The sequence below is a fragment of the Zootoca vivipara genome, chromosome 1, assembly GCF_965207765.1.
Source record: "Zootoca vivipara chromosome 1, rZooViv2.hap1.1, whole genome shotgun sequence".
NCBI lineage: Eukaryota > Metazoa > Chordata > Lepidosauria > Squamata > Lacertidae > Zootoca > Zootoca vivipara.
This window is the reverse complement of record NC_142582.1, coordinates 61,886,903-62,130,695: the sequence shown is the minus strand read 5'-3', so window position 1 is coordinate 62,130,695 and position 243,793 is coordinate 61,886,903. Positions and strand designations below refer to the sequence as shown.

General features: G+C 43.9%; 5 protein-coding genes and 1 long non-coding RNA gene across 11 annotated transcripts; 3 read left to right on the top strand and 3 right to left on the bottom strand.

The window, feature by feature from the left end:
- The first annotated feature begins 1,985 nt into the window (after nucleotides 1–1,985).
- TRPM5 (transient receptor potential cation channel subfamily M member 5) lies at nucleotides 1,986–37,685 on the top strand. Its single transcript, XM_035133374.3, has 25 exons — nucleotides 1,986–2,005; nucleotides 2,311–2,464; nucleotides 3,220–3,400; nucleotides 4,032–4,198; nucleotides 5,088–5,268; nucleotides 7,261–7,325; nucleotides 9,767–9,958; nucleotides 11,425–11,527; nucleotides 12,199–12,317; nucleotides 14,128–14,478; nucleotides 17,162–17,293; nucleotides 18,753–18,876; nucleotides 22,635–22,780; nucleotides 23,130–23,242; nucleotides 25,082–25,177; nucleotides 27,176–27,434; nucleotides 27,826–27,944; nucleotides 28,035–28,167; nucleotides 28,744–28,918; nucleotides 29,984–30,152; nucleotides 32,040–32,218; nucleotides 32,863–32,995; nucleotides 34,362–34,434; nucleotides 35,182–35,272; nucleotides 37,312–37,685. The coding sequence occupies exons 1-25, from the start codon at nucleotides 1,986–1,988 to the stop codon at nucleotides 37,413–37,415; spliced, it is 3,579 nt and encodes a 1,192-aa protein (XP_034989265.3). The 3' UTR covers nucleotides 37,416–37,685.
- Nucleotides 37,686–40,274: 2,589 nt separating this feature from the next.
- Nucleotides 40,275–46,914, bottom strand: TSSC4 (tumor suppressing subtransferable candidate 4). Of its 4 annotated transcripts, none has more exons than XM_088666391.1 (4): nucleotides 46,255–46,682; nucleotides 44,110–44,220; nucleotides 43,531–43,601; nucleotides 40,275–42,317 (listed from the first exon to the last, which is right to left on the bottom strand). In XM_088666391.1, exon 4 carries the CDS (start codon nucleotides 42,229–42,231, stop codon nucleotides 41,206–41,208), a length of 1,026 nt encoding a protein of 341 aa, XP_088522517.1. In that variant the 5' UTR covers nucleotides 42,232–42,317; nucleotides 43,531–43,601; nucleotides 44,110–44,220; nucleotides 46,255–46,682; the 3' UTR covers nucleotides 40,275–41,205. The 4 variants fall into 4 exon arrangements, with proteins under 4 accessions (XP_088522517.1, XP_034976875.3, XP_088522529.1 ...); XM_035120984.3 differs by having other exon boundaries at nucleotides 46,190–46,269; XM_088666403.1 differs by lacking the exon at nucleotides 43,531–43,601 and having other exon boundaries at nucleotides 46,255–46,914.
- Nucleotides 46,915–52,059: 5,145 nt separating this feature from the next.
- Nucleotides 52,060–111,363, bottom strand: CD81 (CD81 molecule). The gene is made up of 8 exons (XM_035121009.3): nucleotides 111,102–111,363; nucleotides 87,153–87,267; nucleotides 70,660–70,757; nucleotides 67,701–67,775; nucleotides 61,161–61,271; nucleotides 60,398–60,490; nucleotides 57,504–57,593; nucleotides 52,060–56,554 (listed from the first exon to the last, which is right to left on the bottom strand). The coding sequence occupies exons 1-8, from the start codon at nucleotides 111,165–111,167 to the stop codon at nucleotides 56,492–56,494; spliced, it is 711 nt and encodes a 236-aa protein (XP_034976900.1). The 5' UTR covers nucleotides 111,168–111,363; the 3' UTR covers nucleotides 52,060–56,491.
- A 9,620-nt stretch (nucleotides 111,364–120,983) lies between these two features.
- TSPAN32 (tetraspanin 32) lies at nucleotides 120,984–159,747 on the bottom strand. 2 transcript variants are annotated; one of them, XM_035121038.3, is made up of 9 exons: nucleotides 159,586–159,747; nucleotides 158,667–158,766; nucleotides 156,614–156,734; nucleotides 154,517–154,614; nucleotides 149,731–149,805; nucleotides 133,355–133,456; nucleotides 126,404–126,496; nucleotides 125,496–125,579; nucleotides 120,984–122,179 (listed from the first exon to the last, which is right to left on the bottom strand). In XM_035121038.3, the coding sequence occupies exons 2-9, from the start codon at nucleotides 158,730–158,732 to the stop codon at nucleotides 122,084–122,086; spliced, it is 735 nt and encodes a 244-aa protein (XP_034976929.1). In that variant the 5' UTR covers nucleotides 158,733–158,766; nucleotides 159,586–159,747; the 3' UTR covers nucleotides 120,984–122,083. The 2 variants fall into 2 exon arrangements, with proteins under 2 accessions (XP_034976929.1, XP_034976910.2); XM_035121019.3 differs by lacking the exon at nucleotides 120,984–122,179 and having other exon boundaries at nucleotides 123,720–125,579.
- On the top strand, nucleotides 136,706–164,631 carry LOC148687602 (uncharacterized). 2 transcript variants are annotated; one of them, XR_015949050.1, is made up of 4 exons: nucleotides 136,706–136,852; nucleotides 137,913–138,130; nucleotides 159,623–159,687; nucleotides 162,070–164,631. It is a non-coding gene; the product is annotated as an uncharacterized LOC148687602 (long non-coding RNA). The 2 variants fall into 2 exon arrangements; XR_015949051.1 differs by lacking the exons at nucleotides 159,623–159,687; nucleotides 162,070–164,631 and adding an exon at nucleotides 139,719–140,261.
- Nucleotides 164,632–166,462: 1,831 nt separating this feature from the next.
- Nucleotides 166,463–170,152, top strand: ASCL2 (achaete-scute family bHLH transcription factor 2). The gene is made up of 2 exons (XM_035134659.3): nucleotides 166,463–167,609; nucleotides 169,242–170,152. Exon 1 carries the CDS (start codon nucleotides 166,836–166,838, stop codon nucleotides 167,562–167,564), a length of 729 nt encoding a protein of 242 aa, XP_034990550.2. The 5' UTR covers nucleotides 166,463–166,835; the 3' UTR covers nucleotides 167,565–167,609; nucleotides 169,242–170,152.
- Nucleotides 170,153–243,793: the final 73,641 nt, after the last annotated feature.

The following is a 243,793-nucleotide window of genomic DNA, read 5'->3' as shown; positions in this document are numbered from 1 at the left end:
AGGCATGCTCCTCTGCTCTAAAACAGGATATGGTTATGCTTCTTTCCCTACCTGCCCTGGGCTGTGAGAAGTTCCAGGGGCACAGCACTCACCCAGGTTTGGTTTTCTTTGGAAGGAGGCCACTAGTGGCTTCTGGAAATTTTTGTAATGTTTGAGCTTATTTATAAATATGTAGCTTGAGCTCAAGTGAGGGCACAGCATAAGCACTCCAACAGACAACTAAATCCATTACTTCTCATCAGATATTGAGCGGGGGACTGGCAGCAGCACAGCCCCCCCTTTACAATCAGTGCTATTTTTCCAGAAAAAAGAGATGCCGAAACTCACCATGAATGCCTCCCTTGTGCTCTTATAATGGTGCCCACATGAGAGGTGCCGGAACTGAGTTCCAGTGAGTTCCAGCTGAAAAAAGTCCTGTTTACAATGTTTCATATTCTCTCATCTCTCTCCCTTTCTCTGACTCCCACTTTAAAAGTGTTTCTATTATGCTTTGTTTGTGACTTGCTTGCCACCTCCCTCTGGCTGGAGGTAGTGCTGTCTTGAGCAATACAGTGGTACCTCGCTAGACGAATGCCCTGCTAGACTAATTTTTCGCTAGACGAATGGGTTTTGCGATCGGAGGTTGCCTTGCAAGACGAATTCGTTTTGTGAAAAAATCGTCTAGCGAATCACGGTTTCCCATAGGAATGCATTGAAATTCAATTAATGCGTTCCTATGGGCAAAAAAAATTCAATGCATTCCTATGGGATTCGCAAGACGAATTTTTCGCAAAACGAATTGACTCACAGAACGAATTAAATTTGTCTTGCGAGGCACCATTATAGCTGCAAAGGATTGCCTTTAAACATGCAGTCTCTTCTGGGTACCTCCAGCCTATCACTCTTTTGCAGGAGGGATTAAAGCACATACACTGGTACCTCTGGTTACGAACGCTTCTGGTTACGAACGCTTCAGGTTATGAGCGCCGCTAACCCGGAGGTAGCTGCTCCTGGTTGCGAACTTTGCCCCAGGATGCGAATGGAAATGGCACCCCAGAAGTGCACATGCAGCAGGAGGGCCCATTAGCAAAAGCGCGCCTCAGGATAAGAACGGTTTCAGCTTAAGAATGGACCTCTGGAACAAATCAAGTTTATAACCAGAGGTACCACTGTACTTTGATAGGGTGGCGCTGTGGGTTAAACCACTGAGCCTAGGGCTTGCCGATCAGAAGGTCGGTGGTTCGAATCCCCGCGAAGGGGTTGAGCTCCCGTTGCTCGGTCCCAGCTCCTGCCAACCTAGCAGTTCAAAAGCACATCAAAGTGTAAGTAGATAAATAGGTACTGCTCCAAGCGGGAAGGTAAACGGCGTTTCCGTGTGCTGCTCTGGTTTGCCAGAAGCAGCTTTGTCATGCTGGCCACATGACCTGGAAGCTGTACGCTGGCTCCCTTGGCCAATAACGCGAGATGAGCGTGCAGCCCCAGAGTCGGTCATGACTGGACCTAATGGTCAGGGGTCCCTTTACCCTTTACCTTACCACTGTACTTTAAATTAAGGTTTGAACAATTCAAATTAAAGTGCTCTGTCACCCTAATTGCAACACATCTACTTCAGAAAAAGAATCAGTGTGGAAAATGACAGGAGAATCCACTGAAAAGTGTGGGATGAACATATGACTAATGGGAAAATGAAGAAAAACACTCACAAGCAAATCAGGATGAACGCTCATTGCTGGATAATCTCCCCACAAACAAATTAGAATGGATACTCAATAAAGATTGGCTACAACCTCCAGATAAGCTTTGTGTAAGCAAATCAGGATGACTGCTCAATAAGCCAATTGTCGTAGGAGACTTCTTAACTGGTTTCTTTTTTCAATAATGTTACTGTGAAATATTAATAACTAGAATGCTACAAACTAAATATAGTTTGACTTCTTTTTTCCTCCCCTGCCCAGAATATTGTTCTCCAAGCCTTTAGAAGAAGAGAAAGCATCTCAAATGATAGCATGGACTTAAGGGATAAAGTGTAAGTTCATTTGTGACGATCTTAAAGAATTAAGGAAAAGGCAGCAAGTATGGTTTTAAAATGTCTCTCTCTTGTTCTTCAGCCATTCATACATATGAATTCAGATGCACATATATAACATAAAATGCATTAGACCATGTGTGCACTTTATATATAGCCATGTAAATGCTACTAAAATAGTGAACTTGAGCCGTCACGATGACATTCACATTTTTTAAAATATGATTTTGGATGAAATTCCATTACACTTTTGTTATAAAGCCCCATCATTGAAGTTCCCTCATCTTTTAATTATCTTACTTCAGGGAAGCCAGTCAGGCTGATGATCCCTCAGTGGTCCCAAAGGAGCACTCACAAGCAAAACTGCACAATAATGAGAAAGAAGGAGCCTTTCCAAGGGAATTGCCATATTGCACAGGAGAAATCGACTTCATGGCTTCTGGAAAGAAACGTGGAAAGGTAGCACAAAACCTCTCACCGGGGGGACATGAAGGTCTTTTAAGACGGGAATTCTACTATTTTTACCCTAAAAATCTTATTTCTCTCATCCTTTGTATATCTTTACTTTGTGCCAATATTCAAGATCTGGGATCAACGCTGTGAAGAAGCTCTAAAAACACATTGGAAACAATTCACGTACCTTAAAAACAAAAACAAAAATCCAAAAACAAACCAACCCAGTAATCTTAGATACAATGAGCCTGTGATTCACAAACCATTTAAGTCAAGACATTTACCTTTCAGCAGGTGTATACCTTGATCTCATGCATAGTCACCCCTACTACATCTGATGGGTTTTACTGCCTAATTAATATACTCAGGGAACTGCCTTCTCCATGGGTAGAGAGGGAGTTCTGCAGGCATAGTCAATGGGATACGCCCACCCATCACATGATAACAGAAAGCTACTGTTGCTATTCTGCTGGTGAAACACCTTAGGAAATTGGTTCAAAAATGGGGTATGCTAAGGGCAGATTAGGAGAGGCCTTGGATGTCCCAACATACCCCCACAAAGGTAAAAAAACTACTCCAGACCCAGAGCTGGCACAGTCATCCACTCCCCTCATTCATGTCAATGGGAGAGACACCAAAGGGAAAACACTTGGGGAGGGATGGGAAAAGTTGCCCTCCACCTTCTGCTCTGGTAGGAGCAAGCAACAGGACTTAAGACCCAGTTGACACTTCTTTTCTGAATGTCCCTTTCTTGGTTACAGTTTATTAAGGTGCCATGTGCCATCCACCCTGGAGTTATATTTGACGTCATGAGTAACAAGTGGAACCTTCCTGCTCCCAACCTGGTTGTCTCTTTAGTAGGAGAAGAAGAAAACTTTCAGATGAAACCTTGGCTGCGTGACACCTTAAGAAAAGGATTGGTGAAGGCTGCGCAAAGCACTGGTCGGTTCCACTCCTGGAAATGGGAATGTAGTTGTTTACATCCCTGTCAAATATGATTCCTAACTTAATAAAGGGGAAATTTCCTTAAAATTCTGCATGTTAAAAGTGGCTTTTTATCAAAAGAGTTCTACCCCTGTTTATTCAATATGGTAAATCTTTCTGAAAACAAGGCCACGTGAATGAGACAATATCAGATTATCAATATGGCATGATTCAAGCATAAGAAGCATCATTTGTTTGAGTCACAGCTCCCCTTGTTTTTAAGCATATATTTAATCAAACGTTTTGTTCCTGAGCTATAGAAAGCCTATTGAAAGTGAGGGTACATCCTGGTGTAAGGGGGTGGGGTTGAACTGCAGTTTTACTTACAATATACTTATCTGTCATCCCAGATTTGTGAACCTGGCAGCATGTGGGCCACCAACACAAGCCACTCTTAACAGGTTGTTTAAGGTCAATTTAGAGGGAATGTGGGGTGGTGCTGGCATAGGAGCATTTGAGCAGAGATTTGAACTTTGCCAGAATTCAGCCCTGGCTAGCAGGACCATGATGGGAACTGTCGTCCAAAAACAGCTGAATACCCAAGTTTGGTAAACCCGTAACATCTTACGCTTGTAAAATTCTGTTTCAGGTGCATGGATCTTTACCAGTGCCTTGCGCGTTGGAGTAACAAAACATATAGGGCAAGCGGTTCGGGATCACATGCTGGCAAGTACTTCCTCCACAGTAAAAGTGGTTGCCATAGGAATAACTTCACTGGGGAAAATTCGCCACAGAGAACTTCTGGATAATGCCAAGGTATATTTTCCGCCAAGGAAAACATAGAAAGGATGTTTTGCCTGAAAACAACTGGAACCCTTGGGTCCCATTGACCAGGTGACAGAATAGTGCTGTGCAGACTCCCTAAGTCACAAATCAGTTCTCAGATTTTGTTGGATAGATTTTCATTTTACTCCCATGCATGCACACATATTTATATAGCGCGCACACACAATCATTATGATTTTAGTTTTTCAGAGTTCATAGTAAGACGTTACAGCTTTATACCTGAACAGAGAATACAAACTCCTGTCCTTCCTATACTGTACTATCTGGTGAATGTGCTTTGAAGCCTGCATGATTCACAACCCTGGTAATGCAAGGTCCTGATCGCACAGGTAGGGGCGTTCCGAGGCAGAGGCGGGAGTGGGGGAGCGGCCCAACCTGGGGGCCATTCCAAAGGGCGGTGACAAAATGCCGACCCCCGATCGGCAGCACCTCCCAGGTTGCGCTCCGCTTGCCGCACACCCCCTGGGATGAGTGCCACACCCCTTGTGGGCAGAGCACCACACCCCCTCGGATGAGCACCGCTTCGGGTACCAGAGCAGGTTGCTCCGCCTCTACACACAGGAGCTCCTAAACACATGCAGCTGAACACATGCAGACCTCCTTCCTCAGAGCAGAGAACTCAGGTAACTGGTTTGTTTAAACTCTAGTTAGTGAGAACAAGGGAGGAGCTAACCGTGGTTCTGGTTTCTGCACAAGCTACAGTTTAAACAAGCCACAGGTCTCTGTGTTCAGTTGTCATAGGGAACTGTGGTTTGTTCAAAACAGTAGGAGTTGCTTCTAATCTTTTACTCTGGCACGCAACAGAGAAGAGGGGTGAGCAATGTTTTCGTACAAAAAAACAATCTCTCCTTTTCCCTAGAATGACAGCCTTATAAGCTACAAGTCTGACCACAGTGCCCAAGGTCCTCTATATTTTCTTGACAACCACCACTCTCATTTTATCTTGGTGGATGAAAAAGATCCGAATGAGCCAGATGGGACTACAAGGCTACGTCTCACCTTTGAGAAACACATTTCAGAACAGCGCACTGGCTATGGAGGTGGGCAGATTTGAAAAAGGAAAGATGAGACCTAGATTATTACTTGGGTTACTTGCATTTACAAGGATGTTTGTTTAAATACAGATGATAGAATTATTGTTTATAATAGTCTATTACATATATATATATATATATATATATATATATATATATATATATTTGAGATGCTGTAAAAGGTTTGGCTGCAATCCCATACACTTTATCACAGCTGGGTTTTAAGCTGCCTGATTTTGTGCAGTACTATGAAAGTTAGATTGTATTCTGTCTTAATTCTAAAAGAATAGCCATGAAAGGGTCACTGCAAATAGGACACTTTTGATGAAGAATAATAATAAACTGGTAATGTGCAGCTGCTAGTGATATAGACTGGAGGATTTTGTCACGTCCCCCAAAGAAAAAGGCTTGTAGGTGCAGGGAACCCCCCCCCCAATGTGAATGGCAAACCACTGCATATGTTCATTTGGAGGCAGAAATCTAAACGAAAGCAGCATTCGCTTTTGGGGTATCAACTGTTAACAGTTAACATAAAGTTACATAAAGTGGCTTGAAACTTTCCTACATTATATTTTTAAAACCATGCAACCTTCCAAGGCTGCTTTCAATTATGCAGTAAAATGCTAGGAGGGGGTGGGCCCATGGGAGGAGGGCTTCTTAACCGTTTGCCACTTGCACATTTTCCTGTGCAAAGCCCTCCCTTCCCAGTGGTTTCTTTCCCATGGTTGCAAAAGCAACTGAGAAGTGTGTTTTGAGCAGAGACCAGCTAAGAGAAAGGATTAGCCAACCTCCTCCTCTCTAACTTTTGTCTCCATAAACTTGCAGCCTCTTAAAGCTGCTTTTTGACTGCATATAATGTCCAGTTTTGGCTCTTAGATTATAGCCAAAAGAAGTCAAAATGCCCATATTATTGTTTCTCCAATATTTTTTATTTAATATTCAAATATCTGCATAAAATTTTACACGTATTTTTCTGAACAATAAAAAGTTTAACTAATGCATATGTAAGATTGAAAGCCAATAAATACTTATAAAAACGGACAATCTAATTACTTGTAATACACTATTCTTTTTCTAGTCCACGGGGGGGGGGAGCCCTGTTGGGATATGAAAATATAAGTTGGGATAATATTTACATTGCTAAATTAAAAGCAGATATTGATATATTTCTCCTAATAAATATTAATTAATAAAATCTTGCCTTTTATTATCCCAGCAAAGTATAAATGGACCCCATTTTTCCAATAAATTAGTTGTATTTTCAGTTGCCTTCCCTTACTCTTATCAAATTTGTCAGTTTGACCACACAAGCCATATCAGTGGCATAGTAATGGGGGGTGGGGGGCGTGCCGCCCCGGGTGGCAGGCTGGGTGGGGGGCAGCAGGCTGGATGGGGCTGACCACCTCCGATGGCCACTGCCACGCGACGCAGCCACCGCCATTGAGAAGAAGCCCCGATGGAAGCAAGACTGCCTCACTCCGCGGCTTGCTCGTGGGGTTTGCCGCGTCGCCACGTCGTACGCCTCCTTCGGGTTTGCTGCTCAGGCAGCCAGGTAGCTAGTTACGCCGCTGAGCCATCTCCCAGGCTTTAGATAACCAAAAGTCAGTAGAGGGTGACATAGGGCTTTTCTATTTTGACAAATCACAATTTTAGCTGCTTTTAATAAGTGAGCTGGCAGTTCAAAATTCTCCTCCAGTATAACACCCTTAAGATATCCAAACAATATCCAGCAAGGAGTCTGAAGAGCACAGAGGCTAATAGCATTCAATGCAATTTCTGATGGCTGAATGTAGGATAGGATAACCTTACAATGGATAGCCCCATACTATGTCATTATCTTTTAACTAGGTATAAAAAAATATACCATAGCCTATTGTTGTCCTTGCCGGGGAGAAGCAGGGTTGATATGCTTGCAGATGGGGGAAACAAATGAACAGCTGAGATAATAGAACTGCATAGATTTTATTAACTTAAATATTTAATCCTCTATTGATCTAGGAACAGGCAGCATTGAAATCCCTGTGCTCTGCTTGCTCGTGAATGGAAGACCAAACATACTCGAGGTAAAGAGCTAATCATCTTGTTTAAATAAGAGAGGAAGCTATTTAAGCAAATATTCAGGTGCCTTACACTTAGCCGAACAGTGTGCTGGACATGAAATGTAGACCAAGGAAAATAATGGCTCCAAGCCTGCTTTTTTTACTGGTCCATTGCTGATAAGTGACAGAAGAAGATTCAAAAGTTAGCGGGACCACACTTTTATTGGGAGGAACTCAAACGTTCCAAAATAGTGAGCAAGCCTTTGAGTTCTCTAGAACTCATCTTTAGGCTGGATGGTTAATAAAACAAGAGAGGAAGGAGAGAAGAAGTTGGACACAATGTTGAAGTCCAAAAAGCTTAGGTAGATTCACCCATTTGGTGCGGAGGAAGGCACAACCAGCACACAGCACAGGGATTGCTCACACTTCTGCTTGTTCCATGCCTAGAAAAGCATAGGTCCCAGAGGTTTTATGTTTGCTCCACCTCTTTCCCCAATAAATCCTCTTTAGCGCTGAATCGTAGCAAATGTGAATCCACCAAAAACCCAATTGATGTTTTCTCTGGTTCAGCGGTAAAGATCGGGTTTCCCAGGTGAGAAGCAACATGGGGGCAAGTGGAAGTCTGGACGAGGCTATAGCTGAGTATGAGCCAGGGTTCCTTGTAAGGTATGTTTATGTGGTTGCCAGCTAAAAGGCAAAAGGGTTTTTTTGAGAAAAAGCGGGAACAGAGCATGCTCGAGGCCCATCTTCTGGGTGTTGTTCAAAGGAGGATGCCAGACTGGAAATTGTGCTATAGAAACCAAGAAATAAAACCAGCTATTCTTCATCTTACTGGTGTTGCCTAAATATATATTACAGTCCCAGCATGGCTCCCTGCTCTCGACAGCTGTGGGAAGCCCTTTAATTTGTTTTGAATTTTGCTTTGGGCCCAACTCTGAAAGGAATGTGGGCCCTGGCAGCTGGACTTATCAGCAGGATTCAGTTCACGGCATCTCCAAGAAATGCTGAGAAAGTGTTCCTGCCCAGAACCCTAGGAAGCTGCTGCCAATCATAGCAGACAGTACTCAGCTAGATGGACCAATCATAGAATCATAGAATCGTAGAGTTGGAAGAGACCACAAGGGCCATCCAGTCCAACCCCCTGCTGAGCAGGAAACACCATCAAAGCATTCTTGACATATGCATGTCAAGCCTCTGCTTAAAGACCTCCAAAGAAGGAGACTCCACCACACTCCTTGGTAGCAAATTCCACTGCCGAACAGCTCTTACTGTCAGGAAGTTCTTCCTAATGTTTAGGTGGAATCTTCTTTCTTGAAGTTTGAATCCATTGCTCCGTGTCAATCACCTGATTTGATATAAGATGAGCTTCCTATGTACTGTCACCAATTACATTCTCCCCCACAATGTAGTGCCAGTGATATAAAAGGTAAAGGTAAAGGGACCCCTGACCATTAGGTCCAGTCGTGACCGACTCTGGGGTTGCGCGCTCATCTCGCATTATTGACTGAGGGAGCCAGCGTATAGCTTCCAGGTCATGTGGCCAGCATGACAAAGCCGCTTCTGGTGAACCAGAGCAGCGCATGGAAACGCCGTTTACCTTCCCGCTGTAGCAGTTCCTATTTATCTACTTGCATTTTGACGTGCTTTCGAACTGCTAGGTTGGCAGGAGCTGGGACCAAGCAACGGGAGCTCACCCCGTCACAGGGATTCGAACCACCAACCTTCTGATCGGCAAGCCCTAGGCTCTGTGGTTTAACCCACAGCGCCACCTGGGTCCCGCCAGTGATATAGAAAGGGGCAATTCAAATGACACTGGCAAGACCAATCTCCTGGGCCTGGCATCCTTGTCAGTGGCATTGCTGCTATGCCAGCCATTCAGAAAGATCAACCTGGTGGCATTGCTGACCCTGGAGCACTGGGCCTGCATTACTAGACCCATCAGTGCTGACACCATTTTCATTTTCTCCCAGTGTAATGCCCATGACATATGCACTGACACTGGAGTGCCATTTCACATAAAGGTAGTTCTTAGAAAATGTTCTTCAACAATGGCTAAAGACAGCAGTTTTTTCATGAATGCAAAACCACTTCAGCACATGTGCTTGTCCAGCTGCTGAAGAAAAATAAAATAAAAAAAACTTTTTGATTGAAGAGTACTGGGATTTCACTATGGAACGATTAATTAAAATAAGTGCCATCTCTTACATTTTCTTAGAGAGTGAGTCTAGCCTAAGAATTGTAGCCTTACTATCAGGCTGATTCAACAAACCTTTTGCAAAGATAACAGTCTAGATAACGAAATGCAACATAGGGGTTCAGTGATTTCTGAGAATGTCACTTTAGGCAGCAGTCCTGTACATACAACTAGCTGGGCTTGTTTCTGCAGAGTAACTTTGCATAGTATTGCATTTTCATGTTATTTGAGCATGTATGGTGTCATCTTTTTTGTGTGTTTTTTTAAACAGAGAATTTGCAGGGGACTGGAGAATTCTGCCCCCTGGCTCATCTTGGCTGGATCTGGTGGCATAGCTGACATCTTAGCTGCACTTATGAATGAGCCACACTTAATTGTGCCACAGGTGGTAGAAAAACAATTAAAAGAGAAATTCCCCACAGAGGATTTCTTGGGGACAGACATTCTTCAGTGGACTGCGGTGGTAAATGGATTGCTTGGTACTTTGTAGCCATGCATCAAATGCATTTACAGACTATGAGGAGTTTGCAGTAAACACCTATCCACTCTCTTGTCAACCATCCTGGGCTATACTTTGGTGTATTTCTAAACTCCAGCCGTTCTTTCACCTCCTTAATCTTTCTTAAATGGGACCAAAAAATCCACCCCCTCCATACTTCTCTTTCCCTTTTCATTTTCTAATACTAAGGATTTTGTATACAAGTGCTTGATCATAAAACTGTAGAGTTGGAAGGGACCTTGAGGGTGATCTAATCCAACGCCATCCAATGCAGCAGTCTCAACTACTGTAACTTAAACATGACAGATGGCCATTCAAACTCTACTTAAAAACCATCAATGAAGTCTATAACCTTTCGTGGAATTCTGTTTCACTATCAAACAACTCTTACAGTCAGAACATTCTTCCTGATGTTTCGTTGGAATCAGTGCCCCCCCCCCGTTGCTCAGTCCCAGGCATGCAGGAGGGTGGAGGCCGGCCGCCTCAGCATCCCGCTGGCTCGGTTGCCCCCGAACTCGCGGCGCAGAGCTGCCCGCAGCAGAAGAGCCCGCCGCGGCGCCCTTCTGAACTGGCGGTCTCTTCCCTGGACTCAACTCTCGAGCCCCGGACTCTCAGCCTGGCACCCCTGAGAGCCCGGCACCCAGGTGCCCCACACCCCTAGTGTCTATGGGTAAGATGGCCCTGGTTGGAATCTCATTTCTTATAACTAGAATCCATTGGTTGAGGTTGCAGCCTCCAGAGCAGGAGGAAACAAGCTTGCTCCATCTTCCATGTGACAGCCGTTTAGATATTTGAAAATGGCTATTGTAGCTCTTCTAAGTCTCCTCTTTACCAGGATAAACATATCAACTCCCTCAACCGTTCGTTCATACATAGATCCCCCTTCTTCTTTGGTGTGTGTGTGTGAAAGAGAGAGAGAGAGAGAGAGAGAGAGAGAGAGAGAGCACACAAAACTGGCCCCCAAAGTCCTTTGCTTTGGTTCTGACTCTCTTATCCCTTGGTAAGGAATGATTTGTAATTAAAGCCTGAGTATTTTGTATATTTTGGGTGCTATCTAGTGTTAGTCATAGAGCAGATGCATTGAAAGCAGAGGTTTTAAGTACAGTGGTACCTCAACTTACGAATTTAATCCGTTCCGAACGGACCTTCGTAAGTTGAAAAATTCGTAAGTTGAAGCCAATGGGGAATTTTTTTTTAAAAAAAAATCCGTAAGCCAAAAAAATCCTATCTAAACCACATCCAAAATGGCAGCCGGAACTCTGTTCGTAACTCAAAACATTCGTACGTCGAGTCATTCGTAAGTCGAGGTACCACTGTAATTTACATCCGTTGATGTCAGTGAGCTAACTCTGAGAATGATTTTGTTGGATTTCACCCTTTAATTTTACTATAATGGAAATGGGAAACATCAAACTGCTTTATCTCTTTAGATCCAAAGCATTCTTGTCCAGCAGCAGCTTTTAACAGTGCATAACTTTGAACAAGAAGGTTCAGAAGAACTGGATACAGTCATTTTGAAAGCACTAGTTAAAGGTAACATGTTTTTAATATATGTTGTCTATTTAAAAAAAGAAGACTCCCTAATCCAGTACTACCTCATTTAATTTCTTTATCAATTTCTTTTCCTGTAGACACTCACAATGGTGGACAATATGGATAAAACCACTAATATACAAAACAATTCTATTTCAAACAATTTAAAAATAATAAAACAATAGTAAAATCATAAGACCACTGCATACTAAAGGCTCACTGAAATTGGAAAATATTTACACTCTCCCTGAACTCTAAAAGGAGTCATATGAAAGAAGAAAATCTATGAAAAATAATCATACTCTGGTAGAAGCTTATGAATGACAGACTATTGATGGTTAACTTTTCGTATTTACTTTGTTCAGTGCCATTTCCCAAGTTAAGTTGGGTTAATTGAATTGTAATTCTTTAAATGTAGTGAAAACATTTTTTTAAAGAGCAAACAAACCTTGAAACTTTCAGAAAATAGGATTCAAAGTAAAGCTTTTTAAATTTTATTTTAAACTACCGGTATTGAGGGTTTGGGACTGCGGTCCTAGGCACACTTACTTCAGAGCAAATCCCACTGAGCTTGTGAGACTTATTTCTGAGTAAATATGCATAGGACTGACCTGTTAATCCATTCTAAAGGCGCATTATTAATTTATTCTTGTTTTATGTTTATGGTTTAGCCTGTAAAAGTCATAGTCAGGAAGCCCAAGAATACCTGGATGAGCTGAAGCTGGCTGTGGCCTGGAACAGAGTGGATATAGCAAAGAGTGAAATATTCAATGGAGATGTTGAGTGGAAGGTAGGGGTTCCTCGCCCCCCCCCCATGCTTGAGTTGTTTATACTAAAGTTGGTAACTTTAGCATCTGCTGGTGAATGACATTTTTGAGTTATGCACGTGAGTAATCTTCTTCACCAATCCTGAAGAAGTAATCTAAAAGTTGAACAGTTGAAAAGGACCTAAGATTAACTCCTAAAGTGTTCATATCTGATGCCTTTGCATCCTCAAAGCACTCCACTGTCAGGAATACCAGGGCTAGTCTACATCCTCGACTGGCCTTTCTGTGATAAAAATTCCCCAAATGTTTATTCCAGAAGAAGTGATAGAAATCAGCTTTCCTCCAAAATGCAACTCAATGAAGGATATGTAGGGCTCCCCTTGAAGTCTCTAATTCAGACTCTGATCAGACCCGTTTAAACTTTAGCAAGTCATCAGACTATGACCTGGACCTCTTTCAGTTTCATCACAATTTATTTATTTATAATATATGCTTGACTGCCCAATCAACAGATTAACACAAGAGTTAAACTGAAACATTACAAGATTAATTAAAGTACTTAGAATATTAAACCAAAAGTTCAATGTCTTACCTAAAATCTGGGACAAACTGAGGTGACAGGATTGAAACCCAGCAGAAAGCATTTGTTTCAAGGGCAAAGAAATATAGTTTTAAAATGTCCAGGAGAATAAAATGGTCCTTGCTTGGTGCTGAAGAGGATCTTTGTGTAGCCGCCAGACGAGTCTCATCGAGCAAAGCACATTGTGAGTGTCCTACCCAGTGCCAGATTTATGTATAAGCTAAACAAGCTATAGCTTAGGGCCCCACTCTCTTGGCCTCCCCCAAAAAAATGTAAAGGAGAAAAACTGGATGTACATTTCCAAAATATAAGATAAAAATAAAATAAAATAAAACCTACATACAGCAACAGAGTGTTGTGTTGTGATGGACCTAATAAATTACCATACAGCATATATTCAACACAAAAAACAGTGACAATTTGTTGTTGACAAATTACCTTCAGTAGCTTAGGGCCTCATCAAACCTAAATCCGGCCCTGGTCTCGCCACTTAATACCTGGGATGTGGATCAGGGTGTGGGCTCAATGTATGAGAGCCACAGCTCATACAATTGGTTCTACCAGAGAACACTGCCAGGGAATTTGCCAAAGGGATGCAGACCAGTCCACATAGTGCATGCAATGCCTAGACCAGTACCTAATTGAGCAGTGAAGGACAAAAAGCTCATATCCTAAGCCAGGCATCCCCAAACTTCGGCCCTCCAGATGTTTTGGGACTACAACTCCCACCATCCCTAGCTAGCAAGACCAGTGGTCAGGAATGATGGGAGTTGTGGTCCCAAAACATCTGGAGGCACAAGGTTGGGAAACACTGAGCTAGGGATCATGGGAGCTGTAGGCCAAAACATCTGGAGGGCCGCAGTTTGGGGATGCCTGTCCTAAGCATATTGATTGTTTCTATTCTTAGCCATGTAAAGGCTATCTCAGGGTGCAATGCAAGTGAACTCACTTAACCTGATGAATGAACAGTCATAAGGTAGTACAGTACATTACCTGCATATTGCTCCATTGGTGCAAAATTGTTGTATGGTAAACTGGTCCAGTGCAGAAGCTATTTAACAGGGTTTGTATGCTTTCTGTGGCAGATTGAAATGTGCCAAGATATAAGGTTTTATTTACCTTGTTTTTGTCTGTCTGGTGCAACGGCCCTCCTTGCTCAGGTTTGCATGTGGCAGGAATGTCACAATTCCTAACGCTAATATCAACAACTGCAATGGAATTTCTTTTTCCCTTTGCATTTCTTGTAAATTCAGTCATGTGACCTAGAGGAAGTGATGACGGATGCCCTGGTAAATGACAAGCCCGAATTTGTCAAGTTGTTCATTGATAATGGGGCCAACATGTATGACTTCCTGACATACAGCCGTCTTCAGAGACTCTACTGTACCATCTCGCCAAAGTGTCTCCTCTATTCGCTTCTGCTTAAAAAACACGAGGAAAGCAGACTCACCTTGGCAGGGATGAGTGGTCAACAGCACAAGGAAGCAATTGACACTTGCCCACTCTTCACACTTCATGAGGTTTCCAGGGTGCTGAAGGACTTTCTTCATGATGCATGCAGAGGTTTCTACCAAGACCCTAAATTTGGAAGCAAGAAGAAAGCTGTAAGTTTCTCAAAAACAGAGGGAGTGTTGAACACAAGGCAAGGCCCTTTGGGGCCCAGTATATAACCACTGGCACACCACCCAATTCCATTATTCTCAGTCCAAGAAGCCGCAGATAAGCTGCTGTGCTCACAAGTCAAATCACTGGTGAAATGGCCTGAATGTGCCATTGAAATCTCCTCATGTCCTTGAGCAGGCATCCCCAAACTCGGCCCTCCAGATGTTTTGGGACTACAACTCCCATGATCCCTAGCTAACAGGACCAGTGGTCAGGGATGATGGGGATTGGAGTCCAAAACATCTGGAGGGCCGAAGTTTGGGGATGCCTGTCCTTGAGGCAAGTTTGCAGTAAGCCAATATGCCTTTCACCTGTAAAATGAGGGAGGCACCAGAAACTTGGACAATGTCCACTTTCACAATTTTCTTCCTTCTAGGGCTGGGACGGTCAACCTGTGGCCCTCAAAAAAGGTGGTTCACATCTTCCCTGACCATTGGCCATGCTGTCCTGGGCTGATGGGGATTGGAGTCCACCTGGAGGGGCACAGGTTCCCCATCCCTGGTCTAGAGTTTGCAGTATTCCCCACCAGATAGCAACTCCAATGTTATTGTTTTTGCCTGGATTGCGGTTGCCTGGCTGTCATGGATAACTATTGGATATTTTTATGTCATGCTATTAGTGATAATGAAAATTCCACATCACCATTTTTTAATAAAATGGTGTAGCAAACTGCAGAATAGCTATCTTACACCTTGAGATATCTTACCTCTTCAATGTATTGATAAAATATCACACTGTGACTTGGCTTATTGGCCAAAGGACAAAAATGCAATCAGAATGCTCCTGTTTGACCATATTGAAAGATACATCTTGGGGTAGTGAGGGTATAAAATCCAAAATCAGGAATCAGATACTGATGTGGTGCTTTCATTGGGAAATGCAAGCATCAAAATGCTTACTTTTCTCTCTCTCTCTCAGCATAAAGGAAGCAGTAAAGGGGTTGAACAGTTGAGCTCTGATTTATGTACTAGCCTTTGCATGCTAGACCTTGAGATGGGTTGCTTGAATTTTAATGAACCACCATTAATTAGTGTCTGCTGAAAAGTGTGCTCTTGTTGCCAAAACCAAATAAAAATCTGATATAACAGAAAGCTGGGTCATATGGCTAATTGCAACTTCTTTGCACAATGTCTTTCAGACAGGATGTTCTCATACCTATTCATTTGTTTCCAGGACACAGTGCGCCTTTAATTCATTAGTGACAGTGAATAAATTATCTCAGGGTACTGCCAAAAAATAAAATAAAATCCAAGAGGCTTATTTAAGGGAGCTGGGAGCTCTTTGGCTTTGTGTTCAGCACAGACAGAGGTGCCATTTGGGGGCTTGCAACTGGTACAGATATAAGTGCTATGCAGTGGTTTCACCTGGACAATTGGGGAGCATAAAATTTGCCTGAAAACTCAGAGATGCATTATCTTTCTAAAATGATGCAAAACATATTGATAGAGGTTGCCTATATGTTTCCAAATGTTCTTTAACTCAAAGAGCATCATTAGTTTTAAAGGAAATGTCCCCTATCCTACATTACAGTGCATGGAACAGGGGATGCAGTTCCAGTTATTCAGACTGGTACATCTGGTACATCACAATTAATCAGGTCCTCTCTGCAAGAGAGGGCACGCGTTGCGGTGGGTTTCGGCAATCAGACCTAGGTGTTGGGGCGGGGACAATTGGAGCAGCCACAACACCCTATTGGTGGTCTCTCTGACGGGGAGCGATTGGGCTAAGGGCATGCCAGTCAAAGGTCAGAGGGACCACTATTTAACTGCTGCACATGACCTTAGAGATCTTCTTTTCGGGTCACAGTGCACCAGAACACCCACCCACCTCTCCCTAATTTAAGGCTTGCGCTTGACCTTGCTATGCTGTCGTGTGCCGCCTGCTTTGGGGCAGGGGCACAGCAGGAATTTCCCCCATTTGGCTGATTGGCTGGTGCCACTTGGGTTTCGCCTTCCCCGTAGCAAATCGTCACAACTTGCAAGGTTGGTGGATAAGGTCTGGTTCATGCTGATAGGGATGGCAGGATTCCTAGCCAACCCTATCCACAGGTATTCCTGTAAAAGGAATCCTAGAACTCATTGGCTGGTCTTCCCCAAGCTGGGTTGTGCCCTGATCCAGAGTTCAGGACACATTTGGGGGAACCAGGGCCGGGCGCTAGTCATGGCTCTCGTCCCAGATGTTGACCTGGCTGACTCATGGTGTCGCCCAGAGTCAGTGCTACCCTAGGTAGCTTTGGGAACCAGAGCCTAATGCAACCACTCACTTGATTTGTAATCAATAAAGTGGTGGCCTAAATTCTGCCAAAAACCAAACCTAAAATTTGAGTCGTGTCTGAATTTATTTCTAGGCCGGGTTAAGGGGTCTCCACACACAAATAGATGGCGGCAGTTCAGTGTGCTGTACATCCTTCTAAGCCTGCTTTGATGTCCTCTATAGCTAAATGCTGTGACATGGAGAAGATCCTTGCGAAGGGTTGCTCAAGAGCAGGAGGTCTCTCCTACTTTGGAAAATTGTTTTGATTATTTAATGATTGGGATCATAATGCTTGCCTGCAAATAGAAAGATCCACATAGGGAAGTTCCAGATAAACAAGATTGTATTATAACAAGTTCTTTGCTCGTTTAGGATAAGATAAGTGCAAAAAGGGTACCGAGCCCTTTGGATATGAATCAGAAAAGCGAAAATCCTTGGAGAGATTTATTCTTATGGGCAGTACTTCAAAACCGGCACAAGATGGCATACTACTTCTGGGCGATGGTAAGCTTCATAGTGCAGTGCTACAGATTTCAAATGCTTATTTTACCTACTTACCTGTCATTTTATCTGAGGGGCAAATAGAAGCTACTGGTGGGGAGAGGGAATTTAGATACCTCCCCTTCAGCAATCCAAAATGGACTCTTTACTACAGAAGCTATCGTTATTGCTTTGTTTATTTATTTCCTGCCTTTTATGATACATTTTTGTGAGCTGGCTGCAACACCCAAAAGCAATAATAAAAACAACAACAGCCTGCAAGAGCAATTAAAAAAACCACATAATCAGTAAAAGCAATAGCCCTCTTCAGGACATACTGCTATCACACTGCTCAACACTGGAGAGGGAAGTGGGGACACCCCACATAGGACTAGATGGGAGTAATGCAGTGCTTTGAAGAATTCACCTTCACAAGTTTCTTTTGGGCAGGAAAGCATTCATTGTGAGAAGCCCCCGATACAAATTTGCTTTTCACATCACTTAGAAGGAAAATGAAGCTGAATCAACTAATCAACTAAATTGTTGGGGTGTTTCCCATGTTAGATTTTATTTGTCTTTAAGTGATTTAAACCACTTCTATAACTGCCTGAAAGTTGTGTGTGTGTGTGTGTGTGTGTGTGTGTGTGTTGGGGGGTGTATTTGCAATTCTAATGTAAAATCTGAATTGGCCAGAAGACTGCACATTTGCATTATGAGCAAATTTAAGGCAGAAACAAATACAACAAAGCCACTCCCCTCAAAAAATGTTTTTAAGCCTCACTTGTGAGCACATTCCTTTCTTGCAGCATTCCTCCTTCACCTGCCATGTTTCTCATTGTCTCTCATGAACTCTTCTCCCATTGACCTTCTCTGCATTCTCATATTCATTCATATCACACTGTGTACAATGCAAAAAGCCCTTATCCTGTTTGTTCCAATGTTAAAAGGATGTGCCTTGGCCCACAGCCTCCCTGGGACTTCAAGGCTGGCCAGAAATTTAGGCCCAATCTGCTAGACCAGAATAGCACTAATTGTTAAAAATGTTCATTTCAAGAGGAAAACATTTTGAGCTGCTTATTATGCTTCCTTGGAAAAGCTTTTTGCCTTTTCAGCAAGCACCTTTTTCATTATTTAATGCAGTGGGATCTAATTGGGGGCGAGGGAGTTTATGTGATCATAAGTATCTGGGTCTTAAAGATGCTTTGGGTTTTTTGCTGTAACAGATTAAAAGGATTGCCCTTCCAGAAGTATTCACAATGCAATTGTAGTAACACCATCATCATAATTTTATTATTTATACCCTGCCCACCTGACTGGGTTTCCCTAGCCACTGTTGCAATGGTGCTTACTGCTCAGTATAGAGTAGACCAAGTCATTGGGAAATGTGAAATAAGCAGGGCAGGCGGAGTCTCAAGGAGATGCTATTGTTTTTAATCATCTTTTTAAGATTCCGATGTGATTTTACATGGTTTCCCTACCCCAGGGTCAGGAAGGTGTAGCTGCAGCCCTGGCAGCTTGCAAAATTCTCCGAGAGATGTCCCACCTGGAGAAAGAAGCTGAAGTAGTCCGCAAAATGAAAGAGGCAAAATATGAGCAGCTTGCTGTGGGTAAGCGTATACAGTGTCAACCATTTAACATTTGTCTGGACAAACCAACCAAATGTATTTTTACAAGTACCTTATTACCCTTGTTCAGGCACCCTCAAACTTCGGCCCTCCAGATGTTTTGGACTACAATTCCCATCTTCCCCGACCACTGGCCCTGTTAGCTAGGGATCATGGGAGTTGTAGGCCAAAACATCTGGAGGGCCGCAGTTTGAGGATGCCTGCCCTTGTTCCACGTTTGCAAGGAATCACTCGTTCATTGTGGCAGCTTTAAAAGTTTAGTGCAGATGAGTCCAGGGTGATTCCACCCAATTTTTACTATCCAAACTGCTTGAACCTCTGCAAAGTACTGACAGTCTGGAGGTGACCTAACAGCATCAAATGGCGATTTGAGTGTTTGCCTTCCTGTAATGGGTAGCTGAACAGGGGAAAGAGAGACTCTGCAGAGTATCTCTGCAATGGAGCAGGACAAATGTCATCTCTCAAAGTACTTAAAACTCTGAGCAAGATACAAAGGTGGCATGCTTCGATGAGAAGTCACTGGATCATAGCTCTACCAGTCAGACAAGCCACTCCCCATTAATATCAGGGCACAAGTTTTTGGCTTTCATGGGCTAGTTGATATCCCCTTCTGGGCAGGGACTGCAAAATTACTGCTAGCCCTAGTAACACCTGGGATTGATTATTGTGATGGACTGTGCATAGGGTTATTGTAAAAAACTCCAGCTAGTTCAAAATGTAGCATTTTGCCTACTGATGGACAAGCAGCACTGGGAACATCTCTTGCCACTTCTAAAAGAGCTTAATTATCATAGTCTCATTGCTGAGCAACAACGGGCAGAGTTTAGTGGATTGGGAGGCCAGCCAACCAGAAGAGTCTGTGAGGTGTACTTGCCTGGAGGCAGAGTCAGCGTTCAAAGTCCTAGGGTCAGGTGAACAGCAACCCATGTGGTCAGACGGTCCAGGGATCAGTGAATCCAATGATCATGGGGTCAAGGGTCAAGACAAGCAGGAAGCAGCAAGGTAGGGCCAGGAATTACAAGCGTTACCAGCAACTGACTGCTGCTGGAAGTTCTGTTTAAGAAGGCTGAATCCAGATGGCTCTCATCATTGCCTTCTCCTCTGAGTCCTTGAAGGCTGATCAGTTGCAGGTGGAATCACTTTGCCTTCTCCCCCTTCAAGCTGCTGTTCAGCAGGCAAAGCTGGCTCCTGGCCTATGACATTAATTGCTATCTGTAAATTTCCAGATATAATCCAAAGTGCTGGTCCTAGTCTATAATGACCTACTGTATATAGCTTGGCGCCAAGGTACCTAAAGGACCACCTCCTTCCAGCTGAACCTGTTTGGACTGTCATATTAGCCAAGGTGGCACTCCTTCAAGTGCCCCTGCCTGAGATTAGGCAGGTGGTGACTGGAGATGATGAAATGTATCAGTTGTCCCACTTGGGATGGAAACCACCTTATGCCAGAACAAGCTATTTGTGCATCTAGTCCTCTGGCCCTCTAGATCAGGCATCCCCTAACTTCGGCCCTCCAGATGTTTTGGACTACAATTCCCATCATCCCTGGCCACTAGTCCTGTTAGCTAGGGATCATGGGAGTTGTAGGCCAAAACATCTGGAGGGCCGCAGTTTGGGGATGCCTGCTGTAGATGTTATTCTTGGGGTCCAGATCCCATCAGCCCCAGCCAGCTTGGCCAGTGGTCAGGAATGATGGGAGTTGTAGTCCAACAACATGATCATTCTGGGTAGCTCAGTTGGTAGAGCATGAGGCTTAATTTCAGAGTTGTGAGTTCAAGCCCCATGTTAGGCAAAAAAACACCTGCATTGCAGGGAGTTGGACTAGATGACCCTTGTGGTCCCTTCCAACTCTACAATTCAATGATTTGATAATTCTATGAACTCCTAGACAGCCACAGGTTTCCCTTCCCTGACACAGTCCAGAGCTATTTACTCTCTTCCAATGGCTCTCCAGCGGGTGGCACTGTGGGTTAAATCACTGAGCCTAGAGCTTGCCGATCAGAAGGTCAGCGGTTCGAATCCCCGCAACGGGCTGAGCTCCTGTTGCTTGGTCCCAGCTCCTGCCAACCTAGCAGTTCAAAAGCACATCAATGTGCAAGTAGATAAATAGGTACCGCTACAGCAGGAAGGTAAACGGCGTTTCCATGTGCTGCTCTGGTTCGCCAGAAGCGGCTTTGTCATGCTGGCCACATGACCTGGAAGCTGTACACCGGCTCCCTCGGCCAATAACTTGAGATGAGCACCACAACCCCAGAGTTGTTCACGACTGGACCTGATAGTCAGGGGCCCCTTTATGGCTCTCCAGGGTCTTTCCCATCTTCTCCTATGTGATCTTCTTAATGGAATATGCCAAGTGTTGAGTATGATATCATCTGCATGCCAGGCATTTGTTCTAATACTGAGCTATGCCCCCCCCCCATTATGTGCATGCACCACGTGTGTGCTACAGACATTGGCTGACATTTTAGACCTTTCCAGCTTTTGGAGCAGGAGGCAGGGTAGCTGCCCATCTGTTCTCTGCCACCTCTGGCCTAGTCACTGCTGCTTCCTGTGCATTCTTTCAGCCCCTCACAAAAACGAAATCCCTCTCACAATATGTGCATTATTTCCTGCTATTGTTCAGAGTGGAATGTAGGTACTTTGAGAACTTCCTTTTTAAAATAAAGCAAGAAACATAGAAGTGTGCAAAAGTGAAAAAAATGGGTGGGGGGAGGCGTCCAGACAAATTTCATACTTCAAAGAACTAGCCAGGTTTAAGATGTTGTTCGTCATTGCATTGAATGCAGTACCAAAGAGCACAGTCTTTAACATTTTAGGGTTTTGCTGGGAGTGCTTCTTTCAGTTTAGCATTCGGGATTCACGTTCATTGAAATAAAAATATCATCTCCATCTCCCCACCCTGTTCCACCCACCTTCCCACCCTGGGAGATCCTCTCTACCCTGCCCCTCACACAGGGCCCTTCATTTTCTGTCCATCACTTCCCTTTGTTTATCTTCATTAACACAAGTTAGGAAACTCTTTCTCCCCCTCCACTCCAGGGATTCCTTTCATATAGGTTCCCTGCCTTATGGAATCCTCTCAACCCCCTGAAGACGACCACTGGAGGCTACTTGGCCCCCAGACTTTCTTTACCAACAGTTACTACTTCTCTTCCTCCACTTCTGCGTTACAGCTTCCCACTCACTTTCCCCTGTCACTGTCCTCCATCCCCTTATTTCCTTCCTCCCAGCCTCTTCCTTTTGCAGCCTCTGCACTCTTCCTTGTCCTCAAAGCCATCCCCTCTATCTGCTTTCTCTCTCAGTCTGGGACTCTTCCAGGAAATGCCGCCAGCTGCCTTTTTATTCTTCAGCCGTGTGCATTCCTCTGCTCTGACTGTGTTTTCTGGGAGGACGATGCCTCCTTCAGATAGGCTAATAACAGTAACCCATGCTGTTTGGCTATCATGCTGTTTTTCGTGTTTCATTTTTGCCAGTAATTGCCAATATGGAAACAGCCAATCTTAGGGGGGGGGGCGGTCTGTGGAGGGGGTGGGTCATAAAGTATCAAACACCATCACGTTCAGTTTTGCAGTTAAAGCAGAACTGAAAGACAAACGCATATAAGGATTCTCTCGTTTTTTCTGTATAAACATCTCCAGAACTTAAAACGCATACATATGAATATGTCTAGCTTTCTCTATGTATCATTCTCTTTTCTTGCACCTGCACACCTATTCCCCTCTCTCCCCCCCCCCCGGTAGAATTGTTCAGTGAATGCTACCACAATAGTGAAGACCGAGCTTTTGCTTTGTTGGTGAGGAGGAACCGTTACTGGAGCAAAACGACTTGTCTCCACTTGGCTACAGAAGCAGATACCAAATCTTTCTTTGCTCACGATGGGGTGCAGGTGAGTAAAATCCAAGGGTGGTCCTCCTCTAAAGATTTTACCAATGCCTATTCAAAGTTGGGAACAAGAGAGTGAGAAGAATATCCTCCCCCGAGTCAATGAAACCATTGAAAGTTAAGCGTGGCTCAAGAAAATTGTCTAATTTAAGGGGGTCATTGGAATTCTGGTTTTTGTTCTGGTATTATATTCAGTAAGGGGTGGGGAACCTGTAGCTCTTCAGATGTTGTTGGGACCCCTGACCACCTGCCTTGCTGACTGGGGCTGATTGGAGTTTTAGTCCAACGATATCTGGGTAGTGGTATTTACTTGTATCGTATCAACGCTGCATCATTTTGTCCCTAAATTCCAGGCTTTTCTAACAAAAATTTGGTGGGGAGATATGTCAACATCCACCCCAATCCTGAAGCTGATCTGTGGATTTGGGTGCCCATTCCTGATCTATACAAATCTGATATCATTCAGGTAAGAACCATAGGGACCTTTTGCATGGGAAGAAGAGATAGTGGGAAACAGGTTGTAAAGGTAAAGGTACCCCTGACCGTTAGGTCCAGTCGCAGACGACTCTGGGGTTGCGCGCTCATCTCGCTTGTTTTGTCTGCAGACAGCTTCTGGGTCATGTGGCTAGCATGACTAAGCCGCTTCTGGCGAACCAGAGCAGCACATGGAAATACCATTTATCTTCCCGCTGGAGCAGTACCTTTTTATCTACTTGCATTTTGACGTGCTTTCAAACTGCTAGGTGGGCAGGAGCTGGGACTGAGCAATGGGAGCTCACCCCATCAAGGGGATTTGAACCGCCAACCTTCTAATCAGCAAGCCCTAGGCAGAAGTTCAGCTAGTGAGGGTTCTCCCAGATATGGCCTGAATACTGCAAACAGGTCATTCCGGTGTCACAAGCTGGTCACTGGCAGCAGTTTTAAAAAGAAGTATTGGGTTTTCCACAGAAAGAGTAAACCCGGATTAAACTGGGAGCAGAAGTAGACTGGCATAGTGTAGACACTGTGGAAAACACTGGAAGCACCCTAAATCGTGCAGCAGTTTAATATCTGCATGTCATGCTACTTTTTCAGTCTCTGCCATGGAGAATAAAGGTGGCAACTGTTTTCAAATCCCATCTCTCAGAAGCACAATTATTCTGCCCAAATGGAAGAATGATGGATACTTCGTGCAGATTCTTATGCTATCAGTGTCTGTTTTTCACTCTTAACAGCATACTAGGTGCCAGACCAGACATTATCTCAATTGCTTGTGCATTCTCATCTATCAATGTCCATCAGCTCCTGACCTCATCTCTTTCTCTTTTGTAAATATCTAGATTCTAGAACCTATTTCAGTCTGATCCACAAACTCACTTAAACCAAAATGAACACAACATTTATGAGACTAGGCTGGAGTTTAATTGCATTATGAGTAAGGTCTCCCATGTCTCTGCCTCTGAGTAGATTCAGTTTAGTTACCTATGAACTATATCAGAAGTATTTAAATGAAACTAAGGGGACAGGCTTTCCAGTAGGATAATTTTGTGTCTTTTTGGAAAGCCAACCTTCCTAAATATTACAGCGTTCAAATCAGAAATTCATACAAAACAGGCAACTGTCACTTCTAAATGTTAGAAAAATACATTGCATTTTATTCATTTCTCCCAGGGATGAGGAAACTGTAGCCCTCCAGATGTTGATGGATCACGACTCTGATTAGTGCCGGGCAGCATGGCCAATGGGGAGGGATGATGGGAGTTGTAGTCCAACAACATATGGAGAGCCACAGAATCCCTGTCCCTTTTTAGCACTTTAAACTCCATCTTACGGGGTGGAGGAGAATCATCTCTATGATAAGTGACAGCCAGAAGATCACAGAAATCCTTCTTTGAGTGCATGTGAAGGGGAACCAAAGGAACACCTAGAGCAGGCTTCCCCAAACTGCAGCCCTCCAGATGTTTTGGCCTACAACTTCCATGATCCCTAGCTAACAGGCCCAGTGGTCAGGGATGATGGGAATTATAGTCCAATACATCTAGAGGGCCGAAGTTTGGGGATGCTTGACCTAGAGAGTGATCCCTACATACACACAGTTGTACAAATATAACCTCTGTAGTGATCTTCAGTTGAATGTGGAGATCAGGAGCAGGTATGGTGCACATGACCCTGCTCTCCCCCCCCCCACATGACCAAAGGACAATTACAAGTGGTTTATGCTACCTTAGTTTATGTATCAAGCTTAGTTCAGCACTGAAAGTCTCCCCTCACCTCTGGAGTGAAAAACTGCTTTCCAATATCTTTCAGTAAATCAATTCCTTTGCAGTGAGGAAACACAATCAGCCCAGGAGCCAGAATCATGTAAAGACCTTGACAGCCCGGATTCTGAAAGGACATTGCTTTTCCCCAAGGAAGTAGATAGGTAAGATTACAATGTAATGTTATTTGGAAGCTTCAAAACAGAGTAAAGAAAGAGAACACTTCTTGGCGATTAAACTTGAGGTCCACAGAGGTGGGTTAGGCAAAACAAGTTAAGGCTGTGCACGTCTTACCTTTGATTCCTGCTGCTGGTGTCTGAGGCCATGTACACAATACATTAGCCACAATCCACATGTATCCTGCAGTTTCTTGAGGAATACTCGTCTTTGATTTGTTTCCCTTCACACCAGCTTCCATCTGATTTGAAAACGTTGGCCACTGTTAAGATGAGGTGTGTACACTTGAGACATCCATGTTAAGATGAGAGCTTAATTGAAAAGGAGTTGGAGCGGGCTGGTGGATGCTGGTGTGAGGAAACAAATCTTGTAATGTGCGCCGCGTGAATAAATCCTTGTCTCCTCTCTGGTGTGTACAGAGAACATGACTTAAAAGATGGGTGGGGTGGGGTGGAGAGAGCAGGCAGGGATGGGATGACCATGCACAGTACTTGGCCCTATAAGAACATTATAATAGCTTGAACATTATAAGGATATTTATCAATACTCTAGCAGCAGCTATGCTCCTGCAGCCCTCAATCAAGATTGAGAAATTGCCTTGAGGATCTTAAAATAAAAATATAAATAAATAAATAAATCCCAGCTGGGCTAACTTTAAGATCTGGTGCCTCAGATTGCAAGCCTGTAAGCCTGAATGCAGAGTCTCCTTTTTATTATTGAACTGCAAACTACGCTACAGATATCATCTTCAGCTGAAGAGCAGGGTTTAAAATGCTAGAAATAAAGAATAGTTATGCTCTGCAGTATGATAACTGATGGGCAGTTTAGTGCAGAACGTAGAAAGCCACTTTCCACAGATGTAATCATTTAGTTGACAGATTATTCCCACTCAAGTGGAGCCATTGTGATGCTGTGTACTGTACTTGAGAGGTGGATCACACAAACTTGTCCCTGAAATAATGTAAAGTTGTTTCTGTATAAGTCTCTCTCAAGGGGGAAAATAGTTTAGTCTATCACTGGAGTCAATGGGAGATGCAGTGTTAATTTCAACAAAGCCAGGATTTCATTAACTTATCTTTCCAAAGTTGTATTGAATATTATTCTTGCTTTGATGAGACAGAGAATAAATAAACATTGCATATTAATTTCCTCTATTGGAGTTTGGAGCTGTAGAAGTTTAAAAAACAAAATACAATAGCAGCACATTGTCTGAATAGCTACACTCCAGTAACTAAGGGCGGTAGTCAACTAAGTTTTACTGAAAGTAGGCCCATTGAAATTAATGGCCCTTAGGCATGCTCATTGGGACGTGGGTGGCGCTGTGGTGTAAACCACTGAGCCTTGGGCTTGCTTATTAGAAGGTCGGCGGTTCGAATCCCCGCGACGGGGTGAGCTCCCGTTGTTCGGTCCCAGATCCTGCCAACCTAGCAGTTTGAAAGCACGACAAAGTGTAAGTAGATGAATAGGTACCGCTCCGGCAGGAAGGTAAATGGCATTTCTGTGCACTGCTCTGGTTTCACCAGAAGCGGCTTAGTCATGCTGGCCACATGACCTGGAAAAACTGTCTGAGGGCAAACGCCAGCTCCCTCGGCCAGTAAAGCAAGATGAGCACCGCAACCCCAGAGTCATTCGTGATTGGACTTAACTGTCAGGGGTCCTTTACCTTTATGCATGCTCATTAATTTCAAAGCGTCTACTCTAAGTAAAACTCAGTTGACTACCACCCTTAATGTTTATTGAATAGTTTGGGGAAAGAGAATTTTCAGGATCTCCTTGGAAAGGAAACTGAAGACAATCACAGTTCAATTGTATACATATCTATTCAGAAGTAAGTTCAATTGAATTCTATGGGGCTTAGTACCAGGCAATTGAGCATAGGTCTGCTGCCTTAGTTATCCTGTGAATCTTACAATCCAGCTATAAAATTGCTTTGCAGACCACTGCTCAGAAACAAAACAGTATTTTCTTTCTTTCTTTCTTTTCAGGGGAGATGCCCAATTAGAAACGCAAATTGCTTCTGAAAATATAGCATGTGCAACATTTGTGTTTACACGATGGAAAAAATTCTGGACCGCTCCTGTCACAGTATTTATGGGGAATGTTATCATGTACTTTGCCTTCCTCCTTCTGTTTGCCTATGTCCTCTTAGTGGATTTTAAACCACCCCCACCAAAGGGCCCATCCATCCAGGAGATTGTACTTTACTTTTGGGTTTTTACGTTGGTCTTGGAAGAAATCCGACAGGTGGGTAACCTACATTATGGCTCTCAGCTACCCTGCTAGATCTTACAGGTTGAGGCTGGGAATTCACATGTGCAATAGACACATTTGTGCACTACCAAAGTTGTCTTCCCCCTTTACTGGCCACGTTCTATCAGTCAAATTGTTTCTCTCTACCCTTTGCTCAAGCAGCCAGCTTGTGCTACAGCTAAGTCCCCATTAGCCATCAGTGCCCATTAAAGATGTACTGTTAGGTATTAAGAACTATAGAGCCATGAAGTAAAGGTAATTTCACCCAACACAACAACATTCTTGTTGACATTTCTAATTCAAATTACATTTGGAATGCTAAGTTAATGATGGGACATGGAAGTGTGTAACATTATACTAAACAATAAATGCTGTTAACTTACAGAGTTTTTTCACTGATGAAGACATGAATTTAATGAAAAAAATCAAGCTGTATGTAGAAGATAATTGGAACAAGTGTGATATGGTGGCCATCTTTTTCTTCATTGTTGGAGTTACCTGCAGGTTTGTGGTTATGATATACTGGCACTCCATAAGAAAAGTTTATGAAATAGATGTAAGGGAGTCGACTCATATTTTCTCTTTCAACCCCAGAATGTTTAATTCAACCTTTCAAGATGGCCGCACGGTACTTGCTATTGATTTTATGGTGTTCACTCTCAGACTGATTCATATTTTTGCCATCCATAAGCAACTGGGCCCAAAGATCATCATTGTGGAGAGAATGGTAAGTACAAGATTTCACATGGACATGAAAACCAATGATGTAGAGTTATTTCCTAAAACAAAGGAACAAACCCAGGCCTTCTGGATAGCACTATTTTCATTGGAGAAATGTTGGAGGGTATAGTGAAGTCTGCATGTAGGGCATGTAGTCTTTACCTGAGTGGAATGTAAGTGGTCAAGCAACCATGTGTGTGCGCGTGGACTTGTGATTACAAGGTGGCACGTGAAAGGCACTCTGCACATTCTCAAAGACACATTGAAATCCTGCTGGGGGAGGTTCCCCATGCCTGTAATAGTATTAAAGTACTCTAATGACATGGACTGAATTAAACAGCAAGAAAGAAACCTTGCTCAACTGCTTGGGAACAGTTTGGTATGACTTCCTACCATTTAATTGACATTTCACTGTATCATTATGGCATACATGTAGCACAAAACTGTCCTCCCTACAGGCCTGGGCCTTGGTTCCATAAAGAAATGAGAAGTCCTGTCAAGAAGACAATCTCAGTCCCTTAATTATCCCCTTTGTACATTCCTAATCTATGTCTTGGTTTCAGACTATGTATTCCTTTTACAGATGAAGGATGTTTTCTTCTTCCTTTTTTTCCTGAGTGTATGGCTCATTGCCTATGGCGTGACCACACAAGCCTTGCTCCATCCTGATGACAGTCGAGTGGAATGGATCTTCAGAAGGGTGCTCTACCGCCCCTATCTTCACATATTTGGACAGATTCCGCTGGATGAAATAGACTGTAAGGTTTAGGAATCAAAATACCTATTGTTGCTGTTGTTTTAGACTTGGATAAGATATACCAACCATGGCATCGTTTCTACAATTAGCATTGCCCCAAAGCACTGCTGTACTCTTGCTCCACAAATGTTCCTGAGATCACCATCTGAGGCCCTTCTTTGTGTGCTCCCCTCCACAATAAATCTGGAGGGTGGCAACACAAGAATGGGTCTTTTCTGTACTGGCTCATTTGTGGAATGCTCTCCCCAGGGAGGCTCACCTAGTGCCATCATTACATATCTTTAGGTACCAGGCAAAAACTTTTCATTATAACCAGACCTTTAGCCTTTAACTACATGTGGCCTTTTAGTAGTGGGTGGGATGTTTTTAATATATTTCTTTTCTTCCTTGGTTTTAATGTGGGTTTTTGTTTGTTTGTTTGTAAGCAAAACAAACATGGGCAAAATTTAATAAATATTAATAATAATAATGTTCCCACTAAAGCTGAGCAGTGCTATAGATTTGCCTTTATGAGTGCACATCGGCGGGTGGAAAAGTTCCACCTTCTGATTTCTGCAGATTACATTGATGTTCAAGGCCAAGGAGCAGGCCAGGCTATTTTAAACTAATTCTGTTCTCAAACCTAATGCTGCCACATGTCGTGAACTGCCCTCTCCTTTTGCTTTAAACTATTTTAATATTGTGTTTTAATGTTGTAACCCACCCTGGGACTTTAGGGTGAAGGACGGATAATTAATAATAGTAAAAATAATTGAGATTTGCATTATATAGATATGTCATTTCTATCTCTGAATGTGTGTGTGTTTGTGTCAACTCTATTTGTAATGCTTGCTCTGACCTCTTGCTAATCATTAAGATAATCCAGTGTCCTAATTATGCAACAATGCAGAATCAAGCACACCTCATGGTACTGAAGCCGTGAAATTGCAAAAACAAAAACAAAAAAACATTCTGCTTATCTGAACAGCAGAAAGAGGGAGAACAGCCTCAGCAATTAACAGGCCTAACAACCAGTAGCTTTCCAAAGTGACAATTGCTTAATTGCTTTGTTTTCAATCCACTACAGCATCTCGCATGAACTTTGAAAATTGCACACCGAGTCCAATGGCAAACCTGATGGATAATGCATCTTCGTGCCCAAATGCCTATGCCAACTGGCTTGTCATAGTCCTCTTAGTCATTTTCCTGCTGGTTACAAATGTACTGCTTATGAATCTCTTGATTGCCATGTTCAGGCAAGTATTCCCCCCCCCCCTGCCTGTTATAAAAAGAGGGAGGCGCTGATTAAATGCACGAACAATAACAGCATAGATGTGGACAGTCATTGATGACTGTCTTCATTTTGCACATAACGAGTGCAATCCAGAAAAACACCAGAGCCCCATTGGCATATTAAATGATGTGCTTAATTGCCATTGATTTCATTGGAACTTAGATGCGCCCAACTTTCTCAGCAGGAGAATTGTTAATACAGTCAGTGTGATTCACAAGTCATTTAAAATGGGTTTCAGCTGATTTACTTCAGAATGGGCTGGAAAACGTAATTGCTTTTCCCAACTATAGCCAGAACATGACAAAGAAAGCAATATATTCATTTCTACTGCAGAATTCAATTAAACATACACAAATTATTTAGAACAGGTGGGAGAGGGGAAGCTTTCTCCGCTACGTGCACATAAAGGGTCTACGGCAATACATCAGGGCCCAGTATGGATAAACATCAACACTATTACTCTATAAAGATTTGGTAAGATTTTAATATATCTGAAGACAATGGGTTCAGGTTACCCATGGGGCTTTCCTGCTGAAGGAGGACATTTTCACCATTTCCACATTTCTTCTATGGTCCACCATTTCCCCTCCCTGAAAACCTGCTCTGGCAGGTGGGGCACCCTCCAGAACAGCATAGGTGGTGGCTCTGGGGGCTGGAGTGAGAAAACCCAACAGGGAGCCCCCACAGGTTCTTGGTCCGCTCCCACGAAGGGAAGAAAACATTCCATATATGGAAGGGCAAGTCTGGATCCAACCCAAACCTTAAATATTTTAAATTTCCACATTTTATAGTTTTAATAAGACTGCACATATTTTGTACCTGTCCATGTGTGTGTACATGGTGGAATAAAAGTCAAAGGCTTGCCTATTGTAAAGCTGAGTGACATCCAACTGAAAACGGAAGCATTAAATACAGGCTAAAGTAATCTACAGGGACCCAGGTGGCGCCGTGGTTAAACCACTGAGCCTAGGGCTTGCTGATCAGAAGGTTGGTGGTTCGAATCTCTGTGATGGGGTGAGCTCCCGTTGCTTGGCCCCAGCTCCTGCCAACCTAGCAGTTCGAAAGCACGTCAAAATGCAAGTAGATAAATAGGAACCGCTACAGCGGGAAGGTAAACGGCGTTTCCATGTGCTGCTCTGGTTTGCCAGAAGTGGCTTTGTCATGCTGGCCACATGACCTGGAAGCTATACGCCGGCTCCCTCGGCCAATAATGCGAGATGAGCGCGCAACCCCAGAGTCGGTCACGACTGGACCTAATGGTCAGGGGTCCCTTTACCTTTACCTAAAGTAATCTACATATGCTTTATATGAGTTGCTTCCAACTGTAAATGTAGGTACGCAACACATTTGGAAAGACACTACTTGAAAAGCCCTTAAATAAGGGTTGTGGAATTATTATTATTTTTAAAAGCCGATTCATGCAACATTGGGAGATAATTCTTTGTTGCTTCCGACTCCTCCTTATATCCCTGCCTAATTACTGGGATCTTTGGAAGGGTCTCTGTTAACGTTCCATCGTGGCTCAGATGGACTGCTTATATACACCAGAAGCTGTGCATTCAGTATTTTGGAAGCAATTCTGTGGAACTCCTTCCTGGCTAAGATTAGATCAGGCACCTCCTTGCTGAGCTTCACATTCTTGCCAAAAACCTTTCTATTCCAGAATCAGCAGGGTATCATAGGGAAAGTTTTCAGTCTTGGACTAATTTTGCTTGATTTTATCCTACCATACATTTTTGTCATTTTCATGTGCATCGTTAGAAACTTTGGTGAGTAAGCGGTATGTAAATGGCTTAAAGAAACAAACATGAGATTTTATTGATATGATTCTCCCCCCTCCCTGTTCAAGTTACACTTTTCAGGTTGTTCAGGGAAACGCAGACATCTTCTGGAAATTTCAGCGTTACAACTTGATTGTGGAATACCACGGCCGACCTGCGTTTGCGCCTCCCTTCATCATTATTGACCACATTAAGCTGTTTCTTAGACGGATCTTTAAAAAGACAGAGCACAAAAAAGAGCATCTGGGTAATGATAAGATGTTCAGCACAATCCGAGGGTCCACACATGCATTATGATAAATATGTGCACTGCCTCCATTAAAAACATTACCTTTTCAGCAATGTGAACTGATACAATAGTTCTGTTCACTTCTGACTAAAGCTACTTTCAAAAAAATCAATTTTGTGCAATTAAATGTTCTTTCTAAATAATTAATGGTGAGTTACTAATATTTTTTAAGGAGGATACAGATTACTGAAGAAGATAGCACTCAGCGTTACGAGACTACAGCTCTGTCTTTAATAATTTAATATTTGTTAGCCTTATAGAAGTTTGATTTTGACTATTTAAGAATGGGGGAATGGGCATGCTTTTATTTGCAGTTGTCTCATGGATCCATTCTAATAGATGATTGGAGCTATTACCTCTCACAGCTCCAGTCATATCAAGTGTGCATGTGAAGGAGCTCCAGGAGTGAATACAAACCTTTCTGACGTATTCAAGATTTTCTAGCTCATTGCCTCGAACTAAGTATAAATGAATAGCAATAATTTCTTTGCAAGGAAAATCTGATTCACTAGGCTCTGACCTTCCTTTCTTCTATCACACAGGTTGGCATTCCCCAACCCTCATACTTAATCACATTGTGCTGTTTTGTTTCTTTACTATAGAAAGAGATCTGCCAGGAGGTCTGGATCAAAAAATCATAATGTGGGAGATGCTACAAAAAGAAAACTACCTGGCAAATCTGGAAACAAAGAAAAAAGAAAGCAGTGAAGAAAGGCTAAAGAAAATGTCAGACAAGTGTGTATCTACGAATGGAGACTTCCAAATCTCTGTTTGATGCTAACTGAGGGCCAAACCAGACTTTTGTGTCTGTGTTTATTAAACATGTGAACATTGATTTGGTTATAAAGCTGGGTGGGTGGAGTTTACTTTCTATCAATGCATGGAAAGAGGAACTTAGGGGAGAGAAAAAATGATTCCGTTCACGATAAAGGCAAACCTATCTAATAGTCATTTTCCATAACAATGCATGAACTGAAACAGAATCATGCTTCAACATCTGCAATTCCCCAAATTTTGCAATGCAATTCTCCAGCCAAGTAATGTGTACAAAGAGGCATATACTAGGGCAAAGTGCCTAAAATGCAGATATTCATGAAAATGTACGTACAAAAAAGCATTATATTAGGGGAGATTGCACTGCAAAAAGCATATATTAGGAGAAATTTGCATTTTAATGCTGATTAATTTTTACAAGGGCTTAATCTTTTTTGAAAGTGATGTGAAAATGTGGAGAACTGAATGATGAGAAACTGAGAACCCAAAATTGACAAATTCATGCATCTCTAGAGGAAGTGAAAGCCACTCTTGAATGTTCTCCTGAGATTGACTCCAACCCTAGAAGTCCACCCCACTCCATTTAAATTAAAAACAAACAAACAAAACCATTCCTGCTTTTATAAACCAGTCCATGCATATTTAGTCATCATGTGAGTGCCTAGTTTGGTTCTGAGCTAGAAGATAAGCAGTTCCTTCCCTATGTTAAGTGGGTAACCAGAGCATTCCAAATTACTCAGGGCACAATTACTTAGAAAACAGATTTTGCATGGGAACTAAAGGAACACAGCATGCATTCAAGCCATTTGCTGTACAAATCTCATGACCCTTCTGTAAAGCAGAGATGAAGAGGATGTATTCTGTCACAGAAACACGGATGAGAGCAGATGAAAGCCCACGGAGGAGTTGCAACTTAGCAAGGGTTGTATGGAGATTTGAACTGTATGAACTCCTGTATACATGTGGGATGTATACCAACAACCACAATTTGCACACTTGCTCAAAAATTGGGGAGCAAGGATTGCATGTAGAAAAACAGGGTCAGTATAGGTAGGTGAGAGCCAGTTTGGGGCTGGGGGGAGGGAAGGTAGATTCAATCCCATTGCCCTTTTTATTTACACAATTTAACTGTTATGTTAAAGAAGGACTTTACTCTCAACTTACTTTCACTGGACTGAATCCTTTGCAACAGACACAATGGCCACTGTCCCAGTCGTGTCCTGGAGTCTAATCCATGTTTGATCCAATGAAATGTCTATCTAAACTCTAGTGCCTACCTCTTTTCTCACTGTTTTGATTTCCATCCCCCCCCCCCCCATCAAAACAGGGTGAACAATCTTTCAAAGTACTTTAATGGTCTGAAAGACCAAGAGAAACGGCTTAGATCTTTGGAATCACAAGTAAGAATGCTTTTTCTTGTGTTTCAGCTATGCTTTTTGTTCATGCAGGGTATAGCTACAGATTTTTTTTTTGCATGGATTTAATTGCACATTTCTTTCCAAAATCTGCTTACAAAGCATTGTATAAACAGGATAATATGCCTCAGCTTATTTGGACAAAATAGAATTGATGTGTTGATTAACTAATATCTGGTCAAGGAATTCCTCATATATGCTAATCTGAATTTGTTAATCTATCTTTAAATGACAAAAATTATAATGATTGCATTTATTTATCTTGACAGATAATGTAGAGATCAGGCACCCTGCCATTCAAACTGGTATTTTTGTCGATCAGACAGTCAAGAGTTCTTCATTTTCCAACTTTAGTGGGGAAACTTTTCAGTCCAGTTTTATCTCTGCCTTCATTTTCAATCTGGACTCTGAACCTTAGCAAGGATTTCCCTCGCCCTTCACGAGGGGAGGTGCAGATACAGCAAGTTGCCTTCAAAATAATTCATTCAAATGGCACCTAAGACCTAGGTCCATAAGTCATTGGCTGAATGTAGATTAGAGACAAGGTCGTCACCAGCAGCAACACAGCTAAAAATGCAACTGTTAAGCTATGCTTTAGCAGATCAATTGGTGTTTTAAAAATGTGTTCAAATCGCAAGCAGATTTGCCGGATCTCCTTAGAATTACAATGCCAGTGTGTCATTTTAAATGGTAATGGAAGATGTGGTGATACCAAAACAATCTCTTTTGTAGATCTGCTACTGCACAGTCACCCTTTCCTCAATGGCAGACACCTTAAGCAACAGCAGCTTCTTTTGCAACAGACAACCCATGAACTACACACGTGAGTAAGGTGCAGAGAATAATTCTGAAAATAAATAAATAAAAATAAAACAATTTTTAAAAGAGAAGAATCAGCAGTAAAAGGCTAAGTAGAAAAGTCCACGCAATTTATCAAAAAGTGTTCGTTGTTAAAAATTACAGAGATTACTTATTTATAAGTACTATTTCTTCCATTGAACTCAATGTGGTGAGCATGGGGTTCCTTGGCAGTCTCCTGCCCAGGCACTAACCAAACCCAGACTTTCAGCAAGGTTGCTGCATCATGTGCTTTCCAAGTTCCAGGCCTGGTGTGTGTGTGTGTTTCATGGGAATGCTTGAACCCTGTCATGATGCTTAATATTTCCACTGGACTCACAGTTTGAGCACTACAAATCAAAATGCTCAGTTGTCGTTTTCCCACCTATGAAATTGATAGCTGAGATTCCTGTAATCCAAGGACTTCTATGCATATACAGCAGCCAGACGAAAGGGAGGACAGCCACCCTGTGGCTTTAAGAGTTGTGTCAAATCAGCAGGTGTTGATTGCATAACAAGTGGACAACCTGCTTAAATTCCTTCTGCTGCACAGCTCTTAGAGGTGCAGGAACCTTTTCCTCTTTTCACCTGGTCACCTTAAATCCGTATGTAAAAAAAGAGTAAAAGGTAAAGGACCCCTGGACGGTTAAGTCCAGTCAAATGGGGTTGAGGCGCTCATCTTGCTTTCAGGCCAAGGGAGATGGAGTTTGTCCAGACAGCTTTCTGGGTCATGTGGCCAGCATGACTAAACTGTTTCTGGTGCAATGGAACACAGTGACGGTAACCACAGTGCACGGAAATGGCGTTTACCTTCCTGCCGCAGTGGTACCTATTTATCTACTTGCACTGGCATGCTTTCAAAGTGCTAGGTTGGCAGGAGCTGGGACAACACAATGGGAGCTCAGCCCGTCGTGGGGATTCAAACCAACGACCTTCCGATAGGCAAGCCCAAGTGGCTCAGTGGTTTAGACCACAGCGCCACCCGCGTCCATATGTGGTGCTTCCCTCGCTTACTGTCATTTGTACAAAGTCCTGTATGCACTGGAGATCCCACACCCACATAGGCCCTCTAGATCAGAGACAACAAACGGCTTTTGTGGATGAAAGCCTATTTCATCAGATGTGATGCTGTAATGTCCTGCTGTTTGCCCTTGGATAGAAAAATGTCTGTTCTGTCTCTTCATGAGATTAATGTTAATCTTTGTGAGATTAATGGATTTCTACTTCATCTGGCTAAATCCAGTGCCTTCCATAGTGACAAATTCCAGAGGGGAAGGCATGTTAGGCTGCTGAAAAGAAAATACTTTGTTGGTCTTATCATCACTTGGCATTGCAGAGGAAGAATAATTCTAGACAGTGAAGCCAAAGGCCAGGAAACTCAAGAGGTCAGGAAGGTCTGTGACATTGCTATGCAAAGCTTGCATTTATGCAAGTGACCCGTTCACAGCAGCAGTAACCAAAGATGCCATCTTCCTAGTTATGCTTATTTTAACACCATCAACTGGAAAGAAACCTTTGCTTCATAAAATAACTACAGGTGTTAACTTAGCACAGCTAGTAATTTACAAGAAAAATGTCAGACCTCACTCCATCTCTGCATTTCATTATTGTTTCTCCCCAAACTTTCCCCCACCTTGGTCTGTGTGCAAAACTAGGACAATTGTTTCATGCATCTGATGCAGTAGGCTCTAATCCATGAAAACCTATGCTAAAATAAACCTGTGAGTCTTTTAAGGGGCTGCAATATTTTTCCCTCTTCTTGATGCTACAGCCTAATCAATTTGCCCAACTGAAATGAATAAGAGATAGTATATGCATGTTTGGTGGTGGAATTCTAATAGGCACAAAATGTAAGAAAACCCTCTCAATGATTCCCCCCCCTTCTTTTAAAAGAAAACCCAGATACCATGGATGAAAGGGATTATAAGGAAATAACTCTGCAGATATTTAGTAAAACTGTCTGGCCTGAAACAACTCTCATACCTGCTCATATTAACCAGTTTTTACTCCAAAAAACCTCCATAGGTTTCATAACCACAGGCACAAATCAAATGCCTGCACCAGAAGGCAATGAAGCTGGAGAAGGCACCCATCAGTTTGAAGATGACATGATGTACATCGATAACTAACACTACTTGCAGCAGATCAAACAATTTGCTGTGGTTTTGATTGACTTTTTGACATATTCATCACGGTCTTCAATTACCTAAAGGGGTTTTTCTTTTGATGGCCGAGTACTGCCCTGTCTTCTGTACCAAACATATAAAACGCCTATGGTGAAGCATTGCATACAATTTATTAGCCTTATAAATGCTGACTGATTGCTTCCAATAATCTATCACCTTCTCAGCACTCTGATATTTAAACTTGTGCTGCTGTTCTAATTTATGCCGTGCAAATAAACCACTCATGCCAGACCATCCCAAACCTTCTTAGCAACAGTAATCAGCATATGTACAAAATACATTCTGCACATACCTTTTCCTTCTTGAAGATCGTTGTGGTGGTTGTTTAGTCGTTTCCGACTCTTCGTGACCCCATGGAGCAGAGCACACCAGGCACTCCTGTCTTCCACTGCCTCCCAGTTTGGTCAGACTCATGTTGGTGGCTTCGAGAACACTGTCCAACCATCTCGTCCTCTGTCGTCCTTCTCCTTGTGCCCTCCATCTTTCCCAATATCAGGGTCTTTTTCAGATTAATGCTGTTCGATTTTATTTTTTTCATATTTTCTGCTTTTTTTCATGAAGCTTGGGTTCATATTATTATTGCTGGTAGTTACAAGAGTGCTTCACTGCTCATCCTGCCTGGGCTCATCAAGTAGCTTCTACTGCCCTCGTTCTATGCTGACACCTAAAGGGAATACTGTTGTATTAGCAAATTTATATACAGTATGCCCTCTTTGTGTGGAAACTCAAATAAACTTCTGCATTAAACCTGGGGCCTTAATTTTCTAAATAAAACCTAGACTTGGGGAAAGACCCTACAATTATATTAACCAGTCTCTTAACAGTGTATGTAATCTCAGAGATTGTGAGCAGAGACATCCACTGTCTTTAAAGGACAGCAACCTGTAGCAAACAAATTGGATTTTACAACTTGATAATAAATAGTTAAATTATTAAGGTGCTTTTGCATGTGAACTACTTAAAACCCCCAATATGATGCAGACTATTAATTTGCAAATAAACCAATATGCTACTTTGACAGATCTCTGTATTATTGAGGAAAATAGCACTATGGTTGTAAAGCTGCAGCTTTACAACCATAGTGATAGTTTCCACATATCACAATTGCCAATGTTAAAAAAATGGATCATCAGGTTTGCCTGCAAGACAGAGACATGCTTTAGAAGATTATTCCCAGCAAGATTCTACCCCCTGCAACAACAGTCTTTACTACTGGCAGTAAAGGTAAAGGGACCCCTGACCATTAGGTCCAGTTATGACTGACTCTCATGTTATTGGCCGAGGGAGCCGGGGTACAGCTTCCAGGTCATGTGGCCAGCATGACTAAGCCGCTTCCGGCGAACCAGAACAGCGCACGGAAACGCCGTTTACTGAACAAGCTCTCTTAAACCCTACTGCAGTCACAAGGGCAGGCGGAGTTGCCACAATAATCTGGCATTGTTATTTTACCTTTAACATTTGCTTGCAAGCAGGTAAGTCTTCCCAGCATAGAGATGCAAGAATCGGAAAGTGCTTCATTTCCTGTTATTTCTGATAGTGATGCAGCTATTATGCTTGCTAAAGGGAAAATACTGGAAATGACAATGCTTCATGATTGCAGTTAGCTCATAAGGGAGAAAAATAAAATAAAATTCAGGAGAGAAACATTTATGCAGATTGCTCCCATTTTGCAGACTGAAATAAAAAAAGTTTTGAAGCTCCTTTCCTTAGACATATATTGGAATCTCAGCATCGTTGTGCTGCAAGATATTACTTGGCTAGCTTATGGTTGGCACATTATGTTTTTAAAGTTGGGAAAATTCAGCTTATAAATACTATTAATTTGTCAACCACTTTTAATTTATCATCTTACCCAGATGCTATGAAAGTTGATGTAAATCTTAATTTTTTGGTCTATTGTTATTTTAACACTTCAAATGTTTTAAATTATTGTTAATTTTTCATGGTGATAATTTTATTGCTTTATCTATTTTGTAAACTGGTTTGAAGTTTTTTGTGTTCTTTTTAAACAATCAAGTGGTGTATAAATTTGATGAAATAACAATAAATAAAATATGCTAGAAGAAAATGCCCCCTAGACCAGCAGTGAGGAGCCTTAAGTCTGTGGACCTAATTAGCCAGCTGGGGTAATGCAGCTTTGCACAGTGAGGCAGCTGCATACCCGTGATCCTGCCCTTACCAGAGCATGAGACTCCTTTTTATCCTCATAACCCTCTGAAGTAGGTTAGGCTGCATGCCTGGTTAAAGGTCACCCAATAGGATTGTTTGGGTTTGGTGGGCATTTGAACCCAGCTCCCCCAACATTCTGAGCCCCATTCCAGACACTGGCTCTCTGGGTGGCTAGAGTTCAGGTGCAAACCATTATATATGTGATTTTTAAAAACAAACATATTTTCATTAAGTGATTGTGTGATGGCCTTAATGTGGTTTTGTGCAATTTATGTGGCTACCTTTCTCCTCCTTATCAGATAATCCTGTGTCTGAACCAGCACTCGAGTGAGGCAAATTTGTCAGGGGCCCAAAACAATGAGAGATAGGAAGAGCTCTTTTTCAGTCACAGCATCCCAAGGTGAGCCTAACCAATTTGATTCCACTACAACCACCAAAGAACAGATTAATAGCTGCTGCTACTGCTTGTAATAGGTTGAAGCAGCTTGTAGATGAATGGACAGAGATAACAGAGTGGAAGAGAGCTGTTGCTGGAGGGAGAAGGTAGGGTTGGGTGGGGAAAATATACCTGTCAAGTCTTGACAAGCATCACCAGTTGCTAACAAACATACTGTACCTTTGGACAAAAAAAGCAGCAATTAAATTTTTTATTGACACCAAGGATAATATGAAAAGAATCACATAGTAGGTCGGTTAAAGAGTCCATTTTAAGTCCTTTAATTCCCAAACAAATCCAGTTAATTTGTTATGAAATCACTTTACTTTAGGGAGCAGCTCTTGGATATGCAGATGGAAACATCACAGTTGCAAAGGACGGAAGTAGTGGATATTCAGTGCTGAGATCATTCTTCATATTTCATAATCCAATGAAGTCTTATTCTGGTCTTGCTGGCTCTATCTTTTCTAGCTTTTAAAAATGTGTGCATGTTCCCTGCAAGCTTTGCTTCCATGATCATAATTTGTTGCTAACAAGCATCATGCTATATAGCAACAAGGGAACACCCATGCTGCCTTTTAAAGCATGCAGACACTTCCCATTTTCAGTGCTTCTGCAGCATATGGCTTGTTACTTACTGTGCTTTTATTTTCATTGGCAGTGTGGAAAGGTATGGGCTTGGACTAAACCTTTGTTTGATCAAGCAAGTATATTTGGATGCATCTTGGATTTCATTCGCATGGCATGTTTTGCCAGTACTCAGAGATGGGATACCAGTCAAAAGATTTTACACAAAGTGCTAAACAAAACAGTAGCTCAACAAAATCTGGAGGAGTATGCAGGTATAAGATTTGTTCCAAAAGTGAAAAACAACAACAACAACCAGATGATCCTTTACAGGCAGAGTATTTGTAGACATTTCTGCACCACTGCAAACTAAAATTTTCTCTAGTTTTGATACAACACAGAGGGACATCATGGAATCGGTAAATGGAACACTAAAATATCTCTAAGTCACAGCTCCAAGTATGCTAAACAAAGCAAGCAAGTAGTCAAAACTCATGCAAACAATGAAGAAAATAATTTTAGGAAAACACTTCTTTAAAAAACACTGTAATTTATCCAGCTTTAGGACTCTTCCTCCCCTTCATCATTGCTGGCTTTGGGTCGGAAATGCTTCCTATTCCTTTTCTTGCTACCATGGAATCCCATGGTCCCCACCACTGTCTCTTCATCTGCCTGAGAAGAATCTATGCCAGATCCTCTTTGAACACTTAATTCCTCCAGTTTTGGTTCTTTCCAATCCTCTGCTTCCTTTATATCTAAAGGGTCTAGTACACCCTCCTCCTTGTTCTGGGTCTTAGGCTTCTTTGGAGGGTTCTCTTTGGGTTCTTGGTTTGCATCACTAAGCTTGTCTTCTTCATCCTCCTTGGCAGCAGCTCTTTTCCTATCTGAGCCTGCTTTTGTGGGTTTCGTAAAGACAATCCTTCCAGCACCAGAACTGGAGGGATCCTGATTGAAGGATGGGGTGTAGCTTTCAGGAGAGGCTGACCTCTGTTCCACTCTAGTCTTCTGCAAGCCCCCCAGGAACTCCATGGCAATTGACCTGTTGGTCTTATCACTGGACTCTGAAACATCATCCAAGCTGTACTTGGTCCAGCGTTCTGGGTGCGCAACATAATCAGGAACTGCTGGAGAACTTTTATGAGCTGGCGGTGGCTTGCTTTGTCTTCCAAGGCTTTCTGCAGCAATCTTGCTTGAAATGTCGGGTGGAGGCAGAGGCCGCTTAAATCTTCCATCAATCACATTATCTTCAGCCATTGAGGGCACTGCTCGTTTGGCTGCCCCTTCCAGACAGTCAAAAATGCTCTGGCTGCGCTGGGAAAAGCTTGAACTCATGCCTTTCAGGTGAAACGGCTGCACAGGTGATTTTTGGTTGCTGTGTAAAGGGTCACCGCTTTCATCTGTTCTACAACCCACATCATCTGTGGGAAGGGATTCCTCAGGAGATACAGTATCAACTTCAGCATCGCCTGGAAACCCAAAGTCATCTGAATCTGAATCACTCAGTGAAATTGTGTCTGAAGGAAGGACACCCTCGTAATCGGCAGCCACTATACCCATGAAGGGTTCACCTGCACCTTCATCACCCATATTTGGGCAGTTGCTTGCTTATACTAATTTAGCTTAGACCTTGCTGCAGCCAATTAAGTTTTCCAGTTGCCCGGGGAGTTTAAAGCCTGGAACAAAAATGAAACAAACAAACAAAAAACCCAGTGAAGTTAAACAGTGAAAAGGAAACCATACCATGACCACCTGCCCTTCATTTACTTCAAGAACTCTAAAAACAAAAATCCAATACAAATGAAGGGGTGGAGGGAGAAAATGATTAGACTCACCTACTGTCTCAGATAAACAGTTCTGGAGTTGCTTTTGGTTTTTTATAAACCAGTCACACTGTAATGTGTTAAGCACTGCCAATTAGTAAATTCTCTAAAATAAATTCTGTAGTCCTGAATAGGTCAAAACACTTTTACGTTTATGGGATGCTACACAAAAAACCATTTCTGTCATTCATTCATTCCTTCATTCATTCATTGTTTAACTAAATCTACCAGTGTATCCTCTTCCACATAGCATAAGTAATAATATACTTTCAGAAATTGCCAGCTGAGCAATTTTCCATGTAGTAGGCCAGAACATAGATTTACAGAATATAACACTAGTTTTAACTGATAATTTTGCAGAAATTTAATGATCCATCAGTAGCTTCCTGCCAAGAGTGTCTTCTGGCACTAAAGATCAGCTGTCTTAAATGAGGCAAGGAAGAAACACTTGCATAAGACAGAGAAATGTGATCTCTTCTAGGCTAATACTTACAAATTAACAAAATCTGTGACATACAATTTTGAGTCTGGTAGTACTAAATTTTCGCTGCCCCTGAATAGTTGCGCAAGATTTTGCTTCTCATTTGAAAACTAAAACCTTATTTAGTACGACAGTGGCATTTTCTCCTTTTGTAAAAAATGAATTCCTTCTACTGGGTTTGTAACTCAGTAGTTTCCTTTTATTACTATCTGCATTGATGTGGTACAGTCAGACTTCTGTCCAACTCTGGAATATAGCAAGATCGGTATTTTGCTCTTACATGTTCCTAAAATGCCTTACAAAAATGACAAAGGGACTAGATGCTCCAGATTCATTGAATTTTCTATGGTAGCTTTGTGTGCATGTCAAACACCAGAGTTTTATCATATATTTATCATGCTCTATCTCTCGAGTCTGACATCCCCACCCCACCCACCCATTCATGTGCTAGGCTCAGTCAGTGCCCCTTAATAGCATTTTCCTTAGTCTCCAGTGACCAATTCCCTAAAAGGGAAGAATTGTACAGAAAGAAAGCTCTTTTATGGTGACGGTAAACAGGCATGGATAAATCTACTAGCCACTCACCATCTGGAGTCTGAAACAGTATTCCATCCTCTGGGTCAGTTAAAGCCACCAAGGTTCTCAGATGTTGTACCCTGGCAGTAAGAGGTTGGACATATCATCAGCGCAAATAAATAAAGTGGAGCTGAAATTTCATAGTACATTAATAGTACTTGCTGTTTGGGTAGGTGTGGCCTCTAGCCTTGTACTAACAATAATAGCTGCAAATAATCCTCTCTTAAGGCTGGAAAGCAGAATCTTTGCATATTTTATATGGTCATCAAGACAGCTATTCAGGTACTGGACTTCAATGTGCAACTTACATAGATGTGTAAGATGTGCAAGAACATTTAAATTGCCACATCAACTAAAATAAGCTACTCTGTTATCCAGGTCATTTGTGGTGAATCAGAAGAACAGAACCAAATCTAACTTACATTAGTTTAACAGCCAATGGGTCAAATTTAAATGTCCCAAAACATTATCTACATTATGTGGATTCTGGTTGGTTTGTTTTGCCCCCCCAAAGGGAGTTTTTGGCTGTTTCTTACTGGTAGTAAATAGAAAAATGAAAAAAATAATTTCCAGAAAGAAAAGACTCACAGGTTCTTTGCAATGATCTGATTAGGATACAATTCAAACAGGATGGCTTCTCTCAGAATAGACAAGTCCCCGTCAGAATCTTCCATACTATCTTGATCCTTGTTATTTGAACTGTGGGAAAGCAATCAATCAATCAATCAATCAATAGCTAGCTCCCCCACACTCTAGCCTACAGAGTTATATGATAGAGGAAAAAGCTTCAGAAAATGAAGTCAAAAAAGTAACGGTATAAAGAAGGCAATTCCCACCTACCCAAGTTTCTCATCTCTAATCAACATGAGCTATGGAGAAATTACTTTTTCTCAATCCAAACATATTAATCAGCCTGCCCTGAGCATTAGCAAACTACTTATAAATTTCAAGGGATGCAAAACAAGAGTTAAAAGCAAGTTAAAAATATATTGACTGACAGTTATTGTGAACAGGGCCACAGATGTTATAAGGCTATTATGAGAAATCTGTAAGTGCTTTGAACACTCCAAAGTGCAATATAAATGCAAAATATCAGGGCTATTGATGTTTTAAGGTGCTTTAATCTAGAGTTGCTATCTCTTGCCCCAATACCCAAAGGCTATAAAACCAAGGCAAGTGCAGACTCATGTGTGCAGCAGCTCAGTCTTAGGGTGAGGATAGAAACCCAGGGGAGGCTAAACTGAAAGAAATCTCTCCCACTCAGTGACCCAGTGAAATTGATGGGTAGTAGATTCACAGCATAGTTAACTTACGAAATCTGCTGCCACAAAAAACAGAAAAAGGAAGTTGTCTTATACAGAGTCCATTGGTCCATTTAAGCTCAGTATTGTCTACACTGACTGGCAATGACTGTCCAGGATTTCAGACAGGGTTCTCTCCCAGCAGCACCAGGAGATGTCAAGTGTTGACCCTAGGCCCTTCTGCATTGAAAAAGCAGGTGCTATTCCCCTAAGCCAAAGCTCTGTATAGCAGTCATCACTGATTTACAGGGGCGGTCAGAACCCACTACTATGTTGAAGCCCCATCTAAGGTGGCTCACAGCAGCAGAATTATTACCACCATCCACTCACCCACATGTTTAAAAAGAGAATGGACCCGAGTCTCCAAATTCATTATTTGGCACGTATGACTTAAAATTATTGAACTTAGCTGGGATGTCGAAATGGACATGTTTAATCAGAGAAAAGTCACTGTTAACATTTACTAAAGATTGGAAACCTCTTACAGACTTTTCGCATGAAAAAGAAAAGAAATATTGACATTCAGGTTTGAAGGCTGAAGATAATGTTCATTTAAAGAAAATAGTCCTGCTGGGTGTTATATTGGAGTGGATGAGTTGAATAATGTTTATACAGGGCGAGTCTTTTACAAGAGGCCCCGTGGAACATGTGTACTCTGTATCCACAGGGCCTCTTTTAAAGGACTCACCCTGTATATGGCTGACAGATGAAGAATCGGGAGTTCTTTAGTTTCTTTAACTTAAAAAAATATTTTAATCCTTCTTCTATCTCTCTACTTTCTTATAATGATGTTTGCACCTCACTTTTTAAATTCTAATAAAATTTTATCCAAAAAAAGAAAAGGCCGAAGACTGCTAGTTTATATGGCTTTCGGCGCAGAGCAAAGCAGTTCATTGAGGAAAATGACAATTAACCATAAACGGCCCTATTCTTCAGAGGCCTCGTACCTCTGACGACCAGGTTGGTTGGGTGGTGTGTAATGGTCAGTGTCGGACGAGGGACCTGGGTTCGAATCCCCCCACTCGGACACGGGGCTCCCCGGGTGACCTTGGGCCGCCCACTTCCTCTCCGTTCTAACTTACCTCACAGGGTTGTTGTGGGGGTAAAATGAGAAGGGGGAGGGAAAGCACGAGCGCCTTGGAGGAAAAAGGCGCGTTTGAGGAAGAGTATAAATGCAACCAGGGAACAGGCCCATTAGCTCCCCGTGGTCAGTTTGGGAAACAATATGATGGGTCTTCGGGACCATTAGACACCCCCACGTTGGTCCTCTCCCTCCCGGGTGGAATCAGAAGCACCTGCGATGGGGGAAAAAACAGCAGCGCGCCTCTCCCGCCCTCAGAACTCCTCCTCGCCATCGACCTTCCTACCTCCGTCCCGCCAAACGCATCAACTTCTTCCCCCGCGAGCACAGCCCACCTCCGCTTCTCCTCACCCGCGGCGCCGCTGTGCCTAATTCCAGCCACGGCCTGCCGTATTCCGCGCCGTCCTCCCTGCGCACGCCGGGACATGGAGTCTTTCTCGTCTCGCGGGTCGCTGTAGAACCCTACGCTAGCTGCCCGTCGGGTGAACTACATATCCCAGAAGGCATCTCGCTTAAAACGCGGCCCAGTGACTAGCCTCATCCTTCTCGTAGCCTCCTTTCCCGATGCATTCTGGGAACTGTAGTGCGTCGTCATCATCATTATTTTTATTTTTATTGTCCTCGACTGGCGCCGGCGGCGGGGAGAGGGATATTTCTGGCGTTAAGTGGGCGCTTCCATGGTCCGTAGAGTTAGGAAAACATTAGAAGAGTTCTAAGGCTGCGGTCGTATTCCTGCTTGCTTCTGAGTTAAGCGTGTGCTGTATAGTTGGCGTCTCTTACAGTTGCACGCTAGCTGCAGGTTGATCGGAGGGGGCGGGCACTTTTTGAGGAGGTGGGGGCTGGACGACTGAGCTGGACTTACCTCTCATTGCTACCTGAGGGATATATTTGTTATCATTTGCTATCAGAAATCCACGACTCAACGCGAGCGATTTTGAAATACCGGTATATGTGCCTGCGCATCCCACATCGCTACTCTCATGTCCGCTTGCATCTCAGTCACATTTTCTTTGTTTGCTTATGCACACGATTTGCACACCTGCCCAATAACTGACAATACGACTGAAAAGCCGTTAAGATTTCTTCCAGGCCAGGTAACGATTGCCGAGGTGTGCATACCGGTACCTAGTTTTCATGGGCGTAGCCAGGATTTTTGTTACGGGAGCAGGCCTTTTGTTGAGGCACGCGCGGAGAACCTCAGTTACCTATGCATTTTTATTGATTTCGGGAGGGGGAGCCCACCATTGGCTATGCCCATGCTGGTATTCGACACCCCTTCCTCACACTTCCCCGGGGTGCAGAAATATTTGCAGAAGGATGTAGTGGCAAAGCTATATGTGTAGCTTAGCATGGAAATGATTTCACAGGAAACTTGTGCCAGGATAGTCTATACTGAGCCCATGTGATTTATTTATTTATTTATCTTTTAATGCTCTAGAACTGTGGTTCCCAACATGGGGCACACGCCCCACAGGGAGGCGATTTGTTTTTTAAGGGGGTATTTCGAGAATGAGTTATTAACAGTGAATGGCCTTTTAGGCTTCCTCTATGACGTGAATAGGAGTTCACTTTTTGATTAATAAGAATTATATATGTCATGGGGGTGGGCATCAGGATTTTAGAGGTACTTAGGTGGGGCATGGCCAAAAATTCAATAAATTTAGTAAATAATAATACTAAAAAAAGGTTGGGAACCATTGGTCTAGAGCTCCAGCTTGAGGCTATGCTTGTTTCCTTATTGTTCTGAAAATACAGGTAGGTAGCCGTGTTGGTCTGAGTCGAAGCAAAATAAAAAAATTCCTTCAGTAGCACCTTAAAGACCAACTAAGTTTTTATTTTGGTATGAGCTTTCGTGTGCATGCACACTTCTTCAGATACACTGGAAACAGAAGTGTCAGACCCTTATATATAGTCCTAATTGCAGTCATCAGCAGCCGTTAACAGCCATCCACAGGTTTACCACTCCCATCAGCCCATCACCCATTCCCACCCACCCCCACCACCCTCTGTATATATATAGGGTCTGACACTTCTGTTTCCAGTGTATCTGAAGAAGTGTGCATGCACACGAAAGCTCATACCAAAATAAAAACTTAGTTGGTCTTTAAGGTGCTACTGAAGGATTTTTTTATTTTGTTCTGAAAATGTTTTTGATGTTTAAAAACTACCAAAAGGAAACATAGAACCTCTAGGAGCAAAACATATAAAACCACATTTTTAAATGCTTCTGCATGAGGAGGCACACCCCAATCCCAGCTAATGTACTAGTCTTTTTCCTATTAGGGTGCCCCCCCCCAAAGAGGAAGTGCATCACCAAAGCAGAGAACTAAAGAGGACTGCAATTTGCATGTCTAAATTTACATGTTAACTTTTTAATTATTTTATGTGTAAACTGCCTTGAAGGCAATTAATAAATTAAGTGTACCAATTACTATAATTAAACTAGATATAGAAAGCAGCTCACAGAGATGGGAAAGACATTGATCACATAACCTGACCTGTGCACCTGCTTAATCAGCTGCTCTCCTTTCTTATGATTATATTTACACAAGACTTAGACAGCCTTATAAAAGATCATATATATATATATATATATATATATATGGACTTAGACAGCCTTTCAAATAGATGGCGTCTTCAAACAGAGACCTGCCTGCTGATGGCCCTCCCAATAGAAGATTGTCTTCTGTAAAGCACATGGGCACCATATTCTCTATGTTCTGATGCAAATATTCAAGTGTTAAAGATGGGAGGGTTTGTACTCTGCACTGTTTTAAACAGGGGGAGGGGAATCACACCCACATCATACACTCAGGGCACATTTAACACATCCTGCCAACTGTAGTTTTCCCCTCACAGAGCTACAGTTGCCAGCACCTCAACAAACTACAGCTCCCAGGATTATTATTTTTGCAGGGGCAGGGGGGGGGTGTCCAAAATTCTTTGGAATGTGCTTTAAATGTATGGTGTGGACTTAGCAAATGCACATATTTGTCCTGGACATGTTTTAGATGGATGTAGAAGATCAAAGGAAACCAGCAAGGCCCCTGTAAGATTACATGTCTTCAAGTTTAAGTTATAATTATGGTCCCAAGGGCAGTCTTGAAAAAACAGAGAAGCCATCTGTAATACAAACTGCTGTCTTTCATTTGTAACATCAGTTTCAATTTATATGCTTTCTGGAAGATTGCTGATTATAGTAATTTATGTAGAGTGAGCCATTTTTGTCCCAGATACAGCCAGCAGTAACAACAGACATGATCAGAATTAAAATTTCCTCATCTTCCTTTAAAAGGGAGGGTTGGTTGTTGTTTTTAAAAGCAGTACTGTAGGATTTGCCCAGACTAAGGTCCATTTAATGCTCCCATGCACAACATACTGAAAATCAAGTGTTTATGTATGGTGATATAATACGATGTTCATAGAGCAGCAGTTTGGAGAGATAAGGTGCAGTTTCGTAAGGATAATGACATCCTTCTACAGGATGTAGAACAGACTAATTTTCTTACTGCTATGCAGCAGAGAAATGCACTTCAATGGCAGGTGCTGGGATTTGCAGGCAAGAAGGGCAGTGTGAAAGGCTTAGCGTCTTGTTCTTCTTTGCATTTTGCATTTACTCCCTCTTTGCCAATGCTCCTTCCTAATCAGGGCCTGAGGAACTAAACAAAAAACCCTGCCCTGAGAGATTGAGGCAATAGCAGCGGATTTTGAAATATGCAGTGTGTGTTTTGGGTGACTTGGCTGATAATATGAGCAGAACTTCTAGTTTTCTGCAGCGTTTTGGTATCAGTTCCTTACTCCCAAAAAAGAGCAAGTTGGAGATGAGCAGATGGTTAAGCGATTTCCTCCAAACAGTGTGTTGAAGCGGCTGAGGCAAAGCAAAATGCAACACACTGAATGCTGCTGAGGATGAATGGTCAAAACAAGAGGAACTATATCCCTTGGGACCAATCACCCTTCTTCTTCTTTTTGCCAGACCACAAAACCCCCAGATGTGTTAGCCCAAAGCCCTCCCAGCCAAGATGGGCTGGCTTAACCATTAGCATTCTGCAGCATATGGCCAGAGCCAAATGCAGCCCTCTGCTCTAGTTTGAGTAGCTGGATGAGGGGGTGGGGGAAATGAGTCTGCCTCTTCTCAGACAATTTCCTGTGACTTAGGGCATGGACTCTCTTTCTTTATTGGGACACAGAAGCACAGTATTCAAGTTCCCAGGTGCAGAAAAGTAGCTTGACTGAGCAGCACGAAGCATGGAATAATATACCACAGAGGCCTGGAGGACAGAATAGGATGGGAACAGAGCATTATTTTTATCAGTACACATGGACCCATTAGACCGAGTTCACTTTTAGGTTTGCTATTGTGCCAGATAAGAAAGTATGGCTTACACAGATTTGCGATAGGGATTCCTGGAATGGGCCACCTATGCGATTTGCAATGGCTTTGCTTTTCACTCATTAATTCCATCCATTCGAACCAGTGTTACAAGGCGTACATCTGTACCCGTGTGTTGCCACTACACACTGGCCTTCAGGACACAACCCCTGTTCAAACCACCCCCGATTGTTAATGGAACTCTGTGCTGCAAACCGATGGTTTCAAGAGGAGTTTGCAATGTTCTTTCAAAGAATCCAGATGATGCTTATCCTAAACCAAGGCCAGGGCCGGCTCTAGGGGTAGGCTGGGTGGTGCGGGGCGCCGGCCCACCAGCCGCGCCAAGAAACAGGGCGGAGCAGGGGCGCCGGAGCGATCTCCGCACCACGGCGCCAGGCACGCTTGAGACGGCCCTGACCAAGGCTCTCCCTTATGGTTAATGTTCCACTCTTTTCCTTTCTAAGGTGCTGATTCCTAATGACCTAACAGACACACACACTTTCAATGATAGCCCACTCCTTTCTGATGTGAACTGAAAAAAGCACTGTATGAAGTTTCATCTGCTGTAGAGATGTCAAAAACCATATGACTGGTTACAGTGTGTGACACCACTTTTATGTTTCACCTGTCTGCCCCCTGCATACCCAAGCCACAAAGCTTTATTCTTCTGAATTTCACTTTGTAGCACATTGACAGCTTTTCTTTTGAACTATTACTTAGGAATCTAGAACTAGTATCTTTGTGTGCAACACATGTGCACACACATAGCCTGTGAACCACCCACACAAATTCCCTGCCTTTCTGTGAAGCAGATTCAAAAGCAGTGAGCGGAGCCTTTTCTAAAAAGCTTAAAATCTCTGATCAGTTTTCATGGCAGGAAGGGGGGCGGGTGTCTGAATTTGTTCTCCCCAAACCGCCCGATAACTTGCCAGTCTTTTTGAAAGGACTCTACATACCCAGCACAGACCGCTGAGTAAAGGTGAGATTGAAGAATACTTCATCTTTTGTTTTTTTCAGTGTGTATTGGGTAGTGCTAGGCAATAATACTATCTATAAATTAAAATAAATAAATAAATAAATAAATAAATAAATAAATAAATAAATAAATACCAGAACCGGTGTTAGAAGTTTTTTTTTTGAGGGACTAGCTTTGCAAAGGGCTGGAAGAAGATTACTCAATACCATAGCTGTCAACTTTTGGATTTGAAAATAAGGGATCAGCAGCACCCTCACCTGTCCCGGGGACAGTCTACGGGGGGACAGTGTACGGTATATCTAACAATCCAGGATAGCAGCGGGAAACAGCGCTGGAATAAGGGAATTTCCAGCAAAAAAAGGGAGTGTTGACAGCTATGCTCAATACTTCTGAAGCTGGCCACCACCCACGAGTGTAACTACTAACAACTATTCCGATGCACCCCAATCTTTTTAACACTCGCTCCCTTTTATGCAAAGTCCATATTTTTTGCTCTTATGAGACAAGAAGGCCACTTGAATGACATATACCCCTACTGAGCTTTCTGACACAATAGATAAGACAAGTCACCTTGCACAATGGCAGGATGAAGCACACCAGCTTTTTAAACAGCAACAGCGTCTCCTATATATATATTTGGGTACAGGAAGTGACTATTGCTTTTAAACAGGAAAAGAAAAGAAAAGAAAACCCTGAAAGGAAGTATTAAGGAAACGGAATTCACCCAAGCTGGATGCTATCCATGAATCCAGAGTTAGCACAATCGTTCCATGGTGTTAGGGAAGGAATAAATCTGACAGTACACCGCTGACGTTTCTGCTGTTTAATTGTTTTCATATATCATTTCTTAAAAAAGTTATTTTGACAGATTATTTTAACATTCAGATAAACAAGCAAGACAACAGCAAGTGGACATGATTTCTGGGCAGAAGCACAGCCAAGGGGTTGAGATGGGGAGGGGCTGCCATTCTCCCCGATGTATCCCTTGTTCCACATTTCTAGAGGCAACTAAGTGCAAAGGCCAGGCTGTTTGTTGTAACCAACAAGAGGCAAAAACTTGCATGCATTCTCTTGTTCTTGGGTTTGCTGCAACCTGTAGCAGGGCTGGGCAATGGCAGCAAGCCCTTTGGAGTGACCACAGCCTGTTTAGTTGGCCTAAATGGGAAACAGATAGTTTTGGGATAGTTCACGCTGCGTATCAGAAGCCGATTTTATCCCCCTAAATTAAGCCCCATTTTGGAACTGAGAGTTTCCTCATGGCTTTCTTCTAAACAAGAGTAGGATTCAACTGGCCAATAAGCCCGGCAGTTGGTAAGGGTAAGGTCTCTCTTCCCTTGGCTTCTTCGCCATGCCCCCATTTGTTCCCCATTCCCATGGCTGGTTTTGCCAGTGCTATGGAGACTAGATGGGTGAAACATTCAGATGTCACAATTTACTTACTGTCTGTAAGGAACATAGGGCTTCATCACACAGTACACACCAGGAGAAAATGTTTATTAAAAAATTGCAAAAGTGACAAAGAAGGCAGAGGGGGGGAAAATAGTAGTTAACACACATATAGCTTGTGGCATGCTCCACAGTATAAAAAAGAAACCCAAGCATTCAGCACAATGTGGCCAGCAGTTCTGTTTGGCCTTTCCCTATGGTCTCCATCATGGCTCTGTTTAATTCAAACAAATCCAACAAAGAGAAAGGGGGAATGTTATCCTCCTCCTTTGGCTTAGAAGAGAGAGTTATTTGCCATACTATCTTCCAAGAAACAGGAACCATCAAAAAATAATGTTTCAGACACATCCATACTCCCAAACCTAACCCTGCCAATTGATGTTCTCTGGGGAACCACAACCAATCAAGAGGCTTCTCAGATCCAGCCAGAACAACTCTTCACATAGCATTGTGCAAATACGTTGTCAGATGTAACAGTACAATGCTTTGCACAGTCAGCTCTCTTCCACCTAGCATTAGAAATGGGCTTCTCTTGCTTGGGTTCCCACCTTTTAAATACTAGAGCCATATTGGAGGAGAGATTCTCCACACCACCAGTCTCTACTTAAAGCGAACCCCAATCAATGGCACAGGGGTTATTTTAAGCCCACCTTGGAATGCTGAAACTACCCTCGTCCCTCTCTTGCTAGTCCCTCAGTGCATTGCAGACAGGAAAAGGGAAGCAAGAACATGTATCCTGCTTTGCCTGGCACTGAAAAGTGGCCTTATGTCTATAGTTTTGCAGAAGCAGCAAATTATGTGATACAAACTTATTGAGGACTGTACCATTTCACACAGTACTCTGTTGTAGAAAGAAAGAAGCTCTACACACAGAACTACTGCCATGATGGGGAGAAGCCTAATAAAGAACCCTCTTCCCAACATCAGGCTTTCTGTATGCAAAGGAACGATTTTCATTATTATTTTAAAATTTGGGAGAGCACTCTGTCGTAAGATTCCCTACCTGTGATCTGTAGAAGTACAGTCCAGAAACAGTTGTAAAACACAATCTTCAGACTATGGTACATTGTCCACTGGCCCCCCCCCCGGCTTTCAGATATTCATGGGATTTCAGATGTGTACTTATCCTTGTAAAGCACTTCTGTCCTTTCTACCACTCCACTTAAGATCACACCCTCCTGAAGCTGCTTTACATTACAGTGTCAAAGCATTGTTGAATGCACTTGTACGTAACATGTAGCTTGTGCCTTACCCACAAGGCATGCTCCGGAAAACTTCTTCCTCCCTCTCCTCTTGTCCTGCTATCGCACTTCAATGGCAGCATGATCCTCAATAATCTCCTGCACCCACCTTCCACAGACATGGTATTGCAACATGACCTGTGCCTGAAGCAAACATTTCCCCCCTAAGAATGGGCTTAATCCATGTTCAGTTCTTGGAGGACAGGTCAGCGAATCTTCCAACACAGAGTTGTGGCTGCTCGCACATTGTAAACTGAATGCTGAACAGTATCAAACTTATGGTATAGAAAAAACAAACTGCTTAGAGGTGTATTTATATACATTTCTCAAGGACACTCAACAGAAGGCAGTGAGTTACAAACATCCATTTTGTACGCTGGTAACCCCAATGCACATATATATATTATATGTAAATAAATGTACATGCACAATTGATACCTAGAAGTTGCAGACAGAGCCTATTATACTGGAACACGTGACCCCAGAACCTGTGAAGGATGGGTGGGATGGGTGGTAAGGTTCAATTTTTGTTTCCAGTGCATGCAAAGTTTGACATTCAGGGCAGTGTTGCTTTAAGGCTATTTCTAAGGCTAAAAGATCTCAATCAGTCCCCTCAACTGCATCTTTCAAGACTCTGAGGCATTGCTTCCTTAGGGCACCATAGGGGGGAAAGGGTGGCAGCTGAGCGAGAATCTTGACCAAACTTTCCCTTTCATCCTGTTTTCTGACCTGCCTTGCTTAACCCAAGGCTGGATTTGCACTGAACCTCTGGGTTACTCTAATTGCTGAAAAAGGATCTAATTCAGAAAAAGGATCTGCACCTAGTGCTGAGTCAACCATTCAAGCCCAGTGCTTCTAGCTGCGCACTAAAAGCATTCCAACTAGTGTTGGAAGATTATATCTGCAGCATTGTGCGTGCGCCTCTCTCTTTTTTCGTTCATGCTGTCCCCTGCTGTTCTAAAGGGCATCCTGGCATTCACTGCAAGTTGGGAAGATCAGCAGGGGGAAACCGGGATTAAATTACTCCTTCAAGAACAAACAGAACAGAAGTCAAACTATTAAGTGGGGTGATAGCACGGGGCTTGCTTGTGACTGTTTTCTATAACACAGGATTAACTTACTACCGGACTAACAAATAAGCCCTCTCGTAAGGAAGAGGTCGGTGGGACTTCTTGCCCCAACTGTAACAAATTTCAAGTTGCAACTTGAAAAAAAGCATTTTTTTGGGGGGGGAAGGGGAGGGTGCCTAAACTCTAGCTTGTCCAAAGAAAGATAAATTATATGAGTTGTCAACTGAAAACAAACACACGCGGCTTCATGTTTGCAGCTCAGGTGTTGTCGGTAAGGGTGAAGTCCTGGGAACCAGCTTTGCTTGAAAAGTATTTAAGCCCCATCCCTAAGGTTTTACTTCTGGTGTTTGAAGATGAAAACATCTTCCAATTTCTACTTACAGGGTCACACACACCTTGTTGGTTACCCACCTCTATTACCAAGTTTTAAAAAGGCACAAGAATAGGTGCCTTCTTAAAACAAAAAACCCCTACATATTTAAATGAACAGGTTTCTAGCCATTGTTTAAGAGATCGCCTTCCACGGATACTTTTTGGCATCTTTAGAAAACTGCACATTTATGAAATAAGAGACCTCATTCAACATTTGCATTCAGAATTAACCATCTAAGCACATGTGCAAGTTCAGTTTTTGCAGTGAGATATAGAAAGCTTTAACATTCCATTACCAGACCTATTCAATTCTCTCTTTCATCTAAAATCCACCTGCTAAGATAAAAAACATTTTTTTAAAAAAAAAATGTGGGGTTTTTTTAATGCTCCTGATTCTAAATTTTATGAGGACTTTTGGAGATTGGGAGACACAACGGACTTTTGACTTAGGACAATTTATGAAAAAAGGTCTCTCCACTCTTCACTGAAAAGGTGCCAGTCAGATATACAGACACACTCACCTGTCTAATAACAAAATGGCAGGACTGAGTGCATCTTCATGCCAAGGGACTCTTGAATCCTTACACACTCAAAAGTTTTAGAGAATGTGTCCAAGATTACTTCTGAACTAAGATAAAGAGATTGTTAAGGGGGACATGCTGGAATTAGGTGTCAACAAAGGTTTCAGTATGTTTGTTTGTTTTTTTAAAAAATCACTTTCAGAGAATAAGGATGCACCAAGTTTCTATATTCCTCATAAAAAGGGGTGGCACCTGTGCATGATACCCTCTTTTTCCACGTAGGCAGCACAAGAAGAATGACAAGGGAAGAGAAGAAAAAGCTCTCTTTGATAAAGGCCTGGAACCACTGGAATGATTTACCACCCAAACTGATGTGTAACTAACTCCGCCACAAATATACAGAAACTCCCCCTCCCACCACCCTTAAACAAACAAAAAGAAGACTTTCCAAGTAAGAATGATAAGTACTGTATGGTAATATCTGAAATATTTATATACATAATTTTCTTTGTCTTTTGTTGGAAGTATCTCCTGGTCAGACACTTTGGGGTCTCTTCGGCACCATTGCTTCGCCTCTGCCCTCCCGCTTCTCAATAGACCGAGCTGTTTCGGATGCCGCAGCACAACACCATGCTCAGGATCATCTCAAAGATCTGCAGGCCAAGAGGGAACATCAGAGAGAATCCAGCTCCAGCTCAAGCTATGTCCCTAGGCTAAGTTAACCATAGGCAAGGCCTCCCATTTCTATTCAGACTGGCAAGAAGCGGAAGAGAAAACTAGTTCTGCTAATGCAGGCAGAGATTAGTTTTAATTTGTTGTTGTTGAAGCTGGGGAAAAAGAGAGCGTGAACAATAAAACCCAGTCTGCATTTTCGAGGCTTTCAGGAGCAAAGAGTACAAACTGAACTTTTTAGTTCTAGGTGGAATTCTGCTGCTCCTCCATATTTCTCCAAGCTTCTGTTTTCCCTCACATTGAATGCTAAAAAGTTGGTAGGTTTTTAGCTGGTCTTATTTTTATTCTGCAAGATGCCTTGAGTTCTGTCATGGAAGAAGGTGGGCTATATATAAATAGTTTATATGCACTTTAAAATAATTAATATATCATATCATATCATCATGAGATAATTTTCTTGATAAAGTGGTTGAAATGTAATTCTAATTGGAAAGGATATTCTGTCGAGCTAAGCGTCCACTGGGCAAAATCAAAATAGCCTTTAAAGGAGAGAGAGAGAACAAAAGGAAGACTTGAATCTTAAAATGATCCTTCATCTTCTATGGGAGGGTAGAGGGATAAGGAATATTCTCCAGCTCTGATTTAGGGAACAGAGTGCCTTAGAAGCTTCTCTTCCTCCCTTGCTATCCAGAAAAGCATTGCAGGCTAAGGAAGAAGCAGTCCATTTCTGGGAAAGCTGCATCTTGCCCTTGCTCTGCAAGGAGAGAATGAGGAGAAGCTGTCAATCATTCTAAACTGACAACTGACCTAGAGGTCCATCAACATACTGCCCACAGCTGCTGCATGGATGGCACCTCAACAGGCCCTCTGGGAATATCCCATATTCCACAAACCCACAGCCGCTGGCACCATAACAACTCCAGCACTTACCATGATCACAGCCACCACTATGGCGGCAATGCCAATCAAGTACAGTTTTCCAGAGAACAGCTCATCAATTTTATGGTGACAGCTTAGGTCCTGTGGTAAAATGAACAGAATAACATAATGAGTCTTCTGGATGAGGCCAATGGCTCATCTGGTCCAGAATCCTGTTCTCACAATGGTCAACCAGATTCAGTCACAGCACAGATTTGTATAATGACTTTATGATACCCACAGGTTTATTCTCAATTCCTTTCTTAATGATCCCTAGCATGGGATTTGTTCCCCCCCCCCAGCTGCCATACATTAGGTCAACCAGGTCTTATTCCTGGTAAGTCACCACCAGTTCAGGGCATATACCTTTGTTGCAGGTTGTCAAGCAGCTTGGTATTTGTTTGTTTTGGCTCCCGAATGCTGCAAACCTGGAAGTGAGTGTTCCGTTTTGTGACCTTTTTTGGAAGCCGAACATCTGATGCAGCTTCTGCGGCTTCCAGTTGAGTGCAGAAAGCTCCTGCAGCCAATCGGAAGCCGCGCCTTTGTTGCCGAACATTTTCCGAAGTCAAACGGACTTCCGGAATGGATTCCGTTCAACAAACAAGGTACGACTGCATGTGAAATTAAGATTTACTTACGGTATTTTTGCCCTGGCATGCATTACACTTGTTTACATTGAATTGCATTTGCCATTTTGCAGCCCATTTGCTGAGTCTGGTGAGATCTGTTTGAAGCTCATCGCAATCACTTGTTGTTTTAATGACCCCGAACAATTCAGTATCACCACCAAACTTGGCTACTTCACTGATCACCCTTAAACGTTTATGGACATACAGTCATATTTCGGTTTAAGTACGCCTCCGTTTGAGTATTTTCAGTTTAAGTTCTCCGCGGAGCTGTCTGGAACGGATTAATCCACTTTCCATTACTTTCAATGGGAAAGTTCGCTTCAGGTTAAGTACACTTCAGGTTAAGTACGGACTTCCGGAACCAATTACACTCATACCTCGGGTTAAGTACGCTTCAGGTTGAGTACTCCACGGACCCGTCTGGAACAGATTAATCCACTTTCCATTACTTTCAATGGGAAAGTTCACTTCAGGTTAAGTACAGACTTCTGGAACCAATTGTGTTTGTAAACCGAGGTACCACTGTATTATAAAGAACAGGCCTCAATACCAATAATGGATGTAACAAGTAAACATCCTGTTATGTGAGCATAGTTATTTGCCATTATGTGTGACCATCAGGAAAACTAAACACAGAGCTAAGGCCATTCAATCAATTCATTTATTTCAATCCAAGGTTAGCAGAAGGATGAGTGTGGCCTAAGCATTAGATGACACCTCCTGCTGCTCTTTGTACAAAGGCCCAAACTGCTGTTTATAATAACTTAATAGCCTCCCAAAACAGCTTTCGACCTACCTGTTGCAGTCAAAAAACAAAACACAAAAAACCTGCCCTGTAGCTATAATACTGTAGTAAGCCATTAACTGATGTACATCTAATAAAAAAAACACATGTTATTAGGGATGTTCAAGCCATTCTATGCATAGTTTCAATACATGGGGCCATGCTTCCCAGCTGCACCCCTAACACTGCATGCTGTGCCTCCTTGAAGCCCATGCATTTGGTGAGATGTTTAAAAAGGGAACCCCAACGGCGCAGGTTTCCTGGTTGTTTTTTGAGAGTCTGTGTGCTTAGGCTTCCTTTTCAAGCATCTTGCTGAAGGCATGGACCTTGGAGAAGGGGTGATCAGTGGGGGTATGGAAGGATAGGGGGTGTTGTGACTCCTGCAGTTCTCTCTCTGTACTGGCTTTGTTCATGGAGGGTATTGCTGTACATCGCTATAGACAAATTATATATATATATATATATATATATATATATATATATATATATATATATATAAACTAGTATTATGCAGCAGGGCCCACTCACAAAAGATTAGGTGAATGAGTTCTTACCCTTGCAAAGGTAGAATTGTCAATATTATGGTACACATTTATTTATCCTCACTCTGGAGTATTCTGCTATGTATGTTGGTGGAAAGATTGAAGGAATTACTTTTACTATTCATGAGTTCACTGCACAGCAATATTTTAAAAATACTAAAATGGGGCACTGTGCCTTGGTTCCGAGATCCTGAAGGTGCCTAGCTAGGTATTAGTGAACCAGTACCAGAGCTGGATTTGCACTGGCACCTGGTCAAAGACTACCATGGCTCTCTGACAGATAAAGGAATGCAGCCAAAACTTGACTACTCTTGAAGCATGTACCCAGCAATTCACCAATGCGGCTCTCCAGTGGTTGGAAGAGAATTCCCTTCACATTTATGAAAAAAAACAGCACAGGTCATCACTTGTTCAGTCCTTAATGTGAGAAATCAATTCTGACTGCAGACCATAGCTGCCAAGTTATCCCTTTTTTTAAGGGATTTTCCCTTATGCTGAATAGGCTTCCTCGCGAGAAAAGGGAAAACTTGGCAGCTATGCTGCAGACTTGCACCCTTCTGCTGCAATAAAGGTTTATTTGGGGAAAGACAGCTATAGCATTTGTATAGAACTAGGGCTGGTTTTGAAGCACCCTCCTAGCCCTCAGAGCAAGGCGAGCACCACTCTCTTGTAGATATTTAAAACAGTTCAAACTGCCTTTCTACTACAGAAAGTTACCTTGCGCGCTTAAACAAACATGACACAGAGTGCCACAGATCCATTTATATACCTTAGGCTTAATGAAAGTCCTGGCCCCGGGGCGAAAGGAGTGCAGAAACAACCCTAAAGCTGTACTTCATATTGCAAGCTCAACATGGTGCATTATTCCACTCCCAATCAACTGAAGTCTTGCCAGAGATGAAAGGCCCATTCACTGAAAACAAGAGGTGTATCACACAGACACTTCCTTACCTGCGTAAGTGCTGAACTCACAGTTTGACTACAGAGATCAGGTTGAAGCATGTTGAGTGCAGTTTCCAGGGCGCTTCCACCACAGCATTTTAGCTGTAAGCAGAGAAATGGATTGGAGTGAGCATTCTAACAGGGAATCTCCGAGAAGGAAGGAAAAGGTCTGAGCTGGAAGTCTGGAAAGAATCCAAAAAGTGGGCTGGAAGGTGGCACCTTATACTAGACGACGATCTTCTTTGAACCTTTGCAGGGGTAGCCACCTCTCATTTAAGAGCTATTATTATATAATATGAAGACCTGCAGGTGTTGGTTTCATCTTTTCTCTTTATAAGCAGACCTCACACCATATCACTGGTGCACTGCAATCCAATGAAAAGCACAATGGGATCTGTCATATGAAATTTCAGTTCTTCCCATTCCTGGTCCTCCCCTCTTTTTGGGGGAGATGGCAAACCTGAACACATAATGTTCCCATGTCAACCCCTTTTGGTTTTTATTTAGCCACTTAAAATGTCTGCTATCTTTCTTGCATCCTGCTCACTGGTCTCAACAATCCCTCTTGGAGAAACCCGAAGTGCTTGAATGGTCAAAGGGGGAAGAGCCTCTTAAATTCAACGAGGGCTTGCTTTACAGGGACAATAGCAGTGTTCTGAATTATTTACTCCCTGAGCAAGGCAGGCACTTTTTTGAACAACACAGATGCCAACTACATGCCTGTGGATGGAAGGTCAAGTTTGATTTCCCACAAATTGTGCATCCAGCTTACTGTTTCGTGGAAGGTTTTCACAACTGTCTTTGCCTTGTTTGCTTTATCAGGGTCACTTGACTTTGCTTGGAGTACCGCTTGGTCATAGAACTGTCTGATATCTTTGGCAATCTGCAAAGGGGACGGGGAGAGGGAAGAAGATACAGTCACAATGAAAAATGCTAACCATGTATTTTCTATAGTTTCCAGTTGCTTAACAGAGGCTAAGTTCAGAGCAGGGAGCTGGGCTTGCAGAAAGGTCTGTCACACACTTGAAAAGAGAAGGCAATCTAGCAAGATGGAGTTAAAACAGTAAGAGGAGTGCTACAAGCTGGATAGGCCCTCTGCCCTCAATAAATGCTAGAGGAACTCAGTGCCCAGTCAGGATAATCATTCAGTTAAGAGTACATGAGTTTGAACCAACAGTCTCCTGCAGGCCTCACAGGTCCTAAAGCAGGAGAACAATATTATTGGCAATATTAGTGCCCCAAACCAAGGACTAGTTGTCCCAAACCAAGGACTAGTTGTTGATGCATGGAAAGAGCTGTCCAAAGGCTTCTCTCATCAACGTAGTGGAGCTGGAACATGTCACTTTGTTCTGTCGCCCAAATGCCCAGCCACTGCTTTTCCACTGCAGCATCAGGAGGAACCAATTTCCAGTATTGGGTGTGTGTGTGTGTGCACAAGATTTGGCTTGGATACTAAACCGGAGTTTCAGGAAACAGCCTGGCTCATTCCACAGTGCTCTGTTGGCTGCCTGATTCCATCCAAGTCTGCTTCATTTTCCCTATCCCATTCATTATTGGGAAGTGAAACAAATGGCTGCAACTTGTTTTCTACTTGGCAGAAATGGATGTAATTACCAGGTACAATAGCCACTTCAGAATTGATGAAGTCTAATTGCTGGAGGGGCAGGAGATTTTTTTGTGCTGGGCACATTTAAAAGGATACACACACACACACACACTTCATTTTGGGGTAGAACTGGATGAAATTTGAAGGCAAGAATCCGCATCCCCCGCTCCTTTTTGAAGGCACGAATTCTAGCAAATTTCAGAAGGATGGCTGCAGTGCTTTTCCCACAAAAGCAGCCTTTACAATTTCGGAGTGGATGAAAAGGGAATCATTTAATCTTTCCTATTGTTTTGGTGACAATTGTTCTGAAAGTTGCAGGCATGACAGAGGTGCACCTGCGCAATAAACCCATTGAACGGTAGACAATTAAGTCTGGCACCTTTTGTGCTAGGCACACTTACAGTTAATGGGGTGGGGTGGGGTGGGGAGGGGGAAGCAAATTATAAAACATTCACTTTATGTATAAAATCATTCCCGCTGATTACAAGTTTAACCTGTCAGTCACAACAGAGCTCCTCTCCCCCTTCTCTCTCTGTTGTTTCCTGTACTGCCTTCCGGAATTTTCCTTACATGGTAAGTTTAGAGGCTTTAAGTTGCAATTTTAGTAGATGTCTGAAGCATTTTTTAAATGTAGATTTCAGAGGCACCATTTCAGTGGTCTCTGCTTCAACTTTCAGAGGCACCATTTCAGTGGTCTCTGCTTCAACTCATACCACCTTGTGCAGATCTCACTTTGCCTCAAGCGTGCCCCAAATCCTTTCAAGGCACCCCATTTCACATTGGAATGTGCTCAAATTTGATGCATACCTCTAGTTTTCAGGGAAGAAAACACAGGGAGGAGGATACAGTACAAAACTTTGGGCAAGAAACAGATGGTAGGATGGATAAGGTCCCCAGCTTTGAGGAGGGGGTGCTCACAGATAGCAGCTGTGATCAGGTGTACTAGCTTCAATTGGTATTCTGGCTGTGCCTCTTTCTGGACCTCGCTCCTGTTGTGCACACCCTGAGACCTGCTTCACCTGGTTTCCATCATGCATTTTGTGTAGCACTTAGGTAACTTAGAAGCTTCCAACTCCTGCCATGTTCTGCAACTCAATTCATACTCAAGGCTAACCATGTGGATTCCATTATGCCATTACTTCCATCTCCCCAGGGTAGTTTCCAGGCCAACTCCAAGGTGCTAGTTTTAATCTTTCAAACCCTACAAGGGCTGGGCCTTGGATATTTGAGGGGATGCTTTCTTCCATGTGCACCTCCCTATTGTTTCTGAGGGTGCCCTCATTATAAAAGGGTGAGGTTGGTCCATAATGGCTATTTGTTGGGTCCCTGCAATTGGGAAAAAAATCCCCCCCATCACAAACATGACAAATTGGTTTGTTGAGGAAGACTATGAAAGCTTCTTTTTCGATAAGACTTTTAAGCCTGCAGTGGAAACCTGTGCCCTCCAGTTCTCCCCTTGTGTGCTTAAAAAACAAAGCCAAGCGCTAAATAAAGCATCATGAGTGTCGTGCTCCAGAATCAACAGAGTTGCAGCAGGGCAAATGCATTGTGGATTTAAACTCTTTTAGGGAAACACATGCGTGGGCCAGCTGTTTGCAGCTGTGCTAAGGGGAACATGCCCTCTTCACATCCCAATCTAAGCTACCCCTTGGGGAAGTAGGAAGTTGAGAAACAGCATGCCAGATTTCATTTTAAAAGGAGAGAATAGGAGGCTGTTTTTATTAAGGGATAATTTGCCCTAGGGGAAGACCATTAAGGACTACAAAATCCTCCTATTTCATTTCTTCAGTGCCATCTGGAACTGGCTAGTGGATAAAAACACTGATAATAGAATTTCCTCCCACTGTGCACAGTCTGCAGAAGGGCTCAGATGACACCAATGCTAATAAAAGTGAGTGGTCATTTGATACTGAGGAATGAGTGTGTGTCATTCAAATTACAATGGTACCTCGGTTTAAGAACAGCCCTGTTTAAGAACTATTCGGTTTATAAGTAGTGTCCCAGTTTGCGAACTTTACCTCAGTCTAAGAACGGAAGCCGAACAGTGGAAGAGCACCGGTGGCGGGAGGCCTCATTAGAGAAACCGCACCTCGGTTTAAGAACGGTTTTTTTTTAAGAACGGACTTCCAGAACAGATTAAGTTTGTAAACCGAGGTACCACTGTATTCCCATATATCGTGGCTGTGTGGTGCTGGTGCTAAGCTCTTTCTCATGCAATCACAGGAACCCCACACTCCTCATGGTGGGATGAGAGAAATCAGTATCATCTCAGTGAAACAACATAATCAAGTTTGCCTCCACACCATGCTATAGGGTTGTGTGTGTGTGAGAGAGAGAGGGGGGATGAAGACAACAAGTGCAGACAGGCAGAAGAAGAAAAATAAGGATGAGCAGAAAAGGGGAGCAAAACCTACTAGTTACTCTCAGAAATAAGATCTTTACCACAGCTCTAAACACATAGTTTCGAAGAGGATAAATCTATGTGCATGTGATTCCCTGGATGAATATTGCCACCTATCTTGTGAGAGAAAGAAATTCTGGAGTTTTGGGATGGATAACATTTGAGGCTACAGGTATCTGAAGAAGTGTGCATGCACTTGAAAGCTCATACCTATGAGAAACTTAGTTGGTCTCTAAGGTGCTATTGGAAGGATTTTTTTATTTATTTTGATCTGAGGCTACAGTGACCCAAACGTAGTAAGAGTGATATAAACACAACTTAAAGTAATATTGTAAAAAAGTAGGCTACTCAAGAGGTCCAAAGTTTTCCAACTGTTATTCAACAGGATGTAATGTGCTTGTATATAAACAGCCCTTGATTATGCAAAGGTTGCAAGGGGGTGGGGAGAATCCTTGGCAGTCTCTTCCAAAAGATAATTGCTCTTGCAAGTTAAAAAAACAAACCCCAGTGTCCTTTATTTCAAGCTATTCATTGCTATAATCGTTATAATGCTTACCTTGGATTGATTTAATAACCCCCTGCATTGCCTACTTTTTTTCCTCCCTGTGAGAGCATTTATTTATTGCCCCCACAGCCATTAATCTACTTTATGATAAGGTAACCAAATCAGCATCTTTTATTACATAACTTCTTCCTGGCTCTCCCTTGCCTCGCCCTGTGTTTTCATTATCCCTTTAAGTCTAGACATCAGAACAACTTGCAGATGCATAGTTTTCCATAGCCTCAAACTCCATAATAATGTTCCTAAAAACGCTGTATTATTTGTGTAACCACAATGTTGTGGTTAGCCACAAAGACTAACACGGGGAGAGAAAACCCTTCTCCAAGTCTGAAAATTTAACTTCCATTACATAGGTATTTGTCTTATATAAGGCTATGCACAGAAAATCAAAGAAACTATGAGATGAACTGCCGTGGCCCCAAATGTACAATTTTAGTTTTTTTCTATCCCAAATGGTCTTGCACAAAATTGAATGTGTATACCCAACCCACAAGCAACAATGCTAATCCTTACCACCTTCTGGACTTTGGTAAACACCTCAGAGGAGTAGGTTTGACATGTGTTCTTTGTTGAAGTACTAACACCTATTCAAGGATATAACCACAATATAGTCCGCATGAGGCTATAGGATTCCCCCCCCCCTGTGTTTTTAGCGGTTCTTGTTTTTATGTCAGTCACCCTGAATCCTATCAGGGACAAAGGTGGGATATACTACACTACTACTGATGAATGATAATAGCAAACTTGCTATCTGTGTTATAACCCCCATAAAGTAATTTAGTGCAAGGATGAAACACAGGAAACCAAGTTGCGCAGTCAGACCACTGTAGCCCACCCTGTACAGTATAGTCTACACTGACAGGCAACCCTTGCCAGTGTTTTAGACAGGAGTTTTTCTCAGCCCTATCAGTAGGTTTGCGGATACCTTAAGGTTTGTAGAAATAAATTTTGTAAAAAAGAAAAAGCGAAAAACACCCTAAAGGGGTGACAGCCTCCAGAACAGTGAGGACTGATTGTGGTCAGCAGGCACAGCATGCTGATTGGCTGTTGCTGGTGGGGGATATTGGAAACTGGGTATGGGAAATGGAATGGAGTGTGCTGGGGAAGGGGCTCTCCGGCACCTTGAACAAAAGCACTCTGCACAGCGAAATTTTGTTGCACGTTCCACTTATCCACAATCTATTTCACAGCTATTCAGTATCTGCCAAACATTCCTAGAAGAGTTGGAAGGGACCCTGAGGATCATCTAGTCCAAACCCCCTTCAATGAAGGAATACGCGGATGCCCCATACAGGGATTGAACCTGCAACCTTGGCGTTCTCAGCACCACGCTGTAACCAACTGGGAAAGAGGCCGGCTCACCAACACTCTCAAAACTCTGAACATAGTACCCCCTATGTTATTCAGGTTACTCAGCTGTCAGAGGGAACGCTGCCAACACTTGATCCCGAGGCAACACTTGTCTTTACCGAATCATTGGCATGTACAACTGAAAAAAGTCTATATTTAGACTCTCTCTTGTATTATCCAGCCCTTCTCGCCTGGGCCTCTTGTTTCCCATCTTCCCCTATACTGAAACTTGGATTGGAAACTCTCAGGGCAAGGAGTTGTATTTTGTATGTCACGACAGTCTGTGGAAGCGCATAGAGAACAACTGTATACATACCACAGAAGTTCTGCAGCAGCTATGGACTCAAACACTAGCATGATCTCTGGCTCTTAAACAGATGCAGTTGGTTTATCTGGCTTCCAGAGCTAGAGGGCTGCTCTCAGCAGGTAGGAAAGAAGGGTGGGGCAAAAATTTGTTGAAGCAGCAGGTTGGGATATTGTCTTGCTGCATAGTTCCTGACTACCCCGGACCTGTTAAAACATCTGCAAAAGAGGAGCTGCAAACACCCTTCCCCAACCTGGTGCCCTCAAAGCGTTTTGGTGCCAACAGCCACCACGGCTGTCCAAAATATGTGGAAGGCACCACGCTGGGGAAAGCTGCTACACAGAAGACAGAACCATGCTCTGCCTCATGTGAATGTGCCCTGTGGTGATGTAGTTGCAGTATTATGTTTCAGAGGTGGAAAACCCAGGACCAAGGGTGGTATCCAACAAAGTAGTTCCCCCCTCCCTTTCCTCTTCCTGCACCCTCTTCAAATCTGCTCTGCTGAGTCAGAGGAATCCCCAGAACCAATTCAAGGGGTGCACGGGGAGAGGAGAAGGGAAAGCCCTGCCCAGAATCATTGCACTAAGCTAACTAATTTGTTGGACACCACCCCAAATTCCTAACCTAGCTTCACTGTAAAGTTTTGGGAGTAATCACCAGCTCCCTGTGCCAAATTAGATGTTAAAAAGAGGGGCAGAGCTACTGGTCTTATTTTCCTTGCAATGCATCAAATGTAAACTACGTGGAGGTCAACACACCAGGCATTTCCTCACATCACTGTTTGAGGGGAGGAAGGGAGAGGTCTAGCATGCTGTCACATCTAGGTGCTGGTAAGTGAAGAAAAACAAGTAAAGGAATACAAAACAGCCCGGTCATTTATAAATGTATTTTGGGGCATCCAGCCTAACCTACCCTCAACAAGGGGTTTTGTGAGGGGAAACTACGTCACTTTGCAAAATTAATAGGTTTTGGCCTAGGACACTCATGCCACATTAAAAATGCTGGCCTTTAAGGTACCATGAGATTCTTTGTTGTGCTGGAAACTTACCATAAATATACATTATGAATCCTCCTAGCGAATCCCCTTACCTGATCCTTATGAACGAAGCCCCAGATTCCAGCAGCCACTTCACAAGCAAACAAGATTACGAGGCATGTGAAAAACTGTGAAGAAAACAGATCAGGTAAGAAAAGGAAGTAGTGCTCTCCAGTAACAGAATCTGAAGAAGTGTGCATGCACACGAAAGCTCATACCAAAATAAAAACTTAGTTGGTCTTTAAGGTGCTACTGAAGGAATTTTTTTATTTTACTTCGATCCAGACCAACACGGCTACCTACCTGTATCCAGTAACAGAGAATGACTTTGGTAGGACTGTGCAAAGGGGGTGTCAAAAGTATGGAATTAAAAAGGGTCAATAGTGAACTTCAAGAATGGAGAGCCACCACTATCTCACCAGGACAATAGTGGCCTCTTTGAGAAACCACAAATCAATGTGTATTCCACATCCCCATACAGTTCAATTCAAAGGGAATGCATTCTGCTTCTGAGCCTTCCATTTAAGGCTGCTGTCTCGTAAACAGTGACTCAGTTGGCAAAGCAATGCTAAATCATGATTTTGTGCAGGGGTGGGCTCTGCAGATGTTATAGACTACAACTCCCAGCGGCTCAAACCAGCATGGCCAATGGTCAGGGATGATGGGAGCTGTAGTCCACAGCATCTGGAGTGAAGCATCAGATTTATGCACTCCCAACTCCTCCACCTGCAGAGTTTAGTTCTGTTTTTAAAGGATCTCAGCTTACTGCTATGTACAAACCAGAAATCCTGCTTTTTTTGTTTTTAAAAAGCTCCGGCTAGCTTAATAAGGCAGCTTTATATCTCATGGTTTGAAATTGAATTATGACACTGACTAGAGTCTGTTTTGCAGCAAGATATTTGGTTCATATGTCACATGAAGCAGAGATTCTTTAAACACAGAACAGAACTTGGCAGAAGTTCTCTTCTTGGCCATGCGAAGAGGAAAAAAGCGGTGAGGGAGCACAATGTGCTAACACAGCCAGTGACAAGGAAGACCAGGATAAGTAGGACCAGCACAAAACATTGTGCACTAGCATCACAATGCCAGAAGACAATTGCAAACACTCTGGTGTAGCTGAGAAGCCTTGAGAAAAGGCCTCCTGTAGCAATATCTCAGCCATTCATGCTCATCCTCTTAAAAATGTTGGAACAATATTATAGAGTAGTGTATTTTGGAAAGTTGCAGCAAAATCCCACTACTTTTCAGAAAGTCCTCAGACATTTGTCTACAATGCTCAAGGGACAGTTACGAGCAATTGCTACTGAGCACTTCAAATGGCAGTGGACATTTTGTATACAGAACATGAAAAATTACAGTGCTTCCCAGAGGACTTTCAATAGCCTGGCAGAGCACAAATAAGAGATAAGCCAGGGAGTGACAGCTTCATAAGCAACAACGGGGTAGAAGAGTGCTTCGGACTGCCTGGTGAAGTCTCCAAATTGTGAAATTCTCACAAGTCTCCAATCAATTTACCAATGTAGACCATATGTGAAGGGGTGAGCTTGAGCATTCCCAGGGGTGTTTATGCAATGAATTCTGGCAACACAAAAAGGAGGGTATGTATGCACTCCATCATGGGCATGAAAGAAAATGCAACCTTAAAAAAGGCAAGAGGCTCCCAAGAGGCAATGATGGTCAGCAACTTGGATGGCTTTTCAAGAGGATTAGACAAATATGTCCAGGATAAAACTATCACTGGCTACTAGCTATGATGGCTACGTTCTGCTCCCACAGTTGGAGACATTATGCTCCTGAATCCCAGTCACTGGAAACCACAGGAGGGGAAGTGGAGTTGTGCTCAGGTCTTGCTTGTGGGCTTCCCACAGGCACCTGACTGACCACTGGAATAGACAGGCTATTGACTTGAACCAGAAAGCTCTTCTTACATTCTTTTTTCCAAAAGAGCACTACTATAAAACAGGGAGGGCGGCGTTTTGTGTTTTTAATGCCAGACATGGCGATGCAGCCAATTAAGTTCCAAGTTTAGGGGTTATTTCCCCTATAGCTGCATTCTGCACATTTCAGGCAGCTTTTCTGTTTCACATTATTGATTGTGCATCTGTTTTCCTGGGGCCTGTTCTCCTTGCTATTTGCAAGAGTTCAGCCTATGTTTTGATTCTGGTCTTCCCTTGGCAGACATTTCCATTTACTTTCACACAGCACTGACATAATTTAAAAGCAGGGCCAGGCAACCAGCAGCTCTCAGGCCTTGTTTCTAAAGGCCCGTGTGAGCAATCCGTCCAGGGCTCTGGCAAGAGTGATCTGTCCCACGCTTGGCAGCCTGCTGGGTAGAGAGGAAGAGAGGGAAGGAGGCAGGCAGTGGGGACAGAGGCAGACAGAGAGAGAGAATAGAGGTGGCAGAACTGCTCACTTGGGAGCCCTGGTCCCGCCTACCAACAATACGGTCAGGTGATCCCTGAGGAAATGGGGCCAAGGATAGAAAAAAGGTTCCCTCAATACTAATTTAAAGCAAATCAGATCTAGGAGGCAAAGAGAGATTTATTTATTTTTAAACATGAATCTCAGAGCAGGCAAATGAGCCAGGCAAATGCTACTGTCTCATTTTGTACTAGGACATACTGCTGATCTCTAGGAGGACCAGGCAATCTTACACAAATAATAATTCAATATTTGGGTAATTTAGATACAATAACTAAACCACACATGCCTGGCTTCCCCTTTGTCACTGAGGAACACAGTGAGGAACACAATGGCAATATGCTGAGCACCCCTGATATTTAGATGGTACCACAGAAGTCTTTCACAGACATAAATTGGGATCAAATAAATTGCAGGAGGATTCTGCAGTCTCCTCCTTTCTTCTGGACAAAAGATGCCAGCTAAACAGGACCAAAAGTGCGCTTAAACCACAGATATGCTTGTCCCCTCAATGGACACCAACTCTTTCTACTGTTGGGTTATCATGAAGATATTAAGGGAAAAGGTGAGGAAGTAAAAAAGGTATCTTACTGTTCCAAGAAGGCACTGTGATTCCTGAATGGCACCATAGCAGCCCAGGAAACCCACGAACATCATCACTGCTCCAACAGCAATCAGGATGTAGATTCCTGCCAGGGAGGACAAAAGAAAGGCACAGGCATCAACGAAGGAAGTCTGATCAGAAACAGCTTGCGATGAGAGATGTGCATTTGTTTAACCCAGAACACCACCACCCTGCTCACACCAGCAGGGGAGGGAGGGGGGCCGGCAAAGCCAGCCTGGAGCTGTAGAAGCAATTGAACCCACACCCACCAAGTGGCAGCAGTGGGGCTAGCTCAGCATCCATTGGTTCAGTTCTTTCCTTGCCCCAGAACATCCCGTTTTGTGGCTTTCCATGGGCTTGTTGTTGTTTAGTCGTTTAGTCGTGTCCGACTCTTCGTGACCCCATGGACCATAGCACGCCAGGCACTCCTGTCTTGCACTGCCTCCCGCAGTTTGGTCAAACTCATGTTCGTAGCTTCGAGAACACTGTCCAACCATCTCGTCCTCTGTCGTCCCCTTCTCCTAGTGCCCTCCATCTTTCCCAACATCAGGGTCTTTTCCAAGGATTCTTCTCTTCTCATGAGGTGGCCAAAGTATTGGAGCCTCAGCTTCACGATCTGTCCTTCCAGGGAGCACTCAGGGCTGATTTCCTTCAGAATGGATAGGTTTGATCTTCTTGCAGTCCATGGGACTCTCAAGAGTCTCCTCCAGCACCATAATTCAAAAGCATCAATTCTTCGACGATCAGCCTTCTTTATGGTCCAGCTCTCACTTCCATACATCACTACTGGGAAAACCATAGCTTTAACTATACGGACCTTTGTCGGCAAAGTGATGTCTCTGCTTTTTAAGATGCTGTCTAGGTTTGTCATTGCTTTTCTCCCAAGAAGCAGGCGTCTTTTAATTTCGTGACTGCTGTCACCATCTGCAGTGATCAAGGAGCCCAAGAAAGTAAAATCTCTCACTGCCTCCATTTCTTCCCCTTCTATTTGCCAGGAGGTGATGGGACCAGTGGCCATGATCTTGGTTTTTTTGATGTTGAGCTTCAGACCATATTTTGCGCTCTCCTCTTTCACCCTCATTAAAAGGTTCTTTAATTCCTCCTCGCTTTCTGCCATCAAGGTTGTGTCATCTGCATATCTGAGGTTGTTGATATTTCTTCCGGCAATCTTAATTCCGGCTTGGGATTCATCTAGTCCAGCCTTTCGCATGATGAATTCTGCATATAAGTTAAATAAGCTGGGAGACAATATACAACCTTGTCGTACTCCTTTCCCAATTTTGAACCAATCAGTTGTTCCATATCCAGTTCTAACTGTAGCTTCTTGTCCCACATAGAGATTTCTCAGGAGACAGATGAGGTGATCAGGCACTCCCATTTCTTTAAGAACTTGCCATAGTTTGCTGTGGTCGACACAGTCGAAGGCTTTTGCATAGTCAATGAAGCAGAAGTAGACGTTTTTCTGGAACTCTCTAGCTTTCTCCATAATCCAGCGCATGTTTGCTATTTGGTCTCTGGTTCCTCTGCCCTTTCGAAATCCAGCTTGCACTTCTGGGAGTTCTCGGTCCACATACTGCCTAAGCCTGCCTTGTAGAATTTTAAGCATAACCTTGCTAGCGTGTGAAATGAGCGCAATTGTGCGGTAGTTGGAGCATTCTTTGGCACTGCCCTTCTTTGGAATTGGGATGTAGACTGATCTTCTCCAATCCTCTGGCCATTGCTGAGTTTTCCAAACTTGCTGGCATATTGGGTGTAGCACCTTAACAGCATCATCTTTTAAAATTTTAAATAGTTCAGCTGGAATATCATCACTTCCACTGGCCTTGTTATTAGCAGTGCTTTCTAAGGCCCATTTGACTTCACTCTCCAAGATGTCTGGCTCAAGGTCAGCAACCACACTACCTGGGGTGTACGAGACCTCCATATCTTTCTGGTATAATTCCTCTGTGTATTCCTGCCACCTCTTCTTGATGTCTTCTGCTTCTGTTAGGTCCTTACCACTTTTGTCCTTGATTATGGTAATCTTTGTACGAAATGTTCCTTTCATATCTCCAATTTTCTTGAACAGATCTCTGGTTTTCCCCATTCTATTGTTTTCCTCTATTTCTTTGCATTGCTCATTTAAGAAGACCCTCTTGTCTCTCCTTGCTGTTTTTTGGAAATCTGCATTCAGTTTCCTGTATCTTTCCCTATCTCCCTTGCATTTTGCTTGCCTCCTCTCCTCCGCTATTTGTAAGGCCTCGTTGGATAGCCATTTTGCTTTCTTGCATTTCCTTTTCCTTGGGATGGTTTTCGTTGCTGCCTCCTGTATAATGTTACGAGCCTCCATCCATAGTTCTTCAGGCACTCTGTCCACCAAATCTAAATCCTTAAACCTGTTCCTCACTTCCACTGTGTATTCATAAGTGTATTTCCATGGGCTACTGCCAGCAAAAAGCCTGTCGGTGGGTGAAACAGGAAGCTTTGCATCAGCAGAGTGAAGATAATGTCACTCTGTGGGCAGAGGCCAGAAGAGATGGTTTGGATGGGGCCAAGAAAGATGGTGGCATGGGTACCTTTATTTTCTGTTAACATGCCACTTTTGGATCTGTGCATGCAGATTGAAAAGTATTTTGGCATGCTATTTTTTCAACACAAGTGAACCAATATTTCATGTATCATTGGTCAAACTTCTGAATCCTTTTAGTAGTTGCATCCTCTTCCTTGATTTCTGGTGGTTTCCTCTTCAATGAAGCTTGTGGTTGATACTGAACAAGAGGGCATGTCATCGTAATATATGCCTGTGTTTTGTTACCAAAAGAGTCTTTCATCACTTCCTATAATGTTCACCTTCTCATTTCACTGCTGCCATTTTCTCCCCCCCCCTTTCTCTGCTTTTCTTTTCTGTACCCATATGAAGGGCGCTTCTAAGTTCATTGTGCTTAGATGTGATCAGGAATCCCGAACAATCAGGGACCCGGCCATGGGGAGGATTCTAATCATTCTCACCTGTACCTGAAAGACCCCTTTCGTACCTTTGCAATGAATCCCTAAATGTGGCTTCTCGGTTCAATATAAGCACTAGAAAGAGGGCTGAACTAACCAGGCCAGCACCAGCCCACAATAATTCAGGGTGCACCTCAGAACATGCCCCAGAATCCTCTTAGACATAGCAGCCTCAAATAGGCTTGTTGGCAGTTGAGCCACCGTAAAAAGGGTTCCGCAATGGCAGAAAGTTTTGAACATCACCATTCAAGAGAATCAGGATGAAGCCAGGATGTTATGAGATAAAAATGAAACTGTATGATCAACAGTAATGTTCCTATTTATAAATTTCCAAATCTGACTGGGGCCTACAGAATGCCGGCCATGAAGAAAGCCAGCTTGTTACAGAAACTGTCCTAAACTGATAACCTGCCAAGCACACAGATGGTGGGAGGCGAACTGTTTGCTACTGTAAAACACAGATGGGGGGGTGGGGGCAGAACTTTACAATCATATAAACCTGAAGGCTTGTTATAAAACAGAAGATGTCTTTCCATCCCATTTGTTGTGAAGTAACATTCTTCAGAGGGAAAGGAGCTCTGCTTTTAATCTAGAATGGGTTCAAGATGAGAAATGGCAGCCAGCCAATACTAGAGAGGTCTTCTGTGAGCCAGGAGGCATCGATCTAATAGGAATGGTATAAACACACTGTGTCAGGTAGATCGGCAGGAGGCCAGAGGAGAGACAAGGAACCCCACACAAAGACCTTACATGAAAGCTTTCGCAAGCTGCACAATTACTATTTTGGCGGTGTGCAGCTGAAGATTTTTTTTAATACTTTTTATTAAAAAAGGAGAGAGAAATGCAAAAACAAAGAGAAGGTCATCTGTTAGTATGAATATGTGAAAAGGTTGAATCTCTCCTGTATCAGATCATGAAGAAACAAGTAGATTAAGTACCGTAGCTGCTTCCCTCCAAGAAAATTATCACCTCCAGGCAGAAAAACACCTTTCTAGATAATGCAAATATCTGCAATGAGCACAGAACCAGGCACTGGTGCTATCATTACCAAGCTGCATTATGTAAGGTAGCTCTTTATGGCGTTCTGTAAAAAATGCTATCCAGGTGTTTCTAGTAAAAGCCTTCCCTCATCCTCAGGGGCTTTATAATTTGAAAATACTAGGCCCTGAACCTGCAACCTTAAGGATGCAAAGCCTACACTTCTAATACAGAGCTTTGGTTCCCCGCTCTTGCCTTACTGGGAGGAGGAGACCTACAGAAAAATCTCCCCTCCCCCTACTGTGTTTCTCCGAAAATAAGACACCGTCTTATATTTATTTTTCCTCAAAAAACCACACCATGGCTTATTTTCAGGGGATGTCTTTTTTAAAAAATTAAGTATGGTTCAGTTTAACCTACAAGGTTAAACTGCCTATCACTGTGGCTTATTTTCGGGGTATGGCTTATATTCCATGAATGCTTAAAAATCCTGCTATGGCTTATTTTATGGCTACGTCTTATTTTCGGAGAAACAGGGTAGCTGTGCCCTGGCCCTGTGAATTAAGCGCTCTACGTGGGGCTACCTTTGAAGGTGACCCGGAAACTACAACTAATCCAGAATGCGGCAGCTAGACTGGTGACTGGGAGCGGCCGCCGAGATCACATAACACCGGTCCTAAAAGACCTACATTGGCTCCCAGTACGTTTCCGAGCACAATTCAAAGTGTTGGTGTTGACCTTTAAAGCCCTAAACGGCCTCAGTCCGGTATACCTGAAGGAGCGTCTCCACCCCCATCGTTCTGCCCGGACACTGAGGTCCAGCTCCGAGGGCCTTCTGGCGGTTCCCTCATTACGAGAAGCCAAGTTACAGGGAACCAGGCAGAGGGCCTTCTCGGTAGTGGCACCCACCCTGTGGAATGCCCTCCCACTAGAGGTCAAAGAGAACAATTACCAGACCTTTAGAAGGCATCTCAAGGCAGCCCTGTTTAGGGAAGCTTTTAATGTTTGATGGATTTCTGTATTTTAGAATTTCTGTTTTTTTGGAAGCCGCCCAGAGTGGCTGGGGGAACCCGGCCAGATGGGCGGGGTATAAATAATAAATTATTATTATTATTATTATTATAAGAACTTTCTAGAAAGAGCTGCTTTTGGTTTGTAGAACTGTTATTCCTGCATTCCAGTCCCAAAACGCGTTTTCTTGAAAAGCAAGTGCCACCCATTTCAATGAGACCTGCTCTCAAGCATGCACATTTAGGACTTCAGTGTGGCGAAAGATGAGCTATTACAACCCCAGCAAGGAAGCTGCTGAAAGCCAGTGGCTTTCCAGTGCCAGGATGTCTGCATTACTAACATTTGTTTTGTGAATCACTGTTAATTACATAATTATCACTGTTTATGCATTTCATTTTCCCAACCTCATTGTTCACACTCTTTATCCCCCTCCCCCCGCACAAGCCATGTGTATATATGCGGTTGCTAACATGTCTTCCTGTTCACCATTCATTTATCCCACACTTTTGTGCATTTCTCAGTCATTTTCCTAACTACATATTCATTGTTTTAATTTTTTTTAGTGCATTTGTTGTGCTAGGGCAACAGGGCACTTTAACTGTGCAAACCTAAAGTTAACAGCATGTACCTAAATCCATCCCACAAAATAGTGACAGTCTGGAGGCACCGCAAGTCTTAAAGGTTCAACAAGACTCTTGTTTGCACACTGGAAAGGCATCAGTACGCAGCTCCTCCTGACCACCTCAAATTTCTTTGGCATAATTCACAGAAGAAAATAATTCAGGCAGTTAGACTCGAGGAGTTTTCCAATACTCAGTGACTTCATCCTCCTGTTTCTTGACAGGCACCCAAGAGAGTGGAAGCTGTTCCATCGTAAGCAGTGGGATGGAGAGTGGGAAAGAAGTGTGATAATGGAACTGAAGTCAGAAAGCAATAAAATGATTGAGAAGCCTTTGGGAGAAAAGCCAGATTCATTCTAAGACACAGACAGACAGCCTTTATTGAGTTTCTCTTTGTCCCAGAGAGTCAGAGCCAAATAGACAACTGGAAGCAAATAAGAGTGGGACTATGCCAGGGGTCCCCAAACTTACGTTGCCGAGGGCCGGTGCCGCCAGCGCCAATTGTGCTGTGAGCCGGAGCACGTGGGAGCGGTTTGCAGCGCACATCCGGGTCACCGGAACAGCAGAAAGAGCTTGTGCGCATGCGCACGGAGGTTCGCCGGAAATGATGCTTGGGCATGCACACAAGCTATTTCCGACGCTCCGGCGACCAGGAAGTGGGCAGCCGTGCCGTTAAGAGCACACGGCAGGAGTGGGTGGGGGGTGCCAGGGGCCGCATAAGAAAGCCTCACGGGCCGCATCCGGCCCCCGGGCCTTAGTTTGGGGAAGCCTGGACTATGCTATGCAGTTTTAAAATGAAAACAACAACAAACCTCCCAAGCAGACAGACAATGACCCCTTGTATGCAACTAAACTGAATTCAGCAAAGCAGAAACTCATTTTAAGAAAATGTAGCAGTGTAGATTTAATGACATGGGATAAGCCACTTGCATCTGCAGCATCCGAGCCTGTGGGGAGCATCTCTCTCTCTCTCTCTCTCTCCCTGAGACTAACCTCTTTACAGTCAAGAAGTTGTTTTCTCTGCAGAGTAAGTGCTGAGAGTTCACTCTATGTGTGGAACTCCATAAGCCGTTCTGTAGAATGGGTTTGGTCAGCACTAAACTTCCTTTTTCATAGAAGAGTAAAACAAAAGACCTCTTCTTAACCCTTCAGTAACTGGGGTGTCTTACACATCTCTCTTGGAGCCACCCAATCATTTGAATGCAGACAAATGCTGTTCCATTGAGACACATTTCCTTTATGACCAAGCCTTCATTAGAGTCACACTTGTCTCTGTCAAAAATTGCTTGGCACCCCCCTCCCAGAAAACAAACAACAGCAACAGCAACAACAACAACTGTGTTGTACAACCATTTATTGAAGAGCTACACTTCTGGTGACAGGTGAAACTGCATCTGCCATCACGATTAGCTTGCACAACTGGGTTTTTAGGATCAGAGCCAAAACCTAGGGTGTGAAGACAGATCCATCTCCTCAGTCTTCAGCCCAAAAACAGGCAATAAATGCATCCATAGAAACTCTTGGAATGCTGGAATCATTTGGCTATATCTCTTCCTGCTCACACCTGCCAATTTCACTGCCTGTTGTTGTTAAACAGGCAAGAGAAGGAACAAGGCAAAGTTTAGGAAGAGCACTCTATTTCCTGACCACATTCTTACTCTTTCCATGTTTTACAGGCAACACAATCAAATAAAGGGAACATACAATGATTTCTGAGAGGGGTAGTGTGGCTGCAGCCCAAGTTTGATTTCTTCTTAAACTGTGGAGCTTGGGAACTTAAGAAGAATGGGATAGGAAAATATGTAGCAGCAAGATTGCTAGGACCATCTTGGCTATCTCTTAGTGCAGACCCAGGTCACTGAGCCTGAGCTCCCATAGCTGCCACTCATCATGAACCACCATTGAAAGGATTGGCAGCAACAGCAGCAGATATGTTCTCTGCTTATGATATTTTATTCTAGTTAAATGTGCTGTTTTAAATATGCATTTTATATTTGATTTCCTTCAGTAATGTTTTCTTTAAGGTTTTTCTTAGTAAACTTTGCTGCGTTAAATGTGCATTCTATGGTTGACCTGCTTTGTAATGTTCTGTTTTGAAATCTTTAAGATAATATTTTACTTTCCTGTTAACTATGTTGCTTTGAATGGGTATACTTTGCATTTCTCTAGGAATGTTTTAATGTGTTGTAAAGTGCTCTTTGTTTCTTTAAAATATAAAGTGGTATAGAAATGAAATGAATACTACTACTATTAATAATAGGTTAAGTGTTTTCCTTCACTTAACCAGGACATTTCCTCCAAGTAGTAGAACCAGGGACTGTAGTAAGTCTTTTACACGGAAACTCCCTATATAGTTGTAGTGATCCACACACTGAATACCTGTATATGTAAGCCCACTCTGGTCTTCTCAAGTGATACAAGTAGGCATAGGAGAAAACTCTACTTCTTGCTTCCCCCTGCCTTCCTGAGAAGAACTTTCTACACTACATGGAGCCTATCTTGTACCAAAAGAATTCTATCTGGCAGGAAATCATTCCAGATGTTCTCTGGAGAATCTCACATCATGAGTACTCCTCCTCCAGTAACTCTCCCCACCCGTCGTAGCTCCATGACAAAAAAAAGGACAAAACTCTGAAGCCAGACTTTCTGTACTTTAGGTAAAAGTACACAATCCCCTTGATATTGGGGGATCACAATATAATCCCAACAAACTGATTAGGAGATCTCTCTCCTAATCTCTCCATAGTCATGCATGTGTGTGTGTGTGTGTGTGTGTGTGTGTGTGTGGAAATTGCAAGATGGGCAGACATACTGAGGGAGGGCACATGTCCTTCAGCAACTCAGCTGAGTGGGAACAGTCAGCAGCTCTCTTATTTTGGACTCTGTGCTATTTGCATACTCTTTCAGATTCATTTGCTCTCTCTTTTCTTGCTGAAAGGCGAGAGGAGCTGGGAAGTCCCTGCTAAGGAGGAGGTGGGAAGTCCTTGCCTTCTACCTCTTTCTGAGAAGAACTACCGGTATGAATAAGTTCTGGTATGAATATGTTCCGCATATTGCTGCAGCTGCAATGGCAAAAGTCAAGCACAGCCATGGGGAAGACCTTCCAGGGGTCTGGTGTTCTCTGGCTACTAAGAGTCAGCCCTGGACAGCTCTGGAGAAAAGCCTGAAGTTCAAGTCTTCCTGAAATCAACCAGCTACAATTTTAAAGAAAAATGAAAAAAAAAACAAAGTTGTTCTTCATGTTTCACAGGTTTTTATACTGGATGCATTGTTTTACGATGGATGCATTGCCCAGAACTCCATGTTCAGCTCAGAAGGGCCAAGGGGGAAGAGAGTTGCAAAACCAACAAATCAAAGGAAAAGTCTGTTTGGAAATAATGTGTACAGGGCATGGGAAGGTCAAAGGAGCATGCAGTAAATTGATACTGGGAAGCTATTTAGTCCAACAACAGTTATGTTGCATCTATGTGCCTAAAACAGGACCCTCTTGTCTAATCTGTCTCAAGAGTGGTTTAACCACCAGTCCCTCTCCCCAAGGAACTCTGGGAACTGTAGCTCAATGAGGGGAATAGGGGTCTCCTAACAACTCTCAGCACACTTAACAAACCAGTTCCCAGGATTCTTTGGGGGGTAGCCAAGACTGCTTAAAGTTGTATACTACTATTTAAATGTATGGTACATATGGGGCCTTCATTTTCTTAATTTCTTACAAGCCCTCTAGCTGTTCAAACCAACTCATGAAAATATTAGTCGATTCTGGGGAAAACTTACAACCCACCACTGATCTTGAAGTCTGTCATGCTCCCCCACAAAACTGTGGATTGAATTTGTTTTCTTCTGTAACATGAGAGCCAAGGACACCTGCATCTCTAGCTTTCTGGTGATGGAGAAGCAGGCAGCGGGAACCTAGCTTTTCTTAGCCTTTTCCTACCAAGCTTGCTGATTCTGCTTCCGTTCCTGTCTGGTGGGTTGCAGTGGCCTAAGAAGGAAACAACCCACCCCCAAGGAAAGTGCTGTGGGTACAAGCAGTCTCAGAATAGTACAGGCCGACTGGGGTGGAGGCTTTCCTTGCCTGGGTGGAGAGCACGGCTCAGCTCCCTTAAGTCAAGTGTCTGGACCTCGGCATTGCATCCTTCCAGAAGATAGCTTCCCCTTTGGCAACCCCCCAAAGGTAGCAAGCTCCATATGCAAGGACTCTTAGGCCAGGGCGAGTAGGGCAGAGAAGGAGGGACAGCCCAAACCTTGATGACACACATACAGCTCTCACCCCCAGATCATTCAAGGGAGAAATTCCTTAAATAAAAATGACTCCCAAGCTAAGTTTCCTCTGCAACAGGGGTAACTGGTTTGGTTCAGGTCTTGTTCAATTACAACACCCGCTTTTCTCTGACCCTTGGCCATGCTGGCTGGATGAGAGCATAGATGTTGGGGTCCAGTCCTTCTCTTCCAGGACTGCTTCTACATTTGTCACCAGGGGGACATATAAAACACATGTGAACCATAACTCAGCACTATCAGCTGTGAATGCATTTTGCAACTGAAAGTAAGGATATTTCTCTTTTATAATCAGAGTTGATAAAGTTGTATGCATCTACCTTCTAAGCCCCACTGAATTCACTGTGATAAATATGCTTAAACATTGATGTATCTGACGTTGCAACCAGAGCAATTTAAAGAACCAGTAGAAATAGGATGAAAGGAAACAGATGTTAGGAAATAAGAGGCCCATTGCTTCAAGTCTGTAAGTCTGCACCTGCACTCCAAATGCCTTAAAAAAAGAACGAAAAACATTTCTAAAGTTAGAAATAATTTTAGCCACCCATCCATAGCATAATGTTTTGCAGCTAGCATGCCTCATGGAGTAACGATTTGGTGCTGGGACACAGAACCAGGTGTGCAGGGTGTGGTTGGGGGGGGGGACAGGGAAAGCAACAACTGCTGCAGGATACTCTTGCATTTACTATAGGGGGCTAACACCTATGGAGTACATGCCATGTGTCCACTGGGATCCATAAGTGACTGGCTATATAGTCCTGCACAAGAACCAGAAGCAACTGAAGCACCATGTCAATTTAAACAAGCAGTCAAAGCAAATGTTGGGAGAAAGTACTAGGAAGGTGCATCTTTGTGACAGGTTATATATATCCTGGCGGGGGCAGGGAAACATCTCAAGCTTTTTTTATGAGCTGGGGCATACATGAACCAGGACAGCAGCTACTGCCCACTGTATTGATGGGTTTGTAGCCAGGTACCATTGTGGAAAGGCCTTAGGACTGTATCATCGATGGTAAAGCTTCTCTTTTTCTGCCCCCATCTGGCGCCCTCCATTTCACATCGCTGCACAGCCCTTCCCTCTCCTCCACTCCCAGGAGGAGGAACTCTTCTTTCTCTAGCTGACAGTAAACAGGGCCGTGGCACTGAGGCCAAGCCTTCACAGCCAGAGCTGCAGTGGAAGGAGGGGGCGGGGAAACACACACACACACACCCTCCTGCTAGCATTGAAAAAGACATCCAGCTGCTCCACTCACTCTGCCAAGATGGAATGAAGAGCTGCCGAAGAACAAACACAGAAAGCAGCATGGGCGGGGTGGGGTGGGGGAGAGAGGCTTCTCTGCAGCCAGGCAGGGAGCTCCATTTCTGGGAAGGGAGATGCAGCCATCCCGCACAGACACGCCCAGCACGCGCACCACAAATGTCTGCCCCTAGTTGGCTCCTAATCCTCACAGCTGCCTGTTGCTTCCCACTCACTCTGCACTGCACCCTCCATCCATGGCTCGTAAGGGCTTTGGCAAAACTGATTGCACTGAGCTGCTCCTCCTCCTCCTCCTCCTACCACCCAGTTATTACTTCCTCGCCACTATGCTGATCTCAGTACACTACAAACCCACTCCCGCAAAATGGTTGCTCCAGAGGCCATCTCATGTAGGCTAAGCCAGCTATCCAAACACAGCTTGTGAGCACAGGGCTGGTAGCAGGCTGCGCAACTCTACCCTGAAAGTTAATGCTGTCTTCTCTCCCTTATAGCCCAAGGCTCCGATGGAACTTAAAAACCACAGGATTCAGCAGATGGAACATACTCCTTGAAAGCTCAGCTTTTATTATTTTTTAAACGTTTCTAGAATTCACAGTTGAAGAGGGGAGGAAAAATATTGCTTGCGTGCTGGCAGGTTTGTTGAAAACAAGAAGAGGGAAAGATTTGGGATTGGGGGGGGGGAGGGAGGGAGGGAGAGAAGACTTTCAGCACAGCTCACAGTTCATGCATCTTCTCACAAGCTGAAAGTTCCCCCTCCTTCGTTCCCACACCCTCACAAGAGAAATGAAACAACACGTTCCATATGCTGCGACCTCCCCTCTCCTTTCGGATTGCACAAGCATACCAATTAAGCAACATGCATGTGACTTTGCAAATGTGTCCTAATATACAGTACGGAGGATATTTTATGCAGAGGACAGCTCTACGTTGAGTTCTAACATGCAGAAATGTCTGAGAAAATGATACAAGGGATGTGGAAGCAGAGTAGCACAATGCAGGGACATATCCTTAAGTTCACTGGACAGCATTCCTCTCTTCCTCTCTCTTCATGAACCAGGAATAGCCAAGTGGAGTGGAGCCACTAGAGAAAAGCAGGGTGTGGCGAGTCTGGAAACAAATCTTTCAATTAGAAGCCATCAGAGGCTCCAGACTTGGGGAGCCTTAGGTTGAGAACAGTTGAACAAAACACTCTGCTATTTATTACTGAATGAATGGAAATTAAAAAACAACAACCCTGAAGAATCCAAGCAGCGCCTTTTCTGCATAATTCTCACACAGCAACATATTGGCAGCTCCACAAGAAGGTGGGCCATATGTTTTTGGACACAAGAAGCTAATTCAGCTGCGCTTTAAAATCTCTTGTCACTCACAGCTCTGCCATATCAGCTTCTATTAATAAGGTATCTGAGCTTCTCTCTCACCCACCCACACACGGCAGGCCTGTTAGGAATATTGCCAATGTTACTAGGAAGCAGATTGCTGGATGTTTAACAAATACTGGCCAAAGAGAGAGATAGAAAGATATTGCTTCCTTCTGCAGGGCAGAAATTCTGGAGAAATAACCTGCTGACCACATCACACCACTTCCTGGTCTTTCTGCCTTCCATTTCCATGCCACTCCACACCCATGACACGACTCAAAGCCTTCATATTCTCCCAGTCAATGCAAAAAGCAAGTGGGCAGCATGCAAAAAAAAAAAAATCAAATCATGGAAATAGGCATTGAGGCACAATTCAATGCTGGTGGCGCTGCCAAGCTGTGTGAGGAAACAGGGATACCAAAAGCAGATGCTCTGCACAGTTTAATGCGCTGTAAGCTTTGGACTGCTGCTCCTGCAGAGATGGATGATTCCAAAAAGGGCTCTGCTTCTGAGCAAGTCAGCAGTCTGGCTGATTTACTTACAAAAATGAGAGAGATCATATTAAGCCTAAGTACACTTATCCAGGCAGGCAAGCCTGGAGAACATGAGTCACGTTGATCACTGCAATTGAAGACAGCTGCTCTGCGTCCTCCACAGCAGAGCCATAGCTCTCTGATGGTTCCTCACCATTGAGAGGCTCGGAGCAAGAGCTGCATGCAAGCAAAGGTCTATCAGGGGTGAATGTTGATAATCTTTGGTAATATGGCAACCTGAGCAAGGCCAAAACTGGGCACTCCCAAATGAATCTTCTCAGTTTTGCACCCCCTCAGCTCAGCACCCTGTGCAGGGAAACCGCCCACGCTGCCCTAAATCTGCTGCTGGTTGCAGGATCCTGAAGCAAGTAATTCCTTCCTCACTCACCAGTCAAGTCTTGGGAAGACCAAATGCCCCCTCCAACTGGACCCTCACTGACCTGCATTGCGTTTGTAGGTCTCCTTCTGCCTTACTGCCCCAACGTCCCAATGTGGTTTTGGAAGAAAATGTTGGGACTTTTGCTATGTTTTCCTGTTACTAGTAGTAGTCAAAGAGAGAGCTCCTGTTCTATTCCACTTCTAAAACCAGTGTGGGATTTACTAACCTGCCCCACCCCCAAAGTCCATAGAGCAGGAACAGGGAAAACATGTGGCATGCCAGAAGTTGCTGGACCACAACTCCCATCATCCCTGACCATTGGCAATGCTGGCTGGGAATGATGGAAGTTAGGAGTCCCAACAACATCTGGAGGGCCACAGGTTCCCCTCACGCTCAGCAGCAGGTGTCATGCATAGAACTATATGCAGATTCAGCTGTGGATGACTGTCCCACCCTCTCCCAGACTCAACACATTCAAGAAGTGCTTGCCTTTGAGCAAAATACTTGCCACACAAGAGGCTCAACCTTCTCTATTCCATTTGGTTCAACAATATTGAAGTATATTTATCAAACAAGCCTCCTGCTTTTCGGTAAAAGGCTCTAAAAGCTCCTCAGTTTGTATAAATCAAGATAATGTCACTTCCAACAGTGCCTTACATAAAAGGGCTACCATTTATCCTAAATTCGTCAAAGGTTGCTCGAGAGCCTTACAATTCAAATCTGAGCTTTTTTTATTCAATTTATACAATCAACAGCCTTCCCTATGAGTTCTCTGAGCAGTTTACAGGGATTAAAACCAAACAAAAGTACAACAAAATGAAAGTAAAACAAAGGTAACACAATTATGACACCACAACCAGTCACAGTCCTGTTTTCCATCAGCCATTAAAGCACGCATCTCAGACAGCCAAGCAGCTTGCTTCTATAAAGCAGCTAAACCAGGAGTGGGAAACCTCACCCAACCTGAATGTGGCCCTTCAGTTCTCTCCATTTGGTCCTCAGAACTCTCCCCAGGTCACATCTCTCACTGACCCTACTTCACATATTAAGGTCTTCACCTTGTAGGAATGTGTCCCTGAGCTCTAATAAAGCCTCTTGTCTGTCTGGATGGAGGGCAGAGAAGGATGTGAGTGTGTGTGTGCAGAAACTTCACAGGTGAAATTTACATGTGTTCCTCTGGCCACTTTGGTCTCTGCTCCCACCCACCACTGCCACGTGACCCACAGATGGTTGCCCAAAAGGGAATGCAGCCGTTGGGCTGAAACATTATCTCTCAATGCTTGAGACTGACTAAGAAAGGACACCAGAGCAAAGCAACCTATGGTGGGCGGAATGTTAAAGTGTCAGGACGTAGACTTAAAAAGTGGTGGTGGTTGGGAGGGTCAGAAGATGAGGAGAGGAGAACAGGAACGTCAGGGATAAGGTACAATGCAATAAGGTATTCCTACAGACAGGTGCTCTGTTAGGTTACTGATAAAAATCCAGAGGTTACGAATTTTGCTGTAGCTGATTCACCTCAAACTGAGTATAATGATCACAAGAAACTAAGGGATAAATAGAAATACATAAATGTGTGAGAAAGCAATAATAAAATATAACTGACGGTGAGAATAATTGGAAGTTAAGTTCAAATTTTGTTTGCTTGGATTTTTTTTGTTAAAAATCATCTATTTGTATAATGTATGTGTGTTTTGTGTTTTATTTTTAAACAATAAAAACTATTTAAAAAACAAACAAACTGAGAAACTTGAGTTTTGGACATTACAATTATTTCACACTAGTTGACCCTCCCACACATTGCTGTGGGTTATCCCTGTGGCTGCCCCCACCCTGTGACGATCCATGGCGTGTTGCTGTCCTTGTTTCCCAGGAAAGGGGGAGGATGTGTCTGTCCGCCCCCCCCCGGTGGTTGTGTCTCATCCCTGTGATTACTCCCATCCTATAGTATACCATGAGGTATCCCGTCCCCTCCCCCCACCCTACGTCAGCCCATGACCTATTTGGGCCCCTCCCCCCACCCCCACCCAGGGCTCCACTCGGGATAGTATTTAAAGGGCTGTAGAGCTGAGGCCTAGTCTGTAGAGTCGAGGCCTAGCCTGTAGGCTGTAAATTAGAGCCAAGGCCTAGTCTTTGTGCTGTAAAGTAAAGCCGAGGCCTAGTGTGTAGGCAGTAAATTAGAGCTGAGGCCTAGTCTGTGGGCTGCAAAGTAGAGCCGAGGCCTAGTTTGTAAAGTAGCGCTGAGGCCTAGTTTGTAGGCTTTAAAGTAGAAGCGAGGTCTAGCCTGTCGGCCTTGGCTTGGGCTAGTATTTAAATGCGAGCCGAGGCCTCCGCCCTGTATCTCCATTCCTTGGCCCCGGCCTTACTCTGTGGGTTGTCTGGACGCCTTGGTGGTTTCAGTTGCTCGGTTGATGACATCATTATTTGGTGCCGCCCTTCAGAGCTTTTGCTGGTGACAGTACGCAATCTGCCTTTCTATTGGATGCTGCTGGAGTCTTCAGAATTTCTGCTGGTGATGTCTAATTTGTGCACCACTTTTTGTGTTTAATCATTATTTTAGGTATGATAGGTGAGCTTTTCTGGGAAAAAAATTATGCCAGATCCCTCCCTGATGGGCAAGGTACGCTTTGTCCTAATTTGTTGCATTTCGGTTCAGCGGTTACGGAGGAAGGGTGTTACATCCGCGCACGCAGTGGGAACATTTATATATATATAGATACACTTTTAGCACAGAGCATGATACAAAGCTCCAAAAGGGATTAGGGGACGGTCTGCACTCTGTGACCCAAAGCTGTTTGCAGGTTAGTTCAAACTAGCCCAGATTATATACTGTGTCCAAAAGCAAAATGTCAACAGTCAACAGCTGCACCACTTTCAATAGGAAGAAAAGTTTAATTATATTGTGTATGTTTGCCATTATAGAAAATAGCTATTCTCTCTTCTTTTCCTCCCTCCTCCTTTTTGCATTGCTTTATTAAGGACAGATAATGTTCCAGAGAGCTGTTGAGGAACAAACCGCTTTTCCATCCCATCCCATTCTTACAACATTCCAGCGCCCTCCAGCCCCCATTGTTTCTGCTTACCAACATAGAATGTGCTAGGAGCTGGCTGGTCATCTAGCGTTGATCCCAAGATACTTGAGGTCTGCGAATCATGACGAAGCCACAATGCCACACCTAGAATTATTCCTCCTGCCAACTGAAAAGAAATTTAAGAAGGCAGGTTAACATGAACCCTTCAAATAAATGGAAAAAATAGATTGCTCATGCCATAAAATGATTCACCAAAACATTCCAAACCTTGTCACACACCCAAGATGCACCAAACACCCAGGTAAATGTGGGCAGGGTCTGTGAGTGCTACTGAGTGTAGTGCTAAGCAGATCATTCTGTCAGAATAAGCATTTCTGCTTGCCCAATGGAACCATCTGCTCTCTCCTCCCAGCATACTGTTTCAGCAGTTCTCCCAACCACCATGAGTCAATTTGGGGTGAGGAGGAGAAAAGGCAAGGGAGGGGACAACACTAGTGTACTAACAGAAGTCTTTGCAAAAGTGTCCATAGTATTAGTTGAATCCTGCCTCAAGATAGCTTTTCGAGGGAAGTAACATAGATTTTGCAAAGAGAAGTTAGACACTGGCCTTGTTTTCATGTCCTAGTAAGCCACAACCAATTTGGGCACATCCAGACTAGCCCTTGCCCACCGCTTTCCCCCAAGGAAGCCTGATCTTTACCGCTGAATCAGAGCAAACATCAATAGGATTTTCTTGGAACTGATGCTTCCTCCAATGTATTGCTAAAGAGTAGATTTCCCAGGGAAAAGTGGTGGGGGAAGGGCAAAACTGCTCGAACCCATGCCTAGAAAGTGCACGACAAGAAACCACTCAGATTCATGCTTTCTAGGCATGGGACCAGCACAAGCCTAGACGAGCCCTATGTGGTATACTGTTTTAAGTACCAATGTACCTCCTCCAATGCATGGGCTTCTCCCCTATGGAGCACCTTTCAGGCTCAAAAAAGTCACAACGTGGCTTCCCATTATTTTTAATTTTTCTAATTTATTTTGTCAGGTGTGTCCAACTAGCAGTATGCCAGAAATAAGCTAAGAACAAACCTCGGTTGATTTCTGGCTTACCACATGTGGTTGGTTTGAAGCAAGCAAGCCATAGTCTGGATATGGACAACACCAAAAGCCACAAAGAACAGCCACACTCGTCCACTCCTCTTTGTACACTCATAGTAAGGTGAACATGGAGTGGTGGATACAATCAAGGTGGTCACCATTTACTTCATCCTTCTGCCACCACTCTCCTCTTCCTCCTCATTTTTAGCCTTGCAACAACACAGCCTCTATATTTTAACTGCATAATTCAGGTGTGCACTGAAGCGCTGTAATGCACCTGGCATAAGGTGATGCTGTGGGGACTTGGGGTTGTGCCATAAAAACATTATCATTTCCCCACATCTCACATCTCTGTAGCTTTCTCCAGTGCAATGTCTTTACTGGCTACCAGTTTTAAAATACTGATTATTTCTTTGAGATACCAGACCAGGATTATAGTCACACAGTTTTTTTCCTGTAGCTTCTTCCATTCAAATAGAGGTATTTTCAAAAGCAAGGCAGTTCGAAAATCTAGGCAATACCTAGTATCCATGCAATTTTGCATGGATTGCTCATGGCAACCGAGTCTAGTTTTGCAAAATAAACATGGTATGAAGGATATTCAAGTTTGGACTCTATTAGACACTGAACAGCTAAGAGAAGAAAGGTAAAAAGGGACAAAAGTATGGAAAATGCCCGGGCCAAGCTTGTTAAAAGGGGTATGTGGTACAGCTGCACCGAATCTCCCTCTGCAGTACAGAAAGAAATAAATCACGCTAAAGAAGATGGAAGCAGAGTTTAGTATTATGCTTTGCTGTTTGTGAGGAGCACAATGTGATTTAAAGGCACAGTGTGTACACATGTGGCAAGTCCGCCATAATTCTGGCTTCTACTTCACCATCTGACAAACAAACAACAGCCCTGAGCTGCTCATAAAACAAAACAAAATCCAAGAGGAAAACTAAACACTGGCGCAGACTGCAATTTTGCTTTTTCCATTCAGAGTCGGCAAGAATTCTGACAAATTGAAAACACACTGCATTGGGTCTGATCTTTGGCACACTGTTTTTTCCAGTTGCTGTTCCAGGTGTCCAATTCTGCTTTCCATATTCCAAATAAGATAATGCTTCAGCTGCTTCAGCAACACCGCAGAGCTAGAAAACAGTGCAATGTTCCATTTCTCATGGGAAAACTGGTGGAAGGCAAATGGGTGATGTCTGCAGAAGAGCACAAATGTAACACTTGTCCCATGTACACACTTCACAGTCACCAAAGAGTCTCATTCTTTTTCTCTCTTTTAAAGAAAGTTGCCAAAGTCAGTCTCTCCTGCTCAGATTTTTTTAAAAAAAAAATCAGATTTTTTTTAAAAAATTCAAGCATGTAGATTTTGTAAAACACCCCAAATCTTTACTACTTTATGAGATATACATCCAATAATTACATTGCATACGATGTCAAAGACTGAACTGCAGATTTTATGTATTGTTATATATATGTATGTATTATTATATATTCTAACTTACTGTCCACTGCTTTATACAAAGCTACCCTCCCCTTTCATTCTGCAGATGGATGGAGCTTCCTGATCTCCAAAAGACTTTGGTTGTGTTTGCTTGCATGTGTCTGCATGTAAGCAGTATGGTCCATGCTTCAACAGGCTAGCCCCCTAATTAAAACCCTTCCAATACGATCTACTGAAACATGCTCCAACTACTTTTAAAGCCAGCAGAACACTAGAAACAATTAGAATACATATTACAGAATGGATCAGGAAGATAACAGTGTTACTTCGCATAATTAGATGAAAAGGCGATAGAGGAGGGCGGAAATATCAGCAGGTTGTGGGGGGGAAATGGGACCAGTTGTGGGGGGGAAATGTAGACCGACAGAAAGGCAGCTGGAGAAGCCCGTTACACTATATACTTTTAAATCCAGCTTCCTAGATAAACATAATGTGGATACAGCCTGTAAATATGTCCTTGCTTTCTGTTTGCTTTTATTCTCAAGCAGAGTCTTCTGTCAAAATTTCAAAAGGATTTGAGAGGATAAATCTCCTGTCAAAGATGCCAAAGATATCTATTTGCAAAGTCCCACTTATTGCAATGAAAGTTCTCTTCAAGTACCGGTAAATGTCTGGCAACCAAAAAACTTGATCCTAACCATGTTTTACTTGGACGTAAGTACAAGTTAAGATTGCAGGCCCCAGATATACTGTGTCTTAGAGAAACCCTTCCTGTTTACACTGCAATGTTTTAGCACCAAAAAAGGCAGCACTGAAATAGAATGTGATTACCACTACAACCTGCTACATTTCATTGTTTTCTGTGCAGATGGGTTTGCCCCACCCTGCATCTGATCTCTTAAAGTCTACGCCGAGAAAATTCACCAGAGTCCAGTTCATCAAATTCCAAGTTATTTAATTCAGCAGCACCTATACATCCAACCTTCTATTTGGTGACTATCAGAACCAGATTTTGTACGCTCATTTAGTAAGACATTTGTTTCAGTGGACCTACTGAAACCGCCCTCACTTATGGCTCTTGCAACAAGAAGAAAACGGACAACCAAGCAGGGAATGCAATACATTCCTGTCAGCTTCAAAGAAGTTGCTGCTAGGGGGAGTGAAAAATCTGGATACCAAACTCATATCTGCATCTGGCTCTTTAAGACTAATGAGGGTTTCGGAACATAGGAAAGGTGCCATGAAATATCCTAGCAACTTCCTTCACTTAGAGCAAAGTGCAGCCTTTATTTCACTTGTGCTGAAGGAACAGCTCAACGTTTTGGTCCAAACTGTGAAAGCTCACAGGAGCCTTGTGGTAAATGGTAGCAGATATGCATGCATGCAAGAGGTAACTGTCCATTGTGTGACGCATGCGAGCATGGTTATTAGGGAGGCATTAGGGAGGGATGGCAATCCCAAACCAGGGATTTTAATTAACGCCAGTAAATCAGAATGTGAGGTTATAAACAAGGAGATAACCTTTTACAAAACATGCATTTTAAACCCCTTTATATCCTCTCAGAGCACTCAAGCACTGTATAGCATTAAGCACATCTAAAAATTATTTCATACCCAGTGTGCAATTTGCAGTTCTGTGGGGAAAGCAGCTTTGGACAAAGGGAGGGCCTGGTAAAGGTAAAGGGACCCCTGGCCATTAGGTCCAGTCGTGATCAACTCTGGGGTTGCGGCACTCATCTCGCGTTACTGGCCAAGGGAGCTGGCGTACAGCTTCCGGGTCATGTGGCCAGCATGACAAAGCCGCTTCTGGCGAACTAGAACAGCACAGGGAGACGCCGTTTACTTTCCTGCTGTAGCGGTCCCTATTTATCTACTTGCACTTTGATGTGCTTTCGAACTGCTAGGTGGCAGGAGCTGGGCCAGAGCAACGGGAGCTCACCCCGTTGCGGGGATTCGAACCGCCGACCTTCCGATCGGCAAACCCTAGGCTCAGTGGTTTAAACCACAGCGCCACCCTCAGGGCCTGAGAGAGAAGCAAATGATTGTCCTACGCCCAGAATTATCCGCAACCCTTCTTTATATAGAGAGACTGTTCTTTGTGTTTCTAAGGCCTATGATCAAAAGTAAAAAACCCAAACAAAGTAAAAAAAAACAAAATTGTACTTAAAATTAGTGATTGACACTCCATAGAAGCCTTTGTCGCCAATGCAACTACTCCAATATGTTCAGTTTCTTCCATTTGTGGAAGCTTAAAGAGAGCTACAAAACGGAAAATTCTGTTGTGAGGCAGTTAATGTGATTTCAGTTTGCCTCTCCCCTCAACTTGCCTTTGCTTACTAAACCTTTGCTGTCAGGTGGACTGAAGTTCTCCTGTCCCAATTACCTCTTCTTTTACACTCAGCCTCTCTGAGGGCTTGCCAGCTATTCAGTGGTCCATGTCAGCAAGGAAATGGGGACTTTGCTAGTACTGTACTGACCATTTTCTATTTACAGAGGACCCTCTGCAAGTTCAATATTTCCTACCTAATTCCAGTTGTCTCCCCACTAACCAATTTCTCTGCCCTGGGTAAAGTATGTGGTTTGTCTGGAGTTGTCCAAGCACAGGTAGAATGGTGACTGCCATACTTGAAACAATGCTGGCATCCCAACTTTGTCAGACAACTTTTGGACTATTTTTGCATATGCCCTGTGATATCTCCCAAAATAAATTCAAAAATTAGAATACAGAGGACCCTGTAAAGCCTACTCTTGTTTCAACTCTGCTATCTCACCCTGGGGCTGGGCTCCAAAGTTTTGTCACACAGGGCGTTCAAAATCCGGGGGGAGAGGGTGGATTTGTGACACATTTTGCTGCAGGTGCAGGGTACACTCAAACACAGACTACACTCTAGAAACCACATTCTAAAAGCTGCACAAGAAGGATCAAAATAAAAATGGAAGAAGTACACAAAAAGGTTTATCAAATGCCTTACCAGACCTTTAGAAGGCATCTCAAGGAAGCTTTTAATGTTTGATGGATTTCTGTATTTTAGAATTTCTGTTTTTTTGGAAGCCGCCCAGAGTGGCTGGGGGAACCCGGCCAGATGGGCGGGGTATAAATAATAAATTATTATTATTATTATTATTATTATTATTATTATTATTATTATTATTATTCTGTAAGACAGGAAAAAGCTGGCTATGCCACAACACCTCAGAAAAGGACTGAGAGGAAACTGTGGCAAAGAAACCATGCATATCACTTCTAGAGCTTTAACAGAGTGTGTTGTTTTTTATAGTAACAGAATAACAGGTCTTCTGATACCTGTAAGGCTTAACATTTACTGTAATTGTGAAATAAGTTTTCCTGGGCTAAGGCTGCAATCTGAACCCCTCTCCTGATTGTGATGGCTTTGGGGAGGGGGTTAGATTGGTACCTTTGTGCCAAAATCTGCCAGCAGAGAGGAGTATTTATGGGGGTGGGGGCTCTGCCATGGCAGCAGCCCCAAATTTTGTCCTACTAGGTAGGAAGCTGCTGTAATGATAGATGTCAATGTGAACTTTTTCTATGGTTTGTTCTTGTAGATCATGGCATCAGGACAATAGGCATAACGTGATATAAAAAGAGACCCCATTATGAACTCTCTAGACCCTGCTACCCTGTTTCTCCAAAAATAAGACGCAGCCATAAAATAAGCCATAGCAGGATTTTTACGCATTTTAGGTTAAACTGTACCATACTTAATAAAAAAAATAAGACATCCCCTGAAAATAAGCCATAGTGTGTGTTGTTGTTTTTTTAGGAAAAATAAATATAAGACGGTGTCTTATTTTTGGAGAAACACGGTACTAGTCCTTATCTTAAATGTGAGTTGGAAAGTATGCATAAGTATTCTGATTTCCTAATACTTAATATTAGTATCGGCACGCTAATCACACTAAGATTCCCACCCCCCACCCCCCCACCACATGGACAGTAAGTTCTTTAGTAACTCCAAAGGTAAACTCACGATTAAAAGAATATTCAGATAACCAGAATCATGCCCTTTCCACTTCAACCTTATAGGTGTAAACAGAGTGGTGACAGACAGGAACTTGCAGGAAAAAAACAATTGCACAAAGACATAGAGGGGTTGGAACACTCACACATTCAGGAAACCCCTCCCCTGTCCATAGAGTTACACTGGGCCAGAGGAATGCTTAAACCCCAGATTTTCGATGGCTGCGCAGCTCACAGTTCCAACAAGATCCTCTTTTTGCCCTACACTTTCAAGGACCAGCTTCACACTTCTGTGGACCAAGGAATGGGCGAGAGATACTGATGCCTCACTGACACAGAATACTGAACGGGAGGCAAAAGGCAGAGTTCTCCATTCCTGACTTGTTCTCTGGGTACTTCAGGTCAGGTATACATCCCCACTTCCCTTTTCCTCTTTTCCGGTGGGTACTATGGCAGACTGCCATGCTCATTCTCCAGGGCTTGGGGTAATTATGCACAGTATCTCAGGAGAAAGCTGCAGAAGAGAATGTTTGTGGGCAGACGGCTTTGCCCAAGTCTACAAAGTTAAATGCTTCTTCCTAGTAAGAGTGACTTGCCAGAAAGTAGCCCACTTATGGAGTGCTCTCCTCGGGGAGATGCAGCTTTCATCTATGCCATTATGGTACCAGGCAAATTATATTATATTATAGGAGGTTTTTAATCTATGATGGAACTGTATCTCCCCCCCCCAGTACTGCCACTTGAGTTTACTATTTCTTAACATCATTTTACTGTTTTTGCTTTAAAATGTATGCCACTCTGTGAAAGTTTCTTCATGGAAAGGCATGATAGAAAATAGAAAATTGGGTGTTAAACCATGCAAGATTGTGGCACAAAGCTCTTTGACAGGAACTGAACACATGACACCCCTGCCTTTAAAAGGCAAAATTACTCATCACATTTGTTCTTTCAAGGAGGTTAGGACAGCCTTCATGCGATTTATGTCACCCTATCTGCAAAGACCACCCAGGGAGCTCCGTGACTGAGCAAAATTTGAGGCGAAGTACCCCGACCCAAGAACTATACTCACTCATGCCATTTTATAGGATATCAACAGATAACATCATGTCCAAAATTTGAGAAGTAACAGTGCAACTCTCTCCAGCACCATTAGGACTTCAGTCTGAGTAGTGTCATACCTCTGGTTACGTTTGCTGTGGGTTGTGTACATCACGGGATACGAACACACCAAACCCGGAAGTACCGGAATAGGTTACTTCCAGGTTTGACGATTCACACATGCGCAGAAGCACCAAATGACGTCACACGCATGCACAGAAGCGCTGAATTGCACTGCTCAGGTTGCGAACGGGGCTCCAGAACGGATCCCGTTCGCATACAGTACTATGCTTGGTTTTGGATAGACACATTCCACAAGGAAGTTACAAGTTGTAAAGTATTCAAAGAAAAGTTACCGGTGTCCTGTTCAGACAATGTGTTTTCTAAAAGATTGTACCCAAGGTGAGATCAGAAAGCAGACCTCAGGCTTACATGTGCTTCCCTTTCTACCATATCTCGCTCCTTCCACTACAGAGAGATCCTTCAAGAGGGAGGGAACCTGCTCTTTAACAGGTCTATCAGAAAGAATTTCATTCTAATCCAGGGGGTGAAATACTAGTGCCTAACACCATAGGGTGGGAGCCTGCTGTTGAGTAAGGACATAATTCTCCTAGATGATAACATATCTGCAATGCTGCAGGAGAAAGATGGCATGGAAATGAGTGGATTCTTATGGGTGAAAGGCAACTAAGTTATACTCATAGAGCAGACCAATTGAAATTAATGGACCTTACGCATATTCATTAATTTCTGTGAGACTACTTTGAGCAAAACTTAGCTGAACGCCATCCTATTTTTTTCTGCTGCTATTGGATTGTTTTTTATTCAGCTGTCTTTTGGTATATGATTGTTACCTAGTTGAATAGTTTGTTGGGTGTTTCCCCATAAGGGAAAAGGTGGGGTATAAATACATAAATAAAATACTACTACTACTAATAGGAATGTAAAAATAAAATAATAAATAAGATTGTGTACTAAAGTAGCCCTGGTCAGATATTTATTACTGACCTACAGGGAAGTGAAGGCAGGGAAGAAGGACAATGATGTAAGGTCCTGGCTGGTTCTATAAAGAAATCCTACAGAAAGGCCACAGTGTTGGCAGACAGGAAATTGCCTGGAAGGAAATCAGTTTACAGTGCACAGATGACACAGCTTCGCAGGCTGTGTAAGGAAGGGTTTAAAAGCTACCCATGACTGCATGTGAGTTCCTGTGCATGCAATATCATATAAGTCATCTCTTGTGTGCCTTCTTTATTGCCTTTTCTCCAGCCAAAGATTTATTGCTTCCCGGAAAGAACTGCGACAGCTCTTGCTTCTGCCTCCCTTTTACACACAAATATGGAACAAATTCTGGAGTGTTTGGAGTGATGGGGAGAGGCGGGAGAAGGAAAACTAAACTGGATAATGCTACATGAAATTGTCCAGCTAGGATCCATGTGGGCAAAAATTTGACCAGGACTGGCAGTTGAGATTGCATCAGTCTACCTAAAGCAGTGTTTCCCAACCAGTGTGCCTCCAGATGTTTTGGGACTAGAACTCCCATCATCCCTAGCTAGCAAGACCAGTGGTCAGGAATGATGGGAGTTGTAGTCCCAAAACATCTGGAGGCACACTGGTTGGAAAACACTGGCCTAAAGGACACTTGGAAAACCAGTTATGAGAACATGGGAACCAATCTCCCAGTGTGTAAAACAGTGAATATCCATTCCATTTCTGCCTCTGCCCAACAGCACACCAGAACTCCTCACTGTGATAGAAGCTTCTCCTTATTGCATCATTGCTAGATTATCAATTATGAATCCTTCTCTAAATCATATTCTTCCCTCAAAACTCACAGAGGGGCAGGGAAGAGAAGGAGGGAGGAATTCCTACCTCGACCACCTCTTGTACCCTCTCTTCTTTCTCTGTCCGCATAAGTTACCTCAACTCAGGAAGCTGCTTGGGAGCAGCAATGCTCGGCACTTCCTCAAATGCTTGCCCTTCTCACCTCAGGCCCAAACTAGATTTAAACCTTAGGAAGTCTGTTTTAGCATTCTCAGTTCCATCACACCCAATTTCTCAGAAACTAGTCTCTCTCGTTTATACAACCAAGATAATTTCTTCTACTTCAATCCAAACGTACCTTGATTAAAGACTACAAGTGAAAGATAATAACTGCTACATCACATGGTAGTTTGTCCTAGCAGCTAATTACTGCTACTAAAAAAACACCATAATGATTTATCTAGCTTCAATTTAGAAATACTAATCTAGCAGACACAATCTAATCTTTTCTGAACACCAGATGCTTTGCTCCTTTGTAAATAAAGAGTAAGTTGCTTTGGGGGGAAGCTCTTTAAAGAACCAGTTTACTCGAGCATTTTTTACATGATATGGTTAGTGCAAATAATGGCAATTGTTTTCATCCCCAAAGGCTAGTAGAAAGCAGATTCATGTCTTTCTAATTAAACAGCTGCTGCCACCCCTTTCAATCAGTCCAGTTTTCTTAACCTTCCTAGAATGAAGAAATTTCAAAAGTTTGGCTTGATGTACTGGAGGTCACATAGCAGACAATATTTACTTTTTGAACCACTGTTCTGAATGAGTTTTTACCATTATTCCTAAAAGTTTTGTCTGATCTCCACATTCAGCACTGGGTCTCAACTTCCAGATCTGAGTGCTTTTGGCATCCTGGCCATTTTATTTCACACACAAGAGAGAACATTTTTCTGCTTCTGCAACTTAGTATTTTGTTCCTATGCTCCATGTAATTTCAGCAGTTTTTTAAGATGGTTCACGCATCTGTTGTAGTGTGTGTGGACATTTGGGGAACAACTAGCAAGGCAGTGACAAGACAGAAGGTATTGCCTGAAATGAAGAGGAAGCTGTGAAGTGGGAAAATGTTAAGTACAAAATATTATGATAATCTCCTGGTTTCTTTGCCTTTTTGCACTAATATTAACATCAAGAAAGATAAGAGACAGAAGGCAGAGTTAAAATAGAAGAGTACAACAGAAAACATTGTTTTTGCCATTAATCTTAGGAGACCCACAACTCAATTGGGGATCTGGGGGTTGAGATAAATGTGCGCAATAACCTTACTCATGCTTGCCTGTGATGGGCTGAGTGGCTCAGAGATTTCATTTTGCAGTTTCTCTAAGGAAACTTATCACCACTAGGGCTGTGCTATAAATCGATATATCATCTAATATCAGGTTTTAGATCAAATCGTGATAAGCGTTTTTAAAATGATGACTTTGCAATTTATTGCATATTGTGTGTGTGGTATTCAAAACTCACAATAATGGAAAAACCAGGAAGCCAATGCTTCTTCCTGTGTGTGCAACCCTTGCTAACTCCACCTCAGTCAGCTCTTCCCTGTCTCCTGCAGCATCAAGAAAGAGCTACAAATCACCACAGCAGACTGACTCAAAAATCGCCCAGCAGATATCGCCAAACAGAGCTTTGAGAACCGGTTAGCAGTCACTGTGAGTCTCAACCTTCCCTGTCTCCTGTAGCAGCAGCAAAACTCTACATATTACTACAGCAAGCTAACTCAAATATTGCCAAGCAGATATGTCTCGCCAAGCAGAGCTTTAAGAATGGTTAGTTCTCAATCTCCCCAGCCATCCAGCCGGCAAGCAGGGACTTCTAGCCTCAAGTCTCTTGCTTCAAGGTGCCAGGCTGGTAGTTGGCTTAGGGAAAGCCTGCAGGTTCAGACTTCTGGAGCCCCTTTTCCCCTAGAAACATAAATGGGGGTTATTTAAAAAACAACAACACCCAGACATGTTCATTTAGCATTTGACCCTCTTCTGTCATTCTGTGTGTGTGTACTGCTTGTGGGTGTGCAAGTGTGTATGTGTGTCTCCCCCCCCCCTGGTGCGGTGTGGGGTGCATTTGTTTTTGTAAAGCAACAGCCACCAGCCGGCAAAAAGCACTGGGTTTTTTTATTAACCCAACCCACACTTCACACTTTGCTTTCTGTAAGTGGCAGCCCACCCCCTTGTTAAAACTGAACTGCTTGTGTGGGTGTGGGTGTGACTGTCTCCCTGACTCCCTCTCCCCTCTGTTGGTGTGCCCAGCTGATGTTTCATTTGGAGCCATGGCACTATGGCAAGGAACGTCTGTGCAGAGAGGCTTCTTTCGCTCCCTTTCTTTATCCCCATGTTTCTTTAGCTCAGTTTGCCCTGCTGTATTTCGCTTGCACTCTCTGTTAACTCTTGCCCTTCCGAGTTGCTTCCTTCCTTGCTCTGTGATTCTTCTTCTTCTTCTTCTTCTTCTTCTTCTTCTTCTTCTTCTTCTTCTTCTTCTTCTTCTTCTTCTTCTTCTTCTCCTCCTCCTCCTCCTCCTCCTCCTCCTCCTCCTCCTCCTCCTCCTCCTCCTCCCTGTGTGATTGTGGCTTTCAAGTTGCTTCAGAGTATAAGAAATCCCCCACCCTGCTCTGCTTTTGAATATTTGAATATCTAAAAGTGTGACATTAAATCTGCTTCCCCCCCCCTTGTTTAATAATGTAATTAAATGTTTAGGTAACATTTGATATCTATGCTACTAATCACTTCTACAGCTTTAACTTTAGAGAAAATGTGCTAATCTAAACATTACTGGCACAGCAGTACTATAACATTAACAGTTGTAACAATATGTTAAAGGTAAGTAAAAAATGATCTATTTTAGACTTAGACCCATAAGTAGTAGCAGTTGCCAGGACATTACCATGTCCACCTCTACATAGCTCCAGCCTTATTTCAGATATCGTGATATATCAAAATATCACAATGTTTAACTGGTGATATATTGTGATGGTGAAAACCAGATATCTCCCATTCCTAATCACCACATTATTCAGTTAAAAGTCTTGCACATTGTATACCAAAACACAAGAAGTGCATTATAGGTGGGGCTTATAGAGCCGAGCCATAGCCATGCCAAGGTAGCAAAGAAAAGAAAAACAAAGTGTGCAGGTCTCCCATGATACTCAAAAAGCACTCCCAAAAATCCTTCCTAGGTGTTGCAACAAACAGGCCCACGGGAGCTTTTATTCATGTACTGTATCTGGGTTGTTTTTGTTTTTGTTGTTGTTTATGAACTCTGCTCATAAAACATTCCAAAGCAATTAATAATAAAAGCACCAACAATATAAATGTATACATAAATAATTTCATGCCTGATACAGATACAGACGGGGGCAGAAAATCCTGCTTAAAAGGCTTGTTGAAAAAGGAAGGTGATCAACAGGCACCAAATGCATGGGCATAGAATAGTTTCACGAGTTCTTCACAACTGCAAGTTGGGACACCTATTCGGCTGAGAAAGTGCAAGTTCATGAACAACCTTAACGTTTTTTTTTGTCTACATTAGCAAGGACTTTTAAAATCTGAAGGAGGAAATCTGACACTGTTGTCCTTAGCAGACAGAGGTTGTTTTGGCAAATTCACACTGGGATGAGAAGGACAAGAGTCTTCCCACGAGGAAGTATTTGGATTGTATTTGAAGTATTTGTGACGCTACACAAATGGACAGAGCAGTGACAGCACTGTTACAGCATTGTGTTTCCAGAAATACGAGTAAGTGGAAGATCCCTTAAACACAGAAAGAACGCCGTCCTTTCCATACTCAAGACACAAATAACAAGGTCTGATTTCATCTGCCAGAAATGATACAAAAGTTACAATACTGAGAAATGTTCACATTCTTTCAAAGCAAAGTTTCTATACTACTACATGCCATTTACATAAATTAGCATTTCTCAAAAAATGCCAATAAAATTATGTTTACATAATAAAATTGCATATACAGATAGGCATCGGACACTTTAACTGGGACTGCAACAACTGCTGAGTCATGATCCTTTATTCACAGTGAGAGCAAGCAGTCTCCAAACCATTGGAAAGCTAGTGTACAGTACTGATACACCTTAGACTGAAATGGTTATTCTACCTTTGTGCCATCTTTGGTTTAACTTTTCTGGAAAATGTGGTGCAACCCAATTGCTACTTAACAGTAATTAAACTGAGGATGGGAACAGGTACACTTCAATACAGGCTGGCTATTAATCTCAGTAATATATCTTGGAGGCCTTCAATTAACCGCATGGACCAAGGATCACTAGGATGTTAATTTTTACAAGCTGACAAAATAGAAACGCTTCTACTGAAAATGGCAGCAGTATGAAAATAAACCACATTAATATTTAAGGTGAGTTTCAAGTGAATAAGAATAGGAAACTACTAGCTGATCCTAGAAGTGTGCAGCTCAGAGCAGGGCTTTTAGTGTGGCTGCCTCTGTTCTGTGGAATATAACAAAGGTCCACTATCTGCACCTTCCAGAAGAAGCTTGTTTCAACAAGCTTTCTCAGCTGGATGGAATGGTCTCTCTCCTATTTTGTATTTTTTTCTTTTTAATCTGCCTTTATTTTTTGTGCTCTTTTAAATTGGGTTGTTTCTAATTGTATTTTGTACATTACCTTGAGACATGTATGGAAGTTGATTAATAACAAAGATAATATGTCCATGATGCTTCTCATCATCCAACAGACTTACCGGTACTTCACATTGCTAAAGGGACTAAGGCAATTCATGATACAGCTTAGATAGCCAAACAAGCAGTCCTTGAGCTGCCTATTATCTACAAATAGACTTCACCTGGCCACAAAGAACATACCTAATTATGGTTTGAACAACTGGATGTGGGTAAGTCTTTTAGGAATCCTCTCCCTATCCACAAAAATAAAAATACTCTTAACAATAGCCAAACATTCCAAATTTGGTTGTCATATTTCATATTTTTAGCAAGACCCCAAAATTGTTTTCGCTGCTTTTTCTATCATGTTGCCATACATTCAGGTTTTCCCTGACATTTTGCCAATTCGGCAAAATCCACCCCACCCCGACGCCATTTTTACACACGAAAACCGGGACATGTCAGGAATTTTCCTGACATATGGCAGGCCTAACATTTGTCTCACATATCTTGAATTTGGATCTTCTGGTTATGGTATTTGGGGATATTTAGGATTAAATTCTAGTCTTCTTGAAATGATTACTGGCTTTGAGAAGCCTTTTTAGTGCTCCCTTGGAAGGTGGTGGACTCTGCTTCCATGGAGGTTTTTAAGCAGTAGTTGGATGGCCATCTGTCATGGATGCATTAGTTGGGATTCCTGCATTGCAGGGACTGGACTAGATGACCCTCGGAGTCTCCTCCCACTCTACAATTCTATTACTTTATAGGTCTAGATCACCAACTACTCAATGTAAACGAAAAGAAAAGAAAATCCCATAATGTATCCCATAAATGTAAACTAAGAAGAAATCATCATAAAGCAGTAACATGAATACAAAAAGAAGCAGTTCAAACTGATTCCTACTTAACACACACTACATGGAAATAATTCCAGTCCAATAATTTGACCTTCCACATCAGAATGGTTGGGATCATAGCCAAAGTTACTACTGCACTGGCAGTCTTCAACACTTTCCTGGGATATCTGTGACAGATTTATAACTAATAGCGGAAATAACAGATAGACACTGGGGCAAGTTTCCCCCACCCCCTTATCCATGAGGGAAGCAATCTATACACCAGAGACTCAACAGTACATACTGTTTATCAGGAAACAATATTTCAATTATTAAACATTGGCATATTTGCATATGGGGAGGGGGAAATGAGTTTTTATTCTTCCAAAAACAAAGATTTGGTTAATTACTGTGCTGGCCACAATGAGCGGAATTGCATGACCTTGATTTTTGAAATTGGCAGCTTGTCAATTTTAGGAAGCTACCTTACGCTTAGCCTTTGTGTCCATCTAGCCTAGCATTGCCTAATATGACAGGCATTGGGTCTATAGGGTCTCAGACAAGCATCTTTCCCATCACCTGCTACTTGATTCTTTTGAGCTGGAGATGCCAGAACCCGAGAACTTAGGGCAAGCAATAAAATGATTTTTAAGGTCACCCATATTTTTATGCTACTAGAGAGTATTTCAAATGGAAGAGTTTTGGCCAAGAGATTCACTAGTAAGATACCCCCTTGGCAAGTCTTCTTTCCATTCCTGCAAATTATTTCTCACCGTTCCTTTATTCCCCAGCCATTTAGTTTTGAAGTTTGCCCAAATGAACCCCTGCAACAGGCTGTAGTTCAGCGGCAGCAGAGGACACTGTAGTTCAGCGACAGCAGAAGGTCGCAGATTCAATTCATGGCATCTCCAGGTAGGGCTGGGAAAGATTCCTACCTGAAACCCTGGACAGCCACTGCCAATCACTGTAGGCAATACTGACCTATAGGGAACAATTGATGTGACTCAGTACAAGGCAGGTTCCTATGTAATGAAATAGAAAGAAACCACTTCCGTTTAACCCTTCGGCCTGCTCAGGTACTGCCCAGTTCCCCATAGTCTTAAATTATTTTGCAGCATTTGCCTCATGGTTTGTCCAACACTTGAAACATTTCCCTCTTGTTTAATTTATGCAATTTCTCAAAGGTTTCTCCCTAACTGAAGGAGATTAATTTTATTGTTTTTACATAAAAGGGTCACGGGTCCCCCATCCCTTCTTTACTGTATTGAAACATGCAGAACCTGGAAGGGAAGGTGAATGGCAGTCTTTACAAAAGAGGCAGTATGAAGCATGCTCAGAAAATATATGAGTTATAAGAATCCTGATTAAACTGACTGTACTTAGCCATATTGATTCTCGGCAAAAATCAGTCTTAGTGGAAACCCACACCCTTACAGCTACTAAAACATTCTGTTCCGTTGATGGAATGGCAAAAAGTGATTTTATGCCTAAATGCCATTTCAGTATTTCATTCCAACAGTTCTGAGTATTTAAGCTAAAGTAATCTAATTGCTGTGCTTTTCAATGGAGTGACTTGGCACTCGTATGTCAAAGTATTAAGAATTAGACCATTGAGACTGTTGCTATTTTCTGCTGCACATCCTGGAAAATTCAGGTTGTGCTATCAAAGTTCATTTGTAGGTCTTGAACAGCAGAACTCACTTCCCCATAAGATCACACTTTTTTGTGCTAAGGAAAGTGATGGGGAAATGCTAGACTCTCAAGTTTACAAACTACGGTTGGTTCCAGAACTCACGCACACTCCGTGTTCCTCAAAAATCTGCTGTGGAAGGTTGGAAGACCCTATGGAATAGCATAGGAAGTGGTGCAGGAGACTGTTGAGAGAAGCTTGTGAAAATTGCCTCACTTCTTCCTTCTCTTAGGTAGCGGTGGACAATTTCAGGAGGGCTATAAAGAATGTACTTTGATTACAAGGCTCCCCTAAACTCTTTGCTTTGAAAAGGAAATAGATTATGTTTAAAGAGAAACCGCTAAAGCAGACACCCCCAAACTGCGGCCCTCCAGATGTTTTGGCCTACAACTCCCATGATCCCTAGCTAACAGGAACAGTGGTCAGGGATGATGGGAATTGTAGTCCAAAACATCTGGAGGGCCAAAGTTTGGGGATGCCTGCGCTAAAGCTTCCCTCCCCAAGTGTTCATGAAAGTTAAGAGGCAGTTTTTTCTCTCACAACAATGCTGCAAATGTAGTGATTCTTCAAATCCAAAAAATGAAGAAATCTACAGGCACTAAAAGACTGAGGCTCAAGTCCATGGGTAGGCAAACTAAGGTCCGGGGGTGGGATCATCTATAGGCCGAGGGAGCCGGTGTTTGTCCACAGACAGCTTCCGAGTCATGTGGCCAGCATGACTAAGCCGCTTCTGGCGAACCAGAGCAGTGCACGGAAACGCCGTTTACCTTCCCTCCGTAGCGGTACCTATTTATCGACTTGCACTTCATGCTTTCGAACTGCTAGGTTGGCAGGAGCTCGGACAGAGCAATGGGAGCTCACCCCGTCATAGGGATTCGAACCGCCCACCTTCCGATCGGCAAGCCCTAGGCTCAGTGGTTTAGACCACAGCGCCACCCGTGTCCGTTCTTTTGGTAGCATGGTTTTAACTCTTGGTTGTACAATAATACACAAACTTCCATCTCCAGGGCCATTAGCTTGCACCACCCATTCCCCCCCTTCGAGTATATGCTGTGGTCACAAACACTGATAATAATCCCTCATCCATGTGGTCAAGTTTAAAGGAGCAAAATCTGCTGTAAGGGCACAGGGGGCAGTATCCAACTGAACAGTTATGCTAGAACAGGCATCCCCAAACTTCGGCCCTGCAGATGTTTTGGACTACAATTCCCATCATCCCTGACCCCTGGTCCTGTTAGCTAGGGATCATGGGAGTTGTAGGCCAAAACATCTGGAGGGCCGCAGTTTGGGGATGCCTGTGCTAGAACAAGCACGTTTGACAGTACAATGGAACTTCCCCACCTTCCCCATACCCTCTTAAATGGTTATGGGTTTCCCTCCCAACTTTGTGGTTCAGATTTCGGGGGGGGGGGGTTGAGGAGAGGGAGGGGAAGTACATTGCACTGCCCAAAGTACTCGTGCTAGGGGAACTTGTTTCATTGGATACTGCCCAGGGAAATTCCACTAAATGGAGAGAACAAGCTTTTCCAGTTTACAAGCACTGTTATATTCTAAAATGCACAAGGAGGAAAGGAGGCTGTTAACTTAGTTACACTGGAGCCAAATCTGAGAAGTAAAACCAAAGAAGCCAGCAGGTTTTGTGTGTGTGTCTCTTGTCAATGAATATAGCTGAAAGCTTAAAGGACTTCTTTTTCTTTTTCTAAAACCTCCAAACAAGTTTCTCTTTGACATGCCAGCAGTGTTGTAAAGAGCTGCACAAGTTTTTGTTCTCCTTCACACTTGTTGCTGCCAACAATGCCAGACCTCAGATAAGCAAATGAGTGTGGGGAGCTACAGAAGGCAGGGGGAGAGGAACCTTGCATACTAACAAGTGTTAGTCTGGTGTTAGTCTTGGGAATCTTTCTGGCTCCCACAGGCTTTTGTATCAAACTTGGGGGGGGTACCACTTTTGAGTAAGGTTGACTCTTCAAATGGTTCGTTTTCTAGGACAATAAAACATTTTGCAACACTGCTTAGATCAGCCTTGCAACAAAACAAAACAAAAACAATTGTACAAAATCTATTAGCCTACAAAATAATCCTATCAGCCCACAAACCCACCAAACCCTCATGCCCACACTGGTAGGAGGAACCATGCTGGTCTGGGCAAAGGATTCGGCTAAAATCATTCTTCTAGTGGACATTTAATATACCACACAAGCCACACAGCTCCCAAGTGACCGAGTATCATGGATTGATATACTACAAGCCATTATCTGAGGAATCCTGTGGGTAGAAACCTCTATATACACCCCAACTGGCATGAGAGCAATTATGGAAGTGACGACAAGTCGTGCTAACCAGGCTATATGTAAAGTCAGTTATAGGACAACCTGAAACAAACTGAATACAAGGCCTAATGCAGGCTTTTTGCTCTTGTACAGCTTTTTCATACTGCATTTATCTCCTAACACTTACTGTAATTGTGTCTGTCTTACGATTTTCCCCATTCTCATACAGGATCACATTATACTTGTTCCATGTTTGTACAACCCATGAAAATTCTATGAGTAACGGGAAATCAGCTTTCTCTCTTACTCACTTCTTTTCCATGTACAGCCATTCTGCTCTGCCATCCTCTTGGCGAAACATATGACATGAGTTACCCTGGCTCCCACCTATAGTCTGTACAGACCAGGAGAAGATGCTCTACATGATTCTTCAGCCTATGTACATTGCTAGAATGTATTTTTTACATTCCAGCCACCTCCATGAATGCTATGCTTTAATTCAATCATTTCAATGATCAGGGTGGGGAATCAGTGGCGCTCCAGATGTTGTTCAAGTACAACTCCCATATAATCCTTGACCATTGGCCACACCGACTGGGGACAATGAGTCTCCAATAACATCTGGAAGGTCACTGGTTTCCCCATCTCTGCTCTATATCACAAAGAACTACTCTGTGGTGTGGCAATCGCTTAAATTAAGAACCATAAACACCTGGAAGTCAATAGGGCTATCATTTGCCCAGGTTACTTTATTTTCCCATAAGATATTACCTGGGACTGAAACAACAAGAATAAGCATTGTGATCACTATTCCCAAAGGTTACTTTTTAAAACATCACATTTGTTTTGATACAAAGGGGGGGGATCAATCCCTACTTCTGTTACTTTGTAAGAAGTCATAGTTTAGCATTTATTTTTCCAGCTAGATCCAAGAAGTAAAGGAAGAAGATGGCAATGACTTAACAGAACCAATCTTCTTCATGAACAAACTCTGTGTAGCCTCTTACATTCTCATAGCTAGTAAGTCATAGCATGTTGAGTCTGATCCACACATGCGTGCTCATCATGCATGTCAAACAGTCATTGCAGACCCTACACTAAAGTTTTTGTCTCACCTGAAAACAAAGCTTTTAAATGGGCACTGTTCCTAATCCAGCTGCAAGACAAATTATGAATATGCTTTAATGACAAAGCCTTTGTATGCTCCTAAGGTGGTCTAGATGTGGGCTTAGAGAAGTTGAGAGAACAGAAAAAGGCCTCCACCACCAATGACCACACTCCCTTTATGACAGAAGGCTTTTCTCTTGAGCAATTGCTTAAGAGAAGATGTGCCAAGCAGTGGTGGATGGAACCAAGTGGTCAGAGAAAAAGCCACAACCCTTATTGAGTATTTTTGACCAGTGTTAGAAACTGAGATATGAAAGCTAGGAGCTAAATGACACCTTAAACCTAGGTTATGGGCACAACAGAATGCCTAGGCACACTTTTTAAATAACAGGAATACAAAGCTGAAAATGAGGCCTAGTCCTTCCCCTGCCCACCCCCCCTAAGATTCTTAAGGGGGGGTATCTTATTCAGTCTTCAGAGAGTAGCTCCAGTCTTGAGGAGGCAGAAAAAGGTCCTCCTTTCCTTCCACTCTGCAGTTTTAATCTGAAATTTTAGGTGCAATACTGCACCCAGAGATCAGAAACTGCTTGCGCAAAATGCGCCTAGAATAATGGGAGTTTTGAACACTGTTTTTGACATGACAAAAGACTGGCATGAACAGATGGGGTGCCCAATAGCTCTTATCATATATCCTTTCTGCAAAATTTCAACACTTCCATAGAGCTCTGCATTCTTAGCGCAATGTCAGGCTACAACAACAGGAAGTTTAAGACAAAAGGTAAGAAAAGGCCCTCAAGATAAGGAGTAAGTTGGGGGGGGGGGACGACCACACAACACAGAGATGCTATGTTTCCTCATTCCCATGGGAGGGTTACTGCCAATGGAATGGTCTGAATTTATAGCACATATCATGCTTTGGATGCAGGTGCAGACTATTATTTTAATTCACTCCCCTGAGTTCTGCTCATGTTCTCACAGTCAGGAGGATGAGCTCTGAAAACCTTGTCACAATGAGCTTTCCCTAGTCATAACAAAACTGAGCGGAATTCCATAAGGGTAGCTAAGGGAGGTTCACAAAAGGAAGCTGGCCAACTTGTCCTTCTGTGTCCATCTTCAGATGCAGGGCCTACTGTCCCCTGTGTACACTCTCACTGCAATTTCTGAAATCGTGGTTGCAATGAATTATGTTGTGTTTTTATGTAAACTTATTTTTTTATCATTTTAACCACTATTTTTAAAAATAAACTAACCAAAAAGCTCACCACAGCAAAATATATCAATTTAGGAACAAGTTTGTACATTCTATTTTTCAGAGGTGGTCAGTAGGAATTATATACGGTGACAGGGAAGCATCTTGCAGGAAAGAGCTGTTCTTAGCCAGATAGGTAAAGGAAGCATCCCAAATTAATTCTCTGAGCAAAGAAAAAGAAAAGCATTCTTTGAATTCTTTCCAGTCAAATGGACAGATATTAAATAGTGCTATGTGCAGCTATGCTATAAAAAGCATTCTCAAAAATGTTTGGAATCATAAGATAACATATATTATTAAACTTCAATGTATTTCTAGAAGGAGGATTCAAAGTGCAAGGGCTCAGCTCAGAGTAACAGGTTTAAAGGCAAGCAATGCAATCAAAACATTTGCAAATCCTAATAAATCCACTACTGGAAAATGAAGTACACCACAGTTATACATCACCAACAAATCACTAACAATAGATTCTTAGACAAATCTCTCATTGTGTGCCAAGAGAGTTAACTAATCCGTCTACAGTATAAGTAGCTGGGAAAGAAGGCAGTGATGTTGGCCTGCAGAACACATATATGATAGATATAGATACAGATTTCTTCTCAATGAGGTTTCAAGTCTTCTGCTTAAGTGATGCAGCCCCAGGGCAGCTACCTGTAGAGCCAGAATTACTATGAGCCTCAGACCAGGGCAGCCTGTGATCTAGCCAGACTCCTCTTCCCTCTCCCCAACTCCTTTTTCTCTTCACAGTCCAGTGGAAAGCAGTGGCCACAGATTTAGCACATTTGGGAAATAATGGTAATTCTTGCATGAAGAGCACAAAGGGGTTGCTTAATAATTAATCTCTAAGTCTATAAGAGCTGCAGGACAAAATGACCCAGAAAATCACTGGGAATGACAGAGCCTCCATACAAAATGCATGCCAACAGCAGAATTCTACGCAGGTTTACTCGGAAGACAGTCCCATTAAGTTCAGTGTTTCTTCCTCTTGGGTAACAGGGCATAGGGTTATACCTTAAAAACCTGCGTAAACAACAGGGAGACCATTTCGTTCTGTACTTCCCAGCCTCTCCATTAAAAAAGAGGGCAAGCACAGTGTCCTTATATGAGCACACAGCAGACACAAGAGATATGAGCCTGTTTGCTCAACTACAATTCAAGGCTGTTATCATTCGATTAATTCAATGACATCATCCAAAAGGTGGCTGAAGTTAACCTGGCGGTTTGATGGTTGGGCTGTGAGCAGTGGTGCACAGCAGCAATGCTACAGGGCATTAAAGTGTAGGGGGGATGACAGTTAGGTTTAGCAATGCTTCTCCAAGCTAATACTTTCCCTATAGAAAACTAATCTTTAAAATGTGTGGGTCCTTGGGCTCTTTAATCACATTGATGCTGGCAACTATGATGGTGGGGATATCTGCCATACAAGAGTTCAACCAAAAATATGTTTCATATGCATGCCTGGAATAAACTCCATTAGTGGCTCCCACTGACTGACAAAAAACGTTGGGAGATGTTAGGAGTCCCCAAATTAGCAACCCTGTCCCCAAGGATATCCTTTTCCTTCAGGGTTAATACTTTTCTTTTTGTAAAGTAAACAGCAACCTTCAGATTTGTACAACTCAACTTCCAACGTCTATCAAACATGGTATAAGCAGATTTGAAACCCTTCTTAGCTCAAAGCCAGAGGAACCCAAGAGAAGCCTAAATTCTTCTGAGATTTGGGGTGTGGTCGGTGCAAAATTCTGCAGCCAAGAAGGAAAGATGAGATCATGAGAGGCAGTCCGAAAGGCACTGCAAGTCATCCATTTTAAAACATCCTTATTTCACACAAATATTTTTAGTGCCTTCTCCCACACCCATGACACTTCCCCCCACCCCGGCCCCCTTTTTAAAAAAACTGCCTCAAGTTGAGAAGCATCACCGTCAGAATCCGTTATGTCCATGAGACAAATCAAATATAAGATTAGTGGGGGTTTTGAAAGCCGTTTTGGGGAACAAAAAAACAACCCAAAACTTTATAGCCCCCCCCCTCCCCCAAAATCACACAGGATGCAAGTTGTTGTAGTTGTTTCTCAAAGCTGTTTACCAGACAGGAAACTAACGCTCCCCCATTGCCCAGAAACATTTGCTAGGGTGAAATTTGCATGCACCCTCTCTCTTCCTTCCCTCAGCCCGCCCTCCCCCCCTAACTTTAAAGTTGATTGATCAACAGAACTTTAGAAGAAATGAAAGCAGCGGTTACAAAACCGCACACCAAGTCAAAACCCTGGCAAGGTTTGGTATCTGTATATTCGGCCGTTTTTTTGGGGGGGGGGGGAATGGAGGCTCTGCCCAAGAGGTGCCCGAGACCCCCAGCCCCTCTTTCCACCCCACCAGAATTGCTTCTAAAGGGGAAGCCTAGATGCTTTAACGCGGTTCCGGCGCGCGATTTCTCTCCCTCAAATACATTCTATATTATTTGACGCTTTGATTTGCTTTTGCCCAAAGGAGAGCCGCCGCCGCCTCCTCCTCCCCAAGCCCAAACATCGTGGCTGTTTACATCCCCTCGGTCCCAGCCTCACGGAGGAGGGGGGGGACCCCGACGCAGTCAGGTGGGAAGCGCTGCTCCTTCCCTCCTCGCCTAGAGCGCGCGAGGAGGAAAAGAAGATCCGCACGGGCTCCATGGCGAGGAAGCTCGCTTGTTTTTGGTGGGAATCGGGAGGGAGGCGGCGGCGCCGGCGCCACGGAAAGAGAGGTAAGCAACACACAAGCGCCCGGCTCAGCCCTCGCCACCGCCGAGACGAAGGTGGCAGAAGCGACTCACCCAGAAGACGAAATTGAAGACGAAGAGGAGGTATTTGATGCACTTGGTGCAGCCTTCCACTCCCATCGCTGCTGCTTTATGCGGGCGGCAAGGATGTGGCCTATTTTCTCGGCGCAGGAGGAGGCGGAGGAGCTGCTGCTGCTGCTGCTGCTGCTGCTGCAGATGGTGGGCTCCGCTGTTGTTTTCAGGGGCACCAGCTCGGCAGGCTGCTTCTCTCTCTCTCTGTTCCCGTTACCTCTCCCCTCCCTCCTTCTCTCCCTCTGACCCGGGCGCGCAGCCAGGTCCCTCCTCCTTCGCAGGCGCGCCGAGGACAGAAAAGCAGCGCCCCCTGCAGGCGGCTCCTCCGCCTTTCTTCATTCTACGAGACCCCCCGCCCCCCTCCACCGTCGCTGCTTCAGCCAAATGGTCACGGAGCCGCCCCCATTTCCCCGGCCCCCCCCCCCGGCGGAATCAGGCCAGACCCAAAACAGGCAGGTTTTGCAAGCCCTGGTAGGAAGAGCGATTGGCAAAACCGGGCACCCGAGGGCACACAAGCAGCAATCAACTGAGCCCTCGTCACAGGCCTGGTATTTATTAAAGCTTTATTATTCAACTTTTTTTAAAAAAATCTGGTGCCTGGAGGGGGGTGGCTTAGGGGAGAGACCTGGGGGCCAGATGTTGAGGCATTGGGTCTCCAGGGGCCCGAGCTGCTTCTCCTTTCTTCTTCCTGGGTTAATTATCCTACCCTACCAGGAATCCTGCAGCAAAAAAATGATGCCACAAGAGCCCCATTCAGGCAGGATTAAAACAGGTGTGCTAGTGATGCACCTCTTCATGTCCATTTTCATCACCCTTGTAGAAGGTGACTTTCTGCTGTTGGGAGCCTCTTGTATCCTGGAAAATGGGTAGTTTCAGCTCATTTCTAATTAATTAATACATTTATACCATACCTTTCCACCAAGGAGTTCAAAGTGGCATATGTGATTCTCCCACTTTCCATTTTATCTTCACCACAACCCTTTTATGTAGAATGGGCTGAGAGAGAGGGTACTTGGTCCTGAGGACACCCAGTAGGTTTCATGGCTGTGTGGAGATTTAAACCCTGGTCTCCCAGATCCTAATCCGGCATGCTAACCACTACACCATTATCATAACTCCTGACCTTCCAACATTAAGAGTATCAAATGTTTGGGCGTCATTCCAGAACAGGCATGGATGTGGAAAAACCATTGTATCCTTGGGAAGATCCCTGGCTTTTGCTAAGAAGATTAACAGCAGTGGTGGCAGGTGCATGTTGGGAATGGTAGGGCTGCAGACAGGGAGCCCAACAGGTGCAGCCAGTCGGTGACAGGCACAGCAGAGTAATTTAGTTTTGTTCCCATTCTCCTCCCTGAGTTCTATAAATGCAACGCTGAGACTAAGGAGGTTGGAAGTTGGAAAGTAGTACCACGCCTTATTCACCATTTCTGTTGAAATCCATGGGCCTTTAAAGTTCTTAACTTCGGCTGGCTGGCGCCCTCTGTTATGTTGGAAAAGTGCTGCTGCCAAAATCTGCTTTTTAAAAAAAATAAAAACACCCTACAAATTCTTCCCATATGTGCAATCTGCCTCTCTTCCTTGCCAGATTTAAATATTTATATCCATCTATGGTGCACCAGGCAAGTTTTTTGTAAGAAAATGATGGAGAACAGGGAGAGCAAGTACAACTCCAAGTCTTCCCTCTGAAAGTATAATTGCTGTCACAACCAACATGTGAAACTTTTCAAGCAGCTGGGAAAGGACATGGATTGGTGAAGTGCACGCCAGGGGAAGACATAATTTGCTGTGCTGAAAAATAAACAAGGGAGGGAGTCTCTGAGTGGTTGTTGAAATACTTGGATTTGGCTAAAATTAAAATAATTTGTGAGCTACCTGTGACTGCTGTTCCTGTTGGACAACAGAATGTAGAGGTTATGTATATCGGATTCATACAGGCATTCCAGATTAGCAACAAACAGACCAGTATTTCTCTATTGAGGCTATAATCTGATGAATGAAAGCTCTTATCAACATCTCTGCTGGTTTTCAGCACCAGGGAGTAGTCTTACAGGTGCATTGTACCAGGTGGAGGGGGAAAGATGGCAGCCATCTTTTTCTCTGAACAATGACCCAGGAAGGGGAGGCACATCATAGCCCACCACCACCACCACTTCCAGGGGCTTTTGAATTAAAAAGTTTTGAACAAGTCCTGGCAAGTGCTATGTTTTCTAACTGCTGCAAGCAACCAGAAACTATTGAAATGGATGAGCCAGAGAAGCCCTTGGACCACCTCATAAACAAAGGAAACTTAAGAAATGAAGTTGGAGGGAACCATGCTTTGAAAGGCTTGTAGGCAGGTGATCTAGGCGTGTCCAAGCGTGTTCTGTTGAATGTGCTCCAGGAAGGCCTATGTCCTTTTCCATCCTTATATGACATCCCCACTTAGAAGGAATGGAGGCTGGAGACATTGCGTGTCCTAAAGAGACCTACGGTAACCCTGACAGGGTGGATGAACTTCACAGAAAAGTTTGGGAGGGATGATGCCACAGAGATGGGCTCTCATCCAGAGAACCCAGTGTGAGAAACCTGTAGCCCTTCAGATGTTGGACTATAACTCCCATCATGCTTGACTATTGGCCATACCAAGTAGGGCTGGTGGGAGTTGGAGTCTAGGAACATCCTTGTTTTAATTGGACCTCTTTGTCACTGTATTCGCAGAAACCAAGTTAGAGTCTTCTACACAGTGATTGCTTCCTCATTAGTCTTCACCCTTGGAAGTCTGCTCCCTAATTACCAAAGAAAATGCATGGTGACAAGCAGCGACTGGGCCTATAATTGGGGACCAGTACTTTGCACAGGGACGCAGGTGGCGCTGTGGGTTAAACCACAGAGCCTAGGGCTTGCTGATCAGAAGGTCGGCGGTTTGAATCCCCGCGACGGGGTGAGCTCCCGTTGCTCGGTCCCAGCTCCTGCCAACCTAGCAGTTCGAAAGCACGCCAACGTGCAAGTAGATAAATAGGTACCGCTCCAGCAGGAAGGTAAACAGTGTTTCTGTGTGCTGCTCTGGTTTGCCAGAAGTGGCTTTGTCATGCTGGCCACATGACCTGGAAGCTGTACACCGGCTCCCTTGGCCAATAATGCGATATGAGCGCTGCAACCCCAGAGTCAGTCACGACTGGACCTAATGGTCAGGGGTCCCTTTACCTTTACCTTTACCTTGCACATACCCAGAGAGTCTTCTTTGGTTTCCCCTTTCACAAATGCACACATTCCAGAGCCGTTCATAGGATTGAAAATAGGGCTGAGTTGTGGTGCAGCTTCTTCCAATCTGCTTTTCTGGCTGGAAAATTCTGGACACTTTTTAAAGCATTCCTCCAAGGCAGGAACACAGACTAAGCAGAAGTTTTATATTTCTACCATATGAAGACAGAAACTGTTTATGTTTAACAGTTCAAATGCTGCTGCAGTGAAACTCACCCAGAGCGATTGTGTTAAAGGAGCCCAGATTTAAAAGCCAGCATTTAAAAAGTTAATTAGCTAAATATAGTGCAGAATTTTAATGGGACTGACCAGATTGTTTTCCCCCCCAGTGAGTTATTTTTAAACATTTCAGGTTTTGGCCCCAAACTTGCTCTTGGTTGCATGTCAACATTTTTCTTGCTGTATAGGAAAATGAGAGCAAGAAAACCAGAGACCAACAAATGAATGATGTCATACCAAGCAGAGGTGTCACTAAAAAGGGCCAACAAAGGAAACAAGCCCAGTTCCAGAGAGGATGGAGGTACAAAAGGATGGGTCTGTCCATTTCAGTTTCACAGTTTTTCAGTCTTAAGCCAGTTCACCACATTTCTGCAGCAATTTGCAATATTTCTCACAATAATTCATCAGAATTTGAGTGTATGTTTTGCCTATTAATACACATGTTTGCAAGCCATCTCTCCTAAAAGAATGTGTTTTTTATGATATTTCCATGAATAGATGCAGCTTTATGCCTATTTCTCCCTAATATTATGCATCTGTATACTTTTTGGGGGGAGCTGGAAAATTACATTGCAAAATCCAAGGAAGGGTGAATTTGAAAAGCCAGCTGTGTTTGGGTTTGCATATTACTTCAGGAAGTGCAAATGTGGTTGCTTTGCATTAAAAAGCAAACGGAACCACATTTATCCAGCCTGCTCTCAATGGAGGAGACTGCCCCATCCCCAAAGGGCAGTAGCCACCACCAGCCATCCCTGATCTGGCTCCTCAGCTATGAACAAAACAGCGTAGTCAGACACAGCCACACACTGAATCCCTCACTTACTTCAGACTTAGAAGGAGCTTCCCCTTAGCGATGTTCTGAGGGTTCATTCCACCATGTGCACTCTCTCCTACGAATTCCCATTTCACTTCAATAATTTCTACAATCATTTCTAGGACTTGAATCTCAGGTGACAGTAATGTACAGTTGTACCTTGAGTTACAGACACTTCAGGTTACAGACGCTTCAGGTTACAGGCGCTTCAGGTTACAGACTCCGCTAACCCAGAAATAGTACCTCAGGTTAAGAACTTTGCTTCAGGGTGAGAACAGAAATCGCGCAGCGGCAGCAGGAGGCCCCATTAGCTAAAGTGGCACCTCAGGTTAAGAACAGTTTCAGGTTAAGAATGGACCTTCGGAACGAATTAAGTTCTTAACCTGAGGTACCACTGTAAAGGGAAAGGACCCCTGGATGGTTAAGTCCAATCAAAGGCGACTATGGAGTTGCGGCGCTCATCTTCTCAGGCCGAGGGAATCGGCGTTTGTCCACAGACAGCTTTCCGGGTCATGTGGCCAGCATGACTAAACAGCTTCTGGTGCAATGTGACACTGATGGAAACCAGAGTACACAAAAACGCCGTTTACCTTCTTCCTACAGCGGTGCCTACATTTGCACAGGTGTGTTTTCGAACTGCTAGGTTGGCAGGAGCTGGGACAGAGTAACAGGAGCTCACCCTGTCATACAGATTCGAACTGCCGACCTTCCAATCAGCAAGTCCAAGAGGCTTGGTGGTTTAGACCAGTGTTTCCCAACCAGTGTGCCTCCAGATGTTTTGGGACTACAACTCCCATCATCCCTAGCTAGCAAGACCAGTGGTCAGGAATGATGGGAGTTGTAGTCCCAAAACATCTGGAGGCACACTGGTTGGGAAACACTGGTTTAGACCACAGCGCCATTCGCGTCCCATCTGACATTAATGGATCCTGAAGAACCCACAAACTACAAACCTGCTCCTTCAGAGGGAATGTAACCCGATCCAGAGCAGGACAAACACCATCTATTTGTTCTAGGGAACCACTCACTAACAGTGTCTCAGTCTTGTCTGGACAGAGCTTCAGTTATTGGCTCTCATCCAGTTCATCACGGAGACAACACATTGGTCTAGCACATCTACTGCAACATCTGCAGATATAAAGGGGAAGTAGAGCTATGTACCATCAGCATATGGCTGACAATGCACCCCTACACTCCAAATGACCCCAATTCAGCTATTTCATGTAGATGTTAAACAGAATGGGAGATTAAATTGAACCCTGTGGAACCCCACACTGTACAGTACTCCCCAAGTACCACCCTCTGGGTAAACCCCCCCCCCACTATCCAGTCACTGGCTAGTTCCTGCCATTTCCCCACAAGTCTTTTCAAAACATGAGCTGGGAAATTAAGCACTGGCTTTAGTCCTCATCTTTCCTGGGGCTAAAGTTCCTGGGGCTCTAAGTTGCCTTATAACACTGAAAGACGAAAGATGCTCCCAGGCACCTGAGAAACTATAGCAAAAACTTTAATTGGGAATAGTCTATTCTGAGAGATAAACGTGAGGGACGGAGACTGAGATAGCTGCCCTCGAGGACAAATCAAATTAACAAGATGAGACCTGAAGAAAATGCAAATGTTTCTGCCTCCAGTGCACAGTTCTTAATAGATGCTGAGTGCGAATGCAATACATAATCTAAATATGCATCAGAACATGAATGCTTGGTCAAGCTGCAACTCCCTTATGGTGTTTTTGCTTCATATGATGTAAAATAAGAATAGTAAACCAGGGTAGAAGAAAGAAGAAAATGAAGAAAACACCCGTTGTGGAGTAGTCAAGCTGTCAGATATCAGCCCCTTTTTGCTGTTTAAAGAAAAACTATAATAATGAAATGTTACATTGGGTTCAAGACAGGTTAGGACCAAATCTCAAAAATCGTTTGGAGAAAAGAAACAAAGTACAACAACAGAACATGTTTGACTTTGCTTCTAATCTAATGGAAAATCAGCACTGGGTTTGTTCGCGACTGGACTTAACTGTCAGGGGTCCTTTACCTTTACCTAGGATAAAGAACAGCAGAGAAGCCATTTAGAAAGGGCAGTGGGGCCAACTCTTGGACTTCAGACCAGACCACATGTGATCGCCTCTCCCCCAGAGCTCTTAAAATACATTGCCCTTTGCAATTTGATCTTGCATATATTGAAGAGCAGGTTTTTGAACTTTGCTTTGAATCTTGTCCCACCTCCATAATAGAAACATGGAATGGTTTTTCTGCTTCAGGGATGGAGCAACTATAGACCAGGTATAGACAAACTCAGCCCTCCGGATGTTTTGGGACTACAACTCCCATCATCCCTGACCACTGGTCCTGTTAGCCAGGGATGATGGGAGTTGTAGTCACAAAACATCTGGAGGGCCGAGTTTGCCTATGCCTGCTGTAGACGTCCAGGTGTTGTTGGACTGCAACTCCCACCATCCCAAGCCAGCATTCCCAGTTGTCAGAGATATTGGGAGCTGTAGTCCAGGCATCCCCAAACTTCGGCCCTCCAGATGTTTTGGACTACAATTCCCACCATCCCTGACCACTGGTCCTCTTAGCTAGGGATCATGGGAGTTGTAGGCCAAAACATCTGGAGGGCCGCAGTTTGGGGATGCCTGCCATAGTCCATCAACATCTGTTTAAAAGGTTGGGGGGGGCAATAAAAAGACTTTCAAAATATCCAAAGTGCCGCCATAAAAATAGAGGGCAACTGTATACCAGGACTTATTGAAAGAAGGAAGGAAGCAACAAATTCAGTAGCAGTAAATCAGATACTTATTTGTATACTGTATCATTAGAAATGTAACAGTAAATAAGGAATATCTATTTATTTACTTACTAAATTTGTATACTGCCCCATACCCATAGGTCTCAGGGCAGTTCACAACACAAAGTTACAATATAAAAGCACAAAATGCATAATAAAAATAATCAGAACAATTAACAATACAAATGTATGCAAACTAATAAAAATTGCACTCCCCAACAAAAGCCCCTAAACAATCCCCCAGCCCACAAATACAAAAATCCAAATTAATATATAACAAATCCAAATACAAAAATCCACATTAACACATAGCACTTTAAAACAATTTAAAACAACCTCATCCCCCAAATAAAACAAACACCACCCAAGTTAAAACCTCACCCCCATTGTTTTAAGGAGCCTGTGGCCCTCCCGATGTTGAGGGTCTCCATTGCTCATCAGCCCCCAAAAGTATGGCCAGTGGTCAGGGATGATGGGAGATGGAGTCAAGTAGCAGCAGGTGGACCAAAAGTTCCCTATCCCTACTGTAAATAACTGGCTGGCATAATGACATTATGGGTTCTCATCTGGTTTACTGACTCACCATCAACATGTGGACTGAAATGGCTAATAGTTTCCTTTCTCTGAACAATTTGTGCTTATTAGTTACAAGACAGTCCCGGCCAAGTTCACAGGCTCTGCCAATGAAACCATGCTCCATAGCAGGAGTCTCAAATTATGTTCTTCTGAAACTGGCACCAACTGGGATCATGGTGCTACTTTCTCATCTCTCCCCTCTTTTGCCCATTTCATCTCAGTGCTTGTGTTCTTCCATAAACCTGTGGGGAAAGGGGAAGGACAAGGCCAGAGTTGTAGGGAAAGGGTGAACACCACTTGCCTTTGAGCCAAACTAGGTTACCTGTGAGTTCTGCATAGGGCTCAGCTGGGATATCATTTGCCCTTTGTGCCTCTGCCAGAGCCATTGCCAGCTGTGCAAATGTCTTCTCGGCACAGGAAGATTTACTGCCTAGCACACATCATGCTAATACCTCGGCAACTCTAACAGCACCGCCTGCATACATAAGGGAGAGAAAGAAGGGCACTTTAATTTCATTTTCCTTGAAGCAGCCGGCAATCACGTGGCCTCCCATCTGGCCTTTGGGATAACAAATATTAGCAACGGTAGCCAAGAGCTAGTTTTCTTAGCGCATGCCCTTTCAGAAGCCTTGTCTATGTTTAAAACTTTTTCCATGCTGGTTAATTCTGTACTGTTTGTAAGTGACTGCAGCTACTGGGAGCAATTGTAGGAACAGCACCTGACTCCGTCCTACCCAGTGTTGAAAAGAGGCACAGAGGAGGTAGAACAGTTTCTTCCTTCCTCACAGTACACTGTCCTTTCTGTGTAATTGAGCTGCAGCCCTTGGATATAGCATCTCACATTCTTTCCATTATATTTTGCATGAGTGTTAAAAAACAAACAAACGAGGTCCAGTTGTTCTGATACATAACCAAGTGGGGAATGAGCTCATAGGTTGAGTGCCTGTACCCAGTGCACCCCAGCTTTGATCCCAGATAGATTTGGGAAGGCCAGTTAGGGTCAACCTGTGGCCATCGGATGTTGATAGATGCCAGCTCCCATCAGCTTCAGATAGCATGGGCAATGGTCAAGGATGATGGAAGTTGTAGTCCAACAACATTTGGAGAGTCACAGGTTCCCACCTCTGGGATACACAGTACTGATGAATCAATGGTCTGAAACGGTATGAGGCAGTTTTATATGTTCTTAAAATGATGGCTCCTGACTCGATGAAGTTATTAATTTGTTAAAGTGTAAAAGGGTGTTGCTGAAGGCCCGTGCAGGGTCAGGACCATGGTCAGCAGGGAATAGTACTCTTGACACTACCATCCCCTGCATTGCGTGTGCCTTCGGACCATATTTAAGACTCACAATATCAGAATCAATGTGTTTTAGGGAAATAACATTGCTTTTCTGTCCGGCCTTTACTGGATGTTACTCTTTAAATCAGAACAGAAAAGCACAAATGACTTTTGCGTCAATGCAAAATGAAATGGTAACATGCTCCTACCAAGTACTAGGGCTGGGCGATATCTGGTTTTCAATATCATGATAGATCACCAGCTAAATATCACGATATCTCATGATATATATCTGTGGCGGCGGAGGGCCCTGCTGGGCCTGCCTGTGACAGCAAAGCATCGCACCATCCCACCCCGTGGTGTGGGAGGGTGTGCTGCGCTTCCCGCAGTAGCAGCGGGCCTTGCCGGGCCTCCCCGCAGCGGCAGAGGGCAGGGCTGTCTCAAGCAGGTCGGGCGCCCTGGCACTGAGATCGCTCCAGCGCCCCCGCCCTCGCAGCGTGCAGCACGGCTTCCATGCGGCTTTGCCGTGCAGCACCCCCCCTGCTGGCCCGGCGCCCCCGGGACTGCACCTAGAGCCGGGCCTGGCAGAAGGTCCCACTGCACCTCCCCACAGTGGAGGAAGGTGTGGCGTGTTTCCCCGCAGCAGCTGAGGGCCTTGATGAGGCTCCCTGTGGTGGTGGAGGGCCTTAGAATGTAAGGAAGTAGTAGATTTACTAAAAAATATTGAATAAACTTCCATATAATATATTTGCAACTAATTTTAAGAGTAGTTAAATGATTTACTAGTCAAGTTTCCCACTCAGAGGTCTAAGTGGAATCTGTGCATGCATAAATCCCACTCAGTTCAACTAAACTTACTGTAACTTACTGTAACTTATTGTAGTATCTAGAACAAAACAACAGAGTTTTATGGCTAGGTAGGATATATGAGAACAGAATACATCTACTTAACCAAATTCATTTTATTTACAGGAATTCAGAGTAATATAAAAGGAATGACTTTGGTATTAAATCAAAAGAATAAAAGCATATTCCTAGTTTGTGCTGTTCTCATTCTAGAGCTTAACTGGAGGCACAGGGTATTACAACTTGCATAGTTACCATTTAAGATCTACATTTCCAAACAGCATAGCCAGCTAAAGTTAGTTATGATTAATATTGCAATCCTATACACAGTTAACCAGGAGCAATTTGTACTGAAATTAATGGGAATTGGGCTGAGCTGTAAATTCCATTGGCCACAACTGAACTTAAGTTACTCATCATGACTAAGTAAAGTAAATCATGGAAATAAATCACGTTACATTCAGTGGAGCTTACTCTTCAGTGACCGTGTTTAGGATTCCAGCTTTACTCATCATGACTAAATTTGGGTGGGGTGCAGCATAGGCCTAATAGAACTTAAGAGCACCCATTTCTGTATTTTCACAATTGTGCATGTGTGTTAAACAAATGGGTTCTTCCCTATTTAGAGCATCTTCATGTATTCAAACCAAGAAAGCTTACAGAAATATGCAAATAGGGTCTGATTCATGTTCAGAAACGGCTATAAAACTGCTTAAAATAATAATGTAAAGCAAGCTGCAGTTTTCTCTCTCTCCTGAGCCTTAAAATATTCTTACTGGTTATTGAACCAAGTAATTTCCATTTCCTTGAGTTTACTTTTCACTGGGGTGTGTTGTTCTGTTTTGACTAGCTATTTTGGGGGCTCTAAATGATGGCTTTCAGTTGGCAAACACACTTGTGGCTGGGCAAGTCCTTCGTTCCTGGTTTATACCCTGCCTCCATGTTTCCCCTCAGCGTTGTGTGTTTCTGCTGCCTGGTCATCACTTTAGTCAGTCTTTGTTGACAGATGCTGCAGCTGTCTTGGTTGCATCATGGGAGTTCACAGTCACATCCGGGATGGCACATTTTTGTGTGTGTTAGTGGGGGATTGATTAGGACCGCCCAGCATCCACCCACAGTTGTGGCACAAATTCCAGTTTCTCAGAGTCTCCAACAGTCTTGCTCTTTTCCTCTGGTGGTGCAGAAATCTAAAGCCAAATTCCTATTGCTTTGGCAGCGTGTATTTGCCCTTCCGATCCAAACTCTTCTTAAAGTGGATGGCGTACCAGAGGAACAAAGTTAAGCTCATCCCATAAACCTAGGGTAGGTAAATAAATGAAAGGCAATTAAAAACATTGTAGTTGCTTAAAGTAAATTAATTCATTAATTATAATGGGTTGTGTCCAACAGTTACATTTGTCCAAGGATTTCCACTTGGGCAGTGGAAGTTCCCCTCCCTCTCTTCTCTCTGTACCCTACCCAAACCTGCTCTGGAGGTTTCGGGGGAAATCCAGGACAAATTTGGGGGTGGGGTGCATGGAGGGAGGAGGAGGAGAAGTAGTTCCATTGCAGAAGTTGAGTGGAACAACTTGACTAGACACCTTTTATTTCTCTACTGCTTTTCTACAGGTTCAAAGCAATTTCTATCAAAGCAATAAAAATACAATACAATACAATCTATAAATAATATGGGACCACCATATAAGTCACACTATAACAGCCACCATGTAACAGTCAAAGAAACGAGATGGTCTTTAGTAAAAAAGGTGTACAAGGAAAAATAACCCATTAGAAAAGTCAGCTGAGAGGAAGTTTCCTTCACTTCTTCCAGGTTGTGGTTCCACAGTTTCAGAGTAATCATCAAAGTAGCTTTTGTTGTTGTTCAAATTTACTGCCAACTTGGCACAGACAATAACAGCTGCTTGCTACAACTCATCTAGCAAGTGAACTTGTATGGGAAGACTCAGTCCTTATGAGCACAGAAACACTGATCCTTGGGGTTGAAATCACATCCTCCTGGCAAAAACCAGTCATCTGCAAATCACTGCCACTCACTAGAAATCTGTTTCTAAAGGAGGGAAGCAGAGAAAACACTTCACCCAAAAAAGAGTGAACACAGGTTTTCATGTGCCAATTTATGCACATTTAAAATTAACTATGATCATGTAAATAAAAATGCAGTTCTGTGTTAAAAGATGACCTATGTGCTTACGTAAGACTCAGCTAAATGTAAAGGTACCCGTGACCATTAGGTCCAGTCGCGGACGACTCTGGGGTTACGTGCTCATCTCACTCTTAAGGCTGAAGGAGCCGGTGTACAGCTTCCGGGTCATGTGGCCAGCATGACCAAGCCGCTTCTGGCAAACCAGAGCAGCGCACAGAAACACCGTTTACCTTAGCGCTGGAGTGGTTCCTATTAATCTACTTGCACTTCGTGCTTTCGAACTGCTAGGTGGGCAGGAACTGGGACTGAACAACGGGAGCTCACCCTGTCGCGGGGATTCGAACTGCTGACCTTCTGATTGGCAAGCCCTAGGCTCTGTGGTTTAGACCACAGCACGACCCGCGTCCCCCCAAGACTCAGCTACCTATACAGCTGCAAATAAAACATTTTGAATGTGTTGTAAAGTGCAATATACAATTGTGACACTAGATGGCGATGGTGAGCTATAGCCAATTCAATGCATTTTTCAAAAAGATTTTTCAAAAAGCATTTCTTGGTCTGTAAGGTGCTACTGGACAATTTTTTATTTATTTTGACTGCATCAGACCAACACGGCTACCTACCTGAATCTAGAATCATTTCTACAACATTTTTAACGTGTGTTGATTCTACTGCAGTCTGCTTTCTTGGTGATAATTTTGAAAAAGTAACTTCAAGACTCCTGCTCTCCCTTCTTTTATCTTTAAATTGGACTTAGATTGGACATCCATTTAAGTAGAGGACTATAAAGCAGGACTTACAGGCAATTTTGGTGTGATCCCCATGCTGAGTTTCAGATTGCTCTCCTTATTAACTCCCATTGCATAGGAATTTAATAGTAACCCAACTAGGAACATAGGAAGCCGAGTTTATCCTACATCAGACCATTGGCCCATTTAGCTCAGTGCACTGCTACACTGGCTGGCAGCAGCTTTCCAGGGTTTTAGACAGATGTGCCTCCCTGGGATATGGCAATGGTTGAACCTAGAACCTCATTGCTACGCAGATGCTCCCCAATTGAGCTGTGGCCCTTCCCCACTCTGATATATGGGTTTGCTACCATCCTATCTAGTTTGCCCCTGCACCAAGTTAATGCAAAATGAAATGTTGCATTAACTTGGAAGCAAGCCATTGATTGCATGCCACTTGTTGCAACGCACCTCACACCAATAAAGTGCACTGGACTGCAGTCTCCATAGACCCCCTGACCTTAAATCAAGGCACGATTTTCATAAAACATGGCTCAACCAATAGTTCAATTTATAATTATGCTGCTACATGGCTTGAACTTCTCTATGCCATAAAGTGATGGCCTATATACCAAAGTTGAAACTCACCTGGAATGGGGCATGCATCAATATGTGGGGAAGCATGGCGTTTGTAAATAGGGGTGCAAGATTTACTGTCTGGTCGGTACTATGCAAGTTTACTCAGAAGTAAATCACACAGAATTCAGTAGGATTCATTTCCATGGAGGAAAAGCTCACCTGGTGGGGCTGCCAGCGACTTCCACGGCCTGTTGCCCAGGAACGTACCGTCTGTTTTTTATTCAGTATTTACAGAGAGAGGCTTTAGAACCTAGCCTCTTGGATAATGGCATGGTCCCAAGTGAATCTCCACCCCCCTTTTCTACTTCCTCATTCATCAATCTCAACGTCTCCTACGGGTGCTGATGAGTGCCCTCTGCCTTTGAGCTCTTTGCTCTCCTACTTTCAAAGCTCGCCGGGTTCTGGGAGGAGCAGTCTGGAATGCTGTCGCCCCCGCTGGTGCTTCTTCCGCCTCCTCTCCCATTATTTCCCATCTTTCCCCCTCATCTTCCTCTGAGCTGTGACTTCCCTCAAACCCCTGTTGTAAATCTAAACTGTCTTCCTCTCCTCTGGAGGGGTCAGGCTGGGGAGGCAGTCTCCACCATTCCTCCTCTGTCCAGTCCCTGACAGGCAGAGCTGAGCTGCAGTAACAGCCTCCTGGTAGGGCTGTCACTGCCACTTACCAGGGGGGTAGAGATTCTGGCAAGGACGGAGATGCATGGGCACACCAGCAGGAGCCCTGGATGGGATACACCAGTGTGTGCCCACACAGCACCCACCTTGCTCCTCCCCCTCCAGGTAGACACTCCTCCCAGGTAATAAGTGCCCATATACATACATTCATAAAGCATGAAAACACGGTTGATAATGAAACCTAAACACAGGTACCGATACCTTATTTCCAGTGAAGCAACTGGAAGGTTTATACTAAGGGTTAGGTGCCCAACCAAAAACTAAGCTCTTTTGGTCCCTGTGACGTATTAGAAAAGGGTGGGGTTTTTTGGCGAGGCAGAATGCTGCCACTTCTGCAGAATTATGCTGCCACCCATAAAGCTAGATTTGCACTTCTGCTTCTGTTGATTAAGGGGGGAAACAGGAGGATACCAGAGAACACAAATATTTACCATGAAGAAAATTGTAATGGTCATCAGGACAGAGACAAAAGTCATATGTTTTTTCAGGAAGTTTTGGATCTCTTCTAGGCAATCCTGAAATATGAGAGAAAATAGCTTAGAGAACAATATAATAAATGAAGGCTGTACGCCTATGTATACTTACTTGGGAGTAAGCACCATTGAAACACAGTGGGATTTACTTCTGAATAAAAAGTTAAAGAGGATCAGGTTCCGTATTTCCCTCCCCAACTCCTCACAGGTTTGGAGGAAGCATGCCACCAAACTGCTTGAGACCAAGAGTGGGATTAGGACTTCTTGTCTTGCTTGTGGTCTTCCCAGAGGCATTGTCTTGGCAACAGTGGAAGTTAGGCTGCTGAACTAGATGGCCTGTTTGGTCTGTTCAGATGGAGAGTGGTATCATCCAGCAGGGCTCTGACATTCTCACAAAATTAGTGCTCTGCCTTCCAATAATTCCTCTCAAAATACTCATACCAGCCAGTGTGGTTTTATGGTTAGATTGGAATCTGGGAAGCCAGGGCTCCAAGTTTCTACTCAGCTATGAAGCTCCTTGAGTGACCTTGGACCTCAGCCTACCTTACCTCAGAGGGTTGTTGTGAGGATAAAATGTGAAGGAGGAGAGCCATATACAGCATGTTTTGTTCCTTGGAGCAAAGGTGAGATATAAATGTAGATGCAGTAGCAGTAGTTTTAAACAACAACAACAACAACTGTTTCATAGAACTGAAAGTGTCCTGAACTATCATCTTGTTTAACTTCTAGCTCAGATGATGTTAGGAAACATCTTGGTGCCAGACTGACAAGGCCAGTTTTGCTAATACCCCAGCTGGGTGAGAATTGCTTCGCAAGAACCTGAACTGACTGTACTGCAGAGCTTCCCAGCCTCACATATCATTTACCTTTTCTGTCGTTCCCAGAGTTTCTGATTGGCACATCTCTTTTTCAATCCTGCTTGCTTCTCCAAAGGGTGGCTTTTTCCCACAACAGAGAAACTGAAAGAAAGGGGGAAACACCACTCATATCATTGCTTTTCTTTTCCAAACAAAACCCTTACAGAGGAGTTTTGATTGTTGTCTGTTGGTTTGTTACTGGTAAATTGCTTTGCCTCCTCAGCCTTAAACACTACATTATTATAACTGCAGTGGTTGATATAACAGCTGGCCATCAGACTGAGGATTAAAGATAGGGGGGAGTATCCAACTAACTTGTTCCATTGGTGCAGCAGAACTCCCTTCCCCTGCTTTTCTCCCTTAGCAAGCGCCACACCCACTCTTAATCTGTGCCAGAGATTTAGGGGACCCATGGGGGGGGGGAGGAAGTTCTCTTGCACAAGTGGAATCCTTAAGTTGATGGAGGGACTTGGCTGTTTGCCACCCATGGTTTCCATTCATGATATTATGTGGTCAAATGCTTCTGCTTTGCTTCTCACTTGCATCTTTTATAAGTTTGATACTGCATTTCAAAATTTGCCACTTGTTTTGTTCCCAGTGACAAACCACTCAGTCCTTCACTCCTCACCAGTAATTTCCTTTATTTCTTGGCACGTCCTGCATTTTCCATGCAATACAACCAATGATAAAAACATAAAGGGACCCCTGACCATTAGGTCCAGTCGTGACCGACTCTGGGGTTGCGGCTCATCTCGCGTTATTGGCCGAGGGAGCCGGCGTACAGCTTCCAGGTCATGTGGCCAGCATGACAAAGCCGCTTCTGGTGAACCAGAGCAGTGCACAGAAACACCATTTACCTTCCCACTATAGCGGTTCCTATTTATCTACTTGCATTTTGACATGCTTTCGAACTGCTAGGTTGGCAGGAGCTGGGACCGAGCAACGGGAGCTCACCCCGTCACAGGGATTTGAACTGCCGACCTTCTGATCGGTAAAGCCCTAGGCTCAGTGGTTTAACCCACAGCGCCACCCGCATCCCTGCTCACCACCCGCGAGCAACCAATGATACAATGGAACAAAAAAATTGTGCATTTATTTAGAGGCATAGCTGCAAGCGGTGTGGGAATATGGGAGAGGGCCTGGTTCATATGATGCACAATTCAACACTGTGCAAACAGATGAATCCTGATGCAGGTTCTGTGATGTTGTGCCTGGCAAATACTTAAAACATTTTGTGGAAGTATAAATCTTGTGCAACAAGGTGATGCTGTTACTGGACTGCACAGCGATGCATGATGTAAGCCTCACGGACCCTCCTTGCCTGCCACTTTGTGGCACAAATTGGGAAGTACAAGTACACCATGCATCCCTGGCTGGATTGCATTGTGTATATCCATATTATACAAGTATGAATTTTATAACAAATAAAGGTAAACGTTCCCTTTAGGTCCAGCCATAAAGTGGTAGTTGACACATGACTTCCATAGAAGTCCCATCAAAACCTTTTGGGATAGTGAAAAGATGGTCATCTAGGTGGCTTTTTTAATTGCCCCAGTCCAGGTTCCTCACAATTGGTGCCCCTGTTTATGTGGGATGGAACACTGGGGCAGACAAGTCACAACAGTTCCTAGAGTGTCCACTAACAGGAACTCACCTGGAGGGACATCTGACTACAGGTCAGTTCCTGTTCCCTCAGACATGCAAATGAGTTGGATTAGACAAAAGCCCTAGCCTGCAATCACTCTCTCTCTTAGCTACTTCCTCCCTCGATGAGGACACATCTCCAGAGAATCTCTAGTTAGCATGGTTCTCACTCTAGGCCTGCAGCCAAGAGTGAGACCAAATGGAGTCTTACTTTACTAAGTAGTCTCTAGATATATATATACTTGTAACTTTTCTAAGCAAGCCTGCCTTTCTGAGATTATGCTGTAACTCAGGATGAAACTGTAAGTAAACTCTATCTTATTTTATAAACACTGTGTTGTGTATTTCTTTTAAGAGGGACAAAGGGGACCTTTGCCAGGAAGTGTAATATTGAACTATAAAGTGTACTATTGTTATAGAGATTCTAGCGAATCTAACGCACATGCTTTGCTGCGCACAAAAGGGGAATGTCACTCTGCTAATATTGGAAGCTTGCTAACACAAGCTTGGATAGGATCTATCTAATAATATATCCTAATCCACATCCCTAACATTCCCATAAAGGGTTATTACGGCCCAGGACTGCGTATTTTTGTGTATTTTTGAAGGATTGCTTTGGATTGTGATTTTGAACTGAGTAGGATTTTTTTCAGTTAGAACTTCCTGGTAAGCACATGGTCTATTGTTCTCCAGTGTGCCTAGGGGATTAGCTACCCCTCCCCTCCCTCAGAGTTTACAGCACTGAGAACTCAGAGGCAGTGAAGATTATTTTGCATTTTGAGATATTTTTAGAGATTTTGATTTTGGAATTTTTGGCAAATTTTTGAATTTTGAGAAATTTTTAGAATTTTGAGATTCCAAGATGGCTTTTGCAGATTTTGATAGTGGAGTTAAGCCAGGATTCATGGCTCTAGATGATGACAATTATGTATTTTGGAAACAACGCCTGATAGCATTTTTAGATGCAAGGAATGTTTTGGATGCCATTGAAAAACCTATGCCTACTGGCACAACAGCAGAGGATTTAGCCAAGATAGCAAATTGGAAACGCATGAACAGCGAGGCCAGATACATAATTTTGAGGGGACTTCGCAACAGGCATCTAACATCAGTTAATAGCAAAGATGATGCAGCTAAAATCTTAAAAGATATTGAGCGCAGGTATGGAGCATCTACTAAGAACTCCTACAGGAATTTGATGAGCAAATTAACTGCGCTGAGGATGAATTCAAGAGAAGAATTCACTGACCATATCAGCAAATTTAGTGAAATTGTTCAGAGGATTGATCTTACTACTAAAGCCATTGATGAAGAAACAAAGGTTTCATTTTTGATAGCATCTCTAGGACCAAGCTTCAGTTCATTCAAGAGTTGCATGGATCACAAAAAGGACCTGACTTTTGAAGAACTGATTGATCATTTGAGAGAGGAATGCAGAGATTACCTTGATTCTTCAGAAAGGAATACAGGGAGAAAGGACACTAATTATGCTTCCAAGCATTTTCAAAGGTCCAGACAAACGCCAAAGGAAATAATTTGCTTTAACTGCAATTTAAAAGGGCACATGGCGAAGGAATGCCGGGCACCTAGGAATAAATCCCGCCCCTTTCCACCAAAAGGCGAAAAGAAGGGGGGTCGTGGGCGTGCAATGATATTGCAAGAAAGAAATGTAGCTTTCCAGAGCTGTGAAGGAAAGCGCAATAAGTGGCTTCTGGACAGTGCAGCAAGCAGCCATTTCTGTTATAAAAGGGAATATTTCAATGAAATAGACAATAATAAACAGTCTGAGATTGAAATTGCTGATGGAAATGTTATAAAGTCAATAGGTGCAGGATCTTTGAACTTGAATTTCAAAGTGAACAATGAGTCTTTTGATACTACAGTGAGTAATGTTAAGTATGCACCAAAGCTGTCTAAAGCTGGCACAGAATGAGAAGTTCCTAGCACGCTCAAAGCACATTGGGGTCAGGTACCACTACGTTCGCCAGATGATACAAGATGGACTTGTCGAACTGTCGTACTGCTGCACATCGGAGATGACAGCAGACATCCTAACAAAACCCCTGCCAAGACAGAGTTTCCAGAACCTGCGTGTCAAGCTGGGACTCTTGGGTGGTTGAATAAAGTTGCTTATGTTTTGTTTTGTATGTAATGAATGTTGTGAATTGCCTGAGAAGGGGTTTGTGGGATGGAACACTGGGGCAGACAAGTCACAACAGTTCCTAGAGTGTCCACTAACAGGAACTCACCTGGAGGGACATCTGACTACAGGTCAGTTCCTGTTCCCTCAGACATGCAAATGAGTTGGATTAGACAAAAGCCCTAGCCTGCAATCACTCTCTCTCTTAGCTACTTCCTCCCTCGATGAGGACACATCTCCAGAGAATCTCTAGTTAGCATGGTTCTCACTCTAGGCCTGCAGCCAAGAGTGAGACCAAATGGAGTCTTACTTTACTAAGTAGTCTCTAGATATATATATACTTGTAACTTTTCTAAGCAAGCCTGCCTTTCTGAGATTATGCTGTAACTCAGGATGAAACTGTAAGTAAACTCTATCTTATTTTATAAACACTGTGTTGTGTATTTCTTTTAAGAGGGACAAAGGGGACCTTTGCCAGGAAGTGTAATATTGAACTATGAAGTGTAATATTGTTATAGAGATTCTAGCGAATCTAACGCACATGCTTTGCTGCGCACAAAAGGGGAATGTCACTCTGCTAATATTGGAAGCTTGCTAACACAAGCTTGGATAGGATCTATCTAATAATATATCCTAATCCACATCCCTAACATTCCCATAGTTTATACCTAATTTTCTGTACTAAAGATGACGTGTCTGAGAATATCAACGCCTTCCTTAAATCACCTAAGGTAATGCTTTATTAATCTGGCAGTGGTTTTGCGTTGATGGCATACATTATTTTGGGCATGAAGGACCATAGTTTAAAAAGCAGCTTGTTTCATCAGCTAGGGAGCTGCTAGGGTGCCCAGATGCAGGCAGTTCAGGTTCCTCTGGGAATTCCAAAGGCACATCTTATGATATCATAGCATAGGCAGAGTGCTGAAATTCCCTCTTCTACAAGACTCCACTGAACCTTGACTTGCATGGCATTTGGCCACAGCAAAAACGGTGGTGGTCAAAAACAAAACAAAACAAAGAAAAAGCAAAACATAAAGGTCCCGGCTAGGTGCCTGGTGATTCTCTTTTGGGCACAAAAACATGTTCTTTATAGTTTCTTTACAGCATGGCCATTGTGTCTGGTTGATCAGTTTTGGCTCAAGAAGAAAGCAAAGCCTGGCTTCTGCTGCCTTTTTTTTTACAGAATAGGTCAGGGCTGCGGCTGCAGTCTTGTACACACACACACACCAGTTAGGCAAGGACAGTGCTTCCTTGACTCCCCCCTTCCCAAGTCTTCACCCAATAACTGGTAGCAGAGATGCAGAGTAGATTTGTAGACATTGTTGGGAACATTTTTTTTAACGCCGCACCCCCCCCCCCGCACCCCATCATTAGAAACACAAGATGTGGGTTTGAATTCTGCATGCTGGAAAATGTAAGGTTAATGTAGGAAAAAGAAAGGAGGAGTCCATATAGTAAAAGAGCACATGTTGATTTCCCCCTATGGCTCCAATTAGATCTTTATCAAAAACAGCTCCCACAGTGCAAAGAATCTGGAATTTTCTTTAGTCAGCTATCTGGAGAGGAGAAGCATACCTCTCTCCCTCTCCCTCTCTCCCACAAACATTCCCTCAAAGCTGCTCTCTCTCCTGCACTCATCCACAAAGCTGCTATTTCCTTGGTGTTCCTTGCTCCTTGCTCAAGGAACAGTGGGGCTTTCCGAGTTGCTCCCTGCTGCAAAGTCCCACCCGCTCATGGAATGCCCTTCTCTTACTCTGCTACTCTTCTCAGGGCAGTTTCATTGGTGCAGCATTCTCGTCTCCACTTTGGGAATCTGTCAGCCAGACAGCATAAGCAGCAGTATAAGGAAGAATAGGAATTCAAGTGCTGTAGCACCATATATTTAAAGCACATCCCCATTGCCCCTCACAGAGCTGCAGTTCCCAGCACTCTCAACCAACTACAGTCACCACATTTGTATTCCTTCCTTCCTTCTTATTATTTGCATGGGGTGTTGGGGGGTATGTGCTTTAAAGGTGGCTGAGGGCCAAACTAGACGGGGGTAGTTTGGCATAAGATAGCTGGGCTTTGGTTTTAACCAATAGCTGGCATGGGATGGTATGGAGGAAGCACAAAACTGGGACTGTGGCCTGGTGAGAGGTAGGCTTTAACCCTTTGGCTCCACCGATGGGAGATTTCCTCCCACTGTGAATATCAGCTGCAAGGGCTATTTGTGTGATTCCGATCAGGACTGCAACTGGGCCAGAGAATTCAAGCCCTCCTTCTCTCCAAGCTACAATCCCAGTTCCAGCATCTCCCTCCCATGCCAGCTATTTGTTAAATGAAAAATGAAAAACAGCTGTGCAAAACCAGACAGTGGGATGAATGTCGCATCTCATATGGTCCAGAGCAGGCCCAAGTGAGGAGATTTTACTGCTTGAAGCAAAGGATAAGATGGTGGCCCATCCACTATTCCATATACAGAAGTCAACTGGATTGGCAGTTGATTTTTGCTTCAACACTAGCAATAGGATAATATCTTCAGCTACGGAGAACAGGCAAGCTTAGTGGCTTCAGGACAGGCCATCTAGCAAACAAAAAGGGAAATGAGTGATGGTTCCAGGAGAAGCAGCCAGGGGGTGGCCACTGCTCCCCCAGCACCTGCTACCTGATGCTATTGCCTCATTCTTGCTAGTGGTTGGACCAGCAAAAGCAAATTGCCTTTGAGTCAGTTATGTGAGTTAGTTAGGCTGTTTCAAACTTGGGAACAGATATGGGGCATAATACAACGAAGCTAAAACGTGCTATGTCATGATTGCTTACACGATATCAGTGTAGCCATCCAAGGAAAAAATTCAGCAATTCACCAGGACCTTTGATGCTTACCACAATGGTGTGTGTGTGTGTGTTTCCCCCTCATTGGTCTTGCCAACTGCTAATCCGTTTCTCCAGGTAAGTCATTGGGAAGAACTAAATAGCCTGTGCTCCAGTCAGGGATGTAGTGTTATCCGCAAAGGCCTGGGATGGGGACTGCACGCACCCCCCCCCCTGCAAGGATGGAGCATGCCACCCCAGCCCTCATTGCTGCCTGGTGGGGGCAGGGTGTGGAGGGTGAAGAGCACCAGATTCTAAATCCTAGAAACTGGTTTCTGTGGAACGGCCCCTAGAGTATAGACCAAAATGTGCAAGCAGATCACCGTTTTGTGGATGGCATGTAGCTCCTGTCTCCTGGTGTTGGAAGAGTTGCTTCTCACATCTTCATACACGATGTCATACGCATCCATCATGGCATCTTCAGCCTACAGGAATGACATGCCCATAAGAAGAATTTCTACATGCCAGCCATCCTATAAGGAACAATCTCATAAACAGACAGTGGTGCTGGGTTTGCTGTAACTGTTTGCGAGTGCAAAAAAGGTGCACAATATAACACAGGGTACAGAATTCAGTTTCCTGAGAATCAGGGTTGTTTTTCCTTTGAAAAAAGTCTACTTTCAAGTCCTTGTGGGCTATGAAAGAAATGTTTAGAAGTGTGTGGACAGCTAAAATCTCAGAAATCTGATGATGATGATAATAATAATAATTTATTTATACCCCGCCCATCTGGCTGGGTTTCCCCAGCCACTCTGGGTGGCTTACAACAAAAGAGTAAAAATACATTAAAACATCAGCCATTAAAATTTTCCCTAGCCTGAGAGGTGATTGAATAAGGACCCAAGTTGCTGGGAGTAGGACTTTGTTGCTCATTTGCCCCACACCATGACTAGCAGTCCTGAGCACATTATGCAACCAAGTCAGAGAAAACTGTTCAATTATGCAAACTTGCTTAATTTTCATAATAATAATAATAATAATGCAGAATTCAGCTTTTCTTTGGATAGTGTTTGGGTTGACTAGGTATAGAACTGCAATGCATTTAGTTCAAAGTGCAAGTAGCCCTGCTCTTGAAACTGGATGAGAACACTGCAATGAATATTTACAGATTTATTTATTTGTTTAAAATGTTTCAAAGGCTAATGATACCACCCTGAGCAAATTTGCCAATCGTACACTGCTGATTTAGGATTCAACGCATGAATGACAATCTACCAGTGCAAAACAAATATGCGCCCAAGTACATAAATCTACAAGATTGATTCAGAAATGAAAAGAGCAGGAATTAATTTGGCTTTGTTGCAACAGGGAACTCACAGAAACCTCCAAACATATTTCAGTAATGGTTAAAGCTTCGGTTCTCACCACAAACTCTGTGGGAAGCATAAATGGCTTCTCACCATTATGCAGAACAGACACTGCTTGTTCTTCTGAAATTTTGAGTCTAAATGTCTCCAAGAAGTAAGCCAAGTGCCTGGAGATTAGTGTTTGATTATGGGGATTATGCCTTTGCCAGAGAAGACACTTCCCATGTTCCTGTTTGCTAAGCCCATCTTCTGCACTGCCATGCCAAGTGGCAAAAATAAGTTCATTACACATTCAACTAGATATAGTATTTAGGGGAGTGGTAATATTCTCACCACTTGTTGGGATGTGATATACAACCAGGTCAATGATGGCCAAAGATCCTCTGTTTTCACCCCCATTAAGTAGCAAATCAAATCCTAAATGTTTTCAGAAGAATGTAAAGCACTGGAGTTTCTGGGAAATTTGAATCATTGTGTAGCAATCAGAGAAAGACAATTGATCTTGGCTTTATCAGGGAGTTGGGTAGGTTCCATTTCTTTTATTCCTTTACCCTTCCCTTTTCTTTGCTATTGATTTGTGCAGGCCTCAAGACAAATTGTAGCTTTTCAGAACAGAAAACTCAATAATGCAGGGAACAGAACTGAGGGAAGCAATAAGAATGTTAAGTGAGACATTCACTGAAACCACATGAAAAGTTTCTCCTCATTTCAGCTGCTTTCTTACCTCAACCCCAACCCTGGATTTCTTATCCAGACATTAAGGATCTCTGATTTAGAAAATCAGATTGAAAAAGCATGCCACATATTTATTGCACTCCATAGATTTACCACATAGCATTATAAGGTTAAAGGTAAAGGGACCCCTGACCATTAGGTTCAGTCGCGGACGACTCTGGGGTTGTGGTGCTCATCTCGCGTTATTGGCCGAGGGAGCCGGCGTACAGCTTCCAGGTCATGTGGCCAGCATGACAAAGCCGCTTCTGGCGAACAAGAGCAGCGCACGGAAACACTGTTTATCTTTCTGCTGTAGCGGTACCTATTTATCTACTTGCACTTTGACGTGCTTTTGAGCTGCTAGGTTGGCAGGAGCTGGGACTGAGCAACGGGAGCTCACCCCGTCGCGGGGATTCGAACTGTCAACCTTCTGATCAGCAAGCCCTAGGCTCTGTGGTTTAACCCACAGCGCCACCTGCGTCCCTCTATTATAAGGTTAGGCATGTACTAAAATTTCATTCTAGTATTAGTTTTCATGTGCCATGATTAGGGATGGGCAAATGTGTAAATTTTTGTTTCTCTCAGTTTCTATTTTTTCCAGTCATAAGTTCAGCTCTTCACATTTCCACATCAGTTTGCATTTTAAAAATGTCTTTATGAACATTCACCAACAATCTGGTGCGAATTCTTCCTCATATATCCATGTGCCTATGCATTTCCACCATTTTTTGCAAAGCAATTTCTCTAGACAGAGCACGTTTTGTATGTTCTTTTACACTTTACCTCAGTACATGCATTTTTGTACACATAACATGGTTGGAGAACTGCACTGCAAAATTCAGAGTAATGTGAATTTTGAAGCGTAGCTGTCTTTTGGTTCTCATATTCTCACAGGAAGTATGGACTAAGCAAGTTCACCTTAAATGTAAAGTGAACTTGAATTTATCCCCCATGCTTATTCACATTAAAGGGTTTCAAAATGAGCCAAAAGGGAATAAAAATAGGATCTGGGGAACCATTTCGTTGCCAGCCTGTCTTTTTGTAGCCGTGGCTTCATAATGGCGATGTTGGAGTAAAGCAAAATTTCCTCAGCATGTGTGTTGCTTCCCACAACTGCGTGAGCAAACAGCTGACAACTGCATTCCCACCGACTGATCTGTTGGTCCTGACATGTGGTGTACCTATAATCTTTCCAGGGCGAAACATGAGGTTATAGGCAATATAATCAGTAGCACAGCAAGCATTGTTAGAAACACAGGGAAATTAGCCACATGTGTTCATAAAAGGTCAGATGGAGAATGAGGCAAAAAAACAAAAACCAGCTGCAATAAAAATGGTTGCCTCTGGAACTGTTCTATTACTATGTCTGCAGATCAGTTGGGGCCTTGAGATAGGGAGCTGGGAGCAAACCCTTTGCACCTTCACTGATTCCTCACCCTAAATCTTTTGCCTGAAGCTGCTGTTAGTTGTGAGATAGGAAAATGTGGAGGGTACAAAAATTATGCTCATGTATTTTACTCATCACAGATAATAGCTGCTTCTCAGGGCGTTCATAGTTAAGAAAACAGTGTGAGTTTGGGAGGGGGGGTTCTCTCCCCTCTCCCTCGGCTATAATATTAACCAGATTTTCCTTCTTCCATGACTGTTATCAAGCTTGCAATGAAGAGATGGAGAAATATTCAGGATTCAGGATTCTCTACTGAAAACAGAAGGACTGTTGACAGTTTTCTAGAGGTCCGTGTATATCCAGATGACCCCCAGACATATGTTTATTAACATGCTCAAAGAAACTTAAAAAAGGTATATGAATGAAGTAGGGCAGGGGTGTCAAACTCAAATTCATTGGGGGCCGCATCAGCAGTTTGGTCACCCTCAAAGGGCCGGTTGTATCTGTACAAGCTTCTTAGCGCCCGCTCCGCCACGCGGCACTAATGTGGTGGTCTTTTAAGGTGACCTGCATGCCCAGAAGCACTCTCCTTTTTTCTTTTCCCCTCCACTGAACGCAGTTCAGCAGCAGGATTGGCGGCAGCTGCTGACTAACACTTTAGGAGGGAGGGGCGTCAGCATCATGCCAGCCAGCCAATAACGCGGCGCCTTGCTAGCCTAGCCCGTCCCTCTCCCCTCCTCCCCAGCCCCGAGCCCGGCAGCCTCAGAAAGAAAACAAAAGCGCGCCGTAAGCTCAGGGGAAAGAAAGCCACCACAGGCGTGCCTAAGTGAACGTTCCGGCCCTGGGCGGGCGGCGGGCCACATCACGAGGTCTGCCGGGCCGGATTAGGCCCCCGGGCCTTGACTCTGACACCCGTGAAGTAGGGCTTCTCTTTGCAGAAGCTGGTACTTCTCCAGAAACATTGATTCTTCTCCTGATACATGAGCAACTACTCATTAAAAACCATTCCACGAAACCAAAAACCAAATGAACCTAAAACAGATTATTATTATTTTACTACACATTTAGCCATTTACAGTTGTAGGGTACCCAGTAAACTGAAGAGAGCGCCTACATACAATATCCCTAGCAGGAGCCAAATGTCTCTCCCTCTGCAGGTAGGCCACCCAAGGCACCTTGTTGCTCAATTTTGGTTCAATTATGAACCAAATATCTTGGATGGTATTCAACTAAGTTTTACTCAAAGCAGACCCATCAAAACCAATGGGTCTAACCTAGCCATGTTTATTATATTCAGTGAGTCATCGGGTCACAGAGAGTTAAACACGACTAAGACGACTAAACATTGTTGAATGGAGGATTGCCAAATTGCTGATTTTTATTGCCCATTTTTATACACATTGTCTTGTTTTATGTTTTTAATATGTTTCTGCTTTTCAATTGATTTTGACTATTACCTTGAATATTTAATAGAATCGCAAGGAAAACAATAACAGCATAAACTATACTGCATGGGAATTCTGCTACGACAAAGCCGGGAGACATGTTGGAACAAGGGTTGTTTGGAATGCATTATGACTTCCATCTTGATTGGCCTGGCTACTTGGCGGGAAGCTCTCCAACCACATCACATCACACGTGAGGAGAGGCGCAATAAGAGTCTGGTCCAGAGGCCATTACAATATGTGCAAGTAATTCTCCTGATTTGTTTGAACACATAATTATTTTGTGTGACTGTGTGTGGCACCACTCTCAGAAAAATTAAAGCATGCATGTATTGCTACTGTTTGACTGTGGTGACCAAGGGGAATAAGCTAGGGGTGGAGAGCTCTTTTTCTGTCAAGAGTGCATATACTCAGGGGTAAATGTTCAGGCCTGCATGAAGCCCAGAGCCAAAAGTGAGAGCAACCACTCCCATCTCCCTCTCTCTTTCGGCCATCCCCTTCTCCCTCTCCCTCTCCCTCCCCACTTGATGGGCTGTTGGAGGAACAGATCAAAGAGTCCCTTTCATAGCATAGATCGAAGCCCCCAGAATCTAGGAATGCAGCTTTCCCCCTTAAGGTAGGGGTAGGGTGTCTTTTCCAGGGAGATCTTAAGGTCGCTCAACTTCCACAGGCCATTTTTGATGGGCTGCCACCCATCAACCTATCACCTGACATCACTACCACATTTTCCATTGCCTGCTAAGCAGTTAGAAATCAAGACAGTCTGAGAAAGTCACAGGGCTTTTAAAGCACTGACAACCAGCTGACCGTCAGTGCCTGCAAATCACACTCTAGGCAGCGAGCAGCATCTTTACCTGCCTGACACCTGACATGATACAATGTCAGGTGCAGGGAAGGTGCCTGTGGCTTGGGGGAAATGGCCTCATTAAGTTCACGGGCTGGAGATTGCCCGCCACTGCCTGGAGGTATCACTAATTTATCGATTCGTAGCTCTTGTATTTCTTCCTTCCTCCAAAGCTGGGCATAGATCAGAGCTGTACATTTTCTGAGTTCTCTGCAACTACAGTGTTTTCTTTTGAAAGTGGCAGCATCTGAGGGCCACTTCAGATGTTACATGAAAGAGTCAAAGCCTTGATGCATTTTAATTTAAAAAAATGTGATGTGTTAATCACATTTTTAAAAAAATGAGGAAGAAAGGGGAAGCCTATGCATTGCATAAATCGCCATATCGCTCAAAAGCCTATGGATTCTCCTTGTGTTTCCTTAGGGATGTGCCATATTTTTCCTGCATCCTTTGAAGGGAATTTTCAGGCTGGAAAATACACAATAAGCAGACATCCAGGAATTGTGATTGGTTGGGGATTGTACGCTTGCACTAGGCGCCTGTTTTCTGATTGATAATGTAAATGTCCCTCAAAAGTTACAGAAGAAAAAGGTTGACTTGTCTTTTGCAAGAATGTTTGATGTGGCCCTGAAATCAAGAAGAGAAATTACCTTGAGATAAATGTATGTTTCAGTAGAAGGGGAAGCTACTTTATAAACAATTCTCTGCTCCTGCTTTGCCAATGGAACCTGTTGTTCTACACCACAAGTGATTAATATCTCAGCTAATCAAATGAGTTGTGTATAAATCAAAGCAAATACTGTCTAGAACTATATGGGAAGAATGGAAAAGCCTCTCTTCACCTCAGTTGCTTTCAACTACATGTGGTTTATTCATCCATGCATTCATCATTACATTCATATCCCATCTTTCCTCCACGGAGCCACCCAGCCAGATGGGCAGGGGATCAATAATAAATTATTATTATTACATGGTTCTCTCCCTTCTCAGGTGCTGTTTGGCCACACTGGGCGCTGGAACCGCAGGGGGCGCTGCAACAATGATGCAGAATGGAGCACAGTAGGTGTGGCAGGCACCAAATTTTAGCATCACACAGAGTGCTGCTGAAGTTTGAGATCCCAAGTCCGCCACTGATTTGATCCTCGCAACCCCTTGAGGTATGTGAGGCAGAGAGCGACTGGCCCAAGGTCACCCAGTGAGCTTCATGGCTGAGTGGGGATTCAAATCATGTTCTCCCAAGTCCTAGCCTGACATGGTAACCACTTCACCACACCATTTGGGCCACGTCATTTATTATTAAATGTGCACTACTCACATTTCTCCTTCTTTTAAAACAATTCCCAAAGCAGAAGCTTCAGCTTCTTGCTTGTGGAGGATTTTTCTTAGTGCACTGGACCCCTGCTTTCCCACTTCTTGCATATGATTTAAGTATTTTAAACATAACATAAATTATGTGAAAATTTTGATTGCATTGCAATAAATTGCCAATTTTCTATTCTAAGTCCTAATAAAATAATCTATTGTGCAAGGACATTCATGTTATAGTTTACATTTGACTGCTCCCTTTCCCCTCCTGTTTTTATTTTCAAAAGTGACAGTGTATGGGTTACAGACCATATGATATATGCGCGCGCACTAATTCCCTTGTCTACAGAGCTCACAATCTAATTAGGCTGCTGAGAAGATATACAGAAGAGAAGCCTTGCAAGGAAGGCCAAGAGAGAAAATAAGAGTGTTCAGTGGTGGTGCACTGAACTCATCCTCTTTTACCCTGTTAAACCCCGGTTGTTAAATAAGGTCACCACTGACTATTGTCATATGTGACAGACCATAATGAGAATTGGAATAATGAATGGTATTCACCAGAGCTATAGGGATGTGGTGTTGCTTGGTCTGTGGTCTGTCTTGTATTTTTGTATTGATTTATATGGTTATTTCCACAGTTATAGCTGATCTAATTCAATGAAGAAAAATCAGTGGATGTGTGTGTGTGTGTGTGTATATGTGTGTATATATATATATATATATATATATATATATATATATATATATATATATAATAGGACTAAAACCAATTTTGTTCTCCATACGCTTCTTCACATATTTATTAAATATAATGTTCAGCCCAGCCAAAGCTGATATTACCAGCTGTCGTTAAAGGTTGCTTGTTTATAAATTGCGTATAGTGGACAAAATGTTGTTTATGACATCTGACTTTAGGAGAAGACAGTCCATTAAAAAGAAAAAAAGACACAAGGTTGTCTTAATCACCCAAAAGCTATTGTTGGGAAAGGTATGAGAGGCAGCAGAAGCGTTTTACTGCTCCATGGTGGTTGTTGTTGTTTAGTCGTTTAGCCGTGTCCGACTCTTCATGACCCCATGGACCAGAGCATGCCAGGCACTCCTGTCTTCCACTGCCTCCCAGTTTGGTCAAACTCATGTTCGTAGCTTCAAAAACACTGCCCAACCATCTCATCCTCTGTTGTCCTCTTCTCCTAGTGCCCTCCATCTTTCCCAACATCAGGGTCTTTTCCAGGGAGTCTTCTCTCCTCATGAGGTGGCCAAAGTATTGTAGCCTCAGCTTCAGGATCTGTCCTTCCAGTGAGCACTCGGGGCTGATTTCCTTCAGAATGGATAGGTTTGATCTTCTTGCAGTCCATGGGACTCTCAAGAGTCTCCTCCAGCACCATAATTCAAAAGCATCAATTTTTCAGCAATCAGCCTTCTTTATGGTCCAGCTCTCACTTCCATACATCACTACTGGGAAAACCATAGCTTTAACTATATGGACCTTTGTTGGCAAGGTGATGTCTCTGCTTTTTAAGATGCTGTCTAGGTTTGTCATGGCTTTTCTCCCAAGAAGCAGGCGTCTTTTAATTTCGTGACTGCTGTCACCATCTGCAGTGGTCAAGGAGCCCAAGAAAGTAAAATATATCACTGCCTCCATTTCTTCCCCTTCTATTTGCCAGGAGGTGATGGGACCAGTGGCCATGATCTTGGTTTTTTGGATGTTGAGCTTCAGACCATATTTTGCACTCGCTCTATGGTAATAATATCATAACAAAAGCTACTGTATTGACCTTATTCAGAAGAAAAGACCCAGACTGAGTGAATCCTCTGACTACAACACTGTTCTTAACATAAGAGGATGGTATTTAACATCACTATGAGAGGTGATGCAGATAAAATGTGCATCACAATTAAGAAAGGTATAAAGAAGTCTAATGAAGAAAATCGCTGGGACATTACTTTCCCAAGATACAAAATGACAGGAAAGGGTATATTGGGGGGTTGAATAGCTCTGTATGTAAAAAAAATAAAATAAAAAAATCCAATGAAATAGAGACCTATCAAACAGAAAACCTGAGAGGAGTAAACTCCTCTACAAAAAACCTTTTGTGTGGAATAACCAGAGTTAAAAACTAATTTAGTACTTTAGACATATTACTCACCTGGCCAAAATGGTGATGGTGGTCTTGAAACAGAAAAAGAGGTTGGGGGGGGCAGACAATGGAGAAAGTGTTGCAGTAATGGGCAACCAACTACCCACACATTAACTGAGTCTATGCATGCTTGGCCTATTACAAAGAGACAGTGGAGGATGGTCTATTAAAGTAAATGGGGCGCTGCCCCATCAAACTTGGTCTGAAATCAGCCAGCACACACACACACACCGCTGCCAGCTTCCTCCTGACTTAGTTTCATTGCCACCATTAGTAGGAAGAAGGATGGCTATAAAATCAGAATTAGTTGGCTCTGCCTTGTCCTTGGCTCTGGCTCCACCAACTATTTGCCTCTCTGCCTTCCTCTCCAACAGTTCCAATGGGCACCAGCCCCACTGCAAAGAGACAACATTTCTAGATAATGAACCATCTAGAAAGGATGCAGACCTGGACTTAATCCTGAGTGTTGTCTGGAAGAATCAGCATGGCTTCTGCAAAGTCCTGCTTACCAACAGTCTTGAGTTCTTTAATAAGTATGTTGATGATGGGGCGATTCTATGGATGGTGTATACTTTGGTTACAGGTAGGTAGCCGTGTTGGTCTGGATCGAAGTAAAATAAAAAAATTCCTTCAGTAGCACCTTAAAGACCAACTAAGTTTTTATTTTGGTATGAGCTTTCGTGTGCATGCACACTTCTTCAGATACAGTGAAATGGAAGTTTCCAGGCACTTATGTAGAGAAGGGGTGGGGAGGGGTGGGGATGGGGAGGGGGGAATCACTCAGAAGGGTGGTGGAAATGGGTGATTGACTGACTGATAGCTGTTGATGACCGCAAACGACTGCAAATGGTTTTGCATGAAAAAGCAAGGGTTGAGATGGCTGAAGATCGCTTATCATGTATAATGAGATAAGAACCCGATATCTCTGTTCAAACCAGGTCCCTCCATGGTTTTGAGCTTGGTGATAAGTTGCAATTCAGCAACTTCTCTTTCCAGTCTATTTCTGAAATTCTTTTGTAGTAAGACAGCTACTTTGAGATCTTGTATAGAATGTCCTGGGAGATTGAAGTGTTCTCCTACTGGTTTTTCTGTCTTCTGGTTCCTGATGTCAGATTTATGTCCATTTATCCTTTGGCGTAGGGTTTGGCCTGTTTGTCCAATATAGAGAGCTGAAGGGCACTGTTGGCATTTGATGGCATACACAATGTTAGAGGATGAGCAATTAAATAGTCCTGAGATGGTATGTTGGATGTTGTTGGGGCCAGTAATGGTGTTGTCTGGGTGTATGTGGCAGCAAAGTTGGCATCTGGGTTTATTGCAGGCTCTGGTACCAGTGTCCATGTTAAGTCTGGTGGTTGTATTATTGTGGGTGAGGAGTTGTTTAAGATTGGGTGGCTGTCTGTAGGCAATGAAAGGTCTTCCTCCCAGAGCTTGAGAAAGGGAGCGGTCATTGTCCAGGAGAGGCTGTAGATCTCTGATGATGCGTTGTACTGTTTTAGCTTGGGAGCTGTATGTGATGACTAGTGGTGTTCTGTTATTTTCTTTTTTGGGTCTGTCTTGCAGCAGGTTCTCTCTAGGTATCTGTCTGGCTCTGTTGATCTGTTGTTTAACTTCATCAGGTGGATATTTTAGTTCTAAAAAGGTTTGCTGTAGATCTCTTAGGTGAGATTCTCTGTCTGTAGAGTTGGAACAGATGCGGTTGTAACGTAAGGCCTGGCTGTATACGATGGATTGTTTGGTATGTTTGGGATGGTAGCTAGAAGCATGTAGATATGTTTGTCGGTCAGTTGGTTTTCTGTATAAGGTGGTGTCTATACGTCCATCCTGTATTTTTATAGTAGTGTCCAAAAAATGTATTTCTTGCATAGATTGGTTCATTGTTAGGTTGATGGTGGGGTGAAAGTCATTGAATGTCTGGTGGAAGGTTTCCAGGGTCTGTTGTCCATGTGTCCAGATAATAAAAATATCGTCAATGTATCGCAGGTACAGGAGAGGTTTGAGTGGGTAGGAGTTAAGGAAACGTTGTTCTAAATCTGCCATGAAGATGTTGGCATACTGTGGGGCCATGCGGGTGCCCATGGCTGTGCCGCTGATCTGGAGGAACAGGTCATCACCAAATTTGAAGTTGTTGTGGGTAAGGACAAAGTGGCAGAGTTTGGTAGCAAAGTCCGCTGTGGTTTTATCTGAAATGGTGTTCCTTATGGCTTGTAAACCATCATTGTGTGGGATGTTGGTATATAGAGATTCCACATCCATAGTGGCTAGTATAGTATTGTTAGGAAGATTGTTCAAATATTGTATTTTCCTCAGAAAATCTGTGGTGTCACGTACGTAGCTGGGAGCACTGATAGCATATGGTTTCAGAACAGAGTCCATATAGCCGGAAACACCCACTGTAATGGTGCCAATACCTGAGATGATGGGGCGTCCTGGGTTTCCTGGTTTGTGTATTTTGGGTAGAAGATAGAAAGTTCCTGGCCGAGGTTCCGCTGGTGTGTTTGTGAGGATCTGTTCTTGGATGTGTAGGGGTAGCTCCTTAATAATCTTGTTCAGTTCTTTTTTGTATGCTTGTGTGGGGTCTGAGTCCAATTTCATGTAAAAGGCAGTATTGGAAAGTTGTCTGTGGGCCTCTTGGATGTAATCAGTTTTGTTCATGATGACGACAGCTCCACCCTTGTCTGCCTCTTTAATTATAATGTCTGGGTTGTTCCTGAGATTTTCTATGGCTCTCCTTTCAGCATGGTTTAGATTTTGTTGTAAGCGATGGTGTTTTCTGGTCACATCCGTTTGGATTCTGTGGCGGAAGCATTCGATGTACAGATCTAGTGTGGTATTGCGTCCATCAGGAGGGGTCCATGTGGAGTCCCTTTTTGTGTAACTTCTTTTCGGTGGTAGTTGGTGGTCAATGTTCTGTTCATTGATGCGTTTGGAGGGTGATGGTTGTTCCCCAGTAAGTTGAGAGGTGTTGTGTTGTGGGGATGTAGTTTGTTCTACTTTGTCTTGTTCTTGTGTGTGATGAAAATACTCCTTCAGGCGTAAACGGCGGAAAAATGCTTCCAGGTCCCCGCAGAACTGAATCATGTGTTGGGATTTGGCAGGGCAGAATGATAGTCCCCGTGAAAGGACGGATTCCTCAGCTGGGCTGAGTGTTTGCTGTGAAAGATTGACAATGTTGTTGATATACTTGAGTTCCCTAAAATGGGGTGAAGGATTAGGCTGTGCAAAAATGCTTTAAGGACCTTGTCCAAATTCTTTTGAACTGAAGAGAGATATGATGTGGTAGTTTATGCCTCTCCTGGAAAAAAAGCTCTGTGCTCCTCTTAAAAGAGCTGCCTTTCTTTTCCCACAGTAACAGGCTGGCCCTATTGCTTTCTTTAAAATTTATGAAAGCCTTGGTAGAGTTTTATTTTCCATTAATAGGCAGTCAATTCCACCTACCCTTTTAGTTCTCTTCAATACTGGCTTGAGATATTTGGCTATCATTTCAAACCAAAATGGGTCTTTCTGATCCCATGGGGGTAAAGGCTGTAAAAGCTAGCAAGATGTTCCCAGTTCAGGCTGCTCAGCAGTTATCAGAGTGAAACGTCAGGAAGAGAAAGGGATCTATTGTCTTCCCTCTCAGGAATGTGTCTGAAAAGCATTAAATAATCTTAAGAGACACATTCAGGGATACCTCCTTTCTAATGCAACTGTAAAGAGTTAGGAGAATGCTTTCCCATGTCATTTGAAGTAGGTTGGATTGGAAGGCACAATAAATGAAGTGCCAAACATATTTGAAAGGCAGAAATAACTTAGGGGAAAAACAAGGAATGCGGGAAAACTTAATGGTTAGCCATCTTTGAAATCTGTACTTCCCTGAATTTGCAATGCAGCTCTTTGGCCAAATGAAGTGCACAAAATTGCATACACTAGGGTAAAGTGTGCATTAAAAATGTGCAATAAAATGCACATGTTAGTGCAGGGGTCAGCAACCTTTTTCAGCCGTGGGCCGGTCCACCGTCCCTGAGACCATGTGGTGGGCCGGACTATATTTTGGAGGGAAAAAATATGAATGAATTCCTATGCCCCACAAATAACCCAGAGATGCATTTTAAATAAAAGCACACATTCTACTCATGTAAAAACACCAGGCAGGCCCCACAAATAACCCAGAGATGCATTTTAAATAAAAGCACACATTCTACTCATGTAAAAACACGCTGATTCCCGGACCATCCGTGGGCCGGGTTGAGCAGGCGATTGGACCGCATCTGGCCCACGGGCCTTAGGTTGCCTATCCCTGTGTTAGAGGAAATAATATCAAAAAATTCATTATATTGGGGAATTAAGGGAATTTCACACTAAAATGCTAGTGAATTTTCACGAGGTTTTTTTTAAAAAAAATAATATGCAGGTGGATGTGGAAATGTGAAGAACTAAATTTAAGACTGGAAGAATGAGAGACTGAGAGAAACCAAAATAGATGCACTTGCCCATGCCCACCTGCAGCATGTGCAAAGCTGTGATGTGTCCTCTGCATCCCCTTGGCCTAATTTAATGCATCCCTAATTTCAAGCAGCCTACAGAGATGAAGTATCAGAGAGACAGACAGACAGACAGGCAGGCAGACAGACAGGAGAGAGAGAGAAAGAGAGAGAAGACCACATTCCAGGGCCAGTGTGTGCTATGGCCTGTGGAGAACCCCCCCACCACCACCCAGTGTACAGAGCTAGGAAACAAATAAATTTCATAGATCTATCAATCGGGACATTACATTTTGGGCAACTTGAAATGGCAAGCAGCCACTGTAGATGAGAAGTGGATTTGCCTTCTCTTGTCACTGCTGTCCACCATTAAAATGCATCTGGGGGCCTGGCAGGGAGAGTGGCAAATGGTGGCATGGCCAAGTCAAGCCGGTGAGCACCCTCCTCACTCCCAGTGGCTGACTGCTGCTGCTAGACCTGCCCTACTATCTGACCTTCCTGACTCCCAAAACCATCCCTTCAGCAGATGAGTGCACTGAAACTGTGTATATGGAGTCTGTTTTTATGCATGCAATTTATGGGCAGGGACAGTAGTTCAACACGGCCATCAGAAGAAGGTATCTGAGACCCTCCGAAAACCAGCCTCTCAGGGAAGTATGCGGAAGATGCTGTGATCAAAGCTCCCAAAAGTTCTCTGAAGCTTCAGTAGTAAACATGACAGTTTTAATGACTGCAATGCTAAACCTAGCTGGGAGGAAAGTGTATCTAGCTCTGCCTGCTGCCTCCTGGAAAACATTGCTCTCACTCTGCAAACTATAATCTACCCCCAAGTTTGAGAACCACGGGCTTAAAAGACAAAGAAACACGAAAGTTACCCCAAAAACCTAAAGATAAAGCCAAGCACAAACCACCAACAACGTTGAACTGATTTCCCGCAAATGTAATTGTTCCATTCGACTCACCTGTATGGACAGGTAAATATAGGAGTGGAATATATCAGGTGAATCCACTGACCTTAGCTATCACCAACTGAGGAACAGCATTATTGACTGCAGTTGGATTTAAGGCGTAACTTTCTTATCCCTAGATAAATGGAGCGCTTCATAATCTATTAAGTTAGAGTGCTTTCTGATAATTAATTCCCTTGTGGCAGAACACTGCTTGTATAGGCCAAAACAGACACTATTAGATACTCAAGCAAAGGCTTACAAAAAGCTCTTCCATATTAGCAGCTGTCAGCGAGAGATGGATTATTAGCTGGGATGCCAGATCATCTGTTTGCTTGTTGTTTTTAATATTCAGCAATGCCATGTGCTTTCCATCTGGACTGCCACTAGAATCGAGCACAACAGCTCTGAAGGCAATCTCTCATTCATTACAGTATTTCAGAAGCTTCTGTAGACTCGCCAGGGATTAATCACAGCACAATGACAGACTGTCCATCGGAGATCCCAGTGCAGTAAGAAGTAGACACACCTATTTGGGGGCGGTCAAAGGATCATACTTTTGCTCAAGCATTTGAAAGGGAGGAGGGCCTCATTGTTGTCTAATGGAAGATGCAGGTGATTCCTGATATTTAGATGATTTGTTCACCTGATTAGCCTATTTCTAGGAGAGTGGAGCTTGAAGCACCTCGCTCCTTCCACTGGCTGCTTTCCCCTACAAGTCCTCTTGCCCTAGTTCTGAGTCAAGAATCCAAGCATTTTGAGCGACAACTCTCTGTTAGTGGAACCTGCTTTTTATATGTGTGGGGTCCCCGCATTTGCCCAGCTTTTTGTCTCATGTAATGTTGACTGACCAGATGCAACTTCCAGTTCCCCAGCCCACATTCCAAAAATGGCACATGCCATCTAGTATCGAACAATTGCCTTTTAAAAAATTCAGTTTCAATGTTTGTTTGTTTTTAATACCCCTCAGCCAACTTCTTGTTACCATGCAGAAGTGGAGATGGCTACATGCCATCAGCATCTTAATAGGTCCATGCTTCTGAAGCCGTGGATGGTCTCTCCCAGTGGCTTGGCATTGTGTCAGCATACCATGGCACATAGCAGGTTGCTAAGTATTTTTCCTGCACGCAGATCCTGCATTTATAAAGCATTCCTGCAGCAACATTATAATTCTAAGCCAGTTTTTTTTAAATAAGCGTTTACAGGCAATGACAGCATACATGCAGAGCTTTATTGGATCCTGTCTTCTGCTATGAACACATGGACATGCAGCTTGCTACTTAGCAACACATTAAAAGCATGAGTAATCCTAGATCTGTCATGCTTTAGGCACCCAATTGTGGCAAGGAACATGGATCTAGAGATCTATTTTAGTATCACCACCAATCCTATTTTAGTACTGAACCAGAAAGGTGATTGTGAACCACTGATTTGTGACCTATTTCTTTCTGAACTTTTTATTAGCACAAGATATGTGTTGATACTCTTTCAAAAGATGCATTTGAATTGTCAGTTTCAGCCACATCCGATAACACTCTCATTCTACATGTTTGCTTGGAGTCCCAGGAGTTTTCAATGAGATTCACTATCAAGCAAATATACTTTAGGATTGCACTCTGCTGAAAGGAAAGAACTATGGGATCAGACTGCCAACACACAACAGAGAGCTCCCAGCACTTCTGTCTAAGGATGCAATTTCACTACAGTGGAAGCATGGGTAGCTATGTGATTTGAAGCAGCTGAAGCAAGCATATTTAACCTTTTTGGACTCAGTGCTTTACACGCAGCAAGTAGCCTTTGAGAAAAGAAAAACATAGCTCTGATCTAGAGATGTACAGGCTAAAATTCACCAGTGGAAGATAAACTTTTTTTTTAGTTCCCCTCTACCCTCTCACATTGATCACTGATTCTGATACTCAGGGGTCGGTGGACAATGAGGACTGCTGGATATGGGCCACTGTTTTAGGCTGCTCAAGTGGTATTGCAGCTGACATGCCTTTTCTCCTCCAGGCACCTCCTAATCCTGAGGTGGCTCTCAAGGTGCTGCAGGATTACAAACCCCATCATCTTTCATTTTGAGACAACCAATATTGCTGTGTTTTAACCATGTAGCACTTTCCCTGCCGTTTCATCACGAAGCTGTACTTACCACAATACCGTTAGTAATTGACCAATACGTGGCCTTTACCGATGCACAGAAAACCACTCCGAAACAGAAAAAAACCTAAAGAGAAACAGAAGGCAATTAGAATAGATCATACAGTTGGAAGGGACTCTGAGGATCTAGGCCAAACCCCTGCAATTAACAAATACGTAGTTGTGGAGAATGAACCTGGGACCTTGGTGTTATCAACATAGATCTAACCAACTGAGCTGTAGTGCTGCGATTGAGGTTTCCACTACTGCAGTTTCACACAGCTATCCCTACATCTATGAAGCAGGAGGTTCAGTGCTCATAGCATCTCTGCTGGCTCGACAGAATGCAAACTGCTACTATAAAGAGCAGCTGTGATGCCTACTGACAGCTGCACAAATGAAGCAAGACCAAAATATATTAGGCTTGCTGGCTACCGGTAGTAAATCCCAGCACACATATGAAGCAGCAATCTTGCTCACCTACCGTATTTTTCGTTCCATAAGACACACTTTTTTCCTCCTAAAAAGTAAGCAGAAATGTCTGTGCGTCTTATGGAGCAAATGCGTGGTCCCTGGAGCCGAATTGCCCAGGGGCTAAAGGCAGATTGTGCTTTTTCTTTTTCTTTTAAGAAAGAGCTAAAGGCTAACAAGAGGGAAAGAGAAAGGAGCAGCTGATTGCAAGAGATCAAGGAGGGATATAAGAGGGCTAGCTCCGGCCCCTCCCGGCCCCTTGCCTAGGCCTCAATTGTTGTCTGCAGAGGGAGACATGTGACTGGCTGATTAGATGATCTGCCTGGAAACTGTAGAAATGGGTCCTTTTCCTAGAGAAGTTGCAGAACTGTGAGTTGAACCCCATAAAAACAGGATTTTTTCCCTTTGCAAGGAAACTCAGCAACTTTGAGCTGATCCTAAAAAATGGAGCTTTCCCTCTTTGCAAAAAAAGATGCACAACTCTGAGCTGACACCCCCCCCCCCAAAAAAGAACAGGGCTTTCCCCATGTGCAAAAAAGCTGTACAACGTGAGCTGATCCTTTTAAAAAATGGAGCTTTACCCCTTTGCAAAAGAAGCTTCCTCAAATAATTAATTGGGGGGGGGGGGCAAAGACACCTAGGCCTCTAAGAGTTGGCTGCTATACCTAGGACAATTCAAGAAAGCAAAATATTTTTTTTCTTGTTTTCATCCTCTAAAAAACTAGGTGCGTCCTATGGTCAGGTGCGTCCTATGGAGCGAAAAATACAGTTCCTTGCCCTTCAGTCGGTGGCCTTCCCCATGCCTGCTGCGTGCTCTACAACAGGAGATGCCAATGGGGTGTGCTTCAGATGTTTTGGGCTACATCCCCCATCTTCCTTGACTATTAGTCATGCTGTCTGGGGCAAATGGGAGGGCACCACCGTGGCAATCTGCTCCACAAAGCGTATCACCCATGCCACCTTTCCCCGTTTTTGTTCCCTCACTTTCTATGCTACCCTATCACACCCCTACCTCCTCGTTCCCACCTTTCTCACAGCACCTCTTTCTGTCCCTCTACCTTCTCTCTCATCATTGCCAAGCTCAACCCTGTTCAGCCCCTGTCCTCTTTCCCCTTCACATATAATCCCATCCAGCGCCAACCTGCCTCTTCCCTCATGCATGTGGTGCACCCGGAAGGCTTCACTGCACAGGAGTCAAGAGAACATTGTTTACCGGATCAGCAAAATGCAACGTATTTAAACTAATTGACTCTACAAGTCGAAATGGTGAACACCATTCAGTGCAGAAAAATGTGGTTAGTCTGAGGTGAGGTGTGTGTTTTCAGAGGAACTATGCGCCCTCTAGTGGTATAACGGCAAATGTCATGTCCCGCAATATGGGCCTGATTTCCTTTCCCCCCACAAAGATTTGTGATCATCTGTTTATACAGCACCAACGGTGAGAATCGTGCTGTGCAGAGGAACATAAACAGAAAGAAGGGAAGGAGAGAGGAATATGCAGGCACACACACACACACAGAGAGCAGCCTGTTGAAGAGCAGGACTAAGGGTTTAAGTTAATGAATGGGGAACCCATGGCTCTCTAGATCAGGCATCCCCAAACTTCGGCCCTCCAGATGTTTTGGACTACAATTCCCATCATCCCTGACCACTTGTCCTGTTAGCTAGGGATCATGGGAGTTGTAGGCCAAAACATCTGGAGGGCCGCAGTTTGGGGATGCCTGCTCTAGATGTTGCTGGGCTCCAACTCCCATCAGTCCCAGACAGCATGGAAAACAGTCAAGGATGATGGGAGTTGTAGTCCAATGGCATCATGTCCCCCATTCCCAGTTTCCTGGAAGAAGTAGGTCAGGCATAGGCAAACTGAGCCCTCCAGATGTTTTGGGACTACAACTCCCATCATCCCTGACCACTGGTCCTGTTAGCTAGGGATCATGGGAGTTGTAGACCCAAAAAATCTGGAGGGCAGAGTTTGCCTATGCCTGAAGTAGGTTTCGATTTGGGAACAGAGAAAGGTGGCACCATGTTGGCATTTGGGGAGAATGTTCCAGCTATTAAGAGTCTGTGGTGTATTTACACTAGTGATAACCAAGGTGGGTTGGTGGGTCTGAAGCATACCTTGGGGAAAAAAATCAGCTACCGGGTTAGATGCATCCAAGTCGCTATGACTGTGGAGATAGAAGGGCCCTCTATGACACTGATTCCCCTCACTCTGCCCCCATAGGACAGTGACAACATCTGGGCAAAGAGGAGAGAGGGAATCTAGGAGGTGGTATTAACTGAGCTCTCCTGTGGCTGCAAAGAGGGTGCTAGCTTATTCTTCAGAGACATGCCAGAACATTTAGGCTACACAAAGTGGCTTTAGTGCCCTTGTGCAGCAAGCCTGCTTTTTTAAAAAAAGCAACCTCAAATCTTTTGCAGGAAGGAAAGTGATGGGGGTCATGGGGAAGTTAGCACAAAACAAGGAAAGTGCTGGGAAATGCACTGGAGAGGGTGCAGTAGCAATTGATTGGTGTGACATGGCACAACCTTCCTTCAAACAAAGTAGAATGAATGCTCAGCAAACAGGCAATTGGGAAGCAATGCAATAAAGTTTCTATTTCCGCCCCCCCCCCCCCCCCGGCTCAAGTAACCTGGGGCCAAGACATCAACAGTGTTAGTCATTCCTAACTCTGCAAGCCGGAGTTACTCAGTTTATATTTACTAACACAGTCCTTTGGACAATGCTGAATGAAAGAAGTGAACATGCTCCAATTATCTAACATTTCAGGTGCATTTGGATATTCCACTGCAGAGGGGAAAAAACAATGGACTCAATAACATTCAGGACTTTCCCTGTCCTTCTGCTCTGAGAAAAGCAAAAGACAAATGGTTTCCCCACTCAGACAGCAGGCACCAACACTTTCTGAAAATCAAATTATATTAGGCCTACTTTACTACTGGTTGCTTGCCATCATCTGAGGGCAGATTTCTATACGTAATATTTTTCCTTCACAGAGGAAGTGGACAGGAACGGGCAGGTACAGTGTGCAGGGATGGGGGACTGGAATTCCACTACAATGGCTTTGTTCTTCCTCTAATGCCAGGGGTGGAATGCCTCTGAAGGCCAGTTGCCGGGAATCACAAGTGATGTAGCAGCGGTAACAGCAAGTTCCACTCTGCAAGATCACGTGAGAGTTTGGCGAGATCTCGCGAGATCTTGCCGGAAGTGGCAGGGCACCGCTTCTTGGGCTTCTCCCATGTGATACGGTTGCCTCACCCTGCCTCATCGGCGGGCTGGCCCTGCTTAGGTTAATTCCATCCCAAGCCCAATCTCTGGGTACCCTCCCCTTGCTGTGCTATACAAGCTTGAAAGTGCTACATACATGCCTATCGGGTTGTGAGATGGAAGTTCCACTCGTGTGCTGCTTTGGAGGCGCTAGATGTGAGAAACAGCAGCACAGCATATCAGGCCAGCGTATCTCTTTGCATGAGATGGCCTCTTTATCTTGCTCTGTTATGTATATCAGAGGCTGCACTGGGCCATTCCTGATATCAGATTGTCTTAGGGTATGTGAAAACGGGTAGCAGGCATTTCTCCAATTGTCCAGTTTCACTGATAACACTCCTATCTGGTGCAACACACTTGTGCTGATAAAGCCAATGTTACAAAATTACAGGCTATGTCTCCTGTGCACAATTTAAAATCCTTATATATCGTTGGGGCAGTTAATGAAAACTGAAGGGCTTAACTTTTCATAGCTCCTTACAATTAGGCACTAGAAAACAGAATGGAAGATCAGCTATTCAGTTTAGAAGAATTCCTTTACATCCAAGTCTCAAAAATCTAGTCTATTACACACACACACACACACACACACACACACACACACACACACACTTAAGCCAACTTAAGAGAACAATGATAGACCCCAGAAACAGGGAAAGACTGGATCAAGTCTATGGTCTTTCGATCCAAAGCTGTGACTAATGGAGAAGGAAGAGCTGTTGGGATGTTAATATCATGTGCCTTTTCATCCTACGCCCAGGTTGTATATATGTGTAAATAAAACCATAAATCCTAAGGACACCACAGTCTCCACTGACCTATATTCCAAGCAAACTAAGCCCTGGGTAAGCACTGGAATCTCTTGCTGTTCAGAGTCTGGGGTGCACGCAACACTTTCAATGAGTTGCAGGGTAAGCAGCTTTCAGCATCTCTTACTCCGTAAGAGCACAAGAAGACGCCTGTTGAAACAGACCTAAGGCCTGCCTAGTCCACCACCCTGTTCCCAACAGCATGAGGGGACCCAGTCCCCAGTTCAGATCCATGCTGTGCCCCTACTTACCGCTGCCATGGCACTCTCCAGTTCTCTCACCGTGGCAACAACACTCAGTAGGGCAGCGACGATCAGAAGGATGCTCAGGCATATCCCAGCATAAAAAACTGAGGAAAGGGAGATGTACAAGTGAGTAGGCCAAAATACCGTCAATGTAAGAAGTTCTACCCTCAATTCTGACTATCCAGTTGTAGGCAGGAATCTTCCCAAAGATGAAATCTACATTACAGCAAGACTTTCCTTCAACCAACATGCTGTAAGCAAGGCTGTTCTGCAGCCAGGGAGTTTTGCTCCCATGCGCCATGTTCTAATTTGCAACCTATTTTCCCAAGGAGCCGGATTCTAGCAGTTGTATGAAGGAACTGTTTGGTATTTTTTTTTCCTTGAAAACAATAGTGTCCTGCCTTTGTGCTTAAGAAACAAACTCTCAGGGCTGCTTACAATAATCTCAGTTAAGTGAGGCAAGGAAGCCAGGAGGTTGCCAGTGCAATTATCAATCTTCCAGTGAAGAGATGGAAATTTAGTTGTCACCATCCTATGGTCTTAAGCAGAGGAACACTGATGCTCAGACATGATATATGGAAGGGGACACTCCAGAGGTGCTACCATCCCCAATTTTCTGTGTACAAGACACCTCATACCCCATGTCTACCTCTCACCACACATGGCTTTCTTTCGTTTTAGAGTCCTCAGGACTGTTGAAGTTGGGTTTTTTGTTTTCTCAAAAGTTTACAAGCATACAAATACCAAACACAGAACTCATAAATAATCCAATACAGTTATACATTTGAACCCCCCCCAACTTTTGTGGTTTCTTCTTTAATTTTAGTTTTTTATACTGCATTTCCCACATTACTCCCCTTTTAAGTTCTTCTTCTCTTTTTTAACTGCTTGTTTTAGGTTAACCCTTCTCCCGTGCAGCCATTTTGATGTTATGGCCTATATCGCAAGTTACAAACTTGCAACTATAAAAACGGCCTCGGCAAAAAATATATACAGTGGTGCCTCGCTAGACGAAATTAATTCGTTCCACGGGTCTTTTCTTATAGCGAAAAATTCGTCTAGCGAATCCCATAGGAATGCACTGATTTTTTTTTTTACTTTTTTGCCCATAGGAACGCATTAATTGAATTTCAATGCATTCTTATGGGAAACCGCGATTCGCTAGACAAATTTTTCGTAAAACGCATTCGTCTAGTGAGGTAACCTCCGCTCGAAAAATCCTTTCGTTAAGCAGAAATTTCGTTAAGCAGGGCATTCGTTAAGCGAGGCACCACTGTATATATAGGATCTAGAATTCCACGTCAGGAAAATAAAGCCTAGGGCAGTGTTTCTCAACCTTTTTTGGGCCACGGCACACTTGTTCCGTGAAAAAAATCACGAGGCACACCACCATTAAAAAAAGTTAAAAAATTTAACTCTGTGCCGCCCTATATTATAATTATGACTGTAAGAAACACTTGCCAAATATTGCTTTCTGGCGGGTCAGCGCTGTGTATTGGCGGGCGCCAGGCTCGTTTGCACTGAGCTTTGGAAAAGAGGAGGAGAAATATTGCTTTCCGGCGGGAAAGCGCTGGCTATTGGCGGCTGCCAGGCACGTGACAATGCAAATCGCCCTTCTCGCCGCCGCACGTCGCGGCACACCAGCCAGCGTCTCGCGGCACACTAGTGTGCCGTGGAACAGTGGTTGAGAAATGCTGGCCTAGGGGATGGATTCAACTAACCCATTCTGCTAGTGGAAGCCAACACAAGAATTCCTACTAGTACCATGGGGCTTCCCCTGCTCTCCCCCTCTACTCACCCCCAACCTTCCCCACATCTGTTCTGGAGGGTCAGCGGAACCCTCAGAACAACATGCAGGGCGAGGAGGAGGGGGTCCTCCCATCAGGCAAACAGAAATACTTATGCTAACAGAACCACTGTCTTGGTGCTTGAGTTCCATGCCAACGATTCCATTAAAGTTATGTAATAACCTAAATAACATGGGGGGGAGGAGGAAGGGCAAGGCAACATGAACCCAAACAAACCCCCCACTTAAGCAGCTAAACTGGCCAGTTTAAACTGTTTCTTACAACAAGATATAGAAATCTTGAATCCAGCACTTGCCTCCACGGTGAAGAAATGTTCTTTTGTAGAGGTTTGTCTCCAAAGAGACCTCACTGATGACCGTGAAGTGCTTCCCATAGTAGGTGATAATGGTCAGTATGGTGATGGAGACCCCAAGCACCTGAAAAGAGAGAGAGGAAATCAAGTGTGTGTGGGGGGGGGACAGAAGGGAAAGCACACAAGTCAGGCAGCAGCTATGACCTTTTGGCCCATTTTATATTATTCTGTATGTACGAGGTTTTAAAATTGGCTCTAAAGCCACTCTAGTGTATATAGTTTGGCCCTGGGGTGTGTGGTGCTCTCAGACACACTTTTGGTGCCTGCTAAGGTTCCTTGTTCCTCCTTTCAAAAGAAAATAAAATAAAATGAGATTTCTTTTTAGGGAGGAGCACCTGCTTTGCAGGGCATGGGTTGATATTCATTCATTCATTCATTCATTCATTCATTCATTCATTCATTCATTCATGGGTCTGTGTGGGTGTTCTGCCTGGTTGTGGGGTGGTGGTGGTGGTGCTCTGAGAATCTCCAGTTTTTCTTCTGTCAAATGGGTGTTTTGTGGTGCTTGTACCAGTTCATTTGATTTCCAAATGTGTCCCCAGGTCCCAAAAGCTTGAGGCTCCTAGTTTAGCCACTGCCAATTACTAAACTCCAAGAGGAAAGAATCCAATAATGAAATCTAAAAGCACTTGAAAATATTTTTTAAAAAAAAAAATCAATGAGCTTTAATGCTTGATTTCTGTTTGAAACTTATGTGTGTCGTGATTGCTGCTTTTAGATTATATTAGTTGTTGTTGTTGTTGTTGCTGCTGCTGCTGCTGCTGCTGCCCTGATGTTGTTGCTAATTTGTCTACATTGTAAGATGCTCTGGGTGGCCTGCGAGCAGAAGAGTGGATACAAATATTTAATCCTCCTCATCCACATTATATAGTTTCCTTCGTACAATCAGAAATAGAATTGATCAAACAGCATGTAAAAACACAGCAGCGTCCCAGATCAAAATAGGTTTACTTCAACAGCCAGCAATGTCTTGACTTGAGGTAAAAGAGAAATTGCAGAGAAAAGGAAAAGGAACCTTCAATTGCATCGCCTGAGGCGTCAGGTAAAGAGATGGGGGTCTGACTTCACGGTAGTCAAAGCTGGGGCTGTTCCCTTGGCTTGCCATCGCAGTATTACGGCAAGTGAAGGTGAAGGGCAACAAGGAGAGCACACTGGCCAGTTGAATAAAGCGAGAATGGGAAGTAGCTCCGATCCGGCTGCCTTGCACAATTTCAGTCGCAGCTGCAGGCCTGTGAATCACCACGCTGACGCCAAAGTGAGCTAGGACAACAGAGGCAACTAATGGGACCCACCCCGGTCGACAGAAGGAAGACGAGCCCTTGAGGTGAAATAGGACCTCAACCCCCTGCAGCTTCTTAACTCTTAGTCCCCAACACAACTCACAGCAGAAGGCTTTGTGGAGAGGTGTGCTCTCTCCCCATCCAAGCTGCAGCCCTGTGGGGCAATTTTTATTGCACCAGTGACAAATTCTCAAATACTTCCACTAATGATATGAAATATAATATCTAAAAGAAGAAGGCAGAAGGTGAAGTTTTCAAGAAGTACTCTCTGTCCAAAACGAATGCCTTTCCAGAGCTTTATCTCCCAAGATATCAGAAACGAGGCTTAGCTACTTCAGAAACAGTTGATATCCTATCCTTTCAAAAAAAAATTAATAAAAAAGATAAATAATTTAAATGCATATTCACCGCACTAAATTAACTTTTCTTTCTTAGCAACTGTGTTAAGGCTGCAACATCTGCTGGTGGGATATTTCTCAAGGCCTTTTCTCACCACATTTAGAAAGACAAATGGAGAAACCACAAACCTACGGATAAGAGCCGGCAGTGCTGTAAAAGAGTGATAAGACCCCGAGACACATTGTTAAGTCCTGCAGTTTAACTACACGCTCCTGGTATCGGTTTTTAAAAATTACATTCCATTGTTTTCTTGATGAAATTAAATTCCAACATCCAATAACAAATTGCTGTTTTTTTCACCCTACACCATCTCTTACCATCACAAAGAAGCTGGCCACCAGCAGCTGACACTTCATAGCTCGGACCCAGTATCTCTGCCCCATGCCTTCCTCTTCTCGGCAGTTACTGGCAATCTTTCTGGTGGAGAAGTTGCAAAAGAGTCTCTGTTTAGAAAGGAGGTCTGACTTACAGGAGGTGCTTGCCCCACTGCATCTTGGGAAATGCAGTCCTAGTACTTACCAACTACCCCCTCATACTCGTACTGACTTTGTGCTTCTCCAAGAGTTTCATTTTAGTAACTCACAAAATGTAAAAAAGTTTCCCCGTGGACTATTTCCCCAAGGCTATTTATACATAGAGAGACATGGTATGTCTGTGCATACACGGCAAGCATTTTCACCCACTGTGGTGTAGTGGTTAGAGAGTTGGACTAGGAGCTGGGAGACCAGGGTTCCAATCTCCACTTGGCCATGAAGCTCACAAGGTGACCGTGGGCCAATGACTGCCTCTCAGCCTAACCCACCTCACAGATTGAATGAGAAGAGGTGACCCATGTACACCACCTTGAGGTCCTTGGAGGAAAAGGTGGGATAGAAATACAATCAACAAATAACACAAATCAAACCTAGTTTAAAAACGGAACCCCACAGGACCATGTTTATGCAGATACCAAGCATTGCAATGTCTGGGGGCACTATATGAATTGGCAAGAGGGTACCATTCTGGAGGAGGAAAGTCATGATAGATGTAGTGCAGGACATTTGCCAGAGTCTGAGTGATGACTCAAAATCTTATCTAGGAAGTTGGTCCACAGAAGAAGGAAAAACAGGCAGGTGGAGTAACACAGAGAACATGGGAAGAAGTAGAGGCAGAAGATCTTAAAGGGTGAGGCAGGGGCTACGCAAAGGCAGATAAGAAAGTTGCTTGTGTTTTTGTATTACAATATATTTTATTTACATTGACTTAAAATTTATTTTCTTCCTTCTCTCTATAGTGTCATCTTATACCATCTTTCAAGAGGAGGCTGTTTTGATATTTCAGGGAGTCCCACGATGCACGGTACAAACATTGGCAGCTGCAACGCAGTTTGGAAGTTGGGGGCCCTTTTTCTTGGTGGACCTGGGTAGGAACAGTGAACAGAATCAGTGCTGTTAGAGAGTCTCATTACTCATATGTGAATTTGGTAACAACAAAAGCTTAGAAGATTACTGTACACACAAACCCCTTCACTTTAAATATGTAACACCACCTTTGACTGCCCTCCATTTCCTCTCCGCAACTTAAACTTTTAGACCAGGCATGTCCAAAGTCTGTTTCAGCGGCCTAATCCAGCCCGCCAGTCGATTTAATCTGGCCCCTGTGGTAGTATATGTCCCGGGGGGAAATCCAAAGAAAAGGTCAGCCATTTCAATCCTAAAAAAAGTTCAGCAACTTCAATCCAAAAACAAAGCTCAACAACTTGGGTTGGCCCTCAGGCATGTTCACTTCATCAGATCTGGCCCTCTTTGAAAAAAGTTTGAGCACCCCGGTACTATAGAAGAAATCTGGGAGTCAATTCACTTTGTCCACTAGAGGACCTCAGAGACTAAAAGAAGCATTTTTTGTTTCCTCTGTTCAACTGCAGTAGTAGCTGTCCGAACAGGACCCTAAGCTAAGCTTATCAGAGGTCCTGTTTCCCGGGAACAGTCCCCGGATTTACCAATCAGTCCCCAGACAAAATCCATGGAAGTTGAAAAGTGTCCGCTGATTCATTGAAACAAAATCTGGTAACCTTACCTTAAGCTGCATTATCTTCATGGAACAGGGAAATGTGATGCATGGCGAGTTCTCCTCTATTTTGCTTTAAAATCCAAGCAAGAGAAAAACTGGTGTGTGTGTGTGTGTGTCATATTGCTTGTCTCATGTTTAAGGTTAGCATTGACAGCCACTGAAGGTCATATTCCGAGTTGAGGAACGACAAAAGACTGCAACATCTTCAGCACCTCTTTTGTAACCAGCTGAAAAGTGGCTATTTCTTGTCTTCTGCTCCACACTTCTGAGTGTATAGCTTTAAAGGCATACTGAATACAGTGGTACCTTGGTTTAAGTACACAATTGGTTCCGGAAGTCTGTACTTAACCTGAAGCGTACTTAACCTAAAGTGAACTTTCCCATGGAAAGTAATGGAAAGTGGATTAATCCGTTCCAGACGGGTCCGCGGAGTACTTAAACTGAAAGTACTCAAACCAAAGCGTACTTAAACCGAGGTATGACTGTATCAAGTTGGGTGGGAAGCTGCTGCATCAGTTAGCTTGGATTAATAGATCTCGTGTAAAATTTTGTACATGACCTCGAGATAATGGGAAGCCTACAGCAGCAGCAGCAGATCTTTGAGAAAAAGCCTTGTGGGGATGAAGTGGGAGGTTTCTTGGGATGATAACATCATTACCAGCAAGTAACCCTGCCTTCTGGCTGTGCTGTTGTTACCTCATCCTCTTTCTCTCCCTTTGTGATATGTGAGGCCAGCAGCGGAAAGGTAGGCATGAGATGGACCTTTATGCTAGAGCTCAGACTTGGAGAAACTTGGTTTTCCAATTTGTGCAAGCAAATCAGATGGCTGCTCAATGCACAGGGTATCTAGAAGCCGCCCAAACTGTTTTTGGATCTCAGTTGAATTAGAAGTTGCCTGAGAAGACGGGGAGGAGTTAATATATTTATTACGTAGAACAGTGGTTGCAAATTAGCGGACCCCCCTTTTCAAAAGCCAAGCCATAGACCCCTTACTTTTGAAATTTTTGATCTCTCCATGGTAGAGTTTGTTATGTGAACAATACCACAGACCACCAAATGGGAACCTCTGGCACAGATTGTATGCCTTCTATTGAGCTGGGGCATCAACAACTATTTGCGGAATGAGGTTTTAGTATAAATCAAGCTAAGAAGCTATAGGTGGTTCATTTGAGTCCTGGGTACAGTTGAATTCAATCTGACCCTCCCAGGGGGCTGGCCCACTGTTCCTCAGACCTTGTGGGGGGCCAGACTATATTTAGAAGGGGGAAAAATGTACGAATTCCTATGCCCCACAGATAACACAGAGATGCATTTTAAATAAAAGCACACATTCTACTCATTAAAAACACCAGGCAGGCCCCACAGATAACCCAGAGATGCATTTTAAATAAAAGCACACATTCTACTCATTAAAAACACCAGGCAGGCCCCACAGATAACCCAGAGATGCATTTTAAATAAAAGGACACATTCTACTCATGTAAAAACACGAATTCCCGGACCGTCTGCGGGCCGGATTTAGAAGGTGATTGGGCCAGATCCAGCCCCACAGGCCTTAATTTGCCTACCTATGCTTTATAGGCTCACCAGCAGCTCAAAGACTAAATCCCACCACTCTTTCCTGGATAAGAACTTTCCATTTCATGTAATATCACCCCTTCTCTCTTTTAGATCTGCTATGACACCACCACCAAGGATTTGAATCTTTGGGGCATTCTTTTGAGAACGGGATCAAAGCAAGCAAGGAGAAAAATAGTCTCAATGCCATTCAGATCTTCTTTTGCGTGTAAGATTGCAGACGGCCAAAGAAGCCGAGCATTGAAAATGCACTTCTCTTCCTGTAGAAACCGGTCTCCAAAGAGAACAGAAAATTACAGGGGGTGTTGGCGCTGCCTCCGTGCATTCAGAGTCTTTCACCTACTGGCTATAATATGGTTATGTGCACTTTGGAGTTTGCCTGTTAAAGAGAAGAAAAGCGGTGCCCTATAAATCACCGAGCCCCTTTACCCTCACCAAAACATACACTAACTAAATTAATTAGAGCAAGCTCCCCTTCACCATCACAATTACCTGGGAACAAAAAGCCCCCACAGCCCAAGCCTGCATTCTCTGGTGCCTCACAAGGATGCATTGTGAGAGCTGATTAACATGCATTAGCAGCTAGGCACAATCAAAGCTAAAATAAACTTTTAAACCCAGGCCTGTCTCCTTTTCAAGAAAGGAAGGAGCGGAAGGGGTTGCCGAGGCAAGGCGGGGAGAGCGGTTGGGTCTGCCAGGCTTAACATTCATGACGCGACGGCAGCAGTGAATGGAAACAAAGTTTGACTGTAGTTGGCTTAAAAGAAACCAAACCAAGAGAAAACCCCTACAAAACACCCCCCACTACCACACACACAAAACACAACCCCCTCAGTAACAGGGTGGGTGGGTGTGGGGGAGGAAAAGTTTTCAAGATGTGCCTTAGAAACCCAAACAGGGGCCCAGGCATTTTCAAATGAATTTAAATGAATAGGATGCTGAAGGAAATGGTGAGGAAAAACTCGCCCACCTTTAGAAAATGGTACATGTGAACAGAGCACAAAGAGGGACAAAGTATTCTCTTTCTCTCACGCCCATTAAAGGATGTGCATGCAGTCTCAGCACATGCAGACAGAGGACATCTGAAGTATGTGAAGGAACATTTAAGGTCATGCGAAACACCACAAAAGCCAGGAAATGTAAAGCTGCCCCAGTGACTTTGTAAGGTAGATGGACGGGTGGGCTTTTACAACTGAAACACACACACACACTGAAATTATTACTGTTATCTCCCCATGACCTAGTCCTAGAAGTCTGATATTTGGTAGATGTAGCCCAGGGATAGGAGACCTTTGACAGCCTGATGGCCACATTCCCTGGTTCATGACCTTCCAGAGGACACATGCTAGCAATAAAAGTGAGTGAGGCAACAGATAACAACTCTTGCCTTAGCAGCGGTGGCTACATTCCAGCTATGTGCAAGTCACAAGTTTTTACGCACACCTACCTCCATCCAGGCAGGCAAGAGGCATGCTCACATTTCATGTTCCAGGAGGAAAAAGCACTTGAGGAGGGCACAGAGCAAGACCAGGGAGGGGTGTGGCCTGGGATAGTCTTGATAGCTGGGCAGAGGCCTATAGGACAAGGGCCCAGTGGTAGAGCTCCTGCCTTGCATGCAGAGGGTCCCTGGTTCAATCCCTGGCGGCATCTCCAGGTAGGGCTGGGAGAGGACCTTGGCTGAAAACCTGGAGAGATTCCAGACTCCTGGGTTGCAGTGAGACTGGGAAGACCCAACTCCATATCCTCAGTCCTGAAGCTTACTTGGTGAGCTTGGGCCAGTCGGGATATTCCCATCAAATCTGCTTCATTGTGATGATAAAATGATGGTGGGAGGCCCCCTTTAGCTCTTTTGAGGAAAAGAGGGATATAAATGCAAAAATAAATATGAACGAAAATAAATGAATAAGCACATGTATGAGTGTAATGTTTCCAGGCAAGGCAAAAAATACAGTAACTTGTTGTGTAAACGCTAACTCTCTGTACTTTTCAACAGTTGGTACACAGATAGACCAAGACACCTGCAAACCTTAATTTTGACTTCAAAGAAGCAAAATAAATTACACTCACTTGTGTTTTTTGACATATGAGTATGGATTCCCCCACAAGGGGTGGGGCTGGGATTTCTAGGATAGGTACTCCTTGCAAAAAGGCAGCTCTGCTTCCGCCCTGCCCCCAAAGATTCATCAGAAGGCTCCAGCAATAACCCACACAGCCATGAGGTTCGATAGGTGACACTGGACCAGCTGTTGCCTCTCAGCCTAACCTACCTCACTGGGTTGTTGTGGGGATTAATTGAGGGGGGAGACTGTGTGTGTCAACTTGAAGTCCTTAGAGAAAAAGGTGGGATACAAATACAATTAATAACAACAATAAAAGCTGCATGTTATAGGAATTCAATTGGTGCCACTCTCCCCAATATGTTAAGGCAGCAGTGGTCAAATCTGCCTCTGTTAAAAGCCTACAATCTTGCACTAGCCACCAGTGGTCTTTCTGTCTACAGCCTTCAGTTTAGTTCCCTGCAGAAATCCAATAGGCTACTTAATTCTTCAGCATGATGCCTCCTGGAGAGCTTTTGGTGAAACTATCAAGCTGAAATTGAGTTCCCACTCTTAAGTTGTTGTATGGAGCCCCCAAATTAAAGTGAATTTTCTACACACACCTCGTTTAGTGTTTAAACACAGCCAATCAAAATTTTCATGAAGAAACTTTTCAGCCATCTGTGAGAAAGAGGCTGGATATCATCAACCCATGCTAAATCAGTTCTGGGAAGAGATAATGCTCAGAAGAAAGTCTTCTGTTTAAATTCTCCAGGTAAGAGACTGGGCGTGAATAACCTTCTTACTGCTGCTGCATTTGAAGACCACCATGGCCAGAAAGGGAAACATCCCCAGTGTTGCAATCTGCCGCCCTCATATGTTTCACGGTCTTCACACTGACAGGTTCCAACTTCTGGGTAAGCACTAGATTGTTCTCAGTCCACACAGTACAAGTGCTGAATCCAATGGAAGATTTGCTAACGCTGCTATCTCGTGCCAGAAGGGGGAAAGAACCAGATTGTTCCAATCCAGATTAAAAGAGTGATGCAGTATATTTTGGCAACAAATCGTCTTTTAAAAAACCCCACTTTCAAAACTACAACTGATGAAAGACTTGTATGTGGCAATTAAATATGTGTTGCATAGAGGGCTTGTTGTTGTATAAACAACTGTGCAGCAGAACTGACAATTTACAGTTTTTGCAAAGGGGACAATGGCAATGTTTTTATTATCATTGTGTATCACTTTTAGCCAGAGAACATACAGCCAGAGAAAGTTTTGCCATTTACATTAAACAAAGTGATCCTGAAAGGACAGGTTACTTATTCCATTCATTTGAACCTGAACAGGAGAGGAAAAGACACTTCCTAGGGGTGTGTGGATGACATCAATGTTGTTGTTGTTGTTTAGTCGTTTAGTCGTGTCCGACTCTTCGTGACCCCATGGACCATAGCACGCCAGGCACTCCTGTCTTGCACTGCCTCCCGCAGTTTGGTCAAACTCATGTTTGTAGCTTCGAGAACACTGTCCAACCATCTTGTCCTCTGTCGTCCCCTTCTCCTTGTGCCCTCAATCTTTCCCAACATCAGGGTCTTTTCCAAGGATTCTTCTCTTCAATGTTATCAATGTTATATAAACGCTTTGGCACTCTGCATGTCTTCCCCCCCACCCACCCCTATAAAAGACAAAATGGTAATCAGCATATGGAGTGGAAATATGGGATCACGCCCTTTCAAGACAAACAGCTGTACCCATGAAATTTCCCCACACCATCTGGGTCTCTGGGGTGCCCAAAGTAATGAAAACAACCTCAAACATTTGAAGTTGTAGGTGCCCAGTTTATGCAGCAGGGCTCAGTAGCAGAGAATCCACTTTGCATGCAGAAGGTCTCTAGCTCAATCCCCAGCATCTCCAGGTAGGGCTAGGAAAGCAACCTGTCCCGAAACCCTGCAGAGCTGCTGCCAGTCAGTGCAAACAATACTGAACCAACATGGATCAAAGGTTTAATTCAGCATAAGGCGGCATCTTATACTTTTATATATAGGTATGCAACTGAAATCCTGAAGACTGAGGCACACCTCACCCCAAGTGCATTGTAGCACCTGCCCATCAGGCCCTGAAATCCTAGGAACTAGCTGTCAAGTGCATGCACCTTAGGTCTGGCTCAATATTAAGACGCCCCCCCCCCAATACAGACGCTACTTATGTTAGCAGCTGAACTCCCAAGTTCCTTAAGTTGTGTGTGTGGGGACAGAGCTTGCTGACCAGGCGCTGCTCGCTCAGGTGCTGGGCGAGGTGCTCGCGCAGCCCCCGGCCGGGCCGCTTTGGGATGCAAATAAGGCGCAGCGCGTGCGCCTCGCGAGGAGGAGGAGGGCTTGTTTATGGAACCTCGGCCGGGAGCCACGCGCCGGGCGCGCGAAGTTGCCAAGCGAGCTTCCCATTGGGTGGGAGGCGGCTCGGGAGCCAAGCGGGCGGCAGGGGGTTGCGCGCGGGGTGTGCGGCGCGCGCCGCGTCGCGTGCTGCTGCCGGGGGCCCGCGAGTGGCGGCAGCAGCGCGTGTTGATAAGGGGCAGAGCGGCGAGGCGCTGGCTGCAGAGGTGCCTGGGCAGCGCGCGAGGAGCAAGAGGGAGGAACGAAGCGAGGAAGGAAGGAAAGCGGGGACGGGGCGCGCCCGGGTCCAGCGCCTTCCCACCCCAGCCGGCCTTCACCTTTGCGTCCCAAGGGAACGCCGACTCGAGCCTGCCGCCGCTTCGATTTTGCGCGCCAAACTCCGGATCTTAGCGAAGGCACCGAGGCCGAGAGCCGGGAACATCGATGCCCCAAGATGAACGGCGGGGCGATCGCGACGGCCATGCAACAAGCGCCTGGCGAGGGTTTCCCTTTGGGCGGCAGCGGCGCCCACCCGGGCTCCTCGTTGGCGATCCGGCTGCAGGCGGGACCCTCTCCGTCGGGGCAGCCTCCGCAATGGGGCGCTGCTAAAGGCGGACCCGGCCCGGCTGCGCATTCCTCGTCGCGCTGCAAAAGCGCCAAGCGGCGCTCCAGCTCGCCTGAGCTGCTGCGCTGCAAGCGGCGCTTGGCATTCCCGGGCCTGGCCGGCCAGGCGGGCGTCGGCGGGGCCGCGGCTGTGGCGCGGCGCAACGAGCGCGAGAGGAACCGCGTCAAGCTGGTCAACCTGGGCTTCCAGACGCTGCGCCAGCACGTGCCCAACGGCGCCGCCGCCAAGAAGATGAGCAAGGTGGAGACGCTGCGCTCGGCCGTCGAGTACATCAGGGCTCTGCAGCAGCTCCTCGACGAGCACGACGCCGTCAGCTCCGCCTTCCAGGACAGGCTCCTGCAGCCCGGCCGCATCGCCGCCGCCGCCTGCGCGGGCGGAGGAGGCTGCAGCGGAAGCTCGTATTCCTCCGCCTCGCCCTCCTTCGACGGCCGCGACGGCAGCTCGGTGCCCGGCTCGCCGCGCTCGGCGTACTCCTCGGACGAGAGCGGCTACGAGGGGGCGCTCAGCCCCGAGGAGCAGGAGCTGCTCGACTTCACCAGCTGGTTCGGCAGCTACTGACCCCCAGCCGCCACCGCCGACTCCGTCGAGGGAGCTCGCTCTCAGGTAAGTGGCAGAGAGGGAGCCCCATCGGACACAGCGGGACATGCTTCCCAGTAGGTATAGCTGCATGAGAGGAGGTGCTAAGCGGGCCAATGTTTCTTTGTAGACTAGTGGGGTTGGAAGGTATCCCCAAGGGTCATCTAGTCCAATAATCCTGGACTGGTGGCTATCCAACTTCTGCTTTAAAACCTCCAAGGAAGGAGCCCACCGCCTTCTGATTTTGAACAGCTCTTAACCGTTCAGAAAGTTCTTAATGCCAAGGTTGCAGGTTTGGTCCCCATATTCCTGACTTGCTGGGGGTTGGACTAGATGATCCCCAGGGTCCCTTCCAACTTCTATGATTCTTTGCTGTAGTCTTTTCATGGAGTCGTTTCAGAGAAAAACTCTTCACATAGCACACACAACCTGTGTTTTTAAACAATCCCCTGCTGCATTGCTGTGTCAGCCAGGGTTAGACAGTTATGCCCATGCTGCAGCAGCACGCTCCTGTCAACCTGGATTGGGATTTTGGCACATGATCACACAGGTGATCTGAAGCTGATCTGGCCAGGGTGGCAGGGGCCCATCACTGACTGGTGTGGCTGGAAGTTGGCACCGATTAACTGAAACGGGCCACTGCAGGTCAAGACAGTCATGTGAATGACTCAGATGTTTTAATATTGCTTGCATCCGAAAGTTTCCAGTGAAGGCTGGAATAAATTGACTGAAGCTGGTAATGCAGAAGGAATTCAGTGGTGCTAAAGTTCCATTGAAATGAATGGGGCTACCACAAAAACGGGCTTGGAGTTGGTGGTCTTAAATGCACTATTGAATATGGTTCTCTTAATGGGGAGGGCCACCCAAATCAACTTCACTTCAAAGGTGTGTGCCAGTGGTTTTACATAACTTATAAACATTCAAATCTCAGGATGGATACTGCTTGCAGTTGAATTGTTTCTCATCCTGAGTTTTGTTTGAGTTGGCAGCTGCATTGTAGCAGCTGCTTACCTGTGTTTCTCATTTGGAAGGAAGAGAGATATAGGTTTAAAATGTTTTGGGGTGAGTTTGCCTTGCAGGATAACTAAGAGTGCAGCCCTGTACAACTCTGAAGTAAGGCCCACAGAGTTCAGTGTGGCTTACTCCAATCTCCCAGGGGTGGATATAGGATCGCAGTTGAATCCCCCCAGTTCTAAATACTGTAGCTTTGTAGGGCCTATTGATTTCAGTGAAATTTGCATACAGGTACGTTCACATACTGGTGGACATGCAAGAAATTATTGGTCAGAATTCTGCCATTTACAAGCCCAGTTATATTTTCTTAAGGAAAGCAGGAAAAAGGTAGATTTAGAAGACACCACTTTTCTTGACAAAATAGAGGAGAGTGTGTTGAGAAATGACACACTCATTTCTCACTCATTTCACATTTTGCTTGGAGAATAGACAACAACAGTGCAATCCTATATATGTGTATTCAAAAGTAAGCCACACTGAGTTCAATGGGACATCCTGAATTGCTTTAACGGAACTCGTAAAAGAGTTCACTGCATGGATTAGTCTAGCTATGTGACCAGGGGAGAAAGCCCTGGATGGCTCCCCTCAGCCCCGCTGGATCTGTCAGTTATGTGCTCCTAATGGCCTTTCTGTTTTCTTTTGTAGCAACACTGAAAAGAGTGCTGTGTAGAACTTCAGTACCTCATTGTCCCAGGCACCCGTTAAGATGCAGCAGAAGAGCAACAAGGACCCTTAATTTAACATGCTTCCTACTTCCCTTGAGCCTCATTGCAAAGGATATCGAACGCTCAGATCCTTGTGACATCTGACATTGTTCTTTCATGAAACAAAAGACTAGTGGCTTGTGATCTTTCTTTCTTTTTAAAAAAGTGCAATTATGTAAATAGGTAATAGGGGCCAAAGATTATACCTGCTGTTGTACAGTAGTATATGGTGGCCCCTCTTGAGTTCTTGAATTACCAATGAAAAAGCTTATTTCTGATTCCAGTGGCAGATGGAGATTACTGGGCTTCCACATTTAATACGTGCATACTTTTTATATGGGAAGGGGTGAAATAATTAAAACTTGATGCTTCCTTTTTTCTGAATGGGAAGGGGACTATTGCCATGTCAGAAATTAACTTTATACATGTAACTTGAACTGCCTGTGTGAACACTGTTGATATGAAGACTTATTTTTGTACAAAAATCTCTAGAAATTGCAATTGGAGAGGAAATATTTGTAGAAGTCTGTTGCACCCTTGACTTCTTAACACTGCCAGCTAGGACGTTTTGAGACCTTATACAACTTAGGTAAAGTTTCCTAACATTTTATGCTAAAGGAGTGTAAAACTGTTTGTGTTGCATATGATGTCCAAGACTTTGTATTTTGTTTTGGGGTCTGGTGTGAAGGTTCAATTCTCTGGAGAAAAACAACCCTGAAGTTTTATTTTTAATGTATTGAAGGTATTTTTGTATGCACTTGTTAGGATTTGTTGAGATGTATATATGCAGTTTTTAAAGAGTATCCTATTTTATGTAAATCAACTTTATAAATAAAATCTATTTATAAATAGCCTTAGTTATCATAGCTGTCTTATTCTGTTCTCCTGGATGTGGGAAAGGGAAAGCTACAGAGGCAGATTAATACTGTGTTTGCCTCTGTTTAGATTCATATTTGTAATCTGGGTTCAGATGTCACATTGAACCATGGTTCATTGTCACTTAATGAGCCTAGCTTCTGCTTGTATACTTCCCTCCTTTCCTATGCAGCCAGGGTGTGGAAAGCTTTTCCTTAACCACAGTTTGTTGTGTTGTCCAGTGTGTCAAACTCATCAACACTTAACTATAGTTAATTGCCAGAGGGAAACTTTAAAATTGTGGTTTTAGGTGCTCGGGAAGCTGTGATTAATTAAATGTAGAAGTGGAAGATTCTGAACCTGGAGACCTGGGGGAGGCTATGCTCAATCATGTCATGCTAAACCCGAGGGTGGAGAATCTGTGGCCCACCAGATATTGTTGGATTCCAACTCCCACCGGCCCTAGTGAGCATGGCCAATGGTCAGGGAGGATGGAAGTTTTAATTCATTAGCATATAGAGGGTCTCAGGTTCTCCACTCCTAGTTTAGTATGATCCTCAAATTTGGTCATGGATTACTTAACATTGCTATATGTAGCCTTAATGCTAGTAAGTGGTCTGTAAGCTATCTCTGTTGCACATATACACACAGCATTAGAAGGGATTTTAGGCTCTTAATGTCTATCCCAGACATCCCCAAACTTCGGCCCTCCAGATGTTTTGGACTACAATTCCCATCTTCCCCGACCACTGGTCCCGTTAGCTAGGGATCATGGGAGCTTTAGGCCAAAACATCTGGAGGGCCACAGTTTGGGGATGCCTGGTCTATCCTATTCAGAGACGCCAAATTTACCAAAGTAAGTAATTCACTGTTCATGTTTACCCAACTTTTCTTGGAGTAAAAAAAGAAGTTTACGGTGTTTGTATAGGTAAAATACTTGTGTGATAGAAAACTGTACCGTTTATACTGAGAAAATGGGTGCAGAACGTACCTGCTGGCATCAGTCTCTCCCTAGGGCCCCCATCAGAGATAAAGACCAAATACATAGCACAATTACTTTCTTAACTAGTGCTTTTAATATTTGCATGGCAAAGCATATATTAAAGCTTTGTTGAGCGGGACAGCATTTTTGTGTTCAAGTGCTTAGATATATACACTTCATACCACTTCTGATGAAAAATTTACAACAATGACCTCAATTATTATGGATGGCATCTACCAGTACTCTACATTTGCTTTATTAAATGGAAAAGGGAAACATTATTTTTGTGAGACTACACAAGAAAAACAGCCACTGTATGCCACCTTAATTACTAATTATGCTATTGAGCCAGAAATAGTCCAATGACTATTTTATAGGGATACTGTGCCATTGAAGAGTGGCTTTGGGTCTAATTTCTGTCGCAAACTTTCAACCTTCAGAATCTAGATCATGATTGGACATATTTCATTTCACTTGATTATAAGGCAGAGAAATATATAATAAAACCAAGATAATAGTTGTTAGTGAAGGGGAGCCTGGGACAAGGTCTTTGTGTTGTGATATCTCATCTTATTTTCCTATGTTGTGCTTTTATTCCTGTTCAGTTCCATTTAAATTGGTGTCAGAACCTGGCTCTTAGTTTACTGGAAATAAGCATATAGGACTGATGAGTAGGCAATTTCATTTGCACCCAGAGGTTATTTAGGAGCCTTTCAAGTGAATAAGCATCAAAGCTTTGTCAGGATACCTTGTGTAAGACATGTCTTGCCTCTGGCTTCATCAGAGGGCATGTTTCGGTGTGTACAATTGCCGCATACACTGGCAATAAAAAGCAATTCTCGAAATGTTCTTGCATTTAATGGTTCTGTAGAAACTCAAAACCAAGCTGATACCAATACAGACTTCACAACATTTAAACTAGTAACACTATTCTCAGGCTGGCCATTTGTAAATTCTGCTTTTTCCTTAGCTATACTGTTCCAGTTCAAGTAAGAGGAGAAAGTGAGTACCGTACTTGTCAGAAGCTCAATGAGAGGCTAGCTGTAGTCCAGGCTTCCCCTTTTCTCCCCAAGCCAACAGTATTTTGATAATCTAGGCTGCAATCTGCAAATTGAAGACTTCAAAGGGGTCCTGGAAATGGCCTGTAGGCTTCAGGTCAGTCCCCTCTTGGAAGTCTGCAGGTTTGTTGGTTTGCTGGAGCTAACCAGTTAGTTGCAAAGTTGAACTCGGTGGATCTAGGACGGTGGAAAGAACAGCGGTCCCAACTGGGGGGCAATCTGGGGGAAAATAGGGATTAAACTAATAATAATCTAAGACTTTAACAAGGATGAGGATATTAACTAAAATAAATAATTGGGCAAATACACATTTTTTTTTGTTTGCATGGTTCACAGACTATGGCTTGGTTGGCCATAGCATGGCAAGTCACACCCTGGCTTACTGACTGGGACAGTGTGGATACATAGGCTTCTGCAGAGAAGCTCACAACTGCATGGGTTTTCCCTGGTTCTTTCTACTCCTATGCCATGGTGAACGAACTACTAAGTTGGCTTAGTGTGACCTCTGAACCAGGATCTGTGCTTTAGTTCTCTCCTCTCCAACCACTAGCTGTAGCCAAGGTTTGTTAGAGAACCAGGCCATTATGTCTTGACCCTTGGACAAGGCTCGTGAGTCCTTTCCCCTGGAAAACAATTTCTTCAAATCCCTCATCCAGTATCCTTGCCAGCAGATTGTGAAAAGGAAGCTATGGATCTGCTCTGTTCTGCTGCTAACCAGGCCCCAGTAGCAGACATGGTGGGTCTGTGGTGCTCACCTGACCTCTGGTCAGTCATGCTGCTTCTCCTTGGCAGGTGGAGGGGAGGGGCAGGAGTGAGGTGGGTGCAGGGCAAACACATTGGCAGAGCCAATCTGCTGATGCGTTTGCAGCGTACCAACCTCCCTACTGCCTTGCCTTGCCTTTCCTCCCCCTCCTGATAAGCAGCAGCAACACAACTGGCCAGAGGCCAGGTGAGCACCGCCCTCCCACTTCCTACTGCCATGTCTCATTCCCAATGCCAGAACTGCAGCAGTCATTCATAGATGACCCAGTGCTGCAAGCCGGGTCCAGTAGGAAAGGGTACAATCTGTAGGAAATAAGCCATGGGGCCTGCTCCATCGCCTACGTGTGGTTGTTGGGACTTTTAAAGTCCCAATTTTAAATTGGGAATTTTAAGGACAAATTCCTATCCCTCATGGTTTGCAGATCAAAAATTTGAAACTACATTGCTTATTGGGTCCTGGAACAGGGTTGCAATGGTCAAGGTTTGGGGTTCTCAAGGTTTTCAAGGTTTGGGACTCTTTCAGATGACCTATTTATTGAGCATTGATCCTGATTTCGTTGCACAAAGCTCGTGAGGAGATCAAGCAATGCCCAGTCTGAATTAATCATTCATTCTCATTTGTCTGCAAGGAGCTTATGAGCAATGAGCAACCATCCAGATTTCATCCGGATTTGCTTGTTCCTATGAGTTAATCAGTCATTTTTCTCACACTTTATTTCCTCATCACTTTCCTAACTGCAAAAAGTCTTTTTTTAAAAAAGGTGGAATGGTTGCACCAGAGTGCTTTAATCTACTTAAATTGCATCAACTTAAATTTCAGGATGCAACTGAATCCCTCCCACAAAATACGGAATTTGGAGGTGACCTAAGAGCCCATTTCCTTGTCCTCCCTTCTCCTTCTTCACTCCATGCTTCTTATCCTTTTTGGTTCCACCTGTGTAATCAAAATGTCCTGATTTCTGTGAAAACTCAAATTTTATCATCAGCATCTGTGATTTTTTTGGGGGGGGGGCTTGAAACATAGTAGACACAGGCTACATACACACGATAAATTTAAAGCGCTCCCCCCATACAATCCTGGGAATTGTAGTATTTTAATAATGCTGGGAATTGTGGTTCTGTGAGGGGTGAATTCTTTGGAGGAAAATGTGTTTTGAGTGCATTGTGTGTACATACACAGCCACAATCTATCTTAAAACAGGTGTTTGGTTAGAAAAAGATGTATGGGCAAGGACCAACACATTGCTTTTGTTGGTAATTTTAGTTGCGCTGTGGAACTGAGAACCTGCCAGCCCCCAGTTTGCTACCACTGTTCCCTTCCACTGTTAACAGCCTTGCTGCAGCTCTACGCAACACAAGGAAGGGAACAGGCAACAAGTCATACGCTAATCCCTTCTTGCCGGAAGTTGTCTTGCAATCACAGCCTTCGCTGAGAGCAAACAGCCACAACTCATAAACACTGTTGTTACTTTCTTCATTATAACTGCCAGGAGAGAGATCGGCTGAGAAAATGCCTCTGTTGCCTCCCTTCTGCCTTTAGCCAACAGAAAGAGGGTTATAGGCTGGGCAATGTTTTATATGGTGCCAGGTTCTTGAGCCACCCCATCCTTCAGGGGGAAAAGTTGAAGCAAGTACTGTGATGAATATCCCTTTGATACTTTCAAATAAACTTTTAAAAGACGGCTTCATATATCACCGTGTTGTTACAGGATGTGTGTATCTGAGGTCAAAACACAGCTAGCTTTCAAGATTCACATTTCTTTGAATTTTGCAATGCAGTTCACCAATCAAGAAACGGGTCCAAATATGTGTATATTAGGGGGAAGTGTACATAAACATGCATATATTAGGGAAAACATTAAAATTACATTGTATTGGGGGAAATTGCTTAAACAAATATATATTAGAGTCAAATGTACATTATAGAATCATAGAATTGTAGAGTTGGAAGGGACCCCAAGGTTTAAATGCTATCCGTTAAAATACTGACAAATTTTCATGAGTCCTTCCTTTAAAAAAAAAGTGAACTGATGCAGAAATGTGGAGAACTGAAATTAATAATTGAAAAATGAAAAATTGGGAGAAACTTAGATTGATAGATTCAGCTACTCCGCCAACAAATTAGCGCAATTGGCATCAGGTATATGTCTTAAAAGTCATGCCTTCACCCTTAGTCAAATCCTCTCCTTTTCCAGAAAGGCTTCTGGCTAGTTCATGAGGGCTTTCCTTGTCTTGATTGGTTCTCAACTTCCCCTGACATCATCAGAGCTTTCCATCTCCCCTTCATACGCCAAAAGTTATTATAGATCATATATCACTTTCTTTCTTTCTTTCTTTCTTTCTTTCTTTCTTTCTTTCTTTCTTTCTTTCTTTCTTTCTTTCTTTCTTTCTTTCTTTCTTTCTTTCTTTCCCTTTTCACAAACTGGGAACGCATAAGCGAAGCGAGTGGGAGGGAGATCGCTCCGAGGGGAGGAAGGTTTGAAAGAGTTCAGAGCAGCTTCTGGGACAATGAGAGCGGGTCAGTGTGCGCATTGTGGCTGACTCTATCCATCTAAATAAAGGGAAGCTTCTGACTTGTGTCCCAGCTGGGAGAGTTCTTGCGTTGTTTTGTTGTCGGGCCCCTCCTCCCTGTTTGCTCCTCCTCCCTCCCCTCGGTCTCTCTTCCAAATGGATCAAAGTGGTGCCCTCACTCTCCTCCCCCCACCTCCATCCCTTTTTCAGCCCCCTCTTCTCCAGAGCATGGCATAATGCAGCCTTTTGTGGAGGCCACTGCGGAGGCCTTTTGCACCTCATTATCTTCATTGTGTGCCCCCATTATCCTGTCCCACTCCTTGTAAATAAACTCTATAGCGAGAAGACTGGGAGAATGGCAATGGGCGGAGAGATTGTGTGTGTGTGTGAAGAGCAGAGGGTGTTGAGGTGACCTGTCATTTGGCAAATGTGAGCTGCAATAGCGAGAGAAAGTTGCACATGGCATAGGATGAAAGGGCATATAGGCAGAAGTAATTGGGGGACACATGATCAAGATCATTATTGGAAAAACAACTGTGGTGCTGTTGGCAACTCTAGTCTCAACGGGGAGCACGGCAGCTCATGCAGTTTGCTATGGGTCGTCATTTGACCTCCCAGCTATTTGATTTGAAGGGGAAAAGGAAGCTAGCATTGGGAGGGGGCATCCTGAGTGATACAGAGCAAGCAATAAAGAGCCCCTTAAATGTTCAAGTATTTGATCAGATTTCTGGTGGGTCTGCCAGCTGTTTATTGTTATGTTGCATGAGTGCTGTAAAGGTAAGTAAGGGCCCATCTGCACTACGCTTTTAAAGCAGTATCCCACAACTTCAAACAGGCATGACTTCCCCCAAAGAATCCCATGAACTGAAGTTTGATAAGGGTGCCGAGAGTTGTTAGGAGACAACTTCTTAAAGAGCAACACTGCCCAGAGTTCCCTGGGAATAGGGACAGGTTAAATCAATCTGAGAATTGGTTTAGTGTAAGGATCCTGATATATAAGGCGCTAAACAACTTGGGAACCAGTTACCAAAAAGAGCACCTTCTCCACAGAGACCTCCTCAGTCACTGAAATGTACAGAGCAGGCCCTCCTGGGAAGGGTCCTTTCCATTATAGCACCCGGTCTTTGGAACTGCCTCCTCCTTTAAGTGTCTTGGGTGCCAACCCTAGGTATGTTTCAGTGTTTCTTGAAGAGTTATTTATTCAATCAAGCACTTGCTGATTTCTAATACTGTACTGTACCTAGCTTTAAGCAATATGCTGCTCATTAATGTGTTTTCTATTGTAGTTGGTTGTGTTTATAATTTTAATTTATTTCTTTTGCTGTATCCACTATGCTGAAATTTTTATAGTGAACATACATTTTTTCAGAGGGGAGTAATAATAATAATACCGTAATAATAATAATAATAATAATAATAATAATAATAATAATAAATTTATTATTTATACCCTGCCCATCTGGCTGAGTTTCCCCAGCCACTCTGGGCGGCTCCCAATCGAGTGTTAAAAACAATACAGCATTAAATATTAAAAACGTCCCTAAACAGGGCTGCCCCTAAACAGATGTCTTTTAAAAATAGGATAGCTGCTTATTTCCTTGACATCTGAGTTACAGTCAGGTACAGAGAGTGATCCAAACTCCTGCTCTCTATATAGCTGGTCTTTCCAAGTCACAAGGATTTTGAAGGCAACTTGCAATTATTTGAGCCTATAACGAATTATACAAATGAGTTAAGGAACAGGAAAAAGGAACCTTCTTGTGCTGTTATCATTTGGGGGGGTTGTGCTTTGTCTGTATATAAACTGACAGTTTTATGAAACATTCACAGCTTTAACAAGCACTGCATTTACTTCAGCAAGAGGAAATAGATGCAATCTCCCACCTCCAGAGTTTCACCTTTGGCCATTACCTTTGGCTCAGAACCTATCCTTGTTGCTGCTAAGGAAACACCGTAAGTCCCATTCAGGTGTTTGTTAACTGGATCTGTGGGGCCATGTTCAGCATCTTCTCCATCGCGACCTACCTGCATTGAGTGGGAAGGTGAGAAGGCAGTTGTAGCACATCCACCTGAATTTGTTATGGTCCTCCCCATGTTTAGGAGCTCTGATCATGCAGGCTTTGTAATCATGGGGAGGTATTTAACTGTTTCCAGCCAAATGTGCTTACAAACCCTCTTGGGACGTTCCTGCTCAGTGTGGAAGGATTGGGGAAGAAAGGGGTGGGGGACAGTGCTTGCAGACCCGTGACCCCCCCATGGGTACCATATTCGTGACTGCCTGAACAGGGCTTTCGTCTCATTTCATAATGTAAAGGACAACCTTTGGAATGTAAGGCATTGGGTCCAGTCACGGACGACTCTTGGGTTGCGGCGCTCATCTCGCTTTATTGGCCGAGGGAGCCGGCGTACAGCTTCCGGGTAAATAGCTCAAACAGTCAGGATGCTGTGCAAGAATACTATTAGCCATATTTTCTATAGATGTACAATTCCCTGCTCAAGATCAGAAGAAATAAGCTGAAGCTGATTGGCTGGAACATCACAAACCTATATGTAGCTCTTTAACAATACAGCAAGATAGATGACTGCAATCAGTATTTGAATCATGATAAGTATATCTGTCAAATGTTTTGTGAAAAGAGGGCGCAAGCTGGGTTTCTTTCTAAGCGCAAAACTGTAACATGTCCCATTTGCATATATATACATATATGCATTTAATGTACACACACCTCATAAAGCAACTAAGAGTTTTTCTGTAAATACATCATTCTGCAAGTTCTTGGATATCTAATAGTCAAAATTCAGGAAAATAAAAGCTGTAAATGAAGTGATGTGCTTTAACATGGGGACGAAATAAAAGATGAAATGATTTGGTCTGCAGTTGATGATAGACCATAGGCTAGTTCTTCAGTGAGTTTGGCAACCTCATACGTAGTAAATGGGGCAAGCCTGTCTGGATCTGACCACCTAGTGTTGTACTAGGAAATATTACACACACACACACACACACACACACACACACAGTGTGTGTGTGTGTGTGTGTTTCTATCTGTCATGTTGGCAGGATATTTCACTCCCCATTACACCAAATATTAATTTGGGTCAGAAGCATAGAAAACCTGTTATTAGCTGATTGGAAAATGTTGAATCAGAGGCCTAACTTGGGTGGGCTTTTATTGCTTTTATTGTTTTCACACAAACACAATTCCATCAGGGTTTAATTCAATGATGAGAAATGGCCCAAATGCCGACAAATACAACAAAACTGCCATTCCCAATCAAGTGCTTTCATTCCCCATGTATTAAGATTTCCATATATGAAGTTCTCTCTTTTATCCCCCCTCTGCCTTTTCTTCTAGCAAAGCCCTGCATTTGCTGAGTAAAGCCTGCCTCCCAAACGGAAGCCTACGGCTCTAAGATTTGTCCCAATATAGTACGGTAATAATGCAAATAAATGTGTGTGTGCATGCAGAAAGAACTTCGTGTATACTTTCCTTCTGCCTTTCTTTTCATGGCTGTGTAGATACAATTTCATATTGCTGATGTACGCAGATCCCCCTCCCCACCGATGAAAAATATGTTGCTCCAAAGTCCCAGAACTTCCAGCAGAGAGCAGGTGTGGAGGCCACGTGGCTCACCATCAGCTACAGCTGAGGTTCTTTGCTGATTGGACCCTGGCTCGCGCCTAGGCACCCTTGCCCTGCATTCTTCAACCTCACCCATTTCCCCCCCCCCACGTTTCCACGTTACCTCTACCCCTGTGGTCAGTGATTAATGGTGACCATCAATCTGCCATTCCTGCAGTGAATGCAACAGTCAGTTTGCGATTAACCTTTAAAAAACCCTCCCTCTTTCCCCTTTTAAGCCCCATGCTGAGATTATCACATGAAATAAACCAGGGCCCATTCAGGGTCTCCAGAGAACAGGTCTCCTGTTCTTTTCATATTGAAATGGAGCTGTATCAAAAGCTTCTTTGAAGTGTGTTCCACGGGAGGGAGATATTCTCCCTGAGACACTGTCGGAAGGGAGAACCACTAACTAAGCCAATGGGGCAAAAGTGGAATTGTTCTGTCAGTGAAGAACTCGTTAACCTGTTGGAAGGCCCTCTGCCTGCAATAGGCTGCTTATTCTTGAATCACTGCAGACAACCATTAAAGGGCTCAGAGTTTTATTTCAATAATTATTATCTGTGCCATATTGCTGAAGGCCCCAGACAACAAGATCCTCTTTGTGATATTTGGGTCTGCCTGCCGTACTCTCATCACAAACTCATTTTGTCTGAGCCAACTTGGGTTTAATTAGATTGACTCAGCCAACTCACTACAACGCAGTCACCCTGCTTAAGGAGTAGTGCCATTTTGCCTCCGCTCTAGTGCTCAGAGTGTGTATGAAGCATTTCTGCCTATGCATAAAACTGCACTATTCCCTAACAGTGTGACTGTAGTGCCTAGAATAGCATGAAGTGCTATATATATATAAAAAAACCACACACACAAAAATGACAGTACAGCAGGTCAAAAAATTGGGGGGGGGGGCTGGCCTACTGTGGATGAGGTTGCACTCCTTCTAAAAGATCCTCAAGGATCAGGCGAATACTTCAAATGTGTTAAGAGATCTCTGGTGCTGCAGAAAGATGTGCAGGTGTCATTTGTAGTTACAAGGCTGTTTGTTAACAGGAAAATCTAGAGCATATTGGAGCATATTGCACCAGTACTCAAAGATCTTCTGGTTCCCAGTTTGCCAGCAGGCATATTGTAGAGGGCTGGTTTCAGCCTTCAGAGCCATAAATGGCAAGTTGTTGTTGTTTAGTCGTGTCCGACTCTTTGTGACCCCATGAACCAGAGCACGCCAGGCACTCCTATCTTCCACTGCTTCCCTCAGTTTGGTCAGATTCATGTGGGTAGCTTCGAGGACACTGTCCAACCATCTCGTCCTCTGTCGTCCCCTTCTCCTAGTGCCCTCAATCAGGGTCTTTTCCAGGGAGTCTTCTCTTCTCATGAGGTGGCCAAAGTATTGGAGCCTCAGCTTCAGGATCTGTCCTTCCAGTGAGCACTCAGGGCTGATTTCCTTAAGAATGGATAGGTTTGATCTTCTTGCAGTCCATGGGACTCTCAAGAGTCTCCTCCAGCACCATCATTCAAAAGCATCAATTCTTCGGCAATCAGCCTTCTTTATGGTCCTGCTCTCACTTCCATACATCACTACTGGGAAAACCATAACTTTAACTATACGGACCTTTGTCGGCAAGGTGATGTCTCTGCTTTTTAAGATGCTGTCTAGGTTTGTCATTGCTTTTCTCCCAAGAAAAGGAAAATGGCATAGGCAGGGCTTTTTTCAGCCAGAATTCAAAGGAACTCTGTTTTGGCACCTCTGGGCACCATTGCCATTCTAAGAGAATGGGGGAAGTGTTCATGGTGAGAGGGATCTCTTTGCTGTAGCTGTACCTTTGTACAGTGGTACTTCGGGTTACAAACACCTCAGTTTACAGACTCCGTTAACCCGGAAGTAGTACCTCAGGCTAAGAACTTTACCTCAGGATGAGAACAGAAATCGCACACTGGCAGTGTGGTGGCAGCGGGAGGTCCCATGATTAGCTAAAGTGGTACCTCAGGTTAAGAACGGAGCTCCAGAGCGAATTAAGTTCTCAACCTGAGGTACCACTGTATTAGGCTTTGCTGAGCAGTCCAGAGAGCTGATTGGCCAGAGAACAGACGATGGACAGAAATGCACCTACCGGTATAAATTCAAAGAAGTGTAAAATGTGTGTGGGACAGGAAATAATGTGTAGCTTTGAGATTTTCAGGAGGAAATTTGAATAATAATAATAATTGACATTTTCAGTGGAAGGGCTGTGCTCCAGTAGCCCCAGTGGACCAGCTTTCCTGCAAATTGGATATTGCCCCATTGATGCACACTTCTCCCCCTCCCTGTATTTTGAGCTTAAAAATCACATCACTCAGACCCTCCCTGAGTTACATTAAGTACATGATAGAGGGGAGGAGTTTCTCAGCCATGTGAAAGAATCAGTTGGCTAGGAAATCTGAACTGGGAGTGTGATTTATATTTGGTGTGAAGCAGAGTTGCCATATGTCCAGAATTTCCCTGAATACTACAGTGTCCGGATGGAAATTGGCAACCCATGTCGACAGTCTCATTTTTGCTGATTTCCCTGAAAAATAGCTCAAGAACATCACAAAAAATACAACAACTCTCCCCCCACCCTAGCTCAACAACTAAAGCTCAACAACTTTTGTGTCCGGATTTTCACTTTTTGAAATATGGCAACCCTAGTATGAAACGGTGTGGAAAACCCTAATTCCATTGAAATGAATAGCTTCAGTGGTCTGGAAATAGCCTTTTGGGAGGTGAACTGAGTCTAAATGGAGGGCCCAACCTGATGTAGCTAGGGAGTACCATAATTCCCTGCTGTGATGGGATGAAGAGAGGGACCTTTGTGTCTTAAAGTAGTCCCACAGAGGCAAGGCACAGCCAGAGAGAGACTATTCGTTCTCTCTACTGCCAGGACCCTGTTGTGAAGGTGAAAGAGCATTCTCTATTGCTACTCTTCACAGGGTTCCCCAATGTTTCTAGGTTGCAGGAAATCATTCTAGAAAATGGAAATCCTTTTTCTGTCGTTACATAAAGTGTTCCTTGTTATGACAAAGCAGGTGATGCCAGAAAATATCTGAAATGACATTCTCAAAAAGAAGTGATGAATTGCGCTTGTGCATATGGTCCCTCCCCCTTTTGTTCTCACATTTTTATATCCCTCATTCTGAATAAACTAATTTTCTTTGGGTTCGTGATGTCTCATGTGTGAACCTTGAATATCATACTTTTCTGCTTTAGCACCCCTCCAGTTCTCAGTTCTGGGGACTTCTTGGCACTCTGTGCCAGCTTCTAAATGTCATGGAATGTAGCTTTAAGGAAGAAAGCAGCTATGTACAAAAGTATGGACAGTTGTCTTGGTGGAAAGGGGTACTGTAGTGGTGCTATGCACACAGATTATGGTGGGCCCCAGCAGTATTTCTTAGAACCTACCAAAAGGAAACACCTGGACTTTTTCTGGATAGCCCTGTATGCATTGCAAGTGAATCCAATTAAAAAGTCTCTGCATTTTATAGTTAAAAGTGTTAACATACTTTTGTTTCTTTTTTTAAAAAAAAATTAAACGCATATTTTGTGCCTCCCCATTTGAGGGGGGAAATGACATTGACATGACACATGATGCAGTGAGGACGGAAAAACTCAAATGTTTATTCTGTCCAATAGAAGAGCAGCTTGTGAAAGTTTGCAAGAGTTTCCAGTATCTGTTGATGTTAGGGTTGTTTCAGAAATAAAATCAATACTAGGTAATGGTGGGGATGGGCATTATATATAAAATTTTAGAGTGCAAAAGGCCATTTTATACTCTGTCTCAAGCTACCGTTAGCCCCTACTCTGCTCTGCCTTTCATTTGCCTGTAATCACCTAGTCCTAGAATGTTTTATTTCACAGTGAGAACAAAGTTTTACGGGTTTGAGTTGCGTGCCTGTGAGCTGCTTGAGTGCTTCAGAGTCTTTTACCTCCACTGATAAGCATGCAAATGATCAAACAAAATCCAATTAATATTCAAATCACCTCAATGCACAACCTCGATGCCTGCAAACAGACTTTCATTTTGTGAGTGGTCTTTTTATCACTCTCAAATATTTGTAACTCATTTGAATGTCTTTTGTGCACCGTTGATTTTAAGAGGAGGGTTAACTGTACCATGCATGCTCTTTACTGTATATAGGTCTGTTTTGGTGGGTACACATCCTCTCAGTTTAATTTTACATTACCATAGCATCTGATAATATTCATTGCATAACTTGTTCTATCGAACGTGGTCTGTAAGGAGAAAAAGAACTACTCCCAAATCCACAATTGGTCAATTCCTTCATTGAAAATGTCAAAACACTGTGGTAAACAAGTTCTATAAAGCAAATGTTAATAATAATAATAATAATAATAATAATAATAATAATAATAATAATAATAAATTATTTATACCCTGCCCATCTGGCTGGGTTTCCCCAGCCACTCTGGGCGGCTTCCAACAGAATACTAAAATACAATAATCTATTAAACATTAAAAGCTTCCCTAAACAGAGCTGCCTTCAGATGTCTTCTAAAAGTCCTGTAGTTCTTTTTCTCTTTGACATTTGATGGGAGGGCGTTCCACAGGGCAGGTGCCACTACCGAGAAAGCCCTCTGCCTGATTCCCTGTCACAATGAGGGAACCGCCAGAAGGCCCTCGGCACCGTACCTCAGTGTCCGGGCAGAACGATAGGGGTGGAGACGCTCCTTCAGGTATACTGGGCAGAGGCCATTTAGGGCTTTAAAGGTCAGCACCAACACTTTGAATTGTGCCCGGAAACGTACTGGGAGCCAATGTAGGTCTTTCAAGACCGGTGTTATGTGGTCTCGGCGGCCGCTCCCAGTCACCAGTCTAGCTGCCACATTCTGGATTAGTTGTAGTTTCCGAGTCACCTTCAAAGGTAGCCCCACATACAGCACATTGCAGTAGTCCAAGCGAAAGAATGACCCCTGGATGGTTAAGTTCAGTCAAAGGTGACTATGGGGTGTGGCACTTACCTGGCGTTCAGGCTGAGGGAGCCGGCATTTGTCTGCAGACAGCTTTCCGGGTCATGTGGCCAGCATGACTAAACCACTTTTGGCACAACGGAACATTGTGATGGAAGCCAGAGAGCACGGAAACACCACTTATCTTCCTACCACAGCAGTACCTATTTATCTACTCGCACTGGTGTGCTTTCAAACTGCTAGTTTGGCAGAAGCTGGGACAGAGCAACAGGAGCGCACCCTGTCGTGCCGATTCGAACCACCAACCTTTCGATTGGCAAGCCCAAGAGGCTCAGTGGTTTAGACCATAGTGCCACCTGCATCCCCGCTATAGAACTCTTCAACAGGCAAGATGATCAGGTTTTTAAATGTGCACGGAATAACCCCACATCTAGCCCTTCCGGGCATTATCCACAACCAGAGGAAGATGATTTCACACCTTCTGAAGATGGACTTTGCATGTTGAGGGTTCCATACCTTCCAACCACTAGGTAAATGTAACATATTTGTGGAAATTGCTTTGCAAAAAATGTGCATACTAGGAGAAATTTGCACTAAAATGTTGACAAAGTTTCCTGAGGACTATTTTAAAAGATAAATAGAAAGCAAACGGATGTGGAGAACTGAACTAAGGACTGGAAAAATGAGAGAGACCAAAATGGACACAATCACCCATCCCTAGTTATAACTCAGACTGTCAGAAATGGGGATCACCCACTGCTTCTTTACCTCAGAATATTGATATAACACCTGGGAGGGAATGATTTGGCCCATCCTCTCCATTTTGGAACTGTCAGCCTATTTCCCCCCTACTTTTTAATGCTATTTTTCCTTATCCCACTCACCCTGCTTTCACTGAATAACATTTCCCATGAGATATCCCAAATCTAAAAACAACAACAAAAAACTGGTGCTGGCTTGTGAGAGCCCAGTGAAGGTCCTTCCACCAGCAATGGATGGCTCACCCACAGGACGGTCCACAGCTGTGGGACTATATATTTAAATTAAGAAGGAAGAGAAAGAAGAAAATTAACGTGAATGTTGGTAGCTTCCACTGAAAGGTGTGTATCTGTGTGGTGAGGGAAGCTGTATCACACTTGGAAAACATAGGGAACAGATGGGTCTGGCCATATGATATACATCACTACTATGTGAATTGTGAAGGGCACATATTATGGCAAGGGCCATAGCTCAGTGGTAGAGAATTTGCTATGCAAGTAGAAGGTCCCAAATTCAATCCCAGGTAAGGCTGGGAAAGACTTCCTATCCGAAAGCTCTGCAGAGACAATAGTGAGCAACATGGACTATTGGTCTGATTCAACATAAGGCAGCTTCCTGCGTTCCTAATACCTGCTCCTCATATCACAGGTTCCCAGAAAATGCATGAAGACAGTTTGGTGACACTGGTCCAATAAGCTTGATAAGTATGTGTTTGTTATTGTACCTCAAGGAATTACTCCGAAGCAAATTGACCTTAACTGGATGATGCATTTTATCTCACTAGATGGACAATTCTCGCTAAGCACAGAATTCCGCTTTAATCAGACCAGACAGGATAGTTGGAAGCGGAAACAGAAGTGCAAGGGGGATGATATAACAGTCACACACCAGGCCAGCAGTAGATCCAGGAATAGCACCCAGTGCCCAAGGATGGGCCGTGGGGTGTTGGGTACACTTGAAACTGTTAACCCAATTGCAAAAAAAGTGCTCCTGAAGAATTAGTGCATGACTCCATATGCTCAGATGGTTCCCCCACCAGCCTAGAAAGAGAAGGGTGTGTTTTTGCCCAACAAACCCAATTGCTTTGCCCAATATAATTTGACTGTCAATATGACAAGATTAGGTGATGGCACTCTGCATACTTAAACTCTAGGAAAAAAATAGGAACAGCTTAATGTAGGAATGGAGCCCTTGTAGTCCTCAAGACTACAATTCCCACCATCCCTTAACATTGGCCGTGTTTACTGGGGCTGATGGGACATGGTGCCCAACAACATCTGGAGGGCTACGGATTCCCCATCCCTGCTTTAGTGCTAAGAACAAAAATATTAGAGTCTTTTAAATATGAGTTGTGTCACAAATAAAAGAAACTATTTTTTAAGAGTGCACTGGATGGGGAAGATATCAAGGAAAAATCTGATTCTGGAATAGCAAATTGAGCATCTAGCTGGTGTCCAGAAAAAGAATCTGGTATGGCTTCTTGCTGTATGGCAGAAATGTCTCAAGAAGTAAATGTGTGCGAACTGTCAAGTATTACAGATTCACACACAATCAGGGATACATTCTAGGCACTTAAACAGGCAGTGATGCCATTCGTGTAGTACAGGCATCCCCAAACCTCGGCCCTCCAGATGTTTTGGACTACAATTCCCATCATCCCTGACCACCGGTCCTGTTAGCTAGGGATCATGGGAGTTGTAGGCCAAAACATCTGGAGGGGCGGAGTTTGGGGATGCCTGGTGTAGTAGAACAGCCTTCCTCAAACTGGTGCCTTGCAATCGGTTTGGCTGGCTGATGTCAGGTTGAAGTCATAGCAGCAAGTTTTCTATTGTGTGCAAGTGTTTTTGTTCCTTCCGTGCATAATGTCAAGGGGAAGAGGTGGTAGGACTCTGCACGGCAGCTGGGTTGGGGGGGAGTGAAGGAGGGGGAGGAACTAGTCCTTGTAGAAAATAAGAACTGCTTCTGTCCTAAGACAGATGCCTCAGGTTATCCTTTGCCATTGTTTGATCCTGAGGTATTGTCATCACCCCTTTGAGAGGTTTGATGTCTCGGGGAACCACACGGAACCCGAGATAGCTTTTGTATTGCTCACACAGCCTCAATTTAGCTCTGAAAGCTTTCATCTTTGGCTCTTAATAAACTCAGCAGTTCTTATTTTGCTTTCTCAGACTGCCTGCGGACTATAATTATATATTTACTCTCAACTACAACACCCCTTCGAGCGCAATACTTTCAGGAGTCAGGTCAATGAGTCTGCCGCAAGTCACCCCGGACTGTCTGGCACAATAAAGATAAAGGGCCAGGAACTTAGTCGTGCAGTTAAACGAGGAAATTTTACCTGTGGTTCTCAAAGGTGTGGTTTTGCATTCATCCACTGTGTGTGGAAGTCCTGTCGGGGAACAGCAGGCAGAGGCACAACCGAAACACTGCTGAGGAGAACACGGATGTATAGGAACCCCCACATTATATGGTTTCTCCTCAGAACAGAGGAAGCTGCCTTATGCTGAGGCAGACCATTTCTCCAACTAGCTCAGTATTGTCTTCACTGACTGGCAGTGGTTCTCCAACATTCCCAGCCTTACCTGAAGATGCTGGGAATTGGAGCTTCTGCATGAAAATCCCTGTTCCCCCACTTACTGGGAGCAGTGTTTGAGGCCTGGTGCAGTGGTGGTGGCTGGCTCCCAGCAGTTTGTGGCTCTAATGTTCTGGCCAGTACAGTTTCCTACTTCCTGTGGTCATCCACATGAGAATTCAGGAACCAAATGAATTCAGGAACCACATGAGAATTCAGGAATCCACTCTGGGGTGAAATATAAGGGGGCAAGTAGTGTTTTCAGGCACTGCAGACTTTGTCAGGCTTTCCCTCCCACCCTCCCTACCTTGGGATCGATTTGGGATTGTTCAAGGGGAATGAGTTAGTCCTATTTACAAATCTTGTTATGGGGATCTGTTGCTCAGAGCCTAAAAGATTTACAGATTTATTGTAGGACACAGCCCACTACTCCAGATGCATCATTTTAAAAAAGAACACCTCAAAAGCAGCTTCTGAGGTGACATGTTTCAATGGATGAACAGCAGAAGGATCGGTGCTTAACCCTTTCCCTTCCAGCCACCACCCCACACCTGACACAGAAACATATTAGCAGAAAATATATGAGGATCGATATATTTCCCACTGTCTCCTATGGGGTGAATAGGTGCTTGGAGGAGGAGTGAAGAGTGGGGAAATGAATAGGAGGGAAAGGGTTAAGCACCACCTCCTCCTCCTCTTCCCTTTGCACTGGAAACATGCAGTCTCTGAGTCTGCTTTCAGGTTAAATTATTGGGGAAAAGATAAACACGCCCATGGGTAAATGTGCAATTTGGCCATAAGGCTGACTCATCACACAGACACTTGTACAGGAATCTCCAAATAAACTAGGGTGGGGGGAGTGACCCAAACTCCATGCGCTTGGGTAGAGTGGAAAGCAAGTGGAGAATCCAAGTTTTGAAATTACCCTTTATATAATATTAAAGGATAAGCTGCATAGTGCAACAGGTGGGGGACTCCATCAGGTGCTAAATGCAGCCTTGGGTTGGGCAGCCTGCCAGCTCTATTTCCTTACATAAACCACTCCACTTCAAGGTATGCCATTAATCCTGGCTCCAGCTTCTACCACAGAGCTTCTTTGTACAGGAACAGAATTAATCATCAGGTGGGACTTTTGCACCTCAGTTATCATTCTTTCTTTCCTCGCGAAATATATGCACCAACCTTTTCGGGGGCCAGTAGAAACCAAAGCATGAGAGTAAACCCCCAATAGGGATACAGAAAGTGACAAAGCGTTTGCGGAATGGGATACGAGTTCAGAGGTTAGAGGTATTGCTTTGCCTCTGCTACTGGCAATCTTGAGCAACTCCAGTCCTGTGAACCAATGGTCCATCAAATCCAGCCTCCTGTCTCTGGGAACCCCACCTACAATGAGGGCAACAGCTTTCTCTTGCTGCTGTTACCCAGTGCCTGCTATTCAGAGCTCTGTTTTGTATTATGGGCCTATAGACAGCTAGGACTGATGCTTTTGAGTGTTTGCCATTTGAAGCAGCATGCTACTGTGATGGTTTTCAGGTACAAGGCCTGGCTGCTGGGGGCAGTGACTACAGCTCCCATCATTTTTTTTTACTCCTGACCATGTTGTCTGGGGCTGATGGGAGCTCGAGTCCAGCAACATCTGGAGAACAACAAGTTCCCTGTCCCTGAGCTGAGAAATACTACTACTATAGCACCGGTGGGCTGAATTATCTTGGAAAGATCCACACATGTTGAGTTTGCCTAAAGTTGACCTAGAATTTACAGAGCTACCAGATGGCATAGAGTTTATCTGGCTGGCTACAACAGACCCTCCAAGTGCCCCTATTTTCCAGGAACCTCCCTGATTTTTGATTTGGGATAAGCCAAAATGGCATTTGTCATTTGGGCAACCCATTTACAGGATGCAGTTGGGGAAGTCCAGACCCTTCAAGTGTCCCTATTTTCCAGAGATGTCCCTGATTTAAAGAAGCCACCCCAGTTTCTGATTTGATCCCGGAATATCCCGCTTTTCCTTAGGGTGTCCCTTTTTTCATTGGAGAAATGTTGGAGGGTATGGAGTTTTCCGACCCCTGAGCCACCGGAAGGCAATCCTGTATAGGGAAGTGTTTTTAATGTTTAATGTTTTATTATGTTTTTTATATATGTTTGAAGCCGCCCAGAGTGGCTGGGGTAACCCAGTAAGATGTGTGGAGTATAAATAGTAAAATTATCATTATGGAATAGGATGCCCCTATTTGCATCGGAGAAATGTTGGAGGGTATGCTACAATTTCCAAATGTGTGAACCTGTGAAGCAGATTTATTAACTTGCCTTGGTATGGTAAGATAGGAAAGGTGGGGACTTGGCAAGGGTGAATATTGCAATCAGATCAGACGGTTAGCTGCGCCTTGTGTATCCGAAGCACCCATCTTGCCAAGGCCTTGTAAAGATTACATAGGCACTTCTTCAAAGCTATAGAGACTGGAGCAGAAACTGAACGCCCATTTTTCAGTGCAAGAGGCCAGGGAGAAACCTTTCATTTCAGACCTATCTACCTAAGCAACAAAGCTCAAGCGCTGAGCCTTTATGCATATGAGAAATAGACTAGGAGTTGTTAACAAGACTGGCACATCCTTAAGCAACTAAGGGAAAGCTGAACTTTCTTCATCTGGCCAATGCTGCATAGCAGAGCAGTGTACACTTCCACTGAAAGGGAACAATGTTGTTGACATGCAACTAAGTGAATGCAGGATTCAAAAAATGTTATGGGGAGGTTGCAGGAAGCAATGAATGCAAGCATTCTGTTTCCAGTAAAAGGCAGCACAATGCAAGTTAATTAAGTGTCACATTTGTGGCTGCAGGTCTTGACAACCACATAGATAAGCCATCTCCCAGGTAGAGTGTTAATCTTTTATATGAGAGTCAAATACAAGCCACACTGATTAACTGCTCAGCTTTTGGCTCAGAATGCTGTCCCCAAACCTGTGCATCACAGTTACTAGAGGGCATGGAGCTACGTATGTGACAGGTTTGAGCTTTTAATCATATTGGGAGAGATGTATGACTTACTGCTCATTGCCTAGAGTGCCTTCCCAGTGACTGCATCATCTACAGCTATGCTGATTCCTCCCTCAGCTTTGCCAGTGGTGCTAGTCCTCATTGCCTACGTGCTACATTTTCCCACAAGGACCTCTGGTGAATTCTCATGTGTTGTGTTTCATAACTGAAGCACGCTCCAAACACCTGCTGAATTGACTTCTTTTAATTACATTCTCTTCTTCCAATTACATTCTCTACATTCTACTCTATATGGATTACAGACAGTTGTCCATTGAAGCAGGCTGGTCAAATATCGTCACAGTGCTTTCACAAGCGTCCATCTTGTTTTGTCCCACTGATACGAACTGTAAACACTTTGTAGCAGGGAGAATCTTCTACTGATATGCAGGGTCTTTCACAATGGAGCCCCAGTCCATGACTATGATTCCAAAATGCTATTGCTATTCAAATACAAATACTAATGAGATACTGAGCTTAAGCATGGATTCTAAGAGAATCCTAGTGAAGAATGCAGTCAAAGTTAAAGATTCGTAAGTCACACAGAATTCAATGGGTGTGTTAAGCATATGCCGAAATCACTTTTGTGTGTCATATATGGGTCTTCACATGGAACACTTGCATTCCTTTAGATTTCTTTAGATGGAGAAGAAAGTCACAAATCCATTCCTCTGCTGGCTGGGGCTGATGGGAGTTGTTGTCCAAAATATCTGGAGGGCACCAGGTTGGCGAAGGCTGTGTAAGTGCCTAAACCGTGTCCCCTGAATGTGTGTGAATCTGTAATGCTTGACAGTTCAAACAGTTTACTTCTTGAGCCATCTCTCCCATACAGCAAGAAGGCATACCTGCTTCAAGGGGCACCAGGGGGCTGAGGGGGATAAATAAAGGTAGGTGTTGGTGGGTCCTTCTAGATAGGTGCTTATTGTAGGGTGGGGGATCCTCATTCATGCAGCAGCCACACAAAATAGCTGGCATCAAAATCCTGGCACATATATCTCCCCACCCCCCAATTTAATTTGGAATAAAACCCAAAATGTTTAAAATCAACCCTGTTGCCAGCAACCAGTTTGTGATATTGGAATAACCTGTTTATAGTACAGTATTAAGCCTCTGCCTGAACACATGTGAATGGTATGGGAAGAGATTTTAATGTGACGGCCCTAGTGGGTATTGGATGGGGAGGGGGCATTGACATTTGGCAGCAAAATGTCTTGAGGCTGCACCATTTCTCTTCCACATTGGCCAAATGTTGCATGTGCGTTGTGCATGTTTCAAGGTCAGAGACTGATAGGTTTAACAAGCAGCAGAAAATTAGAGGGACAACCAAGGCATCTAAGCTGACTTTGTAATATATGCTTACTTCTTCACATGTAGAGCAGGTACTGGATTGGATGAGTGTAATTTGTCATAAATTAAAGGCCATGAATTAAAAGCCACTTCCGTACAGGCCAAGTGCGAAAGTGTTGAAGGGAGAGGTTCCATCCTCTCCCATTCCCCTTCTTGTATTCCACGCCCTCCTTTGCATCAGACCCTCCCATTCACCACTCAGCACCCCCAGTTTATTCATACACACACCTGCATCTCTCCCAAATGTATCTATCATACCCTCTGAGCATGAACATTGCACAGATGGGCAGAAACAGATTAAGAGATGGCTATTAGGTAGAGAGCAAACACTTCTGTACATCATGAAATCGATAAAGATCAGCTTTGAGTTTAATAAGGAACATAAATTAGTTGGGCCAACACAGTTGCTTGAAACACCCAGAGTCAACGACCCCATATTGTTGATTCCACCCTGATGGCTTATGCCAACTAGAGATCCACACCCTTCTTTGTCTTTAGAAAAGAAGTCACATAGAGTCCTCTGGCTGCAGTAAGGTAAAGGTAAAGGGACCCCTGACCATTAGGTCCAGTCGTGACCGACTCTGGGGTTGCGCGCTCATCTTGCATTATTGGCCGAGGGAGCCGGCATACAGCTTCCAGGTCATGTGGCCAGCATGACAAAGCTGCTTCTGGCGAACCAGAGCAGCACATGGAAACACCGTTTACCTTCCCGCTGTAGCGGTTCCTATTTATCTACTTGCATTTTGACGTGCTTTCGAACTGCTAGGTTGGCAGGAGCTGGGACCAAGCAACGGGAGCTCACCCCGTCACAGGGATTCGAACCACCAACCTTCTGATCAGCAAGCCCTAGGCTCAGTGGTTTAACCACAGCGCCACCTGGGTCCAACTAGAGATCCACACCCTTCTTTGTCTTTAGAAAAGAAGTCACATAGAGTCCTCTGGCTGCAGTAGGGATGATCTAAAAAGAAAGGAAGAAAGAGATTGGCAGAAGTTTTCAAGCTGGTAAAAAGAAGGAGCTATACTTCAATAGTGGAGCATCTGCTTTGTATCCAGACTTCTGCCTAAAGTCCTGGAGAGCTGCTGACAGTCAGTGTAGACACTATGAAGCTAGGTGGACCAAAGGTCTGATTCCAGTATAAGGCAGTTTCCTAGGTCCCTTATGTCATAGAAGAGTGAGTTTTCAGTGAGAGTCTGGGGTTGAGAGTTTAAGCTTTGAAATATCTGCCTCATATAGTGATGAAAAAGTAAGGGGTGCCTCCAGACGGTCACTATTTTGTTTCTTTTAACAAGTGATTCCATGTACCCTGTGGTAACCAAACTTACTACTTAATCAACGGTATTTACTGGTATTGTCCACTTTGTCTATCCTGGGCCTGTTTCTTGGTTAAATTAACTTACTTACAACATCCCGCTCCTCAGATCACTTCAGGATACTTCCTACCAGCCATAAGTAGGCCTGTTGCACTGTAACTTAACAGTTCTACTTCTGTAGCACTTTCTGGCAGGGAGCCACAACAGGTGCTCTCACAGGCTTTATGTGATCCTCTTTCATCTCCTATGCAGGTTGATTTGGAAGATGAATAGAGGGAGTAGAGATTCCCAAATTTTGCTCAGGTGTGAATAATATTCTCTCAGACAACCATTCCCCCCCTCCCACTACACAACACATTTTTACAACAATAATACACATATAAAAGGGGGTCCAGCACACAACTGGCTCTGAAGGCATCACATTTCTGCCAAGCTTCAAAAATCTGGCATGTTGAAAGCACAATGTTGGCCTCACTTCCACACAGCTCACCTGGGATACTGTAGTGCAGGCATCCCCAAACTGCGGCCCTCCAGATGTTTTGGCCTACAACTCCCATGAACCCTAGTTAAGAGGACCAGTGGTCAGGGATTATAGGAATTGTAGTCCAAAACATATGGAGGGCTGAAGTTTGGGGATGCCTGCTGTAGTGCAAGGGCTTCTATAGACATTCAGTTCGTTGTGTGTGTTCATGATGATTTGGGTTCAGGATGCTAAAGCGAGTGATTGTATGTGATCCCACATTCAATATTTGTTGCCTGAAAAAGTTTGGGGACAATTTTGGGTCAGTGCATGTTCTGTAACTTCCTGATAAAATCCCGGCCACTTTTCGTACCATAACTGCCCAGGTTTTAAATTGATTGTGAATGTCCTATTATTGTGTCAGAATCCACTCCCCGCCCCCAAAACCCCAACAACCCAGAGGGGCCCTAAACAGAACATATTCCCCTTCCTCTAAATGTAACTGTAACTGTGATAAGCTCCTATGCCATCAAAAGGTTTAGGCGGGAACCTTCTCCTCCCTACATTGACCAGGACCCATGATAAACAAGACAACCTGAGCTCAAGATGGCCTTTATGGTTCTCCACCTCCTCATTTAATCCCCACAAAAAGCCTGTGAGGTAGGTTAGGCCAGGCATTGGCAAACTTGGCCCTCCAGATGTTTTTGGGACTACAACTCCCATCATCCCTGACCACTGGTCCTGTTAGCTAGGGATGATGGGAGTTGTAGTCCCAAAACATCTGGAGGGCTGAGTTTGCCTATGCCTGGGTTAGGCTGAGAGGCAGTGACAGGCCCAAGGTGTGAAGGGACCACGGGTCTCTAACACCCAGACAGTAGTTCCCACTGTTCTTTCAGCAAAAGCGGGATGAAAACCTCCAGTTTCACAAAAGATAGGGCTTGGCTTTAGGTTACCTCAGGGCACTTTATCTAAAGCCCCTCACCACCTTACCACCAGTGGGATTTCCCTCTCATGGATCCCTACTGCTCTGGTTAGCCTTTCCCTCAGGCAACTTCGTGGCTTTCTTGGCTTCACTGACCAGCCCTTAGTATGTCAGAAGTTCTTTGAACTAGCTTCCTTTCCTGACCCCAGGGAAGCTTGGTTCTCTTCTGGAGGAACTGACGCACTGCTGGAGTCAATTAGCATTTGGCACATTTTTTACTTTATTTATTAACTTGAGAACATGGATTTCACTGGTAATTTATAGCGCATTCCTCTCATTATAGGACACAGACTTAATATGGCTTTTCATCCCTCCAAACCTAACCTCCTCACTCCCCACACTCCCTATCCACCTTCCCCAACCGACTCCCCACTAACTGTTATCCCTCTTTTGTTTTTAAACACAGTCTAGTTCCGCCTCCTGGAGAACTGCCTATCATTGGAGGGATAGTTTAACTCCCAATGCACCGGAGTCCTCAGCAAGCACTAACCCGCCACACAAGGTCCCTCAGCAGACTGAACACAGGCATGCAGATCCCCTGGCCACAATCTTCTCCATTACGCTGAGCTGTACAGTATTGTATTTCTAATCCATAGTAATTGCCTCAAAATTATCACCTATGCATAAAATAAGCATATCCACTTGTTATGCATATCTGTACCCTCTTTAATCCACTTTTTGGATTGATGCATAAGCTGTCAATGGCGGCTGCTTCAATGGAAAAGCCCAGAGCTCCCTATGCCGGATTTGGAAAGAAATCCATTCCCCACTTCCCCCCTCCCCACTCTTTTCATCACACTCAGTTTAGGGCCCTAATTATTTCAGTGCCTATGAACGTAGTCAGGCCCTGACCCCTTCTGTTCCACGACTTTCACGAGCCACAGTATTGCTGGGCATGGAGGCTTCTGGGCTTCTTTTCCAACAGGTAAAATCAATAAGCACAAGGTGAGCCGAAAGGGTCAGTGGAGGACACATGGCAAAACCACCTCCTTCCCCCTCTTTCCGAATGACTCAGGGATTGAAGAAAATGTGTGGCTTCAGGAGACTCCCCCTTTCCCCAAATCCCCTCTCAACTTAAACGCTCGCCTTCAAAACTAGGGCTAGGGCTGCTGCCTTGTTTAACACCACAGCTCAGATACAAGGGGGGGGGATCTGTCTGAATTCTCTCCATATATTTGCTCTCCTAGTATCAGGCTGAACCTGTTTGGCATTGGGGCCCCGGAGGCAGTGTGGATTCCAGACTTCTCTTTCTGCTCCATTTATTTTGAGCATGCTATCCTCTCCCTCCCTCCGCCCCTCCTCTTCACTTGCCCTTAGGCCTCAAGCTTTGAGCTGTGAAAGGCATAAGGCAGGGCATCGCTTATACACCTGAAACAGGTTGTGACAAGCCTGGCAGCCTGTTCCATAGAAGGATTAGGGCTATGCAAGTTACAAAGTGCTTTGGAAAGCTGCCTTTCTCTGCTTTGAAATGCTCAGCTAGCATTGTTCTGAAAACTCTATTGTTTGCTCAGAGGTATTTGGTCTTTATTATTCACGTGTGAGAGTGTGTGCGCGCATCTACAATTTCTCCTGCATGCTCACCTTACAATGCTGGAAAAGGAGAGGGTATTATTTAAGCCTCTTTTCTGCAAAAGAAACCTTCTCAATGAGTTAAGGAGACACATTCTTACTAAAACCAATGGACCATGCAGTCCAGTACCATCAACCTTGACTTGGAGTAGAAGTCTTCAGTGAGGTTCTCCAGGATCTCAAACAAGGGTCCCTTGTGGTGTAGTGGTTAAGCCAGTGTGGTGTAGTGGGTAAGAGCGGTAGACTCCTAATATGGGGAACCGGGTTTGCGTCTCCGCTCCTCCACATGCAGCTGCTGGGTGACCTTGGGCTAGTCACACTTCTCTGAGGTCTCTCAGCCCCACCCACCTCACAGGGTGTCTGTTGTGGGGGAGGAGGGGAAAGGAGATTGTTAGCTGCTTTGAGACTCCTTTGGGTAGTGATAAAGCGGGATATCAAATCCTCCTCCTCCTCCTCCTCCTCCTCCTCCTCCTCCTCCTCCTCCTCCTCCTCTTCTTCTTCTTCTTCTTCTTCTTCTTCTTCTTCTTCTTCTTCTTCTTCTTCTTCTTCTTCTTCTTCTTCTTCTTCCTTTCAGTTCTTCTCATTCAAGTGCCTTAGTATTTGTTGGGTGAAATTAGGTGTACTTGTTTATGCAACCTGCTTGAATAGCTAGCCCCACCATGGTACAAAATAAGGAGACTGAACCAACTGCGCTCACAGATCTAATCTACTTGCTTACATTGCCATGTCAAAAATCTCTCTACTTTCCAGCATCATCCACTCGTCCACATCTCAGAATTGCCCATTTTAGTGGTAGCGGAGGAGTTCTGTTGGCTCCTACTGGTGGGGGTACAAGAAATGTGCATCTAGAACAGGAATGTCAGAAAACTCTGGTGAAAACAAAAATGGGAGCAGAAATGGCTGAAATTCACTTATTTGTCCCATGTCCAGGGCAGAAATCAATCTAGCAAATGCAACCAGTATTCATTGCCGTTTTTGCTTTCAGTCCACGACAAATTTGTAACTGATTATTCCCCACACCATTTGAATAACATTTCCTTTGCATTGAAATGAATTGATGACGGAATAGTGTAATGTTACGTAATGCTATGTAAGTTACATAATTTCACCACAGCAGACGATGAGGCGAATCACGTTTTGGGTGAAAGTCGAACTGTAGCAGACAAGAAAGAGTGCTGCATGAGGTGAACACAGGGTGGAATGGAAAGTGATGTCTTCTTAAATCCCTAATCCGAAATCACAGGCATGGGCTTTTGCCTGCCTAGACTTCTGGGACCCTTGAGGCTCTGGGCAAGTTTGTTAGAGTCAGGCAGAAGGAGACCTTCAACACATTCAGCTCTATCTAGCTTAGTGGCTCAGGGGTTTGAACTGCTCTGTGTGTGCGCGCTTAGAATTGCAACTGGGTTACTGTCATATATGAAAACTCTCTTCCTTACTTTAGGCTCATGAAGCAGACTAGATGGAGAAAGATACACAGACAGCTTTAAAATGAAACCTCTATTATTTTGATGATTGTTTCGTGAACATGTGACACCCTGACAACCCGAAACATTTCTAAATGATGAATCAGGAGTTCTTGAACATAAGACAGTGGCACAAAACATTATTTTCAATTAAGTTTCTTTCAGGTCTATAATGAAGATTAACATCAACAATGTCATTCAGTGACATATTAAGTATTATTAGTCTTCTCTAATTTTTCTACCACTGTGGAATGCTGCTAGGACAGCCCCACCTAATTCCTGAAGGACAAATGTAGAGCAGTGCAAAAAGAAGAAGAAGAAGAAGGAAGGGAAGAAGAAAAAGTTGAAAGCAGAACTTGGAGAAGACAAGGCTCCATGTCTTTAATAATAATAAAAATGCTTAGCAATGTTACCAAAACTCATAATTACCTGGCTCAGAATATGAACTAGTCTAGCTCATAATATTTGCAAAGAGAGTGGAATGTCACTTGAAAGAGCTTGGAATTTAACTCAAGCAAGCTCGTCTGACCCTGACTTGTTGAATGTTGCAATGACAGCATCCCAGGGCCTGGGGTTCCTAGGAAATGGAATTTTCCAGGGCTTCTGAGTCTTTAATATAGGGTGTATTAAAGCACCCTAAAAACCACAAGTCCCAGAGGTTCTTCTACCTTAGAGCCAGGATCATTGCTGAACATACTCACAAGGACATCTCAGGGCAAGGGCTCCTGAGACATGCAGTTTCCAGGGCACCTGACATTCACAGCAAGGAATCCATTGGCCTGAAACCCCTGCATTTCTCAGGGTTCTTGCTACCTGAGATGCTGACATTTCAGTATTAAGGTGCTAAGGAGAAACTAAAACTTATCAGGGAACCTCCCCTGGGACTTCTCAGTTACTACTGACAGGTATGTGGGAAGGAAAAGGAAGGATAATGAGGACTGGGTAGGTTATAAAGATTTATGGATTGAGAGGGGTTTGGGAGTTCAGGCAAATGAGGAGCAAATGAGGAGCAAAATTGCTCTTGCTTCTTTTCAGATCCATCTCTGAATAGCAGAGAGGTTGGTTTCCCTATCATTGTTGTGCTGGGCTAGGTGGAGAGTAAACTTTCCTCATAGGTTGATGGCATGATGGGAAGATACCTTCCATTCCTTCTGGTCCAACATCACCTGTCCTACTCTTCTGCTGATAATGGTGTTGAACACTGTGTCTTTCTCTTCTATTTTGCTATTTGCTGGAGTGCTCTAGCAACACTCTAATCCAGGTATAGGCAAACTCGGCACTCCAGATGTTTTGGGACTACAACTCCCATCATCCCTAGCTAACAGGACCAGTGGTCAGGGATGATGGGAGTTGTAGTCCCAAAACATATGGAGTTTGCCTGTGCCTGCTCCAATCTGCTAGCAATAGTGGCATGCAAATAGGAAGGGAAGTGCACTATTCAGCACTATTGTGATTGCTGGGTTGTTGGGTTTTTTTTGGGGGGGGCGGGCGGTGGTGGTGGTTGAGCATTGCCACTTTTTGTTGGTAAAAAAAAGTATTTTGTGGTGCCCACAACAGTTTCTTAGATTATAAAATATGCCTCTGGGCTCAGAAAGGTTGGAAATACTAGAATGTGTGATCTAGTCTAATGTGTTCCCAGACTTGGCATTGGTTTTGACAGTTATTTTAAATAATAATTTTTTTAAAAAGCAGGCTGGATTCAACTAAATCACTGCACTAGTGGAAACCAGTGCAATGAGTCCTGCTGGCACACTGAGGCTTCCCTCCTCTCCTTCACTCCCATGCCCCCCAAATCAGCTCAGGAGGGGGTTCAGAAGTGCAGAGGGAGAGGAGAGTGGAGGCCATTTTATCTGACAAACAGAAATGGCTGCACTGGTGGAATGGTCACCTCAGCGTGACATCGAATTCCACCCTCTGTGTTTCTGAATGGATCCACCCCACACCCATAGTTGATGCAGCTTCATAATAGGTATTTACATTTTAGCAATCAGCACATCATTAACACAGCATGAAATACCAAATGATTTCCAGAGAAGTCTGGCTACCCAAGCTCCACTTCTAGTCCTCCTGGGGCATAGAGATGAAACTAGAGCAGCTCGTCGTGTCTGCTTTTGCTGTGTATCCTTGAAACTCTCTTTGAAAGAAGAACAATGAGTTTGAGGTTGCTAGGCAGAAACTACTGACCCACAAGGGGCGGAGCTGTTTAGAATATGCCCTGTATGGACAAAATTGCCACAAAGGCACCACATTAAGGCAGAGCTCAATAGATCTATCTGAACTCCAAAGTAAGCCCAGCATGAATGGAGTAACCTGAAAATGAGGGCAATTTAGGTGCAGAAAGAGGAAAATGTCAGATTTGGCCAGGGAGAGAGGAGAAAATTTCAGTGTCGGGGGAGAAAATAATGGAAAGAGAAAAGATAGCACGAAACGTTCCAGAAGGACACGAGTTATGAAGATGAAGAGTTAAACATGACTCTGAGAGTTTCTTCTGCATTAATGCTGCTTTTCAAATGGAAATGATGGGGTCAGGGGCGTAGGGCCGACACCGCCTTTGGACAATGGTGCACTGAGCTCTCTGCTCTGAGGCAAGTGACAAAAGGAGTGAGAGAGAGAAGATGTTTGCTGGAAGAGTCCCCATTCTTCACGGCAAGGTTGGCTGTGTGCTTCACCCCCCGGCTCCTGTGGGGAGGGGAAGGTCCCTGGCTCAGGCTCCGGTTCACTTTGCAGACTGTGCAAGTCGGGCTTGTCGCAGAGAAAGAGCCCTCAGGGTACTAAAACTGGCTCAAAGAATGTTAATAAGATCGGGGGAAGAGAGAGAGAGAGAGAGAGAAAGCCAAAAGAGATTTCGACACAAATGATCTTCAAGGAGTGCTCTGTAAATAAAACAAAACAAAATGGCTCCATGCCAGGAGCACCTGCCGCTCTGCATTGATATTAATTGTCTGGAGAAGGGAGGTGGGTTTGACAGGGAGGCAGAAGCACCGAAGGAATAATGATATCGGCTGCAGCATCGTAGAAGTCTTAGAAGGAGGCTGGTGTGCGTTTCACTTGGTTTGTTTGCTGCCCTGGCTCCTGGAGTTGCTGAGTAGACCAGGGAAGGGGAAACTGTGGCCCTCCAGAGGTTGTTGGACTCCATCAGCCCCAGCTGGCAAGGCCAGAGGTTAGGGAGGATGGGAGCTGTAATCACACACACAGTCTTTCCTCATCTTTTTTGGAGAGGGAAGAAAAATGCAAACGGAATCTCCACGCAACTGTCTGTTCACATTGCTCTTCCGCCACACAAAACAACTCTGCCAAGTGTATGAAAGAGATCTAGGTGTATGTATGGCTTTGCTATGCAATATAAGTTGCCTTAGTAGTCCACCTGGTGAAAAGGATGTATGCTGCACCAAGATATTCTAGGCATGATAAAACCTCAGATTCTGTAATCAGAGAGCAAAAGTATGTGTTGTATGCTCCATAAGATGCATGCAGTATTTTACCACTGATTCTGGCGCGCTATCAGATCCAGTTGTGGCTAATATCTCCCCTCCCTCAATACACACTGAGGAAAGTCCATTGCTGATAATTTGGTATACATGTGCCAACCTATCCAAAAATGAAAAATCCCATTGACCAGCCCTTCTTTTTGGCATTTCAGTTAAATTAGGGAAACTTTGTTTTTTTTGTCTATTTTTTGTCTACTGGTTGGATCATTCTTACTCATTTCTTCCTGAATATCCAAACCGTTGCATTTCCTTTTCCTTTCCTTTTTTGGGGTGATGTGCTGGTTGACAGCATGTAACCCCACTTCTCTCCATGACTTCTCTTCAACGCTGCCTGCCCTACAAGATCTTCCCTCTGCCATAGAGTTCCTGGAGTGGAAACTGTAGGGCAGTCTTTGCCAAGCTGGTGTCCTAGAGATGTTTTGGCTTTCAATGGCTGTGCTGACTGGGTCTGTAGCAAGAAGTACTCTAAAACATCAGGAGGACGCCAGGTTAGTGAAGTCTGCCATAGGGAGTCCTGGCTGAAAGACAGAGAGCGGGGAGGGAGGGAAGGTGGGAGATTGGGGGAAGGAAATTGACAAGGAATGTCAACTTCCTTTGTCTTGAAATTCTAGCCAGCACTATCAGAACTTTTTTTCCTGTTAAGATTTATATTGGTTGTAGTAAAAATATTTCTAAAAGTCAGTTTTAGAAATGTTACATCATAACATGATAGATGGTACGCACAACCCATTCCACCCTCTTCAACACCTTAGCCTATGCAAAATTGCAGGCATGGAGAACCTGTGGCTCTTTAGATGTTCTGCTGTGATCCCTTAGTGTGGATTTGGTGCATCAGGGCAACAGAGTGCTTTAATCCACTTCAGTTGTGCAAACCCACATTTCTGGTATCCACCTGCATGGCTGAGATATCTGAAGCGTTGATTGCTCCTGCTTCTTCCTGGTTTTATTGCTTCTGCTATCATTTATTTGGTTATTTTCTCACTACATCTAATTTTACCATTTTAATTGTCCTGCGATGTTTCGTTGCTCTTTACATATTATTGCAAACTGTTCTGGACATTTTTTAAAGTCCAGGTGGGATGTGTAAGGAACAGAAAGAAATACCTGATCTGTTGTCTTCATCTCCAAAGTGGTTTTTGTTTTTTTGAAGGGATGGGAGAAGGTGCAAATTATTACATGCCAAGGGCAGAGAAGGAAAGCGACTCCATTTGCTGCAATCACCACCTTAGGCACCAATTATCTGTAAACTCCTCTCTCTGGGAGGGGCAAGAGCACCCACATTTCTTCACACGAAGATTCAGACCCCAGAGGGCTCAAAGCAATAAACATCTCTGGCAAGCAACAGCGTAGGAATGGCCTTCCCTGCTTGCCATAGTTTGGTGGCTTCCTACAGGGAGCTAACACCCATGCATGATGCATACAACTGTGCATGCAGACAGCATCTGCATACAACTGTGACACAATGGATGGGACTGCAAGTTAGTCCATCAATGGATTTTGTTGATCAATTAAGTACCTTTTGAGCAATTTTAAAAGGCTCCTCCTTGATTAACTGGGCAGTATATCAATTCTTATTTTTAAAAATATAACACAAGTATTTTACTATAATATCTTCACATGACAGACATTAACTTGGAAGAGAAATTCCTCCTTTCCACCTCACACAGGAGTAAAATGTCAGTTCAATGACCTCCTTGTTATTTAATATATGTACATATTTATCTGAGGCATTCCATTGGATAACGGTTCCCTCATTGCGAGAAGCCAAGTTACAGGGAACCAGGCAGAGGGCCTTCTCGGTAGTGGCACCCACCCTGTGGAATGCCCTCCCATCAGATGTCAAAGAGAAAAACAGCTACCAGATTTTTAGAAGACATCTGAAGGCAGCCCTGTTTAGGGAGGCTTTTGATGTTTAATTATTTTATTTTATTTTTCTGTTGGAAGCCGCCCAGAGTGGTTGGGGAAACCCAGCCAGATGGGTGGGGTATAAATAAATAAATAAATAAATAATAATAATAATAATAATAATTCCGTACTAAACATGTGATCCAGACCTAGGTGAGATCCATGACTGGAAACCTAGGTGAGATCCATGACTGTGGGGAGGAAGTTGAACAGGGGCCACTGCACTGGGCAGGGGAAGTGTTAACACTACCCCCATGCCATTTTCCTGATTTAAATCCTACCCCAAGACAGGCATACAGGCATCAGCAGAGGGCTCTGGCAGGGTCTTGGGATCCTGGTAGCTGGCCAAGGTGCTGAGGTCAAGCCTTAAAACTACAGAGGGCAGGGAAAGAGCTTGCCTTTAAGCTTTGCTGACAATCCTTGCCACCCTATCCTGAAACTGTCCCCAAGCATCTTTCAGAAAGGAGGAACTGTGTAAATTACACCAGTTATATCAAACGGTACTGTTTGGGTTGCATTCTCAGAGGAATCAGAATATGTTGCTCAGGGGCTGGGGTGCTCCAAGGCAATGAGGAGAGGAGGCACGGACTGGGCCCTGAGCCAGGGGCAGCTGCGTAGGGTAGCAAAAGCTCTGCCCCCTCACACTGGAACCTTTGTCTTTTGCTCTCGAGACCTCGGCAGACATTGCCTAAACATTTCTACATTTCCCATTGGCAGACAGAAGGGCAAGAATCTTCTCTCTCTCACACACACACTCTTTTAAAAGGAACAGTCAGATTCACAGGAAGCCAAAGTTTGCACCAGATTCTGCTCTGTGCACCAGGCAAGCAGATGCACAAAATATCCACATTTGGGTGTATTATAATAAAATTGCATAAACAAGTTGACAGTCCACAGTCTGATTCTCTGATGCTTCAACTCCGGGTGGGGTGCATACACCCCCTCACCCATTCCCTCTCCCACTATTCCCAGTTTAACTATTAACAAGCTGGCCAGCCTGATGGAGACAATGGTCTGTTTGTTTAGCACAGAGGAACTAGAATGGCGCTCCTATCAGGGGCTCTGGCAAATTTATCAAAGCTCAGTGATTAGCTCTATTAGAGAAGGGATTTGTGTAAACAAAAAGACAGGTGCAAAGAGGCTATTCCAGCTGGCAAAGGCTTCATAGAGTTTTCAGCCTTTCAGCGGCAATAAAATAAAACTTCTTCCAGGAAACAAAATCAAACTGGAGAGAGTGCATGTATATTTTTAACTCATTAGCTCTGACCTTCCTATTGTTGGGCCAGTCTGTGCCTCCTTTCCCCTTTCAGCTGTCTCCAGTTTAAAGGAATGCTGCTCTTTGCACCAACCTTTCCCTCCAAATCCCTCCCTTTCCCCCCATAAAGGAGCAGCTGCCTCAATATTTCTAAGGCCAGAACTCCCATCCACCCCACACTGGGAAGGGTTTTTCTTCATACCCGTTGCTGTTGAAACCCTCTTTCCCTTTGTGAGAAGCCTCCCCCCAGTATCTCACAAGGCCAGCAAGTTTGTCAATGGTATGAGCTTTCGTGTGCATGTACTTCTGAAGTATCTGAAGAAGTGTGCATGCACACGAAAGCTCATACCAATGACAAACTTAGTTGGTCTCTAAGTACCTACTGGAAGGAATTTCTTTATTTTGTTTCGACTACATCAGACCAACACGGCTACCTACCTGTAACTAGAAGGCCAGCAAGCTGATGGCATACAATGGGCCTCCCCATAGAGGGTCACTCTGAGACTTGCACAGAAGGCGGGCAATTTGCAAAATAAGCATGGGACAGTGATGGGGAAAAAAGCTAGACCAGTGACATTAGCTTCACTCTACAAGTAGAGATGATCTGGATTGGGTTGCCCCATCCATTCCTCATCCATTGTGGAAGATTGCGGGGTTGGATTGTGTTCCTAGTTCTTGCAATGAAGATGAGGTGGTAAGCCTTAGACTGCAGGTCTGCAGTTTGCAGAAGTCTTCAGACTGCAGGTGCATGGGTGTGTATCAGTGTCACTGAACACTCCTCCACCTAAACTAAAACATTTCACTGAGAAATGTCGGGAACAGAAGTGCTTCTGTGCAGCAGCTCCTTTAATCACCAGAAGAAATGAATACAAATTAGTTGAGCTCAGTCAAAGATAATGCTGCAAGTCCATTGTCATTTCAAAGGTGGGTGTCCTACATAGTTTTTATAGCACTTATTTTCTCATTATAAAACCCCTTGTTTGCTATATAGCTGTCAAATCCCTATCGTGTCCACTAAGGCTCAGACATTTCCCTCACAATGGGAGCAGCAGCAAAACAACAGCAACAGCTGAGTGTCAGGAACCGGCAGCACTGGAACCAGAGTTAGAACCAGGAAGCTCAGCTTTCATGTTGCATGTGGCCAACCACCAGAACTATACCTTGGAACATCACCCCTGCAGTGAAGTACTCTCAGGTTCTGGACTAGCCATTGAGCCCTCCTGGAGAAGGAAGGCTATTCAAGTCTTCCTCACTGGGGTTGGACTCTGCGCGAGAAACAAGACCTTCCTTGTTCTGATGGGCTTGACTCTGACTTCATGGATTGGTTCTTGGTTCAAGCTACATAATGCACATGGTATATTTTCTTTGAAAAGTTGTTGGCTGGTATAGCAAAAAGGGTACAGGACAACTCCAGAGATGTCATTCTGAGCAACAGCATGAAAGAGTTAATATAGTGTCTGCTAATTTGACTGGTGCATCATCACATTTGTTGCATGATTTTCTCTTCACAAGGCTTCTGGAGAATAGCCATTGTGTCTTCTCTCATCTTCATTACCACCTCCCAGTTTCCTTGCTTTGCGTGTTATCTGGCATCAGGAAGAATTTATTGAAGAGCTGGGCAATCAAGAGTTGCCTTTCTACAATTCTGTTCAGCTCACAACCAAAGCAACTGTTTCCCTGCATCAGCTTTTTTTTTTTTAATGGGCCTTCCTCTCTAATCCATATAAATGCCATTCTTCCTGGAGACAATCTTTTATCAGTTTGATAAAAGCCCAGATTATTGGGACAGAATCGGTTTCACCGGCTGAAGGCTATCTAGTTCAGAATGAGCAAGCTCAGGATGTTCATTCAAGTTGTCAGTAAAACGTAGGTTTGTCTTTGGCGCTATAAAAATTGTACTCACATTCTTAATCCTGTTCAAACAAACATACCCAGTCCTCCTCAATGTGCTTCGTGCAGGTTTACGACAGGGGGCCATTGTTGACCTTAACTGACAATTGTGGTCTAACAGAAGGTGCTGGGACAGGAGATAAAGTGATCTTGTGTGTACTAAAGTCTTGACATGCAAATCGACTGGCTTTCCATCATTGGAAAGAAGAAGAAGAAGAAACTGGATGCCCAGAAACACCACTGAACTCATAGAATAATTTCCACATAGCACTCACCAAGGAGGTCAGACTCTGTTTCAATGCATTCAACCACCTCTCAATACATGCAAAGTTGCTTTGGCCTCTACTAGTTCTCTGCCAGTCCACACAGATAAAGTGGTTGCATGCAGCTCAGTCCAGTATGAGTTGTGTAGTCTACATGGTTGCCGTTTCCTGGCAAGCAGCTAAGGAGGAAAGTGGCCCCCTTCCCCTTCTGCTCTTCCTTTTTGTATAGGACCGTAAGAAGCTGCCTTATATACTAGGTCAAACTATTTGTCCATTCGGGCCAGCGTTATCTAGGCATGTTTGTGAATTAATTAAATCTGTGCAAACCTTCACTGTCAACAATAGACAATGGGGAATGGTTTTGCTGGGGTATATGTTCTATATAAATGTTTGCCTAAAGTGCTGTAAAAGTAGCTCTGCATTTATGGCTCACAGAGAACCAGTACAGAGTAGATTGCCCACACACTACAGCTGTTGGAGCAGATGTGAAGACATCTCTCTTTTGAATCACCCAGAGCAAATCACGTGAGGAGTAAAATGGCACGTGGTTCAATCAGTGACTTGAGCAGGGATTCTGCTCCTAGGCCCAGCCTTTCTATGAATGGCATAATGGAGTCTGGATGGCAAATTGAGAAAAGCCTGTCTTCAATTTCCATATCTATGCATATATTTTTTAAAGAAAGGAATCTTAGAGTGAGGTGTGGGGTGTGTACTTGCTTAGGCAGCATTTTGATTTTCCATTTCAAATGCAAAAATGACCGAGGCTAATCTGGTATTTAATCCACAGTCCCCAAAGGGAGGTGCTGAGTATGGTTATAGTGGAAGCAGCATTCACAAGGACTTGAATATGTGTGCCCACCCCAACCCAAACATAGTTTCATGGGGCTTGTCTACTCAGAAGTAAAGCTCATTGAGTTCAAAAGGGATTACTACTGGGTTGTTGTTTATAGGACAAAAGCAACAGAATCACTGGCTGCCTGCCTGCCTCTCTCATACATACCTGTTGCTATATACTGCCTTTCATAATGTAGAACCACTGTACAGTTAACTGCACTGATCCTTTTCCATCTAATTCCTGTCTGGAGTAGAGCTGCCACAGTTACACATGTTGTCAGATGCAGAAAGAAAGAAGAAATAGAAGTAAGGCTAGGGCTGCAATCCTTTATCTACTGACTTGAGAGTAAGCCCTATGCAGCAAAATTGGTCTTACTTCTGAGTAGGTATGTGTAGGATTGAGCTGCAAAACAATGTAATACCTGTAATCAGCAGTGTAAGGAGAATAGCATAATATAAAACAAAGGATGCAAAAATGTTGGATAAATGTGGGGTCTGTGGAGCTGGGGATTGTGAAGACACAGAGTAAATGGGCACCACCAAAAGGCTGTGCCACCAAGGCTGGATTTAGTGAACAAGGTGTGCTTAATTCTGTAGTCCCAGACACACATTTCCTGGGAGTAAAACCCACTGAGCACAATGGGGACTTTCTTCTGGGTAAACACATATAGGCTTATTTCTTAATTCCAGTCATCCACAGATATTTCTAATCCACCAGATGGCCACTAATACAAATCATTGCTTTTTAACTTGAATTCCAGTTAATCGAAAGATTGCCCCCTCCCCCAGCTAAAACGATTGCCTGGAGTGCTGTATTTTCTGTCGGGGTGCATCAATCATTGTGGGATGATGGAAAATACCACAGAAAATTAATACCTCTGTTCTTCTGACCAGCGTGCTTGTGTCTTGGAGGGGTTAAAAATTTCACAATGACTTAGAACTACTAAAGTGGTGTCATCAGTGTGTGTGTGTACTTTCTTTTTTTCTTTCTTTGCTGTTTTCCTTTTTTTAAATGAAGCCTCCGGCTATGTATCCAAACACTTGGTAGAATGGATACGCCCAATTGCAAGGAGTTTCTTCTGTGCAGCTTGCCGGAGGGCACACTCTGTGTGCTGGAATGTAGGTGTGGGCTCACGTGGGGGTCAGTAACCCTTGCATTCCAGTGACTTCAGCAAATAAGTGAAGCCAGGAAGACGGCAGAAATGAGGCATCTGCTGCTACTTAGTGAAAGGTCTGGCTCCTCAAATGTATGTTCTATTAATGAGAGCTGATGAAAGGTGTTTTGAGAATGGGGGAGAGGATGGCAAGAGACATGGATCCTAATGTGTAGTGCCTTGCCCAACAAAGTAATGCTATGCCTGCCTAATCAGAAATAAGTCCAGTTGAGTACAGGATTGCAGCCTAATTCAAAGACTTTGAAGTATTGGTCGTCATCATCAGTCATATGAACTGAAAAAACCCAAACCAGGAAGTAGTTCGCTTTGCATGCAGAACAAAATAATAGATTCAAATACATGTACAAATACATTACTGGGTAGGTTGCTTTGAAACTAAGGCTGTGCAGATGTACTTGGAAGTAAACCACAGTGAACACAGTGGGATTTCTTGCTGAGTCAACATGCATAGGATCAGGCTGCACCGCTCCAATACCATGCTGTATGGAAACGTCTCACTGAATTCAGTGGGACATGAGCAAACTTGCATAGCATTTGAGCTGCCTGGGCCTGATCCAAGATTCTCTCATGCACAGTGGACTGTGGATATCTCTTGCTCTGCTGGTGCTGAACAGATACAATCATAGAATCATAGAGTTGGAAGAGACCACGAGGGCCATCCAGTCCAACCCCCTGCCAAGCAGGAAACACCATCAAAGCATTCTTGACATATGCCTGTCAAGCCTCTGCTTAAAGACCTCCAAAGAAGGAGACTCCACCACATTCCTTGGTAGCAAATTCCACTGCCGAACAGCTCTTACTGTCAGGAAGTTCTTCCTAATGTTTAGGTGGAATCTTCTTTCTTGTAGTTTGAATCCATTGCTCTGTGTCCGCTTCTCTGGAGCAGCAGAAAACAATCTTTCTCCCTCCTCTATATGACATCCTTTTATATATTTGAACATGGCTATCATATCACCCCTTAACCTTCTCTTCTCCCGGCTAAACATACCCAGCTCCCTAAGCCGTTCCTCATAAGGCATCGTTTCCAGGCCTTTGACCATTTTGGTTGCCCTCCTCTGGACACGTTCCAGCTTGTCAGTATCCTTCTTGAACTGTGGTGCCCAGAACTGGACACAGTACTCCAGGTACTGATAGATTTCTGGGGCAATCAGTTCAGACAGTGCTGGTTGCTCCTTTAAATGGTTTCTGCATTCAATACCATACTACACATACCAAAAGAAAAAGGGAAAAAAACAGGTGATCAACACACTGGGCAGGGCTGACAGCACAAATAATCTTTTTATGTAGTACAGTATGAGCAAAATACTCAGTGCAGGGGAAGCCCGGGAGAGTGATTTGTGGTTACCATAAAGTACATGCATCTGGGGCAGGGGTAGCCAATGTGCTTCCCTCCAGATGTTACTGGGCTCCAGCTCACCTCAGACCCAGCTAGCATGGCCAAGGGTAAGGGGCGATGGGAGTTGTAGTCTGAGCAGACATGATGGCTACCCCTGCTCTGGGAAGACCAAGGTTCAAATCCCATGTTAGCCTGAAGACCTCAATTTCTGCTTCTTAAAGTTTATTCACAAGGCTGTTGTTGGGAAGCAAGCAAGCAAGATGGAGGCTCGAAAGCACTTTGCACATTACCACTGCTAATCATAAGAATAATAGTCCTCGTGGCACTGCAATGATGTTACAGTGAGCAGGGGTGCAATCCTTGGCCCCTGCACATTGAATAGTAGATAACACTTAGTGTGCAGTTCTGTGTTTTGTCACAGGGGCAGCCTCTCTGGTGTCAACAGCCATCACATCAGCTTGGTCCCCTCCTGCAGAGCCCACAACACAGCGAGAAAAAGAGTTGAGGAAGACAAAGGGTCCTTTGCAGTTATCTTTCTTGAGGTGAACCTTTCTTTTAATGGATCTATATCTTGGTGGGCTGGGCGAAGATGCATTTCTTTAGCCAAAGCTTTCCTGAGTCAACCTCAATCATAGGTACCCTGTTTCTCATATTTTAAGACATACCCATAAAATAAGCCATAGCAGGATTTTTAAGCATTCAAGGAATATAAGCCATACCCCGAAAATAAGACATAGTGATAGGCGCAGCAGCAATGCTGGCCGCGGCAGGAGAAGGAGGAAAAAAATAAGACATCCCTTGAAAATAAGCCATAGTGTGTTTTTTTGAGGAAAAAATAAATATAAGACATGTCTTATAATATGAGAAACACGGTATCTCCATTGCCACACCATCCCCACTAGTCAACTGGCCATTTTTTGAACTCTGGATAAGTTTCTTTTGGTGACTTCATCATCTGGTCCTCACCATGTTTGATTTGGTTCAAACCACAGTGCAGTCCAACTTCAATGGGCAACATCTTGTTTGCCAAGGAAAGCAGATGGAGCACAGTTAGAACTGGATGCCATTCATAAACTGATGAAAATGTACAAGCTCTTGAGTTTCACAAAGCTCTTGTCTCGGGCATGGAGAACTTGAAAGCTGTCCTAATCCCAACTGGTAAATTTGGCAGAATCACCAAATGCATTGCCTTGCTTGCTTTGTGCCTCTCATTAGCCAGGGCCTGCACTGCAAAATCACTTTCTACCAAGCAGGAAGGAGGTGCTCTGCCTGCCTGTGATTCAGTTCAAATCACTGTTCTCTGAGTCAGTGCTGAACCAACATCCTTGCGCCTTTAGAGATGCTGCTTCTGGGCATTTTTCATATGCATACATAGCCCTAGACAAACAGGCATTTCAATTAGTTTCACCTTACAGTTTCAGTTGGAAGGATTATTCCCTTTTGTGCATGTCCTGAACTGCTTTCTGCTCAGCAGCTAAAACCTTACTTGTGCCTGCTGGATGAACTGACGCACACATGTGCTCATATATTTATTATATAGAAACTATAAAAACCAGAGCCAGGCAAAACTGATTTAGAATGTCCTTTGCGCGCACATTTCAGAAGACAAAACAAATTCCTTTATTGTGAAATACTACGTCTCCGGTGTGCGTGCCAGCGGTGAGAGTTCAGACTTTGGCCTGCACTAGTAACTGACACCTACGCCCATGAACCGTTGTAGTAGCTGAGGCTGTAAGTTTTATAACACATGCATAGCTCAGCCAAAATGACACTGAGTGGAAGAAAGGACAACCTAACAACAAAACAGTGGTTGGGTTCAGCCGCTAAGAAGAATAAAATATCAACACTGACAATCATTATAACATACTGCCTGTCAGCTTCACTGGGGAACCTTCTTCGCGTATCTGGGGCTCCTGAAGTAAGGTGGACAGCTACTGGAGAAAAGGCCCAACTCTCTAACTCTCTCTCTCTCTCTCTCCTGATTCAGTCAATGTATATCCTGTTCCCTCATTGTATTCCACATTCTTTTAATAGTTTTAGATGCTCTGCTCTAACTTAGTTTATATCCAGCCTTGTATGTGGGCCAGCACTTGAAGATGACTAGGCAGGTTCAGGTAGTGCAGAAAGTGACTATATGTCTCCATATGGATATTGGACATATACAGCTATACATTATATACAAATATAGTATACATTATATTACTCTCGCTGGCTGCTAGTATGGTTCTGGTCCTAATTCAAGGCTCTGGTATTTTAGTCATGAAAGCCTTGCAGAAGCCTGAGTCCCACATATGTTAGAGCAGAGATAGGCAACTAAATCTGGATGATGGGCTGGGTGCTTATCTCCATACATCCCAATGGACCCAGCCTGGGTGGCACAGGGCTACCCAACTGCCAAGTGATCGACGTCACAATGACGCAGGTGACCTATTTAGAAATCAAACCACACAAGGTGCATGTAGCACTTTGTCTGATTATTGGCCCTTCAGAAGCCCTACCGGGGTGCCCTAACCTTTTCCAAAGAGGGCCAGATTTGATGTGTGAGGACTGACCAAAGATGTTGAGCTTTTTTTAGGATTGAAGTTGTTGAGCTTTTTTTTTTTTTCAATTTTACCCCAGAGTTGTTGAGTGGGCCGGATTAGACCCCCAAAACAGACTTTGGACATGCCTGCTAGATGCATCACTCCTCAAGCCTCATCTGTCACCTGATTGTTGGAACTGGGGAAGTGCTGAGTTTCCCAAGTGCCAGCAATCAGCTGATACTCAACACCTGGAAGATGCTGCACAGCCCCCACCAAGCAGATGATCTACAGTGCCTACAAAGCCTCTTTTGTCCAAGCCAGGCCTGTACTTGCTCCATACCCGAAGTCAGGTGTAGGCAAATGGATGTGGCTTGGACAAAATGGCCTGGCAGGCCAAGTGGGGAGGTCTGCCTCGACGAATTATGTTCAGAGGCCAGAGGTCCCTCACCCTGACTTAGAGACTGTCTCTTCCCATGTCAGCCCCTATGCCAATTAGGAACACAAGACGCCATCTTATACTAGGCCAGACTAGTTCTCAATGTAGCCTAGAGATGCCTACTACTATGACTGACAGTGGCTCTTGAGGGTCTTAGCTAGAGGGCTCTCACTTCACTTGCTACTCAGCAGTGGAGAAAGCCGCTTGGGCGCCTGGGGCAGTGCGCCCAGGGGTGGGGTGGGCCGCCCATAGGGGTGGAGCAAGGGTGGGGCGATCCACCCATAGGGGTGGGGTGCACCGTGGGGCTTCCGAGGAGTCTGCCTGCCTCCTCCAACTCAGCTGCCCTACAGCTGGGGGGAGGCAGCAGGCGGACCATTTGGGCAGCGTGGAGCCTGTGCACCCCCAAGCCACCGCATCTCTCCCAGAAGAGACGTGTAGCTCGGGCACGCTGCAGGCCCTGCGGTGAGTGCCACCTGCCATTTTGTCACCCCCCCAGCGGTGACACCTGGGGCGGTTCACGCCCACCACACCCCCTTCCTCCGCCCCTGTTGCCTCTTGATCCATTTAGCTGAAGATAACAGGGATTGAACCTTGGACCTTCTGCATGCAATGCATGTGTTCCCCTTTGTGTTTCTCCAATTTGTTGTTTCAGCTTAGGGTGGGGCACAGCTGTGTAAGACAGAAGCTGTGTTATGCTGTGCTGCATTTTTATTTGTGGTTTCATGCTGTGACCTTAATTGTTTAAATTGTATCCCCTTTTTTTATTAGCGACCTTGAGCTATGTAAAGGCAGCATAAAGAAGACGAAAATAATTCGTTCTGCGGGTCGCTTCGTCTAGTGAGATTTTCGTCTTGTGGAAACAAATGGCAGATGGCAAAAAAAAAGCGGCAAAAAAAAAATCGTCTTGCGAGACGCGGCCATAGAAAGTTTTGTCTTGCAAGGCAACAAAGAATCGCTAGACGCTTTCATCTAGCGAGTTTTTCGTTGCGCGAGGCATTCGTCTTGCGAGGTACTACTGTAAAGGTAAAGGGACCCCTGACCATTAGGTCCAGTTGTGACCGACTCTGGGGTTGCGGCGTTCATCTCACTCTATTGGCTGAGGGAGCCGGCGTACAGCTTCTGGGTCATTTGGTTAGCATGACTAAGCCGCTTCTGGCGAACCAGAGCAGCGCACGGAAATGCCGTTTACCTTCCCGCTGTAGCGGTATCTATTTATCTACTTGCACTTTGACGTGCTTTCGAACTGCTAGGTTGGCAGGAGCTGGGACCGAGCAACGGGAGCTCACACCGTCACGGGGATTCGAACCGCCGACCTTCTGATTGGCAAGCCCTAGGCTCTGTGGTTTAACCCACAGCGCCACCCACGTCCCATAGGCAGCATAGAACCATTTAAAAAAACATTCATAAGTCTCTCCCTTAATTCCCTTACTTCCCTTCCCTTCTCCCAAACCCCAACATCTGTAACAATTCAATGATATGTGGCCTCTTGCAGAGTTGTCATAAGGATTACCGAGATGATTTAAGCAGAGCATTTTGCGTGTATACCTGGCTAGTGTGCCTGGTCAGTGGCAGAGCCCATGTCTGTATGCCAAAGGTCTCAGTTTCAATCCCAGATGTCACCAGTCTGGGCTTTCAAATGCTCCTGTCTCCTGTCTGAAATGCTGGCTCACCCCCTTCTGCAGAATGACAGTTGCGTCATACCTGATGGGATGATGCTGGGTGCAATTAAGATTCGAAAGCACATGTGACATGCCAAGTGTCAAACGAATACTTAACATGTTATTTCCCATCAGTATCATTTTTTTTAAAGCGCCCTAAAACAGGACATTGCAAAGTGAGCTTGTTTATCTTTCCAGATGGCCTGGTGTCCAGTTCTGGAATATTCCAGACCAACCAGACATTTCATGAGGCAATGCTGCTTCTGAAGATAGTTCCACACGGCCAGTGGTGCATTGCTAATTCCCCCCCTCTCTTCCCCAACCACCCACCCCTGCCATGCCTCCAGTCCAGCTATGCACACTCTGGCCTTTTGTTACCTGCTTCAGAAAGCAGTGAAACAGGATTGCTCAATTAACATATATGTACTTTGGCAAGTCACCAAGCTGAACCACTGGCTCCTTCCTTCCCCTGAGCCAGATTGCTGCCCCCCCCTTCCCCGCTCCCTCTCTGACATGCCATTCCTCCTCCCTATCTATACTAATTTCCATCAGTCACTGCTCTGATGCTCTCCTGCTCTGACACGCTCAGAGTTTCAGTACAATTCCTACGGCAGGTTATGTCATGTCCTCTCATGCCGGCTGCTTTTCACGGACCCGGCGGACCCATCCAAATGCTTGGCCTGGAGCGAGGCTCCCCTTTTGCTCTTAGTAATTTAGGGCGTCTTTCTTTATTGCCAGGGAGTGGGGGGGGGAGAGGCTAGATGCTGGGAGGAGCTGGCACCGGAGCTTTCTCTGCAGAGAGCCACTGAGTGCAATTGTAGTAGAGGAGATGCCAGCATCCGGCATGTTGCAGCTTGAATACACAGCCCAGTGACTTACTCACTCTGGGATGTAGCTGTGCTATTTCTGGAATGTCAGATGAGTTAGTTTCTCTTGCGAGGCACAAAAAGGATTGTTAACCAGATTTGCAGCCAGCCAGCACTTCCTTACTCTTTTATTTGTGATGTCTATATAGCTGATTGTCTGACTTGCATCACCACAAGCCATTCCCTTTCAATTTGGCACAGTCCCTGCTCTGCAGCGGAAATGGGGGAATCTTCTTTTTAAAGCTCTCTTTTAGTCTTGTTCCTGAGGGCGTGGCATATTCAGACCAGGGACGGCTTCTGGGCTGGATCCAACACTTGAGGCAATTTTATTTGTGCCTCCCCTCTATAAAATATGAGTGGTCCTCTCGTATTTTAATCAAGGTGTGGTTAAAAATCCCTCCTCAACCCCCCCTTATCAAGGAAAAGAGAATTCCACCAACACCTTTGGAAACTTCACATTCTTCACAAAAATTACATTCTTTTTCTACGTAACATGCATGTCATATATGCATATGGATTTTCATATCTCCAGAGGGGTAGCCACGTTCGCCTCTTACAGCAAAAACAGCGGAGTCTTCTAGCACCTTAAAGACGAACACATTTATTAATATCCTGTGTTTGAATGCATATGCTTCATGACTAGAAAACCCTGTCATGGGAAATTTGTCATGAAAGCCATTTCACTCTTCTTATTCCCAGGTCTCTGTCTGAGGGCGGAGGGGCCTCCAGAACTGAAGAGTTTGACTAGCTCAATATTGTTTAATGGTACAGTAATTAGTTGCTTCACATGACAATTCAGAGCCCAATGCTCTTCTTGAGGAATGTTTAGCCCCAAGTTTGAGGAGTTATGGGAAGAATTCCACTCTCACTTTTTGGGGGTGGGGGCACATATGCTTTGGGGGCCTCTTGAGCTCCTGCAGTGGCTTGCTACAGTGGCTTAGATGGAGTTTATTTCAGACCTGTTTTGTAGCAATATACAGTATGACAATTCTGTTTTGAAGGACTTGCTTGATCCTTGCCTCTTTTCCTGCTGTTGAGGGCCGTAGCTGCCAGCTGTTTGTGTGTGTTTGTGGCTGCCATTCTTCTCATCACCCCCCTCACCAAAATCCTGCAAGAGTACAAGGAGGAAGCGTTTCCTTTGCTCTGGCTTCAGAAAGGTGTTTTGTAGCCAATGGAAGTGAGGGAAATGATTCTGGCCCTTACTCTGAGGCAGGAGTGCCAACTTGGCCCTGTGGCTGTGGGTGCCCAGGGCCGTGGATGCCATGCAGTATGTGGGTGCCCGGCCCATTAATGGGGAATTTTGTGGGTAATCAGGCCCCCAGGGCCCCCGAGAGTTAGCACCTATGCTCTGAGGGGTTTGGGTGTGGAGGGAGGGATGCTAGCTACTTTCTGCTACCTGCTAGAAGGAGAGGTGTTGCTATTACCAGTGGCAAGTTTGCTCAGTTCCCTCCATGGAAAAAAAGCTGCACTGACTCCTATACCCTCCAACATTTCTCCAATGAAAATCAGGACATTCCATTCCATAATAATAATTTTTACTATTTACCAGTATACCCCACACATCTTACTGGGTTGCCCCAGCCACTCTGAGCAGCTTCCAACATATATATATATATATATAAACATAATAACACATTAAACATTTTTTAAAAAAACCCTTCCCATTACAGGATTGCCTTCAGATGGCTCAGGGGTTGGATAACTCCATGCCCTCCAGCATTTCCCCAATGAAAAAAGGGACATCGTAAGGAAAAGCGGGATATTCCAGGATCAAATCAGAAATTGGGGTGGCTTCTTTAAATCAGGGACATCTCTGGAAAATAGGGGCAATTGGAGGGTCTGGACTTCCCCAACTGCATTCCGTAAATGGGTTGCCCAAACGACAAATGCCATTTTGGCTTATCCCTAAACTGAACCCTCTGGTTGACTGACAGTCAGCGGCTAGTTGTAAAATGGTGAATTTCCTCATGTTTTCCATAGACTCATGTGGCTGAAGTATGGATTCTTATCTGTGTAGTGACCACAAGAGCCGTCCCAGCAGAGTCAACCCAAGGCAGTTTGCTGCCTGAGGTGAAGCAGGTAATAGCACTGCCCACGTGCGCACATTCATCAGGGTGATAATATCAAACACCAACCAAGTTATTTTGGCACTTAAGGCAGAAAATCCCACAAATGCCTCTACCTCGCAGTAAAAATACAACAATGATAAATTAAATAGTCATTGCTACTGCCCTTTTATGACACCCCACATCAAGATGCCTGAGGAAGGCAGCTCACTCTGCCCTAATGACAAGGTGGGCTCTGCAAACCAGATGTGATGCTTATCAGGGGCTATCAGTCACATAAATTTGTTCCCTGTTCCTCCAGAGGGCAGGCAGGACTAGAACCAAAGGGCAGAAGCTGCAGGGAAGCAGATTTTGGCTACAGTAGGAGATGTGTCCTAACAGTAAGAGCTGTATTGTCACTGAATCAGGCTGCCTCGGGAGGTGGTGGGCTGTTCTTCGCTGGAGGTGTTGAAACAGAGACTGGACAGTGAGGGATGCTAAAGTTGCAAAATTCCTGCACTGGGCAAGGGGTTGCACTGATGACATCTAAAGTCCTTTCTGACTCTGAAGTTTCAGGGTGGATGGAATCCAACATAACGCAACATGAACATTTTATCAGTGCAAGGATTTTTGCTTGTGTAACAGAATGGCCTTCCCCTAGACTCCCCAAAACTGTTCTAGGAGTTCTCCCAACCCTCTGAAGATTTGGGGAAGGGAAGGTAAAGGGTGTGCGGGAAGTGGGGAAAGCCCAGTTGCACAATGGGAAAGTCTTGTGCTGGCAGGATGCATTGGTTGAATACCACCTATGATTCTATTGGAATGATACCAAAAGTGGCATCTCCAATGTGAGAACTTCGCTCCCACATGGGTCGCTGCCACAGATTGTTCCCACCATGTGGAGGATCTGCAAACCACTGCTCCATTTTCCTGGTGGCCATGGGCAGAGATGTGGAGAATGGGACTCAACCTGCTGTAGGCCATATAATCAGTAAGCATATGAAATACAGTGGTTTGCAACCATTTTGGATTAAAACCATTTTGGATTACAACCACATCAAACCCTTAAGTGTGTGTCCCTTTTTTGGATTACAACCTCCCCTTTTTTTATTACAACCAAGTTTTTTGGAGGCACCACTGGCAAAAGCACGCCTTGGGATACAACCTGTTTTGGTTTACAACCGGACCTCTGGAACAGATTATGGTTGTAAACCACGGTATCACTGTATTACAACTTGGAGGTTGCAAAATTGTCAAGGCCTGCCGCTTTCAGAGGTGTCTTCTCAACAAGCATGAATTACTTTCCAAGTCTGAGTACCAAACTGATATACCAGATTAGTTAGGGCCCAAGCATGAATGTTGCCATTAGCTCTTTTCATCAATTTTTTTTTAAAAATAGATCTTTATTCAAATAATTCACAAAGAAATACAAAGTCAAATACACAATAACAGAAAAAACATTAAAAATTCGAAAAACTAAGAATCAGGTAACATAAAAGAATTACATATTAGATCATTAGCTCTTTTCATCAATTTGTGGCTGCCTCCCTCCCTCCCTCAGAAAATAAAATTTCTAATTCTGTGAATTCTTTCCCCATTAGCAGCTTTCTGTTTCTGTTATTCATGTAAGTCCATTTTTCATTAGCTTCCCCCTTTGCTGTGTTTTCACAGATTTCCCTCCACATCTCCTCTGTTTATTATCATGCATCCATTATAGAGGGTCTTCATGCTTAATTTAGAAGGTGGTTAGAAGACACTGACATTTTTTAAGATAGGTGCTTAAAACAATAAATCAAAAGCAAAGACCCCCTCTCAGCCTTTTTAAAATATGTCTATTGTAAATTAATGCCTTCTCCACATTATTAAGAAGTCTGCCCTTGCGCATTTTAATTTTGCTACCATCTTCCTTCAAGCTTCAAGACTGTGCTGATGGTGTGGTATTTTGAGTAGATTTTCTGTGCTTTCCTGTATGGTCAGAGAGATACAATTTGCATCTCATCAAGTTTTGTCTGACACCTGAGTGAGTGGTCAGCGAGAGAGGGCCAACGAGGAACACAAGCCAATGTCCTAACATCTTAAGATTCCTGCTTAACAAGCACATTTACTCAGAACAGCCATTTGTGCTGTATCAGTCATCTTATCAGACTTGGCCTGCCTTTGCCACCTGCAATCAGAGATATCAGTTGGGTCATAAACCAGTTTGTTTTAAGTGCCTCCACCCGAAAAGGAGGAGAGCGAGTTTCAAAGTGAATTTATCATTTTTGAATTGTCATAAAATGGGGGGATAAAACACAGACCGGCTCTCCTTTATGATTTCATGATTGCACACGTTTCCTGTCGAATAGTGGCGGCACTCTGTCAGTACTGTAAACAGACGGCGCGAAGCCAGATCTGGGCACGTGTCAGCAATCTCTGCTTCTTCTTTGCACATTCTTTCCTCGAGGTGTTTCACTCTTCCTCCTATTGTCCCTTTTTACCCAGGACTGTCCCTGCTTTCTGCTACCTGGCCAGGAGAGCTACGGTATGCTCTTCTACTTCGGCTGTCAGAGTACCACTTGCTGTGAATCACAAGTTTTGGGATGGGATATCACAAGTAGGATACAGTAGAATCACTCTATGCAACTCTCATGTGGTAGCAGCTGCAGTAGGCTGGAGAGTCTCTGTTTTACATTTCCATAATGCCCTGGAATGAATATTTGTCTTGCTTGTGGACAAGATCCCATTGGGATCCTGTTGGCCACTGGGAGAGCAGGATACTGGACTGTAGATGTGCTTTGGGCCTGATACAGCCAGGCGCTTCTTAGTTCTTACTTATCCCAGGCACAAAACACTCCAGGTTTGAAGAGGCCCCCCACCTGAATCACTCTACCCAACTCTCATGTGGCAGCAGCTGCAGTAGGCCAGAGAGTCTCTGTTTTACATTTCCATAATGCCCTGGAATGAATATTTGTGACCCTCTCAACCCAACAGAATGGTTATATACTTTCCATCTCATTGAGAAATTCAATTTTATTTAGTAACCATCAGTTATTGCTTCTGGAAAGTTCTGGTTATTTATAGCCTGAACATTTGAAACTCAAATACAGTACCACTTTTTACACTGGCTCCCAATAACTATGCAAAGGATTGTAGCCTTAGCCTTCAAAAAGTGAGCTTATAGAGAAAGCCAAACATAATTCTGTCTTTTAGCATATATAATTATGAATTCCAAAAGATGCACCAACTGCGGGATGAAAGGTTTTTGGCTGGTGCCAAAATGGCTGCATTTGGACTTCACAATGAACTATGGTTTATCATGACAGAAAAGGGTCTAAATGAGCCTTTCTTGGGCTATTGAATTCCCCCCCCCCCAGCTCCCCGCCAATTTCTCCTCCTCTGGCATGGTCACAAGGAACAGGAATTTTTCCTTTTATTTTTTGATTAAATGCTTGTGATTTCATCTGATTCTGACAAAGAAATTTTAATATGCTTTGTTTTGAAACAAGTCAACTTCAACATATAAGTTATGAATCTGGCTTGTTTCAACAAACCATAGTTAAGATTAACCACAGTTTAATGTTCAGATTTAATGCTAGCTTGCAATTAATTAAATCAGAAGCAAAAAAACATGTCAGAGGATTGGGCAGGTAGGCAGTATGTAAACTGAACGGTCTCACAAACTCGTTCCCCTAATCATAAACTTCTGAACAGAGGCTTTGTTTAGTTGTCCAGCAAAAAGTTTTCATTATTAGAGGAACAAGGAAATATGCAAGTTTGTGCAAAAAGTAGATTAATTTCAGAATAGGAAACTTGATCGCAACTGTCTCTCTCCCTGCCTGCTATGCTGAGTAATGCCATTATTTAAATCAGTTATTTCAATCACCTTGCTATAAATCAATCTACCCTTTGTCACATCCTCTGTTTGAGGCAGCAGGCACTGCCGTGCCAAAGATGAGAGAACAAGAGTTGGGTTGTTATTCTTAATCATTGCTATAGTTATCCAAGGCACTGGGCCAGTACACAAATGACTTTCAATATGAGATAAATTTAGATCTTTGTATACTAGCATGGGATTATTTTTTTCTAAAAATAATAAAATAAATCTGTAATCCACAGTACATTTATGAAGTCATTTTTTTCCCACTCACAGACTCCTTTTCAAAGGGACTGAAAGACAAAAATATTAGGCTTTGAGGCTTTTCTCTCCTTCCACTGTGCCATAAAGAAGGTGGTTAGCTGGAGGCTTAGCTTACTCTGAGTCTGTCAACTCCCTAGCCCTGCCCTGCCCTTTTACAAACAGGACAAACATGTTATGATGACTTTAAAGATTCAAAACCAGGAGGAGGATGGGAAGAAAGGGAGGAGTGGTGGAGAGAGAGAGAGAGAGAGAGAGAGAGAGAGAGAGAGAGAGAGAGAGAGAGAGAGAGAGAGAGAGAGAGAGAGAGATCCTTGCACAGAAGAGGTGAATGCAGGGGCAATCTATACCCAGAGCAAAAGTATGCATCCTTGCAAATTAATAAAGGAAGATTCTCCCCACCCCAGGATCTGGGAAAGTAAGCAGCTGCCTCCATGAACCTGCTTTGCTCTCTTCAAATGGAGCACAATTTTTGGATTTGGGCAGCCAGAAGCCTCATTTATTAACAGTCACTGGTACCCAGATTGCCTTCTGAAATCTCTTTGCCCCTGGCTATGTTTCTTGCTTACTACAATTTGAATGATACTGGCTGGGTTTTTTTAAAAATAAAAAAAACCCCTAAGGTTTGAAGGGCTTTGCAGTCTCAGGTTTGAGGTCACTGAAATCCTCACAATGGTGCCAGGTTTCATACTAGGTAAAGGTAAAGGGACCCCTGACCATTAGGTCCAGTCACGACCGACTCTGGGGTTGCGGCGCTCATCTCGCGTTATTGGCCGAGGGAGCCGTTGTACAGCTTCCAGGTCATGTGGCCAGCATGACAAAGCCACTTCTGGCGAACCAGAGCAGCACACGGAAACGCCGTTTACCTTCCCGCTGTAGCGGTGCCTATTTATCTACTTGCACTTTGAGGTGCTTTCGAACTGCTAGGTTGGGACCAAGCAACGGGAGCTCACCCTGTCGCGGGGATTTGAACCACCGACCTTCTGATCGGCAAGCCATAGGCTCTGTGGTTTAACCCACAGTGCCACCCGCGTCATACTATCAGCCTACAAATGTCATGGGAGGAGATGGTATGCCAGCTAGCTTCATTTGCCCTGCACTTTGTCTCAGAGGGCATTACGAAACTCAGGGCCAAATGGGAGGTGGCATGAGAGACCCATGACCAGGGTCACCTATTTGTTCATTTGTAGGACAGCCTGCTTCTTGGGAGAAAAGCAATGACAAACCTAGACAGCATCTTAAAAAGCAGAGACACCACCTTGCCGACAAAGGTCCGTATAGTTAAAGTTATGGTTTTCCCAGCAGTGATGTATGGAAGTGAGAGCTGGGCCATAAAGAAGGCTGATCGCCGAAGAATTGATGCTTTTGAATTATGGTGCTGGACTGCAAGAAGATCAAACCTATCCATTCTGAAGGAAATCAGCCCTGAGTGCTCACTGGAAGAACAGATCCTGAAGCTGAGGCTCCAATACTTTGGCCACCTCATGAGAAGACTCCCTGGAAATTGGGAAAGATGGAAGGCACAAGGAGAAGGAGACAACAGAGGACGAGATGGTTGGACAGTGTTCTCGAAGCTACCAACATGAGTCTGACCAAACTGCAGGAGGCAGTGGAAGACAGGAGTGCCTGGCGTGCTCTGGTCCATGGGGTCACGAAGAGTCGGACATGACTAAACAACAACAACAGCACAGTTAATAAGCAGTTGTGGGGGCTTCAAATCTGATCAGAACTCTGCAGGAGTGGGTTTAATTATTCCTCTGCCCCATATTTTCTGATTGAAAATCCCTTCAAGCTTCTATTTGTCCCCTGAGGTAAAATATCCCAGTACCATAAAGATTATTGAGTCCTTCCTGCTACAAAGCAAATAAAATTTTTTTGGGGGAAGGTTATTATAGAGAGGGAGGGGTAGATTTCCCCTTTCCAATGTCATTGCCAACCCTCCTTTGGCTGCTACTTTACAACAAAAACAGATGGAGATCCTGATCATGGATATATTGGGTTAAAGTATAGTTACATATTGTTAGGATAATTGCAATCTGAGCTGCTCCAGCGAGGAGGAGTATGATTTGTGTTTGTCATGTGAGTGTCTGAGAGAGCGTGAGAAAGGAAGTCTGTCTTATTTTCCTTCTGTACTTTTGGATGTTGGTTTCTCTTTTGATTTACTACGCAGTTGTAGTAGTTACTACGCAGTTGTAGGTGCTGAGAGAGCACAGACCTACCGATGGATTCTCTGTATATAGAACTGTTAATAACGTTGTTTTTAGAACTACAAATGTCTCTCTCTTCTGCCAAGATATGCCAGAAGATTGGCGTGGTCTCTTCTCCAGAGGAGGCGAGCCACCTATTACTGGCTACCCTGGACTGAAGGGAGATTTACAGCCAGGGTGTGAGCCACCGGGGAATGCACCGGAGATATGGCGAGTCCGCCACCTTCCCAGGGCGTTTTCCAACAAGTGGTAGCACGGTGGAAGGTTCGTGGTGGCAGCAGGCGGCTGGTTCATGGAGGAAGCATGGACATTGTGCTGCAAAGCCACTGTGGCAGTTTTCGGATGGTTGCGTTTCATCCACCTCTGATGCTTTGAGAAGAAGCAGAGATTTCAAAAAGATTAGCTGTAACTACAGCCGGTGTATCATCAGTAGAACTGTGGTTTTGTTTTGTTTTTAATGCTAGGATCAGAGAGTAACTTCAGAACTGACATTTATCTAGTTACAGGTAGGTAGCCGTGTTGGTCTGTCGTAGTCAAAACAAAATTTAAAAAAATCCTTCCAGTACCACCTTAGAGACCAACTAAGTTTGTTATTGGTATCTGAAGAAGTGTGCATGCACACGAAAGCTCATACCAATAACAAACTTAGTTGGTCTCTAAGATGCTACTGGAAGGTTTTTGTTTTTTTAATGACAGTTATTTGTTCACCAGCGTTTTTTATAGAGTTCTATATAGATTCAGCATTACAGATACATTATGGAGATTGAGGCAAAGGACAAGGTGGTACTGCCTCCACTTTTATTCCACACATAGAAGCTTTCTAGAACTGCAGCTGGATCTTCTTTAAACATTCTTCACCGCACTTCATTAGCTAAGAGGCCAAGGCAGAATGCACAGGAGTGCACTCAGTTTTCTGTCCTCCAGCCTTGTCCTTCTCCATGACCATGTATTATTCTCCCCAGCTTCATTCATCCCTCCAGCTCCCCTAACCACAGTTAAGGGCTCCTTCTCTTCCTTCCTTCCATCTCCTCTTTTATCATTCCACACCTTTCCCCTCAGGCCCTTAGACCCACCTGTCAACATTCCACGTCCAGTCAAGTGACCGACAGCCTTTCAGGTGTAGTCATTAAACCTGCCTTCCCTCCAGAAAAATGCTAGTGAAATTGTAGTCTTTGTGATGAAGAGATTGGAGGTGGCACCAGGTTTTTGGGCACTGGCAGTGCCAGAGGAGGGGGAAGTCACCAACATCACCCCCAGATCTCCATCTCTGATTACTTAAAGGACAGGCACTACATACAAATTATGACTGAATCATAAGCAGAAAATTAAAATAAGATTGCAATGCTAAGCATGGTTCACTTGAAAGTTAACTCTATCAAAAGCAGTGGGCCTTACTTAAGCAAATAATTGTGTTTAGGATTTGCTATTTACTTATTTATATCGCACCCTTTTGTCCAAGGAGCACAAGGTAGCATACATGGTTCTCCCTCTCCCCATTTTATCCTCACAACAACCCTGTGAGGTAGGTTAGGCTGAGAGACAGTGACAGGCCCAAGTCACCCAGGTCTTAGCCCAACACTCTAACCACTACACCAAACTGGCTCTCAAGATAACATGGATATGTGTGTATGTATATATATATATATATATATATATATATATATATATATATACACACACACACCGTATATATATATATAGAGAGAGAATCCTCTCTGCACCCTTTCCTCAATATATCTTCTGGTGCCAGCTTTCTCCTCCGTCCTAGTAAAAAGTGATATTTGGACAAGTATGTTGCAGTGGAAAGATTCAAATCCTTCCCTGTCCCAAACAGGTTAAAGATAAAGGGTAAAAGAACCCCTGACCGTTAGGTCCAGTTGTGAACCAGCTCATCTCACTTTATTGGCTGAGGGAGCCAGCATACAGCTTAGTCATGTGGCCAGCATGACTAAGCAAACCAGAGCAGCACATGGAAACGCTGCCCTCCCACCGGAGCAGTACCTATTTATCTACTTGCACTTTGAGGTGCTTTTGAACTGCTAGGTTGGCAGGAGCTGGGACCGAGCAACGGGAGCTCACCCCGTGGCAGGGATGCAAACCGCTGACCTTCTAATTGGCAAGTCCTAGGCTCTGTGGTTTAGACCACAGCGCCACCCGCACCCCTTATCCCAAACAGCTTACTATGCAGCTAATATTACCAATCATGTTTTGTGAGACTATCTCAATCATTGGCCTTTATGTCAAGCAGAAACCTTCTTGTAAACTTGATTGACATTCATTGTCCTGTTGTGCCAGCCATGGTCCCAGCTATGTGAGAGAAAGGCAGACACTGAAGGGCCCACATTCACGGCCAGGTGGGAGAACTGTGTCCCTGGGAGGAAGGAGGAACTTGGAAAGCTGACGGCTTCTTTTGCTATCTCCAAGCGGAAGTTGTGAGAGCAAGCTGATACCTTTGAAGGATTTAGGAGTTTGGTAAGTGTTACTAAGCAAACACACACACACAAACAAACACACCCTTCATTCTACAACAGGGTTTGGGTGGCATGGAACCCCCTTTAATGTTTAGCTTTATCTCTCCATTCCGCAATGTATCAAATTAATGGCGGGCATCATAAAATAAAGTCTATTTGAGGTATTTCCTGCAATCCCTTGAGTTATGAAAGACAGGAAATGGTTACCTACGCCTGTCCCTTTTCTTGTAAAACAGCACAGGGTAAGCTTCTAAGAGTTTGTGGTTTGAGTAACATAAAGGTATGCCCTGTGGACAGCTGGTGCTGCTGACATTAGGCAGAACACAAAGGCTATACATGCCAGCATCCCCTGCCAATCAAAATCTCCAAGTTCCTCGGATTCAGCTTTCTCCTTGGATGAATAAACCATACGCCTGCCGCTTTTAAAGATGAAGCTTCTCTGGGTAATCCTCAGCCATATATTCCACATCTAGTCCCCTGCAGCTGACAAACGCCTGCTATTGGTGGTCCCTGCTTGGTCCCTACTAAGGAGCTTCAGCCATTCTTTCAAGCTCAGCTACTGATTTGCACAAAAGCCAACACAAGGAAAATGAGGTTAAATGGTTTGCCCCTACTCTGAGAGGAAACCACTCTATAAGGTCGCAGTTAAAGAGATGGCCACGTATTTTATTTCTTTGCAATAGTTTTATACCAATCATATCCCCAGGGCAGTTTACAAAACTAGTAAAACAATGGGGGAAATGTAAATAAAATCAAAGTAAGCTAAAAGCCACGTAATTATAAAAGTTAAACAGTCAGAAGGATTAGAATCACACCTGAAATGTTCAGAGATTGCTGTTGCTGTTAAAGGGTATTTCGTTGGAGATGCTCTACCGCTGAGATGTGCCCCTTCCCCAGTGAATTTCTAAAACAAACAAAGTTTTATATCCTAGTAAAATTCTCTGATCCAGCTCAAGAATAGGGAAAATGGGGCATAATTAATGGGAAATTTCTCCACCACCACCCCCGAAATGAATGGACAAGTACACCACTGTTGATGATACACGTGATGTTCTCACAGTCAAACAGCCGCATTTGGAATGGAAATACAAATCAGCACCTGGAACAGTTAACAGTGCACACCTATATGCGTTTACTCAAGAGGTAAGCCTCATTGAAACCAATGGAACTTACTCCCATGCAAGTGTGTAAGGATTGCAGCCCTGGTGAGAAAAACGGTTACTGCATCTGTGAAGGAGGTACAGCTGGGGGGTATGAATTAATGTTCCTAGCATTAATTAAGTAGTGTTAATTGAGTAACAAATATACTTTGGCTGCAGTCCATAGCCTCAGCTAATCAATTTACTTGATCTCACACTGCATTTGCGGACTGTGCTTTATTCTCTCAAAGCCTCGGCACTGAAGATGTGAAGAGAAGAAGGAGAAAAGGAAAGAAACAAGCTGGGGAAGGTGATAGAGACCCTCAGTTCCGTTAACTCGCTTCCATTTCTATCTGTGCTTAGGCTGATATCTCAGGCTGTGTTGTGAGAGTGGGGGTCTGGGACTGCACACATGCACACATGGTAGGTGCTGCAGGCTACATTTGCTGGTTTGGGGCAGAAAACGGGAAAAAGGAAAGAGGAAAGTTACAGCTAGGAAAAGCTTTAGAAGTCCTTAGCCCTATCAAGGCTGGCTCCATGTTTGAGTGGGCCTTCCAGCAGAGGGGGGCAGCACTGTGAACATCACCATGCTCCCAGACCCTCCAAGTGTCCCTATTTTCCAGGGACACCCCTGATTTAGATAAGCCGTCCCTTAGAATGTCCCTATTTTCATTGGAGAAATGTTGGAGGGTATGGAGTTACCTGACGCCCGAGCTGTCTGAATCCTGTATAGGGAAGTGTTTTTAATGTTTCATGTTTTATTATGTTTTCATATATGTTGGAAGCTACCCAGAGTGGCTGGGGCAACCCAGTAAGACGTGGGTTATAATTATGGAATAGGACGTCCCTATTTTCATCGGAGAAATGTTGGAAGGGATGTGCTGCTGGATCCAGCCAATGGATCCAGCATCACAATGTCCCCAGTATAGGAAAAACTAGTGGCCTGATGCTGCTCAGAGTGTGAAAGAGGGTTTTTTTTTAAAAAAAGTCCAAAACATGCACCATCCCTGAGCACTGTGCAGACTTCTGCTTCTTTAAGTCCTTTTGAAAGGTAAGGAACCTATAGCCCAATCCTTAGATGTTAACTGGGGAGTAAGCCCAACTGAGTTCAATAGTTTTCGCCTCCTAATAAGATCTTGGCTTGTAGCCTACGGTAAATGTTTCAAAATAATTCATTAAGATACATTCTCCAATCAGATCTGTTCACTGTCTTCCATGCATACAAATAGACACGTATGGGGGGTCCCAGGTGGCTCTGTGAGTTAAACCACTGAGCCTAGGGCTTGCTGATCAGAAGGTCAGCGGTTCGAATCCCTGTGGCGGGGTGAGCTCCCGTTGCTCGGTCCCAGCTCCTGCCAACCTAGCAGTTCGAAAGCACATCAAAATGTGAGTAGATAAATAGGTACCGCTACAGCGGGAAGGTAAACGGCGTTTCCGTGTGCTGCTCTGGTTCGCCAGAAGTGGCTTTGTCATGCTGGCCACATGACCTGGAAGCTATACGCCGGCTCCCTCGGCCAATAATGCGAGATGAGCGTGCAACCCCAGAGTCGGTCACGACTGGACCTAATGGTCAGGGGGTCCCTTTACCTTTACCTTTTACCTGCTGATGTAGCCTATAATAAACTTGTATAATGTCTTTGTAATCAAGCAAGACGAAGAGCAGCATAAAGCTCAGTCTGAGTCTTGATTTGCTTAGGGACAGAGCAGAGGCTAAGGCACTCTGACAAGACTCTGAGGCTTTTGCAGTGCAGGGACTGGTGAGGGAATAGGTTGTCATTACAAAGACAGAGCCATATCCCTAACACTACCATAACAGAGCAAAGGCCAAGCAAAAGTCTAGTATTCCCTTATTCCATAATACTTGCCCCTGCAGATTCCGCTCCTGGGATGTTTTCTGAAACTGGAAATATGGAAAGTGTGAGTTGAAAGCCCTTCCTCCCTGTTCTCTCAGTGGCAGGGGGGGGGATATGGAGGGAGGAGGGAGGGGGGAAGCAGAACTCAACTCACAATTGGACCCCTTTGTTTCCTAAAGCACACGGGCCCTACTGGTGGCAGAAGTGGACCGGTGGGTGGAGGGAAAATGAAGGGACAGTGTTATATTATATGTCTTGTTTGTGTATTTCTTGTTTGAAAATTAATAAAAATCTCTTTAAAAAAAAGAAAGCCCATATTGTGAAGGCTAGTGACTAACATGATCAGTGCTGGCCCAAGACATCTGGGCACCCGAGGCAGACCTCAAAGTCATAGAACTGTAGTGTTGGAAGGAACCACCAGGGTCATCTAGTCCAACCCCCCTGCAATGCAGGAACTGTTTGCCCAACATGGGGCTCAAACCCACAACCCTGAGGTTGAGAGTCTCATGCTCTACTGACGGAGTTATCTCTAAGCTCCACTTGACACCAGGGAAGAAGGGATGAGGGAAGATCTACATCACAAACAAGAGTGGGAGAAAAAGATCAACATCAGGATCTACTGCCCTGGTGGATCCTGCTGCCTGAGGAAGTTGCCTCCACCTTGCCTCATGGGTGGGTTGGTCCTAAGCATGATACAGTAGTACCTCGGTTTATGAACACAATTGGTTCCGGAAGTCTGTTCATAAACTGAAGCGTTCATAAACTGAAGCGAACTTTCCCATTGAAAGTAATGGAAAGTGAATTAATCCGTTCCAGATGGGTCCGCGGCGTTCGTAAACCGAAAATTCGTAAACCGAGGTGTTCATAAACCGAGGTTCCACTGTACAATAAAGTAATTTGAAAATGTTAACTTCAAAGGGTTGTATTGATCTGAGTCATACTCTGAGGAGATTGACTAAAATCAATGAAGCATTCATTTTAGTAGGTTTGTTCTGGCTATTACTTAATTGGATGCCCCTCAAAAGCACATATTTTTTATTATTTCATTGATTTGGATGTTATATTGCCTGGGTGGCTGTCTGAGTCACAATTAAGTATAAGCTGCCCAAATTGTATTTTGGGGTCAGACTTTAATGGTTTTAAGCACTCTGCTCCACAACAAGATGTTTAATGACCAAGACTTTTAAGCCTGGGGATTTCCCATTGCCTTCAGCATGGTAATTGATAAGTTACGGATAGGATCCATGATTTTGCTGGATCACATTCAAGTGCTTATAGATTGAATTGAGGACCTCTCTGGGCCAGGATTAGTGTGTGAGTTGTAGCAACTTGTAATCGAGGAGCAGATCTGGAGACCTACCTCCAAAAATGGCCTCACAAAGGTGTGCCTCAAGAGCCTGGACTCCCACAGAGTTAAACTAGATCAAGAGATGCGAATAGGTTTGGCCTGGAAGGGAAGGGATTGGCTGCTGCAGCACTCCAAGGCACAGGAGGGAGGGGAAGCATTTGTTATTCTATCTCAGAAATTAGGAAGCCGAGGGGAAATGGTGTGCCGTTTAGGTGCTCTTTCTTGCAAAGACTTGTACTGTATCAAGCAAGAGGCGCACTGTTTACCAGGAAGAGCTTCGTGCCCTACCCAATACATTCTATATAAACATAAATAACAATAATCTGATAATGAAGTGAGAGCTGCTTTTATGCTCCTTCAGACTACCATATAGCAATCGTTTGCTGTGTACACATGCTTGCATGTCAGAGTTTGTTTTAACATGTGGTTAAGACACATTTTGCGCAGCGGAGAAAAATGGTGCTGTAGGAGCTATTTTGTGTGTGCAGCTGGGTGATTTAATGAGGAACCAGGCTGTTTCTTAGAAATAAACAGAAGAGGAGAAAGAAGATGCAAAGAAACAGATAATACAGACAAACAATGCTTTCTTTCACTGCTTACTCTTACACACTCTAGCATTTTATCTTTCTTTTTTATTCTTTGCAAGCCACCTCTACTTTTGTGCTTTCCTTAGGGTTGTAGCTTTCTGGCAGACCACATGCCTTGCGTGCAAATGCACAAGGATCAACTTCTGGTACCTTTAGGTAGGCCTGCAAAAGATCCCTGTTTGTAATCCATAGATCAAAGAATGCTGAGGAGGTCGGGTGGAGGGGCAATGATTATCTGAGTTGTTATAAGGCAGCTAGTTTCCTATGTTCTGGCCTTTTTTTTTTTACTTCCTGTCTTTCTCTTTCTCTATTCATTCTCATTTTTCCTCCTCTCTTTCATTGGGGGGATGTTTATGGGTTGGTGGAAGAAACACCTTGAGATGTGTGTTGCATGCAATTGTGTGTGTAGACCTTGAGCTCAGTGTTCTTAGTGATCCAGTAAAGTTTATAGTCTCTTTGTATGAAATGTACCAGACAGAGAAGGGTTGTTTCCCCAGTTGGCAGCTTGACAATTTACTATCTCCTTCACTCTTAATTGCGCTAATCAGGAGCAAGTTTGGACATATGCCCCTTTCCGGGCATCTGAGCTGGCATGAGGTTGAGTCCACACCTTTTCTTCTGGAGCACAAAACCACCCGCAGAGATATGCTAATTTCAAGCCCCACCCTTCATTCCTTCAGCTTGGGGCAGTTTGAGTTTCTCCCCCAGATTTTCTCTGAAAGCTGACTGCTGCCCATAACAATATTTTTCGATATGCAGGAAAGAAATTAAGAAATTAAGACAAAGAAATTAAGGGGCACATTTAAAACCATGTAAGCCATTTACTCATGAGAAGAGAAGAATCATTGGAAAAGACCCTGATGTTGGGAAAGATTGAGGGCACTAGGAGAAGGGGACGACAGAGGACGAGATGGTTGGACAGTGTTCTTGAAGCTACAAACATGAGTTTGACCAAACTGCGGGAGGCAGTGGAAGACAGGAGTGCCTGGCGTGCTATGGTCCATGGGGTCACGAAGAGTCGGACACGACTAAACGACTAAACAACAACAACAAGCCATTTACTCTAGCACCAGAGCATGCTCATCGCAGGTGTTTTAAGCAGAGTATACATGATGTTATGTGAAAATGCATAAACCGTGTTGCCACATGTGCAGTTGTGGTTGTCAAACACCCTGATGATACAGGAGACAAGACAAATGTGACTTTTCCTACTCAAGCCTTCTTGCTCCTCGTGTTTCCAAAGGCCCTCCTCCCTCCCTACAAACAGGACTCTGTGTTTGCCCTTGTATGTTTTGGGGAGAAGGACAGGTGAAAGGAGAGGGAGGACCATCAGTTTCCTAATTTCTCAAGTCATGGTGGGAGTTTAAAAAGTACATGCACCATCTCCAGATTGTGACCCTACAGCCCAATGTGAAGAATGCAAGAACATACCCTCTGACATTTCTCCGATGAAAATAGGGACATCCCATTCCATAATGATAATTTTTACTATTTATACACTTCTTATTGGGTTGCCCCAGCACTCTGGGCAGCTTCTAACATACATAAAAACATAACAAAACATTAAACATTTTTTAAAAAACTTCCCTAAACAGGATTGCCTTTAGACAGCCCAGGGGTCGGAAAAATCCATACCCTCCAACGTTTCTCCAGTGAAAACAGGGACATGCAAAGGAAAAGTGGGACATTCCAGGATCAAATCAGGAACCGAGACGGCTTCTCTAAATCAGGGACATCCCTAGAGACACTTGGAAGGTCTGCAAATGCCATTCACAATTATAGATTGGAAGCTATTCAGAGAAATAACTGCTGCTTGTTAGAACCCTTAGAATCACAGAATCCTAGATTTGTAGAGACCCAAAGAGCCACCTAGTCTACTCTGCAATGCCAAAACCATGCACCAAAGTTTTCTGTTTGGAGAATGAGCATAGCACATGATGCCGTGTATGATGACCAATACAGGCATTGCCTCTGTCTCACAAGCTAAACTATGGATAAAAACACTTTTGTCGTGTCAGCAAGGATATTAGGAGGTGAAGCTTTGCTGCATGAATTCAATGAAAACATAGGTGGCTGCATGCTATTTTAAATTTTCTTAGTCTTTCCAGTAGCTATTCTAGCCTGAGGTATTATAGCAGTTTTTTCTTTCTCATTACAAAACAAGCTGCTTAGAAGGAATGGAAAGGGGTGGTCTTCAGAGAATTTGCACAGGGTAAAAAGAACTGCCCTTTCTGCTCATGGAAATGAGCCTTGCTTCTTTCCCAACTGCGAAAAGGTGGCATAAGTGAAAACACTCCCACTAAATTCTGTAGATAGTCAGAGATGACTTAATCTCCTTATCCACCCTCAGAAGTTAGCATTGCAGATAAGTTAACTGAGCAGCCAGTTATGGCACATCAGCAATGCCTAAGGACTGGTCAGGGACCTATGCTCTCATTTAGGACATCACACTGTCCTTGCGTCACAAGAATTTGGGCACACAACTAGGAACAGGTGAAAGGACACTTAGCACAAATAGTCAAGTTAACCAAATGTTAGTTTTCTATAGAACCTTTACAGGCATTCCATTTCAGAATTCAAGATACAAACATTCACCAAGAGTCCTAACTCCATTGGTGCAACTGGGATGCAAGGACAAGCAACTCTATGCAGGTAAGTAGAGAATCATCTTCATCATTTTTTACTTATATCCTGCCCATCTGACTGGGTTTTCCCAGCCACCAGGGGCAACCTATGCCTTAAAGCAAGAGTCCCAAACTTCCTTCATTTCCATTCTCGTTTGCGCAAAGCACATTAAGAATTTGGATTTGATACCCCACTTTATCACTGCCCTAAGGAGTCTCAAAGCGGCTAACATTCTCCTTTCCCTTCCTCCCCCACAACAAACACTCTGTGAGGTGAGTGGGGCTGAGAGACTTCAGAGAAGTGCGACTAGCCCAGCAACTGCATGTGGAGGAGCGGAGACATGAACCCGGTTCCCCAGATTAAGAGTCTACCACTCTTAACCACTACACCACACTGGCTGTATGGCCATGGCCACAGAGTATCTACCCCTTACTTTCCCCATATGGGGAAATGCACATGGGCTAAACAGCCTTCTCTTGCTCCTCAGAGTGTAGCAGCATCAACTCACATGGGAAACAGCCTAATCAGTGTTTCAGCACTGTTTCTCTTACTTCGGTCTCCAGCTGTAGTTGGGCTACAACTCCCATCATCCCTGACCACTGGGATGTTTGTTCAGCAAAACATGCTTCGAAATGTCCCCATCACACAGAACCCTGGAAATAGGAATCAGAATGCAGTCTTAACCTCGCACTTGAAAGCTAACACTCTATCCCAATCGACAGGACTTAACTTCACAGGGGGGGAAAGGTGAAGATCATTGATGTGAAATGACCCTCTGAAATAGGGCTTTGAAAAATCAGATTTGTGGGACAAAACTCATCACTTGCCCATTCCATGCTCTCATCCTAGATATCTTCTATTCCCACCAGCAGCTAAAGTGAAGATGGAAAGACATGAAGGTTGAGGGTGCCACTTCATATATACAGTGCCACAAATAAGAAACCCCCCAACTCTACTCACCACCTGCCTAAATTCAGATGGGGCGCAGACTCAGAGGAGGGTTCCAGGACAAGGGAGAGCTTTCCCCCTTCTATAAATTACCTGAGAGTTTCAGGGTGCTACATTTAAAAATGTCAGAGCAGACATCTCTCCTAGGAAAGAACAAAGATGTGCAGCCTGTGCTGTGCCTGATAATCCCTTCCAAGAGCAATTTGAATTAAAAAGGCTTTGGGATTTTCTAAAAAGTTGCTTCTGAAATAAAAAGAGCAAGGCAAGGGATAGCTACACCTTTGGTTCGTCTCTGCCTCTGCGTGGCTGCCTGGAGGAGTGAGCTGTGCCTTCAGATTAGGTTCTGGGAGTGTGAAGGGCCCTCAAGCTCATCGGGGGTGACACAGTGACATTTATGCTCTTTCTTCCTCTTTCAAGTGTCATTTCAAAGCATAGTCAGAAAACTGCCCAGTCTCCAGCTCCCCCTCTGGTATTTAAGAGGGCACCAGTCGTAGAAGATGGCTTCGGACCCTGAAGGAACAGCCTTTCAAACACAGATGACATTCAGAGGAAGGGGATGGGGGTGAAGAAGGTGGAGGATGGGCAAAACACACACACACACACAGAGAGAGAGAGAGAGAGAGAGACCTGCAGGTTTCATTCTCAGCCATTCGAGGAGAGTACTCTGAAGCCTACATTTTTGGGGTTCGATTTTTATTTTATTTTATTTTTCTCAATCTTATGTTGTGTGCATTTTGTAATGCAGGGGGAAAAATGGACCGGTAGAAATCTTAGGGTTTAACCAATCTGTCACTGAACACTTGTGTGGACTGAATGACGGTTCGATGGATGCCATGCCATTGTATTGCTCTAACATTTGATACGCATTGGATAGCCCTGCGTATGAGAGGGTATTTAGGTGATATGTAGATTGTTATTTTTTAAATCTTCTAACACGCTGTTTAGATTATGACAAGTTTATAAGATTTTATATTCGAATCCTGCTAAACCAAAGTTATCAAGAGATGCCAACAATTTGAAAGCATTCTGAACACTGGGGCAAACAGTTCTCTTTTGTGGCTAATTCAACTTTTGCTCCAAAATTCCCCTCTCAATCCAGGATTTGAAAGACAAAACTGGAAAACCCCGCCAAATGCCAATATTTGTTTCAGCTCTAGAAATTAGTTTTTGAATATTTGACTTATTTCTCATCCCTAAGGACCACTCTGAATTTTGAAACTGATATCTCTTCACTTACAGTATCACACATCCACACACATGACTGCACTTTCAATCCCATTGTTCAACAACCCTGCCTGTCTCCCTTACCAGACTTCCTCCACCCCCAACAACACCCCCAATGCTTCCCCCTACACTGCTATCGGCCTTGCCAGCCCCCCCCCAACCCCTGAGACAGGAGGTGGGGCCAACTTTGACAGGTGGGTGAGGCTCCCCCAACATTGGAGGTTGAAGAGCGGAGCAGCAGAAAGGGCTGTGTGATCCCCTGTAGGACTTCTTTGTACCTCTGGTGTCAGAGGTGCAAAGGAAAGGAGCAGGGAAGCTCTGCATCCTCTAGGCACATCATATGTCAGCGTTGGAAAGGAGCTGTGTGGGGAATAGAGGTCCCATTCTATTCAATGGGCCCTCTGTTCTCCCCTCTTGAGCAAGCCACACTACTAAGATCTTCCCCTTTCCACTACAGCCAAGCTGGATGAAGAGTTGGATCAAGAGTTGCTCCAAACCACACTTGTATTGGGCAGTGGCAGTAGATTCCCCAGGCTGCTCAGGGCAGAGGAAGTTGATCAGTAGCAGCACCAGCCAGCATGGGGCTCTGGATCCCAAGGGAAGGAGACCAGTGCCTTCGGAGAGGCTGCTGCAACCTATTCTGGCTGTTCCTCCATGGGTCACCTTGGCCGCCCATTCCTTGCCTCTCATCATGCTGCTAGTAGCAGTGCCACCTGTCTGTTGCCAAGAGAACCACAGCCTAACAAGACTTATATTTTATGATATGTTAAGATAATAGCTATATATTTATATATGAAGCAATACAGATAAAGTCAGACACCCTGGGAATGTGACTGAGGAGTGGTATAAAAAAGTCTGTAATAAGTAGGAAATGCACTAATTACAATTGCCATTCCTTATTTGATATTGTGCTTCATCAAATGTTGTGAGATAAGCGTTCTGAGAAAAATAGCTATAATAAGTCAGTAAACAAGCTAACAAATATTGTCAGTTGTCGTCCCTTTCTTGATATGGTCCCTTCAAAGGAGTTTGCCTTAGCGAATGTTGTGAGGGAAGCACTCAGAGACTTTCCAGCAGAAAGTGCTGGAATATGTATTGTGATACATGGAGCAGGTTGGCCAAATTATGCTCTCCTGCTGGTAGAAGCAAGACCAGTCCTTCTGTTCCCTATTTGTTGGTTGCTAAGCAAATCCGAGGCTCATGGAGAGTCTGGAAGTTGCACAATAGATCAAGGGCAAGACTTTCTATGGGCTGTTAGGGCCTGTCATTTAAGGCAAGCTTGCCATTGATCCTTAAAGGTCACTAAGTTTACCTTTCAACTCCTCCCTCATAGAGGAGGCTGACGGGAAGGGCAAGAGCGGGATCTGCAATAGAGACTTCCCTTGACTTCTTCCAAGGCTCAAAGCTGTGAAGAGTGGCTTTTTGAGGATTCTGTATCAATTTTAAAAATTCTCTTTCCTTCTCTATTTCTTCTCATGCCACAAAGAAAAAGATGAAGAGTGACTCGCAGGGAGGAGGAAGACCAGAGTAGAGTGGCGACAAAAAGTAAAAGCTATTGTACTGTAATAGAAGGGATGTGGGTGGCGCTGTGGGTTAAACCACAGAGCCTAGGGCTTGCCGATCAGAAGGTCGGCAGTTTGAATCCCCACAACGGGGTGAGCTCCCGTTGCTCGGTCCCAGCTCCTGCCAACCTAGCAGTTCGAAAGCATGTCAAAGTGCAAGTAGATTAATAGCCGTTCTGGTGGGAAGGTAAACAGCGTTTCTGTGTGCTGCTCTGGTTTGCCAGAAGCGGCTTAGCCATGCTGGCCACATGAGCCGGAAGCTGTACGCTGCTCCCTTGGCCAATAAAGCGAGATGAGTGTCGCAACCCCAGAGTCGTCTGCGACTGGACCTAACAGTCAGGGGTCTCTTTACCTTTACTATAATAGACAAGAGTGTTAGTTAGTGTTAGACCTGGATTAAAACTGCTGTTCAGCTCAGAAGATTTCAGAGTGACCCCAGGCCAGTTACCCCGCAGTGTAACAGACCTCAGAGGGTTCTTGTGAGGATAAAATGGGTGGTGTGGTGTGAGATAGGATGAATCTTGGGCTCATTTCAGGGTTGGGGTTTAATTCTCATTTCATTATTCTTAAAAGTAGAAAGATTTGATTTGAGCATTCAAATTTGCATGTGGTTCAATGTCCCCTTGCTATACCTTGGAATTTTTTCCAGTAGAACTTTCTCCGCTCCCACCAACATTGGCATGAATACTGATCCCAGATTCATTTCACTCAGAAAGGCAACTCGATCTAATTCCAGTTTGGCTTGTGGTTGCATGCAAACCAGCTCCCCCAAGTATGTCAGACTCAGAATTCACATTTGTTCAGATCAGTGACAGCGCCCCAGTTTTAACATTACTAGTCTTGCACAGAAAATATGGCTAAACTGGAGAGCTGTCACTGAACTGGAACAGATAATAGAATCATAGAATCACAGAGTTGGAAGAGACCACAAGGGCCATCCAGTCCAACCCCCTGCCAAGCAGGAAACGCCATCAAAGCATTCTTGACATATGCCTGTCAAGCCTCTGCTTAAAGACCTCCAAAGATGGGAGTGTTGAGTTTGAAATGTGTGCGTGAGGTGGGAGAAGCAGAAGAGCTCTGGAACCAGAAGGCTGTCTTTAGATGGAGTGGTCTTTCTGCATAGACTGGTGTGTTTGATATGCAGTCCTCGATATCACAGAGAGGACCCAGTGATGATGACAGCAATTTCAGCTAAAGTTCCAAGGGTATGTTCTCCTAATGGAGAGATGTAAAAAGGGAAAGCTCTCTGCTGCCCCGCCCTGAACCAGTATGGGGACCCATGCTTTTAAACTTGTTCATCTGCTATCTAGAGTTAGGGTTGATGCATGTTAATTGTTCAGGGCCGTTGAAATAAAAGAGATTGAGAGGAGCTCCGAAAAGGACCTCTCCAAAATGTGTGAATTAGCAGAGGAATGGCAAAGGTGATACAATGTAAACAAGAATAGAGTGGTGCATGTGGTGGAGAATCTTTCAAACAGTTGCATGTCAGAGCCGAGTGTTTCAAAGCCAAGGGTCCATGTAACTAATGCTTATTTTACGGGCTGGCAGGTTTGACAATACACATTTGTACCCAGCGATGGTCTGGGACTGTTTGCACCAACAGAAAAATGTATTGTGTGAATTACTTGGCTTGAAGAATGCTTTGGAAAGCAGAATTCAGAAGATAAGCTGAAAATAAGCACATGGTTTTAAAATCACATCAATGATTTGGAGACCCTGAACTTGTGACTTTTCGAATATTTAGGCTTTCTGAAGCTTTGCAAAAATACAGCAGTGGAACTATGGAAATTGCAATTTGTTCTAGAGGCAAACCCTTAGCTCCGCAGCACTGCGTAGAAATCCTTTCTTTCCATGCAGACTTCTGTCTTGTCTCCGTAAGACCCAGCCCACAGTGGTTGTTTGTATCAGCTGAATTCTTTGTTCTGCCATGAGTTGTGGCCTAACGTGTGAAAGAATGAGATGCGCATGAGGGAGGGCGAGGAATGGGGGAATAGGCGTGCATCATTCTCAGCGCAGGAGCAGCTGGATGTGGCAGGCATGAAATCGCAGCAAGAACTTCATCATCTATACAGATAAGGGGGTGGCTGAATCGAAACAGGAAGGAAAGGAGGAGGAGGAGGAGGAGGAGGAGGAGGAGGCGATGTCATCTACAGGCCTCCTTACCCCAGCCCTTCCCCGGACACTGTCGGAGCAGATGCATTTTAATTTCCTTTTATTGTCAGTGACCCAAATGGCTATGGTGCAGCGTGGACCCCTGCCTCTGCCTCCCCAAGGAACAGAGCGTTTATCAGCCAGAGTCAATGTTAGCGGTGACCATTTATCACTCCTTCTCAGTGTGGGATAATGGAGCTGCATGCTTCCCTTGAAGGGTCTTTGGTCTGCAAAAAAACCATGACACTGTTGCATTCATAGCGAACTTTAAGTACTTTCCCCTGCTTTGGTCCCCTCCCCCTTTCACTTTCGCACCCCTTTGTTCCATTCGTTGTGGCTTTGTTGGTGGCGATGGTGCCTGTGCCCTATTCATTGTTTGATTCAATTTCAGCCTTCTTTTCACGCCTCACATTTAGAAAGTTTATCTCTTTAGCACTGGAGGAAAAGAACAATATGCAGCCTTTGGGCCTAGAGAAGTCTTCTAAGGACCTAATTTTGAATGTGTACAACATTGCAGAAACACAAAGGCCAACAGAAATATATGTGTGGGGGTGGGTGGGTGGGGAGGGGAGTTTGTGAACTTTTCGATTTTCATTATCTTTATTTTATTTTTCAGTCTGCAACTGCTTAAATCAGTAGAAACATGCAATATGATCCTAAGCAAACATACTCACAAATAAATACCACTAATTTCCAAGGCTGTAAGAAGATCAAACCTATCCATTCTGAAGGAAATCAGCCCTGAGTGCTCACTGGAAGGACAGATCGTGAAGCTGAGGCTCCAATACTTTGGCCAGACTCCCTGGAAAAGACCCTGATGTTGGGAAAGATGGAGGGCACAAGGAGGAGGGGACGACAGAGAACGAGATGGTTGGACAGTGTTCTCGAAGCCACCAACATGAGTCTGACCAAATTGTGGGAGGCAGTGGAAGACAGGAGTGCCTGGCGTGCTCTGGTCCATGGGGTCACGACTAATTTCCAAGGGGCTTACTCCCTAAAAAAAATGCATTTAGGATTCCAACCTTTGACTTCATTTAAAAACATAATGTTTCCAGTTCTCATGACTTTGATTCAGATGCCCTGGTGCATCTGCATCTGCATCTGCACAACCAGACTCCTTCATCTGCTCCAGCTGCAGCAAAACATGTCTTTCCTTTTATCGGTCTCTACAGCCACAGCAGGCACTGTAACTCTCCAACGGTTTGATTTCACCCCAAAGGCGCATTCCTCCATTGTCTCCCGAGACAGATGGTTACCATCAACATGATTCTAAAGCAGGCTCTCCCAGCCTAGTGGTTTCCACATGTTTTGAGTTTAGTGCTTATGAGCCCTAACCAGCAAGGCCAATGGTCACAGGTGTTGGGAGGGGAACAAATTGAGGAAGGCTTCCTTAGTGAAAAGTTTGAAATGGCTATTGGCCATGCTGTCTGGAGCTGATAGGAGTTGTTTTATACATAAAACGGTTTTTATACTTTTCTTGCTTTATGTTTGTACTTGTTTCATTTTTCCCACAATTTTTTTGTTGTAACCCATCCTGTTACGACATTGTTGTTGTTAATTACCCACTCTTCAGCCTAAGGTCCCAGGTTGGATCCTGGTACATCTCTATATCATTCTCATCATCACCACAATCTATACAATCATTTTTTGTGGGGGTTTTTTTTGCGCGCCACACACACACACACACACACACACACACACTGCTGCACTATAAGAATGTTTCTTATTTATGTCAATTGGCAAGTAAGTAGTCAAATAAATAAAGTCCAACAACATATGGAGAGCCACGGGTTTTTCCTGATTTGAAGAATCAGAAAGCAGAATTTATGCTTGCTATTTGCTGGCCCCAGATTTCATTGTTGTAGAAAATTATCTCACAATGTCATATGGTTGAACTCAAGTATTTTGTTGTTTTGCTTTTAATATCTTTGATTACAGCTCATTTTGATTAAAACAACTTTTAAAGCATAGCTGAAATCTTAAATACTTCTCGGTTACACTTGAAATGAGCATTGAGATATATGTATTGCAGCCACACCTAAGGCCACCCCAACCTCTCTCACCACCAAGGAAACATAACAAATGAATAGAAAGAGAACCTACCCAAGTATCACTTACACAAAACCCACACACGTGCACTAAGTAAAAGAACATAAGCTTTACCACCCCACCCCATCTCCCGTCACCCCCTCTTTTCTTCCCAACCCTATACTCCCTATAATGCCAATGTCTCACAACAAATGTAACTGATCTGTAGAAAACACAATCTGAAGAGGCAATGCATGTGTTTTTGTAATCGAGGAAAATTTTTAATAAAAGTATTTAATAATAATAATAATAAGTACACTAAAGTACAAGAGTTTAATTTAATTTTTACCAGGAGTTGCAAAATAATTAAAAATTAAATAAAATTAAATTTTTATACCGTCCGACATCCATAGATCTCAGGGTGGCTCACTACATAAAATTACAATATAAGTACACTATTGGAGATCCTTGGATGCAGATGTGATGAAGGAGCAGGGCAGCTTGCTGTCATGGAAAAATTGACATGGCACTTAAGAGACAGGAGGACTCAACACACATCCGTAAACTTTTTATGAAACTCTGTTTATTTTCGTACAACATGCAGCTTGCATGTACTCCTGAACAAAGGTTTTGTCCTCCTTTGACTCACAATCACCTGTTATTGGTATTTATTGTTGTATGCAAAATGAAAATACATTAAAAGTAGTAAAAAAAAAAAACCTGGTCTCAGAGTTTTAGAGTGCCAAAAACCTGGTAGTAACTAATGTCCTTCTCATCTCTCACTTTTGGTGCAGTTCAATCATTCACAACATTCTTAATTATACACACACACACACCCATTCCTCACAATCTAAATGTGTTGAGGGAAAATGCTGCGAGATTCTCTGCCCCAATGGAGAATGGAGGCAAAGTGGTTCCTAATCTTTCACAGTGGGACCCCACCTCTCAGCCCCAACTCCTCACCTAGGAGCCTCATCAGAACCTTTGTGCAATGTTGACCCTGATACTTACCATTGTCAGTTTAATGACCCACCCACAAGGATCCTAAGTCCCCCTGACCCACCATTCGGGGAAAAACACTGGCCTAAACTTTTAATCCTTAGCCCATCCACCAGCATGTGAGCCTGGCAGGCAGGCAGGCAGGCAGTCACCACGTCACTACCACTTCCCGTGATGAAGCTGCTTGGGATAATGAGTTCCGTTTGAATGCGAGTGAAAGACTGTAAAGAGTAGAACTTCAGCGTGGTGTAAGCAGCTGCAGCTTTGTCCTGCCGTCAAAAGAAGGATGGGGCTCAGCAATGCGCACAAGAGACCCCTCCCTCCCCCTCCCCTTTGATACCAGCTTAAACAAACCCATTGGTTCCAGGGGCTGGTGATGTGGGAATGATCCCTCAGCGTGGCACTCTTCAAAAAGTAGAAGCAAAAGCCCTGAAATGAACAGGGAGATCTAGAGAAGGCATCCCAAAACTGCGGCACTCCAGATGTTTTGGCCTACAACTCCCATGATCCCTAGCTAACAGGACCAGTGGTCAGGGATGATGGGAATTGTAATCCAAAACATCTGCAGGGCCAAAGTTTGGGGATGCCTGATCTAGAGCAATGGTCCTCTCTGGGCCTAGTTCTTCCAAACAATAAAGAAGGCAGAAAACAGGTGTCTTGACTGTAGCACTTTAAACCACAGGTGGACGCTCACATGGTGATGGAATGCTACTCTGTGGAGAAAAGAGTCCTCCACATAGAAAAGTAACATAGCGGGGTGGGGTGGGGGGTGGAACAGGCTAAGCCTAGGCTGAGAGCAAGACCCTGCGCCTGTCACCTATATGTAGAGAATGTGGGATTGATTGCATGTAGGCGCTTTAGGTTGTACAGTGATACCTTGGTTCTCAAACTTAATCCGTTCTGGGAGTTTGTTCGACTCCCGAAACTGTTTGAAAACCAAGGCGCAACTTCTGATTGGCTGCAGGAGCTTCCTGCACTCAAGCAGAAGTCACACCAGATGTTCGGCTTCCAAAAAATGTTCGCAAACTGAAACACTTACTTCCAAGTTTGCGGCATTCAGGAGCCGATTTGTTTGGGAGCCAAGCCGTTCGAGAACCAAGGTACCACTGTATCTAATGTCAGCCAACCTGCGAGTAGTGTTAAGTCACCTGCAATCTCAGGTGCTTCTGCTGAGAGCTGGTGCAGTTATTAGTGGGACAATGGAATACTGTTTTGGACCAAAAGGAGGAAGAGTTTTCCACTCTTGGTAGGCAAAAGGGATATGATTGTTTCCCCTTTCTCCTCCTAACTAAACCTCCTGCATATTTAACATGCAGAAATCCAATGCTTCTTGCCCGA

What these genes read in the sequence shown, in the direction of transcription:
- TRPM5 (XM_035133374.3), top strand. Translation starts at nt 1,986, where the DNA reads ATGGACTTAAGGGATAAAGT. An exon ending in GAAGACCAAACATACTCGAG is followed by an intron (nt 7,326 to 9,766) that starts GTAAAGAGCTAA and finishes TTTTTTAAACAG; the next exon opens with AGAATTTGCAGGGGACTGGA. An exon ending in GCACAAAAAAGAGCATCTGG is followed by an intron (nt 32,219 to 32,862) that starts GTAATGATAAGA and finishes TCTTTACTATAG; the next exon opens with AAAGAGATCTGCCAGGAGGT.
- TSSC4 (XM_088666403.1), bottom strand. Translation starts at nt 42,231, where the DNA reads ATGGGTGATGAAGGTGCAGGTGAACCCTTCATGGGTATAGTGGCTGCC.
- CD81 (XM_035121009.3), bottom strand. Translation starts at nt 111,167, where the DNA reads ATGGGAGTGGAAGGCTGCACCAAGTGCATCAAATACCTCCTCTTCGTC. An exon ending in TCCTAGCACATTCTATGTTG is followed by an intron (nt 70,758 to 87,152) that starts GTAAGCAGAAAC and finishes CCTCCCTGGCAG; the next exon opens with GAATCTACATCCTGATTGCT. An exon ending in GCTTCGTTCATAAGGATCAG is followed by an intron (nt 61,272 to 67,700) that starts GTAAGGGGATTC and finishes TCCCCTTTGCAG; the next exon opens with ATTGCCAAAGATATCAGACA.
- TSPAN32 (XM_035121019.3), bottom strand. Translation starts at nt 158,732, where the DNA reads ATGGGGCAGAGATACTGGGTCCGAGCTATGAAGTGTCAGCTGCTGGTG. An exon ending in AACATTTCTTCACCGTGGAG is followed by an intron (nt 154,615 to 156,613) that starts GCAAGTGCTGGA and finishes CCCTTTCCTCAG; the next exon opens with TTTTTTATGCTGGGATATGC. An exon ending in TGGAGAGTGCCATGGCAGCG is followed by an intron (nt 149,806 to 154,516) that starts GTAAGTAGGGGC and finishes GTTTCTCTTTAG; the next exon opens with GTTTTTTTCTGTTTCGGAGT.
- ASCL2 (XM_035134659.3), top strand. Translation starts at nt 166,836, where the DNA reads ATGAACGGCGGGGCGATCGCGACGGCCATGCAACAAGCGCCTGGCGAG.